This window comes from Muntiacus reevesi, chromosome X (genome assembly GCF_963930625.1).
Source record: "Muntiacus reevesi chromosome X, mMunRee1.1, whole genome shotgun sequence".
Lineage (NCBI taxonomy): Eukaryota > Metazoa > Chordata > Mammalia > Artiodactyla > Cervidae > Muntiacus > Muntiacus reevesi.
Window position 1 is genome coordinate 143,587,353 of NC_089271.1, and position 288,358 is coordinate 143,875,710.

Below are 288,358 nucleotides of genomic sequence, written 5' to 3' on the forward strand. Positions count from 1 at the left end.
GACTCATTGGAAAAGACCCTGATGCTGGGAATGATTGAGGGCAGGGGAAGAAGGGGATGATAGACGATGAGATGGTTGGATGGCATCACTGACTCAATGGACATGGGTTTGACTGGACTCTGGGAGTTGGTGATGGACAAGGAGGCCTGGAGTGCTGTGGTTCACGGGGTTGCAAAGAGTCGGGACATGACTGAGCAACTGAACTGAACTGAACTGTGTTTCCATACAAATTGTGAGATTATTCTAATTCTGTGAAAAATAGATTTGGTAGCTTCAATCTATTGAATCTATAGATTGCTTTTGGTGTATACTCATTTTCACTTTATTCATCCTTCTGACCCATGAACATGGTATGTTTCTCCATCTATTTGTGTCACCTTTGATTTCTTTCATCAGTATTTTATAGCTTTCTATATGCAGGCCTTTTGTTTCTTTAGGTATATTTATTCCTAAGTATTTTATTCTTTTTGTTGCAATGGTACAGGGGATTGTTTCCTTAATTTCTCTTTCTGTTTTTTCATTTTTTAGTGTATGGGAATGCAAGGGATTTCTGTGTATTAATTTTATATCCTGCAACTTTACTATATTTGTTTATTAGCTCTAGCAATTTTCTGGTGGTATCTTTAGGGTGTTCTGTGTAGAGGATCATGTCATCTGCAAACAGTGAGAGTTTTACCTTTTCTTTTCCAATCTGGATTCCTTTTATTTCTTTTTCTTCTCTGAATGCTGTGGCTAGGACTTGCAAAACTATGTTGAATATTAGTGATGAGAGTGGGCACATTTGTCTTGTTCCTGATTTTAGAGCAAGTGCTTTCAAATTTTTCACCAATGATGATAATGTTTGCTGTGGGTTTGTTGTATAAGGCTTTTATTTTGTTTAGGTCTGATCCTTCCATGCTTGCTTTCTGGAGAGTTTGTTTTTTTTTTTTTTAATCATAAATGGGTGTTGAATTTTGTCAAGGGCTTTCTCTACATCTATTGAGATAATCATATAGTTTTTATCTTTCAATTTGTTATAATGGTGTATTACATTGTTTGATTTGTGATATTGAAGAATCCTTCCATCCCTGGAATAAAGCCCACTTGGTCATGATGTGTGATCTTTTAAATATATTGTTGGATTCTGTTTACTAGCATTTTGTTGAGGGTTTTGCATATATGTTCATCAGTGATATTGGCCTGTAGTTTGTGTGTGTGTGTGTGTGTGTGTGGCATCTTTGTCTGGTTATGGTATTAGGTTGATGGTGGCCTCATAGAATGAGTTTGAGAGTTTACCTTCCTCTGCAATTTTCTGGAAGAGTTTGAGTAGGATAGGTGTTAGCTCTTCTCTAAATTTTTGGTAGGATTCACCTGTGAAGCCTTCTGGCCCTGGGCTTTTCTTTGTTGGAATATTTATGATTACAGTTTGATTTCCATGCTTTTGATGGGTCTGTTAAGATTCTCTGTTTCTTCCTGGTTCAGTTTTGGAACATTATACTTTTCTAAGAATTTGTCACTTTCTTGCAAGTTGTTCATTTTATTATCATATAATTGGTCATGTAATCTTTTGTATTTTGTGTTGTCTATTGTGATTTCTCCATTTTCATTTCTAATTTTATTGATTTGATTCTTCTCCCTTTTTCTTCTTGATGAGTCTGGCTAACAATTTTTCTATTTTGTTTATCTTCTCTAAGATCCAGCTTTTAGTTTTGTTGATTTTTGCTATAGTCTCCATTTCTTTTTAAGTTATTTCTGCCCTAATTTTTATGACTTCTTTTCTTCTACTAACTTTGGGGTTCTTCTGTTCTTTTTTTTCTAGTTGCTTTAGGTGTACAGTTACATTGTTTATTTGATGTTTCTCGAGGTAGGCTTGTAGTGCTATGAACCTCCCTCTTAGCACTGGTTTTATAGGTTTTGGGTTGTCATGTTTTCATTTTCATTTTTTTCTATGCATATTTTGATTTCCTTTTTGATTTCTTCCATGATCTTAACACAATGTGACTTTTACAAATGAATTTTCATAAAGCCCCATCATCTTAAGTTGGAGACTACCTATACATACAACTATATCTACTGTCACTGTTTAAAAATATCAGCCTATATTTTGAATGTCATGTTGTTGTTTAGTTTCTAAGTTGTGTCTAACTCTTTTGCAACCTCATGGACTGTAGCCTGTGAGGCTCCTCTGTCCATGGGATTTCTCAGCAGGAATACTGGAGTGGGTTGCCATTTACTCTCCAGGAGATCTCCCCAACCCAAGGATTGAACCCCCATCTCCTGCATTGTCAAGTGGATTCTTTACCACTGAGCCACCTGGGAAGCCCTATATTTTGACTACGTGAAAATAATAAAGTCTGTTGCTCCAACTCTTATTTATAGTCAAAATATAATACCAGGAAGAAAATTCACAAGTGACATGAATTCCTCTTCTTTGCATATACCCAAGAGAATTGAAAGCATAAATCTACACAAGGACTTGTACATGAATGTTCATAGGAGCATTAGCCATAATGGCCATAAAGTGGTAACGATCCAAGTGTTCCTTAGCTGATGAATGGATAACCAAATATGGAATACCCATAGACTGGAATATTATTCAGCAATTAAAATGATGAAATATTGATGCATGTTTCAACATGGATAAACCTTGAAAATATGCTAAGTAGAAGAAGGCAGCCACAAAAGACCATATATTGTATGATTCTATTTAAATGTAATGTCTAGAATAGGCAAATCTACAGCGAAAAAAGGCTAAATGATGGTTTCCTGGGGCTAGGAATGGGAACAGAAACGGAGTGAAAATTGATATGAAGGGATTTTGGGGGATAATGTCAGTCAGTCAGTTCAGTCACTCGGTCATGTCCAATTCTTTGCGACCCCATGAATCACAGCACGCCAGGCCTCCCTGTCCATCACCAACTCCTAGAGTCCACCCTAACCCATGTCCATTGAGTCGGTGATGCCATACAACCATCTCATCCTCTGTCGACCCCTTCTCCTCCTACCCTCAGTCTTTTCCAGCATCAGGGTCTTTTCAAATGAGTCAGCTCTTCACATCAGGTGAAGAGAACTCCAAAGTATTGGAGTTTCAGCTTCAACATCAGTCCTACCAATGAATACCCAGGACTGATCTCCTTTAAGATGTACTGTTTAATGTAATATTCTCAGAATCACTTGTGGTGAGCACAATTCTATCCATCTTTAGAACCATACATTTACAATGGCTGAATTTTTGGTATATAAATTGTATGTTAATACAGCTAGTAAATATTCAAAAATTATAAATGCCTCCCCAGAAGAACCCCTGCAAAGCTTGAGATGATTAACTTCCTAAGAATATAGACAAACTTTATAGTGTGGCATCACACACATTGGGCATATTGCCACATAAGACATATGTATATCCTGGATTTCATAATCATGGTTCTGAAGTGTTTCAAACAACTGTTTATTCCTAACATATTTGCAAAAATAAAGAGCTGCTTTTAACCCAATTAGAGCATCCCAAGAATGATACTTCCAAAGAGAAGACTGAAGGAAAAGATAATTGCTGCTGCTGCTGCTAAGTCGCTTCAGTCGTGTCCGAACGTGTGCGACCCCATAGACGGCAGCCCACCAGGCTCCCCTGTGCCTGGGATTCTCCAGGCAAGAACACTGGAGTGGGTTGCCATTTCCTTCTCCAGTGCATGAAAGTGAAAAGTGAAAGTGAAGTTGTTCAGTCGTGTCCAACCCTTAGAGGTAATTATAAAGCAATAAAATGGCCTTACGTTTTGTGTAATATAAAGACGGACATTTCCCTGGTGGCTTAGTGATAAAGAATCTGCCTGCAGTGCAGGAGAACTGGGTTTGATCCCTTGGTTGGGAAGATCCCCTGGAGGAGGGCATGGCAATCTACCCCAGCATTCTTGCCTGGAGAATCCCCATGGACAGAGGAGCCTGGTGGGCTATAATCCATAGGGTAACACAGAATCAGACATGACTGAAGTGACTAAGCAGCAGTAGCAGTATAAAATGGATTGGCATCATGATCCTTTTCTAACCTTAAATTTTCAGTGATCAATAGGAGGGGGATTCTGGAGAGAGGGGACATATGTATACCTGTGACTGATCTGTGTTGATGTGTGGTAGAGGCCAACACAATATTGTAGAGCAATTGTCCTCCAATAAAAAAAGAAAAAGAAAAAAACTTATCAGTGGTCAACCTCATTATTTACCTTGCTGACATTTAAAAATAATTCATGATAGATTCAGTTATTTTATAATGGCAGCAGTTCCTCACTATTTAGTGAAATATGTAAACACGCTGTGCTGTGCTTAACTGCTCAGTCATGACTGACTCTGTGACCCCATGGATTGTAGCCTGCCAGGTTCCTCTGTCCATGGGGATTCTTCAGGCAAAAATACTGGAGTGGGTTGCCATGACCTCCTCCAGGGGATCTTCCCAACCCAGGGATAGAACAGAGGTCTCCCGCATTGCAGGTGAATGTTTTTTACCATCTGAGCCACCAGGGAATCCCAAATACTAAAGTTTTAGTTTTTATTAAATATATCAACAAACATTTACATTAAACCTTTTTCCTCCTAAATCCAAGCATTTATTAAAAGTTAGTATATGATTACTAAACACCAGACACAAACTTTTATTGGAATATTTTATTTACATTTTATATTTAAAGAGAATCAATACAAATCGGGACCTATTTACAGCATTTCAAATTAGTGTACAAGAATGCAATGGTTTCATCCACTCTACATTTAGCCAACAAAAATACATGTCTATTCTGCTTTTGCTTAAATTCTGCTGGAATTTGTACTGGAAACAAAACTCTAAAACCAAAGATAAGCTACAGAAAATATAAAGTGCATTTTTATAATAGCTCTATTTAACTTTGGTGGATGAAGCTTCAAACTTTATATTAAGGCACCTGGAATTCTACCCCCCCCAACACCAATTCTTTTTCAAATACCAAGAAAATGCATTCACAAAATTTATAGCTACATAGATAGAATTTTATTTTACCTAATGTTATTTTATAAAGCCCATTTAGGTAAAATGTAAACTCAATTTTCAGTCAACTTTGTTTGGAAAACATATTCTATAGATTAATTTCTGTAGACAAATTCATACACAGAGATCAATTAACAATTTTTGTCTGACTTATTCATAATCATTTTCAAATGGTATGATGATTTATATGTTCTGCTTTTGAAAGTCCCATAAGTAAGGTTTGAGAAATAGTTATATAGTGTTTTTGTAAGGAAAGTTTTTGTCTATGATCTTTTGTCAAATTGGTGTCGTTAATATACCAATCAATCCAGTCCAGTCCATATTCTCTAAGAAACTATGCTTGACACTCAAATGAAGTAAATTTAGCCTGATTTTAAAAATAAGAAATTGTTAAAATGAGTATTTTGCTTTAATCTTGTTCTATCAACTTAATGCAGCTTAAATAGATATTTCATGAAGTACTAGCCTAAGTTTGCATTGTTTTTTAAATTACAATTCCAGATCAATATAAGCACCTGGAGAAAAACCCTGACATATATAGCCCAAGCTAAAGTAGTATTATTTTTAATTAAGATACTATCATAAAATAAAGTGATTACAGCTGTTCCACATTTTAAAAGCAACATGTTTTGATTAAAAAAATTGTTATAAATGGAATACATGATTACTTGACAAGAGTATTGAATGTTTAAAAATGTTGCTACTGCTATCGAGAGGAAACTTGCCTATGAAAAACATTATAATGTGTTTGTGGGAAAAGTTAGTAGGTTTAATATTTTAAGTCATTTAACTATAGCATAATATTAGTCATCTCAGCACTTTCAGTATCATTCTTATTTTATTAAGTTTATCCAGTTCCTTAGTAGTAAACTAGGCCCTGATTGGCAGTTCTGTTATTACTAAAGGTTTAAGTTTTCTATTGACACAGATTTTATGACTTAATTTCTCGAACAGTGGTCTCCTGATCATCTTCTTCAAAGGTTGGGTTGTCAACGTGAGGAACAACATCCACTGCCATGGAGTTTGCTTCATGGTTTACCAGCTGTAGATTTTCATCTTTAAAAAAAAATGGCATTTGAATCAGTTCTAATGAGGTGGATGAAACTGGAGCCTATTATACAGAGTGAAGTAACTCAGAAAGAAAAACACCAATACAGTATATTAATGCATATATAAGGAATTTAGAAAGATGGTAACGATGACCCTATATGCGAGACAGCAAAAGAGACACAGATATAAAGAATGGACTTTTCGACCCTGTGGGAGGAGGTGAAAGTGGAATGATTTGAGAGAATAGCATTGAAACATGTATATTACCATATGTGAAATAGATGACCAGTCCAAGTTCAATGCAGGAAACATGGCACTCAGAGCCAGTACACCAGGACAACCGAGAGGGATGGGATGGGGAGGGAGGTGGGAGGGGACTTCAGGATGAGGGACACATGTATACCTGTGGCTGATTCATGTCAATGTATAGCAAAACCCACCACAATATTGTAAAGTAATTAATCTCCAATTAAGTAAATTAATTTTTTTTTTCAATTAAGTAAATTAATTTTTTAAATGGCAATTTTAGGATGCTTTCACCCCTATGTTCTTTAAGACACAATTCAACACACATGTCTAAGAAACCTTTCTTATCTAATTCAATCACACTCTGATTATCATACTAATTCCCTGTTTCTTTAATATGATTTTGCTGCCTTACATAAAGTACTTATATGTGTGTGCTCAGTCGCTTCAGTCATGCCTGACTCTTTGTGACCCTATGGATTGTAGCCTGCCAGGCTCCTCTGTCTATGGGATTTCCCAGGCAAGAATACTGGAGTGGGTTGCTATTTCCTCCTCCAAGGGATCTTCCCAACCCAGGAATCGAACCCTTGTCTCTGGTATCTCCTGCATTGGCAGGCGGGCTCTTTACCACTGTACCCACGGAAGCCCTAAAGCATTTATGGCATTATATTAATTTACAATTACTATTTTGTTGAGTCATACGTGTGTTTATTTTTACCTACATTATAGCATCCTTAAGAGCAACAGTTATGTTTTCTGTCTCTTCTCTATTCTAAATATAATAGCTCTTAAAATCAACTTCATGTTTGAATCACCTGGGCACTTTAAAAAATTATGTATGCTTTTTCATATACATATATCTTATTGATAAATTGATAAGATAGATCTGTGTGCATGCTCAGTCAAGTCCAACCCTTTGTGATCCCATGGACTGTAGCCTGCCAGGCTCCTCTGTCTATGGGATTTCCCAGGCAAGAATACTGGTTGTCATTTCCTTCTCCAGGGGATCTTTCCAACTCAGGGATTGAACCCACATCTCCTGTGTCTCCTTCATTGCAGGCAGATTTTTTACCAACTGATAGATTAAGATAGGTAGACAGAAGGACTAAAGTTAATCAACCAGGAAGTTGTGGAGGGAGTTCCCAAAATGGAATACAAGTAGTAACAAGTGAATATAATTATTTTACAGATGAAATATATATAATCATTCTGAAGAGAGTGGGAAAGAAAAGAACTAACCTAAGTAATTTTGGAAAATTATGTTTTGACTATATCCTATAAGGTTAAAACCAAAGAACTACACTGGTTAGTGAAATTGTTTTTCACAAGGGTACATTAGCAATGCTGCAACTTACATGTTCTTTAGGACTGAACAAATAAGTAAATATATTGAGGATAATAACAGCTGGGTTTCTCAATGTCCAAGAATGGAGTTAAAAGTAAGGAAAGAGGAAGGCTAGAATAAACTCTCTGGTGTTGGAATAGAATCATACATCAGTATGAACTAGTTGTTCTTCAGATAGGTGAATGTAGATGTGTGTATATTTGTGTGAGTACATACACATATTTCCTCGCTTTGTTCCTTGAAAGGGCTAATAGCAATGACACTCCAAAAGCAATGAGCGTACCTAATGCCCGATCTTGATTCTGAGGTGCTATTCTCCAATAAAAGCTCCCACTCTCCGAAGAAATAACTGATTCTAGGGTTAGGGCAAGAGAGCAGATTAACCTAAATTCTAGCCTAGGGGCCAGCAAACTACAGCTCACAAGCCAAATCCATAGCTAAGAGTGATTTTGACACTTTTAAGAGGTTGGAAGATAAAAACAACACTGTCCCAGTCCCCAAAGCAACAAAGACCTAAAGTCTTCAAAGCCTAAAACATTTACTATCTGGACATTTACAGAAAAAGTTTGCCAATCCTTGGCCTAGAACATCTTGTGATAACAGAAAGTAAGGAAGTGCTCAAAAAAAGGGGGGGCGGTATTTTGAAAGAAAATCAACCAACTTGAGGGAGTTCCCAACGACCAAATCTAGGACAATCTAAGCGTGAATAAATCATGAGAATAATATTATGAAGAAAAAGAAATATCTGTGAGTCCATATTATTATAAACAGTTGAATAAATAAGTGGAGAAATGATAGCTCTTCTTTAAATTAGAAGCTTAATTAATGTAGAAAGAAGGATGGAAATAGAAAATCACCATTTGGCACACACTTCAGTAATAATTATTGTAAGCAAGAACTATCAATGATTGCTAAAATTAGTAGGTAAAAATTATGATGAGAAACAGGACATTTGCATAGTTTCCAAGTGTCTCTCTAGAACACAATAATTATAAAGGAAAAAATAATAACTTTAAAAGAAGAGGCTTGGCAGATACCACCTTAACCAAGTGAACAAAGTTAAAAACATTGATAATAAGACATGGGCATGATGTGCCTCATTATATGATATCAGGCAGACAAGATAAGATATGTGGTTTTCTTGCCCGAAATAGACAATGGACAATGAATTTAATCATTGGGAAACAGCAGACAATTCCAAATTGAAGGATATTCTTCAAAGTAACTAACTGGTGGCCTTCAGAGATATCAAAGTCAAGAAAAACAAAGACTAAGAAACAGTCACATATTAAGACTTGACAGTTATATTAAGGACTTGACAGTTAAATGTAATATGGACTTTTCAGCAGATTGGGTATAGAAAGAACATATCCAAACATAAAGGACATATATAGGGACTTCCCTGGTGGTCCAGTGGTTAAGATTCCAAGCTTCTAATGCAGGGAGTATGGGTTGGATCCCTGGTCAGGGAGCTAAGATCTCATATGCCTCGCATGTGTGAGATGAACTAATATTTGATAAGGGAACCAAAAACATCCAGTGGGGAAAAGACAGTCTGCAATAAATGGTGTTGGGTAAGCTGGATAAATATGCAACAGAATGAAACCAGACCCCTATCTCACACCACTGAAAAAATGAACTCTAAATAGATTAAGGATTTAAAATGCCAAGATCAACAAATGGGACTATATCAAACCAAAAAGCTTCTGCTCAGCAAAAGAAATAGTCAAAAGAATGAAATGGCAAGCTACAAAATGGGAGAAAATATTTGCAAACCACCTATCAGGTAAGGAGTTAATATCCAAAATATATAAGGAACTCATACAATTCAATAGCAGAAAAGTAAATAATCTGATTTAAAACTGGGCAGAATTGAAATTTTGGGGGGAAAAGATATTTTCCCAAAGAAAACGTGTGTGCATGCTCAGTTGCTCAGTCATCTCCAACTCTTTGCCCCCATGGACTGTAGCCCATCAGGCTCCTCTGTCCATGGGATTTTCCAGATAAGAACACTGGAGTGGAATGCCATTTCCTCCTCCAGGGGATCTTCCCGACCCAAGGATTGAACCTGCATCTCCTGTGGCTCCTGCACTGGCAGGCAGAGTATTTACTGCTGACCCATCTGGGAAGCACCCCAAAGAAGATATGTGTATACAAATGGCCAACAGGTACATGAAAATATGTTCATCACTAATCATCAGGGAAATGCAAATGAAAACCACAATGAAATATTGCCTCACACTTGTTAGAATAGCTATTATCAAAATTATAACAGATGAGTGTTGGCAAGGATGTGAAGAAAAGAGAACTCTGGCATACAGTTGGTGGGAATGTATATTGGTACAGCACTATGGGAAACATGTATGGAGGTTCTCAAAAAACTAAAAATAGAACTATCATATCATCCAGCAATCCAACTTCTGGGTATATACCCAAAGGAAATGAAATCATTATCTTGAAGAGACAGCTGCACCTCCATGTTCACTGCAGCATTATACACAATAGCCATAGAAATAACCTATTTCTATTGACTGATCAACAGATAAAGAAAATGTGAGATACATATATATGTACACACACACACACACACACACACACACACACAGAGGAATATTATTCAACCATGAGAAAGAAGGAAATACTGCCATTTGTAACAACATGGATAGATCTTGAGGACACTGTGCTAAGTGAAATAAGCCACACAGAGAAAGACAAACACTGTATGATAACACTTATATGTGGAATCTTTTTTAAAAAAGTTGAATTCATAGAAACAGAGAATGGTGGTTGCAAGAGGCTAGAAGCAGGGGGGAATGGGGAAATGTCCATCAAAGGGTACACGTGTCCAGTTATAAGATGAATAAGCTCTTGGGAATTTAATATATAGCATGGTGACTACAGTTAACAATACTGTAGTAAATACTTGAAAGTTGCTAAGCGTAGATCTTAAATGTTCTCAACACACACACACACACACACAATTTGTAATTATTTGAGATGATAGATTTGGTAACTAATCTTTCTCTGGTTATATGTCAAGTATATTTCAATAAAACTTGGGGGGAATGAGAGAAGAGGAAATACAATGTGGGATCCTAGGACAGAAAAAGGACATTAATGGGTCAACTGGTGAAATCTGAGTAAGTTCAGTTTAGTTACTAACATTTTGTCATATAATTTCCTGATTTTGATAATTGTATATGGTTATATACGATGTTAACACTTGGAGAAGTTCAGTGATGGGCATTCTTTTTACTATTTTTGAAATGTTTTTTCAGTCAGGCTGAAATTATTAAAAAAAAAACAAGCAAACCTGTGCTTGGGCCCACATCTCATGGATTCTGATTGAACTATTCTGGGGTAGAGTCCAGGTATCAGTAATGTTTAAAGTTCTTCTGGGTGAGTCTAATGTGCAGCAAGGATTAAGAACTAGGGGCCCTATTCTGTGGTTCTCAAAGTGTGGTCCCTGGACAAGCAGTCACATTATCACCTGGAAACTTCTTAGAAATGAAAATTCTCAGGGCCCATCTCAGACCTATTGAGTCAGAAACTAGTGGTTGCCACTCTGCTTGTTTTTTTTTTAAATAAACTTTTATTCATTTATTTTATTTTGGCTGTGCTGGGTCTTTGTTGCTGTGCATGAGCTTTCTCTAGTTGCAGCAAGTGGGGGCTACTCTCTAGTTGCAAATGTATGGGTTTCTTGTTGCTGTGGCTTGTCTTTGCAGAGCATGGACTCTAGAGCGCTGGCTTCAAGTTGTGGCACAGGGGCTTAGTTGGCCCGCGGAATCTGGGATCTTCCTTGACCAGGGATTGAATCTGTGTCCTCTGCATTGCAAGGCAGATTCTTAGCGACTGGACCAGGGAAAGCCCTCCCCTCTGTTTAAACAAGCCCTCTAGGTGACTCAAGGTATGCTTAAGTTTGAAAACCAGTGTTCCAATAAAACTCAGCACAATGATGGAACACACAGGCACGAACTAAACAACTGTATGTTTTCGAAGCTATTTAAACCAACTATCACCATAATAATCAGTGATTAATAGGAAAGATGCCAAAACAATTAATATATAATTGTGTGTGAGTATGTATGCGCTCAGTTGAGTCTGACTCTTTGCAACTCTGTGGACCGTCGCCCGCCAGGCTCCCCTGTCCATGGGATTTTCCAGGCATGAATACTGGAATGGGTTGCCATTTCCTCCTCCAAGTGACAAATCTACTTTACCATTAATGTTAAATTTTGCTGCTCTAATGTTTTTGCAAAACCAATTAAAAAATTCACGGTTGTAGTCTGATCTCAAAGTGGTGGTGGTGGTGGTGGTTTAGTCACTCAGTCATGTCCGACTCTTGAGATCCCATGGACTGTAGCCTGCCAGGCTCTTCCATCCATGGAACTCTCCAGGCAAGAACACTGGAGTGGGTTGCTGTCTCCTTCTCTCTCAAAGCAAAGTATATTCTCTTAATTTAAGACATATGACTGAGGCACCAATTTATCTATTAGCAGTATCTCTAAACTATAGGAGAAGTAGCCAAGAAGGAAAAGTAACCCTTAAAGTATGAAACCCCAAATATCAATATATAAAAGGGATGACAAGTGTGCCACTTCTATCCATGATTACATTTTAAGTAGTCACAAAAGTCACACTAACACATTCACCTTCAAAGATGTTGGTTTAAGTCAATTTAATATTTGATTTGTTTGAAGAGCATAATAAAGTATTAGGAAACTAAGCTTAAATTTCTTAGCTTTTATTTTTGCTCTGACTCTCTGAATGGGAGGATTTTACCCCAAGGCCATACCAATTCTATATATCCATTTATTTGGGTGCTCACACTTGTGATGGTTGTAAATTTGGCATGCCTCAAACATTCAGTGTCTGAGCAAAATCCAATCATATGAGGAAGTAACATAGGTTGTTGACTTTATAACGGGTATTCTTAGACTGGTTTGGTTTTTGGTATCTGTTACTGACTTTAGAAATAGCATATGGCTTCTAAAAGTGAAGAAAAGGCAGGGTAAAGATGAATATTTCTGTATGTGTAACTTTTCTACAAACTATTAGATATAAATTAGAATATCTCACAAGCTCAGCATAATAATGATGACTGGGCGCCACAGTAGAACTGTAAAATAAAAAATTACAACTAAAATACAAAGAAATATTTCCCTTAGATATCAGAAGCTTATCTTAAAATACATGATTTTAAATCAGGGCTAATTTTATTTTTAATAAAACTTCTGGTTTCCTAATGTTGAAACAAATCTACTCCACACAGCTTAAACATATAGTTACAGGAAGCATATTATTTTATTCTTATTAAGGCAAACAAACACCATTTATGTGGGTTAAACTATTATTCTTTTTATTTTACTTATTTATTTATTTTTGGCTGTGCTGGGTCTTATTTGCTGTGCAGGCTTTTCTCTAGTTGTGTGAGTGGGAAAATCTATTCTGTGTGATCACTCACTCAACACTTATTTGAGTATTTGCTGTGAGGCAGCTTGTGCTAGGTGCTGGGTATACAATAGTGAACAATAAGACACTGTCCCTACCCAAACGGACTTTTTAAGGTTTTAATACAATTCAGTGCAATAAGTGCAATGATAGAAGTTCTGTGGAAGTAGACAGTAGGGCCACACATGTAACTAAAGATAGGCTTCTCAGGGGAGCAAGTTTTCTTTTCAACATTTTATTTTGTATTGGGCTCAAGCCAATTAACAATGTTGTGATAGTTTCAGGTGAACAGCAAAGGGACACAGCCATCCATATATATGTATCCATTCTCCCCCAAACTCAAAGGGGAGCAAGTTTTAAAGGAGGAACAGGAGTTGGACTTGGCTTCCCCAATTTCTTGGTAGAGGAAGAGTGGAAGGAATGGGCAGAGAGAAGAGAGTGGTTCAAACTATGACTGTTGAATTAAAGTTAGAAATTAGGAAATGGTTTAAAGGAAAATTATATTGAATCAAAAGGAAATGGAGAGGGAAGAATCTAGGATTCTCCCTAAGTTTCTGGATTGAGGTACCTGGGTTGGTGTTCCTACCATTTATGTAGATAAAGAATACAGGAGAAGGAATATGAATCATCATTTTATTTGCTTCTCAAATTCTCTGCAAAAACTGTTCTGCCTTCCACTCTCCCCCATAAAAACTGAACACCAAAATAGTAGGTTGGGACTTTTTTTCTTCTTTTAAACTGACCTGGCAATAAACTGAATTATCCCATACACTCAGGCCTCTTGCATAGCAGGCAAGAATTCTACCACTGAACTACCAATGCTGCTAAACTGAATTATGCCATACCCTCTCCTTTATCTTCACTGAATTCTATTAGCACACCAAAAATTCATCTGAGGCTAATAGACAATGATTATCTATTATAGGTAGAATAACACACAGATTATTAAGATTCTTATGACTACTTTGCACTCTATGAAATGTTCAGAGATTAGATTACAATATGAGGTTTGCATTTGCAAGATAGTATTTCTCGTGACCTCTGTACAAACGGTATCTATGGCACTGATAAGCCTACCAAGGACAAAGGTTCATGTCATAGGAAGCTGCAACTTTTACAAGTCATCTTGACATTTCATTTTCCTCCTATTTTTAGGCCAGAATTAGGTCATCTCAAAATGGGGACTGAGGAAAAACTATCAAACCAACAAAAACCAAAAGACAAAGGTGGAAGTTAAAGAAAGAGAAAACAATTTGTATAGGGGTTTTCTCTAAGGAAAAAAGTAACAGAATTCCCTAAAATCTCTCTACTGGTATGGCATTACTATTTTGAAATTAATACATCCACTTTTAGTTTCCAAGGTTTGTTCATTTCATGGCAAATAACAGGTGGCAGCATACTGTTCTTAAACACAGTTTCCCATCTGGCAAAAAAAGGAGGGGGTGGTCTGGAGAAGTTGTGTATAAATAAAAATTTTGGAAATTAAATCATATTTTATCATTCCATAACTTCTTTATCATAATTTCTGCTTGATATGCAGTAAAGAATGGCTTCTAAAGTTGAAAACTTGTCCTTAGCCTCTGTAAGTTAATAAATCAACACTTACATGCATTGGAGAGCAAATTTCCAATAAAAAATCTTTTCTTCTGTGAATAATCCCCATTCTTAAAGCATTTCATCTGTTTCAGGTATATTTGAATATGTGTATATTAAGTCAAGAGAGGGGTGCATCCTGCATTGCATTACTGTCACTAGAAAAAACCTGGAATGTGTTAATTGTGTCAATGGATGAACAGAATAAATGCTAAAAAAACAGGAGTACTCTGCCTGGGTGTCTAATCTCCAGCGGATCATTTGTGGGGCACTTGGGGCCCCTCAGCCTGGTGCTCACTTGCTGAGTGTGCATGTTCCTCCAAAGGTGGTTCATCTGCTCCCTGAACTGAAGCATATCCAGATGAAGCAGTCTCACTGCGGTTATCGTCTTCATGAGGAGAGGCACTACTGGAAGTTTCATTGGATACAGGAACTTGTAAAGACACTGATCCATCTTCAACATCCACCTGTGGAAAGCATTTGACCACATTAACAGGCACTCAGAGTACATGCTTTTCCTTGACATATTATTACAAAGTTTCTCCCTAGGTGACTTCTTAGAGCAAGGCTTCCTGACTTTTGAAACTTACAATCCATTTTTTGATGATCACAAACATCTCTTGCTGGTCCCAGCCAGAGCACTTGCAGTAACTGGGTCCAATGGGACGAAAGATGTTACAGGCAGACTACCATCAACATTTGACATGCTTATCTGGGTGAACACTTCATAATATAATGCCTGAGACAAGGAAGGTACTCAAAAAACAAATTCCTATGCTGTCCCCTATGAGTACTGAGAATCACTGTCATCTATATATCTCTTCAAGTCAGGAAGATTCTGTTGAGCTTGACTCTCTGTTGTGTGTATTGTGAAACAGGCAGTTTTTTCACTTATGAAAAATAATTCAATATTTATTATACTTTCTCAAACTTTACATGTTCATTTAACTACAAGTTTGGTTGCAATGCAATAGTAAGATAGTAAAAAACAACAAGGGGTATCAGAAGTCAGCTGGGGTTATCACTTCAAGTTCTGACCAAATAATAAGTACATTTGAGGAGGGGGAAGAAGGAGGAAAATAGAGGTGGTCCAACATGACATCTCACTGTCACTATGATATAAGTAGTTTCCATTTTTGGTATAACCTATAAGTCTAGCACATTGTATAGTTAACAAATAGGATGACAACTTCCTGAAGGTTAAGATATATAAATAACACGCTGCTTAAGTTCCTTTGTATAAATTGTTTAACAATGCTTACCTCAATTCCCAAAGCTTTGAGTATGTCACATTTGCACATGGGGCAAGTCCTGTGTTCTAACAGCCATGGGTCAACACATGTCTTATGGAAAACATGGCTAATGAAGGAAAAAACATATAAATTGGTTATGTGAAAGAGCAACAACACTTTGCCTAATACACTAACAGGTTACTCTATAAGTTTATTTGGTCTTTTAACAAATGACTTTTTTCCCTTTAAAACACACAATCACAGAAACAAAATTTAGAAATTTCATAATATATTACTCTTAAATATAAAAGTCTCATTACCCTAGCTTCATAAAAACTTCATAAAAACTATTTTCAATACCACTTACTTAAAAATATTTAAGATATTGCCTGACCTAACATATACAGTAAATTGGATCTTGATTATTTTGTTATACCCTAACTATAAAACAGCACAGTTAGTCATTCTTGATAATACAGACAAAAGTATTGAGTGCAAAATAATTCTGATAATTTAGGAAATGTGACAAATTCCAAGAATACCACTATTTAATAGCAAAAAGGAAGAATGTTAAGAATAACTTCCAGGAGAGGGATAATGAGAAGCTAACGAAGACTTCCAAATAGGTGCTCATAAATTGATTTTATTTTTTTCTCAACAGGATGGGTATAAATCTTTTGAATTAAATTACCCAGTACCACACACACACAAACACACAAATAAACAGTGGTGCTGGCTACACACACACTATAAACAGTGGTGCTAGCTAGGTTCTCAGTTTTTTACAGAAGTAGTTTCCAAATTGTACCAGATTATGGAAACTTCATATAATTAGCCTTATACTATTTCCAATGATACTAAAAACAAAGCAATCATCTATATTTAAGTGAAAAGAAGTTAAAAATAAGCACTTTCTTTATTTGGAGACATTCAAAATAGTTTCCTGCACTATAATGATTTTTGTAAATCAGCTATTTTTATTGACAACATAAAAGAAAATCAAACTTACTTGCAGGTTAAGATGCGCACCAAATCATTTGGTTTATATAGTTCAATACACACGGCACAACTATCTCCGTCAGGGCCGATTTCCTAAGAGCAAAGAGTTACTGTTATTCCAATGGATAAGAAAAATACACTAAACTACAGAGCAAGATCAGAATATACATGCATTTAATACATTACTTAAATTCCTACAGAAGGAGCATCACATCACTAAAATGACTTTCAGTAAGAAATTTGAAATTATCTAGACTTAACTGGAATCTAAAAAAAAGGCAAACTTATAGAAACAGAGTAGAAAAGTAGTTTCCAAGGGCTGAGGAGTGGGGAAAACAGGGAGAAGTTAGTAAAAGGGTACAAACTTTCAACTATGAGGTCTGAAGATCTAATATAAAACATGGCGACTAGAGTCAATAACACTGTGTATTATGTAATTGAAATTAGAAAATAAAATACTTAGACTTTAAAAAGTAAAAGAGGATTCCTGAGTAGCCTGGTGGTTAGGATTCTTGGCTTTCACTGCCATAGCCTGGGTTCAATCCCTAGTTGGGGAACTCAGATCTTGCAAGCCATGTAGCATGACCGAAATAAATAAATAAATAAATGTAAAACAATAAAGTCAACCCAAGAGGAATAGTATAAAGAGAAACATGTAGCACTAACGTAAACGTTTTCCTGGTTTTAGAATTTACACAGTGCCATAAGTTCTTTGGCTATGTTTTTCCATTAAAAAAAATTAAGGTATAATTCACATGAAGTTAAATTCATTCTAAATGTTGAGTAAACAGTTTTGCAAGTTTGGAGAAGCACGCAGTCATTTAATCCCCACCATAATTAAGATACAGGATAGTCCTGGTACCCCAATAAATTCTTCTATATCCCTTTGTAATTAACCCCCTCCTTTTATCTCTATCTTCTGTTACCCACTGATCTGTTTTTCAGTGCCTTCTATTTTGGCTTCTCCAGGTTATCTTATAAGTGGAATTGTGTATTATATAGCCTTTGAGTCTGGCTTCTTTTACTTAACATAATGCATTTGCAATTCATCCCTGTTGGTGAATATATCAGTAGGGTTCTGCTGTTTTTATGGCTAAGTAGTACTCTATAATATAGATGTACCACAGTTTTTTATCCATTCACCATCTGAAGGACATTTGGCTTCTTTTCAGTTTTGGATAATCATCAGTAAAGCTTCCCTGAACAATTTTGAACAAGCTCTTACATGAATGGGTAAACACCTAGCAGTGAGATTGCTGGGTTCTTTGGAGAGTGTATATTTGACTTCATAAAATTGCCAAATCATTTTCCAAACTGGCTGTATATTGCATTCTCACCAGCAAATGTATGAAAGTTCCAGCTGTTCCACATCTGACCAGCTATTGGTATTGTAGGTTCAATTGGTTTTAGCCATTCTAATAAATGTGCTGTGGGTATCACACTGTGGTTTTATTTTGCACTTCCCTAATGATGAATGATGGCTGGATGGTCTCACTGACTCGATGGACATGAGTTTGAGTAAACTCCGGGAGTTGGTGATGGACAGGGAGGCCTGGCGTGCTGCGATTCATGGGGCTGCAAAGAGTTGGACACAACTGAGCAACTGAACTGAACTGAACTGAATGATGAATGATCTTGAGCAACATTTTATGTGCTTCTTTGCCAACCATATATTTCTTTGGTAAAATGTCTGTTTTGCCCATTTTTCCACTAGGCTACTTTTTCTTTCGTTGAATTTTGAGAGTTCTTTATATATTCTGGATACAGTCCTTTATCAGATATGTGATTTGCAAATATATTCTCCAAGTCTGTGGCTCATCTTTTCAGTCTCTTAACAGTGTCTTTCAAAGAGCAAAAGCTAATTTTAACAGTCAAATTTTTCATTTTTTTCTTTAATTGACTTGTTTTTGGTATAATATCTAAGTAAATTTTGCCTAACTCAAGCAACAGAGATATTTTTCTCCAACGTTCTCTTATAAAATTTCATAGTTCTAGGTTTTATATTTAAGTCTGTGGTCCATTTTGAGTTAATTTTTACAGAGGGTATAAAGCGTGAACTGAAGTTCATTTTTCATTTTTTCTGTATATGGATATTCAGTCATCGTTTATGGTTTCCAACAAATGGCTGTCCTTTTTTTTAAAATTGTTTTTGCATCTTTGTCTAAAATCAATTGATCATATATATGTAGGTCTATTTCTGGACTGTCTCTTCTGTTCCAAGGATCTAAAGGTCTAGCATTTTCCTAATACCATACCTTCTTGACTACTGTAGCTTTAAAATAACTGCAAATCAGGAAACATTAGTCATCCAAATTTGTTCTTTATCAGAATTATTTTGGTTATTCTAGTTCTCTTGCTTTTCCAAATAAACTCAGAATCAACTTGTCAATTTCTACAAAAGTTGCAACTGATATTTTGATTGAAACTGCACTGAATCTTTAGATCAGTTTGGGGAGAGTCTTCTAATTCATGAACATGGTATATCCCCACTTTTTTAGGCCTTCTTTGATTTCTTTCTTTCTTTGATATTTTGCAGTTTTCAGCACATAGATCTTGTACATATTTTGTAAGATGTATACCTAAGGATATAATGGTTTTGGTGCTATCATAGATGGTATTTTTTTACCTCGATAAGTTCTATAGCTATATTTTCATTGTAGTACAAACCTCTATAGCTATTTTTTATATGGGTTTTAAACATCAATGGTACTTTTCAACTGTGCTAAATCTGAAAATTGATGTTCAAGTAAAGTTGTACTTAAGTACTATATTCATTTTCTGTTGTTGCTATAACAAATTACAATAACTTAGTGGCTTAAAATGACACAAACTTATACTCTTAACTGTTATTGCTCATGGACCCTTTCTTGTACTACTCCAATCTCTTACTTCCATTGTCACATCTCTTACTTCACTGTCAAATCTCCTCTTTCCTCCCTCTTATAAGAACACTGTGATTATATTTAGGTCCCACTTAGATAATCTAGAATAATCTTCCCATCTCAAGATCCTTAACTTAATCACATCTGCAAAGTCTTTTTTGCCATATAAGACAACATTTACAGGCTCCAGGGATTTAAAAAAAAACCTAGATGTCCTTGGGGGTCATTATTCAGCCAACCTCCAGCATTAAATAGATTAAAAAATCAGTTATATTTATAAATTCCAATTAAAATTATACTTTGGAAGAATATGAACTTTAAAAAATGGATTGGTAGCACTGCTTTAAAACAAATAGCATTTAAAAGTCATAAATGCACCTTGTCTCCTTGCTTCAGTGTACGGAGTTGAAGCCTTCCAATAGCTTTTTTAGCATCTGCCTTTAACTGTCTCTGTAATAAAAAATAGCAGGTATTAGAAAAAAAATTTAAACAAATTTGATAAAAGAGGTATAGAGGATTAATAAATATTTATAAGGTAAAAGTCAGTGTATAAGTAAATTCTGAAAGACACAATTTAATTAACCATAATAAATGTCCATTTATCTCATATCAAACAGGAATTTTTAAATTACTGAAACCTTATGTTTCCTACCTTCTTAAACAGCAGCTTTGGGCCACAATGATAAAGCTCTATGTCCCTATTCCAAATGAATTCAGCTGCTTTGAATTTTCAAAGCAGTTTTCCTATTTTCAAAAGCCCAGAGGGTCTTAAAGTACATATTTTCCAATTTCTTTTTTTTTTAATAGTGTCTTATTTGGTAGAAAGTACATAGGATTTGGATTCAAATGAACCTAGATTTAAAACCTGACTTTTTCACTTATGAAATGAAAAATCCTGGACAAGTCATTAAATCTTTGAGCTTGTTTACTCATCTATAAAATGAGGATAACATAAATCCTTCCAGTGTTATTTGGTACTAGGGGAAAAAAATTGCTGTTTATAACCACTACTGCCTTGTAAGGTGGGTGGATTCTGAGAGCGGTGGAGTCTGAGAGTTTTTTGTTTGTTTCACTTAACATATACCTAGATGAGTCTGAATATGCAAAGGCAAGTCTATGGTTCATTTAGGGAATAAGGACTAAAATATTACATTTATATCTATCTATCCATACACACACACACACACACACACACACACATATATTTGAATCAAAAGTGAGGTTTTAATATGGAATCTAGAAAAATGGTACCAATGAACCTATTTGTAGGGGAAGAATAGAGACTCAGACATAGAGAATAGACTTATAGACACAGTGGGGGCAGGAGAGGGTGGGAAAAATTGAGACAGTAGCATTGAAATGTGTACATATTACCATGTGCAAAACAGATAGCTAGTGGGAAGTTGCTGTGTAACACAGGGAGCTCAACCTGGTGCTCCGTGACAACCTAGAGGAGTGGGATGGGGTGGGAGATGGGAGGGAGGTTCAAGAGGGAGGGAGGGAGCATATGTATACCTAAGGCTGATTCATGCTGATGTATGCAGAAACCAATGCAACACTGTAAAGCAATTATCCTTCAAATAAAAAGAAATTAAAAAATAAAATTTAAAAAAGTATGGGGGAAATCTAAAATGCAAGGGAAAAGTGAGAAAGAAAGGAATCAATGAGAGACTGTCTCTTTGTATGGGATGAACTGGTGGGCGGGGGTAGGGGGGAAACCAGGTAGTATGAGATATTCAGTGTTAATTTGAAATTATTTGTGAAGCCACAAATAAACCTTCCTTCTATTTCAGTAAAATCTACCACATATACAAATGCCTCAAGAAAAGATAATATATGTGTAAATTGAAGAAGAGGCCAGGTTTCACATCTGGGTGGATGCTGTATGGAATAGAGAGATAGTATGTTTAGCAGGGCAAGATGATAAGCAATCTTCCTATTTTGTATTGTGAAATGAACAAACTTAGAGAAATTCAGCAAAAAAGTAGATGAGCAGAACCAGAAGTCTTGTAAGAATGTCAACAGCTTCCTCATCCCCGTGTATGTACCTCCATCTCCAGCAGGGAGAACTCCTAGCTGATATCAAGCCTATATGAAAATTAGAGATAATTTAAGTAAGTGTTTGTCACTCAGTCGTGTCCCATTCTCTGTGACCTCATGGACTGTAACCCACCAGGCTGCTCTGCCCATGGGATTTCCCAGGCAAGAATACTGGAGTAAGTTGCCATTTCCTTCTCCAGGGGATCTTCCCAACCCAGGGATCAAATCCAGGTCTCCCATATTGCAGGCAGATTCTATACCATCTGAGCCACCAGGGAAGCTATGCAAGTAAAGTATACAGCATAATGTCTGGCTGATGGCAGACACTCAATAAAATGTTTATTAAATGAAAATATAAAGTATTTTCATCAATAAGCATTTTTATACATGTCTGTAGTAAATGTATTTTGGAAGGGAATAATCCATGAGTATAGGTGAAGTGAAGTGAAGTTGCTCAGTCGTTTCCAGCTCTTTGCGACCCCATGGACTGTAGCCTACCAGGCTCCTCCATCCATGGGATTTTCCAGGCAAGAACACTGAAATGGGTTGCCATTTCTTTCTCCAGGAGATCTTCCTGACCCAGGGATTGAACCCGGGTCTCCTGCATTGTAGGCAGACGCTTTACCGTCTGGGCCACCAGGGAAGTCACATGAGTATAGGTATGTGAGGCTATTCTTTAATGCCCAAATCCGCCTCCTATGTAAGATATCATTTTGTGAAAGGTATTTTACTCGATGCCAAGGTGATTACTGCCAAAGTATTTTTCTGCTGTCACAGTAGCAGCAGAAACTTCTCAGATTGTTATCTGACTGGCAAACATAGCTCATAGAAACAACTAATAGGAAGGCCTAGCCCTTAGAAGGAAAGAAGTGCTAACTGAAGCCCTTTCACTCCCTGTTTGAAGTTCACTCATAAGGGGAATTTTATGATGGTACTTAATTTTGAGCCTAAATATTTCCCTTCTATTTTGTTACTTGCATCACAATAATAGAATGAAAGTGAAATGAGGTACACTTAGGGTCTTTAGAGCTGGAAAAATTCTTGGAGTTCAACTAGCCTGATATCTAATCTGACAGATAAGAAAATTGATGCCAAAAGAGAAAGACTACCTTGCTCAAAATCTCAGAGTTGGTTAGTGTCAGTTCCACCGAAACCCAGAGTTTGGGAACACTTAACTCTGACATCAAGGTAGTCATCTTTTTGTTTACTGTGGCTTGGAGTAGGAAGCTAGTACTACTTCCTTATATTTATATAATTATTTAAAAAAAATTTTAGTTTGTTTTGTTTTTCTCTTTATTTTTTTAAATTGTGAAAGTATGATAACACATTTACAGGAGACTTAGAAAATAGCTGCTATATAATTTAAAATTATTTTTGATATCTATTACCTCATTTAATCCTCACAATATCCCCTAAAGGAGACAATATCTCTATTTTAATGCCGTTCAAATAGAGGCTTGCAAAAATAAAATAATTTGTCCAAAAGGGAATGCAACCTCTAAAAGACAGAGTTAGTACAGGAAGTCTGCTCTTCATACCCCAAATTCCATTATAATACAGCCATCCAAAATCATCTGAAGTTTTTCCAACTCCTGGATTCTATGGTCTGGCATATTGTGGCCAGTCCTTATAGTGAACAAGCAGTATGCCCACAGGGCTCTGGCCTTGGCCTAAACTTCCAAACATTACTACTTTTGTTTCCTATAAAACATAAGGTATTTCGACATGAAGAAGAGAAAAATGTAGACGATACAAAAATAGAGTCAACAAGAGAAAATAAGACAAGGAAAAAGTGAAGTTGATGAGAAGTCTTTGACAGTCATTTTGCACTTTGTCTTTAGCGCACTACTGACTTAGGTTTAAGCAACCAGCTCCACGACAACTGGGGAAATGCACTCACAAGGAAGTGATACATCGCTAGTGTATTTACATGACTAAGCCTGCACAGTTTGATTTCTCATTCCAAAATATTCAACAACATATTCAACTGGAGGCATGAGCCTCCAATGCTAGTGCTTATCAATTCATCAGGGATGGATGCTAACTATACAACTTTGATTATATCCAAGACTAACTGCAAATTAATTTGAGAGATGGGATCAAAAGCAAACTTTAAATGTAATGTTCAAGTCTATGTTGATGAAAAAAGTGGAACTTACATTAAGACAAATGCTTTTTAAAAAAAAATTGAGGGGGGACAAAAATATAGGGAAAAATTCAAGATGCCAGAATATCCTAAGCAAGGGACTTGATTATGAAAGATCTCTAAAAGATTTGCAGCACAGCATATACCAGTGTTTAAGGAAGCAACCCTAGAGTTTTAAAAAGCCTTTGAAAGGAAATCTGAATGTTTCCAATAACTCCTACCAAGCTTTTATAAGGAAAATATATTTCTTTCAATACAGAGGTGTGACTTGTGGTTTTGTTAAGAAGCACAATATTTAGAACCTGAATAAAGGTCACTTTTAAAACTGCCATCAGCACTCAAAATATTAATATTTCACTGTCACATTGATAGTAGGAGTTTCCAAGATGCGCCCATTCCTCTAAAAATTGACATATAAGAGCAAGATTAAGACCAAGTAGTTTATATTAAGGGCTTCCCGGGAGGAGAAGAGGACGACAGAGGATGAGATGGTTGGATGGCATCACTGACTCAATGGACAAGAGTTTGAGCAAAGTCCAGGAGATGGTGAAGGGCAGGCAAGTGGGGCATGCTGCTGTCCATGGGGTCACAAAGAGTAAGGCACAAAGAGTAAACCTGGTGTGCTACAGTCCATGGGGTAGCAGAGTCAGGCGCGACTGAGCGACTGAACAACAACAGGTGGCTCTCTAGTTGTAAAGAATCTGACTGCCAATGTTTGAGACACAAGAGATGCAGGTTCGATCCCTGGGTTGCTGGAGTAGGAGATAGCACCCCACTCCAGTATTCTTACCTGGAAAATTTCCATGGGCAGAGGAACCTGGTGGGTTACAGTCCATGGGACCGCGAAGAGTCGGACATGAATGAGCACAGCACAGTTTATATTAAATACATGTTGAGATTTTCCTGGTGGCTCAGACAGTAAAGCATCTGCCCACAATGCAGGAGACCCCAGTTCAATCCCTGGGTCAAGAAGATCCCCTGGAGAAGGGAATGGAAACCCACTCCAGGATTCTTGCCTGGAGAATTCCATGGACAGATGAGCTTTGCAGGCTACAGTTCATGGGGTCACAAAAAGTCGGACATGACTAAGAAATTAACATTTTGGGAAGTATGAAACCTCTCTCCAATTCTGTCTCCTCACCAGTAAGTAGGAATACTAATAATCCTATATAGGATTGTTACAACAATATTTTGGGCTTCCCTGGTGGCTCAGTGGTAAAGAATTCACCTGTCAATGCAGGAAACATAAGAGACACAGGTTCAATCCCTGGGTTGGGAAGATCACCTAGAGAAGAAAATGGCAACCCAGTCTAGTATTCTTGCCTGGAAAATCCCATAGACAGAGGAGCCTGGTGGGCTACAGTCGCAAAAGTGTCAGATACAACTTAGCAACTAAACAACACGTTTGAATAATATTAAGTCAAACCCTTGGGTGTCCCTATATGCTTTTATATTTAAAGATAATGTGCCTAATGCAAACTATAATTTATGTTTTACTTCTTAAAAAACAGAACTTCAAAAAAAAAAAAACTAGAACTTCAAGAGTGTATCTACTTTGGTACACAAATTACTTCAGACACCTTTTTAGTACCTCTCCATCATATCAGAATTCCTATCCTATAAATTCCAACAGCACATTGTTTCCACCTCTTATATTCTGTAGTTGTATTATTCATGTGTCTTTTTCTCCTAGTGGGTTGTGAGTATGTAGAAGACTGGGCCTTAATCATTAAAAAAAAAATCCCCATAATGCTTAATCTTTGCTCAAAAAATAGCTTTTGAATTTAGAAAAACAGATTTTCTCATCTAAGTTTTATTCATTAAAAGCCTCTACTCAATCAATTTTGAGGGGAAAAAAAGGTTTAGAGAACATGTATTGGACTCCTGCCATGCGTCAGGTTTAACCCTAAGTTTTTTACATGTGTCATCTTGTTTAAACAGTAACAACCTTATGGAATAAATAGCATTTTAATATCCAAATTTTATAGACAAGAAAAGGTCCTGAAGCTTGACTAAAGGCCAGGCAGCTGGTTAGTTGCAGAGCTGTGATTCAATTCAAGCCCAGGTTCCATCTAGCTTTAAAGCCCATGATCTCTCCACTATTAGTACAGTGCCTCCATTGTGTAACAGGAAAGAAGCCATTGAAGGGCTTCACATTCCTTGTGAAAAAGATAAATGAAAGAAATAAAAAAAAAACCTTCGAAGTTAGCTATTATCCAATCTTCAAATCCTTCTTCATTTGACTACTTACTGTGATTTGGGGAACTCTCTTAAACAAGTGTTTTATATCAACATATTCTACCCACCTCCTCACCAGTTCTAAGAGATACCTGGTCTAAGAAAATTTGGCAGAGTAGAAGACTGATTCAAAGCAGCTTGGTTGTTGGCCAATTTTGTTAACAGAAGCTTTATGTCATTACTCTATTCAAAAGCTGGGATGTTTCTGGTCACTGACGAATTTCAGTACAGTTTCTTTTGTTGTTGTTCTGAGTGACACTTTAAGTGGGCCGAAAATGAAGATTTGCAGCAATTCTCATCCTATATTACAAAGTTTAATTTTTAAATTACAGTGAACACAAAGATATTCTACCTATTTTACCTATGAATTTATATTGAACTAAGTAAAATAAATGTTTTAGTCTGGTTATTTGTCAGTCTGATTTTTGGTCCCAAGGTATTCAGTTTTCAGTTTAACTGAAACCCACATAAATAACATTAGGCATGTAGTCAAACCTAATAACTTGATGGGGGGCTGGTCAGGGTGAGTATATAAAAGAAAGGAAAGAACATGGATATAAGCAAACTAGATTTTCCTGTCCTTACGCCACCACTTTTTAAAAACTAAAAACTTTCACAAAAATGTGGCTCAGAATCAAGTCAATGTATGGCAAAACCAATATAATGTTGTAAAGTAAAACAAATAAATTAATTAAAAAATAAATTTAAAAAATTTATAAAACAGAAAACCTAAAATCAAGAATTATGGTAAGAGGATTCTTTTACTCAGATTCCTGTGAACAAAATAAAAATCTGAGTGTTGTGACTATTTTGATATATGAGAACTGAGAGTTATTTTTTTCCCCAATCAAAAACCTATGCATTGAATCACTGTGTCATACATCTGAAACTAATATAATATTGTATGTCAATTATACTTCAATTTAAAAAGCTAAAGTTTGCATGCTGCAACTGGAAGATTCCACATGCTGCAACAAAGACCTGACACAGTCAAATAAATAAAAATAATTTTTAAGAAGAGTAAGCAAAAACACCCCTATGTATAACATTTGAATGGGAGGATTCCTAAAGGAAAGAGGAGCTGCAGACTGTAACAAGCTTCCCATAAGTCTATGGAATTACAGAAATACGAGTACAGACCATTTGCATGAAGATGATCCCTGTGAACAGTGTGAAGAAATACACTGTAAGGAAGAGCATTGAGAAAAGGGGGAATTTGACCCAGGGGTTAGGTTATGACTCAGATTATAGCATTTTTTCAAAGACACAATCAAAACCTTTATTACAGTAAGTGAATATTTAAAAAAAAAAAAGTCCTGAGAGACTCATTGTAAGAGCTTCCTTTTGTTCAATGAGAAAATCCTAGGTCCTACTCAGATAAGAATTTGTTTAATCTGCTCTTCTCATGTAAGAGACAAACCAGTAGTTTTGTAAAGGGTTCTAAACTTCAAATTTAAGCAGGAACAGATACATACAAATGTACCCACTATAAATAGATAGATAGATACTGGTACAGTATGCAGACACCTGGTAAGTCTTCCAGTTAATTTCATATACTAGGAGAGAAGAGAAAATTTAATGTGATCAGAAATGTTTCAGATATTTTTAGTCATGCTTTAAGCTCAAGGACAAATTTTAAGATATTAATGTAGCTAAGTTCTTCCTCATCTGAGACCACACAGGAGTGCTATCTCTTTGGCAGCAAACTGCAAGGACACATGTGACCTATCTCTGCCTAGGAAGCCAATTTGAATCTCAGGATGTGAGGCTCAGATGGGGAACTGACTGGTCACTATATAATTCTGCTAGCAGTAGGCCATGCTGCCCCAAACTCAGGACTCCAACAATGAAACCAAGTGAATATTATTTATCTTGATTGTTGTGCCAAGTACCCATGACAAGCTGGTACAACGTGGTCCATTGCTTCAGATGTATATAACAAAATTATCAACCACTAACATAAAGAACACTTTGACTAATCTATTTTGTAAATGAAAGTCTGTACCACTTAATCTCCATCACCTATTTCTACCCCCCAGCCCAATCCCCCTCACCTTTGGCAACCACCTATTTGTTCTCTGTATCTGTGACTCTGTTTCTATTTGGTTATGTTTATTCATTTGTTTTGTTCTTTAGAATCCACATATAAGTGAAATCATACACTATTTGTCTTTCTCTGCCTGATTTACTTCACTTAGCATAATATCTTCTAGGTCCATTCATGTTGTCACAAGTGGTTAAGATGTCATTCTTTTTATGGCTGAATAATATTTCACTATATATAGGAGATAAAGAGGTACAAATTTCAGTTACAAAATAAACGAGTCACAGATATGAAATGCACAGTGTGCGGAATATAGTCAGTAATTATGAGTGTATGCATGCTAAGTTGATTCTGTAAGGCAAGAATATTGGAGTGGATTGCCATTTCCTTCTACAGGGGATCTTCTCAACCCAGGGATCAAACTCAAGTCTCCTGCATTGGCAGGCAGGTTCTTTACCACTAGCACCATCTGGAAGCCATTAATAATTACTCAATATCTTTCTATGGTTACAAGTAACAACTATACAATCATGGTGATCATTTTGAAATGCACAGAAATATCAAATAATTGGGTTACGTACCAGGAACTAACATAGTGTTATAGATCAATTATACTTCAAAATGAAACAAACTTATAGAAAAAGAGGTCAGATTTGTGGCTACTGGAGGCAGATAGTGGGGGGAGGGGGGATTAGATAAAAGTAGTCAAAAGCTACAAATTACTAATTATAAGATAAGTATGTAGTAGGGATATAATGTACTATATGACAAATATAATTAACACAGTTATATATTATAATTGAAAGTTATTAAGAGTAAATCCTAAGAGTTCTCATCACAAGTGAAAAATTGTTTTTTCTATCTCTTTAATGAGTATCTACATGATGATGGATGTTCACTAAACCTGCTGAGATCATCATTTCAGGATATACGTAAGTCAAATCATTATGTTGTACACCTTAAACTTACACAGAGCTCTATGTCAATTATATCTCAATAAAAGTGGAAAAAACAGAAAATCAAACAAAACAAACAAAATAAAACCACCTTGAGAACCATTTTCCCAGGGTTGGCTAAGGGCCAAGCATGGTTTCCTGGGAGACTCTCAAGGAGTAAGCAACTAAATCTATTGTATTGTCTCTTTACAATCCACTCGCTCTCTTTCAATCAAGGTCTTTTTAACAATGAAACAGTCATATTTGGGCTTTTACAGTTAGTACAGCATTTATATATAAGGTAAGCAAGAGCAACATAACCATATCTAATACTTGTAGAAGGCAAATGAAGGATGAAAATAGGCTCAAATAAATGATTCTTTTAGTCAATAAGACCATTTAAGACATCTTTATATTGATGTAACAACTTAATCATCTGTTTACGCCCTTGATCTATGGACTTGAACTTTGTGATAAACTTGTACAGAGATATTTAAAGTAATGAACTACATCTAATTCTTCCTCACGCTAGTCACTCTCCATTGACATCACATGCTGGGAAGTTTTACTTCAGTTTCCCAATACATTTGATTATCATAAAATTTGTTTATATAAGGCGGCTGAATCTTACCAATACCAGTATTACACCATCACAATATAGTTATGATACAGTTTCATTTGGTTACAAAAGAAATCAGAAACTATCAGAGAAGTGTTTATTAAATCTTCCTAGAATAATTGTTCTTTGCCCACATATCAGATATCATGGACAAGTGTTATCACCGGTGGTGATGATTCTGTAATTTCTAGATTCCATGTTAGCTGAGGACAAAGCCCATCATTTGTCTCAAGTCACACTATTATACAGTTTTCCCACTGAATGTTGTGCAGCAAGACCATCTCCCTTCCATGGGGAAAACATGTGTATCATTCAGCATTATTCCTCTACCTCATCTCATCAGTCCATCCTTTGGTAAACCCAGAAAACTTCCATAAGTTTGAGGATCTGCATGTGTCTCAAAGATGCTCTTGCAACTTCCATAAGTAAAAATGGAAAGCCATTACCCCATGACTACTTGGATCTCCATTCAAAGTAAAATAGTTAACACACCCTGTTGTGTCAGAGTATACGCTCTTTCCCAGTGCTGAATGCTAGCATTCTCTAGCATTATTATTGGCTCTGTGTGACCATATTACCAAGTCTTTACCATCTTTCCAAGTAGATTCCCATTCTTTTCTTTGCTCTTGGAAGATGATTCCCACCAATCTGTCTATGTAAGAGTAATTTCTTTTCTTCTGAAAGATACTTTTCACTAAAAGTGAATTCAGCTTGTTCCATTAGACCAAGGCCAGCTTCTATTTCACCTAGAGCCCTCTTTGGTTTCACTGGCTGATGTTTCACCCAACATGTATCTTGTTTCCTTTGAGTATTGATTGCTTGAATAAGGTTAAGGTACATGCACTGTATACCCAAAATGCAGGGTGTCCCATGTCAGTCATGTGTATAGTGGTCACTCCCAAATTCAGTTTAGTCTGAGCATGCCATAAGGTTTTCCACAATCTTTCTTGTCTTAGGTTAGGGTGGTCCCCAGTGAAAACATGAATCCACCTGCTGCTGCTGCTGCTAAGTCACTTCAGTTGTGTCCGACTCTGTGCGATCCCATAGAGGGCAGCCCACCAGGCTCCTCTGTCCCTGGGATTCTCCAGGTGGGAACACTGGAGTGGGTTGCCATTTCCTTCTCCAATGCATGAAAGTGAAAAGTGAAAGTGAAGTCGCTCAGTCATGTCTGACTCTTCGCGACCCCATCGACAGCAACCTACCAGGCTCCTCCATCCATGGGATTTTCCAGGCAAGAGTACTGGAGTGGGTTACCATTGCCTTCTCCCTGAATCCACCATATAATGCCTAATATGTTATTTTCATTCACAACCCATTGATACTTTTCATCTTGTTTAAAAGCTTTCCATCCACAAAACCAGGGATAATGTGTGTTCTTACACAGCATACTATGGCTTGTCAGGCATGCAACCACTACATGCTGTCCATTATACTTTGGCATTTTGGTCATCAAATTTATGGTCATACATTTATCGGTTTGCCTGACATTATCTGCTATGTGTCAAAATGGTTCAGAGGGAAGACATACCCAAATAATTTAATCAATCCCTAATGTTCTAATGAAGGTAAATTTTTATAGCTCAGTTTCAGCACCATTTCGACCAGTGAAGTGGAGATAATGCAGTCAAATATTTAGTGATAGTTATAACTATCATATGCATCAAGCTCTACATTTTAAAAATGAATAGGAAGTTATGAAAATTAAATAACATGTAAATGACATTTCAGCACTCTCAAGTATATATAAGCAAAAGGGATTATCAGTCTCATATATTTAATCTTTTAGTCACCAAAGAATAAACAGATATAGCCCATTAAATAGTGAAAGATGCCCTCTCAAAGCCTTCTCTAAAAGGTGAGAAGTTTTAATGCTATTCTTAACTATTTGTACAGAAGTTAACTTTTTTAAGAAATAAAACTATGAAAGTTACTTAAACAAGTGATGAGATCAGAGTTAAATATCAATGTAGCTTGTGCAACACCAGGTAGTTCTTTATGAACTATATTATTTGCTTATGGGGTTTAATGCCATGTTAATAGACTTCATATAGCACTTGGAGAACAGAAATACATACCTCACCATGAACATTCAGAAACCAAACACTCTTCTCATTGTAACTATAACCTTTGAATAATAGTTCATTATACTGGATACCAATTTCTTTCCAATCTCAGAGATAAAAACCAGCACAATATACAAATGTCAAATATTAACACAGTGTGAGACTACTGAATTGTCTGGCACAGGAATTTTAAATATCCTTTTGACCACAACTAGTAACAGGCTGAACCTGCCGCCAATGTGATAAGCTGCTTCTTTAAAGAGAAGTACAGAAGTCAATTAACTTTAAACATTGAGATAATCATCGCTCCTTACCATATGCTGGTGTCTAAATCTTTACAAAGGTTTTATAATAAGATATTAATTTTTCATCTATTCCTAAGCTTATTTTCCTGCCATCTAGAAATCCTCACTGCTCCCCCACTCTCAAATAAATTGGGTTCATCTTTGCTTATTGAAGAAAAAGTGCATGAAATGGTCAGAATCTGTCTTTGGAGAAACTTTTAAGTACATATATAATCTTGCCCCCCACTATGTGATCAGCTGAAAGCCTTAAATCCCTAGTGAACATTCTGGAGACGTGCGTGGCACACAGCTTTGCTGTTGTGTTTAGAATTCCTGAGAGAGACAGGAGGTTAAGAAATGATTGTGACATGAATCAGCCATGGATTTACACGTATTCCCCATCCCGATCCCCCCTCCCACCTCCTTCTCCACCCCATCCCTCTGGCTGATTCATGTCAATGTATGGCAAAAACCACTACAATATTGTAAAAAATAAATAAATAAATAAAAATTAAAAAAAAGAAATGATTGTGGTGTGGATCAGAGTGGAAGCAAAGGAAATGCTAAGAAGTAATCAGATCCTGGATATACAATGAAGGTAGAAAGAAAGAACTTACTGACAGAGGTTATACAGGAAGTGAGAGAAAGAGAAGAATAAAGAATTAACTCCAAGTTTTTTGGCCTGGGGTCAAAAGAAGTTCTTTTGAAAATGGAAGCAATTACTAGTATGTATCGGTGTCTACAATAACAGAAGACAAAGCAGAGGATAGCGGGTATAGACACAGATGTAGAAATGTGGTAGAAGCTTGCGGAAGTACTCTTGATTACTTCAATTTTCTCAGTGGAATAAGACCCAAAATACAAGTTGAGAGTAAAACTGGAGGTAAGTACTAGAGATCTGAAGAGAAAGGAATGTGTACCTATGAAAGGAGAGGAAATGGCTAAGAAAAGATGGTATGATTTTTGGGCAGCATTAAGCAAACTCACTCTTTGAGTTTGTGGTCACAAATTTAAAGTGAGATTAGCCAGTTGTAGAGATGCTAATGTTGTTCTGCTACTTCAGCTAAGCAAAGAACAGGCACAGAATACGTGGGAAGTAGGATGTAATCAGGATTGGGTTTTGACAGCAAGTATAACAAAGAGAGAGAAGGGCCAAGGAAACTGAAGATACATGCATGGGAATGGTTATGGAAGTTAAGCTGAGTAAGGAAGAGAAGTGAGGATATCAGAGGGATGAGGGGCAGTTTAAAGGTAGTAGGATCAACATTAGACAAACAGGTACTTCCCTGTTCAAAGATACTTCAGTAATTTTGCTCTATTATTTCTATACTCTGTACTTGTTTATATACCAGTTGTTAATATATGGGAGATATTATGACTCTGTCACTCTATCTGGAATTGAGTACTATATTATGCACAATTAGATCTTTTAAATTTGCCTACTCATAATATTCAGCCTAGTCTCTCTTCCCAGTCCTGCCCCCAAATGCAAATGAACACATGCATACGCACATAGGAGAAAGAAATGGCAACCCACTCCAGTATTCTTGCCTGGAGAATTCCATGGATAGACAGAGGAGCCTGGCAGGCTGCAGTCCATGGGGTTGTAAGAGTGGGACACGACTTAGTGACTAAACCACCATCTTGTACTTTCTAGTTTCTAAATTTTCTATATTGCATATGAAATGCTTTTGTCATTTAGAAAAATGTGCAAAAGAACATATGTATTTATACCCATATATACTTAAATGCTTGCTGTGCTCTCTAATAAAGTATTAGAAGATTTAACCCAGTAAGATTAAGGCCTTAGACCAGTTTCCGAAAATAAGAGATCTGAGAGTACAGAAGTGGACATACTTTTAAAAACTACCAGTTTTCACAAAATGCACGCATGGATCATTGTCCAGCAAGGGAAGCATATTAAAATGCATGACACTGAATCTACAATTAAAACAGTAAAATATTTTTAAATTGGAAGAAAGGATCATTACAAACCTGCTTTCTGCTTTGAGCTCTTGCATTCCGTAATCTTCGAGCAGAATAAAAGATAAAATAGCCCACAGTTGCTGCCGTAATAATGAAAAAGGACACAGAAACAAAAAAAATCGAATAGTGATTCACCCAAGGACCATGTTTTTTCCCTACTTCAATGACCATTGTAACTTGTATGCCTTTTTGAATAGATTGTAGAATTTTGGTGCCTTTCAGATTGCCAATCATGATTGCAACAATGTCTCCTGCACCTGTAAAAGAAAAGGAATTCAGTTTTAGTCTGGTAAAGCTAAAGTATAAAATTTTTCCTAGTATAAAAATCCAATTGCTAAAATGATTTTAAAGGACACTCAACGAGACAAAGAAAGGACACTCCTTCATTCAAATAACATTTATTGGGCACATGTGTATATGTAAGTTACAGGGAATATAAGCATACTAAGACTTGGTTACTGACCTTAAGGAACTCATAGTTTAGTAAGCAAGCCATGATATTCATATATAATAAATACCTCCCCCCTTCTCAGGTTTACTACCTATAATTCAAAAGTATTATTGGCCTTGGGGCCCAATTTGCCTCTTACATGAAGGTTTTCTCTTTTTTTTTCCATTTATTTTTATTATTTGGGAAGGTTTTCTTAAAGTAGTCACCTGGATAGAAGGGAATTCTCCTAGAGAATCTGAGATTTGGGAAAAACGAAAAATTTAACTATGTATTTCTGAATTTATAAAGTGATAGACTATCTCATGAAACTGCTACTAAAATGTATAAGGAAGGGACTTCCCTTGAGGTCTGGTGGTTAAGACTCCACACTTCCACTTCTGGGGCCATGGGTTCGATTCCTGGTTGGGAAACTAAGATTCCACATCCCACATGCAACATAGTCAAAAAAATAAAGAAAAATAAAATGTATAAGGATATATATATCAGGATTAGTAATTTTTGATAATGATTACAGTCCAAATGGACAACCTATATATATATATATATATATATATATATATATATATATATATATATATATATATATATATATACATATATACACACTATATATGTGTGTGTGTATATATATATATATGTCCGTGTGCCATTTTTCTATATCCTCAAAAGCAATATAAAATTTGTCCAAGGTGCCCTAAGGTTTTGCATGGACTTTGGCCACCTCATGCAAAGAGTTGACTCATTGAAAAGACCCTGATGCTGGGAGGGATTGGGGGTAGGAGGAGAAGGGGACAACAGAGGATGAGATGGCTGGATGGCATCACCGACTCAATGGACATGAGTTTGAGTAAACTCCGGGAGTTAGGTGATGGACAGGGAGGCCTGGTGTGCTGCGATTCATGGTGTCGCAAAGAGTCAGACACGACTGAGCGACTGAACTGAACTGAATCAGGTTAGCAATGAATATAACATGTACAATTGATAGAAATGTGTTTCCATTCAACTCCAACTAAAGTCAAGTCTGAAATGAGACTAAACTTTGTATTTAGTCTAATGGTCTAGAAGTCTTAATCTAAAGGCTAAATCTCTGTAACATCTCCCGCTTTACCAACTTTATAAATGTTGTGATAAAAATAAAGGACAGACATTATCTTTCCCAATCTTTCCCAATGGTGTGAGAATGTTACTCTTACCAGTCCAATGCTTATCATGGTTTATATTCCTTCTAGTTTCAGTAATGTTTAGGAAAAGTTTAGAGTTCTTTGCTATTCACACTTTCAATGATCAAATCAAGAGTACAAACCTGAAATGGCAATGCCTATAGCAGAATTATTACCTAAGTAATCTCCTAAATTTATGGTCCCCAATGGCCAAAGTCTACAAAAGATCAAGATTTTCCCCTCACTTGAAGTTACTAACTCAAAAAATATATTCACAGGGTATTAGAGATCCTTAAAGTCCCAAAAGACATTATTTTATCACAGGATAGCCATTCAGTTAAACCCTTTTATATTACTGCTGACTCATTTGCCATTACTCAGTTTGGTAACACTGAAGACTCACTTTCTCCTCACTTACATGAGTAAAATTTCAAAAGCAGCAGAAAGTGAATGAGGCTAAAATGTCTTCTGTTGTATCTCTTTCCTCTATCAGTATATGATGCACACGGTCCTAAATAACCGGCTATTTTGCCAGAGAGAGACTGATTTTTCTCTTTATTTGGGAGCTTTAAGTTTCTAGCCTTGGCACTAAAAGCACAGAAAGTCAAAGTGAAGCCACTCAGTCATGTCTGACTCTTTGCGACCCCATGGACTGTAACCCACCAGGCTCCTCCGTCCATGGGATTTCACAGGCAAGAATACTGGAGTGGGTTGCCATTTCCTTCTCCAGGGGATCTTCCCAACCCAGGGATTGAACCTGGGCAGAGGTTACTCTGAGTGAGGGCTCAGAGTTTAAAGCGTCTGCCTGCAATGTGGGAAATTATTTCAATTCTATTTTGTAATTATTTGGCTTTTCTCTACAAGCTATCTGTCAGGAAAGCTTCTGGTTATAAAGTTTTGATTAACTATAGCATTCACTTCTGATACTGTAAAATGTATAATATTTGTATAGATCATTCTAAAAATGAGGTTTAGGAATATATGGTATTTCTAAAGACTTCTTTTTAAATCACAGATGCGTATATAAATGTTTTTTACTAATAGAAGTACATTTTCATTCTTTTAGAAGATATGAGGTGGGTGGCAGGGGTGGATGATCAGGAATATACTGGCCTTCGTGGTCAAATGGAGATTAAAAAACGAGGAGAGTCAAGAAATGTACACTGTCTACACATAAGGAACAATGCTGTGCTTCAATTACCCCAATTCATATTCATATATGCTATATGTATTACAACTATCTATTAAATTAGCTTTCTAATCATATAAAAGTCCTATTTCTAAGCATTATTATACATCTCCTAGTCTTTACACCCTTGTGACTATTTAAAGACTGCTCCCCCTCCACTGTTCCTGGTTACAGTTAATGGCATCACAACCCACTGGTCACCAGGTTTAGTGACATCAGAATCACATTTGAATACCCCCTGCTAACCTAGTCAGTCTCATGTATTGGGGTGGCTAAAGAGTTCGCTTGGGTTTTTCTGTAACATCATATGGAAAAAACCAAATTAACATTTTGGCCAGCCCAATAGATTACAGGCTTCCTGGGTGACTCAGCGGTAAAGAATTCGCCTGCAATGCAGGAGATGAGGCAGGAGCCACAGGTTCGACCCCTGGGTCAGGAAGATCCCCTGGAGAAGGAAATAGCAACTGACTCCAGTATTCTTGCCTGGGAAATCGCATAGACACAGGAGCCTGGCAGCCTACAGTCCACAGGGTCCCAAAGAGTCAGACATGACTTAGCGACTGAGCATGCATGCATGCAATAGATAAAACTTCCTTAGCATCTCTCATTTTCAGAACCTCCATTCTGTTCCTGTTGCCTATATAATAGGCCCTCATAATTTCTTTGACTGAACTACTTCAGTAACGTAACTGGTCACTCTTGACTCCAAATTTCCCCCTTCCCTTAAAGTTTCATCAGTGTTTACCATCCTGGTTGACTTTTGCCATTATGTAGTTGGATCATGACTCTTCCCTGCTCAAAAATCTTTACTGGCTCCTTATTACTCATTAAATTTCTGACTTCTTGGCCTAGTATTTAAAGCCTTATATGATCTGGTCCCAAACCAACTTTTCCAGTTTGATGTATCTCCACTACAACCATATCTCATGAACACTTGGATCCATCCAGTCACATAGGATCGGCTAGTATCTTTCACTTTTCATAACTTTCCTTTTTTTCATTCTGTTCTCTCAGCCTAAAATGTCCTACATCTGCTGACACTCCTCATCCCTTTTCTGCCTATGTATTACTTAACTCCCAGTTCAAATGTTGCCTTCTATGCTATTTTCCCCCCAAGTTCCAAGTGAGAATGTAAGTATTTCCTCTTTGTTCCCCTGTCACTTGGGTTTTAACTTCTAACTAGTAGTTTATTTTCTTTTGCATTTCAATTGGCATGCCATACTCCCTCTGTCTTTTAGTTAACTATAGCAACACTCTCCTTTATCTAGTATTGTCAGGGAATTAGGTACTCCATATAAGCAAAATTCCCAAGTTTAATAAAAACGTTTCATGCACATACTTAATTTCAACAATTTTGAATGGACATTTAAAAAAGCCATCCATACTGCCCTACTTTCCTAACTAGGATATACTGATTATGATTTACTATTGATAGTGAATCATCTTTGTAAACCATTATTTAATATAGTAACTAGGCTATTTGTCCCAAAACTGCTATGATTTTCCAGCAAAGTCACAGATTTGGGGAGCTAGAATCAACCTTAGAGATCATCCAGTCTGACTCACTTATGAGCTCTCACTTTGGGTAGTTTTCTTTGGGGGAGACAGCTTGTCACTTGTTGCTTCTTTTCACTCTTTCTAATTTTATACCTCTAACCTACTGTCAGCTCTGAAAAGTCAATCAAGCTTGGATCAAAGCAAAGAGTAAAACAGGCTCCCAGAGAGAACTTGAGGGGTTCGGGGCAAGTACCCTCTGATATTTAGATTGGTTGCTCAGTGATATTTTTACTTCCTGAATCCTGGCTACTTTCTGGATAATTCAAGTTGCCAGATAAGATCTATAAACTAGACCTTATTCTAAGTGTTTTACCTGTATTAACATATTTAATCCTTATATCAACCCTACAAGATAGGCATTGCCATTTTCCTATTAGAGATAAGACTGACTAACTTGCCTAGGATAACACAAGCTAATACATGCAGAGTTGGTATCTGAAACCAGGTTGCTTGGCTTCAGTGTCTCTGCTCTTCACCATCATTCTACATCAGTTCTTTATCTTCAGTGAAACCTAAAGCTATTATTTGACAGTAAAAAATGAAAAGTAAATAGGTACATTGGAGGAGGGAGTAGTAAGATTTAACGACTGGCTCTTGAGGGAGATGGAAGAAGCCTTGATTTGTAGTGTGTGCCAATTTCCATGTCATAAATACTACTCCTATGGCCATATAAGTGGCTTCCCTGGTGGCTGCTGTGGTAAGGAATCTGCTGGCCAAGCAGAAGACATGGATTCAATACCTGGGTTGAGAAGATCCCCTAGAGAAGGAAATGGCAAACTACTCCAGTATTCTTGCCTGGGAAATCCCACGGACAGAGGAACCTGATGGGCTATGGCCCATGGGGTCACAAAAGAATCAGACATGACTTACTGACTAAACAACAAACAACAACAATGGCCACAAAAATGTGGAGTTAGGAAAATATGGGTACAATTGGCTGAGTCAGAAAACTCCAGTGCACCACTGGACATTATAGAGTCAAAACTTAAATACATATAGTATACAATTATAGCAAAATTATTAATACTTTGCTTATTCTTTTCACTTTTTCATACTTACTTTAAAAAGTCAAAGTTCATGTACAGCCCCAAGTTAAATTTGTTTTTCTACTTGCTACTCTGTTAAAACCCAAAGAATATGTACCCCAAAACTTCAAAGAAGAACAGTCAGACTTCTTTTTGTGGAAAAGAAAAAAAAATCTTTTTCTGACTGGGGTGAGTGAGTGAGTGAGTCTGTGTGTGTCTTACTACAGCAGGCAGGCCAAGTCTTTTTCTCCCTTAAGCTTTCTTCTTGTCTTTAAAATAATGGAAATTCAGGAGGCTGTTATTATGCTTCAGCTGATTCTAAACCTCTCAAATTAAAATTAATAACTTTGTAAGTGATTTTTTAAAGTCTCACACAGCATATTCTGTATAAAAAGTTAGTCATTTATTACTAACCTATATCATTTATACTGTAGAATTTTGCATATCAGTTTATTCTCTCATAGTAGTACAATAACATATTACATGCAAATATTTTTGCCACAATCTTTAACATTATTGTTATTTCCTTAAACCATTCTTACAGTTGATCTTTAAAACCAATGCAGTGCACTAATACATATTCTTAAACAAGTTGTCAAGTGTTCCACTTTTCTGTCCAACAACTTTGCTATAACAACTATCTCCTTTGGAAAGGACCAAGCCTAGGAAGCAAAATATGGGTTGCACAGCCCAGCTAATTACAACATAGTGTTAAAAAGATCAAGGCTATGGTTCAATTAATCTTCTTGTGGATCACTTATACAGAAGATAATACCTTGAAACTCATTAAGTATTTTGGAAGTATTTACACACACGACAGACACTATGCTAGGCCTTGGGGCCACAGAAAGGAATAAAATATAGTCCCTGCCCTCTAGGCATTTGCAGATGTCTCCTGTATATTAGCCTTTCACCATTAGGAATATGAACTAAGCCTGAAAAATTAATTGTACATATCCATTTTCATGGTCAGTAATAGAAAACAATAATTTCCAAACCGCATTCTGAACTGATACTGGGTTAGTAGAATTGCTTCCTACATAAAAAAGACTATTTTCTTTCAATGTCCAGTAATTTGTAATATAACAAACTGTACTTGTTTTGATATTTCTGAACTTAGTAGAACTCTTTATTTAAAAATTGGAAACCAGAAATGGACTAGAGTTTGAGGGAGGGAAGAAGTATAATGTGACAAAAATAACTTTGAAGTGGGAATCACACCACTGGGTTGCAGCTTTTGCCTGAAGGAGGCAGGGCTGTACTAAGCTTCTAAAATCAATTTTGGCAAAGGAATAAGACAATTTTCTCCTGCTACCCTTATGGAATTTTCAAACCAGCTATTTATTAATTTCATTGTTTTTCCAAAAATCATAGCACCTCTTCCCCGCCAAAAGAAAAATCTTTAATAGACTAAAAGTGTCATATGAAGAAAACTGATCATTAATTGGAGAACAAACGTTAATGGCCTAAACCCTGATCACAGAACAGCTGTAATTTCAGGATTTAAATCTCTCTAAATCTGCACTTTGTTTCAAGGACTTATTTATAAATTTTAATGCTTTGTCTCTGATAAATTTTCAGAGTTGAAAAGCAAAAAGGAAAAGCTGTCATGTTTACAATTCTAGTGTGTTAACATCACTTTATAGTTGACAAGTTAATGGTCAAGAATAGCTAATCTGAACCCTTGTTGTTTAAATACACGTTCCGGGTCCAGCAAAACTTTGACACTTATCTTGATAGACAAAATGTAGCAGTTACTCAATTCTATAGGGAATCTTTGAACTTCCCACTTAAAAACCATTAATAACATGATGTGGCTCAAGTTTCTCACATTTTCACTCTGCTATCTAGGGTATTTTGGGAGAAGAGACAGATTAGGAATAGATGATAATTTAGCATAAAAGGAAATTTAGACTCTTAATCTCAAATGTTCAACAATGAATAATGGATACATGTATATGTATGGCTGAGTCCCTTCGCTGTTCACCTAAAACTACCATAACATTGTTAACTGGCTATATGTGTGTGTGCGCTCAGTCATGTCCGACTCTTTGCGGCTCCATGAACTTTAGCCTGCTAAGCTCCTCTGTCCATGGAATTTTCCAGGCAAGAATACTGCAGTGGGTTGCCATTTCCTACTCCAAGAAATCTTTCCAACTCAGGGATCAAACCAGCATCTGAAACCCAAGTCTCTTATACTTTCAGGTGCATCCTTTACTACTAGTGTTAATTGGCCACACCCCAATAGAAAATAAAATGTTTACAGTTTGAGAAAAAAAAAACAATGAATAAAGGTTTTGGCATGTGCTTATCTTGGGAACAAAGAAAATAAAATAGGCTGTGGCAACTCTTACTACTGTTACTGAATATCATTCAATTAAAATATCATTCAATTATAATTAGTATCTTCATCACTACTGGCAAAAAACACTTCATAGTTATTATTCATAATATATAGAAATTTGACACTAGGATCCTGCTGGTGACCAATCTCATTCATTTCTTTCAAAAAACTAATGAAATTATTGTTGTTGTTTAGTCACTAAGTCATGTTTGACACTCTTGTGGCCCCATGGACTGTAGCCTGCAAGGTTCCTCTGTCCATGGGATCTCCTAGGCAAGAACACTGGAGTGGGTAGCTGTTCCCTTCTCCAGGGGATCTTCCCAACCCAGGGATTGAACCCAAGTCTCCTGCATTGACAGGATTCTTTACCCGTGGACCACTAGGGAAGCCCAATGATATTATGCTTGCTTCATTTGCCTCAGTCGTGTCTGACTCTTTATGACTCCATGGACTGTAACCCACCAGGCTCCTCTGTCCATGGGATTCTCCAGGGAAGAATACTGGAGTGGGTTATCACTTTCTTCTCCAATATCTCCAATGATATTATGGTCTGGGTCTAATCTTATTTATTTGTGAACACAGACAAACTCATTGAATAAATTATTTGTCAAATGCAAACCATGCAGTGAGCTCTGTGCTTCAGGATCTTTCTCTCCCACATTTTAATAGTAACGTGTCAAAATGTAAAATGAACTCTAAAATATTTTATAAAATATGAAATATCCTGAGCATAATGATGACATACTTACAGCATCTTGGCATTCAATCACAAAATACAAGGAGGTGAGGAAACTGTTCTATTATTTCTTTCAACCAGTTTTTCACTTTTAATATTAGGAAATAAGTCTTCACAATGAGTGGTTTACAAATAATAAGGGCAACTGAAAGCCAAAGTAGCTCTTAAAAAACTAAACTCACATTCATTCTGATGTTAAAATGGGGCCAACGCTTCTGAATTCACTTGTATCTGGAATGAACAAGATCTAGGTATGGTGAATTTCAACACAATTTTCTAACAAACATTTCCTCCTTTAGAAAATCTGGAACCAATTCAAGTGAACTTAAATATTCATTTGTCCACAATAGCTTTTTTTTTGGCCTACACCACCATGGCATTTGGGACCTTAGTTCACTAACCAGGGCTTGAACCCGCACCCCTGCAGTGGAAGCACAGTCTCAACCGCTGCACCACCAGGGAAGTCCTCACGAAATAGCTTTTAAAGGCTCAGTTTCCTTCCCTATTGGACAACTGAGGAAGCTCAATGTATTTCAAAGAGGGATACCAAGGCTCCCCAAACCAAGCAGTCCTAAGTGGAATTTTTTTAAAAAGAGTACAAAAAATTATCTAAACTTTTAAGCCAAACTAACCTCTCTTTATGCAAGTTCCTGTTTTGTGACAACTTGTTTTTTGCTCACTTCTGGTTACTACCAGTTACCAACAAACCAAATTTAGTTTCTTCAATTGACTGTTTCATAGCAGCTCTCAATTAAAAAATTAATTTTTATCATTGCACCTCAACAAACAAATATACAAGTACTTTCTTAAAAGTATCTGGAAATATATGTCTGTGGTTTACTGGGAACCAGACAAACCAGTACTGCACATCCCTTTAATGTGTTATGGGGCTTCCCTGGTGGCTTAGAGGTAAAGAATTCGCCTGAAATGCAGGAACTGCAGAAGATCTTGCAGGAATGCAGGGAGGCACTGGTTTGCTCCCTGGATCAGGAAGACCCCCTGGAGGAGGGCATGGCAACCCACTCCAGTATTCTTGCCTGGAGAATCCCACGGACAGAGGAGCCTGGTGGGCTATAATCCATAGGGTCGCAAAGAGTCGGTCATGACTGAAGTGACTTAGGACAGATGTACACTCCTAACTAGCCTTTAGGTAAATTCTAGTCTATTGTAGAATATGAAACAGGTATTAGTACAGGTTGCCTGTTGGTTAAAGCCATTGTTCTTACACTGTTACAAATCATCTTTTTGAGGGAGGGGTGGTGGCAGTGAAGATGACCAAAATCACCTTTTATTATCATTCTTTTAAGCCAACAAGTGAAACAGAGGCACACAGCCATGGGTAGTTCAACAAGCTGACTTTCTTTCTGCCCTGTATCCCCAAGTACTTCTGCTGTAAGATTTTGACGGTAATAATACTTTAGGGAATAATTCGATATGGCACCAAAAAATTTCAGGCAGCTGGAACTTTCAGGAAATAGCGCATTAAAGGCACTAGAAAATTAGAAACAATACTGTCCAAAAGGTCACAGAAGCATAATTTTTTGATGACACCATATTCACAGGTAAACAATTTTTAGGATTCTTATTAAAAAACCTAATCCTGCCAGGCCTATTCTGATTTCCACAAGTGGTAATGTTTAGAACATTGTTAAGAACCCAAGGGCTAGATCAGCATTTCTCTAAATTTCTGGATTTAGGATTCCTTTAAACTCTCCAAAGAACTTTTGTTTATGTAGATTATTTCTATTCATATAAACCATATTAGAAATTAAAAGGAATTTTAGAAATATTTATTCATTCATATATAATAGCTATAAATATATATTAATGCAATTAACACTTTTATTAAAAATAACTATTTTTCCAAAAAATGTCATAAGTGGCACTGTCATTTGTGTAAACCTCTTTAATGTCAGGCAGTAGAAGACAGTTGTATCTTCATACCTGCTTCTGCATTAGACCTAACTATGATCTGTTTTTCTGGTTGAAATATATGAAGGTAAATCTGTACTCACACAAAGATGTAATCAGAAGATTGAGGAGTGTTTTAATAGCATTTTCAAATAATTGTACATATTCTTCTTTTACATTACAACAAAACTCAATAAGTGGTAGTTTCTTAAATATTAGGTGCAAGGGAGAATTTGAAATCCTATCAATCAATTCCTTGTACTTAGCTAAATGAAAATCCATTGATCTAATATATTGAATGGATCCTTTATCTATGCATGGTTTTGTGACACCATGTGTTGGTCATCTGGAGAGTACTGATTCATCGAATTATGCAGATTTTTTAAATAGTGACTCATTTAAAGATTATACAATAACATAAAAAATCAAGATTGTTAATATTGCTACAGTTTTCACTGGAAAAGTCTAAGTTTTAGAAACTGTCAAGCTCATGTGGTAGGTAAAAGTTTTCCAAAATCCTAATTTTTGTTTGAACACTTAAATTTTACCATTAGCAGCAAATGCTGTCATTTGTTTTCTCTGAAAGGGCTCCCCTGGTGGTTCAGCGGTAAAGATTCTGCCTGCAATGCAGTAGCTGCAAGAGCCACAGGTTTGATCCCTTGGTCAGGAAGATCCCCTGGAGGAGGGCGTGGCTAACCACTCCAGTACTCTTGACTAAAGAATCGCATGGACAGAGGAGCCTGGCAGGCTACAGTCCATAGGGTCACAAAGAGTTGGACATGACTGAAGCGACTTAGCATACAAAGGACAGATTCACTTAGTTCATTTTTGACAAAAGGTCTTCCAGATACCCCAGACTGAATAACCATTGTTTGTTGGTAGTTCTTTCAAGTTAAAAAGCAGTTGTTTGGAGATAACAGCTAGTTTGGCTCACACCTCAGTTACATGAGTGCTTTGCAACTACATCCCATTGTCACCACACAGAACAGGCAAAAAAAAAAAAAAAAAAGCTGTGTAGAGATTCAAAAAAAATTAATTATTCTTACTGTTACATCAAGAACAGTCCTAAGTGAAACTGGCATTTCCTTTTTACTGCAAATGCATAGAATGTATACAATATAGTTTGCTGCTTCTATCTTAATTGGTGCTAAGGTACCAGCAGTTTTTACCCACCACTGCTTTTAAACCATCCGTGTAAATGTCAACACAGTGAATTCTGCAAATAATGTCTACATAGTATTATGAAAATAGTTTTGACCTCATGGGTGCCTGAAAGAATCTCAGGGAGCAGTGCTCTGAGATCATATTTTGAAAACTATGGGACTAGATCAATGATCCTCAAACTTTAACATGCATGAGAATTACCTGGAAAACTTGTTAAAACATTGAAATCCCTGGGCCCCATTCCCTAATTCAGTATGTCTGGGGTGAGTCTTGGGAAACTGCAGTTTAACAAGTTCTGTGGATTCGTTGACTGCATGTAGTCTGTGACCCATACTTTTAGAAGTACTGGCTGGAGTTTGATTATAACTTGACTGATGTTATGGCCAAGGAATTTCCAGACAGTGGTCCAGTCACTCTAGCCAGAACAATGCCAATCCTTGACTTTGCATAAAAAGACTTTGCCAATAGACTTATTTTGGGTTTTTTTGTCTTTGTTTTTGTTTTCTTCCCAATTATTTTTATTAGTTGGAGGCTAATTACTTTACAATATTGTAGTGGTTTTTGCCATACATTGACATGAATCGGCCATGGATTTACATGTGTTCCCCATCCTGATCCCCCCTCCCACCTCCCTCCCCATCCCATCCCTCTGGGTCTTCCGAGTGCACCAGCCCCGAGCACTTGCCTCATGCGTCCAACCTGGGCTGGTGATCTGTTTCACACTTGATAATATACATGTTTCGATGCTGTTCTCTCAGATCATCCCACCCTCGCCTTCTCCCATAGAGCCCAAAAGTCTGTTCTATACATCTGTGTCTCTTTTTCTGTCTTGCATATAGGGTTATCATTACCATCTTTCTGAATTCCATATATATGTGTTAGTATACTGTATTGGTGTACATATACACAATGGAATATTACTCAGCCATTAAAAAGAATACATTTGAATCAGTTCTAATGAGATGGATAAAACTGGAGCCTATTATACAGAGTGAAGTAAGCCAGAAAGACTTATTTTGTTTTTATCAGTAAGTACTTCACAGAAAGAAGTTAGAAAATCGGCCACATAAGAAACAGGCCCATTTCTTTTCTAACACAGCTCCATTGTCACCATTGTGTCTTACTTAAATCACTGTGCTGTGCTAAGTTACTCCAGTTGTGTCCAAGTCTTTGCAACCCCTTGGACTATAGCCCACTAGGCTCCTCTGTCCATGGGATTCTTCAGGCAAGAATACTGGAGTGGGTTGCCATTCCCTCCTCCAGGGAATCTTCCTGACCCAGGAATCAAACTTGCATTTCTTACATCTCCTGCATTGACTGGTGGGTTCTTTACACTAGTGCAACCTAAATCACTGTAACAACCTGTTAGCTAGTTTCCAAGCTGCCAGTCTCAGTCCTTCAATTCAGTCCCCTCATGGCTACCAGATAAAATTTTCTAAATGGGAAAAATGTTCACATAATTCCTTTGCCAAAGGCTCTTAAAGAGTTCTTTGCCAAAGATCCCTAACCAGACTCCGTAAAGCTCTGTAGCTTCATTCACCTACAAAATAAAGTTCAGACTCCTTTCATAAGATCCTGATTCATCTACATTAGATAGCCAGGTTTTACACTGTCCAGTGCAGGCTTTCTTGAGGTTATCTGGTTTACCTGAGTTTCACTAAACCATGGACTCTTTCACATTAGGGACTGGGTTTTTCATCACTGAAACTACAATGTCTAACAGAGTGCCTGGCACATAACACATGTCAAATGTTTGATGAATGCAATTTAAGAATGCTATATTATTGGAAATAAAAGCAAAAATAAACAAATGGGACCTAATTAAACTTAAAAGTTTTTGCACAACAAAGAAAACTATAAGCAAGGTGAAAAGACAGCCCTCAGATTGGGATAAAATAATAGCAAACGAAACAACAGACAAAGGATTAATCTCAAAAATATACAAGCAACACCTGCAGCTCAAATCCAGAAAAATAAATGATCCAATCAAAAAATGGGCCAAAGAACTAAACAGACATTATTCCAAAGAAGACATACAGATGGTTAACAAACACATGAAAAGACGCTCAACATCACTCATTATCAGAGAAATGCAAATCAAAACCACAATGAGGTACCATTACACACCAGTCTGGATGGCTGCTATCCAAAAGTCTACAAGCAATAAATGCTGGAGAGGGTGTGGAGAAAAGGGAACCCTCTTACACTGTTGGTGGGAATGCAAACTAGTACAGCCGCTATGGAGAACAGTGTGGAGATTTCTTAAAAAACTGGAAATAGAACTGCCATATGACCAAGCAATCCCACTTCTGGGCATACACACTGAGGAAACCAGATCTGAAAGAGACACGTGCACCCCAATGTTTATCACAGCACTGTTTATAATAGTCAGGACATGGAAGCAACCTAGATGCCCATCAGCAGACGAATGGATAAGGAAGCTGTGGTACATATACACCATGGAATATTACTCAGCCGTTAAAAAGAATTCACTTGAATCAGTTCTAATGAGATGGATGAAACTAGAGCCCATTATACAGAGTGAAGTAAGCCAGAAAGATAAAGACCATTATAGTATACTAACACATATATATGGAATTTAGAAAGATGGTAATGATAACCCTATATGCAAAACAGAAAAAGAGACACAGATGTACAGAACAGACTTTTGGACTCTGTGGGAGAAGGCGAGGGTGGGATGTTTTGAGAGAACAGCATCAAAACATGTGTATTATCTATGGTGAAACAGATCACCAGCCCAGGTTGGATGCATGAGACAAGTGCTCGGGGCTGGTGCACTGGGACGACCCAGAGGTATGGGATAGGGAGAGAGGTGGGAGGGGGGTTCAGGATGGGGGACACATGTAAATCCATGGCTGATTCATGTCAATGTATGGCAAAAACCACTACAATATTGTAAAGTAATTAGCCTCCAACTAATAAAAATAAATGAAAAAAAAAAAAGAATGCTATATTTAGTGACAATTTGAATCTTGATTGAATCTGAAAACAAATTCATCATTAAAGATAATTGTGTGAACAGTCAAAGATGCATCACTTTCCTATATTCATAAATGGAGTATCTTCAAGACACGTCTGTCTACAGCAATGACATATCTATAATAAGTAACAAATTAAATACTAATCCTACTCTGCAGATCTTGGGTTTAGTGTGACAGTTACTGCTTCAGTGCTGATCCCACTGAAATCAACATATAGCCAGAGCAGTACTAATGGTCACAATAATCCCTCTCCATCCTTGAGTTTGAGTTCACTACAGTTTCACACTTGCATTCAGGCGCTGGACAGATATCATTTTAGTGCCAAGTTCAAGATAGAACCCAGTCAGCCATCCTGGTTCACTAGGAGATTGGTTGTTTGGGCACTTATGAGGAAGTTCAGAGGACATAAAAGGTCTTGAAGCATTGGAACAAGTTGAGTGTTTATACCACCTTAAATTTGTGCTGATACTGAGGAAAAGAAAATAATAAGATATGCTATTGCCAGGCCAGGCAGAAATTCTAGTATGTATGTTATTTGGTCAAAAGGGTATTCTGTGATCGCATTAAAATGTTTATGCTAAAGTTTTCTATTGTTACAGTTTTTGTTTGGGGGAGGTAAGATTTCGAGAAATCAATTCAACATTGTTGTTGCTATTTATTACTGTTTTCCAGAGGAATGCTAGTCAGTAAACTCCATAGCATCAATGTATTTAATCCTTTGGGATAATAAACTGCACAATATCCAGAACTATTCAGAATCTGATAAGACTATTTAATGGCTCAAGGTAAAGGAACTACTGATTTACAATATATACATCACAGGTTAAAAATAACCTGATTTTTACTGAGCAGTTAAAAAAAGTTAAACAGGAGATTTAGGGGTTTCAAGGAAAGAAAACGTATACAAACAAATGTTAGAAAATTATGGTGCTCTTTTCTCCTTGTAGTCATTGATTCTGTTTTCTTGTAATGTGAGACCTTGAGAAGGAGAATCCCACTGAATAAATTACTACTGTATTGGGTGTGGGATGGGATAAGCACAAAAGGAGGCCATAGCCTAGGCATAAAATAAAATTCAGATATGGCCTCCATCACTTGCCACTTAACCCTCAAATTTCCAGAACATGTGAAACTAGTACAAGAATGTATGAAAGGAAAATGTACTCGGAACCTTAAATATGGCCAGACTCTAGAGAGTGACATTTTTGTGTAGGTCTAAAAGCTCTAGTGACTGCAGCCGTGAAATTAAAAGATGCTTGCTCCTTGGAAGAAAAGATATGACAAACCTAGACAGCGTATTAAAAAGCAGAGACATTACTTTGCCTACAAAGGTCTATATAGTCAAAGCTATGGTTTTTCCAGTAGTCATGTATGGATGTGAGGGTTGGATCATAAAGAAGACTGAGCACTGAAGAATTGATACTTTCAAACTGTGGTGTTGGAGAAGACTCTTGAGAGTCCCTTGGACTGCAAGGAGATCCAACTAGTCCATCCTAAAGGAAATCAGTCCTGAATATTCATTGGAAGGACTGATGTTGAAGCTGAAGCTCCAATACTTTGGCCACCTGAGGCAAAGATCAGACTCACTGAAAAAGACTCTGAAACTGAGAAAGACAGAAGGCAGGAGGAGAAGGAGACGACAGAGGACAAGATGGTTGGATGGCATCACCGACTCAATGGACATGAGTTTGAGCAAGCTCCAGGAGATGGTGAAGGACAGGGAAGCCTGGCATGCTGCAGTCAGTCCATGAGGTTGCAAAGAGTCGGACATGACTGAGTGACCAAACAATAAAGAGCCCTACCTTTATTGATATTTGAGTGCCAAACAAAAATATCACTATTAGCCAAAAAATAGGCAACACTGGCTGAAAATGTAACCTAGATGAAAAGGACCAGGTCATTGTTTATCTTCACCTACTTCCTGTTACTATTCTCCTACTACAATATCCAGTCACAAGGCTGGTCATAAAGGGGTGTTCAAACTTTTGCTGCAATTGGAACCTCTTTTTGTTTGTCTTCTCTTCACGTATAGTTATTATAACAGGGGAATTAGATTGGAAATTGTATTAATCATTAAAATCAGAAAGAGCATTATGTTGAGAGATAAGGTATTCATTTTGATCCTGCCACAAGAACCTACACAGGTAAAAGTTACAGATGTTAAATTAGTATTCTACTAGGTATCTGAATCAGAGAAAAAGAGAATTTGGTATGCCTCTCCAGAAATTGTGGTACCATTTAGTATAAAAAATTCATAAATAGGAACACTCTGCTAACTGAGAATACTAAATTTCCTCCTGTGTTAATTATTACAAAAGCTAAGCTAAGTTAGGCCCATACACTAATTTATAAAAACAAACACAAACCTGTCTCATTTGTTTTTATCCTTTCACAATAAATTGTTTCTGTAATTCAATAAGGAGAATAAACCTGTGGAACTATAAAGTTACATTAACTTGATATAAAAGGTACCATATTAGTACCAAGAAACATAACTTAAATGTTTGTCATCATAGCTGAAAACATTCTTTCTTATCATAGTGAGATAACTGGTGTAGTCACTCCTTGACACTGAAAGGACTTTGGTACAGTTAAAGTGTGAGGTCAGCCTAAGAGAAACACAGAAAGACAGAGGGAGGGGGAGGGGGAGGGGGAGAAAAGGTAAGAGAGAAAAGAAGTTATCAAGTGCTTGGTAATCAGTGTTTTCCAAATTATGTTTCAGATGATTAGTATTCTGAGATAAAAATCATTCTATAGATAAATAAATTTAGAAAATAGTGCATTAGACAAAGTTAAAGTGTTTTAGACTCATCTAGACTTCTCAGAGGTTCTGAGATAAAAATCATTCTATAGATAAATAAGTTTATAAAATAATGCATTAGACAAAGTTAAAGTGTTTTAGACTCATCTAGACTTCTCAGAGGTTCTGAGAAGTTCTGAGATATATATTGCCAGTCTCCAAGACAGGGCTATACATGAGGGTAAGGAGGTGGTTAAGCTATTTTTTAATGAACAAGGCTACGTACTAAGTACATTATATATCATCTAATTTATCCCTCATAATAACCTTATGAAATAGGTACAACTATCATCCCCCGTTCAACAGAGGAGTCTTATAGAGCAGTGATCCCCAGTCTTTTTGAGACCAGGCACCAGTTACATGGAAAACAATTTATCCATGGACTGGGGTTGGTGGGAGGATGGTTTCAGGATGATTCAAGTGCATTACATTTATTGTGCACTTTACTAATAAAATTATTAATTTACTATTAATAATTATTATTAAATTACTATTATTACATCAGCCCAACCTCAGATCATCAGGCATTAGATCCCAGAGGTTGGGAGGTCCTGTTATAGAGATTAATTTGGTTAAGATCACAAAGCTATTACATGATAGATCTGGATTTTATGTCAAAATCTACCTCATTCCTCAGTTCCCGATCTTTGGACCACTTTGCCCTCAAAAGGTTTAAAGCCATTTCATTGTTAGAGCTTAACATCTTGATTTTAAAGTCCTGCTGCTGCTTAAAATGGAAATACACAGGGGAGAAGGACAAGAGTTGTTTCAGTTTCTTGATTATGTGATTTCTACCTGCATTTCTCAAAAACTGCCAGAAAAATAGCAATTTGGATGCCACATTTTCTCCTACTTCTATATATAAAGCAATTACTTATTTCAAAATGCAGTAGTGAACAGCTGTAATAATCAAAGTTGAAATATTATGTTTAGTTAAAAATAGAAAAAACTGTCAATAAAAGTTTCAAGAGAACTAAGTCACAAAACACCCACCTCAGGCCAAACACTTTATTTACAATATCACAGGAAATGGGCATTATTACCCCCCTTTATATAATCAAGATAAATGAAGTTCAGGTCAACAACTTGCCCAAGACTACATGTATATTAATTAGTAGGGCTGGTATTAAAAAAGAGCAGTCTGACTCAAGGATATCTGTTTTTCCATTGCAATATGCTATCTCCCAATTTCAAATAGAACACATTCACCTTTGGTATAATAGGTTGAAATAAAAAAGAGTAATCATGTATCTTTCCTTGCTAACAAAGGGTAATCTCTTAGCCTTTAATTACATTAGTCAAAATAAGTCAATTTCCTTGTCTTGATTGCCAGTTCAACCAAGACATCAGTCAGACAGAAGCAGCAAAGTAGGTGGAGGGTTGAGGTCTAGGGCAAGGGAGGTGATTGATGCTTTTGCACTGGCCAGTTTCCGTTTCTTCTACACATCCTGCTCTCTTGCCAAGATGAAATGATGGTGGTGGGAAGCAAAACTTTGAAGCACTCCTATAACTCAAAGCACTTTGGAATTCTGTTAAATATAGGTTGCTAGTGTATATCTACTAATGAAAACCTTGCTCAATATAATCACACTTTTCTAGCCTTCATCTGAATGGCTGCTGAAATCCTCTAAAATGAGAAAAGACGTAATGACTTGGAAATCTGTTAATGGCTAAGCCACAAATCAAAATTACATTCTTGAAACTTTTGGGAACATCACAAATGCTATTAAAATAAGCCAACCTCCGAGATGATCATAGGTTAGGAAAACAAAATGGAGATTCCTTAAGGTAAAAACCATGTAAAAGGTGAGGTAGTGCTTTCGTCAACATCACAAAGAAACTGAGTAAGTAGAGAAATCTCTCTAAACTAGCATGATTGGGGGGAATCTAATAAACTATATTTAATGGAGCTATCACTACAAACAAAAACCACAACAGAAACACTGATGGGTTGCGTTTCAAAAATTCATCTGCAAATGAGTTGTTTGGAACTAGAGAAAATACATTTTCCCATAGTAATGTTCGTAAACAGAGTTTGAGCTCCCAAATTAACCCCCAGATTATTTCCATGTGAAATGCTTTGAGGACTAAAAACTTCAAAGCAAATTGTTTAACCCAAATTTATAATAAAACTTCTCAGAAAAAAAAACTCAGAAATACCTAGGAAAGCAAGCAAAAAAACCAAAACACATAAAATATCTTAAATGCTGGGACATGAGAAAAATGCATATTTAATCAGGAGGATTACGTGGTTGACAGGAAGTTTCTGTAGAGACTGTGGGAGTTAGTTATGGACACATTTAAGGTTGTTAGGATATTGACAGCACTGGCTTCTTTATGAATAATTTCACTTCAAAAGAAATGGCATCACATAGAAAGAAGCTCAAATTTTTTTGTAAAGATGGGACTCAGCAAGAGAGAATAAAAGTGAGATCGAATTGATTGAATGCATTTGAATGCAGAGTTCCAAAGAATAGCAAGGAAAGCTAAGAAAGCCTTCCTCAGCGAACAATGCAAAGAAATAGAGGAAAACAACAGAATGGGAAAGACTAGAGATCTCTTCAAGAAAATTAGAGATACCAAGGGAACATTTCATGCAAAAATCAGCTCGATAAAGGACAGAAATGGAATGGACCTAACAGAAGCAGAAGATATTAAGAAGAGGCAAGAATACACAGAAGAACTCTACAAAAAAGATCTTCACAATCCAGATAATCACAATGGTGTGATCACTCACCTAGAGTCAGACATCATAGAATGGAAAGTCAAGTGGGCCTTACAAAGCATCACTACAAACAAAGCTAGTGGATGTGATGGAATTCCAGTCGAGCTATTTCAAATCCTGAAAGATGATGCTGTGAAAGTGCTGCACTCAATATGCCAGCAAACTTGGAAAACTCAGCAGTGGCCACAGGACTGGAAAAGGTCAGTTTTCATTCCAATCCCAAAGAAAGGCAATTCCAAAGAATGCTCAAACTACTGCACAATTGCACTCATCTCACACGCTAGTAAAGTAATGCTCAAAATTCTCCAAGCCAGGCTTCAGCAATACATGAACTGTGAACTTCCAGATGTTCAAGCTGGTTTTAGAAAAGGCAGAGGAAGCAGAGATCAAATTGCCAACATCCACTGGATCATTGAAAAAGCAAGAGAGTTCCAGAAAAACATTTATTTCTGCTTTATTGACTATGCCAAAGCCTTTGACTGTGTGGATCACAATAAACTGTGGAAAATTCTAAAAGAGATGGGAATACCAGACCACCTGACTTGCCTCTTGAGAAACCTGTATGCAGGTCAGGAAGCAACAGTTAGAACTGGACATGGAACAACAGACTGGTTCCAAATAGGAAAAGGAGTATGTCAAGGCTGTATAGTGTCACCCTGCTTATTTAACTTATATGCAGAGTACATCATGAGAAACGCCGGGCTGGAAGAAGCACAAGCTGGAATCAAGATTGCCGGGAGAAATATCAATAACCTCAGATATGCAGATGACACCACCCTTATGGCAGAAAGTGAAGAGGAACTAAAAAGCCTCTTGATGAAAGTGAAAGAGGAGAGTGAAAAAGTTGGCTTAAAGTTCAACATTCAGAAAACTAAGATCATGGCATCTGGTCCCATCACCTCATGGGAAATAGACGGGGAGAGAGTGGAAACAGTGTCAGACTTTATTTTTTGGGGCTCCAAAATCACTGCGAATGGTGACTGCAGCCATGAAATTAAAAGACACTTACTCCTTGGAAGGAAAGTTATGACCAACCTAGATAGCATATTAAAAAGCAGAGACATTACTTGGTCAACAAAGGTCCGTCTAGTCAAGGCTATGGTTTTTCCAGTGGTCATATATGGATGTGAGAGTTGGAATGTGAAGAAAGCTGAGCACCGAAGAATTGATGCTTTTGAACTGTGGTGTTGGAGAAGACTCTTGAGAGTCCCTTGGACTGTAAGGAGATCCAACCAGTCCATCCTAAAGGAGATCAGTCCTGGGTGTTCATTTGAAGGACTGATGCTGAAACTGAAACTCCAATACTTGGGCCCCCTCATGCGAAGAGTTGACTCGTTGGAAAAGACCCTGATGCTGGGAGGGATTGGGGGCAGGAGGAGAAGGGGACAACAGAGGATGAGATGGCTGAATGGCATCACTGACTCGATGAACTTGATTTTGAGTAAACTCTGGGAGTTTGTGATGGACAGGGAGGCCTGGAGTGCTGCGATTCATGGGGTTGCAAAGAGTCGGACACGACTGAGCGACTGAACTGACCTGAGAATTGATTGAGCTATGAAAGGCAAAGGAAGCATGTAGAAAATTAGGACACAAAATGTATCCTAAGAGGAAAAGAAGTGGTATAACAGCTACCCTTGAATTTGACAGTTTCTTGTGCAAACCACCAACCTGTGCATAGCAAAATATTATTTCAAAGGAAATGCCAATTTAAAAAACAAATACATGCATGCTCAGTTGTGTCTAACTCTTTGCAATCTCATGGACTGTAGCCCACAAGCTCGTCTGTCTATAGCATTTTCCAGGCAAGAATGCTGCAGTGGGTTGCCATTTCCTTTGCCAAGGGATATTCCTGACTCAAGGATAGAACCAGCATTTCTTGCATCTCCTGCATTGGCAGGCAGATTCTTTACCACTGCGCCACCTGGGAAGACCCCAAAAAACAAGTACAGAAGGTTCCCAACTTAAGATCGTGTGACTTATGAGTGGTACGATCCTCTCTTGAGACACTGAGCAGCAGCACACAGCCAGGTGACCATGAAAGTAAACAACTAATACCGTTACCACCATCGTGTACCCATACAATAATTCTGTTTTTCACTTTCAGTACAGTGTTCAATAAATTACATGAGATAATCAACACTTTATGATCAAATAGGCTTTGTTTTAGATGATTTTGCACAACTGTAGGCTAATATAAATGTTCTGAGCATGTTAAAGAACATGCTATCATGTTAGGTAGGTTAGGTGTATTAAATGCACTTTTGACTTATGATATTTTCCATTTATGATGGGTTTATCAGGATGTAACTCCATCATAAGTCGAGGAAGATCTGTAATTCAATTTTAATGATGTGTTAAATACAATTTTGATTGAGCTTGTATGTTCTGCACATCATTAATAAAGTATAAAATAAGAATACCATGATTCTCCTTTGTCCTTATTCTCATAAAATTTCTTCCTCTTTTCTAGAATGACAAAAGCTATTGTCATCAGTGCCTCCTGTACAATGTTACAAACTTCCATCCGTCCACAATTCTTCAGGCACTCTGTCTATCAGATCTAATCCTTTGAATCTATTTGTCACTCTCACTGTATAATTGTTAATGGATTTGATTTAGGTCATACCTGAATGGCCTAGTGGTTTTCCCTATTTCTTCAATTTAAGTCTGAATTTTGCCATAAGGAGATCATGATTTGAGCCACCAGATAACTATCACAGTGTGATTACTCACTTAGAGCCAGACATCCTGGAGTGCGAAGTGGAATGGGCCTTAGGAAGCATCACTACAAACAAAGCTAGTGGAGGTGATGGAATTCCAGCCGAGCTATTTCAAATTCTAAATGATGATGCTGTGAAAGTGCTGCACTCAATATGCAAGCAAACTTGGAAAACTCAGCAGCAGCCACAGGACTGGAAAAGGTCAGTTTTCATTCTAATCCCAAAGAAAGGCAATGCCAAAGAATGTTCAAACTACCACACAATTACACTCATTTCACAAGCTAGCAAGGTCATGGTCAAAATTCTCCAAGACAGACTTCAACAGTAGGTGAACTGAGAACTCCCAGATGTTCAAGCTGGATTTAGAAAAGGCAGAGGAACCAGAGATCAAATTGCCAACATTCATTGGATCACAGAAAAAGCAAGAGAGCTCCAGAAAAACATCTACTTCTGCTTCATTGACTACACTAAAGCCTTTGACTGTGTGGATCACAACAAACTGTGGAAAATTCTTCAAGACATGGGAATACCAGACCACCTTACCTGCCTCCTGAGAAATCTGTATGCAGGTGAAGAAGTAACAGTTAGAACCAGACAAGGAACAATGGACTGATTCAAAATTGGAAAAGGAGTACATCAAGGTTTTATACTGTCACCCTGCTTATTTAACTTATATGCAGAGTATATCACACAAAATGCCGGGCTGGATGAAGTACAAGCTGGAATTAAGACTGCAGGGAGAAATATCAATAACCTCAGATATGCAGATGACACCACCCTTATGGAAGAAAGTGAAGAAGAACTAAAGAGCCTCTTGATGAAGGTGAAAGAGGAAGAGTGAATAAGCTGGCTTAAAATGCAGCTTTCAAAAAACTAAGATCATGGCATCTGGTCCCATCACTTCATGGTAAACAGATGGGGAAACAATGGAAACAGTGACAGACTTTATTTTCTTGGGCTCCAAAATCACTGCGAATGGTGACTGCAGCCATGAAATTAAAAGACACTTGCTCCTTGAAAGAAAAGCTATGAAAAACCTAGACAGCATATTAAAAAGCAGAGACATCACTTTGCTGACAAAGGTCCATATAGTGAAAGCTACGGTCTTTCCAGTTGTCATGTACGGATGCGAGAGTTGGACCATAAAGAAGGCTGAGCACCAAAGATTGATGCTTTCAAACTGTGGTGTTGCAGAAGACTCTTGAGAGTCCCTTGGACTGCAAGGAGATCAAACCAGTCCATCCTATTTAACCCTGAATATTCATTGGAAAGACTGATGCTGAGACTGAAGCTCCAACACTATGGCCACCTGATGCGAACAGCTGACTCATTGGAAAAGACCCTGATACTGGGAAAGATTGAAGGCAGAAGGAGAAGGGAATGACAGAGAATGAAATGGTTGGATGGCATCACCGATTCAATGGACGTTAATTGAGCAAACTCCAGGAAATAATGAAGGACGAAGCCTGGGGTGCTGCAGCCCATGGGCTCACAAATAGTTGGACACGACTGAGTGACTGAACAACAAATTGTCATCAGATGAACTCAGTGTGTCATGGGTGAAAACTGCCAATATATATTGGATTCTTCATATTAAGCTATTAAATTTAGCATTAATTTTAAAAGTATTGAATAGAAAAGATATTGAAGAGGGCTTGTGAGGGCAAGCAGGCCTCTTATGGAAAAGAAACAGACAAAAAAAAGAAATGTAAGGTATGTATAAAAGGGGGGAAAGGAAAAATACCAATCGTAATACAAAGGGTAAAGAGAAGAGAAACATTCTTTATTATAAACAGAAAAAGTCAGTCTTTAAAGTTCTTTAGTGTTCAAGGCTTATTTTACATATGAAAAAACCAGTTAGTATTAACAAGAAAGGACCATGCTAACAATTTTGTGAGCTAGATATATTCAAAAAACCAAAGTAATTCTTCTTTAAATTCTAATAATAGTCTATAAATCATTTCTATCATTAGGTATGCTTTGTTCCTGCTATTGGTATAGTCACATAATTAATGCTTTCTTTTGGATTTATGAACACTATAGGAGTATTTTGGATTTTTAAATAACATTATTTTTCTGATTACAAGTATAAAACATTCATTTTAGGAAATTCATAAAATAGAGACAAATTATAATGAAGAGAACGATAATCACTTATAACTCCACCAACTGGATATAACCATGGTTAACATTTTGGTGTGTTTTCTTTTCAAAGGCTAAGACTTTTTAGTTGCAGGCAGCATTTAACTAAGCTTATTCAACATTTTATCTGAAATGATAATGACTGATATCCTGAGAGAAACACACACATACCAAGTGAGTTCAAGCACCATCTTCTTTCAAAAAAAGGTCAAAATAAATAGGGTTAACTCAAAATCACTGATTTGCATCTAACTTAAGCATTCAAGCATTAAAACCAAGTAAATCATGTCTAGGTTCTGAACCTAACAGACCCCATGAAGTCAGGCATGAATCACCAAACTTTCTTTCCGGAAGCAATCAATATTGTAACAAGCCTAGGGGTAAATTCAGGCAATAATTATATGTCATGATATACAGAAAGACATACATACAGCTGAAAGAGGCAGAACAGGAAATGGAAAAATAACAAAGGGCCCTTGTGCTCTGCTTTGCCCACAGGGCTCCAAAGTGGGTGTTAGCAGCAAAATGTGGCAATTCTGAACTGGCTTAATAACTTTGTCAAAAAGTGCTTGGAAATAACTCCCTACAGTGTGTAGCTGAGGATCAACCACAGTTAACTAGCTCCAATGCAGTGTAGGATTTGTTTCTGTGGGTGAGTGGGCTCCTACCACATGCTGTAAGAAGTTATTTCCTCTGAAGACAAAGTTGACAATTGTGCTGCTTCAAAGATTCTTCATTGTGGGGCACAAGGTAGTCTTCTGGGGTTCTGGGACTATCCTGCTTCTTGATCCCGGTGCTGGTTACACAAGTGTGCTCACTCTGTGAAAATTCACTGAGCTATGCACTAATTATTTCTGTACCTTTTTGGTATGTACATTATTCGTCAATAAAATTTACATATACAAAAAATTATTCACCTCTAAGCTGTATTTGTGGTACCCTATCAAGTAAACTTTGGGGAAAACCCAACAATAGTTTATAGTTCAGTGGCCATCATGAATAAGAAAAGTCATTTTACACTTGATACTCGGGGCTGGTGCACTGGGATGACCCAGAGGGATGGGATGGGGAGGGAGGTGGGAGGGGGGTTCAGGATGGGGAACACATGTAAATCCATGGCTGATTCATGTCAATGGATGGCAAAAACCACTACAATATTGTAAAATAATTAGCCTCCAACTAATAAAAATAAAGGAAAAATAAATAAATAAATAAAATCTTTAAAAAAAAAAAAAGAAAAAGCATTTTAGTCAATGAGGTGCTGCTTAAGCAAGCCAACAAGGAAACTGGGTGTACTTCATTTGTGACCTAATTCCTATAATATAGGAATATTATAAGAATACTATAGGAGAAGAGGAACTAAGGCACAAATGGTGATCAAATCTTTCAAAATGCCAAGGCCACAATAGGCAATGAATATGGGTTAGACCAGATCATGTTTTTGACTAGTTAGCATATTTTCTGTAAAGCTCTCTGGGGTATATTTTTGTTTTAAACGTTCTAATTCACATCCCTCCACATCATCAATTCTGCACTTCTTTTTGCTAGTTATTGGAAAAGAAGCTCAATTCCCACCCCCACCAAAGACTGCCATCTTCAGCTTATAAGAGAACCCTCTTTCAATTTTTAATTACATGGGAAAATGCTTACAACAAGAAGTAGGATACAAAACTGCATATCTAGTATATAATTATAATTCTTTACATAATACATATACAGAGCAAAGGGCGAAAATGACAACAAAAACACCCCAAAATGCTAAAATGGTTACATGTATGGCTTTTTCTGTTTTCCTTTAAATTGTCTGTATTTTCTTAATACTATATTAATATTCATGATAAAAGCAGGATACCAAACTATACCCATACATGGAAAAAGAGACAAGAAGGGATATTAACAATACCGTCTCTGCACTGTGGAATTATGTGGAGCTCTTATTTTTAGTTTTCTGTATTTTCCAAGTTTTCTGCAAGAAGCATAGTTAAGTTTATAATCAGAAAATAATTTAGACAATACCTTTGGTACTCTCCTCTATTTCCTCCATTGAAGCCTAAGAATAGAGACTAAATGCAATCTAGATGAGACAAGACACATCTTCCATGTACTAGGGGAAATAGTTCCTTATGTGCTTAGAAAAACAATCCATCATCACACTATATTGATTTTTATATTATGGAATTTTTATATTATGGAATTCAACATTCACCAACATGTTCAGTGGAAGCACTTTAGTTGAAGACATAAATTGAATAGTATAAATGAAATTTTTAGAATATCAAAAAAATAGAAAAGAGAAGGTTCAACAGAAATACTCATTGTCATTATTTCTTTGTTATCTAGGTCATATTACTATTTAAAAACCATAAACTAGCATATGATGGTGACCACCATAAAAGTTAGGGTGCTTGCAATCTTAAAGTATTTATATAATCTTATTTCTCCTTTTTTTGTATATTGAGGCAGGAAGCTCAGTACTTAGCATAGAGTAGACCCTCGATAAATGTTCAGTGAATTGAGTTTCAATCGTTTTTTTTGGATATTTTTCTAGGGAACCTTATGATCCCCTGTCATTCTTGTGTATTTAAGGCCACTCAACAAGTATTTTCAGAGCACATAAAGTAAAAAGATTTCTAAATTGTTGTTGTTTAGTCACTAAGTCAAGTCCAACTCTTTTACTACCCCATGTACACTCGCCAGGCTCTTCTGTCCATAGGATCTTCCAGGCAAGAATACTGGAGTGGGTTGCCATTTCCTCCTCCAGGAGATCTTCCCAACCCAGGGATGGAATCCACATCTCCTGCATTGGCAGACAGATTGTTTACCACTGAGCCAACAGGAAAGTTAATAAAGATTCCTATGGGGAATATGAAATTAATAAAACATTAAAATGATTACAATACAGTAGGAAGAGAAAATACATGAACAAAAACTACCAGTAAAATGCAGAACGTACTTACAAGGGATGGAATTCTATAGGAGATAAGAGATTATTTTGTTTTTGGTTGTGGGGGTTGTGGTGAGAAGAGGAAAAGAAGGAATTATGAAAATCCTCAAAGATGAGGAGGTATCTGTGTTGGGTTTTGAAGGATGGGTAAGTTTCTGATCAACAGAGCTGGGAAGAAAAGGGTACATAGGCAAAAGCAGAAGTATGAGCAAAGGACTGATAATGGGAGAGGGTAGAGAGTATGTTTCAGGATCAATATGATACAGGAGGTACATAAAGCTTCAAAAATAGGTTGGGACTAGATTATTAAGAGTTTATGTGCCATGCTGAGAAACATAATCTAAAAATTATAAGTAATGGGCTCTTGAGTAATGGCATATGCATGTCCAGAGCTATGTTCCAGTGGCCATGTGGAAGAAGAACTGAAAGGAAGAAGTGACTGAAGGCAGGGAGACCAATTAGGAGGCTAATCATTTGTTTCCGTTAGAAGACATTTGGAACTGTAAGCAGTGTAATAACAATTGCGAGGGAGAAGGAAACATATGTGAGAAGAAGGAAAAGTTTAAATCAACTGGACGTGGTAGATACTTACTAGAGGGAGAGTGTTGGGGGCCTGGATGTGAATGCAAGGAAGAAAAGGTGTGAGATGAATGTGTTAATAAAATAACAGAAATGAAGCTAAAGAGAAGCAAGAAACTGCTTGGGAAGGAGTTTCAAAGAAGGAGTGGTCAACAATATCAAATACAGTTCTGCAGATAGATCAAAAAGGATGACCGTGAGAACAGATTTTGGAATGGTATTTTACCTTGGTAAATCATCACCACCCAATCTCTTCTCAACTTCTTTTTGAGCCTAAAGAGGTTCTTTTTGATGTCAACTTACTAGGGGGTAAAAAATAAAAATTAAAAAACTAATAAAAACAACAGCAAAACTCAAAACAGAATAAAAAGTAAATGTCAAATGGTTGAGAAGGAACTGGGTGGTAATAAGCCAGTGGCAAATCCTATTCCAAAGTCCTTGTGAATGGAAAAGAGATTGGTTACTCAAGGGACAAGCAGTTATTTGAGAAAAGAATGACAAACATATGTGGGCCAAAAGATCATTTTCTTGTAAAGCATTCAGTTTACTCAACTTATTCCCAAAGAGTTACAGTTAGATGTCAGATAATATGGACCTTGGAGTACTCGTGGCTATTCATTTTCAAATTATATACCACAAACATACAAATTAATTTTCATTTTCTAAAATACATTTAGCTATCCCTATCCTAACTCTAAATGTATTTCTAAAATACATATAACTATCCTATCCTAAGAAAAATTATAGTTGCTTCCTAAATGTCAGGCTTTGTGTTAAACACTTTATCTGTATTATATCATTTAATTCCATTAACCTTGTCAGGCAAGTTTTTTATTATGTCCATCTTACATAGGAGAAAACTTAGACATAGAGAAGTAAAATACTGGCCTAAGATTTTAAAAATAGTAAGTGGCAGGGGGAGGGAGTTTGGGATTTACATATACACAGTACTTTATATAAAAGAGATAATCAACAAGGACCTATTGTATAGCACAGGGAACTATACTCAATATTTTATAATAACCTACAAGGGAATTGGGCCTTCCCCAGTGGCTCAGCAGGCAAATAATCCACCTGCAATGCAGGAGACGCAGATTTGATCACTGGGTCAGGAAGATCCCCTGGAGGAGGGCATGGCAATCTACTCCAGCATTCTTGCTGGAAAAATCCCACCAACAGAGGAGCCTGGTGGGCTATGGTCTATGGGGTCACAAAGAGTCAGACACGACTGAAGCAACTAAGCATGCACATAAGGGAAAAGAATCTGATAAAGAATATGTGTGTGTGTGTGTGTGTGTGTGTGTGTGTGTGTGTGTGTATCTGAATCACTGTACTATACACCTGAAATTAACACAGCACTGTAAATCAAGTATATTTCAATTAAGAAAAAAAAAAAAACCCTGGGGATTTCCTTGGCAGTCCAGCAGTTAAGACTCCTGACTCCCACTGGAGGGGGCACAGGTTCTATCCCTGGTTGGGGAACTAAGATCCCACATGCTGCACTGAGCAGCCAAAAAGTAATAAATAAATAAATAAAAAGTGGCAAAGGTCATCTTCTTAATATGCTCTAAGAGGTCTTTCAACAATGTATACAACAAGCAACTGTTTTATATAGCAACCTCTATTCCAAGGGAGACCACCAAATCATTAACTTAAATGGCTTGGTTCATTCACTTTTTTACAGCCCTCAAGAATAATGCTTCTTTTGCCATCGCTTTGAATATGTTTCAAGTTCTTGTAAGCACGTCATGGATTATGAAGGTGGAAGCTTTGCACACGTCTTTCAATAAACTCATGCCTGCACATGTTGACTCAAGGAAAACTATACAAGGAAGTACTGACACCACTTCAACCAGTGGGTTGTGTTCAATTAGAAAGCATGCAAGGCTCAGGCTCAACTGCTTAGGAAAGCAGACTAGTTAGTTGTGCAATAACAAGAGCATGCACAACGTGTCTCATCGTGACAACTCTGCATCTTAGACGGCTTTAGTGCTTACTCTAAGTTTTGGCCACTTCTTATCTGATTTTCATATTTAAATAAGACACGGACAGTGATTTAACTGTGAAACCAAAATTTTCTCTGAATTTTCTTCCCCATTTCTGGATCAATTTGAATGAAAATATCCAGAGATTGCTGGATCAGCTGTTAATAAACATCTATCATTTACAATTTTTTATCTGAATGAATCAAGATTTTCTGGAAGATAGTGTACAGAAATAAACTGCTAGGTTGCCGTAAGGCTATAGCTACCCTTTGGGAAAATTTGGTATCCATAAAAACAGCCTGATTTTTCTAATTGGTTGCGGTTGTATAGTGGAGTTTCTCTCCAATATACAAAAGTTTTAAAGCTACTGCTGTAAACCAGTTAGTTCTATTACTTGAAACAAATGGATCTTCATGGTCACAGAACTGTGATAGGTAGGAGTGTGGATGATCAGCACTAAATTCCACTGAAGGACAATTCAAGCACAGGCCCCTGAGAGAGGGGGTGGAGAAAGCTTTTGTAAAACAAAGTCAACAGCAATGACTTTTCCACATTCAGCGGCCCTTGTAGAATTCATGGCAATATATATTAAGTTAATCAACATTTAAACTTCAGTCTTACCTCTTTGCCACTAGGATCCAAGAGAAATCGTTTTTTGACCAGAGATTATAATGAACCCTGGGATTACTCTTAGGAATGAGCAAAGCGAACAACACGGCACTTTGCAAACAAAATATTTAACAACATATGTGGATGAAATGCAAAGTGATTTTCCCCTGTGTTGAAAAGTAGTTTTTCCAGGAGTTAAAGGGAGAAATGTGATTCCATTCCTCAAGTATCTAGCTAGCTCTTTCAGCTAGTTAACTTAAGTGTAACACTGCTACAGTCAGATAAAAATTCATTGCTACATCTCAGATAATAATTCTTTTTTTTAAAGTGTCAAAACACTCTTCTGAGTTTTAATTACGTGATCGATATTTAGGGCTTTATTTCTATATAGTATTCTGAAACAAAAGAGCCATGCTTAGATTACCAGTGTATTTGTCTTTATCCTGACAGTTGTGTAAGCCTATGTTTGCTCGTTAATTTTTTGCATCTTGTTAACATCAGCCTATTATAATAACTGACTTTTAACTGAGTATTTATTATCTGCTAGGTAGTTTACATACATTATCCTTAATGATCACAGCAATGTAAATATCTCCATCTTACAGATGGGAAAACAGAGACTCAGTAAAGTTCAAAAATCTGACCAAGGACACAAAGCTATTATGTGGTAAATTCAGAATTTGATTCTCATTCTTAACTACAATGCCTGTGCTTTTCCTAGTACACCATACTATCTCTCCACAAAGTATAAGATGTATGCAGAGTGCCTGGAACATAGTAGGAATGCAAAAAAATTAATTTTATTGTCCCCTAAAACTATCAGATAAATATAAGCTTATATCCTTAAACAGAAGTAGTATGAAAGCAGTCTAAACCAGAACTCTCTAATTAAAGAGTACTTTTCAATTCCAAATCATCCGTGCAAATGAATCTCATTTGGAGGAGGCAAAGTCAAAACCTTGCATGTAAGTAGCCAATTGAAATGGAAGGACTTTAAAATTTATGAGTCCTTATTCTTCCTTTCTATCAGACTTTCAAAAGTCTTTTCATTCTAATCAATGAATTATCAACCAAAAGAGATGGAGTTGCTGCTATCTTTACTCAATATAAAATCTAAGAATCACAGCATTTTAGAGCTGGAAGGGAGTTTATTTGGTTCATTTTTGTCTCTGCACAATCTGCAACTTGGCCTTCCTCTCCTACCTCTGTACTATCATTTGACTAAGTGAGTAACCTGTACAAGGTCACAAAGCTGGTAGAGGCACAGAAGGGACTAAAATGAGCTCAAATCTCCTGAGTTCCAGTTCAGTGCCCTTTCCATTATACCACCCAGCCACTCTGTCTACAAGTGCTCTCTAGGCAGGGCCAGACACACTGTTTTAGGAAAAACACAAAACCTCCAGTAGCTAAACAAGCAGATTCATCTCTCCAGTGACTCCTAAAAGGATAATCATCCTGGCAAACCTGTGGGAGTGGTTCATTCTTAGTTCTTTTCCATTGATTGAGGAGGGAACCCAGGTTAGACTTCAAATAAGTTGCTCAAGGTCACAGGACTAGCAAGCAATGAAGCGAGAATTTAACCAACATCTGACTTGAGGCCCAGCTCTCAACAACTATGATATACTGCTAGTATGTGTCTCTGCCTTTTTATCCCCCCACATTTTTTTCTTTGTCTTTTGGGGCCTGGTATGAATACATAAACACAAATAGGGAGAAGGTTTCTGGAAGGATAACTGAAAAGGGAAAAAGAGTAACCCACCTCATCTGCACAAATGTAAGATCTACCTCGATTACATTTTCCAACGTCTAGGTCCTTGCTAGCCTCCTGCATAAACCTCTCCCTTTTAAGTAATACTAGTCACCTGTTTTGTCACTCAATAAGCTAAATCAGATTTTTCTTCCCCAGAGGCCAAGGAAAGCAGTGATGGCAACAGTCACTTGGGACCTGAGACCCCGGGGCAGAGAAGGACCCAAGGGCTGAACATAGCTTCCAACAAAACTGGAATGAGGTTAACAGGGCACAGTAACACAATCTTGTACCTGATTCGAGGAAACACGCAGAGAGAACAGGGAGAGCAGGGGAAAAAAATCTGCGGCGGGCCTGAAGCTGTGAATCAGGACAAGATTTGAGGAAGGGATTTTCCAGATGGGCTTCTCGGTTAGGCTGCCTCCCAGTCACATCAAACCCAATGCCCACTACCAATGCCCACCCCATGCAAGCACCCTCACAAACAGCAGGAAAAGACGACGCAAAGAACCCCAACAGTTCTCGAGTTGCCAGCCTCCGCACTCTGTTGGTTTTTACCCTTTTCCACCACAGAGGCAAATTCTGAAGGATTTTCCCGCCCAACCCCCCATGCAGGATGAAGCTGGGGAAGAGAGGACCCTGCCTTACTCGATGGGGACAGAAAGGACACTCGTCTTCTTTCGGAGCAAGGGGATAGGGGGAGGAATACCCTGAGAGAAATATGGGAAAAAACGGCCTCGGCAGGGGTTTGATGGGGCGCAATCGGATAGCTGCACTCACCCGGGTGAGACATGGGGATGACCTCATTGCGGGTCCCCGGGAAGTTAAAGATGACGGCTCCAGACGCCCCTCTCTCGTAAGCCAGATGGATCTTGTCTGCGAAGGTGCAACCCCCACCGCGCTGGATGAGGGCCAACCAAGACACTTGCACGCTGCCCCAGTCCCCCGGGACCGTGGGCACCGTGAAATTCGTGTGCGGGTTACAGGCGTTGAGCGCCCCCGGCCCGTCGGGCGGTACCAGGACCCCAGCCACGGGCTCGAGCGGCGAATCCTGGCCGTACACGCCCTCCTCGCTCAGCTCCCACACGGTGCGGTTCACTCCGGTGTGCGGAACCCGCCAGGACACGTTGAGGTACGCGGTCCACACGGCTTCGGCCCCCCTGGAGCCGGGGGTTTGCGGACTCAGAACCAGCAGGAAGCACCAGGCCAGCAATCGGGAAAAGCCACAACCACCGCGGCAGAAGATCCCGGCCCCCAGCAGCGGCCCCATGGTACGCGCGCTCTGAGGTTCCCTAGGGCCCCTGGCACGCGCCTTCCCGACTCTCGGCGGGACCCCGGCCTGGGCCAGGTGCGCGCCAGGTAACGAGAGGACCGGGGGAGACTGGCGCGCGCGGCGGGCTGGGTCAGAGCCGGCGGGCACGTAGCGTCGCCGGAGATGTTGCCGCAGAGGAAGCCCTTTGTGGCTCCACTCTCCGCGACTGAGGGGGCCGCGTCGGGCTCCGGGGTTTTAGCGCGAAGCTCCGCCCCGTTGACTGGGGGTAGAGGTGGCTGGGAGGGAGGAAAGGACACTGCGGGACCGCCTCTTAAAAGGGTAACAGGAGGGGAAGGCTTTAGACTAGGATCGGAAAAATGGACAGGTGAACTGTGGAATCAGCGCGAACAGAAACGCTCGCTGGTAGGATTCGAGTCCATTTTGAACTGCAAGAATGTATTTTTTTTCCTCGTAACGTTTGCCCACAAGGCTGTTCAGGTTTAAGGTGCCAGAATGCGAAAAGTACTTCTAAAAAGCCCAGATCTGAAGGGTCTGAGTTGCAGTCCAGAGAATTTGTGTAGGTGGGTGATACCTAGGCAGGCTATTTACTAATTCTCTAAGGGGAGAGGGGCAGGAAGAACGCATTATCTTTTTCTTTTTTAATTTTTCCTTTCCTGCTCTAAACAAGCGTCATACCTGTGTATTTTCTTTTACCCTTACCTCATCCTAAATATACTGCATTAGATGCCCCTTCTCAAGCTAATCTTAGCTCTCAAAAAAAGAATGACTGTTTTCATACTCCTCAAAACTAAGCCTCTTCCATCTTCCGCAAACCAGATTTACCCAACCAGATATGTCTCTGCTAACTCATGACCTTAACTACATAATCTTTCTCTACTGCCCACTAACAAAAATGAGCCTGATTCACCTTGACAATTCGCTCATGGCACTTTGGCGTTAAGATTTCTCCTTACTTTAAGTATACAATTTTCATTTACCCTGTTAGTTGTTAATTTAGTGTGTGCTCAATAAATAAGCATGGATTAAACGAAATTAATACTTCTGGTGTCTGACACATGGATAACCTTCGACCTTGGCAAGATTGCTTCTTACTTCTCCGTGCCTCAGTTTCCTCATCATCTGCAAAATGGGAGTGATAATAGTACCTACCTCATAGACTTGTCCAGATGATCAAATGAGTTCATACATATAAAGCCCTTAGAGCAGTGCTTAGCAGAGTATAGGGCTTCCCTTGTGACTCAGCCGGTAAAGAATCTGCCTGCAATGTGGGAGACTTGGGTTGGATCCCTGGGTTGGGTAGATCCCCTGGGGAAGGGAAAGGCTACCCACTCCAGTATTCTGGCCTGGAGAATGCCATGTAGTGTATAGTCCATGGGGTCACAAAGAGTCAGACAGGACTGAAAGGCTTTCACTTCACTAGCAGAATATAAAAATTATTATCTGTTAAATACTATTATTATTAAACAGTCAGGGACCCAATACTTTTTAAAGAATATCAAGGTTGTTACTTTGAGGTAATAATCAGAGAAAGTAATGTCCAGAATGTTTAGTTTTAACAATTTTTTTCAGTTCAAATAAATATAATTTACTTTATCCAGTCCAACATTTGTTAGGTTCCTATCAATCATTTCACACCCATGGCCCAATGTTTACTTAATCAATAATATTTGCAAAGATTAAGCATGGGACAATTCTGCACTTGATACTCTTATGGTTTGAGAGAAACCTAGAGGAAAATTAATACCATAACTAAATAGCACCTAGAATCCAAATAAATGGGCAATTTTGTGAACCATGAACTGTAGGTGTTGAAAGAGACTTTAGAGGTCAAGGGAAGTATGTGGGACCAATAGCATGGCACCCCCAACTACTGATTATGTTACTCTCTTAGATAAAAATTACCTAGAGTAAAACAAAAGGATAGCATCTGCCATCTAAAGAAATGGTATGATTCCAGAAATTGTCTGAAATTACTGGTAAAGAGCACTCAACATTCAATCAATATTACTTGCGTGACAAAACAACTATATGGTACTTTGAGGAAACAATGTGTTCAAAAGAGAAGAGATCTTTTATGAGGTGTTTACAATAGTGAAGTTTGGAGAGACATTTATTAATATTCATTCTGTCTTTTCTTAAATATTTATTGCAATCTCCTATATGCCAATCATGGGCTAAGCATTGGGATTAAAAAAATAAGACACCAACTCTGCTCTCAGAAAGCTCATAAATTATTTTTGATGAGACAAATAAGCAAACTGATCATTGTATTATGTATAGAGTGCTGGATGTATATAGTGTAAGAGATATGCTAGAGGTAGGTGTAGGGCAGTAGTGGGTGTTAGAGAAGAGGAACTAACTCAGACTGGGAAGTTAAGAAAAAGCTTCCCAGAGGAGGTTACAATTGTGCTGATTTTGAAAGTGTCAGCCTTTCTAGACAGAGAACAATACAAGAAAAGGCATTGACGCATGAAACTGAAAATGTTGAGAAACAGCAAGTAATACAGACTCTATAAACACCAAATGTTTGGAACCCAGAGTACAAGAGGTAAAGTTATAGAGGTTCAAAGGGTTCAGTTCTTGAGAGTCCTTTGGGTAAAGTTAAGGAGTTTGAACTTGATCCAAAAGCAAGGAGTAATATAATTAAGATTTAAGCAGGGAGTAATAAAGTCAGATCTGAATTTTAGTGATCATTATGGCTTCTCTGTGAATAAAAATTTGGAGGAGACAAGAGTCTCCTGCAGGTAATCCTCTGTCTGTAGGGAACCCAGACAGGATTGTTGGCAGTGCTCTCCAGGTGAGAAATGAAAGTGGTCCAGACTAAATAGGTAATGGACATAAAGAGAAATGGACAGATTGTAGTGTATTTTGGAGATAGAATCAATAAGACTTGTTTGGAGGATGAATGAGAGGGAAGAGTTAGGGACTGCTCTGAGGTTTTTGACTTGGAAGACTGAATGGCATTTAATTAGGAGGAAGGTTTTAAATATGTAGACTCAGTAGGGGGAGAAATTATTTCAGTTTAGACATGTTGAATTCAAGGTGCCCATGATATAACTAGGTAGAACTGTCCAGCTGGCAGTTGAATTTTCTGGTTACTGAACATCTACTAAGCACAAGACACTTGAGAGGTACAGGTATACAGGGACAAATGAAACAGTCCCTGCCCTCAAGGAGTTTATAGTTTAGTAAGAAAGTCAAAGTGTTAGTCACTCAGTTGCGTCCGACTCTTTGCGACCCCATGGACTATAACCTAACAGGATCCTCTGTCCATGGGATTCTCCAGGCAAGAATACTGGAGTGGGTTGCCATTTCCTTCTCCAGGGGATCTTCCCTACCCAGGGGTTGAACCCGGGTCTCCCATATTGCGGGTAGATTCTTTACCATCTGAGTCACGAAGAGAGGCAAGCAAATAACAGCATAGTGTAATACATGTTATCACTGAGAAGAGTATAGGATGCAACATGGGCATGGCTGTCTTTATGAACAAATAGAGTTAATCAAGGAAAAAGAAAATAAGGATATTCAGACATAGGCAATAGGTAATAAATAGCAGGGAACATTCGGGAACTCCCATCCAATAGTTAGATATGTCTGGGGAGCAAAGGGGGAGCCAGGAGGAATGGAGCGGGTCAAGCGGGTTGTGCCAGAGCATGAAGAGTTCCGCAATCTATGTTAAACAGTGTAGGCTCAATGCACGTGTGTGCACACAGAGACATAAAGTAAATATGGCAAAATGATAACAATTGTTGAATCTAGATGGTGGGTATATAGGTGCTTACTGCAATATTTTTTCAACTTTTCTCTATATTTTAAACTTTTTGTAATGATGAGTTTAGATTGTAAATTTATATTGAAGTGGATCAAATGAATGATATTACCAGACCCAGGCTTACATATATCATCCAAATTGTATTAGGGCACAACAGACTTGGTATTGAGGCTAACACCCTCACCCTAGACCATTCTAGCCCAGTGGTGGAGATGGAGGTATCAGACTATCATAGCTTGATGACATGAACTGTTAAAAATCATCCTGTGAACTCCCCTTGCTATGAGTCCACCCTCACCAAGCAACCTTCTTATTATCATTTAGCTCCTCATGTAAATATGCCTACAGGGAGATAATGCACTGATCAGAAAACATTAGTATCTGTTCCTCTTAGAAGTTATACTTCTCATTAGAAATTAATCAGTCGGCATTCTGACTTGTATATGGGTCTCTTGTGAATTTGGTTAAGCATGAGTCAGTCCCCAGGAGCCCAGGCTCTGGTTATACTACCAATCAAATTGCAAAGCTTATGAAGCTAAGGACCAGACTGTAGATCCTGACTGCATTACAGTGCTCCCATTTTAAGGAGCCTTGTCTGGGTTACTCTCTGGCTTTCCCTAACCAAATTCATCTGTCTCATTATGATTTCTTTTCAAACTGCAACAGAGCCTTTGATACTAAGAGTGAGATCTGTTGATCAGGAGCATCGGCATTGTCAGTGAGCTCCTGAGAAGTGAAGACTCTCAGGTTCCACCCAGACCTGCTGAATCAGAATCTGCATTTAAACAAAATTCCCAGGTGATTTGTAGTCTACTCTGGGGTAGACTAGAGTATTCTTGACAGGTAGCCAGCACCCAGCCTCTGCTTCAACACTCCCAGTGTCAGAGCTTACTACCTCCCAGAGCACTGCATCCTGAATAGTACTGCGCTTTTCTTGTTAGAAAGTTCCTGCAGATGTACTGTGATTTTGTTTCAGTCTTTCCTCTTCCTCCCATCCAATTCTTCCTATCCCAGCTCTCCAGAGTTTCCATGCTCTTCCCCAGCTGTATTATCAGCACTCCACCAGGGTCTTTGCTATGAGCAGTTTCCCTGTACCAGACTTCATCTTTTCCTGGCTCTCAAACTGAGTTTACCACTTCTAGATGTATTCCTTCCAGGTCCTACTGTCCCCAAGGATAATAAGAGTTCGTTGAGCATTTACTATGCCCTTTACATGCATTATCTCATTAAATTCTCACAACCCTCCATTATTATCCTTATTTTCATTAAAAAAATTTTGCTGCACCTTTGGCATGTGGGATCTTAGTTCCCCCACCAGGGATGGAACCCGACCCCCTGCCTTGGAAGGCAGAGTTTTAACCACCGGACCACCAGGGAAGTCTGCTATTATCCTTATTTTCAGAAAAAAAAAAAAACTGTTTCAGAGAGGATTAGCGACTCCCTAAGCTCATATAGCTAGTAATAGAGTCAGGATTTCAATGCACTTCTGACTTTAAGTATTAATAGCCAATAATGACCCAGTATGTTTCCTCTCGAGAGTGGTATTTGCATTCTAACATTGCCTTACACCCAAGAAGGAAAGTTCATGTGAAAAGTTTCTTGTGTGCATTTCAGTCACTGTGATCAGTGACAGAGATATATTTGGGCCAGGAGTCTTTTTCAACTCCTCAAATCCTACCACAAAGGCTAGCCTTGCCAAATATGTATATCAGCAACACTGAACTGAAAGCCACCCTGAGCAGTGGTAAACAGAGTTTACTGCAGAGTTTACTGCAGAAGCCACTGCAGGGTACCACAGCAGCTGATTAAGTTCCCAATCACATGGAGTTTCTGTGGTGGTGCAGAGATGGACAAGAGCATTCAGCCTTTAATATGTCTCCAGGAAATGAGACACCACATCTGGCTTCTTACCATTAAATAAGTGGCAAAATACCATCTAGGACAACTGGTAACCTGGCATCAAAGCCATGCTGTAGCCAAACAGCTCGACAATATAGGTGCAGAGAATGTATGGCAACATATTTCCACTTGAGGATAGCACGAAGAAGATGGCAGTGCGGAGAGAGCAAACAGCCAAATGAAACAGAACCCTAAACCCCAAATGTGGTGCTGTGGCATACTTTCAAATTATGTCCCATGACTTGCAAGTGCAGGTAAACCTCAGTCAGCTCAAGTGGGCATACAACCATTAGAAAACAACAGATATTTTTTTAAACAAAGATTTCATGCACTCAAAGAAAAGACAGAATTTCAGAGAGGGGCTTTACAACAGTAGGTGTGCTATATCTCAATCTAAGAACAGTCTTCTCATGCCTGTAACAGTAATAGCTACCATTGAGAACCTGCCAGGAACCAGACATGTTATACCCATGTGTTAAGTATTATATACTACATCTTACCAGAGGAGAAATGTGTGCTCAGGTTAAGTAACTTGCTGAGGTCACCCATTAGGGAATAACCTAACGATCGAATTGGAATTTGACTCCATATCTTAGAACAAAACTACACTCTTCTTGTAAAACTTTTCATTCCATAAACTACTTACCAAAGTAGGAGTAGGAAAGAAATATATTTATTGAGGATTTACTTTGTGCCAGACACTTTACATGTATTAATTATATCATTTGATTCTTACAACAAGTAATAAAATCCTATTATTTTCAGATGAGAAAAATGAGGCTCAGAAAAGTGAAGTTTCTTGCTGAAGGTCACATAGCTAGTAAGTGGCAGAGTTGGAATTCACATGGGAGTTATATTTGACTCCAGATTCTATGCCATTTTCATTTTGCTGTACTTCCTCTCCACATACATAGGGTATTACTACAAGGGGGAAAGATTTGTTGTTTTTCAGTGTTTTTCAGTAACACATTCAACCTACTAAGAACCCCTTCACCAGAGTGCACTGATTCTTGCTGAACAGCCCTAAAAATCCTAGATAACAGAGATAATGAAAGTCCATTTAGTCAAGTGCTTCATCATCCTTTATAAATGTCTACATCGAGTTGTACACAATGGCCCCCATGCTTGTGTGGAGAGGAGTGCTTGAACATGTGTTATGTGTGGAAAGGGTGTTTTCTGTTCACTGATGCAAACTAGTACAGAAAGGTATCATAGTGATAAGGACAGTGAAGAAAATTGGAAGTGAATTGTGTCGTTGATTGCTATGGGGAAGAGGAGTCAAGTTAGCTATCTTGAGTTTGGGGGGATGATTGTGGGAATCTCAGACTGCTAAAAAGGGATATGAGTAGGGAAGAGCCCAAGGCATGGGGTCAGCAATGGTTCCCAGGGGAAAGTTGGCCAAGGGAGGTGCTTGGAGGGAACGATGGATGTGAGTGATTTTTACCCTCACCTGCAGTATCAGGACAATGTTATCAGATTGGTCAAAAAAATTTGTTGGACTTTTCCATAAAATCTTACAGAAAAACCTGAAAGAAATTTGTTCAATCAAATACTTGGGAAATTAATCTGTTCTCATGCAATCTCTTCTAACTCTCTCTTTTTAGGTTTCTAGTAAGATGACTTTCAAAGAATTAAATCTGTGGACACAAGAGATTTCTGTATATTAAAAGAAAGAAAAACAACTGCTTAGGGAAAATGTTTTTAATGAATCGTGCCCTACAGATATGGCCACATATCTGAGGTTTATTTCCAATCTGTTTGTGCTACTTAGTAGACTAGATCCTGTTGTTATATTTAACTTTGCTGTGGACTGGTTATGTGACACCAGGGAATTTTCTGTTTCTTCTTTCTCAGCTACAAAATAGGGATAATAATAATGAAAAAATTGTGTAGATATATTCTGAACCACTTAGTGTTTCTTCAGATTAAAGCCTACCACATCAGCTAATGTAGCTAAAATAAATTATCTAAGATTTTGCCACTGCCTAGGACAAATGACAGAATTGCTGGAGAAGGGAGTGGGCCTGGCAGGCATGGAGAAGATCAGTTTACTAAATTAGGGAGGGGTTGAGTTCTTCAAAATGTACATGGGCAGTATTTTTTTTAACCTACAGACAGAATGGGATTCCTTTTTAATAGGAGACTGATTTGGTAATTCCTAGTAAAACTGAAACTTCTGAAAAGCAGTTTAAGAATAAGCATAGTTATAGTGTAGTGCATAATCACAATCACCTGTGAGGCCAAGGTTTACTCTTTAGAAGCTAAAGTGTGGGGCAAAGGTGGCCTTTGTATTCCAAGGGGCAAAGTCAAAAATTCACAGTTGCCAACAATATGCCTTAGGATTAGCTGCTGCTGGCCAGAGCTCAAAATCGATCAAAAACTGGGAGTAAACAAGTATCTGGCAATAATGATCAGGTACTAACACACAGTTGAGACAACTGAAATTAGCTGGTCTCCCACTCCCGATTCACACAGTAATTAAGTTCAGTCACATCAGGATTAGATAAGTGTCATGGTTGTGTTGGAGAAGGCAGTGGCACCCCACTCCAGTACTCTTGCCTGGAAAATCCTGTGGATGGAGGAGCTTGGTAGGCTACAGTCCATGGGGTCACTAAGAGTCAGACACGACTAAGTGACTTCACTTTAACTTTCCCCTTTCACTCATTGGAGAAGGAAATGGCAACCCACTCCAGTGTTCTTGCCTGGAGAATCCCAGACACGGGGGAGTCTGGTGGGCTAATGTCTATGGGGTCACACAGAGTCGGACACGACTGAAGTGACTTAGCAGCAGCAGCTTAGCATGGTTGTGTTGGCCGCAGGAAACAGGCAAGAGACAAGCACACCTTCAACAAAAGGGTATTTTATGACTACAAAACTTACTTTGGTTTGACTTTATCACAAATCATGCCATATAAAGTATAGGAACTTTAATGACGAAAAGTACTAACAGAACCATCACAAGGAAAAAATGCCCAGATCCATTGAACCACAGCACAACCAGGAATCCATAAAATAAATTCTCCCTTAGCTGCCAATCTTCCAGTTAGCAGAGGGTGGATACACTCTTTTCTAAGCTGTGTCCGTGTAACTTTGGGGGCAGATAGGATCAGTATCCTTCATGTTCTTTAGAGCAAAGTAGTTTGGATCTAGAGACCAATGACTTCTTAATATTCTGGATGTTGTCAGCTCTGGTGCCACAGAAAGCCTTTTAGGAGAGGCAATGAAGTGGCTTAGCAATGTTTGGTTTTTGTGTGGTGGGGGTGAAAAAGAGAGGGAGCAAGTAGACATTGAAAGCCTGAACTCCTATTTGTTTGAAGAGGTTCATCAAGTTTATTTTAATAATCCCACCAGTTCATTAAGCATCTTAGTTTTGCTGAGGTGGTGATGGTTGAGGTGTTTTTTCAGAGACCCGATGAGAGCATATGTTTGGGCTCTACAAGGTGTTTAGGGCCCAACATCCTGCTGGTTTTAGGACCTTGTTTGTTTAGATTCAAGGCAGAATGAACACTTTTCAGCACATACATTCCAGGAACCAGGCTATCTCAGATCAGTGCCTTCAACTCTGCCGCACATACGATATTTTCAGCAGAGATTTTCGAGTTCCAAGATAGATGGAATAGTCAATTGCTTAAGGGTAGTGTGTGCATGGTAAGTTGCTTCAGTTGTGTCTGACTCTTTGCAACCCCATGGACTGTAGCCTGCCAGGCTCCTCTTTCCATGGGATTCTCCATGAAAGAATACAGGAGCAGGTTGCCATTTCCTTCTTCAAGGAATCTTCTGGACTCAGGGATCAAACTGGTGTCTTCTGCATCTCCTGCATTGGCAGGCAGGTTCTTTACCACTAGTACCACTTGGGATTCTGGCCTGGAGAATTCCATGAACTGTATAGTCCATGAGGTCACAGAGAGTTGGACACGACTGAGCAACTTTCACTTTCACTTAACTTTCCACCTGGGAAGCCCAAGGGTAGTTCTAGTGTAGATTTATAATGCCTGCTGTTATCCTATTTTTTTAAACAGAATCTTAGCCCTGTTACTGTAAGTCGTGTTACATAGCAGTGAACAAGCAAAGAATGAACTTTTCAGGGAAAAAATGTTCTAGACTAATCCCACCTGATCACTGCAGTCAGTATTCAAATTAGTAAAATAAAATGTTTCTCTAACCTTGACCCTCTGGGTTGTAGAATGACATACAAAATGTTAAGCGATAAGTATCACTGAGCATGCAGGATTTATGATCTTCTCTTTTGGAGCTTCGGTGACTTAAAAGAAAATTCACACATTCTTGAATTTATTCATTAGAATAATAAATATTTTTTAGAGCTTCTAATGTCTACAAAGTCTTATGATAGTTGCAACAAGGTCCCTCCTTTAAGTATCTTAGTCTACTGGGAGTCAGTTGTACCAAGGAAAATTTTGTGAGCCCTTTTTGTTTTTTGCCTATGTTCATCTAGATTATAAGCAATACAAGCTTTAGTTGAAAGCCTAGTCTAATCTCAATAGCCTACTAATAAGAAAGAAAAGTGATATTAATTTTCTAGACAGTTGTAAATAGCCTCCTAATTGATCTCCCTGCTTTTAGTCTCTGCCCCACTCCAAGTCATCCTTCATATTACTGCCATACATAAAACATAGCTATGATTATGTTACTTCTCATTTTGTGTATTGAATAGAGTAGAAATTTCTAAATTCAAGGGCTAGGACCTCAACAATCTAGGTCCATCTGACCATTGTCTCCTTTATACCTCCACTTTACCATATATAGTATCTTCCATGCTATGGTACATTTATTTATTTACATACCTTCTCCATCAGAGACTGAGTTCCTTGAGAGAAGGGATCATGTATTTTTCTTCTTTGTAGCCCCAGCTTTTAGCTTGGGACATTAGAATACATTTGAAAAACAGTAAGTGGATGGCAGGATTTCCCAGGTGGCTCAGTGGTAAAGAACCTGCCTGCCAATGCAGGAAACATGGGTTTGATCTGTGGGTCAGGAAGATTCCCTGAAGGAGGAAATGGCAACCCACTCCAGTATTCTTGCCTGGAACATTCCATGGACAGAGGAGCCTAGCAGGCTACATGTAGCCCATGGGGTCCCAAAGAGTTGGACACGACTAAGCACACACATGCAAGTGGATGGCAAGAACTATAGGGCAACGTGTTTAGTTTGCTGACTCAGTTCAGTTCAGTTCAGTCGCTCAGTCGTATCTGACTCTTTGCGACCCCATGAATCCCAGCACGCCAGGACTCCCTGTCGATCACAAACTCCCGGAGTTTACTCAAACTCATGCCTATCGAGTCAGTGTATGCCATCCAGCCATCTCATCCTCTGTCGTCCCCTTCTCCTCCTGCCCCCAATCCCTCCCGGCATCAGGGTCTTTTCCAACAAGTAAACTCTTCGCATGAGGTGGCCAAAATATTGGAGTTTCAGCTTCAGCATCAGTCCTTCCAATGAACACCCAGGACTGATCTCCCCTAGGATGGACTGGTTGGAACTCCTTGCACTCCAAGGGACTCTCAAGAGTCTTCTCCAACACCATAGCTCAAAAGCATCAATTTTTTGGCACTCAGCTTTCTTCACAGTCCAACTCTCACATCCATACATGACCACTGGAAAAACCATAGCCTTGACCAGATGGACCGTTGTTGGCAAAGTAATGTCTCTGCTTTTTAATATGCTCTCTAGGTTGGTCATAACTTTCCTTCTGAGGAGTAAGCATCTTTTAATTTGATGGCTGCAGTCACCACCTGCAGTGATTTTGGAGCCCCCCAAAATAAAGTCTGACACTGTTTCCACTGTCTCCCCATCTATTTCCCATGAGGTGATGGGACCAGATGCCATGATCTTAGTTTTCAGAATGTTGAGCTTTAAGCCAACTTTTTCACTCTCCTCTTTCACTTTCATCAAGAGGCTTTTTAGTTCCTCTTCACTTTCTGCCATAAGGGTGGTGTCATCTGCATATCTGAGGTTATTGATATTTCTCCTGGCAATCTTGATTCCAGCTTGTGCTTTCTCCAGCCCGGTGTTTCTCATGATGTACTCTGCATATAAGTTAAATAAGCAGAGTGACAATATATAGCCTTGACATACTCCTTTTCCTATTTGGAACCAGTCTGTTGTTCCATGTCCAGTTCTAACTGTTGCTCCCTGACCTGCATACAGGTTTCTCAAGAGGCAGGTCAGGTGGTCTGGTATTCCCATCTCTTTCAGAATTTTCCATAGTTTATTGTGATCCACAGAGTCACAGGCTTTGGCATAGTCAATAAAGCAGAAATAAATGTTTTTCTGGAACTCTCTTGCTTTTTCGATGATACATCGGATGTTGGCAATTTGATCTCTGCTTCCTCTGCCTTTTCTAAAACCAGCTTGAACATCTGGAAGTTCACAGTTCATGTATTGCTGAAGCCTGGCTTGGAGAATTTTGAGCATTACTTCACTAGCGTGTGAGATGAGTGCAATTGTGCAGTAGTTTGAGCATTCTTTGGGATTGCCTTTCTTTGGGATTGGAATGAAAACTGACCTTTTCCAGTCCTGTGGCCACTGCTGAGTTTTCCAAGTTTGCTGGCATATTGAGTGCAGCACTTTCACAGCATCATCTTTCAGGATTTGAAACAGCTCAACTGGAATTCCATCACATCTACTAGCTTTGTTCATAGTGACGCTTTCTAAGGCCCACTTGACTTCCCATTCCATGATGTCTGGCTCTAGGTGAGTGATCGCACCATTGTGATTATCTGGGTTGTGAAGTTGTTTTTTTGTACAATTCTGCTGTGTATTCTTGCCACCTCTTCTTAATATCTTCTGCTTCTGTTAGGTCCATACCATTTCTGTCCTTTATTGAGAGCGCCGAATCCTAACCACTAGACCACCAGGGAGCGTCTTAAGTCCTTTATTGAGCCCATTTTTGCATGAAATGTTCCCTTGGTATCTCTAATTTTCTTGAAGAGATCTCTAGTCTTTCCCATTCTGTTGTTTTCCTCTATTTCTTTGCATTGATCGCTGAGGAAGGCTTTCTTATCTCTCCTTGCTATTCTTTGGAACTCTGCATTCAGATGGGAATATCTTTCCTTTTCTCTTTTGCTTTTTGCTTCTCTTCTTTTCACAGCTATTTGTAAGTCCTCCTCAGACAACCATTTTGCTTTTTTGCATTTCTTTTCCATGGTATGGTCTTGATCCCTGTCTCCTGTACAATGTCATGAACCTCCGTTCATATTTCATCAGGCTCTCTGTCTACCAGATCTAGTCCCTTAAATCTATTTCTCACTTCCACTGTATAGTCATAAGGGATTTGATTTAGGTTATACCTGAATGGTTTGCTGACTGCTACTGCTGCTAAGTCACTTCAGTCGTGTCCGATTCTGTGTGACCCCCATCCCTGGGATTCTCCAGGCAAGAACACTGGAGTGGGTTGCCATTTCCTTCTCCAATGCATAAAATTGAAAAGTGAAAGTGAAGTCGCTCAGTCATGTCTGACTCTTCGCGACCCCATGGACTGCAGCCTACCAGGCTCCTCCATCCATGGGATTTTCCAGGCAAGAGTACTGGAGTGGGGTGCCATTGCCTTCTCTGGTTTGATGACTAGCTGGAATTAATTTTTTCCTACTGTGTTTGTTAAGGTATAATTTACACACAATAAACTTCTCTTTTTTTAGTATACAATTCCATAAATTTGGCAAATATATAGTCATGTAGCCACTACCACAATCAAAATATTTCATCACTCCCTCAAATTCCACATACTATGCCTTTATAGTTAAGTCTCCCCCTGCACCCATCCTTTACCCCTGGCAACCCTTCATCTGCTGTCTGTCCCTGTTTTTTTTTCCTTTTCTAGAATGTCATGTAAATAGAATCACTAAGTATGTAGTTTTTTTGCATCTGATTTCTTAGTAAAATGTGTTTGAGACTCATCTAAGTTATTGTAATAGCAAGACATTTAAACAAAAGAGTGGTTAGAGAGATGGATGCTGGAAGGGGTTACAAAGTCCTATGTGAATGCAGAGGGGGGAATGTTTGCTTTTGACTTAATGATTTGGGGGAGATTTCATGGAGAAAGTAGCATCTGTCTGAGCAGGGCCTTGAGGGGTGGGTAGGTGGAATTTTTATAGGTGAGAGAAGATATTTCACTAAAGGATATAGCAGAAACAGAAGCTCAGAGTCAGGAAAGAGCAGCGGGATTGAGGGAACATTGTTTCAGTTTGTTTAAGCATAAGAGGAGGAATATTGGGAGACAGGACAGAAAAGGTAGGTTAGGGCTTTGTTGATCTTGAATAATGTATTTAGGAATTTGGTCTTGATTTATTTGGCGCCGGTGGTAAAGAACACGCCTGCCAATACAGGAGACATAAGAGTACTGGGTTTGATTCCTGGGTTAGGAAGATCCCCTGGAGGACGGCATGGCATCCCTCTCCAGTATTCTTGCCTGGGAAATCCCATGGACAGAGGAGCCTGGCTGGCTACAGTCCATGGGGTCACGAAGAGTCAGACAGGACTGAAGTGACTTAGCATGCATGCCCGAATCATGATTGCAGGTATTTGATTCAAGCTCTTCTTAGAGGAGAGTAATAGTTCTGCCTGTAGGTAATTCTGCTGCCCTGACTGAGTTGAAGTAGATGGCTCTCTATCTGGGTGAGTATATACAACTGTGACCTATAAAATAAGGCCATAAATGACATCTAAATATATCAAAAGCATACCAAGGATATAAAATATCTGTGGTACTGGTACTTGCTATAAAACATGTTCATGAAATGACCTAATCTAATACTTAACCAAAAGCTCTCTTATCTCTCCATTCATTTGTATTCTCTCAATTCTCTCTAGGTCAAGGTATCAAAAAACCAAGTATTGTTCCTGGATTCTATTTTTCTACTTCTCCACAGAAACATCTTCACCGGGATGGTGGTGGTGGTGGTGGTGGTTTAGTCACTTCAGTCATGTCTGACTCTTTGCATCCCCATGGACCACAGCCCACAAGGCTCCTCTGTCCATGGGATTTTCCTGGCAAGAATACTGGAGCGGGTTGCCATTTCCTTCTCCAGAGAATCTTCCCGATCCAGAGATTGAACCCATGTCTCCTACATTGGCAGGCGGATTCTTTACCGTTGAGCCACTGTAAGTATCAATTAATGTTAAGGCTTCTATCTTAGCAGGTAGCCAGTAAAAATTCCTGATTGAACAGCATTTCTTTCTTTTATAAAACTATATTATCCACTGGTATTATTCAAGTTCCTATGTAAAAAGAACCCATTCCTATTTGGGATGCTTTTTTCCCCTCTGGGACAAGAACACACATTTCACCAAAGAGGATATACAGATGGTAAATAAGCACATGAAAAGATGTTCAACATTATTAGCCATTAGTGGAATGTTCATTAAAACCATGATGTGATATCACTGCATACTTATCAGAATGGCTTCAAAAAATGACCACACCAAATGATGGTGAGAATGTGGAGAAACTGCACCACACATACACAGTCGGTGAGAATGTCAAATGGTATAGCAAATTTGGAAAACAGTCTGGTAGTTTCTTATAAAATTAAACATATATCTACCATATAACTCAGCAATACTAGTTTTGGGCCTCTATCTTAAATAAATGAAAAATTATGTTCACTAAAATATATGTATATGAACATTTATAGCAGCTTCATTCATAGTTGCCCCAAACTGGAAAGAACCCAAATGTTCTTTGATAGGTGAATAGTTAACCAATTGTGATACATCCATACCATGGAATACTACTCAGCAATAAAAAAGAATGAACTATGAATATATGCAACAATCTCAGTGGATCTCCAAAGAATTACACTGAATGAACAAAGTCAATCTGCAAAAAATTACATACAGTATGACCCCATTTATATAACATTTTTGAGATGAAAAACTGTAGTAATGAAGAACAGATTAATGGTTGCCAAGAGTCAAGGAAAGGGTATGGGGTGGAGGTGTGTGTCACTATAAAAGGGCCATATGAGGGAACAATGTGGTGATGGAATTGTTCTGGACCTTGACTGTGGTGGTAATCACATGAACCTACACATGTGATAAAACTGCATAGAACATGCAATAGAAAGTAAAGTGAAGTCACTCAGTCATGTCTGACTCTTTGCAACCCCATGAACTGTAGCCTACCAGATTCCTCCATCCATGGGACTTTCCAGCCAAGAATCCTGGTGTGGGTTGCCATTTCCTCCTCCAGGGTATCTATCCGACCCAGGGATTGAACCCAGGTCTCCCACATTGTAGGCAGACGCTTTACCATCCGAGCCATCAGGGAAGTCCCAGAACATGCCATGAGTGCATGTGAAACTAGTAAAATCTAAATAAGCTCAGTGGATTGCATTAATGTCAATTTCCTGGTTGTAATATTGTTCTATAGTTATATAAGGTGATAATATTCAGGGAAACTAGGTGAATGATATATGGGATCTCTATTTCATACAACTGCACATAAATCTACAATTATCTCAAAATGAAAAGTTTTTTGAAAAGAGAAATGTGTGTTGGTTGTAGAAATGTATATGTATAATACATTACTTGAATTTAACTCTAGGAAATTATCTCCTTTTTTTTTTTTTTTTTTTGCGGAGGGATTCAGATGTTTTCTTAAGACATTAAAGTTTTGAAAAAACATTAAAATTCACCAAGTTTCTAGTTCTAACTATGTTTTTAGGAGGCATACAGACCAAACAGGGTCACTACTTCTGCTTTTGCTATGATTCTTAACCTTTTGGGGGGACAGAGTTCCTTCTGAAATTTTGATGAAACTTTGTTGTTGTTCAGTTGCTCAGTCGTGTCCAACTCTTTGTGACCCCACGGACTATAAAGCATGCTGGGCTTCCCTGCCCTTCACTATCTCCCAAAGTTTGCTCAAACTCATGTCCATTGATGAAACTTATGTACACAGTGAATGAACACACACAAATACGTGCACAATTTCAAGGACTTCATGGACCTCATGAAGCTTATCCCAGTGACCCCATGTTAATGTTCATCTAGTGCTATACTGTTCAATACAGTAGTCAACAGCTTCATGTGTCTATTTAAATTTATTTTATTTTTTAAAATTTTATTTAGTTATTTTTTTTCAGTGGGTTTTGTCATACACTGATATGAATCAGCCATGGAGTTACACGTATTCCCCATCCTGATCCCCCCTCCCACCTCCCTCTCCACCCGATTCCTCTGGGTCCTCCCAGTGCACCAGGCCCGAGCACTTGACTCATGCATCCCACCTGGGCTGGTAATCTGTTTCACCATAGATAATATACATGTTGTTCTTTCGAAACATCCCACCCTCACCTTCTCCAACAGAGTTCAAAAGTCTGTTCTGTACTTCTGTGTCTCTTTTTCTGTTGTGCATATAGGGTTATCGTTACCATCTTTCTAAATTCCATATATATGTGTTAGTATGCTGTAATGTTCTTTATCTTTCTGGCTTACTTCACTCTGTGTAATGGGCTCCAGTTTCATCCATCTCATTAGAACTGATTCAAGTGAATTCTTTTTAACGGCTGAGTAATATTCCATGGTGTATATGTACCACAGCTTCCTTATCCATTTGTCTGCTGATGGGCATCTAGGTTGCTTCCATGTCCTGGCTATTATAAACAGTGCTGTGATGAACACTGGGGTGCACATGTCTCTTTCAGATCTGGTTTCCTCAGTGTGTATGCCCAGAAGTGGTATTGCTGGGTCATATGGCAGTTCTATTTCCAGTTTTTTAAGAAATCTCCACACTGTTCTCCATAGTGGCTGTACTAGTTTGCATTCCCACCAACAGTGTAAGAGGGTTCCCTTTTCTCCACACCCTCTCCAGCATGTATTGCTTGTAGACTTTTGGATAGCAGCCATCCTGACTGGCGTGTAATGGTACCTCATTGTGGTTTTGATTTGCATTTCTCTGATAATGAGTGATGTTGAGCATCTTTTCATGTGTTTGTTAGCCATCTGTATGTCTTCTTTGGAGAAATGTCTGTTTAGTTCTTTGGCCCATTTTTTGATTAGGTCATTTATTTTTCTGGAATTGAGCTTCAGGAATTGCTTGTATATTTTTGTGATTAATCCTTTGTCTGTTTCTTCATTTGCTATTATTTTCTCCCAATCTGAGGGCTGTCTTTTCACCTTACTTATAGTTTCCTTTGTAGTGCAGAAGCTTTTAAGTTTCATTAGGTCCCATTTGTTTATTTTTGCTTTTATTTCCAATATTCTGGGAGGTGGGTCATAGAGGATCTTGCTGTGATTTATGTCGGAGAGTGTTTTCCCTATGTTCTCCTCTAGGAGTTTTAGAGTTTCTGGTCTTACATTTAGATCTTTAATCCACTTTGAGTTTATTTTTGTGTATGGTGTTAGAAAGTGATCTAGTTTCATTCTTTTACAAGTGGTTGACCAGTTTTCCCAGCACCACCTGTTAAAGAGGTTGTCTTTTTTCCATTGTATATCCTTGCCTCCTCTGTCAAAGATAAGGTGTCTATAGGTTCATGGATTTATCTTTGGGCTTTCTATTCTGTTCCATTGATCTATATTTCTGTCTTTGTTCTATTTAAATTTAATAAAAGTAAAAATTCAGTTCTTCAAGCACATTAGCCACATTTCAAGTACTCAACTGCCACAAAAGACTGTGGCTATGTATATTGGACTGCATGGAGATAGAAGTTTGTATCATTGTAGAATGTTCTATTGGACTGCATTGCTCTTGAAATTTAGAATGATTAAAAAAAAATCCACTCCATGTACTGGTAACTTCAAGAATACTTTACCTTGGTACTTCCCTGGTGGTTCAGTGGTTAAGATTCCACCCTTTCAATGCACAAGCTGCAGGTTTGATTCCTGGTCAGGAAACCAAGATCCCACATGCCACGTGGCCAAAAAAAAAAAAAAAGAATACTTCAGCTGCATAGAGACTTTGTATGACCTATCTGTGCATCTCCAAGGACTCCAGCCTAAGAATCCCTCCTTTAGATTGATTCTATTTTATCCATAAATGTCTTATTTTTGTATTGGTCTTAACCAAGGGACTAACTGAGATGCCTGTGAATTAGGTTGGAGAAGGCAATGGCACCCCACTCCAGTACTCTTGCCTGGAAAATTCCATGGACGGAGGAGCCTGGTAGGCTGCAGTCCATGGTGTCGCGAAGAGTCAGACATGACTGAGCGACTTCACTTTCACTTTTCACTTTCATGCATTGGAGAAGGAAATGGCGACCCACTCCAGTGTTCTTGCCTGGAGAATCCCAGGGATGGGGTCGCACAGAGTCAGACACGACTGAAATGACTTAGCAGTAACAGTAGCAGACACTGACTATTTATCATTTACAGTATTATATATAATGGCATAAGAAAACAGGGCTGGCACTTGCAAATAGGAAGAATTGTTTCAAGTGCGTTATTTTGGAAGACAGCAGAGATACAGATGAATAATTTCAGGACATATTCAAGAGTCAGGCTTACCTACATAAGAGCAAAACAACTGGCTAAAAGTAGAACATTCAGTTGCCTTGTTCAACTAGTTTTTTTTATTTATTTGGGTGTCATGTAAACATATATGATACTAACTGTGGCAAAGGGTTATTAAAACAGAGGGGAAAAGCAAGATTTTAACTGCTATGATGGGAAGATAAATAGCTGAGTTGAGTAACATTTTAGATGTGTGGGCAGAAAAAAAGATGGAGAAAAATGTAAGAGAACTGGTATCTTGCAATTTTCTGATTCATTGCAGTTTGTCAAGTATTTAGAAATAGAGGGCACTCATGCTTAAAGTAGTGGTCATTTACCAAAGCTCTGATGATCTTTCTCTTATTAGAAGAATTATATTCTTAAAATGCAAATAATATTCTTGCCTGTCTGGCTCTCTCCTTCAAATATTGAAATCAACCTTTTAATTTTTTAATTGAATTTCATTTTCCACCTAAACTAGGTGCACACCAGAGTTATTATACTGACGGTTTAGATTTCTTAGGGTCACTGTTTATTAGTCCCCTAAGAAAGAGTTGAGTCAGATCTCAGTTATAGATACAAGTATATGGGAAGCAGTGATATAGATAATACAAAAGAGCAGATTATCAAAGACACTTGGAGTTGACTTTGAAATGCATTTTTCAGCACATTTTCATCTTATGTTTTATGCAGGCATTCCCTTCAACCCATAAGAGGTGACTGAAGTAGCTTGAGTGATCAAAGAAAATTAGCCTGAGATTTAAACACTGCCAGTGGACTAGCTGCATGCAGATAATTAAATTAATGGCATAACTTAGCATATTTATATTCTGTCTATCGCCTTGCTTCCATGAGCATGTAACCACTAAAGAGGATCTATGAACTCACTGGTCTTATTCATTCTGGGAATTTATTCACATCTTCAAGGTGGTTGGTTTTAAAGGAATCAATTAGATTGATTTTTGTTTTATTTAAATCTATTTGGCTGAACTTGACTGAGTATCTTGGTGTTCTCTTAATTGAAAAAGTTGCCATATGACATCAGAAGACATTGGAAATTTTACTTTAGATGCAAATATAGAATGTTACTGCTTAAATATCCTTGAGGCAAGTACCAAGGTGTTTGGATTAGCCATAAAAATGCTCAACATGCCCTCTGCTGGGCCTTTCTTTTATAAGATTGGAATTGAAAAATGCTGTGTCATCTGGTTGTACAGCGGGCTGAGAAAAGGAATTCCCCGCAATGATCACATGCAATGAATAAACCCCAAGTACAGATTCATGAGTTTTTCTGGCATGAATAAGTCTGGCTCACTTAGCTGGTTTCAAAAGGAAGATTTAAACATTCTCTCGACCCAAAGAAACGAAAACTTCGTCATGCATTTGGGAATTCCTTTGTGTTTTATGAAGCAAGAACATCTCATTGTCAGGTAATAGCTCCATAAATATGTAAACCAATGGAACAATTCTACCATTATTATATTTTATGTAATTATTACATTATTACACAATCCAACTAAATCATTCTGCCACAAGAGAATATCTGTAAAGAGGTGAATTTTAATTCAAGATATTTGCAGGGTTTGCAAAGATGCATTTCTACCTATCCCTTCCCCCCCATCCCCAGGGTTTTATCTGAGACCAAATCCTATGAATCAGTAGGTGTTCCTTCCTATAAATTAAGAGGGTGTTTTGATTTTAGAGAAGAATGGAGATTTAGGTTCAGTGTTTTTGCTTTAAGCAAAAATTATTTTTATATTTTTGCTGGATCAAAATATTTTTTAATATCCTCTGTGGTATAGTAACAAATATCCTTCAAGGATCTTCCCCACAAATTCCTTACAGTCAAATGAGGGTGTACACAGTTCATTTGTATAAACTATAATCACCACATTTTAGTTGACCACATGTTCCTGCTTATAGCTTCAGAAGAAGCAAATCATGAAAATAGACAAAATCCAGAGACTATTGCTTCTCCTCTACCCAGTGCCAAGTGGCACTCAAAAAAATAGAACTGGCCAGAATATAACTGGCTATTTTTTTTTTTTATGAATTTCTTGCTAAGGCACCAAGATCAGCTCTTGGAGCCCTGGGAGTCAAATAGGTATTCATTTTTATCAAACTGAAAATTCTTCCAGACTCACTTAAGTCAATGTCCTCAATGAAATCATTGTACTCTGAGTTTTCTGAAGCATCCAATTACTTCTACTATTAACAAAATAAATAATAACTGCAAAGATAATGATTGGAGCATTATAGATATCTGTCTTGTGGTATATATTAGTCTTTGCTGCTTTCCTTTTGTTATGAATGTTAGTGGTATGTCAAAGACAAGGGTGAAACTAACTACAGGACAGGAAAACATACTAAAGGAATTTAGATTACCTATTTTTTCATATTTCAGTAGAACATGGTGCTTTACTGTGTAGCCTTTCAGAAATCAGAATACTACAGTCTATGCAGTAGTTAAATTTATCTGAAGGTACATTTAAGACAATAGGGGTTTTGTGTTTTTTTGTTTCTTTTTGCCCTTTTGTTTGCTGAATGCAAAGAAGTCTTGAATTACCCTCCTACTCTGAGTAATATTTTCTTTCTCTCATGTGCAATAGGTACATAATTTGAGAAGGTATTTTAAAAATATGGATTGGCCAAAAAGTTCGTTTGAGTTTTTCCATCCCATCTTATGGAAAAACCTGAACTAACTTTTTGGCCAACCCAGTATATACTGTCTCCAAGATCTTATTGTAAGGGAATGGAAATATTCCCATAAGAAGTTATAGCATAAAAATGTCCCAGATAAATGTCAGAAAAAACCCACTGAACACCACAACTGCATGTTTTTAAAATGTAATTACAGGTTAAGAGCATAGGTCCATTAAATGGCATCCTAAGGGACCAGGTAGGTGAAGTATTAGTGCTTGAAGGAGATGCATCTTTTGTTTACCACTTTACTAACATTTTAAGTATTCACAGAGTGAGGATTAATGGACTGTGGACATTGATTTTTTTCAGAGAAGTATTAATAGGATATCCAAGAATTAAAACAATTTTCACAAATGAACAATGTGGATATTCTTTTAGATTTAACTTTTTTCATTGTCAGAAATACAGTCCAAGTATACAGAATAAAGAAAATAGAACTCTACTTTCATTATGAAATTATTTTGCAGAGAGAGAAAAACTTTACTAAATCAGACTTGCTTGAAGTTGGAATTATAGAATAATATTTCATCATTTTGGAGAAGAGCTAGGGCTCATTCTGTGATGAAAGGAAATTTATGGTGTAGATAAGTTCTGCACTGAGAACAGTTACCTTGTACAAGAAAACCATTTTTTCTAGTGCCTTAGGAAGCATTCATTTACATAAAAGCAATTAGACTATTAATTAAAATCATTTTCACTGTTCTTTGAAGCATATTTCTATATTTCATTAGCTTTGATTACATTACTGTTATATGCCTGAAAAAAATATTCTTTCAAATGCCCTTCCAGAGTTCAGTGATTTCCTGTCACACAATCCTTCCTCTTAAAATTTTAACAACATATGAAATGCAGCTTTATTATTTTCAAGTAATACAATAACACAAATGAATTGGTACTAAAATCATGTCAAAGAGAAGCACTACTGGGGATCTTTTAATGAACAGGCAAAGATTGTTTACAGGAAAACAGTTGCTTTTATGTACTGCATAAAAACAGTTTTCTATTCTCTGAAGCAGTTAATCATCTCCCCACTCCTCTAAGTGCCAACCCCACATTTTAAACTTAGATTAAACACTGGTGAGAATTAATGAGGTTTTTCTTACACGCTACCCAAATTCACATAGTATGATACAGATCACTACATCTACAATAGTTTATATAAAGAAGTGAAAGAGTCATTTTAATTTCACGATATTGTGCAATGAAACAAGACCTGAACTGGAGTTTGAACCTTCACCCCATGACTCTGTGTGGGTGTAAGCCCTCTGTGTAGGTGTGTGAATCACTGGTGGTAATCTAGGCAGTTCCTATTGCCAGGGCTTTATATAGAAGCAGCCTAACAAAAGTCATGTCCTGACTGCCAGCTGAAGGTGAGACACCAAATAGCCTCAGGGAGAGACGATGGAGATGAAAAGAACATGTTAATAGCCAGCAAGGCTATTATTAAGTTGAGGAACCCCAACACTTCTGGTATTACTATAGATAGAGTTGTGAAGTACCTAATATTTGTTTGGGAGAGTATATGCTTCTCTTTTTAGCCTCATTCATCAATCATCAGTGAGGGCTTAGTGTTAGTCTGTTACTGTGCTAAGTACTATGTATATTGACATGAACAAAACAAGGTCCCTGGATCTCCAACTGTCTAGTACTGCTTCTAGGTCACAGCTCATCCCATCTGCCATTTTGCACTCAAGTCACTATCAGTGAATTGCTATGGTATCCAAATAGGAAAAGGAGTATGTCAAGGCTGTATATTGTCACCCTGCTTATTTAACTTATATGCGGAGTACACATGAGAAACGCTGGGCTGGAGAAAGCACAAGCTGGAACCAAGATTGCCGGGAGACATATCAATAAACTCAGATATGCAGATGACACCACCCTTATGGCAGAAAGCGAAGAAGAACTAAAGAGCCTCTTGATGAAAGTGAGAGGAGAGTGAAAAAGTTGGCTTAAAGCTCAACATTCAGAAAACTAAGATCATGGCATCTGGTCCCATCACTTCATGGCAAATAGATGGGGAAACAGTGGAAACAGTGGCTGACTTTATTCTGGGGGACTCCAAAATCACTGCAGATGGTGACTGCGGTCATGAAATTAAAAGACGCCTACTCCTCAGAAGGAAAGTTATGACCAACCTAGACAGCATATTAAAAAGCAGAGACATTACTTGGTCAGCAAAGGTCTATCTAGTCAAGGCTATAGTTTTTCCAGTGGTCATGTATGGATGTGAGAGTTGGACTGTAAAGAAAGCTGAGCACCGAAGAATTGATGCTTTTGAACTGTGATGTTGGAGAAGACTCTTGAGAGTCCCTTGGACTGCAAGGAGATCCAACCAGTCCATCCTAAACGAGATCAGTCCTGGGTGTTCATTGGAAGGACTGATGCTGAAGCTGAAACTCCAATACTTTGGCCACCTGATGCGAAGAGTTGACTCATTTGAAAAGACCCGGATGCTGGGAAAGATTGAGGACAGGAGGAGAAGGGGACGACAGAGGATGAGATGGTTGGATGGCATCACCAACTCAATTGACATGGGTTTGGGTGGACTCTGGGAGTTGGTGATGGACAGGGAGGCCTGGCATGCTGCAGTTCATGGGGTCGCAAAGAGTCAGACACAACTGAGTGACTGAACTGAACTGAACTGATTGTATCTGTTGGGCTTCCCTAGTGGCTCAGTGATAAAGAGTTCACCTGCCAATGCAGGAGACATGGGTTCAATCCCTGGGTTGGGAAGATCCCCTGGAGAAAGGAATGGCAACCTACTCCAGTGTTCTTGCCTTGAAAATCCCAAGGGGGCTACAATCCATGGGGTCTCAAGAGTCGGACATGGCTTAGTGACTAAACCACCACCATACCAAAGGAGAGATCAGGGTAAGTTGTTAGTCAAGAAAGTCTTCTAATAGGACATAAATTTTGGCCAAGATTTTAAAGTGAGAAAGAATTGGATAGGAAAAGAGAGGGAATAAATCAAGAAGTGGAATTACTTCATCATCATCATCCTATTATTACCATCTTTTTGAGTGTCTATGATAGAATAAGCACCATGCTAAGTGCTTTCTTTACATATGTTATCTCATTTGATCCTTACTTGATGCTATAAGGTAGTACTGTAGTATACCCACTTTATAGATGAGATGACTAAGAGGAGAAGACTGGAATTCAGAGAAGTTAAATAACCTGTTCAAGACCACACAGCTAGAAAACAAACAGTAGATCTGATATTCAAATCCAGATCTGTCTCCCTACCAAGCCCATGCCCTAAATCACTATGACATGCCACTGCTTCTCATAGAACTCTTGTTACATTTTCTAAAGGCTGAGAGAGAGCAAGCTATGAAATGTAAAATTTGGGAAGATAGAACCAATAGTTGGTCCTTAGCACATACTTGTTAAATCAATAAGTAAATCCTTGCTTTGTAGATGGAAAAAAAAAGACCCCACATTTTTTGTCTCTTTCTATTCCCATGTTAGAAAACCCAATTGTCAGCCAGAACTTGCCCTCCCTAGAAGCTTACATCTTAGTCACTGCAGAACTATCCCTAGGCCCAGGTTATGGATATGTAAACAAGGACAAGTGGCACCCAAGGGTTTTATGCCCTAGTGTTTAATCTCACCTCTTGTTTCCCAGGGGTGATGGGGGAGGTGTCATGTATAATATGCATCAGGTTAGGGCCCTAGCATTTCTCTTTAGGCCTTCTTTAAGCTTCTCTTGTTCAGACAAAGAGCTGCAGTATTCTGAGGAGAAAGGATGTGTTCTTCGTGAAGTGGTCAGAGAAACCATACATCTTCCTTCAGCCAAAATGCAACTTACCCCTCTCTCCATCTGAGTTCTGTTCCAAGAATTCTCCACAAAGCCCTCTAGTAAATATGGCCTTTCTGCATATCCTGGCTTTTTGACAAGACTAATTTTCTAAGAACATTTGCCTGTACAGTTGGAATAGTAATATATTTCTAAGAATTAACCACTGTGGCCTCCAACTGCAACTGATCTTTACCATACACAAGTTACTGAGCATTTAGATGTGGTTATATCCTCTATGAGGCTAATAAAAATAATCAGTGGGAAAATTAATTTGACAAATGGTTATTTGGTCCATGTAAGTATTATTTTAGAGCTAAAATAATGTCAAACATCCTATTTGACTGATTCTCCACTCCTTCTACTCAGCCTCCATCACTGAATTGACTGCTCTGAGGAAAATAACTCAATTTATATTTCCATTTAAAAGCTAAAAATACACACAAGTAAATGTAGGTTGGATTTAATTCAGTTCTGGAATGCAGGGCAACCAGGCATTTAATCATTGCAGTTTTGACATCCTAAGACCTTGACTAGGCTTCCACCAGTTTTTACTAAAAGCATTAGTCATAATAAACAGATCATTTCCCAGAACATTTAATTTATTAAATGGACCCAAATAATTTTTGTCATGAGCTCACTCTTTATAAGGATTTCATATTTTTATGAAACATCCTCTAGATATCTATGTAACACTGGATGCAAGTCCCAACTTACACCTGATTTAAGACTTTAAAAGTTCCATTTGGAAACTTAAGGCTGGTTAGTTTTACTTTCGGGTCATTCAGCATCTATTACCTTCAGTGTACTCTCCCTCCTGCCCACACATTAACATTCTCCTCTTTCACTCTTGTAATCTATAGCCACAGCTCTAGGACCCTACTGATCTCAATTCTTTCATATTTTCATCTTTACTGTATTCAGCTCTGCCCTTCTCAACTTTTTCAAGAGTTCCTTCTCTCTTGTGAATAATTCTCTTATGTTTTATATACACTTCCATCCTTTTACACTGGTAAACCAAGTCCTTTATTTGTCTGAGACAGCTTTACCTTTACACTAATGCTTCCTGGTCTCACATTCATATCATCCTTAGTTATTGTCCCAAATGGAAGATAATTTGTTTTATCTTCATTCTGTGCTCCCCTTTCTATACTGTTCATTACTTTCTTCTTCCACTGCTCTTTCCTCCAAAGTTTCCATTGAGTCTTCCAGATCTCTGGTTCCATGACACATGCTCAACTGGTAAAATTCCCTCATTTCCTCATCACTGAGGGTTATACTAAAATTATGATATTTCCTTATGGTCCCTGACCCATCTTACCCCAGAGAACACCACTTTTCCTTCAGTTACTTTTAATAGAGACAGCTCATCCTTCTGTATCCCACATATTTCAGAGCTATAGGGGGTCTCCTCACTCCCACACGGTTGTTTCCAGACCACTTTCCCCCCACCATCATGAGTAAAACCCATTTCTTGGAAACTCATGTCAGTCAAGAGACTCACGGCACTTGGTTTTACCACCTCCAAGTCCCTCTCTCCCTGTTTGGTCATGGACCTACTTCCTAGTCATTCCCCCATGAACATGAAGACTTTGGCATGTGAATCACAGTCATTCTCTCCACCCTAAGTTCTTCCATCATCCAACAGTCTGGCCTCCTTGTGATTCAACCTCAGGGACATTTGTCTCTATTCCACTGTAGTCACTCCACTGTCATGACCAGACTCTGGACATTATTATCATCCTGATCTGCTCAACTTCTGAAATCTTAACAGAAATATTTCACTTCCTAATTGCCTCCTTGGGTAGCTCTCCCTTTTATGTTCCCACTCCTGATCTTTGAGTTCTTTGCTATCATCTTCTATAACTTTAACATCCACCCACATTGATGACCTTTCCAACACTATGACCTCATAATTCCTTAACCACTTCAGCTCCAACAATCTCAACACTTCTCTGAATAGTGCTTTTTATATTCTGCTTTTTACTAGTTGTGTAAATATTGGTTCTCCCTACTACGTTTTCTTCCTTGAGGGCAATGATCGTGTTTTGGTACTATTTTGTATGGCACCTTGTGTTGTGTATGCTCACCAGAAGAGTATTATTGTGTACTGTTTAAAAGCACAGGTTCTGACGTCAGTATTGCAAACCTTAGTTTTGTAATCTACTAGTTGTTATGACTATGAGGGGAAAGTAAACCAACCTTTCTATGTCTCAGTTTCCATAGATATGAAATGTGAATACTAACACTTTGTACCTTATGGATTTTTGAAATGATTAACTACACTATGTGCAGCACATAGCTAATAGAATATTTACTGTTAACAACTGCCCTCATAAAGGGCAATGAAAACCAGTTTTTAATAGGAATTAGGTAAATACTGAATGAAAAGAACTCCAGATATTAGGGATAATGATATGGAGACAATCATTTTTAAAAAACTGAGAGCAAGTGAATTATTAAGCAAATTTTTATTTCCCTCAATTTGAACTTTCCACTAAGGAGATGCCAGAGACCAATTTATTTAACCACATAGTATCACTATGTATCACTGCATGTAAAGTCATTAGAAAATCACATAATAATATATATTATTAAAATGTAGATACAAATGTGATATATGTCTAAAAATCTAAAACATTAGGTAGAGTACATTGCTCCTTGTATGATGTGATAAGGGATGCTCTGAAATATGATTTCCTCCAATTTTCTGTTCCACAGTTCTGTCAAATGTCCTGATATTATCATCAGAAATCAGGTTTGTTTGTTTAAATCATGTTGTTCCTAGAGACAACTAGTAAAGTTCTCCCTGGGATACTTTATTAAAGTAGCCCTGGCATATCTAATAATTACCTAAATGAGTAGGACATAAGACTTGTGAGTTTAGATGGAAATGGATATAATTTCTTTACATAAAGTCCTTGCTGTCTAGGGAAGGTAAGCTTGAGTGATGGAAGAGAACTAGCTAGGGTAAGAGGACTTAGGAACCAAGGACTGCTGAAAATGGAGAGGTAATTTAAGAGGGACTGTTCAATTGTATGCAATGCCATTCAGGCATTTCTCCATCTAGTTTAGGAGAAAGAGGACAGGAGTTAAGCAGAGAATATATCAATAAACAAAAAGCACATGTTTAAACTTACAAAACATTCCTTGATTAAAAAATATATTCCTAGACTTTAAAATGGAGAAAGGGGAGATAAAATGTCCTTTAAATAGCTCATAGTGAATTTACTCATTTTTTTTTTTCTTGAACCAGCATTCAGAGGTACTGTATCTTTAACTCACTTATAAAAATATAAACTTATGCAGTTGTGTATGTTTGTGTCTATATGGTGTGAGGTGGGGATGGGGAGAGAAAAAGAGAGACAGACACTTGGGAATTTATGTGAGAATATGAGAGAGAGGTACTAAAATCCTGTTATTGTAAGCCAGGTTATAGTAAGGCTTGTGATATTTTCAGAGTTTTGTGAATTCCAAGCATAACCATGGTATTTTCCAGGCCTAACATATTATATACTTGCTGGTACATCTCATGATCATGCTAGTTTTAAAGTAACTTTGTGTCATTCTTTATTTAACTTGTGGTACAATGTGACTGGGCTTCCCAGGTGGCACTTGTGGTAAAGAACCCATCTGCCACTGCAAGAGTTGCAAGAGATGGAGGTTCAATCCCTGGGTCAGGAAGATCTTCTGGAGGAGGGCATGACAACCCGCTTCAGTATTCTTGCCTGGAGAATCCCATGGACAGAGAAGCCTGGTGGGCTATGGTCAATAGGGTCGCAGAGTTGGACACAACTGAAGTGACTTAGCATGCATGCACAATGTAACTGTCAAATATTTTGGTTATAAACCTGTCTTAAGATTTTTCTATTTTACATCTGTCTCTATATTTATTATTCTTTACTATTTTCTATGGCACTTCATCTTGTTTTAATAGACACTTTTTCTAATTTGTCAAGATATTTTAAATTTTCACTTGTGTCTTACAATTTGACACTCAACTGGAAGTCATATGTATAAGCAACAAAAATGTTTTCAATCCTTTTATCAAGGGCACCTGGGAATTCCCTGGCAGTCCAGAGGTTAGGGCTTGGCACTTTCACTGCTGAAGGTGCTGGTGGGATCCCTGGTTGGGGAACTAAGACCCCTCAGCCTGTGTGGTGCAGTCAAAAAAAAGGCACCAATACAATGATATCTAAAAAAAAGAAAAGAGAAATAAAACTGTCCCTTTTACCTATTGTTCCCATAAATATATGCTTACACATATGTATTTATATTATAGCTTGCCAGTAAGGATAACAAGATTCAAAAGCATTACTAAAGTCTTGAAACTGGATAAAGAGTGTCTCCCAGAAACTTCTCTCAAACAACACACTTATTGGTGGAACAGTGGGAGCATTTCTGTACTAAAGTCAGGAACAAGTCAAAGGGGTAGATTTTACCACCACTGGAACCCTAGACAGTAGAATAGGACCACTGGAAAGAATGAAGAGGTACTATTAGTATAAAAGACAAAACTGTAGAGAAAATGGTCATTTATCCTGAAAATTCAAGAACAAATTATTAAAATAAAATAGTTTAACAAAGTGATCAGATATAAGAGCAACATCAAATAGTGATGCAAGGTCAATGTCATTAGCTTCCTTAGGTATCAGCATTAATTATGTTCATTGGAGTATTGTCTATAAAAAAGCAAAGTTGAAAACAACCTAATTGTTCATTAATGAGGAGTGGTTGAATAAGTTATGAGTGTGCTTGCACTATGAAATATTATGCAGTAGTTAAAAATGGATACAATCTAAATATGAATTTATTAACATGGAGATAACTCCAATTCCTACTGTTGAGTGACAAAAGCAAGTTGCAGAATAACTTCATTAATGTGAAAAATAAAAGATAGATTGATTTTGTATTTTCTATTGGTATACATATGCAATAATTTATACAAAAAGCCTGAAAGGTTACCTACTGAATGAATAGCAATGGTTATCTTTTGGGACAGGCCTGAGATTGCAGGCAATGGTCAAGGGAAACTTTATATTTTGTGTTTTTTTTTTTGTGTGTGTGTGTGTGTTTTGTTTTTTTTAAAAGAGGAAGTATTACCTGCATAGGGAAAAATAAAAACAATTTTAGAGTGAAATAGTTTGCTGAATTCACCTAAACTTCATTTGAACTTGTCCATCTTTTCATATATAACAGGGAATTGCTTTTTAGTTTCTTAACCTTTCATTCACTTAACAACTAGTGAAGACTATGCACTATGCTCTGTACAATGAGTGACATGTTCTCTGCCATCCTGGAACTTACAATCAAGTGGGAGAGATGCATAATAAGCAAATGAGACAGTCATTACACTTTATAAGAGATTTCAACAGAAATGAGCACCGAGTTTTGATTGAAATTAATGTGGTCAGAGGAGATTTCTGTGAAGAAGAGACATTTAAACTGGGATTCAGAGTATTGGATACAGTATATCATGTATTGTAGTGATGATGGTGATGAGGAGAAAAACAAGCCCAAAGGGCCTCTCAGAAAAAGCTTCGTGGGTTGGTGAAAATATCTGAGGGTCATAGTGGTTAGGCTTTAGGCAGGATGGGTGGCAGTGTTAAGTTGGGAAGGCAGGCAAAGGCCAGATCATACAAGTCTTTTCAGGCATGGTAAAGTTTAGATTTTATTTGAAGAATAATGTTAAGTCACTGGGGGCGGGGGTTGGTTTTGAGAAGAGAAGCAATGTGATCTGACCTCTATTTTTAGAAGATCGTTCCAGCTGCCATGTCGAGAAAGTAGTGACACAGTTATATTTTTGGAGGCAGCATTATATGAAAACATGAAAGAGAAATGACTTCAGTAGAGGAGACAGCAAGTGCAAAAGCTAGCTCTTTTGGTTTAGAAACAAGAAAGACAGGAGTGGTGGAGGCATAGTAATGTGGGGGAGAGGGGTGTGGAATCAGGTCTCATCACCCAGGGTCTTGTAGGACCTGCATGAAGCCTGGGTTTTATTCTAATTTGGACTGAATTCCATTTTCCACAGGATCACTCTGACTGCTGGGTGGAAGATAAGACTCTGTAGGGGGGTGAGAGTAGGAGGGAGAGCTGCTGGGAGGTTATTGCCATGGTCCAGGTCCCTAGTGACTTAGCTGGTAAAGAGTCCACCTGCCAAGGCAGGAGACGTAAGAGACATGGGTTCGATCCCTGAGTCGGGAAGATCCCCTGGAGGAAGGCATGGCAACCCACTCCAGTATTCTTGCCTGGAGAATCCCATGGACAGAGGAGCCTGGCAGGTTATGGTCTATAGGGGCGCAAAGAGTTGGACATGACTGAATCAACTGAGCACGCATGCAGGTGAGGCATCATATTGGCCTGTGCTTGGGTTGAAGCAGCAGAGGTGGGAAAAGGGATGGATTTCAGGAATGTGTGGGGATTGAATCAACAGGACTTGATGCTTAATGAGATGTGGGAGTGTAAAGAAGAGGGTGCTTTCAAGCACTTTCAGGCTCAAGGCGGGGAATGGTTTATTGGGACTGAGGGCCTGAAAGGGGCCCAGTGTGGCTGGAGCTCAGTGTAGGGGGTGGTGTGCAGGGAGGTGAGAGGAGATGAGGTCAGAGTGGTGGGTACGAGCCAGGTGATTCATGGCCAGGTGAGGACATGGAAACGTGTCTGAATGTACTCTAAGCGCCATGGGAAGTTACTGAAGGGTTTTAAACAAGGTGTGGTCTGGTTTTATTCTCAAAAGCCACTTTGGCTTCAGAGTGGGTAGTAGGCTTAGAGGGGGACAAGAGAGGCAGGGAGATGAGTTAGGAAGTTATTGCAGAGGTCCGATGATGAAGTCTTGGAGATGGTGCCAGGCAGATTTGAGATTCACTTGAAGTGGAACTGATTAGTTTTCTTGAATTACACACACACACACACACACACACACACACACACACACACACACACACACACACACACACACACACACACATGAGCTTATATATAGAAGTGAAAGTCAGTCGCACAGTCGTGTCTGACTCTTTGCGATCCCATGGACTGTAGCCTGCCTGGCTCCACTGTCCATGGAATTCTCCAGGCAAGAGTACCGGAGTGGGTTGCCATTTTCTTCTCCAGGGGATCTTCCTGACCTAGGGATCAAACCCCGGTCTCCTGCATTGCAGGCAGATTCTTTACCAACAGAGCCATTAGGGAAGCGTGTGTGTGTGTGTGTGTGTGTGTGTGTGTGTGTGAAGTTTTTATCATTTTCTCATTTCATTTATATCCTATATTTTTATTTACCCCCTCATTTCTAGGAAAACATTTTTCTAAAACATGTGAGTTTGCTGTTCTGATGAAACTCTTCCTTCCACGCACATAACTGCTTGGGAATTGGTGCATTTGGGGGATTCTGAAAGACTATAGACATCACCCTGTAATCCCCTTCGTTGAACATAGTCAAATAGATAAAGAACCATTTTATCTCTCTCAAATTACTGACTTTGCTGAAATAAACTACAATACATTCAAATCTAATTGCTTCTTAGGGCAATTAACCTATAAATAGCATGTTTAACTTTCAAAAAAACCTGTTCGGTCAGAAAGCCAATACTTAACATATTCATTCAGAATTAATTCATTCATTCTGCATTAATAACTGAGGAGTCCTGCCTTTTCTTGCAGATCTGGGACAACTGGATAGATAGATGTCTCCAAAATATTTGGAAAGGATTGTTAAGAAGTTACATAATTACTTAAGGATACCATAAACATATCTTTCTATTTCCAGTCACATCAAAATGCAAATCCAAACACACTGCAAACTGGGAAACTTAGAATTAAAGCTTTACTGGGCTATATACCATTCTTCCTCAGTGAGAGCACGTCTCAGACTGAAGTCGTCCCCATCAGAAAAAGGATTCTGCTAGTAGGGGGGCTATGAATAAATTGGGCTAAGGAGTAAAGACATTCTGTATCCATATCATGAAACCCCGAGAGGTAAGGAGTGCAGAAGCATCTCTTGGGCTTCTTGGGGACCTTGAAGGCAGGGTATAGAGGGGTGGGGAAGCACTGATACATCAAATGGGGGGAGATAATGTATTTGCACAACAGTAAAGACATAGACATAGTGTATTGTTGATAAGAAAGAGATAAGCAGCTCCTGATATCTGGGACCTGGCTTGGTACTAACAATCAGGACCTTGGTGTTTTCTTATTGAACATAAATAATTTCACAGAGCATCAAAAGTAGAGAAAGTCATTCTGTACCCATGATGGATCAAGACAAAGACAAGACCATTCCATAATTATGTCTGAACCCAGTCAAAATATGAACAGCATCCAAGGCACAAAAATGACCAAACATCTCCCATCCTAACAAACATGAGTGACAACTATTTTTTTTACCAATTATCTGCCAGTTCAGGTTAGTCTTCCCCACTTACAAATAAGATTTATTTAGAAATCCAGTCACAGAATTATCCCCTACTTTCTGACAGCATCCAAATCCAGAACAATGCCAGCTAGAGACCTACTCAGCTTGGTTTTCCCAAGAATTTCCTGGCTTTAGCACTGCAAGACCCACAATCCAGGGAATTCCTGTCTCAGGCAAACTGGGATGTCTGGTCAAAGCCCTGTTTCCTTAAATCCTCCCTCAAGTCATCTGAAGCAAGCCCAAATCCTAGAAATTCTTTCTAAAGCCCTCTTACTGAGATACCGCACCATTTTTGATGGTATGCATTCCCCCTTTGCTGCAGTAAGTAATAAATCCAACTTTTAAAGCTACAGGTCTGTTCCTAGCAGCCTTTGGTTGGAGGGTGTTGACATCAATAAGACATAAGGAGACACAACATTGTGGAAAGGCTAGGGAGGCCTAGCATGGAAAATGAGACTGAAGGAATGAAGAGGTAGTGGGAACCAAGGAAGTGAAAGGGTGCTACTACCCTGAGGGGGCTAGAGTGTGGTTTTCTGAAAAGGTGGTTTTCAGGGGTGATAAAAGATAAGGTGATGGAAGGTAAAGCCTAGAGCTTTTGTAGGAGGAGCAACAGTTGTTCCCCCATGCTCTGTGCCCGAAAAAACATACACACACTAATGAAGGATAGCAAAAACAAACATAATTTTGGCTTATGTTATATAATAATGACTCAGTCTTTAATGGTCTAGGGGTTGATCATTGAGTTTTCACATCCACACGTACTTCCCTATGTTTGTTGTTTGTCAACTGCATTATGTAATAGTTTCTATCTAAGAGAAATTTCTAGGAAGGAAGAACTCTAATGACACACTAGCTGACAGGTTTTATAACTGCATAACACTAAACTTACAATTTTAATTCTTTGGGGTTGAGATCATTCAGTGTTAAAGATCATCATTCATTAATTAAAATAAAGACCCTAAAACAGTGCCTGACATATATGAAATGGCAATAAATATTAACTATTACAATTACTGTGATAATGTTATCTTTTCCCGTGTGCTTATTTTAAAACAGGAGCAATGCTGTAGGTTTTACAAAGGTTTTTGACCACATAACCTTGATTATATTGGTATTATATATTCAATAATAAATGTAATTGCTTTGTTTCTTAAACTCTACTCAGAAACATATACTCAGATGACTGCGTGTGCCTTTTGGAGAGACTTACTGTTTTGGCAATCTTTTAAATTCAATAGCTGGGCACCTACTTTTCAGTAGTTGGCCCCTCATGTTGCAAAGCAAGTTTTGAAAACATGACTACTGTTTAGTCTGATACTGTTTATACTTTTAGAAAACCAGAGGGTTTAGAAAACAGAAACAGTCTCACAGACATCAAAAACAAACTTATGGTTACCAAAGGGGAAAGGTGGGGAAGAAAGATAAATTAGGAATTTGGGGAATAACATATACACACTACTATATATAAAATTGATAACCAATGAGGACCTACTATATATACACATATATATGTGTGTGTTTGTATGTGTGTGTGCATGTGTGTGTGTGTGTGTGTGTGTATATATATATATATATATAAAACTGAATCACTTTGCTGTACACATGGAAACTAATACAACATTGTAAATCAACTATACCTCAGTTATAAAAATTATGCTAAATAAAGCAGGGGAGTAAACAGCAGAATGTGATTGTCCATGTAAAAGGAAACCTTGAATACTTAAGAGTCTCTAATTTGAAACAGAGCACATAGGTTCCTTAGAAGAGGTTTAACTCCTAATTTTCAACAGAAAGCTGCTTCATTTTATTTTTACAAAAATAAAAGTCATCTGTAAAAATATAGGAACACAGGGAATGCTTATGGAGTACTCTTAACTTCAGAAGAAAAAAAAGGTGAATACTTGGGTTCTGGTGATGTCCAGCATATGTTATAAAAGGTAGCAAGTAGAGTTTTGTACATTTACAACAATTTTGTACTGCTAAAGACCATGTTACCTGGTTTTTCAATACCCAGAGAAACAAGCAGCTTGGTTTTCAAACATTAGTACCAAATTGCCATATTGTATGTACACAACCTGGATGTTTCAATCATTCTACTAAACACAAATTTGATTTTTTTCTTACAATTCTGAAATCTGGTTGATTTAATTTACATTAATTTTCTCAAACACCAAATTTGGTGGTGAGAATACTAATTATCCTGATATTGCATTCAACCAGATCTTACCCTGTTTGAAATTATTTTTTTCCTTTGGCCAAGTCTGGGGTCGAAAATACCTATATCCACCTAAAGTACAGAAGACTTGTTTCAGAAGTCTACTTCTTCACTTGTTTAAAACCATTTATTTTGAAACTGGTATTTTTAAAAAAATAAACAAAATAAATACAGTAATTCTAAGAGGTAAATTCCTTTACAAAGTTAATACATTAGATAATTATATTTACTTGAGTCATAAGTAAACATTTTTAAGGGAAATCTTTACTTTAGGTGTGACTTACAGAGATATCCAATTTCAGCCATACCATTTTAAATGTATAATGTTTCTTACAGAGTAGTTTTATATGTATTAGTCCCACAAATATTAAAATCTCACATGCATATAGCAGATAGTTGAATTCTCATTTCTGTAAACATTTTGAACACTTAAAACATGCTACTGTTTGATAAAAATAATGAATCAGTTTTGCAGTTACTGCATACTTGAATACATACAACCCTGAATCAAAATGAAAAGTACAAATTAAGAATGAAATTAAAACATTTATATCTTCTTTAATGTTTACAGATAAAGGCACATTTATTAAAAAGCAATTATATAATACTCACTGAGAAAACTAATAGAGCTAAGAATATCATGAAGGAAAACAGGAACCACTTCCTGAATTGCTTTTGTTCTTGAAACAAATTAATTCCAAATACTAATAGTAAAGTAACTCAGAGTAGTGCCGGGCAAAAAAAATTTTAAATACACTTGTTTAACAGTCTCATTGCCAGATCCTAGAGCCATTCTAGATAGAAATACCATTTTAAGATAAACAAAGACATTAACACTCTTTGGGAATCAGTTCTTACCGAAATTTGCCATCTGTATCGTCTGGTTGCCAGTCTCTGGAAGATTGTAAATCACAACAGCATCAGCATTTCTTCTGCCCGCTGTTTGAATTTTTTCTGAAAATGTACAATTACCTCTTTCTATCAGCGCAATCCAGGGCTTCTTAGTATAGGTAAACTCAGTGTTGTAGTCACAAGCTTGGTAGTTATTGTTCTTAGGGATTCCTACCACCCCCATAGCATTAGCTACTGGTGAGGCTAAGCCATAAACACCACATTCGCACGTCTCTACTGAAGTGTAGTTGCTGGTTTCATTGTAATAAGTCACAGTCACATAGGCATTAATTGAAAAAGGTGCTGTGATTTTAAATAAAAAGGTAAAAATTACCAGCAGCTGAAAACAACTGGACTTAGTCTCCTGGTTCATTGTTCATTCGAGCATAAAATTTAAGATGTCTGCTGATTTTTCCAACTGTCACCATTTGTCCATGCAGGTCCCTGCTAAGCAGAAGTTTGAAATTTCAGTTGCAAGTAGGTAACTGATCTCACCTCTAGCAATGTAAGCTCTGAATACATCAGCTCTATTTCACTTTACTTAGCTATATTCCCCTTTGCCCGTCCCTCCTCCAACTGTACACACATATAACCTTTAATCAGGACTGCCTTAGCGATAAATAACACCATCAACTTTATTCTACATGTCAACTTATCAGGATTGGATGACTTCCTGCATTGACATTTTTTCCTTCTTATTGTTCCAGTTAATGAACTTTCATAAACATGGAGTGGATTAGAATGAGGAACTGGACTCTTGGGACTCCCACGTGACAAAATGAAAGTCCCCTCTCTCAGATTATCTAAAACACCAAACTGGTTTTCCAAGCCCTGCTGAAATATGCTATCAACCAGTTCAGCCGGAAGTAAGTTATTATCTGTCATTTTAATTGCTATGGCATTGGTGGAATTGATTTTGCAGCCTTTTTTGGTCTTATTCTTTGTGGAATTTTTCTTAACAATCTCCCCAAGGAATATCTTCTGCTACCTTGTTTATTCATTGAAAGTGAAACATATTCCAGTCACTACAGATCATTTGAAGTACAATGCCTTGCCAGTGGTGGGCACTCAAATATTTCTCAACTGATTGATACCTATGATGTGATGCATTCCATTAATTTTTATGTCCCATGTCTTATATTCTAACAAAAGATTATTCAAGGTTTATCTCCTAACATTTAGAATTAAAAAAAAATTATTGGAGTGTAGTTGCTTTACAATATTGTGTTAGTTTCTGTTGTAGAGCACAATCAATCAGCTTTATGTATACATACACCCCCTTTTTTGGATTTCCTTCCCATTTAGGTCACCACAGAGCACTGAGTAGAGTTCCCTGCGCTAAAAGTAGGTTCTCATTAGTTATCTATTTTTTACACTTTGTTTAGTTGTTAAGTCATGTTTGACTCTTTTGTGACCCCATGGACTGTAGGCCCCCAAGTTCCTCTGTCCGTGGGATTTCCCAGGCAAGAATATTGGAGTGGGTTGCCATTTCCTTCTCCAGGGGATCTTCCCAATGCAACCTGCATCTCCTGCATTGGCAGACAGATTCTTTACCACTGTAAGCTGTTTTTAATCAAGAGTGCACTGGACACTAGCAGCAGTTGGGCATACATTGGTATGTTGCTGGGAAAGGTAGATTGCAATGTGTGCCAAGGGCTGGTGAAGGAGTAGATGAATGGACAACAAGACAGAGATATCAGGAGTCTGATTGGGCCAAGAGTCAAAAAAACAGACAAACAGGTCTCAGACTGACAAAGTAGAAAGACACCAGGTCAAAAGGAAGGCAGAAACAATGGTAGTCTGAAGTCCAAGGAAAATAGTCTGGAATAAGGAATACCACTAGAGTCAATGGGACAGGACAACAGAAAGCAGGAAAAGAGGAGACATAGTTGAAGATGACCAATGAAGCTATTTCCATCCCACTCCCCCAACTTGTTCATTCCTGGGCATCTGAAGTATTAGCGTTGGGAGTGGACCCTGCACGTGGAAACAAACAGTTAACATCAGAAGGGAGTTCAGGGAATCTGCAGTAGAAACTTATGGATAAACTCCAGCAAATTCACAATACAAATATTATGAACCTTTCTATCCTGTTACAGCTGCTGATTACTCATGGGTGTATCCCCTCTCTCACAGTACCTGATATTAGTAACAACTTACACACAGTAACCACTCAATAATTACTCATGGAATTGAACTGAAAAGTTTAAAGGTCTTGTGTATTAGCTTATGGTCTATTTAAGAGTAAATGTAAGTAGTTTATTGTTTTGCTATTAGCACTATCATTTTGACGTCAAAACTCATAATAAAGACTACTCACTAGACAAAACTATAAAACTGAAAATAGAAGTATTATTGTCAGAATGATTAATCTGCTGATTGCTAATAGATATTTGTGATCAATTCAACAGATAATTCATTAGTAAAGTTCTAGAGATTTAACCTTCTATACTAGTTATTAAATTGATTCTAAAAGGAAAATCATTATATGATTTTAAATGACAACTTTGCATAACACTTTGTGGCAGTGCTCATGAGAAAACTTTGCTGAACTATTTTAAATTGCTCTGAAGGTTGAAGTGCATGACTTTATATGGTAGCTAGCATTATATACCTTGTATATAAGTGCCTTTATGTTTCCTTTTATAGCTTTCAGAGTCACACCTTACAAAGATAATTTTAAATTGTTTTTAAAATTTTGCAGTTAAGTAAAATTAGTCTTAGAACAATAAATACCCATCAGTGTAGTTTTCCAGTTGACTCAAGGTAATTTGCTGGGGGATGAGTAGTCTAGTATTTATTCAGTGTTTTTAAGATTTTCTCTGTGAACACCTACAGTAGAATCATTTGGAAATTTATCAAAAGTGAAGATTTCTGGTTCCTACTACCAGTCATCCTGAATCAAAATCAGAGGGAAATATCCAGGAATCCATATTTTAAATAGCTCTCCAGGTAATTCTCATGCTCTCTACAATTTAAGAACTTTATTTTTTAAATTTATTTTTAATTGGAGGTAATTGCTTTACACTATTGCATTGCTTTCTGCCATATATCAATGGGAATCAGCTGTAAGTATATGTATGTTCTCTCCCTCTTGAATCTCCCTCTGGCCTCCCACCCCATCTCACCCCTCTAGGTTGTTGCAGAGCATCGGATTTGAGCTCCCTGCATCATACAGCAAATTTCTACTGGCTATCTAATTTTACATACGGTAGTGTATAGGTTTCAGTGCTACTCTCTCAATTCGTCCCACCCTCTCCCCCGTGTCCACAAGTCTCTTCTCTATGTCCGCATCTGCTGCTGCCCTGCAGATAGGTTCATCAGTACCATCTTTCTAGATTTCATTATATGTGTTAATATACAATTTAAGAACTTTAGATCATACAAGTTGTACATGAAGAATAGTGTGGTATCTAGTTGTAGTTTTAACAGATTAGCTGCTGTCATTTAATTTCAACCTCATAGTGCTTCAACTTCCAATCTATAACGGTTTGATGTTTTAATTCTTATGTTATATTGCAGTATAGCTGATTAACAATGTCGTGATCTCAGGTGGACAGCAAAGGGATGCAGCCATACACATACATGTATCCATTCTCCTCCAAACTTCCCTCCCATCCAGGCTGCCACATAACATTGAGCAGAGTTCCCTGTGCTATACAGTAGGACCTTGTTGGTTATCCATTTTAAATGTAGCAGTGTGTACCTGTCCATCCCAAACTCCCTGACTATTCCTTCTCCCCAAGGTTTGATGTTTGTTTGTACTTTAGGTGCTTCTCTGAACATTCATGAAGTTCTCTTACAAGACAAAATGTTGTGCATGTGCTGACACGGCAGCAGTAAGTTCTCCTAGACTTTTTCTTCATTGACACAATCAAAGAGGTTGGATTAGAATTGACCTATCAAGTCTTTTCTGGATCTGACATGCTAGAACTCTTACAAAAATGAAAGTTGTTTCAAAGCTCTGAGGTTTTTTTCCCCTTTTTGTCAGAACAATTCAAGATGAAGCTGCATTGAGTGTAGGTGAAACTACAGCACCTAGATAGGAGGTTAAGTTCCATGTACTGGGTAAAGCTTGAGCTCTAATAAAACTAAGAAGTGCTTGAAATGGTATATAACTTTAGTGGTGTACAAACTTGCCTGCACATTAGAATCACCTGGGGAGCTGTTACCTATCTTGATGTCCATGCTACACCCAGATCAGAAACTTGGGGTGAGGGTGACACGTTGGCATAGTCATTTTTTAAACTCCCGAGGTGATACCAATATGAAGCCAGTTTGAGAACCACTGTTGTGTTTCAAACATTTGATACTATTGGACTTTTTCTATTGCTTGTACCTTTATTAAGTACCTTAATACATATTAAGAATCTTAGCAAAGGTATGTAGTATTAATAAAGGCGTAGAGAAGGGAATCACTTCCCTTAAGCAAGAAAAATTTCAGGTTTTTCCATGATTGAGTAAGAGCTATGATAAACCTATCATTTATAGATGAAGTACAGGGCTTACTAGATACAAGAATGGTATCTAATACAGATGCTTCTTGATTATTAAGAGCAAACTTCCAATTCTGGACTGGGTGACTAACTTGGTGTATGTTCAAAGCAAGTAAGTTAACTTTAATATTAGCCCAAGCCAAATAAAAGTGTCACAAGGCCATATACAGCCACAAAGGAAGCAAGGAAAAGTATTCTTTATTCTAGGTAGCTATCTGCTTAGCTAAAAGTGGAGAGAACCGTTGTTCTATGAGAATAGGTATTAGGGTACAGCTAGCAGTCTCTGCAAACCTCCTTATAGTCCACTCTCTTTCCAGAAGCCAGTGACCACTCTAAAACATTATGAATCCAATCAAAGCATATCACTGGCCACAAACCATTTACTGGCTTCCTAGAGCTCTGAAGGGGCTTCTCAGGTGGCTCAGTGGTAAAGAATCCGCCTGCCAATGCAGGAGACACAGATTCGAATCCTGGGTTGGGAAGATCCCCTAGAGAAGGAAATGGCAACCCACTCCAGTATTCTTGCCTGGAAAATCCCACTGACGGAGAAGCCTGGTGGACTACAGTCCATGGGGTTGCAAAGAGCCGGACAAAACTGAGCAACTGAGCAAGGACACAGCATGGAGAGTCCATATTGGCAGAAGGTACCTAGCTATATTTAATAACATCAAATGCTAACCAGTGTCACAAAATAAGGGTTTCAAATTTCTTTAAAGACCTAGTCTTAATGTGAATAAAATTAATGCAGGATAAGTCCAACAAAGAAATAAAAGTGACAGAAGAAAAGGTGCTCAGATTCTTAATAGCTTACCAAAGGATTTAAATGTACCATCTCATGTACCATCTAAAATTAGAAACTTCAGTTTGTGGTCTTGTGGTAGACTGTGTAATATTTTATAATTTACAAACCAGGTTTTTAATATAAAAGTGATACCATAGTAGTGTACTTGTGTTGATTTGGGAAGAATCAGCACTTACTGTCACTTGAAGATAAGGTCTTCTGATGTGATACTTTGCTATTTTTCTTAGGAAATCACCATAGTACCTATTCAATTTTTCTGTAACTGGAAATGTAGACACAGATGTTAAAACTCCAAATTTGAATAGAAACATTACTATAAAATTAATTGCCATGGAAGTTGTCTTTAAAGATCTTGAATCTTGAAAAGTATTTCATATTTCTCATTCAATATGAGAACAGAAATCACACCTGTTAAAGTGTGTAATTTTGCAATCTCAGTCTGAGGGTTTTTTAGTCAACAGTTATTTAAGTATTAACTTTTCCCTTCTCCAACATTTATGTGGCACTAAAACTGAACTGCCTATTTAAGTTTCTAATAGCTTAATATGAAAACCCAGATTCTATTTGATAAACAAGTTTTAAACCCATATGGAAGAATCATACTGGCTCATTTAGCAAGTACATGTAGGTCTATTATAGGTCAAAAATATGGAGGAAAGACACCAAATACATTCAGAAAGAGACAAGTTTTAACTTCTTTAATAATACTTCAAAATTTTAACACGAGGAGGATTCACTATTTTAATTAACTTTAAACACAATTTTAAGAACAAAAGACCACACACTGGTCATAACATTTAGAAATTCAAAGGGTATGAAGTCACAATAGGGTGGAAAACCTTACAACAACTGAATTCGGTATGCTCATTGTACAGCTGACCAAACTAAAGGCCAAGGCAACTGGAATATAACAATCCACATGTGCTTTTGAAAATGACAGAAACTACTTCGGTTATGAGAAATGCAGGTTGACTGCTTTAGAGGAATGTAATCCTCAAATTAGCAATTTAGAATTTTCCACTGTAGTCTATGGCCATACCACCTGTCTGTGCCTGATGTTGTCCAATCTCAGAAGCTAAGCAGGGTCAGAGTATGGTTAGCATATGACCACAAACTTCTGGTTAGAACCTGGATGGGAGAATTCCATCATAATCCAATTAAAAATGGAAAGATGCTAAATGGCCATGAAAAGTTACTCTTGTAAGTTGGGATGCCTTAATGCTGAGGCTGTAGAATAAAATGGCTACACAAATAGCCACCTCTGGTGGCTCAGATGGTTTAAAAAAAATCTGCTTGCTAACGCAGGAGACCTGGGTTCCAGGTCAGGAAGATGATCACAGGGAAGGGAATGGCAACTCACTCCAGTATCTTCCCTGGAGAACACTATAGACAGAGGAATCAGTGGGCTACAGTCCCTGGGGGTGGCAAAGTTGGTCACGATGGACACTTTCACAAATAGAACAGTGAACACAAATTCTAAGTCAAGATAATACTCATATAGAAACAAGTAACATGAATTTTCTTGATACACAAGAATTGTTTTGATGATCTTTTCAAGTAATGAATTTAAAATGAAGTGTGGTAGCTCCAAAAACTTTAGAATTTAAGTAATATTCTTGCTGAGAAATGGTTATTGAAATCACAAACAAAATGACAGAATATCTTTAAAGCAATTCTTTATAACCTTTAGTAATTTCATTTGCCAATTTTTAAGAAGTTTTATTTGGTTCATAAATTTTGTGCAAATAGACTTCTGCTTTGTTGTTCCCCAAACTACAGATATCCAAGATACAGATGACATGTGATCTATCCATTTTAGCTACTGCTTTGATAATATCACCTAAAAGTAAAACAGATGAAAAGTATTGTAAAATAGATAAATATTTACTTGGATTAAGTATCACAAAAGCTGATTTTTCTTATAATTAACAGTGTCTCTTATTTTCCCCGTCTTCCCTCCAATTCATCACACATATTCATTGAGTTATGTCACAGTAATCTCTGCAGATAACAGTGAATACATCAAACAAATGTTACAAAAAATGTCAATATACAAGCTGGTACTCCCCATAATTAATTAATTAACTAAATAAATCTACATATTTTCAAGGTCATTTAGGTGCCAAGTAAACAGTTTCCTAGTACTCCTCAAGGATATACAAAGAATAAACTTTTCTATTTTGAAATTCAATTATCTATTATTTACAAAACTTCTAAGACATAAAGCGAAGTAAGAATAATAATTGAAGCTGCTTTTAAAGTATATTTCCTTTGAAGTAGCTTTATTAACTAACACTTAGCTTTGGATATTCTTAAGCACCTTTATCAAGAGGGGATTGGCTGAGACATTAATGAAAATGGCAGAGTACAGAATTTCAGGGCTCTCTCTCCCTCCACTAAAGCAACTTATAAGCTGGCAAAAAGCTCTCAGATCAGCTTTTGCAGAACTCTGGAATTTAGAACAAAACTTAACCACCTGGTGAAAGATTAATGAAGAGAGATTCTGCTGCACTGTGATAAGAGTGTGCTTGTTTTGAATTGCCCACCTACTCCCCAAATCAGCAACAGTCATGAAGATGGCAGCTTGCCCTCCTGGTACAGGTTGCTAGCATCAGAGGGAGCAATGCTGACCTTTTTCTCAAAGATGTGGTTGTGTATTTTTGATCTGTTAGGCAGCTCCCTCAAGGTCAGATGCAAGAAACTGCTTTTGTTTTACCCAATTTGGAGCATCCCCACGACTAGGGTAGCTTTCCCAGTGGCTTTTGCTGAAAGCATATTAAGGCAAAAGCATTGATCAGAGCAGACAGAACAGGAGATAAAGTTGGGACAAGTAATAGACAGACCAAAAAGCCTGGGGAGGAAGAAGATGTGGAAAGAGATGTGGTGGGGGGGAGTATTATTGGCTTTTTAAGACTTCCTGTGTATTTCAAGGAATCAAGGTGGCCATGTATATGCCCAGCGCTGTACGCATGTTCAGAAAAGGTCTGAGAAAACACTCAGTGTTCACCTCTGGCTAACCATCAGTCTCTGCAGAGCAGAAATGAGGGCTAAGACAGGATCATAAACAACTGGCTAAGTACTGAAGGGGCTTCCCTGGTGGCTCAGTATTAAAGAATCCACCTGTCAATGCAGGAGATGTGGGTTCAATTCCTGCGTGGGGAAGACCCCTGGAGAAGGAGAGCCTGCAAACCACTCCAGTATTCTTGCCTGGAGAATCCCATGGACAGAGGAGCCTGGCAGGCTAATCCATGGGGTCGCAAAGAATTGGACACAACTGAGCGACTAAACAACAACAAAGCACCAAAGGGGTGCCACAACACAGAGTCAATCTGCAAAAAATGAGAGAGTACTGTTTTTCTTTTCTTCCTTTTCTTGGGTAAAATGGTATTTAAGGAATCTCTTTCAAAATAGTACCTGACCACTACTAAGCTACTGTATCACAGATTTCTGTGACTACACATGACAAAGATTTCATTTTAAATATGAGAAGATTAAAACATTTAGAGGTTAAATAAAATAACCAAAGTCACAGGGTGATTCTAAACTGGACAGTCTGGCATCAAGGTATGGGCTCTGAACCTTTTGTGCTAGAGCTACTTCTCTAAAAAATGTGCTAAAAGGCTAGCAGTGCATCTACATTTTATGGGGCCTGAAAAGGTACAGTATTTGAGGGCCCTCTTTATGAAACAGAAAGAAAAATACCTCAAAAAAAAAAAAAAAAAAAAAGCCCAGAAGGGCCTTGAACGGGATTTATGCAAGTGAGAACTCCTGGAGCTTAGATTTCATCAGCTTCACATGAAAGCCACATCTGCCACAAAATCTGATGATTTTTTTTTTTTACATCTTTAATAGTTTTACTTATTTTTGTCTCTGCTGGGTCTTTGTTGCTGCATGGGCTTTTTTTTAGTTGCAGAGTGGGGGCTAGTTGCAATGCACAGGCATCTCACTGTGGTGGCTTCTCTTGTTGTGGAGCACAGGCTCTAGGCACGTGGGCTTGACTAGTTGTGGCATATGGGCTCAGCAGTTGTGCCACATGGGCTTAGTTGCTCCGAGGTATGTGGAATCATTCTGGACCAGGGGTCAAACCCACGTCTCCCACACTGGCAGGTAGACTCTCTACCACTCAGCCACCAGGGAAGCTCCTGATGAATTATTTAAAATTGTGCAAGTTCACTAACACACAATGAATATAATAAAAGCGCTAGGTCTTCCCTGGTGGCTCAGTGGTAAAGAATCCATTTGCCAATGCAAGAGACCTGGCTTTGATCCCTGATTCGGAAGGATCCCACATGCTGCAGAGCTACTAAGCCTGTGTGCAACAACTACTGAGCCTGTGCTCTAGAGCCTGGGAGCCATAACTGCTGACCCCATGTACTGCAACTACTGAAGGCCTTGTGCCCTAGAGCTTGTGCTCTAAAACAAGAGAAGCCACCAGAACAGAAGCCCGTGCACTGCAACTAGAGAGTAGCCATCCTTCCCCACTCCACAACTAAAGAAAAGCCCATGCAGCAACAAAGACCCAGCACAGTGAAAAGATTAAAAAAAAAAACTTGCTAGTACTATATAGTTTTCTTTTTCTTTGATTGGAATGGACTTTAATCCAGATGATTTGGAAAGATTTTAAGATCTTCAGATTTGATGCTAACAACAGAAACCCAAACCTTAATAATTCTAATTGTTATCATGTCATTTATAAATATTGAGTTACGCAGTACCTGCAACAAAATGTATAAGTGAGTCTTCTGTTTAGGACTCTGCCTACTTGTGTAAATGACAACCTCTCTGTGCTTCAATCTGCTCATGTAGTAACTACATCATAGGCTGCTGTGAGGATTAAATGCATGAAAAAGCACTTTGGTAGCTGACCTAACAATTAAATGTCAGCAACCATCATTTTCTACTTAAGAAAAACTGGTATTAAATTACAAATTTTTGGAGGTTTTCGTTAAATGTAATATTGCTCCTCTTGTTATCATACTGATTCTTTTCTATTTATAAATGTCCATTTTGATAGGCAGTAAAACAAAGTGTCTTACAAGTTTTAAATAGATAAAATGTGCTTTACACAGTTGCCTATAAAAAGTGCTTTATGTAATCCAAGCAATTCATACTATAAACTTCATTCTTGTTGTATGCAACTTTTGCTATCATGTAAATAAGTTTAAGTAAACAGAACTAATAGATACCCTGCTTAAAAAAATACACTATTAAATTACAATCTTATTATTTATATTACAAAGGAATTGTTTCAAGAGGATTATAGATTTTACCTATAAAATGAGCTTCTCTACATCTCATTTTAAATTGTTAGAAGTACAAAAATTGTATATTTTTAGGAACATCATATATGCATAAGGTGAGTGTGACAAAGGAATGCTATGTGTTTACCACTCCATTTCCTATTCATGGTCACATGGGAGACAAAGTGTCCTGGCCTCCCTTTAGTTAGGTTAGCATTAGTCACTCAGTTGTGTCCAACTCTTTGCAACCCCACGGACTGTAGCTTGCCAGGCTCCTCTATCCATGGAATTTCCGAAGCAAGAATATTGGAATGGGTTGCCATTCCCTTCTTCAGGTATCTTCAAAAGCCAGGGATCAAACCTGGGTCTCCTGCACTGCAGGCAAATTCTTTACCATCTAACTGAGTCACCAGTTAGGTTGAGATAAGGTAAATAAGTTCTGGCAAATGAGAATGTGAGTGGAAATGATGTAGCAGTTTTTGCTCCAACACAATTACAAGCTAGTCTCCTTCATCCCTTTGTTCCTCTGCCTAGACAACCCTGGAAGTCATTTGTTCCTGTTGGAGCTGCAGCAGGATGGAAGCAGGTTGCATTCCTGAATCACTGCTGGGGAGAAAGCTAATAACTAATTGCATCAGACTTGACTTGAGCAAGAAGCAAACTTTTACTGTGTTAAGTCACTGAGACTTTGGAATTGCTTTGTACTGCAGCACAGTGTAACCTATCTTGTAATATAGTGTGTCATTCCTTTCTCTGAACATAATATCTGAAATCCAGATTACCTAGAGGATAATAAAATTATTTTCTTAGATATGTTAAAACTTTTTCATACCATGTTATGCTTCTGAAATGTTTATCAATGGAAACTGCTTTCAAAGAGGTGGGATGTGTGTGTGTGTGTGTGTGTGTGTGTGTGTGTGTGTGTACACATACATATATTATTGTACTTAAGAGTTAAAAGTATAATAGCAATTTCAATATCGTATCAGTATTATTCAACAAATGACTTGGGAACTATGGCTAATCCCTTGGAAAAACATTAAGCTGGATCCCCCATCTCATTCTCTATACCAAAATAAATTCCAAATGGATTTAAAATTTTAAACTATAAAAATGAAACCATATTAACAAAAGCAAAAAAAAAAACCCAAAAAACAAACAAACAAAAAAACCGCCCAAATAACCCAATTCAAAAATGGGCAAAGGACTTAAATCAACATTTCTCCAAAGAAGATATACATGTGGCCAATGAGCTCATAAAAATATGCTCACTATCATTTGTAATTAAGGAAATGCAAATCAGAACCACAATGAGATATCACTGTAGGATGGCTGTTATAAAAAACAATCAAAAACAGAGCCAAACCCCACCCCCCTAAATAATGTGTTGGTGAGAATGTGGAGAAATTGGGATCCTCGTGGATTGCTTATGGGAATGTAAAATGGTACAGCTGCTGTGGAAAATGGTTTGCTGGTTTCTCAAAAAGTTAAATATAGAACTACCATACAACTCAGCAATCCAACCCTAGGGATATTCTTAAAAGAACTGAAAGCAGGGACTTAAACAGGTACTTGCACACCAATTTACATAGCAGAACTATTCACAGTGGTCAAAAGATGTAAACAAGCCAAATGTCCATCAACAGATGAATGAATAAAAAATGTGGTACATACATTCACCAGAAGATTATTCAGATATAAAAAGAAATGAAATTCTGATATATATTATAACATGGATGGACCTTGAGGATATTATACCAAGTTAGTAAGTCAGACCGAAAAGAACTAAACTGCATTACTTCACTTAGATGTCTAGAATGGGCAAATTCATGGGGACAGAAAGTAAAATAGAGGTTATCAGGAGCTAAGGAGAGGGGGGAATGGGGAGTTATTGTTTAACAGGTATAGTGTTTCTGTTTCCAGATGATGAAAATGTTCTGAAAATGGTTAACATTGATGGTTGCACAACATTGTAAATGTACTTAGTGTCACTGAATTGTACACTTTAAAATAGTTAAAGTGGTAATTTTATGTTATGCATATTTTACCACAATACAAATTATATGTGAGTAAAAAATGATATAAAAGTATAAGGAAAAAAAAACCAGTGGATTAAAAAAAAATCTTGGACTGAGTGATGTCTTCTTGAGTCTGACATAAAATCAATAGCCACAAAAATGAAAGGCTGATATATTTGCATACACAAAAATAAAATTACTTAAAAATCAAAACAAGATTCCCATTGAAAAAATTTCAAACTGATAAAAGTATTTGCAACACACAATGAGGGTTAAATTTCTTCAATATGCAGCAAGAAATTACAAATTAATTAAAAAAAGAACTCATAGAAAAATGGAAAAAACTAGCATAGAAAGTTCTAGAAAGTTCACAGAAAAATATAAATGGCCAATAAATATATGAAGATATTGAACCTTAGAAATAATTCAGAACCACAAATGAAAATAATGATACATTTTGCCTATCATCTGCCAAAGATTAACAAGACTGATACTATCCAGTATTTTTAAGGGAGTGAGTCAAGTGGCACTCTTTCTTTTGGTTGCAGTGTGAATCGTTATAACCTTTTTGAAGGACATTTTGAAAATACCTACCAAAAATTTGGGCTTCCCTGATGACTTGGACAGTAAAGAATCTGCCTGCAATGCAGGAGACCCAGGTTCGATCCCTGGGTTGGGAAGATCCCCTGGACAAGGAGATGGCAACCCATTCTAGTATTCTTGCCCGGGAAATCCCTTGGATAGAGGAGCCTCATGGCTACAGTCCGTGTGACAAAGAGTCACACAACTGAGTGATTAACACTAACTTTTCACTTATACCAAAATTCTAAATTTGGTGACATCTAAGAAATAGGGAAAGGAGTACATCAAGGCTGCATATTGTCACCCTGCTTATTTAACTTATATGTAGAATACATCATGAGAAACACCGGGCTGAATGAAGCACAAGCTAGAATCAAGATTGCCAGGAGAAATATCAATAACCTCAGATATGCAGATGACACCACCATTATGGCAGAAACTGAAAAAGAACTAAAGAGCCTCTTGATGAAAGTGAAAGAGCAAAGTGAAAAAGTTGACTTAAAGCTCAGCATTCAGAAAACTAAGATCATGGTATCTGGTCCCATCACTTCATGGCAAATAGATGGGGAAAACAGTGGAAACAGTGACAGACTTTAATTTTGGGGCTCCAAAATCACTGCAGATGGTGACTGCAGCCATGAAATTAAAAGATGCTTACTCCTTGGGAGAAAAGTTATGACCAACCTAGACAGCATATTAAGAAGCAGAGACATTACTTGATCAACAAAGGTCTGTCTAGTCAAGGCTATGGTTTTTCCAGTGGTCAAGTATGGATGTGAGAGTTGGACTATAAAAAAAGCTGAGTGCTGAAGAATTGATGCTTTTGAACTGTGGTGTTGGAGAAGACTCTTGAGAGTCCCTTTGACTGCAAGAAGATCCAACCAGTCCATCCTAAAGGAGATCAGTCCTGAGTGTTCTTTGGAGGGCCTGATGTTGAAGCTGAAACTCCAATACTTTGGCCACCTGATGCAGAGAGCTGGCTCATTTGAAAAGACCCTGATGCTGGGAAAGATTGAGGGCAGGAGAAGGGGACGATGGAGGATGAGATGGTTGGATGGCATCACTGACTCAATGGACATGAGTTTGAGTAAACTCCCGGAGTTGGTGATGGACAGGGAGGCCTGGCGTGCTGCAGTCCACGAGGTCACAAAGAGTTGGACACAACTGAGCAACTGAACTGAACTGAAGAATTCATCTTACAGATATATAAGTGCACAAAGATTATAGATTATATATACATACACATGGGGCTTCCCTGGTGGCTCAACAGTAAAGAATCTGCCTGTCAACACAGAAAACGCGAGTTCAATCCCTTCCCCAGGAAGATCTCCTGGAGGAGGAAATGGCAACCCACTCCAGTCTTCTTGCCTGGGAAATCCCATGAACAGAGGAGCCTGGCAGGGTACAGTCCATGGGGTCACAAAAGAGTCAGACACAACTTAGCAACTGAACAACAACAACATACACACACACAGAGATAGATATAGATACTCATAGCAGTACTGTTTGCCAGTATAAAAAACATTTGGAAACAATCTAAATGTCCATCAATATGGGACTAATTAAGTAAATACTGGTATAGCGACACAATGGAATATTTATAGCTACTAAAACAAAAGAGGTAGCTCTCTCTATATTGATACTAACATGAAAGCTATTCAAGTGTTAAAAGATAAAAGTTGGTTATGAAACCATGTTTAGTATAATTCCATGTATGTATCTAAGAGAGAGAGAGAAACAGACTGTATGTGTGCGTATATGTGAGACAGAAAGAATATACTGTCATATGTAAAAATAATTTCTTAAAGGTTTCAAATACAGGTTATCTCCAGAGAGTGGATGGGCTGGTAGAAAGGGATGAACCTTCGAAGGCAGGGAGGGAAACTTTCAGTTTTACCCTATACCTTTTGGTATTGTCTGGATTTTTAAATTATGAACATGGACAGGTTTTATAATAAAAAACTAGTTCATAAAAATGTTGAAAAGATGATACCAATGTTTTACTGTAAGCCACTGCATTACATTATTCTGTATTTTTTTAAAAAATTAATTTATTTTAATTGGAGGCTAATCACTTTACAATATTGTGGTGGTTTTTGCCATACATTGACATGAATCAGCCATGGGTGAACATGTGTCCCCCATCCCGAAACCCCCTCCCACCTCCCTCCCCATCCTATCCCTCTGGGTTCTTCCAGTGCACCGGCTTTGAGTGCCCTGTTTCATGCATCGAACTTGGACTGGTCATCTATTTCACATATGGTAATATACATGTTTCAATGCTATTCTCTCAAATCATCCCACCTTCGCCTTCTCCCACAGAGTCCAAAAGTCTGTTCTTTATATCTGCTGTCTCATGTATAGTTATCTTTTCGTTTGTAATTACGGAGAGAATGGAAATGTTTCAAACCAAATTGATCTGTGTTCAAATCCTAGCTGTTATCTATGCTGATGAAACTCTCTGATCTTCAGTCTAATCATCTATCAACAGGGGATAATAATGTTTACCTTGCAAGGCTCTTGTTAGGATTAGTTGTAACTTATGTAAAATGTCCAGGCACAATGCTTTGCACAGAGCTAAATGGACACTATCATTACGCCATGAAAAATATGGTATTCCATGTTTGAAATGAATTACCTTGCTTTTGATTATGTCACTTCTCTCTTTTAGAGATTCTTGCCCTTCATGTCCCAAATATTAACTGCTCTGGTAGAATGGTACCAGGTATTCTGACATGATCATGTTAAGTGACTGCTGGAAGAACTTTGGCACTAGCAAGTAGTGGGTAACTGTGAATTTTGTCTTCATTTTTTTATATCATTAATAACATACACAGACAGCAGAAGAAACGTGACAGAAGTGGACACTGAAAGCAAGATACTGCAATGAAGCAAGAGCAAGAGTTCCACAAACATTTAAAGTACAGATTAGGTCCCTAATTACCAAATCTGGAGTCACTGACAGTCTAAGGAGCTGAAATGTAAGAAGTAATGTGTGTGCATGCTCAGTTGCGCCTGACTTTTTGTGACCCCATGGACTGCAGCTTGCCAGCCTCCTCTGTCCATGGGATTTCCCAGGCAAGAACACTGGAGTGGGTTGCCATTTCCTCCTCCAGGGAATAATCCTGACACAGGGATTAAACTAGCATCTCCTGTGTTTCCTGAATTAGCAGACGGATTCTTTACCACTGAGCCACCTGGGAAGCCCCGAAAGAAGTAATACTGCAAGTTATATCATCTTTAAAATGGACTGTGGGAAAAATAAAGAACCTCTTACAAAACTGGATACTTAAGTTCAGTTTGAAGTGAAGTGTTAGTTGCTCAGTTGTGTTCGATTCTTTGTGACCCCATGGACTGTAGCCCACCAGGCTCCTCTATCCACGGAGTTCTCTGGGCAAGAATACTAGAGTGGGTTGCCATGCCCTTCTCCAAGGTATCTTCCTAATCCAGGGATTTAACCTGGGTCTCTTGTATTGCAGGCAGTTTCTTTACCATCTGAGCCACCAGGGAAGTTCAGTTTGCAGTAACCATTACTGCCAAAAGTTACTTCATCATCAGGCACAACTGCTAAGACTTGTTTAAAAACAACATACACTCAAGAGTTTCATCAGCTTAGAAAGACCCACCACAAAATCCCAAGATAATAAGGCCTTTCTTTAGTGCTTTTTTAAAGGGAATATTCATATAAGCTCAATGAAAATGGCTAGAAACTTTACCACATGCTTAGGAAATAGAAATGACAGAAGAAAGTGAATAGGATAAGTATAATTGGACATGTAATTTTACTCATACATAAAAATGATTTAAAGTTCAGGATGTTATATAGCAGCCTAAACAATTCGTTGGTTGAAGGGTTTCACTATTGGGATTACACACATGCTTAGCAGTCCTCAAGGAATTTATTGCATAGCACTTGAATAACTAAGTAATTATAAGAGAAAACAATTGTACTGTATTATAGTATGGGACTTCCCTGGTAGCTCAGCTGGTAAAGAATCCACCTGCAATGCAGGGTACCCCAGTTTGATTCCTGGGTCAGGAAGATCCGCTGGAGAAGGGATAGGCTACCCACCCCAGTATTCCTGGGCTTCCCTGGTGGCTCAGATGGTAAAGAATCTGCCTGCAATGCAGGAAACCTGGGTTCTATCCATGGGTTGGAAAGATCCCCTGGAGGAGGGCATGGCAACTCACTCCAGTATTCTTGCCTGGAGAATCCCCATGGACAGAGGAGCCTGGCAGGTTACAGTCCATGGGGCCACAAAGAATCGGACATGACTGGGAGACTAAGCACACAGTATGGAGGCACTGAGATTTCAGGCAATTATAAGGTGAAAGGACAAACTGTCTTGCCTGAATTAAAAGGAGAGAAGAGTAGAAACTGCACTGTTCCATATGCATACCACTTCGGTTTAGCAAATACTTACATTTAGAAATGTATTATAAAAGAATATTCTTAATGCCAGCCTGGAATAGAAACCATTAATCTATCCAATTTTATTTTAAAATATATTCTCATTTATCTTTGGGTACTTTTACCAAATAACTCTTTAAACTGTATCAAATGTTAAAGCTAGAACTGTTTATATAGTAACATCTTAAGGTTAGGCCCGTTTGCATTATTAATTAATTTTATTTTCTGACTGCATAGATCCTGAGATTGTCTTACCTGCAAGTCCTCTTGAACCTGTCACTTTTTCATTCGCAGTTGATCCCTGTGGATACACACAGCTATAATTCATGCAAGTTAATAATGTGTCTACTTGAGATGTTCGGATATCTTGTAGAGAATACATGGGGAGGAAAGCCACATCAATTGCTATCTCATGGTTCAGACCTGTTATAGAAAAATCACACATTATTAAAAGTGTAGTTAGTAAAATGGTGCTAATGAGGCCAGATCTGATGGTCTGATCCTCACATGTGCCAGATAGCTTCATAACTGTAAAAAAATAACTTTCAAAACTAAGAAACTAAACTCTTTGCAGTGCAAATGCTTATGAATACATTCTACTGATTGAAAGGGCAGACACTTTGGAGCAATCTAGCATCATTATTGGAAATAACAGTCCCAAATCTTTTACATATTGATGGACGGCTTAAATTTTAATATCTAGAGAACAGCCTAGTCACAAAAAAGAAGACATGTAGAGAATTTTCATCATCATTTATGATAGATGCCATTACAGGACAAGAGAATTCAGAGATAACTACTGGTTTTCTTACTGCCATTTTGGACTTACGGTATAAGACTCAAGCAAGGCCAGAGATGGAAGTACCAAGGTTCCATTTGTCCTCAAACATACAAGAAAAATTTCAGTCACTCACCATTAGGGCTAGAAAAGGTTGCAGCTTGGGGGAATCACCACCATGCATCCTGACCTATGTCTGTTGTCTCTTTATGAGGGTCAGTGTCAACTAGGGTGGATTAAAAAAAGACTTCTGACAGGCAAGGGTTTCAGCTGGGTCTTCAAGCATGAGTAGCATTTAAATAAACAGAGAGAAGGGTATTTCAGGTAGGACAGGGAGAACCCAAAAGTACAGGCAAGAGTAAGGAAACCATCTTGACTGGATCAAGGAAAAATATGCAGAGCACAGCTTGAAAACTCTGAATTTCACCCAGACACTCAAACCAGAAACTTAGAAGTTATCCTTAACTCTTCCCTTTCATTCTTCCCTGATATTTAGTCAGCAAGTCCTATAGATTCTATGACTTCAGTATCTACCCTATTCATCCCATAGCAATTCTTAAGTATAGAGCATGAGCCAACGATATGTAAACAAGTCCTTCCAGTTAAGCTGTAAACTGATCCAGAAATGCAAGTCCATTCTTTGTTTTTTGTGGGTAAACAACACTAAGTTCCATAGCTTTAACTTAACAAACAACTAAGGGCTACTTAAAACTTTTTAAGGATTATTAAAATCTGGTATTCATAAACTAAAATGGTCATACCATCGAGAATTTACTGTGGATTCCAATTCAGTATTATAACTCCCTTACAACTCAGCAATGCTGCAACACTCATGTCAGTGTGCACATACTGGCATCCTATTTCCTTGATTCTAATACCAAATCTAAGGCATACCACAATTTAATAATGGGTTTTCAATAAAAAGAAAACACTGCATTAAATGTACCCATTAACCATAAGATGCATTCCAAATTGCAAATGTAAAAAAAGAGAAAGAGTGCTTTAGAATCGAGAAAATATTAAGTTGGAAACCTTGATTTTTAGGAAGATAGCTTTATTATCATTGTGTCATTGATACTATCATGAGTTGCTTTCTTAATTATAGAATACTGTGAGTTTAGCTTCAACATTACTGGTAAAATTTGTCATGAGTTGTTTGGCTAAAACTAGAGTTCAGAGTGCAAATGTATAAGTAAATATGCCCAAGGCCCCTGAACCTGATGTTCCTGTACATAGAATGTTCTTTCCCCAGATAAACACACGGCTTGCTCCTTCACCTCCGTTAGGTGTCCGGTGAAATGTTATTTTCTTAGGGAGACCTCCCTGACCACTCCATTTAAAATTTAGCCATTTCCAATGACAGCACTCTCCAACATTGATCACCATATCTCATTTCACCACAGGACTGTTATCTTTTGCATTAACTCATGTAACCTCAGTCCCCAGAATAGCACTGAGCATGCCTTAGGTGCTCAGTAAATATTTGTGTGAAATTGAGTAAAAGAATGTATACGTGCACATTTCAATGTACAATTTTCAACTAGTTAGATTTTAGGACATTTGTGCACTGTATTCAAATATAAATTCATCCATATTCACAATAGCAAAAGAGATGAACACAATATCCTCCCCACAATGCACAGGTATAATGCACTTCAGTGGTGACAATTTATGTGTTACTTAGGTAACGCACAACATACTACCTAGGTAAGTGTGGCAATATATGTGGATTATATTAAAAATTAGAGAGAAATAGAAAATCAAACAAATAGCTCATATTCCTCATTTGTAAAGTGTATTGTATGCAATTTATATATCTTCCTCTCGAATTCTTTGTTATCACTGTATTCCTTTTCCAATGAAAGTCTGTGTGTTTGTGTGTGTATGTGTTGGGTAGGATCCCACCACCTAGCAGAGTACTTGGTATATGCTATATTTTATGAAATCTAGGACATCATTGTTTTTTAAGATGATCATTTTATACACCACTAAGAAAAAAAAATACTACCAATTAAACAAAGGCATGGCATCGATTATAAGATCCATATCCATTTTAAAAGATGTTAACATATGGGGAAAAAAGTGTGTCTTACACTGATGAAATCTGATAGTAGGTACTTAAGGTTTAAGGATTAAATTACTTTTATTATGCAATGGAATATGGGACAGAATTAAGGGGTAGCAACAGTAACCCATACAATCCAGTGTGCTGCTCCATTTGAGATACAAGAATGAGAAGCATGTCAGTGGAATAGGATATCCTAAGGATACAGCCAGTGAAGAAACCAAGAGTGAGGGAATCCAGTTCTACTCAGATTTTAATGGTTCAAGTAGGCTTCAACGTGGAAGGAGGCATACCTCAGGGCTACAAATAATTGGTCCTGACCCTGCAAGCTAGTACCAAGGAGGGCAGGAATTATGTTGCTTTGTTTGGTTGCTTTAATAGGAGAAAAAATCAAGATAAGTAAAGCCTTATGATTTCCATGTAACTACAACATATTACATTACTTTGATGTTACAGTTAATGCAATTACTTACTTACAATTTGTGATGATTTAAATGCATTTTTCAGAAAAGGAAAAGAAAGATACAAAATTTTTTGACAAAAAATCTTGATTAAAAAGTCAAGAAAACACTATCTTAACACTCTCCTTAAATTACACTTACTGTTACTGGAGTTTGTATCTCTTGATATCCAAGAGATAAACAGATGGCTTTCAGAGGTTTACTAAAGGTTGGCTGAGTAATTATTTTCCTTATTGTCTAAGTCAAATGCAAATTGAAGAGAGAACACTTAAGCTTTAATTGACTCATAGCATTTCATGGGCAACTATTAATAAATTGGTGTTTGCAGAATCAGTGATGTACTAATGCCATCTCTGAGTCCAATCAAGCTTTTGAGAAGTATCTTCTTATATTTTAAGTGAGAAATAATTCTTAAAATTGACCAACAGATTAAAAAGCTTATACTTGAGCTAAAAACATTGAAAATTTCATCTTACTTCATTCAAATATCTTCTCTTTGAAGTGTGTTATTATGTAATAGGCAATGGGCTGAGATTTTAGCACATACTATCTACTACTTATTTGAGTCAAGTGAGATGGCATACCGAGAATTATTAACACAAGAATTGGTACTTTTGGGATAGGTTTCTGATACTGCCACAGTACCCAATTGGTTGTTGGGAGCCATTTGAATTGTGGGAAGAAGATTAATAATTCCGTGCAGTATTTTCAATAATGATTCACCCTAGACCAGTCAGAGCTAACGACCAAGTAATGGGATTATGGTCTGAATAAACTTTCTGGCTCCCAGAATAAGATACTTCAAAATTACTAGGTCCTCCAGAGATCAGTAAGATAAAGCTGAAGGATAATAATAGGTCCTCCAGAGATCAATAAGATAAAGCTGAAGGATAATAAACTACTAAAAGGTAGTATCAGTGTAGGTTGGACAGTCTTCATGTCAGAAGAACTTTAAAAATCATTCAGACTTATCTGCCTTCATTGGTTTAGCCAGTTATATCTGAAAACAGGGATCTAGAATAGGGGTCAGCAAACTACGAGCTGGGGGGAGGGATCAAATGTAGCCTCTACCTGGTTTCAAAGAATCCATGGCCTAGGACACTTTTCATTTTAAATGGTTGGAAAAAAAAACATTTCATGATACATGATAATTACATGCAATTCAAATTTAACTGTCTATAAATAAAGTTTTAGTTAAACATAGTCAGGCACACTCATTTACACATTATCTATGACTGCTTTCACACTAAAACAGCAGAGCAATGAAGTATACCTCACACTTGTCAGATCAGCCATCATTAAAAAGTAAAAATGGAGCTACCATATGACTCCTGGCTATATATATTTTAAAAACCCACTAATTTGAAAAGATACATGCAGCCCAAAGCTCACAGCAGCATTACTGATAACTGCCAAGATATGGATGCAACATAAGGGACCATAAACAGATGAATGGATAAAGGAGATGTGGTATACATGCACAATAGAATACTACTCAGCCATAAAAAAGAATAAAAATTTGCCACTTGCAGCAACATGGATGGACTTGCAGGGAGCTTATATTAAGTGAAATAAGTCAGACAGAGAAAGACAAATACTACATGATATTGCTTATATGTGAATCCAAAAAAAGAAAACAAACTAGTGAGTATAACAAAAAAGATGCAGACTCACAGATATAGAGAACAAACTAGTTGTTATAGGAAGAGGGAAGAGAGAGGGGGGAGGGACATTATAAGGGTAAGGGATTAAGACATGATTTCTAATCATGGCCTGACTTTTACCTATCTAGTGGGTAAGACTAGAAGATATCCAGGCTTCTTTTATCTTTAAAATTAAGTACCTCATCAGGAACAATCCCTTTTCTCCCTTCCTGCAAGAAAACTCACAGGAAATTACTACTGAATGCTGGTAACCAGGGACGGGGGAGCCTGGTGGGCTGCCGTCTATGGGGTTGCACAGAGTCGGACACGACTGAAGCGACTTAGCAGCAGCAGCAGCAGCAGCAGCAGGAATACTTAAACTTTTTCTGTTTTATTTTAAATGTTCTGTTTTATGTAATCCACGTGTAGCTTATTTTTCAATGTTTTTATCCCTGTAAATCCACTTACGTCCTTGAAAAATGATAGGATAGAAAACAGTCCAATTCTAACATGAATTACAGCTGGTTAGGTATAACAACAAATTAGCCTCCTTTACATCTGAATCTTGCTTTTAGGTGATACATAAGATAGCTGAAATGTTTACAGGATCAGTAACATGTTGAAAAGAAAAAAAATATTCAATTTCTATGACTCCAAATGAACTCATGATTTTCATGGTTAATTCTTGTTATGCATGGGAAATCTCTGCCGTAATTTTTGTTTCCTGGATATAAAACTAAGATTGATAAACTACCCAAAGAGACCAAGCAATGCAGTCTAGTAAAAAGAAGCATTTGAAACTTAGATCTGAGACTGTCTAACAGTCAGTGGGAATTCATACTTTTCATAAATTATATACATATACACAATCACATGGATGTAATATTTATATGTGAGGAGGTAGGGAAGAAGAGTGGGAGAGAGTAAAGGGGAAAAAGGAATCTTGATAGAGGTCAAGGTAATTCATTCCAGTACTAGAGATATAAATATCCGTGAAATGTATTTTCTTTCAGGCATTAAATTAATTTGCTAATGGCATTTCATCATTCTTTCACTTAAGGTAATCAGATCTTCCTTTCAAGTACAAATAAAAAATTTCCCTTGATCTAGAGAGTATCTCACTTTGGCTAAGATTTTATTTTATAATTAATTTTTGTGTACATTTTTCATTCACGAGAAACAAAATTTAAAAATTAAGTTTAAAAATGTGTTGACTTTAAATTTTTTTAAGTTCCATAACTACATGTCAGTTTAGAACAACCTGAGAAAATAAGTTTATTGTCACTTATCAGACAATATAGTTTGGGGACTTCTTGGGTGGCCTAGTGGTTAAGACTTCGAGCTTCCACTGTAGGGGGCTCGGTTTCAATCCCTGGTAGGGAACGAAGATCCTGCATGCTGTGCAGCATGGCCAAAAAAGGAGAAAAGACAAGACAGTTTTTTTCAGTAGCTTCTTTCTTTTCAACTAAGTTACTTGAGAATTTTATTTTCTTCACAGGCTAAACAGACAGAAGTTCATAGGATCTTCTCTTTATTATCCCTTTCTCTTTAACTGACATTTTACCCTTCAATGGTTCAGATGCACTGAGAAAGAAAGGCAGAGAATATAAGCAAGAAAGTGGTGTCTAAAGGAGAAGAAAATCGGTTTTAGAGAGAGTCATTCAGGGGATAGAAAAGTTCCCTTGGTTCCTACTCTTCTCTCTCCAAATACTTTCCAAGGATTTGCCAATATTTAAAAGCCCACAATTAAAGCTTCATGTATTCTAGGATGTGTTCCCATTCCTTTGGTTTGAGCCAAACAGGAGCTCTCTTTGGGTTTAACATTTTTTTTGGGGGGTGGTGGAGGTGGAGTGTTTAGCTTTTTTTTAAGCAAAATAGTATCATCTGTATTTAGATTATGTCAAGTAAATAACATTCACAAGGGCTTTCCTGGTGGCTCAAATAGTAAAGAATCCACCTGCAATGTGGGAGACCTGGGTTGGATCCCTGGGTTGGGAAGATCCCCTGGAGAAAGGCATGGTAACTCACTCCAGAATTCTTGCCTGGAGAATCTCCATGGACAGAGGACCCTGGCAGGCTGTGAGTCCATGGGCTCACAAAGAGTTGGACATGACTGAGCAACAAAGCACAAGGAAACAGTAACATTCAAAGAAAAGAACAGGTGACTTACCTAAGATAGTTAATTCAAAATGTCCAAGGCTTCGGGCGCTCTTAAAATTATCAAGTTTTGGGACCCTTCCTTCTGGTGGTATGTATTTTGCAGGCTGAGAATTAAACTGCCGACTAAGAAAATGTCTGTGCTCGAAACTAAATTTTCGTGGAATACTTTCAGGATAAACCTGGCTGTAATGCAGGTGATCTATCAAGTCTAACTTCTTCTCTCTCCACAGCTGACTTTCCCATTTATCACTTATAGTTTTTCTGGCTTTTGCTACGAAGGCACCACTGGAGTTTTCTTGACCTGCTAAAGAAACAATGAGATAAACACAAGTGAACTATAAACTAATGAAATCAGGTAATTCAGTACAAAGAAGCAGATTAATAATAGCTTAATTAACTGTAAAAATCAAACAGCCACCTAGAAAACATAAACTGAATGTCCAAAAGATAAATCTTATTAAAGTGAGGAATGAACTAAAATTCACCTTCAAAATAAACTTTTACTCCAAAGTATTAAAAATAGTTTTCTCTGTTGCTGGAATTAATGAGACTTTTAATTATCTTCTTTATACTTTTTCTATCTTTCCTAAATGCTCTTAAACAAACAAATATTCCTTTTATTTTCAGTGATAAATTTAAGTTAAGTCAAATTCATGAGAATAAGAACATTTAGAGATTGAACGACTCCTCACTACTGGTGGAAGGTAAGCTTAAAATAAATTTTGTACAAAATATAGTCTATTTCTTGGATATAACGCTCTTTCAAAAGGACCATTTATATGATATTCCTTTCAGATAAAAATAACATATAAAAATATGAAAAACAAAGAGGGAATTAAATTGAAAGACCACGTCAACTCTTGATTTGTTCTGTCATCAGGTCCATTTATCATTTATGTACAACTTAATTAACATATTTAGTTTCTAAGGCAGAATATAATTTATCTCTTACACACTGTGATATTCATTCACTCATTCATTCATTCACTCAGCAACACTTATTATGTACCAGATACTGCACTAAGGAATTTGGTAAAATAACATTTTAATTGAATAATATACACTGGACACTGTAGACATAGAGTAGAATCAGTAAAAAAGCCAGATTTTAGCACTTCTCATTTTGTCAGTTCTGCTAGCTCAGACAACCTGAAGCAAGTTGTTTTTTCGAAACTCCATTCCTAAGTTTAATAAGGTTGCTTAATTGCTTCCTTGTATGCTGCCCGTGCCTTGGTGTTCATTATTTTCCTAATATAAAAGATCTTGCTGAGACAGAAGGGTGTTTCAACAGCAAGGTTTCAGTGTGGTTAATATATCACTTCTGCTTTTGGACTTTATTCCATATCCCCAGACTACTTTCTTGGTTTCTTAACCCTAGACAGAGACTGAACATTTATTACGAGGTAAAATATTAGACTGACTTTTGAGAGAAGATGAAGAAGTTGAACTTCTTTTTTTTTTTTTTTTTGAAGTTGAACTTCTTACCAGGAATTTCAAATACTGCAATATTACAAAAGAATTTCTTTTTAATTCTCAAAATTTAGTTGATGAACACACTTAACTTCCTATAATACACTTGATAACAAAAAGGATAGAACACATAATCACATGTGAAAAGGAAAGGACTCAATAAAAGCCATGAGACATGTGCTCGAGCCTGGTGCACTGGGAAGACCCAGAGGGATCGGGTGGAGAGGGAGGTGGAAGGGGGGATTGGGATGGGGAATACATGTAAATCCATGGCTGATTCATGTCAGTGTATGACAAAAACCACTACAAGACTGTAAAGTAATTAGCCTCCAACTAACAAAAATAAATGAAAAAAAAAAAGCCAAGAGGAAAACTCTAATAGGACTAAACCGAAGATTGGGATTTAATCCTTTTTATCTTTTAGAAATGAATTCCTCTTATCTAAACTAATAAAAGTATATAATCAGATCAGCAATAAGTAGATATTACAACCTAATATAGTGAGAATTCCTGACTGATTTGTTCTAAAATATATTATGCAATAAAATAAAATAAAATATATTATGGAAAGAACAAGTTATAAGCCATTCCAATTTTGAAACTTTAATTAAATAATTACATTTACTCCATAGGAAAAAAAATCCTGATTCACACTGACAGGAATAAGTCTGATTGTCTGATATATTTTCTGTGCTTGTTTTCTTATTTGAGTGTTAAGAACTGGCAAGGTTTAATGCTCACATGAAAAAGTTCTTCTGAAAAATATCATGCATTGTTTTTTAATTTAGTAACTTGGGACTGTAACTATCCCAATTATATGTTTCAAAATTAATACAAATGGGTATGAAATCAGTACAGGAGATATTGGCAGTCACTGGTTGTGAATAGTAAGATTTCAAGGGCAATAATTAGGAAAGAGAAAATGTATCTAGAGTTCAGGTTTTTCTAAAAATGGAAAATCATATACTATAATTATTTAATTTTTAGCTTGAATATTACTAATATTACCATACAAAACACATTATGCTTTAGGCCCAATACATAACTAAGATGGGCTTCCCTGGTGGCTCAGTGGTAAAGAATCCACCTGCAAAGCAGGAGACCCAGGTTCAATCTCTGGGTTGGGAAGATCCCCTGGAGGGCACGGCAACCCACTCCAGTATTCTTGCCTGGAGAATCCCATGGACAGAGGAGCCTGGTGGGCTACAGTCCATAGGGTCACCAAGAGGCAGACACAACTGAAGTGACTAAGCACACACATATGTACATAACTAAAATACAGCTTAAAATACCTAGCAAAATTATACATACATATATATATAATTATTTATCAGAATTATAGTAATCATTCTTATTTTAGTGAATCATTTTACCCTTATTCCTGGTGAGAATGGATATATATTTTAATGAGGAAAAATTTCAGAAGACCACATTTAGGTTGTGAGTTGAAAAAGGACATCATATAAATGTGTATGTGTGGTGATTTTGTTTCTTCACTGAATCTACACTAGCATTTCATTGTGTGGATAAAAGTGACAGGTAGGGGTGTATGAAGGCATAGGGGAGTGGGAAGAGCTATTTTCTTTGCCTCTTTCCTGCTTGCCTTCAATGAACACATGCTGGTGCATGATCTACAAGACTGGAAAAAAACAGAGTATTCCAGTCAGTGATCAGGTCTGTGCTTGGTAGCATATAATAGACTTTGTAAAGGACTGTGTAAGTCAGAAGCTACTTATAATGTCTTATGATCTCAGTAGTACTATCACTGTTTATTGCTAGCTTTTCAGTATATGTCTCATTTACTTAAGTTACCAGATACAAAGGATAAGATGTTAAACTCTGTAATCTTCAAAATACCTAACACAATCAAATTGCATATACAAATTAGCTATATATTCACAAAATGAGTACTTCTGAATTTACACACATAATAATTTCCAAAACTAACATGAAACATATCTGGGAGTACATTAGTAACCATGTTAACACATATAGATCCAATTCATTCATTAAACCTGAAGTATAATAACACAAAGGGGACTATGTAAAACTAGAAAGCTTCTGCATGGCAAAGGAAATCATCCACACAATGGAAAGGCAACCTACCGACTCGGAGAAAATGACTGCAAATCATATATGATACAGGATTAATATCCAAATATATAAAGAATTTGTTTACCTCAGTAAACAAAAACAAGCAATATGATTAAAAAGGGGGCAGAGGATCTGAATAGACGTTTTCCCAAAGGCATACAGTTGGCATACAGGTACATAAAAAGATGTTTAATATTATTACTAGGAAAATGCAAATCAAACTTACAAGATATCATCTCACACCTGTTAATATGGACATTAGAAAAAATACAAGAATAAACAAGTGTTGGTGAGCATGTGGAAAAAAGTCAACCCTTATGCACTGTGGGAATGTAAATTGGTACAGCCACTATGAATAACAGTATGGCGGTTCCTCAAAAAAATAAAAATAGAACAACAATATGATCCAGCAATTCCACTACTGGGTATTTGATGGGGAATACGTGTAGCTCTATGGCTGATTCATATCAATGTATGACAAAACCCACTGAAAAATAAAAAAAATTAAAAAAAAAAGAAATAAAAAGCACTAACTCAAAGATATATATACCCCCATGTCCACTGTAGCATTATTTACAATAGCCAAGGCCTGAAAACAACCTAAGTGCCCATCAATGAATGAATGGGTAAAGAAAATGTGGTATATATACAAAGGAATATTATTCAGCCGTAAAGGGAAATCTTAACTTGGATGAATCTTGAGGACACTATGCTAAGTTAAATAAGTGAGACAAAGACAAATATTATATGATCTTACTTATATGTGGAATAAAAAAAAAAAGACCACTCAAAAAAACAAGTTCACAGATACAGAAAACTGACTGATGGTTGCCAGAAACAAGGGTTTGGGAGGGGTGGGTGAAGTGGATCAAAAGTTATAAAATAAAATAAGTAAGTCATGGAGATGTAATGTACAGCTTGGTGACTATAGTTAATACCATACTGCATATCTTAAACTTACTAAGAGTAGATCTTTTTAATCACAAGAAAAAAAATTTTTATAACTGTGTATGGTAATGAATGTTAACTAGACTTATTGTGGTAATCATTTTGCTATACGTACAAATACCAAATCATTATACTGTACACCTGAAATTAATATAATGTTATATGCTAATTATACCTCAATTTAAAAAAGAAAAAATGAAAAGAGTTGTAAATTAGGAAGAACCATTATCAACTTCATGTATCAGACACTTCTTAAGAAACTATCTCGTTAACAGAAATGCCATATTGGGGGTTTGGGACACTACACTAACTGAATAAGATTTGATCTTTTGCTCGCACTCTAGTTACATTTCTGTATTTTTTAATTGTTTTTTGAACAATTCTGACCATTTAAATTTAATTATCAGTTTCTTTAAGGTTTGCTTGCTCTGAATAGCTAAAAGTTATCAATATATTTTAAATATTGATAATAATCAAGAAAAAATAAAGAGAAATGAGATATAAAGGCAATTATCTATAAGCCTGGGCAAAATAATTCATTATGAAAATCATATAGATTCAAAAAAAGTAAAAAATTAAACCAATCATTCATATGGTAACACATCCAAGGGTTTATACTCACATAATCTGTTAAGAATTAACTGATTATTTTTAGTTTCCAGATTTTTTCCTGTAGAGGGATGCTATACAAATGTGACAACTTTGAGAAACATTTACAGTTTAAAAAGTACTTTTGAACATCTGTTTAAAAGTCTTAGGCCAATTTTATGAAGTAAATAAAGGGATCATTTGAGTGCATGTCAGTCGCTCAGTCACATCCAACTCTTTGCAACCCCATGGACTGTAGCCAATCAGGCTCCTCTGTCCATGGAATTTCCCAGGCAAGAATAATGGAGTGGGTTGCCATTTCCTCCTCCAGGGGATCTTCTTGACCCAGGGATTGAATCCGCATCTCCTGCACTGGCAGCTGCTTCTTTACCACTGAGCCATCTGGGAAGCTTGCTGTCAATTTCAGAGATGAATAGGTTGACATATAGAGTGACTGAGTTGCCTCTGTTCACACAAGTTAAAGAACAACCAACCAACCAACCTCGAGGTATAGTATTACAGTACATGAACAAAAATGAAAATACAACATAAAAACTTATAGGATTCAGTGAAAGTAGTGATCAGAGGGAAATTTACAACATAAATACTGATATTAAAAAAGAAAGATCTCATTCATTCAATAATGTAACATTAAATTTAAAGGAACTAAAAGTGACAGAAATCATTATGCTTAAAGTAAATATAAATGAAAGAGAATAAAAAACATAATAGAATCTAAGAAACCAAAAGCTTGTCCTATGTAAAGACCAACAAAATTTATAATCTTCACCTCTACTGACCCAAGGAGAGAAGACATAAATAACTAAATTCAGAAATAAAATGTGATTCACTACAGAGATAAAAAGGATTAAAATAGAATACTATGAACAATCACACACCATAAATTAGAAAGCTGAGATGAAACAAATTCATAAAAACAAAAAAAATTACCAAAACTCATTCAAAAGAAAAAAAAAAATCTTCAGACCTATAGCAAGTAAAGAGATTCAAAAGAAAATTTAAAAGGCTATTCCATTTAAAATAGCAACTAAAAGAAGGAAATACCTAGGAATAAAATTTAAGCAAGGAGGTGAAAAACTTCTATACTGAAAACTAGAAAACATTGTTGAAATAAAGAATATCTAAAAATGAACGGAAAGAAATCCCATGTTCATGGACTAGAAGAGTTAATATTATTAAGATGTCAATACTATCCAAAACTACCTGCAGACTCAATGCAATCCATATCAAAATCCCAAAAGCTTATTTTGCAGAAATGGTCAAATGGATCCTTAAATTCATATGGAATCACAAGAGTCCTCAACGCTAAAGCAATCTTGAACAACAGGAACAAAGTTGGAGGGCTCATACACCCCAATTTCAAAAGCTGATACAAAGTTACAGTAATCAAAATACTGTATACTGGCATTCGGACATACATATAGACCAATGAAAAAGAATTTGATATTTAACAACGGTTTTCTAATTCAAGTCAGTGGGTACTAAGTCAATGCAATTTTTCCTACTCATTGTCCAGGGAATACAGGAAGCTCCTTGATATTTTCCCATGTTGATGGCAATAATTAACATGACCCTTAATAACCTTTCAAGTTTATATTGGTTCTACTTCAAATGCAAGAGGCCTGTGCTCTGGATTCTGCTTTCTAAGTGGTTATTACACCTCAGTCTATCGTCATTTAGGCCTCTAGTTCTTAAATGTCCATGAGCAATTTTAGTTTTAGTTCCTACTTGCCACTAAATTTAATCTTTTTTGTTTCTGCCACTTAGGAATTTTTAATTCTTGCTTTCAGCTTGGTTATATATTTATACTATAATGATTTCCCCCTTATTTTCTATCTTTTATTTGAGGGGGGGAGTACAATCCAAATCCCTTTGTGGGTACTTAATCTGTCAGACTGACTAGAAGTCAATTCTCAAATAAGAATAACTCATAAAACAAGAAGGATCTAAAGTATTGAAATGTCTACAGAGATGACCCCTTATAAGATCTGCTTTAAACAAACTCACTTTAAGGAAACCCTGCCATAACTAAATTTGTGTCATGATATCACTTCAGAAATGAACCCGAAAACTGGAACTACAACTATCTTTAACTACGGTTATTGTAAAAAAAAAAAAAAATTAAACTTCCTACTTCATTCTTCTATTAATTAAAAATAGTACATCTGAAGGAATGTACTACCAAAGAACCAATTTATTAAGTGTTGTTCAGTTCAGTCACGTCCGACTCTTTGTGACCCCATGAACTGCAGCACGCCAGGCCTCCCTGTCCATCACCAACTCCTAGAGTCCACCCAAACCCATGTCTATTTTGTTGGTGATGCCATCCAACCATCTCATCCTCCATCGTCCCCTTCTCCTCCTGCCCTCAATCTTTCCCAGCATCAGGGTCTTTTCAAATGAGCCAGCTCTCTGCATCAGGTGGCCAAAGTACTGGAGTTTCAGCTTCAACATCTGGCCCTCCAAAGAACACCCAGGACTGATCTCCTTTAGGATGGACTGGTTGGATCTTCTTGCAGTCAAAGGAACTCTCAAGAGTCTTCTCCAACACCACAGTTCAAAAGCATCAATTCTTCAGCACTCAGCTTTTTTTATAGTCCAACTCTCACATCCATACTTGACCACTGGAAAAATCATAGCCTTGACTAGACAAACCTTTGTTGATCAAGTAATGTCTCTGCTTCTTAATATGCTATCTAGGTTGGTCATAACTTTCCTTCCAAGGAGTAAGCATCTTTTAATTTCATGGCTGCAATCACCATCTGCAGTGATTTTGGAGCCCCGAAAAATAAAGTCAGCCACTGTTTCCCCATCTATTTGCAATGAAGTGATGGGACCGGATGCCATGATCTTAGTTTTCTGAATGCTGAGCTTTAAGTCAACTTTTTCACTCTCCTCTTTCACTTTCATCAAGAGGCTCTTTAGTCCTTCTTCACTTTCTGCCATCAGGATGGTGTCATCTGCATATCTGAGGTTATTGATATTTCTCCCTGCAATCTTGATTCCAGCTTGTGCTTCCTCCAGCCCAACGTTTCTCATGATGTACTCTGCATATAAGTTAAATAAGCAGGGTGACAATATACAGCCTTGACATACTCCTTTTCCTATTTGGAACCAGTCTGTTGTTCCATGTCCAGTTCTAACTGTTGCTCCCTGACCTGTATAGAGGTTTCTCAAGGTCAGGTGGTCTGGTATTCCCATCTCTTTCAGAATTTTCCACAATTTATTGTGATCTACACAGTCAAAGGCTTTGGCATAGTCAATAAAGCAGAAATAGATGGTTTTCTGGAACTCTCTTGCTTTTTTGATGACCCAGCGGATGTTGGCAATTTGATCTCTGCTTCCTCTGCCTTTTTAAAAACCAGTTGAACATCTGGAAGTTCATAGTTCACATATTGCTGAAGCCTGGCTTGGAGAATTTTGAGCATTACTTTACTAGTGTGTGAGATGAGTGCAATTGTGTGGTAGTTTGAGCATTCTTTGGCATTGCCTTTCTTCGGGATTGGAATGAAAACTGACCTTTTCCAGTCCTGTGGCCACTGCTGAGTTCTCCAAATTTGCTGACATATTGAGTGCAGCACTTTCACAGCATCATCTTTTAAGATTTGAAACAGCTCACCTGGAATTCCATCACCTTCACTAGCTTTGTTCGTAGTGATGCTTCCTAAGGCCCACTTGACTTCACATTCCAGGATGTCCAGCTCTAGGTGAGTGTGGGTGATCACACAATTGTGATTATCTGGGCCATTAACACCTTTTTTGTAGAGTTCTTCTGTGTATTCTTGCCACCTCTTCTTAATATCTTCTGCTTCTGTTAGGTCCATACCATTTCTGTCCTTTATTAAGCCCATCTTCGCATGAAATGTTCCCTTAGTATCTCTGATTTTCTTGAAGAGATCTCTAGTCTTTCCCATTCTATTGTTTTCCTCCATTTCTTTGCATTGATCGCTTAGGAAGGCTTTCTTATCTCTCGTTGCTATTCTTTGGAACTCTGCATTCATATGGGTATATCTTTCCTTTTCTCCTTTGCTTTTTCACTTCTCTTCTTTTCACAGCTATTTGTAAGGCCTCCTCAGACAGCCATTTTGCTTTTTTGCATTTCTTTTTCTTGGGGAATTAAGTGATGTACTGGTCCAAAATTCAGAACAATTTGGGACTAGTACTTTTGACAAGGATTTAAAGTAATAAAAATAAAAATAGAAACAAAAATAACTAGCTACATATCTATTTAAAGTACTTATATTAGCTAGTGGCAGGCACAACCCCAAAATGCAGAATCAAATCAAACAGCAATATTTATATAATAATAGTGTTCCACAAAGTCTCCATAAAATCATCATCATCATCAAAGCAACATACAGTGGGAGGAACTTGGCATGCTTGGTGCACTTCCTTTTACTTGTGAAGAAGTTTCTGGCTGAGGTACAGGAATTCTACAAAAGATTAAAAAAAGATAACAAACAGTTATAAAAACAGACTTGAATGGGAAAACTGGTTCCATTTGGAATTTATTCTAATCCAATATGATTAAAAAATTTATAGGTTTAGTTTCTTGAAATTAATGCATTAGAAATGTAAGGAAAACACATTCAAATTATGAACAAATATCCATACTAACATAATTCAAATACTGAAACAGAGTTATATGTTTTTTAAGGAGTATTACACAAAAGAAACTATTCAACTTTTATTAAATTAGTTGACACTAAAGATGGATATACATATATTTCATTCTCTACAATATAAATTAAATTATTCAATGGCCTCCTTTCATGCTTGCTTTGTTCAAATATTCTGGAAAACAATCTGACCTAACTCTCTAACCTCATTTCAGAGTTTTCTATAAGCCTCATGATGCTTCAAAACGTCACATTTTCCTTTCAGCCAGAAAAACCTTATTCCCCATTTCCTTTGCCTGGTTAACTCTTATTCAGCCTTCAAAATTTAGCTCGTAGCATTATTTTCTATAAGAAGCCATCCTTGCTCTCTACTCAAGGTTCACTAATCCTTATATATGCTCTCATAGCACTAAGAATAAATGTTATCATACCACTCACCACATTGTATTAAAATTACTGCCTTTTCAGTTTATCTCCTCTACCAGATTCTATTAGCTCTACAAAAACATAGACTTTATCTATTTTTGTATCTCCACAGAATAGCCACTCAATAATTGTTCACTGAAAGAAAAATAAGTGAAAAGGAAGCATCTTATTTTGAAGCTGACGAGAGAAACTTGCACGTATAACAAATACCTCCTTCTTAAAAACTTTCAGTGTATTTTTATGATGAGTATTTTATGCTGTTGTAGTTCCAAAACTAAAAGCATAAAGCAAAACAGAAGTGTCATGTTGTAGAATACCACATAATACTGCTCAACTTACTTCAGCAATAGAAATGTCTGTTACAATAGTAGTATTCTTAATTTATGAATGAGTTCTTAGTGAATGCAAAGAACAAGCTTTCATGAAGGAAGACTGCATTAATTTCATTTAAAGAACTCCAGGAAATAAAAACGTGTTTTATAGTTGTAATTAAAACTTTTTTCTGAGTATTGAAAAATGGTTTATTTCTAAAAATTAATAAACTGGTAACATCAACTCTGAGAGATATTTAAATAAATAAAAATAGTTAAATTACATGTATTTTGAGATCATTAAACAGTATGTATATACTTTAAAATAGGGTCTTTCCAGGTGGCACAGTGGTAAAGAATCGGCCTGCCAATGCAGGAGATGCGGGTTTGATCCCTGGGTCGAGAAGATACCCTGGAGTAGGAAATGGCAACCCACTCTAGTATTCTTGCTTGGAAAATCCTATGGACAGAGGAGCTTGGCAGGCTACAGTCCATGGAGTTGCAAAGAGTCAGATATGACTGAACAACTGAGCACACACAGCGGCATATACTTTAAAATACATGGTATTATAAAGTGACTTTTTTCATCTGAAACAAATTAGAACTAGTTTTCCAAATTCTGACAGCATCATTATATTGTATAGAATTTTTTTAAGTGGCTTAGGAAATTTTTACTGGAACATACAATCATTCATTTGTATGCCTTAAGTGTCTTAAAGGTGAGGGCCTAAATGACAGAAGTAGAGGTATCAATGTCTATGGGTATCAACTGAGGAAACTGAAAAAAAAAAAAGAGATGAAAAATTAAAACATAAGAAATATAAAAGGATGCCTGAGGAAAGAAAGGGAACAGATGGTAAGATAATATTAAATACGGTGGATAATAGCTGAATATTATAAAAATTATGTCAGAGGCAATAAGCTGTACTCTTCATCAATTTATTGACCTTAGATAAAAGTCATATAGATTGTATAGCATGCCATGCCCTCATCGATATAACAGTATTATAATTAATATTGTAGTCTTTCCTATGGTCTTCTCCAGTGGCTTAGTAATAAAGAATCGCCTGCCAATGCAGGAGACATGGGTTCAACCCATGGGTCAGGAAGATTCCCTGGAGGAGGAAATGGCAATCCACTGCAGTATCCTTGCCTGGAAAATCTCATGGACAGAGGAGGGTGGCAAAGAGTTGGACACGACTGAGCATGCATGCACAGCAAAAGTCATTCCAATTGTGCCTTCTCCTTTCTTAGGAGACACTGATAATGATTTTTAAGGATTCATATAACCCTGATATGGTGTACTTTCTTGTTTTATGAAGTAAATACCACCAAGAGAATACAAATAAGTTTTAATGTCCCATTTATTATATTTTATTTCTCAGTACTAAATTTTGAATGAGTTGATATACTTTGACTACATTTTACTATCTAGTAGAGAGCACCATGGGTCACTATCTCCCTTTCAGATTAAAATGTTCATTGATACAACCTCTTAAATGGTCATATTTATTACTACCATAAATTGTACCAATGGAAACAGACCAATGGGTAACACAGACACTGGAGTCAGCAAGCCAGGATTTAAAATACAACAATGTGCCAGAAGAGTGGCATGCCCAGATTCTACAAGGAGAGCACACAGAAGCTCCATGTTTCTTCTCAGACCTTTCTTTATGTGTCTCTTCATTTGGCTCTTCCTGATCTGTAACCTTTACAATAAAACTGTGATTTTAAGTATAGTATTTTTCATTCTAGTGAGCTACTGACTCTGAGGGGGTCATGGAAATTCCTGAATTTGTAGCCAGCTGATTGGAAATGAGGGGGACCTGGGGACCAGCTGAACTGTGGCCATTAACATCTGAGGTAAGGTCAATCTTGAGGAGGACTAAGCCCTTAAGAATCTGATGTTAAGTCTGATTATTAGCATTAGAACTGAATCACAGTATGGCTAGTTGGGTTGGAAACCCCACAAGAGCTCAATGAACCTAACTGATAGGTTTAATAGCACAGAAGACATAGTAAAAGAGTAAATGGAGTTACAGGTCCAAACTGAAACACAGAATCAAAAATAAATATGTATATGAGTAAAAAAATGCAGTATAAGAAACTTGTTGGTCACAGTCAGAAATGCCAATATATATGAAGTAAGAATCATGGAAAAAAGGAAATAATGAGGAAGAAAATATATTTGAAGAAATATGGCAGATGGTTTTCCAAAACTGATGAAAGATATCAATAAACAGACTCAAGAAGCTTTGTAACCTCAAGGCAGTATAAAACAAAGAGAACCACTCCTTGGCACATCACATGCAAACAGTTGAAAATCAAAATGAAAATATTAAAAGCACTCACAGTAAAAAGATACAGTATCTTTGAATGAACAATCAGAAGACATTAGTCTGATTCTTACTAGAAACAATGAAAGCAATAAAACAGTAGTTTCAGACTTTAAAAAAATAAACCTGCAACCAACTGAAAATATACTTTTAAAAGTAAAAGTGAAATAAAGATGTTTTTACACAAATAAAAATACAGAATATATCACCAGCAAGCTGTATTTAAATAAATGCTGAGAGGAATTCTTCAGTCAGAAGGAAAATGATTCCAAAGAGAAGCATGGAAATATAAGTAGGAATGAAGAGAATTAAAAAAAATGTGGTTGGATTGGAAGAATCAATATTGTGAAAATGAGTATACTACCCAAAGCAATCTATAGATTCAATGCAATCCTTATCAAGCTACCAACGGTATTCTTCACAGAACTAGAACAAATAATTTCACAATTTTTATGGAAATACAAAAAACCTTGAATAGCCAAAGCAATCTTGAGAAAGAAGAATGGAATTGGAGGAATCAACCTGCCTGACTTCAGGCTCTACTACAAAGTCACAGTCATCAAGACAGTATGGTACTGGCACAAAGACAGAAATATAGATCAATGGAACAGAATAGAAAGCCCAGAGATAAATCCACGTACCTATGGACACCTTATCTTCGACAAAGGAGGCAAGAATATACAATGGAAAAAAGACAACCTCTTTAACAAGTGGTGCTGGAAAATTGGTCAACCACTTGTAAAAGAATGAAACTAGAACACTTTCTAACACCATACACAAAAATAAACTGAAAATGGATTAAAGATCTAAATGTAAGAACAGAAACTATAAAACTCCTAGAGGAGAACATAGGCAAAACACTCTCCGACATAAATCACAGCAAGATCCTCTATGACCCACCTCCCAGAATACTGGAAATAAAAGCAAAAATAAACAAATGGGACCTAATGAAACTTAAAAGCTTTTGCACAACAAAGGAAACTATAAGCAAGGTGAAAAGACAGCCCTCAGATTGGGAGAAAATAATAGCAAATGAAGAAACAGACAAAGGATTAATCTCAAAAATATACAAGCAACTCCTACAGCTCAATTCCAGAAAAATAAATGACCCAATCAAAAAATGGGCCAAAGATCTAAACAGATATTTCTCCAAAGAAGACATACAGATGGCTAACAAACACATGAAAAGATGCTCAACATCACTCATTATCAGGGAAATGCAAATCAAAACGTCAATGAGGTACCGTTACACGCCAGTCAGAATGGCTGCTATCCAAAAGTCTACAAGCAACAAATGTTGGAGAGGGTGTGGAGAAAAGGGAACCCTCTTACACTACTGGTGAGAATGCAAACTAGTACAGCCACTATGGAGAACAGTGTGGAGATTTCTTTAAAAACTGGAAATAGAACTGCCATATGACCCAGCAATCCCACTTCTGGGCATACACACCGAGGAAACCAGATCTGAAAGAGACACATGCACCCCAATGTTCATCGCAGCACTGTTTATAATAGCCAGGACATGGAAGCAACCTAGATGCCCATCAGCAGACAAATGGATAAGGAAGCTGTGGTACATATACACCATGGAATATTACTCAGCCATTAAAAAAATTTCATTTGAATCAGTTCTAATGAGATGGATGAAACTGGAGCCCATTACACAGAGTGAAGTAAGCCAGAAAGATAAACACCAATACAGTATACTAACACATATATATGGAATTTAAAAAGATGGTAACAATAATCCTATATGCAAAACAGAAAAAGAGACACAGATGTACAGAACAGACTTCTGGACTCTGGGAGAAGGCCAGGGTGGGATGTTCTGTGGGAACAGAATGAAACAAGTATACTCTCAAGGGTGAAACAGATCACCAGCCCAGGTTGGATGCATGAGACAAGTGCTCAGGGCTGGTGCACTGGGAAGACCCAGAGGGATGGGATGGAGAGGGAGGCGGGAGGGGAGATCGGGATGGGGAACACATGTAAATCCATGGCTGATTCATGTCAATGTATGGCAAAAACCACTACAATATTGTAAAGTAATTAGCCTCCAACTAATAATAATAAATGAAAAAAAATGCTAACCATGTAAGAAAAACAATATTAAAAATGTCTCTTAGAATTTAAAATATATGTAGAATTAAAATATAAAGCAAAAATAATGAAAATGGAGATAAATGGAATTATCCTAAAGATCTAGCATTATCAGGAAATGGTAAAATAATCTGCATTTATTTACTTATTTTATTCATCTTTGGCTGTGCTGGGTCTTCATTGCTGTGGGGGCTTTTCTCTAGTGGCGGCAAGTGGGGACTACTCTCTAGTTGTGGAGCGTGGGCTTCTCATTGTGGTGGCTTCTCTAGTTATAGAGCACAGGGTCTAGGGCACATGGGCTTCAGTAGTTGTGGCTCGTGGGCTCTAGAGCACAGGCTTAATTGTTGTGGTACAGGCTTAGTTGCTCCATGGCATGTGGGATCTTCCCGGACCAGGGATCAAACCCGTGTCTCCTGCACTGTCAGATTTTTTTTTTTTTACCACTAAGCCACTAGGGAAGCTCTAAATAATTTATATTTATCTACAATAAGTCAAGTGTTCAGGTTGTAATTTATAGAGTAACTACTAAAGAACATGTATCAAATTAAAAGAGGGGAATTTGAATAATGAAAACTATTTGATTAAACACATAGTATAAAAATTGATATAAGCTTAAAATACAGATCTCCATCAACTTATGATGGGGTTAAGTCCTGATAAATCCACTGTAAGTTGAAAATATAGTAACTTGAAAATGAATGTAATACACTTAACCTATCTAACATCATAGCTTAGCCTAATCCACCTTAAACATGCTCAGAACACTTACAATACCCTACAGTTTGGCAAAATCACCTAACACAAAATCAAATTTATAATAAAGTATATCTCATGTGATTTATTGAATACCACGCTAAAAGTGAAAATCAGAATGGCTTTCTGGGTACAGAATGATTATAGTGTATCAGTTGTTTATCCTTTTGACTGCATAATTGATTGAGAGGTGTGACTCACTGCCATTGCCTTGCATCACAAGAGAGTATAGTACTGCATACTACTAGCCTAATAAAAGATCAAAATTCAGAATTTAAAGTATGTTTTCTACTGAATTTCTATTGCTTTCACACCATCATAAAGTTTAAAAATAGTAAACTGAAACATAAATTGGGGACTGTATCAGTTTCATTAAAATTGAACAGAGTGATATCAGCATCAAGGCAAAGGAAGATGCTCTCTCTGTCTCTCTCCTATCTACAGCCAGTAAAACATCCACAACTCAACAAAAGTGCTTCTGCCCAACATACCAGAGCACTGGAGATTTCAACATAGCTGTATATCTAAAGGTGGGTGGACTAGAACTTACAGAGTATGTGGAAATTGGGGAACAGTGGAGTTGGTGCCTATAATCCCGGTCCCCCAAGTCATGGCAGTTGAACTTGCAGTCCCAGAGAACTCGGTGGCAACAAGGTAAGCAGGGGATACAACTCTGGCCTCCTGGCTACAGCGGTGCCCACAGCCACAGATTAACTGGATGGCAGTGGTAGTAGGGTCTGGGACCCTGCCTGTCTACCCGTGGAGGCACCCATGATTCTGACCCCTCCTCTCACTTACTGCCGCAGAGTCTTCAAATCTGCCAACACTGAACATGGCCGAGGTTCCTGTGCCACCTGGGTTACCCCCCAAACTGCAGTGGGAAAATCTGCAACTCAGGAAATCCTAGACATGGCAGAACTACCCAGCATCCTGGTGCCCCAGGCAGTGACACCAGCCACACCACCAGCAGCATAGCACCAACGACTCTGGAAGCGTAAGCAGTAACAACGAAGGCACTGGGAGATACCTCTGATGGAGGTGGTTAAGAGTGGAAAGTGTTGACTGTCAAATAAACCAGAGGCAGTGCAGGTAAGAGAAACAAAAAAACTTGTGCTATAGCACCACCTGCTGGAAGATAAAATCTGTTGAATTATTAGAGACAAAAAGTTTTACCTAGAAATTAAAGGGGCTTCCCTAGTCACTCAGTGGTAAAGAATCTGCCTGCAGTGCAGGGGATACAGGTTTGTATCTTCCCTGGGTCAGGAAGATTCCCTGGAGAAGGAAACGGCAACCTATTCCAGTATTCTTGCCTGGGAAATCCCATGGACAGAGGAACCTGGCGGGCTACAGTCCAAAGGGTCTCAAAAGAGCCGGACACAATTTAGCGACTAAAACAACAACAAACAAGAAGAAAGGTAAAGTTTGCCACTTGAAATGGGCCAGCAGAGTAACACCTCATTAAGCACCATATAAAAATAAAAAAATAAAAAAATAAAAAAACACCGCAGTAACATTTCACCACAAAAAGAAAATGACAATTCTCCAGAAACCAAACTTAAAAATCACAGAATATTGTGATCTAACTGATAAGAGAATTCAAAATAGCTATCATAAAATTCAATGAGCTACAAGATAAATCAGGATACCAATGAGTTCAGGTATAAAATTAATACTTTACCAAAGACACTGGAATTTACCAAAGATACAAGGAATACTTTACCAAAGACACTGAAAGTAAAATGAACCAATCAGAAATCCTGGAGCTGAAGAACTTAATAAATGATTGAAGAATGCATTACCAAATACTGGAAATAGAGCAGACCATATGGAAGAGAGAATTAGCAAGCTTGAAGATAGAAACAGAGAGATGATACAAGGAGAAGAGAAAAGAGAATTGAAATTTTTTTAAAATGAGTAAATGTAAAGAAAGCTAGCTGACTCTTTTAAGAAAGGCAGTATTACGGTAATGGGTATCCCAAAAGGAAAAGAGAGGGAGACAGGAGCAAGGAGAAGAAAGAAATAATAGGTGAGAATTTCCCAAGTCTGGGGAAGGAACTGTATATACAAGTCCATGAAGCTAGGAGAACAACTGTTGCCTCAATGCAAAAAGATCTTCTGCAAGATGCATTGTACCAAAGTTGTCTTCATAAGTCAGTGACACAGAAAGAATTTCAAAGGCAGGGGGAAAAGGATGGTAACCTACAAAGGAACCTACATTAGGCTATCAACAGATTTCTTAGCAGAAACTCTACAGGTCAGGAGGGAGTGGAATGACATTCTCAAAATACTGAAAGATTAAAAACTGTCACCCAAGAATACTCTATCCAGCAAAGTTATCATTCAGATATGAATGGGAAATAGTTTCTCAGACAAACAAAAGCTGTGCCTTACAAAAAATGCTGAGAAGAGTTCTACCAGAAACAAAAAGGCAAAAAAGTACATGAAAGTTTGAGTAAGGTAATAAACAGACAGAATCATGAAACTGTAACTACATCAAAATAGGCTTTTAACATTTTATTATAGCATAAAGGTTAAAGAGGAAAACATAACCATATCTACTTCAATTTGGTAACAAATTCACAACATAAAGAAAGATAATTTGAGAAACAAAAACATGAACAGGAATGGGGAAAAGGACATAAGCTATATAGGCAAATGAACATAAGATGCTATCAGCAGAAAAAGGACTATTTCATCTGTGAGATGTTGTATACAAACCTTATGGTAACCATAAAACATAAATCTAAAGCAGAAATTTTTCTGGTGGCTCAGTGGCAAATAATTTGTCTGCCAAGAAGGAGACATGAGTTTGATCCCTGGGTTGAGAAGATACTCTGGAGAAGGAAATGGCAACCCACTCCAGTATTCTTGTATGGGAAATCCCATGGACAGAGGAGCCTGGTGGGCTACAGTTGGTGGGGATGCCAAGAGTCAGACATGAGTTAGCAACTTAACAACAAGCAGAAACACCAAAGAAAAGGAAAAAAAAAAGCAGGAGGGCTTCCCTGGTGGTCTGGTGGTTAAGAATCTGTCCTGCAATGCAGTGGACACTGGTTCAATCCCTGGGGTAGGAGGATCTCACATGCCATGGAGCAACTGAGCTTATGCCCAACAACTACTGAGGCTGCACTCAAGAGCCTGTGAGCCAAAGCTACTGAGCCCATATGCTGCAACTACTGAAGCCAGCACACTTATCGTCTGTGCCTTGCAACATGAAAGACCGCCAAAATGAGAGCCCACACATCACAACAAGGAGTGGCCACCACTAGCCGAACTAGGGAAAGCCCAAGTTCAGCAATGAAGACCCACCAAAGCCAAAAACAAGAGGAAGAAACTGAGAAAAACGTCAGAGAAAACCACGAAATCAAATGGTAGATCAAAAAAGAATGAAAAAGAAATAATGGAGATACAGAGCAACCAGTTAGAACTGGACGTGGAACAAAGGACTGGTTCAAAATTGGGAAAGGAGTACGTCAAGGCTATATATTGTCATCCTGCGTATTTAGCTTATTTGCAGAGTACATCATGTAAAAAGAGGAGCTGGATGAAGCTCAAGCTGGAATCAAGATAGCTGGAAGAAATATGAATAAACTCAGATATGCAGATGACACCACCCTTATGACAGAAAGTGAAGAAGAACTAAAGATACTTAATGAAAGAGAAAGAGGAGAGTGAAAAAGATGGCTTAAAACTCAACATGCAAAAAACTAAGATCATGGCATCTGGTCCCATCACTTCATGGCAAATAGATTTGGGAAAAATGGAAACAGTGACAGACTATCTTCTTGGGCTCCAAAATCACTGCAGATGGTCACTGTAGCCATGAAATTAAAAGATGCTTGCTCCTTGGAAGAAAAGCTATGACAAACCTAGACAGCATATTAAAAAGCAGAGACATCACTTTGCCAACAAAGATCCATCTAGTCAAAGCTATGTACGGTTTTCCAGTAGTCATGTATAGATGTGAGAGTTGGACTATAAAGAAGGCTAGGTGCCAAAGAATTGATGCTTTCAAGCTTAGGTGCTGGAGAAGACTCTTGAGAGTCCCTTGGAGATCAAATCAATCACTCCTAAAGGAAATCAACCCTGAATATTCACTGGAAGGACTGATGCTGAAGCTGAACTTCCAATACTTTGGTCACCTGATGCGAAGAGCTGACTCATTTGAAAAAGACCCTGATGCTGGGAAAGATTGAGGGCAGGAGAAGGGGATGACAGAGGGTGAGATGGTTGGATGGCACTCAATGGACATGGAGAGAAGGAACTGGCAACCCACTCCAGTATTCTTGCCTGGAGAATCCTGTGGACAGAGAGAGGAGCCTGGTGGGCTGCTGTTCATAGGGTCACATAGAGTCGGACATGACTGAAGCAACTCAGCATGCGTGCATGCATTGGAGAAGGAAATGACAACCCACTCCACTATTCTTGCCCGGAGAATCCCAGGGATAGGAGAGCCTGGTGGGCTGCTGTCTGAGGGGTCGCACAGAGTCAGACACAACTGAAGCAACTTAGCAGCAGCAGCAGCAATGGACATGAGTTTGAGCAAACTCCAGGAGGTAGTGAAGGACACGGAAACTTGGCATGCTGCAGTCCATTGGGCCACAAAGAGTCAGACAGGACTGAGCGACTGAACAACAACAGGAGAGCAACCAGAAAACAGATGATAAGATGGCAGTAACTAAATCCTCATCTATCAGTAACCACCCTATATGTAAATGGATTGAATTCACCAATCAAAAGATACAGTGGCTGGATGGATTAAAAAGCAAGACACAATTATATGTTGCCTCCAGGAGACTCATCTCAACTCTATAAAGAGAAACATAAGGTCAAAATGAAGGCATGCAAGATGATGCTTCAAGCAAAGGGGAGACAAAAGAAAGCAGGTGTAGCCATATTCATATCAGACAAAATAGACTTCAAGCCTAAAATTGAACAAGTTAGAAGAAATGGATAGATTTTAGAATCATACAAGCTTCTAAGACTGAATCATGAAGAAACAGAAAATCTGAATAGACTGATCAGTAAAATGATCAAACAATAGAAAACCACCCCCAAACCAAAACTCCAGGACAGACAGCTTCATAAGTGAATTCTACCAAACATTCAAAGATGATTTAATACCTATCTTATAAAATTCTTCCAAAAAATTGAAGGGAATGCTTCCTAATTTAAAATGTCCATATCACCTAAAGCAATCTACAGATTCACTATAATTCCTATCAAAATCCCAAAGACATTTTTCCCAGAAATAGAACAAAAAATTCAAAAATTTATTTGGAGCCACAGTAGACCCCAAATAATCAAAGCAATCATGAGAACAAAACTGGAGGTATCATACTTCCTGATTTCACACTATATACACAGCTATAATAATCAAAACAATATGATATTGGCAGAAAAATTGACACATCAATCAATGAAACAAAACTGAGATCTCAGAAATAAACTCATACATATATGAACAATTTATTTATAACAAGGGAACAAAGAACATACAATGGTGGAAGAAGTCTCTTCAATAAATGGTATTGGGAAAACTGGACAGTCACATGCAAAAAAATGAAACTGGACCACTATCTTCCACCACACAAAAAATTAACTCAAAATAAAGACAAGACTTGAATGTAGGTCTTGAGATCATAAAACTCATAGAAGAAAACATAGGCAGTATGATCTTTGACTTTGGTTTTAGAATTATCTGTATAGATAGGTCTCCTCAGGCAAGGGAAACAAAACCAAAAATAAACACAAATGGGACTACATTAAACTAAAAAGTTTTTGCATGGCAAAGAAAACCAGCAACAAAATGAAAAGACAACTTACCAAATCAGAGAAGGTATTTGCAAATCACATATCCCATCAGGAGTTAAGATACATAATATACAAAAAATTCACACAACTCAGCTTCAAAAAAATAAACAATCTAAATAAAAAATAAGCAGAGGACCTGAATAGACTTTTTTCCAAAGAAGTCATACAGATAGTCAACAGCGACAGGAAAAGATGTTCAACATTACTAATTATCAAGGAAATGCAAATGAACACCACAATGAGATTATCATCTCAAACCTTCACACCTGTCAGAATGTCTGTTATCAAAAAGACAGCTGGGACTTCCTTGGCGGTCCAGTGGTTAAGACTCTGTGATTCCACTGCAGGGGGCATGGGATTGATACCTGTTTGTGGAACTAAGATCCTGCAAGCTTCATGGCATGGTCAAAAAATTTACAAAATAGAAAAGATACATGCACTCCTATGTTCACAACAGCAATATTGGTAACAGCCAAGATAATGCAAATAATCTAAGTGCTCATCACAGATGGATAAAGATGTTGTATATACAGTGGAATACTACTCAGCCATAAAAAGATGAAATCTTATCATTTGTAACAACATGGATGGACCCGGAGATTATCATACTAAGTGAAATAAGTCAGACTAGGAAAGACAAATACTGTATGATCTCCCTTATATGTAGAATTAAAAAAAGACAAAAATGGTTATTTTCTTTTTGTAATTCCCTACTTTAAACTTACATTCAATTAGTCCATGCTGAACATGGCAGATAAGATCTTATGTTATGTGTTGAACTGTGCCCCCTCAATATTCACACTGAAGTCCTAACCCCCATTACTTTGGAATTTGACCTTACTTAGATATAGGGTCACTGAAGATGTAATTTAGTTAAGATGTGGTCATATTAGAGTAGGGTGGGCCCCTAATCCAATGACTGATGCCCTTATCACATGGGGAAATTTGGACACAGAGATTGGAGTGATATTTATACAAGCCAAGGAAAGCCAGAGATGGCTAGCAAATCACCAGATGCTAGGGGTAAGGCGTGGGGCAGACTTTCTCACAGCCCTCAAAAGGAATCCATTCTACTGATACCTTGATTTTGGACTTACAAAGCTGTGAAACAATAAATTTCTGTTGTATAAGTCAGTTTGTGGTACTTTGTTATAGCAGCCCTAGAAAATTAATACAGATTTTGGTATCACTAAGTGGTGTGCTGCTATAACAAATACATAAAAACATAGAAGTGGCTTTGGAATTGGGTATTAAGTGAAGGGGGCTTTCCCGGTGGCTCAGCAGTAAACAATCCACCTGCAATGCAGGAGATGCCAAGAGATATGAGTTCATTCCCTGGGTTGGGAAGGTTTTTGAGATGCATAACATAAAAAGCCTAGATAGCCCTCAAGAGAATGTTGGTAGAAATATGGATTTTGAAGGACAATTTCTTGAGAACTCTGAAAGAAAAGGAGTGGTAGAGAAAGTTTCTGCTGTCTAAGAGAATACATTCAGTGTCATGAACAGAACTAGAAATGTTAATGCAAATTTTGCTTCTGGTAAGGTTTCAGACAGAAATGTTATTGGAAACTGAGTGAAAGATAATCCTTAATACAAACTGGCAGAATACGTGGCCAAACTGTATTCTGTTGGATGGAAAGTGAAACATGTATAAGATGAACTTGTAAAGTTAGATGAAGAGATATCTAAGCAAAGTGTTGAAGACACAGTCTGGTTTCTTCTTGATGCTTATAGTAAAATACAAGAAGGGAGAAGAGTTGAAAAGGAATTGTTAAGAAAAAAAGAATCAAGGAATTCCCTGGAGGTCCAGTGGTTAGGACTCCACACTTTCACTGTCAAGGGCCTGGGTTCAATCCCTGGGTGGGGAACTAAGATCCCACAAGCTGTGCAGCATGGCCAAAAAAATGAAATAAAAACAAAAAAAGAACCATCAATACTTGAAAAATTATCAGCCTCTCAATATTGGAAAACATATGAAAGCTTGCTTTGGGAAGCATACTAAGAGCATTGCTAGATAACTATTTGCCCAAGAGATTACAACTTGTGGATCCAGTCAACCAACTCAGTGGGCATGCTATTAGCTTCAACTGAAAGGGACATAGGTGGGAAGAAATGCAGGAATGCAATGCCATTGGACTTCTGGGATTCTACAGTCAGGAAATGAGCTGACAGAGATATCTAGCTGTGATCAAGTACTATCCTTCAAGAAAAGGGAAAAATGACCCTGATTTCCTCCATTCTAGAAGGCAGGGACACCTCCTGAATTCCAGAAGCCAGGGCCACTTTCTCAGTTCCAGAGTGCAGTACCACCACTCAGTGCCATGGGGGTGGGGCTGCCATCTCAGTGGGCCCAAAGGACACAGTACTCTGCCAGAGAGGATAATTCTGGGGCCTTAAGGTCAAATGGTATTTGCCTTGCTAGGTTTCAAATTTGCCTGTGACCCATAACCTCCTTTTTCTTCCCAATTTCTCCCTCTTGAAATGGGAATACTTATCCTATGTCTGTCCCACCATTGTATTTTGGAAGGTAATATGTCTAGTTTCATAGGCTCACAGATGGAAAAGAATTTTGTTCCAGGGTGAAACACCCTGCATCTTATCCATATGAGATTTATATGATATTTAGGAATGAGAGTTAATACTGGTATAGAGTAAGACTTTGGGGGATGTTCTGATAGAGTGAATGTATGTTATATGTGAGAAGGACATGAGTTTTTAGAGGGCAGACTGTTAAGGACTGAATTATGTTCCTGCCAAACACCACCCTGACTACCAATATGTAACCAATTACATGTTCAAGGACCATAAGAATATGACCTTATTTGGAAGTAGGGTCATTGAAGATGTAATCAGTTAAAATGAGTTCATACTAAAGTAGACTGGTACTCCAGAGTGAGTCCCTAATCCAATATGGTTGGTGTCCTTAAAGGAAAACTTGGACACATATATACCCACAGGGAGAATACCATGTGAAGACCAAGGCAGAGATTCAAGTGATAACTTCCATAAGCCAAGGAATGCTACAGATTGCCACTAAACCACTAGAAGCTAAGGAAGATGCATGGAACAGAGTCTTCCTCATAGCCTTCAGAGGGAACCCACCCTGCCTATACCTTGATTTTGGACTTTGGCAGCCGTAGAAAACTATACAACTTCTAGTAGCACTGCTCATTCTATGGGATAGAAACAAATGAAAAAGCATATGCTATGTATATACTTAATACAAATGACTTACTGTTTGCCACTTGGGGTTTGCATAATTTTTTTCTTCGTGACAGGGCTTGAACTTGCATGTGCAGAACGACAACATTGAGAACTCCCAGAACCATCATCGTGATGACGTTTACCATCTTTTTCCTGACTTTGACTTTCTTTTCTAGCTGCTTCGGATGTTGAGGGTCGGTTAGCATTCTAAAACCAAAAATTTGAAGAAAACATTTTAAACTAATTCACAAAAATTATTTCTCTCTTAAAAGACTCTACACTTTTAGTGTATTCATTTTTCATAACTTGAGTTGTGACAAAACTTTGTAATCATAACAATGCTTTTATAAAGTTGATTTATCTTAATCTAACTGCTAGTAACATATTTCAAAAAGAAAAACAAAAGTCTTTCTTATATAACTGTAAAGTTGGATTAGATGCTTCTTTCCATAAGAATAGTAATCTTAGAAATAACTTTTAAAAACATAAACTCATGAAAAAAATTAACTTGTCTTGATTTTGCCTAGAGTCCAGAAGTGGCCTCTTCTATAGCATTTATCCTCCAAGAGTCACTGCTACCTCTTAATAAAATCTGGGTAGAACTGCCAAGTCTGACAATAGAGCTAAAAATTTTCAGTAGGAATGTACCTATACTTTCGGCCTGGACAAAAGGTAAGAAATGAATGTAATCATAAATACCACCTGGAAATCTAAATAAAGGTTATCATGACAGGCTCATATTACATAGAAAGCAAAAACAAGATACCAAGTTTGGAGGGCCTAGGGAAATATCAGAGGCTGTGACTTTCAGTCCAGATTGCTCCAAAATAAATGACATAAAAAGAAAACAAACTAAAAATGAAGCTTTTCCTTTTAGGTTTACATCATTAAGAGTTAATATATGTGAGTTCTGAATGAATTATACAAGATGTAATACCAGTTGTGATTACAAACACAGTGCTTTCAGAGATATACTGTTAATCCTCTGGCACCATACCCGTAGTGTTTCAGATGCTGAGGCACTTTCAGTTGCACTGTTACGCGGGACATACTTTATAACGGTAATTATTCCCTGAATTGCAATGCGCTTTTGTTCCCTATACTGCAAGTCTTCAATCTCCACCTTTACTTCACTTAGAGCTGTCAAGAGTGATTCAACTGCAAAAGAGTAATTCCAAGGAAATTTTAAGTTTTAAAGAACTGAAATGACAAAAATAAGAATTAGATTTGCAATGTAATTTCACAACATGAAAATTATAAACTTGCTACATAACTTAAATATGTGAGACTTTGTGCTTATATTTGGCATCCCCTTATGTAATGTCGGTAAAACTAACAAAACATATTTCAGTTAAATTGTGATACAGTCTTCTAGTCTGGTGTCTTAATTTGAAACAGAAATTTTACATATTAAATGTAATTTATATATCATACTTCAAACTATAAAGTGGTTCTTAGCCATTGCATAGAAGCACATGTTAATATATTCTATATTCTATATGTTATATATAGCATATACTACATATTGCTGGCATTATGAAGTATAGAAGGATGCCAATATTTAGCTGATGATAGATCAGTATTTCAAAGTTTCTTTTTTTCTAAAGCTGTGCAATTATCCCATAGCTTGTCAAAAAGAATATATGCTAAACCTTTCAACTATCACATTTTAATTCTACTAAAATAAATTAACGTTGTCTCTCATCAGTACTTATTCTGAATTTCACTAATTTTGATATCATTTTTATTTAAAGGTGGAGCCTCAACTGTGTTATATCCAATACACAGTCATCCATAAGTTTTGCAAACCTGCGGATACAAAGAGCCAACTGTAATCACTATATATCCCTTATGTAAGGCATTTGAGCATCTGTAGATTTAGGTATCCATGGGGCTCCTTGAACCAATCCTCTATGGATACCAAGGGATATCTATGTATCATTCCATAAAAGTGGCCTAATACAGTTTTCTGTATCTTGATATCAAATTGTCCAATGTTTCCTTTCATATGTTTAATCTAAATAATGTTATAGGAGTTGGGATCTACCAACTCAGATTTTATCTCAAAGACCTTAAATCAAGATATTATCTCCATTTAGTCAGTCTATATTCCTTTTTTCTTACAGTCTAATAAAATCAAAATATCCACCTTTATGGGACATGACATATGTTTTTATATCTTGATAAAGATAAAATTATTAACAGTGAGTGTTGCTACATTTTGGCCTACTCAAACTAAAGAATAAAGATGACTAAATGACAAGCATATACCATACATATAGCATATAATCAAAAACGACTAGTAATTTCATCATTACCTTTAAGAGAACTACTATACTTCAAAAATGTCTCTGGCACTGGTGGATAGGGGTAATATCCACCCATAACAGTATTCTTCACTTCACCAGAATCGTTCTTCGCTTTAATCCACTGAATAAAGTTTTTTACCTTGGCATCATTGGTACACGGCTGGCCTTTATGACCTCATTGCATGAAGGGTAAAAAATAAGGGGAAAAAAAAAACAAATCACTGTAGTAAACTGCCTGGACATTTTTGTGTATAAAAACATTTTAATAGAAGATCAATCTTATGTCACCAAGAAAAGAAGTCAATTTATTCACTATGTAGCACATAATTATACTAAATATGCATACAAAAATTATCAAAGATGGTTAATAAATCCTAAATCTAGAAGGAAATCAAACATATTACAGTTTCAGTGGACTACACTGTAGCTGTCTGTAGGATACCAAAAAAAGCCAGAAGAGAAAGAAAACTGATAGCCTGGACTTTTCTAACTATCCAACTGGTTAGCATCTTCTTAACCAATTTTTATGTATTAACCTGAAGGTATGATAGCACATATGAACTAAATTTTCTGTGAATATAGCTCAGCATTTAAATTCATGCTTTTGAAATGTACTTAAGTGTCATCTACATCTGATATTATTGGTATATATTAGATCTGATATTATTCATATTTATAAAATGAGGTATAAACAAAGATGTGTATTACATCCTTCCTAGGACTCTTCTTTGACAAATTTCCTAATTACCAAGATGGTAGCATTCTAGTAAGTACAACATTCCACAGTACTCTCACTCATCTGATTTTCTTGCCCACACTATCAGAGGGAATGGAAAAAAATAATAAACTTGTAGATAAGCAGTGACACTTTGCTTGTTATGTAAGTAAAATGCAAGTCTGGGGACCAAAATTTAACATACATTTTCATTTTAATATTTTAAAACTACTGTTAGTTGAATCCTTATTGTGATACAGGGCCAAACAGTCTTCAATCTATGAAGCCATTTATGATTATCTAATTTAACATTAAGAAGGAATTAAAGTTAACCAAAGGACATAAAATTCTTCAGAAGTCAGAAAATCGTTGCTTGAACTGTAAATCATCTTGAAGCAATAGATTTCATAGGCTGTATATTCTTTGTTGGGGCTTCCTGGTGCTCAGATGGTAAAGAATCTGCCTGCAATGCAGAAGACCCAGGTTCGATCCCTGGGTTGGGAAGATCCCCTAGCGAAGGGAATGGCAACCCACTCCAGTATTCATGCCTGGAGAATTCCATGGACAGAGGAGCCTGATGGGCTATACAGTCCACGGGGTTGCAAAGAGTCAGACACGACTGAGCAACTACTGTGCACACGCGTGCACACACACACATATTCTTTGTTAAACCAATCTTATAGTGAAGGAGATCAAAATAAGGCTATCTTGTGTTTGAATGTTATAAAAGAAAATTCAATTTAATGAAGAGAAAATATATTAGATTTCCAATTAAGTATATACAAAGAAATTGCTTACCAGTAAGAAATATATGACTCTCGTTTGTAGTGGTCAGGTAAAGCAGTTTAGGTACTTGAGCATCATTTTTGACAACTTTCAGCTGTGTACACATGAAATGTGTCACTGCAGGAAAAGAAAACACTTATGAAATTATTTTTGCATTTCAAAGGGAAATACCTAGATCACGATCTAACAGAGTGCTTCTCAAGTTTTATTGAACTTGGGAATCACTTGGGAAAATTGTTAAAATGTAAATTCAGATTCAGTAGTTTTAGTGTGGGGCTTGAAATTCTTTGCTAGTGAGATCTTAGGTGATACTAGTGCTGTTAGCCCTTTGACCACACTTGGAGCAACAAGGATCTAACACTTCTCCTTTAGGAAGTATTAATATAGCAGCTGCACATAACTGAAGGCCCTGCTTGCTGGACAGTTGAAGAGCAAAAGTCTTATAATTGGCCACACAACAGAGTGTGAACCATTATTTCCTACAGAGAAAAAAAACTGAGCTTCTCCATGATGTTTTCACTGATTAACCCAATCTAACCTTGATCCCCGAAATTACTCTCTCTTTCTATCAGATAGAGCTACACACTATTAATGTGAACTTGTTTATGCAAGTGTTTTAATTGTGTTTCTCTCAATTAGACTTTAAATCTCAAAGACAGGGCTTCTACCACGTATTCTTTTCTGTTGGCTTTCCTCACCAACTAGATAGACTAAAAAGAATCCTTGAAAATAAGATTATCGTGTCTTCAGATTTCAACCACTTTCAAAAGCTATCAACTGTTCTTTAACTATCAGGTTATTTAGGAAGAGTTTACTTATCCAACAATATCTTTAAAATTTTAACTTACCATGTGCCAAAACAGTTGTCTAACAAATTAGGAAATGAAGAAATAAAACAAATACTTGCAATTTCCTATCAACAGTAAGCTCTCATTTGAGAATAAATATTTCCCTAGAGCATGATAATATCTATAAATTTATTTCGTATCTCTCATTTACTAGTTCTTTAATTTGGAGCAATGCAAAGAAATAAAATCCGTTCAAATGACTGAGAATAATTCTCTTGATTTATATTGTTTTTCATTTATTTCAAAAACTGTACAAAGATGTGAGTATTCATGATTGAAGATGCTGACATAAGAATACTAAAGAAATCTCTCATTTTAATTTCATGATTGCTAAAAATAAGACATTTGAACCTAACACCTTCTAGCTGTTTAAAATCTCTCTTGACCTTTATTTCCTCACCCATAAATTTGTAAAAACATCACTTCTTTAAAAGGTAACTGCAAGTACAAAATTAATTAACATTTATGAGCAACTAATATATAGTAAGCAGTGAAAAAAATTTCCCCTTAGTTCTTCACTTTCCTTAATGAAAAGTAAAAAAGGTGGCCCTGGGCCAGCAGTGCCCAGCACGCACACACCATGGGCCTTCCACAGCACCATGAATCGCCAAAGCCTGTGATTCTGAGCACACACACGTACAAAGTAAAACAGATGCTCTACTACCAAAGGATTCTGGTACTGTTCCAGAAGATCCTTAGTCATGTTCTCCTTCATAGGCCTGAAGTTCCTTAATATTCACCATCTATTTCACAATTTTTTCCTTCACTCTTAGTCAAAAGATGAAAATGAACAGTGATTGTTGTCAACTCTTGTACTAGAGTAAATCTCATTAAGCTCCATATAAACTTTTCTTAAAAGATATATTTCATGTTTCCATAAGATATAGAATGTGACTACATGGCAACATTTCTGTGAAAAATCACTTGCCAAAACCTGTGTCTGTTAGCTATTAAAACAGCTACAGCGGCTATAAAGAGAGAGGGACCTGGCCATAAAACCCATCTAAATTGTCATGAGCTATCATCACTATCAACCATCTATGCCCTGAGAGAAGCTATATGAAAGGTCAAAGCCCCACTTACCTTGGAAACCCATACCTTGGTTTTGGTCAAAACTCCCCTTCTGCTCTCCCCTTCAATCATAGTTGGGGAAATATTTAGTTCTATTCATATATATATATATATATAAAATTTAATCTCACAGGCATAAGATGGATTCTAATGAGGTAATATCTGAATAGTGGGTAATACTATTTTACAATAGAGAATAAAGGGGTAGCAGAACAGCCCCATATATAGTCTCTCGGTATCCCGATGTTCTACCATCTCTATGTTGTTGCTGATCAAAAAAAATACATGTAGTCAAGATTGAGAATTTTCCCAATTTTGGCAAGCATTTAACAATCAGTATTTCATTCATATAGTCATTTGGAAAATAGCTCACCATATCTAAACTAGCTTTATGTTACAAATTCAAACAACGAAAAATTTCACTGAAGTTGTTATAAGAAAGTATTAAATATATTTTTCCTCATCAAAATAGATTTGTAGACTAAGTTGTTACATAAAATACATAGTAGGACATACTTTAAATGTAGGACATACTTTAAATGTCTTGAAATAAATAAAAGAAGTGGAAAAAATACCTATGTATATGAATAATAAGGGGAAAAATCAACACCAAAGTAAGTAAAATATTGACCAGGTAGTTTAACACCATTAACCTAATATTAATTTCATACTCAAAGGACATCATACTTACCACTGTCATTATTTAATTACATAGTTTCCCAATCCTCTCCCAGTTAATTCTACATTAGTAAAGTTTTCATTGTCTTAAATGGGGTCTATTAATTCAATTTCCAAATGGATACAAAGGAAACGGTCTATGCTTTAGTTTCACTGAATTTTAAGCTTTTATGTCTAAAATGCTAAAAGTGAGAATTGAAAAAAACTAGTTTCAATCCCAAATTAATTCTGAATAGAAAACCAGAAGACAGCTAGTATCTATAATACCATTTATAATATTAATATAGAAAAAATGTATATGTGCTATCAGACTGCTTGAATTTGCTAGCTCAATATCATGGCATTTTAAGTTAGTATACTCTACTATTTTTTTCAGTTAATGCTCCCATTTCCAAATATAAAACAATAATAATATTTGAACTGAGTACTTGGGTAAATATGTTCAAAGATTTCTGGCTGAGATGTTGAAAACAGCTCCACTATAAATGGTTGTTCTGAAGTCCCGTCAGCAATGTGAATCCAGCGATATGACCAAAAATCTTCACGGCTATCTATAGGGATAGAACATTAGAATAAATGAAGACAATGGATTATGCACATATGAACACAGAATTATTCACTGAAATACATTTTATGACTTTCAATATCAAAAGCTTACCCTTCTTTTTTGACCGCTGGACCCTTCCTACAAAAACCAAGACGCCAATAACATCACAGATAGAATTATTTGGCATCTTATCCAGTTCTGATCTAAAAGAAGGAAAATTATTAAATAGATATCTTATTTTTAAACAGCAAAAGAGCATTCTACAAATATGAATGAAAATCATATCTCTTTAACTGCTACAGCATAATTTGGGGTAGATTTTGAGCAAATTATAATACCTTGTTTCAGTGACTAACAGTGAAAATAAATATTTGAGATATTTTACAAGAATCTATTTTACCTCGTAACAAAACGGTGATTTAATTTTGGCAATCTCCATTCTGGTTTCACCTGCTTTTCTGGGATGATAACTATATTAGTTGGAGGATCTCGAACATTCAGGCAGATTTCTGAAAAAGAAATATATTACTTTAATATGAAAACATATGAAATAATATACACATGTATATATCACACAGCAAAAAATAGATTGACTGCTTTGAGTCCACCACTAAACCTGAGAACTAGATTATCAATAGCTTTCTTCTATCTACTCTGACATTATCACATCCACTTATCTTTGCGTTTTACCATATACTTAAATTTTTAAAAAGTTTTTTTTTAAAAAAAAATCACTTAAGTGTTTTTGCCGAAATAGTACACTATTTGGATTTGTTTTTGAACTTTAAATGAATGGAGTAATACCATAATGTGGTATTTTAGGGCTACATTTTTTCCCACTTAACATTATGGTTTTAAAATTCATCCATGCAGCTGCATGCAGCATTTTTTCCTCATTTCTACTGCGAATAATGTTCCAGGGTGTTGATATACTACAATTCTATTTACTCCTCATCATATTGCTGGACATCTGGATTATTTCCAGCTTTTGTCATAACAAACAGTCACTATGAATTTTTTTCTACATATCTCCTTGTACACACAGGCAAACGTTTTCTAAGGTATTATATCCAGAAGGGGAACCCTGGATTATAAAATATGCAAATGTTCCACTCTATAGGATGAAGAAGTCTTCAGTCGTGTCCAACTCTTTGCGACTCCATGGACTGCAGGAGCCTACCATGCTCGTCTGTCCATGGGATTTTCCAGGCAAGAGTACTGGAGTGGGTTGCCGTTTCCTTCTCCAGAGGATCTTTCCAACCCAGTGATCAAATCCGGGTCTCCCGCATTGTAGGCAGATGCTTTGCTGTCTGAACCACCAGGGAAGTCACTCTATAGGATAATTTCAAACTGTTCTCAAGCAGTATTTATTAACTCTTCACTTAGTTTATTAATACTATAAATATTCATTATTATTTACTAAATATTAAATATTAATTTAAACTATTAACAGTTTCAGCAGCAATGTGCAAGAATTCCATTGAGCCACATCCTCTCCAAATTTTGGCTCTGTTAAATTTATTTATTTTGGCTGTACCACACAGCATATGGAATCTTAGTGTCCCCTGCAGTGGAAGCACAGTCTTAATCTCTGGATAGCCAGGGAAATTCCTAAATTTCTTATTTTTTGTCAATCTAACGATACAAAATGACAATCTGTCGTGGTCTTATTTTGTACTTCTCTTACTACTAATTATGTTCAACATTTCATATACCTATAGTCATCTACACATCCTCTTTCATGAAATACCTCCTAATATTTTTGAATTTTTTTTCTACTGGATTGTCTTTTTCTTGTTTGTATTAGTTCTTTATATATAGTGAATGCCTTTGTTGATTATACTATTGCAAACATCTTCACCCAGTTTTTGAATTTTTGGGGGGTGTCTTTTTTAAAATTATTTATTTTACTTTACAACATGTACTGGTTTTGCCATTCATTGACTTGAATCCACCATGGGGGTGTCTTTTGATGGACAAAAGTTCATAATTTTTGTTTTATCCTTTTAAAAATATTTTATTTATTTATTTGGCTGTGCTGGGTCTTAGTTGCAGCATGCAGGATCTTTTACCTGTGGCATGTAAACTCTTAGCTGTGGCATGTGGGATCTAGTTTACCGATCAGGAATAGCACCTGGGCCCTCTACACTGGGAGCACAGAGTCAGCCACTGGACCATCAGGGAAGTCCCAGAAGTTCTTAATTTTAATCTAGTTAAGCTTATTAATCTTTCTTTTATGGTTACCATTTCTGTGTGCTATCCAAAAGATGCTTCCTTATCCCAAAGGCAAACAGATACTTTCTAAAAAGTTTTGCCTTTCAGATTTAAGCATTTGATATGTCTGGCATTGATTTTTATAGGTATGATATAGGAATATAATGTCATTTTTTTCTCTTAATATTGAATGCTCAGTTGTGTCCAACTCTGTGACCCCATGGACTGTAGTCCACCAAGTTCCTCTGTCCATGGGGTTTTCCAGGTAAGAGTACTGGAGTGGGTTGACATTTCCTCCTCCAGGGGATCTTCCCAAGCCAGGAATGAAACCTGTATCTCCTACATTGGCAGGCAGATTCTTTACCACTATGCCACTGTTATCCTTAATAGAATTTACCTAAAGCTCTTATTTCATTTACATTTTCTGTCCTTAAAAGTTTCCTCATACCAAGTTCCTTTTCTTGCTGACAAATTTGTAATAACAAGCATTAATTTCAGATATTAATTTGATTCTAAATATTTCCCAGCTCATGTGAGCCTGAAACTCACTTAGCTTAATTTCTTTTGTATTTTCAATTGTTTGGTTTGTAAACACTTACTTTAATTTAAGTCAATTAAATAGAGCTCTTTTACAAATCAACCAAGGCAATGTTATCCAAAGTCAAAGACACATACACACACACAGAGACCTCAGTTCTTATTTCAAGATTTCAGTCCTGAGTCAGGTTCAGCAATGTAAAACCCATCAGTGTACAAAAGAAGTTGCATTAAAATTGGGTTTCTGACAGATGAAACAAGTTAAATTCACTTGACTAGATGGCTAAATATTTGCAGAAAAAGCATTTAGGATTTTTATTTATCTTGGACAAGCCAACTTCTAGTTTATCCCCTCTAAAATTTGCATTTTAAAAGACAGCAGAGATGAATGGTCCTGAGAAGACCAGATAGGACACTTGCATCTCAAAGATACAGGCAAGTCTTCCTAGGATGACTTTGTTTCCCCTTTTTGAAAATATTTACAAGCCTCTTAAGATAAACATGGAAGATTTGGGAAGTGGTAAAAGGATTGGTGGGTTTTGGATTAATTTTGGAGCCACCCTTATGGTCCTATAAAGATTACATTTGTAAAACAAGGATAGTTTTGTATTTCTTTTTTTTTAAAAAAGAATTGTGTGGCTACCTCAGTGAAACTGAAGGACTGACATACCAATTTACCTATGTTGGAAAGTTTTACTTTTCCTTTTACTTTTCCTTTTCTAGCTTAGGGAAGAAGGTCTCTTGGGGAGGCTCAGAGGCAACGCTTAGCCTCCTGTAAATCAATCTGGACCAAGGGGGAAAGAGGTGAAGGTAACAGGAAAGATAGGCTGAGGTATCCACCTCATAGTCTTGCCAGGAAGGCAGTGGCCAGGGAAAAGTGGGCTCAGTGTTAGGCTTGAACCAGATGTGTCTGGCATTGCACGGAAGTTGTCTTGTTGGGAGTGGATACCCTAGTAGCCTGGTCCATTCCGTGATCCACCTTATCCTGTCAAGGGAGTCTTCAAGCAGCAGGCACCCTAATTGCTTTTAAAAGTGCCTGACCTGTGCTTGTACAATTTTAATTGGTCTGGTTCTCAACTTAAGGCAGAAAGAAACGAGAGCCTTCACTAGCTTGGGTGGCAGATACTGTGGTACAGTGGGCTGCGGGGCCTTTGGAACACACCAGAGTAACCCTGGCCAGAGTTCCTCAGTTGCTTCCATAGCCACTTGCCTGTTCGCAGAGGGTTTGAGGAGAAAGAAACAAGGAAATGTAGAGGAAGCCTTAGAGGAAGCAGTTAGTATCAGATGTCTGTGCGTTACCAAAGTAACCAGAATAAACCAAAACCTAGCCAGTCAGAGAGTCACATTAACATGGCTTCCCAGTTCCATTAGACCTGTGACCTTTGTCCAAAATGTCAGAGTTTTCAAAACACATACATAACAAACACACAAACACAGATTGTCCTAGGAAGATCAGATAGAACATTTACATCTCCAAGACAGAAATGCAAGTTTCCCCCTAGAAAACTTTGTTAAAGTTTTGTCAAGTTTTTGTTTTCTCCTCATCGGATCATAAGGATGGGTCTACCAATCACTTAGGATTTTTCCTAGGGGACTTAGAGGTGGAACCTTAGAGGAAGCAATTAGTACAAAATATCTGTGCACTCAAAGCAAACAAACCAAACCAAATCACGCCAGCAGGAAGTTACCCAAAAAAAGCAAATGGCAAAGAGATGCCCAGAAATTAAAAAAAACAAATGGCAAGAATGCCCCAAATGTGACTTCCAAGTCCCACTAAGCCTGTGATGTTTATGCAAAACAGTGCCTTACAAACTGGGTGCCCTGTCTACAGGGAGAAACCCCTGAACTGGAACTGCATCAGTTCCTCAAATGGAAAACATCAAGAGACCTTGAGGTGCACCTTGGGGGACTTATCAAAATGCTAATGGGTGTCTCAATACACCAGATATCCTCTTTCTGATCCTCCAATATTTAGTGTTTTCTCAAGAGTGAAAGTTAGGGATGACACAGACAAGAGAAGTGAAAGTGTCCTTTAGGTGAAAGAAGCCTTGCCAGGGCAGCCTCTCCCCCATTCTCTGCTGCATCCTTGAAGTTCCACAGCTGAGTCTGTGGGTCAGGTGTGACTGGGGCTTTGCCCTGTGGCAGAAGTCTCTGGCTTACCCACCCACCAGCTGGTCAGCAGCAGTCCTGGAACACCTCCATACCAAGTAGCTAATCCTGCAGCAACCCAGGCCCACCCACCAGCAGGCTGGCACTAGCCATGGACCCAGTCAACAATCCCATCCCTTGCCCAGGGACTGGCTCCCACCTTCCAGTGGGCAGCAGCCTCCACACAAGATAGGGTCTGGCAGCCAACCAGGCCAGGAGCTGCCCTGCCTACCAGCACACCCATAGTAGTCATTCACAATAGGAGGGCTCACACAACCCACATAGGAGGCACCCCTAAGCATATAGTCCTGGTGATCCATGCTTATATGGTCAATTAATCCATGACAAAGGAAGCAAGAATATACAATGGGGAAAAACAGCCTCTTCAATAAATGACATTGGGAATACTGGATAGCTATATGCAAAAGAATCAAACTGGACTACTTTCTCACACCACATACAAAAATAAAACTCAAAATGGATTAAAGACTTAAATGTAAGACCTGAAACCCTAAAACTTCTAAAAAGAAAACAGAGGCAGTATGCTCTCTGACATTGGTCTTAGCATATATTTTTGGATCTGTCTCTTCAGGCAAGGGAAATGAAAACAAAAATAAACAAATGTGACCATGTCAAACTTTTGCAAAGCAAAGGAAACTATCAACAAAGTGAAAAGAGAGCCCATTGAATGTGAGAAGGTATTTACAAATGATAATTCAATAAGGGGTTAATATCCAAAATAGACAAAGAACTTATACAAATATCAAAGAAAAAAAACTAAATTAAAAGCTGGGAAGAGGACCTGAATAGACATTTATTTTTCTCAGACAACACAAAAATGACCAATGGACATGAAAAGATGCACAACATCACTAATCATTGCTGCTGCTGTTGCTGCTAAGTCGCTTCAGTCATGTCTGACTCTATGCAACCCCATAGACGGCAGCCCACCAGGCTCCCCCATCCCTGGGATTCTCCAGGCAAGAACACTGGAGTGGGTTGCCATTTCCTTCTCCAATGCAAGAAAGTGAAAAGTGAAAATGAAGTTGCTCAGTCGTGTCTGACTCTTAGCAACCCCATGGACTGCAGCCTACTAGGCCCCTCCGTCCATGGGATTTTCCAGGCAAGAGTACTGGAGTGGGGTGCCATTGCCTTCTCCGTCACTAATCATTAGGAAACTACAAATCAAAACCATGAGATACCACCACACACCTGTTAGAATGGCTATCATCAAAAAAGACAACAAATAATAGATGTTGGCAGGTATGTAAAGGAAAAGGTACCTTTGTGCACTGTTGGGATTGTAAATTGATGCAGCCCCTATATATATATATGCATTAGTATACTGTATTGGTCTTTGTCTTTCTGGCTTACTTCACTCTGTATAATGGGCTCCAGTTTCATCCATCTCATAAGAACTGATTCAAATGAATTCTTTTTAACAGCTGAGTAATATCCCATGGTGTATATGTACCACAGCTTCCTTATCCATTCGTCTGCTGATGGACATCTAGGTTGCTTCCATGTCCTGGCTATTATAAACAGTGCTGCGATGAACATTGGGGTGCACGTGTCTCTTTCAGATCTGGTTTCCTCGGTGTGTATGCCCAGGAGTGGGATTGCTGGGTCATATGGCAGTTCTATTTCCAGTTTTTTAACAAATCTCCACACTGTTCTCCATAGCAGCTGTACTAGTTTGCATTCCCACCAACAGTGTAAGAGGGTTCCCTTTTCTCCACACCCTCTCCAGCATTTATTGCTTGTAGACTTTTGGGTAGCAGCCATCCTGACTCGCGTGTAATGTTAAGTGGTCCTCATTTTAAAAAGGAGTGTTTCAGGACTTCCCTAGTAGTCCAGTCATTAAGACTCTGCCCTTCTGCTACAGAGGGCTCGGGTTCAATCCCTGGTTGGGGAACTAAGATCTGGTATGACACAAGGCATGGCCCCCCCAAAAAATTTTGGAGTGTTTCTAAATTTTCCCCTTAAGAGTTGTGTTTGTTTTCATTTGGTTTTGCAAACATCCTTTATCAGTTATGGAAAGTTCCTTTTCTTGCTATTTTCTTTTTAAAATTTATGAATGTGTGTAAAATTTTAGCAAATGACTTTTATGACTCTACTAGGACAACCTTCTTTAATCTATTAATGTGGTAGTGACACTTGTCTATTTTTGTAAGTAAAATCAACTTTGCATTGCTGGAAAACAATACAATTTAGTCACAATGTGTAATTATTTTTTTTTTACATATAGCTGAATTCAGTTTGCTAACCTTCAATTTTGTATATCTGTATATATGCTCATAGCTGAAGGTAGCCTTTAGTTTTCCTCATTCATAAAATTCTTACTTGGTTTTGATTATCAAGGTTATATTGCTAGCAAAGAATAAGTCAGAGAGTATACCTTCTTACTTTATTCTCTGGAAAATTTGGAATGATCCATTCCTTGAATGTTTGCTATAATTTGCCTATAAAATGATACCTGCCTGGTGGGTGGGTGGTGGGTGTGTGTGTGATTATTTTAAACCTCTAATTCACTTTAGTAGTTATAGAACTATCTGGGTTTCTTATTTCTTTAATGTCAATATTTTTCTAAGGATTTGCTATGTAGCAAACAAAGATTAAACCAGGATGAAGATGACTGCTTTCTCATTTTGCCTATTACTAAACATGTGACTACAAAATTCTCTTTTACTTTTTCATATATGAGTGAAGAAAGTTTGTATTACATGGTATTACCTTGCACCTAGAAAATAGTTTGCATTTTACAAAGCACTTTCATAGCCATAGTTACTCAGTTATATTCAAGGTCCCTCCCAGCTCTAAAATGCTAGGATTTCAAATGAATTAAAAATCTCCTTCACCCCAAACCAAAAACACTTAACGTTATTACCTCAATATGTATTATGTAATACAGTCTGAAAATCTCAAGACTTTAAAAGGTTTATTATTTGTGTATGTCAACTGAACACTATTTTGTATAAGACAGGACAGAACAATAAACAAAAAGGCAATATACAAAAATCATACACTGCCAGCAAATAATATGTCCTTTTTTTTACAACAGAATTTTCATCTTCATAAGCTTCCATTTATTTAGTTTCTTTAAAATTACATTAGTTTCTATAACTTATAACTATATGTGTAAGCATAAAAAAATAAACCAAGCTAAATTACCCCAACAGTTTGTGTTCCAACATCAACACCTAGAAGGCAGTGATAGTTACCACAGATCCTTATTTCTGTATGGACCAAACTGGCCTTCATTGCGTATTCATGTATTATCTCATAACATTTAAACTACCCTGTTCTTATTCCTAATCCTTACTTACGTTTTCTCCAATTCAACCCATTCTTACTCTCCAGACCATTCATTCTTTCCTCAACTACATTTCTGTTCATTTCCTCTCCCCTTCCATTCATCCTTTTTTTCTTACCGTTTACTGTCAGCAGTCTTTCATGTTAATGTAATTTGTTCATCCTACATATCTGTTACCCTGTTAGACTAATTATTTTTTAAATTGGAGGATAATTGTTGTGTTGGTTTCTGCTGTACAACATGAATCAGCTATAAGTATACATATATCCCCTCCTTCCCAAGCCTCCTCCCCACTCCTTAGGTCATAGGTCATCACAGAGGACCTGGTTGAGCTCCCTGTACTATACAGCAGCTTCCCACTAGCTATCTTTTTTACACAGAGTAATGTGTATGTTTCAATGCTACTCTCTTAATTCGTCCTACCCTCTCCTTCCCCTGCTGTGTCCACAGGCTATTTATGGTTAGATTAATTCTAAGGGTAGAATTCTATATTACTTATCTTTGTGTCCACAGTTTACAGAGCTTTTTTTTCCCTTTAAAAGATGATTAATCACACTGAGATTTTTAAAGATCATAGATCAATAGTTTTCAACCCTGACTGTACATTAGAATCCACCTGAGGAGTTTCAGAGACACATCAATGTGTGGTCCCCTCCTCAGAATAATTATTAATAATTCAAAATCTCTGAGTGTGGTGGTCATGGTTCTTTAAAGCTCCCCAAATGATACTACTGTATCAGTAGTATTGAGGTCCACTTATACACGAACACTAGGCAAACTATGGCTTGTAGACGGCTGCCTGTGTTTTGCAAATAAAAGTTTTACTGTAACACAGCTATGCCCATCCATTGACATATTATCTTTGGTTGCTTTCACTCAATAAAGACAGAGTTGAGTTGTTGTGAAAGAGACTATACTGTTTATACATCCTATAATATTTCCTATTCAGCTATTTATAGAAATAGCTCACTGACACTTGATGAAGAGGGAAAAAGTCCTATTACTTATTAAAAAGGTGTGGGATAAGAGACTGATGCTAACACTGATAAGTAAAACTGTTCTAAAGACTAAAAGGTGCATTTTAAACATATTATCATTAAGGCTCTCATTTTAAAAATGATTTCTGTATTTGTAATTATTCACTTAAAAATATAAATAGCTTCGCCTGGTGGGCTGCCGTCTATGGGGTCACACAGAGTTGGACACGACTGAAGTGACTTGGGAGCAGCAGCATATCTTAAAAAGAGAGTTTATGTTATGAAAATCTGGCCCTATAATTCTATGTAGCAGAGGTAGCATATAGCTCAATTCACTTTCACTGCTATGTTTTAACAACTATTTATCTACTGACCACATGCTGTCTATTGTCCCACTTTCCATATGTTTATAAGGTTTAGAAGCAGCTATTAGTACAGACTCATTTCTAGATTTGTCCACAGATATATAGAAACTGTGGTTGAAGTTAATTTTCTTTATATCAGAAAACACTGTATTTAGTAAAAAGAACATTAGGTTAAGTATGAGGAGAACTAGGTTTCAATTTTCACTATGCCAGTGATCCATTATATGACATCAACAAAGTCACTTACCTTATGTGCTATTAACAAAGAAAGTCTCAATTTTTACTCAAAAGCAATTTTGTCACCTGGAGATGCATGGTTGTGGGAAAGAATTTATGAATTGGCAGACACAATAATACACGTTTAGAATTAGCTTCCTCTTGCCAACTTTCACTATATTTTCTTAATTAAATCTCAACAGCAATCAGTTTATCTTCTCCTATGATAAAGAGTAATGTGATAATGGACTAGTCATACCAAATTAATTAATACCTTGTTCACCCAGCCAGATTGATGTCTACCATCAATAGCTGGTAGACACTAATACAGAATCGTATAAAATTGTCCTAAATATATGTTTCAGTAAACAGTGAACAAAGGCTACATTATCTGAACATTCGCTATGTCATTAATCTTAATAGGTCAGCTAGGGAGTTCAGAATACATAGAAATGCAAGTCCAGTATAAAACTATGACAAACTTATGCTTAAAACTGTTGACTGATGTGTTCTACAATTTTGAAAAATGGAAATTCAAAGAAGTCATATCTACACCTTAAGCAATCACTTAATATATTAATTCTAATGTTCCCCAAATAGTAAGGATGATGCCAAGATATCAATACTGTGATTTCAATACTAATTAGGAAGAGTCCTTTCAAGATTACAATAATTGGCAACATTTGAATACTGATCATAAGTTATATAACATTATTATATCAACTTTAAATTTCCTAGTTTTGACAGCTATATGGTGACTGTGTAATAGAATGTTCTTGTTCTGAGGAAATAGAGAGTAAAACATCACCAAAGTGTTTAGAGGTAAAGGGATATGTATATATGATGGCTGCCACTTACTCTCAAATGGTTCAGAGGTGAGATCTATCTATCTATAGTGGAGAAATGATAAAGTAAATGTTGCCAAGTGCTGAATCTGTGTGAAGGGTATACAGGAGTTCTTTATACTATTCTTTCAATTTGAAATTATTTCAAAATAGAATGTTGACAAAAGCCCTTTGAAATGGCACCCTGAAGTAACGAAACCTATATTCAAGTCACTAATTTAATATTTTAATACAAAAAAATGAAAGAAAAGAAAAATAAATAAATCCAAAGTGGCACTCATTCATTAATCAGTAATAAATATCTCAGATGCTTCTCCTTAACAAATGAATAAATATACTTATTAAGTGATTGCTCAAATTTTTTTATGGATAAAAGAATTTAAAGGTTTGTCAGATTCTAACAGCTTCAGTAGCTTTTAAGGTCTTTTGACTTTTGATATGGTACTTTGCAAATTTTTTTTTTTGTTGTTTTCTTTTTTTTATGTACTTTGCAAATTTATACAAACAAAATACTGATAAAATAACAAAGTCACTGAATACTTAACCCATTGTAGAAATTAGTTTGATCTTTGGATCCACAGGAAGAGGCTGCATCCTGAATGGATAACTCTTTTTAACAGAATAATCTTGAAGCAGAAGAACTAAACCAACATGCAGACTTTTGTACCACTCAGGACACAGGGTATTCCACATAATCACGGACACTGTGCCTGAGCTGTCAGCAACTTCCAAAAAGGTCTAGGAAAAAAAAAGAGTAAAAGCATATTTTACTTAATAAATGCATATTTGTTACTTTTACCTACATGGTGTTCAAATTTTATTTTTTAAGAATGAGAAAAAAAAAAGAATGAGGAAGCAAAATTATAGGAGATCCACTAAATAATTTATGATGTAATATGAGAGACTCTGTAATGATGAAAAGTTATGAATGAAGAACTTTTAGTAATGTGAGAAAATACTTAAGAAAATGTTAAATGATACAAAATATTATTTATACTGTGATTCCCATTTTGTAAGAAAATTTACTATGATATATGACATAGTTATACGCAATATATGATAGGGGACTTCCCTAGTGGCTCAGCAGTAAAGAATCTACCTGCTAATACAGGAGACACGGGTTTGATCCCTGGGTCGTGAATATCCCCTGGTGAAGGAAATGGCAACACACTGCAGTATTCTTGCCTAGGAAATCCCATGGACAGAGGAGCCTGGCAGGCCATAGTTCATGGGATCGCAAAGATTTGGACATGATTTGGTAACTAAATGACAACAGATACATGATAGGAATACATATACACATAGATGTGGTATATGTGACATACATATGCTATCACAGATATGTGCATATATGAGAGATACATACATGTATGTATATATATGATCTATACATACAAAACAGGGAAATAAAACACACTAATATTAACAGTGATTCTCACTGAGTGGTAGGATTTGGGTTGATATAATTTATCAGCTTTGTATATCTTTATACACTTCGCAAATTCCCTAGAAGTATGTATAACTTTTATTACAAAAGCTTAGCAAAGCACTCAAAATAATTTTTGATAATGTGGAAATACAGTAAAATGTTAAGTTTAAAAAAAATGGGACAGAAATCAGCATCATAGGCACAGAGTCAGGATAACAGAAAAGTGTCAGATTTGACAATTAAGGTCTCTATAGTGAGTGACCAGCTGAAGAAAAGAGCCCAATTAATTGTGTTGAAAAGTAAACAGGAGGAAAGACAGTGAAAAGAACTAGTGTAGACTACTTCTTCAAGGAGCTTGCCTGAAGGAGAGAGAGAATACAGGCGTCCTGATGTCAACGATTTTTTTTTCCCTTTTTTAAAATGAAAGACTAGACTATATATCTGGGCTTCCATGATGGCTCAGTGGTAAAGAATCTGCCTGCAGTGTAGGAGATACAGGCGACACGGGTTTGATCCCTGGGTCAAGAAGATCTCCTGGAGGAAGGCATGACAACCCATTCCAGTATTCTTACCGGGAAAATTTCATGGACAGAGGACTACAGTCCATGGGGTTGCAAAGAGTCGGATACAACTGAAGCAACTGAGCATGCCCACACAGACTATATATTACTATTACTAATATTTATATGCTGGTATAGAAATCTCAGTAAAAAAGGAAAATGTTGAAGATACAGAAAAAGGTGTGAAGGAGACTAGCTAGATCAAGGGAACTAAAGAGCACTAATACAGAAATAATTCCTTTTTGTATAAGAAACTACACAGAAAAATACCCTGAAATATATACTTATGTTCATTATTTACATTACTAAGTTGAACTTTTAACTTTTTATTTAAACATAAATTATCCTAATGAATATATCAGGTCTGCAAGTTATAATTTATGATTGACAAATTAACATATAACATCTTATCACTATTCATACCTGGTATGGCTCAATCATCTTTTTATTGGGTTTTCCATAGTATCGCAGCTTTGATTTATGCAAGATTCTCACAAGCAATGCAGGAAAACTCTTTCTATTAGACCAGGTCGTCTCAAGGTGAGAAAGGGAAATTATTTTGGTATCTAGAATACAAAAAAGAAAAAATATGTCATAGTGATTTCAAAATTCAATTTTATTAGTTAAAAATGGTAGCCAGATCAGACCCAAATCAACTCCTCACCAGCTAAGCCAGTCTATATACTTCTCACATACAAAACTTAGCAATAAACAGTATCCTTAATAATAATGGTTAAATACACACACACACATACACATACCCATGATTTACTATGTGACTGGAATATAGGTAAATACCTATGTTAACTAACACATTTAGTTGGAATTGTCCATCTATAATACTCTCTATCTTGTCAAACTGTGTCATTACTTCCTGGAAGACTTGGATCAAAACTTACCTTCCTTAAGAAAAAACTCAACACCATGGAATATTTTCCCACTACTAAGCACTTACACATTTAATTTATAGAATTTTCATGATATATTTCTTTATTGCCGTCACCTTAGTCTCATACGTGTAAGTTCAATTTTTCCCAAACATTCCAGACATGGTTCTGTCTGTACCTTTGCACTTGCTGTTCCCTGGGTCTGGAATGTCTTTCTCTTAGACATCTGAATGACATTTTCTCCTTCAAGTTTTGCTCAAAGGTCACTTTCTTAGTGATGCTAGCTCTAACCCCCCTGTAGAAAACTGATCCCCTTACTTATCTCCATCCTATTTTATTTTTCTACATACCAATGGCACTTATTACATTTTTATATGGCATATAATTTATTTGGAAATGTTTTAATCTCCAAGCCTGTTGGTAAGTGCCAAAACTGTTTAAAAGCTATTCATCATCTTTAAAAGATTAATTTGTATTTCTAATTTTATTCTTCCTTGGGCTAAGAGGGATTCCATCTGCATTTTTTTCCCACATTTTGCTCTCATAGCCTACAGTCCCAGCTTTTAAAACCTGAACTTGTATTTGTTCAAACATTTCATTCATTTCTCTAAGGCATCCTCCACTTCCATTTTTATTTATATAATGTATCACCAACTCAACTTTGGTATTAAAAGTATTCTTGTAATTTGTTTTCAGTAAGAGTTTAAATGGCCTTTTATAATTACGAGACTATCATTAATACCCATCCCCATTTTCAGTATTAGGTATCTTGTATAAATTTCCCTCCAGATTCTCCCAAAACATTACTAGTCCAGGATCACAGAGACTAGTATTTGATCTGACATAATTAAGTAATTTCCTTTTTAATATGGTGAAACAAATTGTAGCTCACCTCTGAATTACCTAGAGTGTATGTGGAACACTTTTGACCAATGAAGGCACATACTCCTCCTTTACAAGTGGAATAAATTCAAAAGCTACACACTTTTATAAAACCACAGTTGTAAGAGCTACTATTTCTGCTACAGTTGAGTCCAGACAGCCATGATCAGACATCTGCCTGGAGAATGTTTTCCCAGATAATAAAAATAACAACAACAACAAAAAAACTTCATTAACTTCATAGAATATACATATCTCTCAAATCTAAAAAGAAATTACAGGTTATACAAAGACAATGGGGAATCCATGTAAATTCATAGAAATAAGTGGATTCTTTATCAAAGGAAAGAATGAAAATAATAAACTACATATTCAATATAAAAATTAGCAAACAATGCAATAGTGTTTCTCAAACTTGGTGGTCGCAGGACCCCCTTATAGTCTTAAAAAATTACTGAAGACCTCAATAAGCTTCTGTTTATGTGGGTAATATTTACCAATACTTACCATATTATGTAGTAAAACTAAGAAATAAAAATATTTATCAATTCCTTTAAAACAAAAACAATAAATCTGTTATACATAGTAGAAAGATGTATTTTTGAAAAATGACTACATTGTTCAAAACCAAAAATGTAGTGGGAAGAGTGGTATTGTTTTACATTTTTGCAGATCTCTTCAGTATCTAGCTTAAAAGAATACAGCTGGATAAATCATATTTTCTTCGGCATTTATTCAGTCTGTTTCAATGTCCTTGACATGCAGCCTCTGGAAAACTCCACTCTATACTTCAGAAGGAGAGTTTAAAAAAAGAAAATAAAACCTTAATATTATTATTATTATTACATTGAAAACTGCTTCAAAAGAATAAATCTAAGGAATATAGAGAGGAATAATGATAAAAACCGAAAATAATGAATTAGAAAACAGTATGATATGTAAGTCCAATTCCCTGGAAAAATTAATAAAAAGGTAAAACCTTATAAGTGCAATCAGGAAGAAAGCAAACAAAAAGATAACACCCAGAATGTGATCACCTATAAACATAGAGAAAATCATTTTAAAGATTATATGATTATATAGCACTAAACATGAAAACAGCAGTGAAATTGACAATCTTCTAGAACATATGAATTACCAGTATCGTTGCCCTAAAGAACAGAAGAACACTGGAACAGATCAATAACCATGGAAGAAAATGAAAAAGTTCCTAATAATGACCTTCCAAACTGCACCAGATTCACATGGTTAACAATTTTTAAAGAACAGCTTTCTTCTTCAGTTGTTTTAGAGCACAGTAAATATAAAAATTGTACCAATTCATTTGATAAACTTAGATAAATCTTAAAAATTATAACAAATGTAATAAAGAGAACTAAAATTCCAAAACATTTACGATGGCAAAAATACTAAATCAAATACTTTTATTTATTTATTTATTTATTTTTTTAATCAAATACTTTTAAATCCAATGTAGCAGTATGCCAAAATGCATCATGACTAAGTAGAGTCCTAAACATCTTGTTCAGGAGAATATTATAAACTCTAAATAATTCTGGAGATTGACATAAAATGCAAGTTCAAATAATTATGCTAAAACATTGAAGAGAATAAAAATACATTACTCCTAAATCACTAGGATAAAAAAGTTTTCAAATAGTTAAAAAAATAATGCATGGCATATAATAAAGTAGGACTGCAAGAATAGGTACAACCATCATTAATTACATAAAATTTAACTTGATTAACTTCATCTCTTGAAAGAAAAAGAATTTGGGTAAAAAAGAAAAATCTTAGCTATACAGAGAAACCTAAAACAAGGATGATTTGAGAGAATAACATTGAAACATGTATATTATCATATGTGAAATAGATCACCAGTCCAGGTTTGATGCATGAGGCAGGGTGCTCAGGGATGGTGCAGGGGGATGACCCTGAGATGGGATGGGAGGGAGGTGGTAGGGAGGGTCAGGATCGGGAACACATGTACACCCATGGCTGATTCATGTGAATGTATAGCAAAAACCATTTTTTAAAAAATGGAAATAAAGTGATGAGCAAAGAAATATACACTAAGCCAGAGGTTATCAAAGTGTGGCCTTTGCACCAGCAGAATCAATGTGTTAGAAATGTAAATTCTAGGGCAGATGTACTGAGAATCATAACTGGTGGCAGGATCCAGTAATCTGAATTTCTGAGGTCACATGGCTTCCCTCATAACTCATTGGTAAAGAATCCGCCTGCAATGCAGGAGACCCGGGTTCTGCAGTGGGAAGATCTGCTGGAGAAGGGATAGGCTACCCACTCCAGTATTCTTGGCCTTCCCTTGTGGTTCAGCTGGTAAAGGATCCTCTTGTAAAGCGGGAGACCTGGGTTCGATCCCTGGGTTGAGAACATCCCCTGGAGACGGGAAAAGCTACTCACTCCAGTATTCTGGCCTGAAGAATTCCATGGACTGTATAGTCCATAGGGTTGCAAAGAGTCAGATACGACTGAGCAACTTTCACTTTCACTGTGAGGTGATGTGGATGCCCACTTAGGTTTGAGAATCATGGCTCTAAATGCTAACTAAAAGACCATGGAAGTGGTAAACAGTACTATTAGACAAAATATGATTTGAGGAAAAAAAAATATGATTTGAGGCAAAAAGGGACTAAGAGAAATCCTATACTGTTAAAGAGTAAAATCCACCAAGATATACTCAAGTTATGAAACTTTACGTATTATGGAAACATCTAAACCTATAACTTTTAGAAATATAAGCAGAAAGGAACAAAATCACCTTCATAAAGAGAAGTAATATTCTTCTCAAAGAAATGGGCAAATAAAATAAATTTTAAAATAAGGATATGGAATGTTTTAATTAAAAATTTTAAAACCTGGTATAACAAGGAACTGCATAGCTAATAAGTAAACTTTTTACAAACTTTTCAGGGTAAACAGAAACTCAAATTTAAAATCAGAAAATATGAGTAACGAGTAATAATAAAAGCTCTATACTTCAAAACCTGGGGTATACAGCCAAAACAGTAACTGTGTGAAACTTCAGAACTGTTAAAGCTTTTGGAAGAAATAAAGAAGGGAATAAATAAACCAAGCATTTAACTCTAGAAGGAAGTACCAAAAATAAAAATAAAAAATGAACAAAGGATGTAAAAATAATTAAAGAGGACAGTACAAATAAAGTAGAAATATCTCCCTGATGCAGACTTTTAATTAGTAAAGCTAAAAGTCTTATTTTTGAATAACAAGAAAGTAGACAAACCTCTGGCAAGGCTGATCACAAAAAAGGGTGAAGACTTGAACATTAGGAACATATCAGGGGATATAACTGACAAGATAGAGATTAAAACATGTAGATTACGTACAACTTTGAGATTTAGGTGAAATGAGATTCTAGTGAAATATCAACTCTCAAAAATGCACTCAAAAGAAGCGTTACTGGTTTTACTACTTTCTCAAAAATTGAAAAGGAATCATTTTCCCAACTCCCAATGCTCACCCAAGGTCCCAGGTTCAAGTAGTTTTAGGGTTAAATTCCACCAAACCTTCAATGAACACGCTATTTCTCTAAGCACAGAAAAACAGGCAAGCTTCCTAACTCATTCTTTTAGACTAATATTAATTATATATCAAAATTGATCTGAAATAGTACTTTCCTAAAATATAACAAAACTTATGGATCAAATTCACTTGAATATATAAAGATATAACAATAACAAGCATGACCAAGTAGAAACAGTAGTGGTTCAACATCAGAAAACCTATGAATGTAATCTATTTCATTCATTCCTTTATTCAGTGAACACTTCTCAACTGCCTACTATGTGCCACACATTTTCCTGGCTATAAGAAAAATAGACCACAGCAGTGAGAAAAAAACAAAACAAAACAAAAACACGAGTGCTTACCCCCAAGGATCTTATAAATTAGAGGGAGGAGAAAGAAAACAAAATAATTTCTGAGTGTTATCAATTCTGTTACAGTGATGTAATAACAATAAGGTGTTAGTTGCTCACTCCTGTCCCACTCTTTGTGATGCCGTGGACTGTAGCCCTCCAGGTTCCTCTGTCTATGGGATTCTCCAAGCAAGACTATTGGAGTCAGTAACCATTTCCTTCTCCAGGGGATCTTCCCGAACCAGACATTGAATCCAGATCTCTTGCATCTCCCGCGTTGCAGGTGGACTCTTTACTTTCCCTGGTGGCTCAGGCGGTAAAGAGTCCGCCTGCATTGCAGAATACCAGGGTTCGATCCTTGGGTCAGGAAGATCCCCTGGAGAAGGAAATGGCTACCGATCCCAGTATTCTTGCCTGGAGAATCCCATGGACAAGAGACTGGCAGGCTATACCCCACGGGGTTGCAAAAGAGTTGGACAAGACTGAGCGGCTCACACACATAATAACAATAAAAGGGGAGGGAATACATATTTTTTGGGGGGGAATACATATTTAAATAACCCTTTTTAAATGTTTTGAGTTGAAACCTGAGGATGAGCAGGAGCTTTCCAAAAAGAGGAAAAAAGCAGGGACAAAGTCCCTGCAGCAGGATAAAGCTTGGATGTTTAAAGATTGTGTTAGTCGCTCAGTTGTGTCAGACTCTTTGCGACCCCATGGAGTGTAGCCCACCAGGCTCCTCTGTCCTTTTCTTTTTTTTTAATTTTATTTTTAATTTTTTAATTTTTATTTTTTTATTTTTCAGTGGGTTTTGTCATACATTGATGTGAATCAGCCATAGAGTTATACGAATTCCCCATCCCACAGACTTTTGAACTCTGTGGGAGAAGGGGAGGGTGGGCTGTTTCGAAAGAACAGCATGTATATCCTCTGTCCTTTTCTATTTTACTATGTACACAGTATACTGAATAGAAAAGTTTAAAAAGCACAAAATCACACAACAAAATCTAAGAGGGACAGAGTGGGAGAAAATAACTTGCAATATACAGCAGGTAAAAACTTACTGCCCTTAGCAAAGAAATCCTATAAATTAATTTAAAAAACTTGCAATTAAAAACAATAGTATAAAATGGGGAAATGGGCACTCTACTATGTTGCTGCTGCTGCTGCTAAGTCATTTCAGTCATGTCCGACTCTGTGCGACACCATAGATGGCAGCCCACCAGGCTCCCCCGTCCCTGGGATTCTCCAGGCAAGAACCCACCTTTTCAGAAACCACTTTGTCAATATTCATTTAAAAATTCAAATACTCTTTAACCCAGTAATATCATGGCTAGGAAGCCATCCATTTAACAGAAATACTTGAACATAGTAAACAAACACAGGCATATCCTAATGAGGTTCAGCACTGGATCTATAACTGAAAAACTAATAACTGCCTAAAACTATAAATTACCCATTAAAATGGGCATGATTATATAATGGGTGTATAGTGGTACACCCCCACTATAGAAAAGTGTATAAAAACATGTATGTTAAAGACACTTGAGAGAAGTAGAAATAACAAATCATAAAATGTAATATAATCATTTTTCCCCATTTTGAGTGGAAAGTTGAAGCCATAAGAGGAGGTAAGAAGGGTCTTTTACTCCATCCAAACATTTTATTATTAAGAACTTCAAACATAAAACAAACCTGAAAGAACACCAATACTTCTAGATTTGTCATTAGCACTTTACTGTACTTGGGTCTTACACTTTTAATACAATATACTTTTTTTTTTAACTTTCTCGACATTTTTTATTTTTTTAATTTAAAATTTTTTTCCCTTTATTTTTATTAGTTGGAGGCTAATTACTTTACAGTATTGTAGTGGTTTTTGCCATACATTGTCATGAATCAGCCATGGATTTACATGTGTTCCCCATCCTGAACCCCCCTCCCACCTCTCTCCCCATCCCATCCCTCTGGGTCATTCCAGTGCACCAGCCCTGAGCACTTTTAAAGTTTGCATTTTTTAGCACATGGACCTTGACTTTTGCAATAAAAATATGGTTTAAATAATGAATAGATATTACTTTCATAATCAGAGAAATAACTTTTTGTAAATTATTATTCTCAGTTCTTCTAGAGCACCAATTTTTCATTTGTACATTCAATTCTAAAAATAACATTCAACCAAGTAGTAATGTACTACTGCCTTATTCCATGCTTGAGATTAAAAAAAAGTCATTCCATTATTTCATCCCTGAAATGAGTATCTTGTTTTTAAAGTTTAAGTTTTTTAAATCATCCTTAGCTGCACATTTCTACAGCCATCTTCTCTTTCTTATAACTGGATATTACTTTAATTGCATATTTTCGTCCCAATTATCTTTTCACTTTCAAGTCTGTTGCTGTTACACATCATAGCATTACTACTGCAGTGTTTAGGGAAAAAACCTCAAAAGCAGTTAAATGCAGAAAATTATCTTTTTCGCTCCAGTTCAACCAAGTAGTAATGTACTACTGCCTTATTCCATGCTTGAGATTAAAAAAAAGTCATTCCATTATTTCATCCCTGAAATGAGTATCTTGTTTTTAAAGTTTAAGTTTTTTAAATCATCCTTAGCTGCACATTTCTACAGCCATCTTCTCTTTCTTATAACTGGATATTACTTTAATTGCATATTTTCGTCCCAATTATCTTTTCACTTTCAAGTCTGTTGCTGTTACACATCATAGCATTACTACTGCAGTGTTTAGGGAAAAAACCTCAAAAGCAGTTAAATGCAGAAAATTATCTTTTTCGCTCCAGTACTTTCGCCTTTATTTTTTGCACTTTATTTCTTCCCCTTTCCATATACCTACATACCTATAATTCTGCTCATTTCCATCACTTATAGATAAAAATGTATTTTAGAGCAGTGGCTGATGACTAAGGAGCCAGCATTATCAGGTTAACTTCTTTCTTATGAAACTGAACTTAGATTTAGTTTTGTTCGTGGTAAGTAATAAACACAAAAATGAGAATTTCAAGCTTTTCCACAAAAATCACACATTCCAAAACCAGTATTTACATAACTGCTACAGTTAACGGTATAAAAATGGCATTTCATTAAATGTAAACTAAGGAATAAATCACGGAACATCCTTTTTTGAATAAAAAAAAAAGGCAAACCCCAAATTTTTACAACTTTTATCCCGAATTCAAATCTTTCCAACTAACACAGAAAGTACTACTTCCACGACTGGAATGGGAATAGAACTAAAATGAATTTCACTCCGTCAAACATATAACAAACATATGAGGAACACTGACTGCAGCGAGACTACGTCCGTCAGATTAAATTTAAACCGCATTCGAGACACTTGCCGAAATGACCCTTTTTTACAATCAACCCAAGACACAAGCTGTGCAAATTTCATTAAGCGACCGTCTCTCCGTCATCCTGCAAAGCTTGTCTCTTTACACTCCTGGCTTATAATTAACAAGAACCAAACACCTTCGTTTCCTTTTTCATTAAAGCGAATTCCTAAAAACTATTTTTTAACCCCTCCGGCGTTCCCTTCTATTACTTACTGTTAAAATCGTGCTCCTCCGGTTGCTTATTGTTTAGCCAGATATCTCCATACGGATCTTCGTTATTCCACAGGGGCAAGTAATGACTTTTTCCACCTCTTAAAGGTCTCTCGGGGACCTCTCGGTGCGCACTATTTCTGAAGGGAGTTTCTAGAGAAACAGATTCCAGCAACTCCCCACAGAGAACCTCATCTATGCACAAGATTCCCTGACCTACTCTTTTCTCGTTGTAAATGCACGAGACTCTGGAAATTCTCATTTCTATGCCAACTTTGAGAATATTTTTATATACGAGAGAATTCCGGCTGGGGTCCAGGTAGCACTTCTCCTGGTACACCCCGTCCGAGATTGTCACATCAAAGCAGTAAAGCGGAGGTTTAGGTTCCACGTCGCGTGGCTCATCCTCTAACAGGTATCTCTGGACGGCCAAAACTGCGACAGGAACCACCTCCGATGGGGTGACCCACCGGCGAGGTGAGTCTGTTACTTGCTCAAGAACCTTTTGGATCCAGGACTGGCGCTCTAAGGCACCGACCTCTCGGATCACACCTCCCGGGACCCCAGTCTGATTTCTCTCAGGGTGCGGCATATCGACCCCAGCCTGGGATGGGCCAGCCTGAGGCTGACCCGATTCACCAGACATTGCAGGGTGACTGCGTACCCTCTTCGCCTTAAAAAGTCAGCTTGCCGGGTCCGAAGCTAAAAGAATAAAAACTGCGCGCGCGAGCCTTAAATACTACTCGACCCCAGGGGGCTGGTAAGGCTCCGCCCCGTCGCGAAGCTACAAAGACTTTACGCGTGTGTGCTGCGGCTCTCTGGCCCTGCCCCTCGCCAGGCGGGCTTCTGTATCCCAGGAACTATTACTAGGCAGTAACACACTTGGTTGCGCGGCGGGTTCTCTAACTTAGAGCCGGCTGGGATGCCCGGATTGGAGAAGCGGGAAAAGCGCTGGTCGCCATGGTTTCCAAAGCAAAGTACCCGGGGCGGGGTGGGGGGTGGGGAGCCCTCGCGACTTTTCTAGTAGGGAGGGTGCCGAGACGCTACGGTGAAGAGAACCTGGCTGGAAGCCAGAAGCAAGTAGTCAAAGCTCAGGGTTTGGGGAGCCGGGCCTGTGGCAGAATCTTTACCGTCTGAGCCACCAGGGAAGTCCCCTTGGGCCAGCGACAGACAGTAAATGGGGGCTTCCCAGGTGGCGCTAGTGGTAAAGAACCCGCCTGCCAATGCAGGAGACGTAAGAGACACGGGTTCGACCCCTGGCTCGGGAAGATCCCCTGGAGGAGGGCATGGTAACCCACTCCAGTATTCTTGCCTGCTGCTGCTGCTGCTGCTAAGTCGCTTTAGTCGTGTCCGACTCTGTGCGACTCCATAGATGGCAGCCCACCAGGCTCTGCCGTCACTGGGATTCTCCGGGCAAGAACACTGGAGTGGGTCGCCATTTTCTTCTCCAATGCATGAAAGTGAAAAGTGAAAGTGAAGTCGCTCAGTCGTGTCCGACTCTTGGCAACCCCATGGACTGCAGCCCACCAGCCTCCTCGGTCCATGGGATTTTCCAGGCAAGAGTAGTGGAGTGGGGTGCCATTGCCTTCTCCGGTATTCTTGCCTATAGGGTCACAAAGAGTCGGACAGGACTGAAGCGACTTAGCACGCATGTACACAGGAGACCCATGTTATCACGTTCACGTATATTGCTTGCATGAGTGTTAAGTTACTTTAGTCGTGTCCTACTCTATGCCAGCGTGTGGGCTGTAGCCCGCCAGACTCCTCTGCCCTTGGGCTTCTCAGGCAAGAATACTGGAGTGGGTTGCCATACCCTCCTCCAGGGGATCTTCCTGACCCAGGGATTGAACCCATGTCTCTAACGGTTCCTGCATTGGCAGGCAGGTTCTCTACCACTAGTGCCACTTGAGAACCCCGGGCTTTTGGTAGTATGAACAAAACTGGGTAAAGTATGCACAGCCTTTAGGACAGTTCCTGGTGCAGAAAATCCTCTGTAAACATTAGCTGCTCTTGCTATTAGCGTTCACATAGTTGTAGTGGCTCACTGAGTGCAGGTTGGGTGAATTTATGATTAAGTGCAAATGGAGACAGAAACCTATAGAACTGGCTTGTGAAGGGCTGCCTTTAGTTTACAATTCTTAAAATATACTTATGCTTTATACAATATCTGGCTTAAAATACAGGCGGGATATAGAATTTCACAAGCTGCATTTCTAAACTACAAGGAATGTACAGGGCATGAATGTAATGTGAAAACACTGAGAAGAATAGTCAGAATTTATATATATTTATATATCTCCAGATGTGCCAGTATACACAGAATGTAGTGATTGTCCAAGAATATTTTCAAAGATAGAAATAAGCATGCCTTGATTATATTAATTTCCCTTGGCTCTCTATTTTCATCATTCTTAATTCACTATATATGAAGTCCCTACTAAAAGGCAGGCACTGTTCTAGACCATTGGAGATAACAGTAGTCAGGCTCCTTTACTCAAGCTTCTCACTGCTTGGGCTGAAGAACCCTACCATGATTAATATTTAACCAATTCACCAATTCTACATGTATTTATTGAGTGTCTGCTCTAGACCAGTTGCAGCCTTGCCTTTGAGACCAAAAAACGTATTAAGGGGAAAGTGAGGAGAGGGGCCAGGAGTTAATGTGTATTAATACAATATGATTAAGGGAGGGTTTTCTATTCAGAAATTGAACAGAGCAGAGACCTGTAAGAAGTGAGGGAGTGAGTGTGTGGACTTCTTGGGAAGAGACACTGAAATTGGAGGGAACAGCAAAAATAGATTCTGTGAGAGAGAAGCATTCTTGATATCTTTTTTAAAAATTTATTTATTTATTTTGATTAGAGGATAATTACAATATTGTGATGGTTTTTGTCATATATCAACATGAATTGGCCATAGGTGTACGTGTGTCCCTCCATCCTGAACCACCTCCCACCTTCCTCCCCACTTTGGGTGTCCTGTGTTATACATCAAACTCCCACTGGCTATCTATTTTACATATGGCAATGTCTATGTTTCAATGCTATTCTTTCAAATCATCCCACCCTTTCCTTATCCCACTGAGTCCAAAAGTCTGTTGTTTACATCTGTGTCTCCTTTGCTGCCCTGTATGTCGGATCATTGATACCATCTTTCTAGGTACCATATATATATATATATATATTTATATATAAATGTCCTATATTTGTCTTTCTCATTCTGACTTACTTCACTCTGTATAATAGGGCAGAAGACCTAAACAGACATTTCCCCAAAGAAGACATATAGATGGCTAATAAACACATGAAGAAATGCTCAACGTTGCTCTTTATTAGAGAAATGCAAATCAATACCACAATGAGGTATTATTTCACACAGGTCAGAATGGCCATCATAAAAAAGTCTACAAACAATAAATCCTGGAGAGGGTGTGGAGAAAAGGGAACCCTCTTACATTGTTGGTGGGAATGCAAACTGATACAACCGCTGTGGAGAACAGTATGGAGATTCCTTTAAAAACTAGGAAAACTGCTATGTGTGCATGCATAATTAATTGCTCAGTCGTGTCCAACTCTTTGTAACCCCATGGACTGCAGCCCATCAGGGCTAATGAGGTGGAGGAACCTAGAGCCTTCTTGATATCTTAAAGGAAATGCAAAAACCCAGTTGACTGGGGTGTAGGGATGAGAAGAAGAATTGTAGGAGAGAAAGTCAAGAGAGGTAGCAGAGCCCTTACACTTTCCTCTCTGTTGAGCAGAAGAGTGACCTAACACTTCATCTTGACCCCACTTCCTTCATGAAGCCTCCGATAATCAATTTACTCTAGGATGATCTTTTTCTTATCTGTATCACCTTGTATGTGTCACTCATTTAAATTATATTATCTAAGACTTTGGAATCAAAAACAAAACTTATTTTAATATTTTCATCTTGTTTTGCTTTGCAGTTTTAAAAATTTTTAATTGGAGTATCATTGCTTTACAATGTTGTCTTAGCTTCTGCTTTACAACAATGCACATCAGCTATGTGTATACATATATCTCCTCCCTCTTGAGCCTTCCTCCAACCCCTCAACCCATCCTACCCCTCTAGGTCATCACAGAGCATTGAGATGAGCTCCCTGTGCTTTACAGAAGCTTCACACTAGCTATGTATTTTGTACATGGCAATGTATATATGTTAATGCTACTCTCTCAATTCATCCCACTAAAATCAAAACTTCTAATGTATGTAGCTCATCTCCCTAACTCAGGGTTTCTCAGCCTGAAGAGTCCTGACATTTGCGACTGGAAAATTGTTTGTTATGAGAATGTCTTGTGTACTGGAGGATGTTTAGAAACATTCCTGGCCTTTATCAACTAGATGCCCTCCCAGTTATAACAACCAAAAATATCTCTAGACATTGACAAATGTTCCCTGGGAGTCAAAGTTATTTCTTGTTAGGAGCCACTTAAATTAGTGGCTAGACTATAAGCCTTTTGAGAGTAGAAATTTATTTTTCTTTATTGTTTCCTATACAGTTTTTTCATAACTGTTATATGTAAAAGGCACTTAAATAAGTGAAACATGTAATTCCCACTGACTCTCCACTACAGGGAATATATATATATATTCTAGCATATAGTAGGTGCTCAATAGTAATTGTTTAATGAATAAATGAAATGGTGGGTTTTTATTGGATTTACTGCAAGAGTCATTAAAAATCAACTATCTCTATTTATCCAAGAAGAACTGGTTTTAAATCTTTCAAATCTGTTCCATCAGCACCCCCTAAACTGTATGTGAAGTGAAGTGTGAAAGTTGCTCAATCGTGTCTGACTCTTTATGACCTCTTGGACTGTAGCCCGCCAGGCTTCTCTGTCCATAGAATCTTCCAGGCAAGAATACTGGAGTGGTGAAAAACAGGTTGGAGTGACCCGAGCGGCAACGGCGGCGGCGCCGGCCCCCTCCCAACCTCCCCCTCACTCCCCCTCACTCCCCTTCCCCTTCCCCACCCCGCCCCGCCGGGAAAACGCGAGCCGTCGCCGCGCTCCCTAAACCGCCGCCTGCCCTCGGCCAACCGCACCCAAGGGCCGCCCGCGCGTGGCTCGCCAGGCCCCCTCGCTCCTCCCCTCAGGCCCCCGGAGCGCTCCCCTCCCTCCGCCTGGCACTCTCGCAGCTCGCAGGCTCGCCGCCGTAGGGAGCTGCCATGCCCCTGCCGCAGGCTGTCCACGGGCCTAGGCGCGGCGGCCCGAGATAGGGTCCCCTCCGCCTCCCGGGGGAGGAGAGAAGCAGCGGGCCGCGCGCTCCGCCCCCTCCCCCCGGGCCGCCGCCGCCGCCGCCACCTCGCAGCCTCAGCCTGGCGGGCAGGAGGAGGAGGAGCAGCAGGCCTCCGGCCCCCGGCACCGCCGCCCTCAGATTGGAAAATGTTCAGTATCCCTACCAACTCTACATTGCTCCTTCCACCAGCAGCACAGAACGGCCAAGTCCCAATGGTTCAGATAGACCTTTTCAGTGTCCAACGTGTGGGGTGCGATTCACCCGTATTCAGAACCTGAAGCAGCACATGCTGATCCACTCAGGAATTAAACCATTTCAGTGTGACCGCTGTGGGAAAAAGTTCACCAGGGCTTACTCGCTAAAGATGCATCGCCTAAAGCATGAAGTGATTTCCTAGTACCGGACTACTTAAACCAGGAGCAAGAAGAGACCCTTGTTCAATATGATCTTGGAGAACACAGTTTTGAAAGCAACTCCTCTGTTCAAATGCCTGTAATTTCACAGGTCTCTTCGACCCAGAATTGTGAAAGCACTTTTCCCTTGGGGTCTCTTGGGCTGACAGAAAAAGAGGAAGAAATGCCAGAGCAGCCAAAGACCAGTGCTTCTGCCGAGGCAACCAGAGATGACCCCCCAAAATCAGAGCTGTCTTCTATAACTATTGAGTAATTTCATAGTTTGGCTTCATTTTTAATTTTTGGAAAGTGCCTGTGCTTGGTCTTGTACATTTGAATTTAATTTTTTAAGCAAAGAAAAGGGTTTGGAAAAATTTCCCTTTTTACTTTGTAAGTCCTGCAACTGATGTTTTCTTTTTCATGACTGAGAAATTGCTTCTGTAAGTGCACAGTAACATGGTGTTGAAATACAGTAGAAACCCTGAAACTTAAGGAGAGAGAAGCAATTGACTTCACACTTATATCAGTTTCCTCTTCCATCATCAGGAGTAGGCTAACAACATATCATTAGGTCGAGAAGAAATCAGATGATTATTGACCTTCCTGAAATGAAAGGATACACCAGAAATATACTACTAAACAAATTTGGCAAATGACCTGAATAGATGTTTACTCCTGTACACAGGACATTGTACAATCTTCTGTAAAGCCTGTTGTTTCTGGAAATATTTATGGTGAGCTTTCTTAAAAATTACTAGGTTGTGTACTTCTGAAATTCCACGTATTTTTTTTTAAGCTTTGTCATTATAATTTTTTATGGTGAAAATTTGGTATTGGGATACGTATTCCCTGTACCTTTATGATAATACTCTCCAAATTATCTTTCTTCTGTGAAAGACAGCAGAGAGCCACGGTTGAGAAGAGTCAACCTGTGCATGAAGTGACCAGGAATGGGGAATATAGTGTGTGAATCTCAGCTTCATAGGAACTCTTTCATACTGCTTTTCTGGTTAAAATCATTGTTTACCTGGTCTTTGAATGTTAATGCCTGGCTAATGAGGTCATTGCCTAAGTCAGTTTTTGTCTTACCCTGTCAACAGTACTTTCTTTTGCCTATACTTGGCATGATCCCATAAAAAGGAAATATACTGGAGATGTTCTATATTTTATATATAGGTTTGTGTATTATTGAGGATGTTTTCATTCTGCTGTTTGGACAAAATAAAGAATTCTCTGTTAAGGCTATGTTCTTAACCCAACTAAGATTGTTTACAAAATACCATGCGACAGTGATATATTGTCCTTATTCCAAAATATTTTTAGACATTGCAAAATGTCATATTGAAAGCAGTTAGTATAGTTTTTACAGAATGTAAGCAATAATAGAGAAGAGGCTATAAAGCGATGATCTGTAACTCAGATCTATTTGGGGAAAAAATTTGTTAAGACTAAAGAAAAACTAAAAACCTTAAGGTAATGAATATTACCTCTTGCTGCTAAAAGAAAGTGAAACTTCCTGGTTTATAGTTGAAATACAAGTGATACTCTAGACTGGAGTATACATTTTACCTGGTGCCGTTAAAGCATTGCTTACCTTGATCCTAAATTTCATGAGTCCATGAACAATTATCTTTTGAGTAACTTTTTTTCCCTATGTATATACCCAGAGTTTAATCATTATGAAGACACCTGATTAGATTAGAAAAAGACAATACAGTTTCTTATTCAGAACACAAGATCTCAGTTTTGTCTGGGTGCTAGACCTCAATAAAATTTTTTTAAGTTACAAAAAAAAAAAAAGAATACTGGAGTGGGTAGCCATTACCTTCTCCAGGGGATCTTCCCAGCCCAGAGATTGAACCCAGGTCTTCTGCATTGCAGGCAGATTCTTTACCATCTGAGCCACCAGGAAAGCCCAAGAATACTGGAGGTGGTAGCCTATCCTTTCTCCAGGGGATCTTCCCGACCCTAAACTGTACACTCAGTGGAATTTATACATAACAGTATGACATAATTATGTTCTGGGTCTTTTTATCTAATTCATAAAAAATACATTGGCAGTGGTACTCAGTAGTTGCATAATTATTGGAATTGGGAGGAAATAGCACCCATATGTGTTTTTACAAAACTAGATACAATAAAGGTATACACCAACTATGAGAACACAGTGGAAGTCTTTTGTATTTATATACTGAAAATCTGCTGAAAGTGCAAGAATCAAGAATCAAGGTGTATGTGTGAGTGTTCTCTGAAAGCATTATCAGCACCTGTTTTAGGATTAATTACATGATAATAGAATAAGTAAGAGAAATGACTTTTAGAGCCAATAATATATCATTCAGGTTATTGAATTTTTCTCTCCCCTCAGATCTGGACAATTTGCATAGTGCCCTCCAGAGCTTAACTTAGTAAAATCAGGTGTTATACTACTTTTATTTCATGAAATGTTGATGTTCTGAGATATTCAAAACACTTTAAGTACAACGTGAGGTTTATATTGGTAGTTCACTAAATTTGGTGTGGATATTTGCCACATTGATTTTCCTCATCTTTAAAATGAGAGGAGTGAAAATATTCGGAGTTGTTGAAAATTTAAGCTACTTCATATAGACAGTGCTTAAAACTGTGTTTGGCACATACTAAGAGTTCCATAAATGCTAGCAATTGTTATTATTCTAAAAAGAAGATACAAGCATAGAATGCTAAAACTACAGGGAGCCAGTGGATACCTACTGACTAGTTCAGTGTTCCTTAAACTGTGGTTTGTGAAGCATTAATCAAATCATAAAATCAAGTTATCGAGTCACAATAAGCAACTAAAAATATGAAAAAGTTTAGAACAGAAAATGTGAGTGCCTCACACATAGTAACAGTAATGATTGCTTTGTAAAATTTTTGTTTCAAATATGTTGGTATATATATATATACTGGATCATGATGTAAAGTGTTTTTCTTACTATAGATTGTGATCAGAAAATTAAAAAAAAATGACTACTGTAGTTCATCCTTCTTTTATGACAATTGAAGAAACTGAGGCCCAGAAAACAGGACTCATGTGACCAAGATCACACAGTGGTGATAGAGCATCAGAACTATTAGCCAAAACTCCCTGGTAGCTCAGCTGGTAAAGAATCCACCTGCTATGCAGGAGACTCCAGTTAGATTCCTGGTTCAGGAAAATCCCCTGGAAAAGGGATAGGCTATGCGCTCCAGTACTCATGGGCTTCCCTGGTGGCTCAGATGGTAAAGATTCTACCTGCAATGCAGGAGACCGGGGTTCAATACCTGGGTCAGGATGATCCCCTGGAGAAGGGAATGGCAACCTGGAGGGAATTTCATGGACAGAGGAGCCTGGTGGGCTACTGTCCATGGGGTCACAAAGAGTCAGACACTGCTGAGTGACTAACACTGGACAACTGCTTATGAAAGTGATGTCCTTTCCATGACATAAAGTTTCACAGATCCTGGATTATCCCCCCCCCCACACACATCAGTCTATCAATTTTTTTATTGAATGATCTTGTTTTGGTTATTTTAGTTATTTTTACTTGAATTATCTTGTTTGATCTCATTCATTTAACTATTCTTTCATTTTTTTGCATTGGGTAAGCATATCAGCATCATTCTCTGGCCGTGTGCATTGGGCATTGGAGATACACTTGTAGGTTCATCAAATTCATAAGATTATGAGAGTATGGGTAGAGATGTGAGGGAGAAGGAATAACAAATGTCATGACTAGTTGGTGCTAAAAGGATATGAAGTTCAAATGGTATCTCAAAGAGTATTTAGGCAAGCTCTCCAAACATCACCACAGTAACAAAAGAAGGCCTCAGAGTGGCTGCCAGGCAACCAATGCACTACAGCCTCCAGCTCAATGCTGCCCTTTTCCAACAGCCTTCCCTTTTAAGGCTACTTTTGATGATTTTATTAAATAAATTGCCTCTATATACAAAGACGTATACGCACAGTTTCTAACAATCTTTGAAAAGAAAGAAAGTGTTAATTGCTCCGTCGAGTCCAACTGTTTGCAACCCCATTGACTGTAGCCCGCCAGGCTCCTCTGTCCATGGAATTCTCCAGGCCAGAATACTGGAGTGGGTAGCGATGCCCTCTCCAGGAGATCTTACCGACCCAGGGACCAAACCCAGATATCCTGCATTGTAGGTAGATTCTTTACCATCTGAACCACCAGGGAAGCCCATAGTAATCCTTACCTCATTGGAATCAATGAACTTCCTATGTTACCTTTCCATCAGATAACAAATGTGTTTTCATTTATTTGTTAAAGGCACCTAAACAAAAGTCTCTAACACAGGCTTACCATAACAGTCGTTCCAGACTCCTTTTGCCCCTCAGAATCTCAAACAAATTTTCATATTTGTCTGCATTCCTTTGCTTATCCTGAGCATAAATTAGATGCACAATAAACAATTGCTGCTGTCTTCCCTTCTCTTCTTTCAAATTCTATTATTTTTCATAAATATCTCAGTGTGTTAGTTTTTCTTCTGAGTCTCAGTATTATATATCTACAAGAGACTTGGAGTTTAGAATATAGATTTGATAGTTTTCAGTTTATTAAGTCTCTGTTTCCCTGATTATTAGATAAAGGGAGACTGTCTGTAAACTCTCAGTATTCTACAGGTTACTTTATCCTCATTTATCTTCACTGGTCATCCTAACATCATGTATCTAGCATGCTTCAATGTTTGCATTTCTCCTCTCAGGAATTTCTGTTTGTTGAAATGTGTGGCTAAAATTTGATGACATTTTTGAAATCCGAACACCAGTGTGTTTGTTGGATTGTCTTCATGAAATAGAGCTGGGTCAGAAAGTTGGTTCTCAGTAGTCTATTTATCTAAAGATGTTCGTGTTAGTTTATTATTAAAATAGCAGTTTTATTGAAATATAATTCACAAAACACACAAGTCACTCATCTAAAGTAGAGATGAAAAGGCAGAGGAACCAGAGATCAAATTGCCAACATCTGATGAATCATCAAAAAAGCAAGAGAGTTCCAGAAAAACATCTATTTCTGCTTTATTGACTATGCCAAAGCCTTTGACTGTGTGGATCACAATAAGCTGTGGAAAATTCTGAAAGAGATGGGAATACCAGACCACCCAACCTGCCTCTTGAGAAACCTGTATGCAGGTCAGGAAGCAACAGTTAGAACCGGACATGGAACAACAGACTGGTTCCAAATAGGACAAGGAAAACATCAAGGCTGCATATTGTCACCCTGCTTTTTTAACTTATATGCAGAGTACATCATGAGAAACGCTGGGCTGGAAGAAGCACAAGTTGGAATCAAGATTGCCGGGAGAAATATCAATAACCTCAGATATGCAGATGACACCACCCTTATGGCAAAAAGTGAAGAAGAACTAAAGAGCCTCTTGATGAAAGTGAAAGAGGAGAGTGAAAAAGTTGGCTTAAAGCTCAACATTCAGAAAACTAAGATCATGGCATCTGGTCCCATCACTTCATGGCAAATAGATGGGGAAACAGTGGAAACAGTGGCTGACTTTATTTTTCGGGGCTCCAAAATCACTGCAGATGGTGATTGCAGTCATGAAAGTAAAAGACGCTTGCTCCTTGGAAGGAAAGTTATGACCAACCTAGACAGCATGTTAAAAAGCAGAGACATTACTTTGTCAACAAAGATCCGTCTAGTCAAGGCTATGGTTTTCCCAGTAGTCATGTGTGGATGTGAGAGTTGGACTATAAAGAAAGCTGAGTGCCGAAGAATTGATGCTTTTGAACTGTGGTGTTGGAGAAGACTCTTGAGAGTCCCTTGGACTGCAAGGAGATCCAACCAGTCCATCCTAAAGGAGATCAGTCCTGGGTGTTCATTGGATGGACTGATTTTGAAGCTGAAACTCCAATACTTTGACCACCTGATGCAGAGAGCTGGCTCATTTGGAAAGACCCTGATGCTGGGAAAGATTGAGGGCAGGAGGAGAAGGGGACGATGGAGGATGAGATGGTTGGATGGCATCACCAACACAATGGACATGGGTTTGGGTGAACTCCGGGAGTTGGTGATGGACAGGGAGGCCTGGTGTGCTGCAGTTCATGGGGTTGCAAAGAGTCAGACAGGACTGAGTGACTGAACTGAACTGAAAGTAGAGAACTTGATTGCTTTCAGTATACTCAAAGAGTTATACTGCTATTTCCACAGTCTAATTTTAGAACATTTTATCATACCATAGAGGAACTATACACATTAGCAGCTATTCTCAATTCCAACTCCTTGCCCCAGCTACCAGCAACCAGTAATCTACTTTCTGTCACTATGGATTTGCTCATTCTAGATATTTCATATAAATAGAAACATGTATTGTGACTGAATACTTTCATTTAGCGTAATGGTTTCAAGTTTCATCCATGTTGTAGCATATTTCATTTTTTTGTTTGCTAAATAATATTTCACTTTATGGATACACCACATTATGTTTATCAGTTCATCAGCTAATGGACATTTGAGTTGTGTTCACCTTTTGATACTATGAATAAGACATCTATGGTATTAGTATATGAGCTTTTGTGGGGACATATATTTTCAAATCTCTGGTATAGATACGTGGGGCTGAAATTGTTGTCTCATATAATAGTTCTATGTTTAACTTTTTGAGGAGCTGTCAAACTGTATTCTAAAGTGTTGTGCCATTTTGATTCCCACCAGCAGTTTACTTGAGTTTTGATTTTTCTGGAACTTTGCCAACATTTGCTATTGTCTGTCTTTGTTTATCTTAATAGACGTGGCTGTCTTATCCTAATAGAAGTGGATATCTCATTGTGGTTGGATTTGTATTTCTGTAATGACTAATGATTTTTAGCTTCTTTTCATTGTGCTTGTTTGGCCACTTTTATATTTTCTTTGGAGTAATTTCAATTTAAATCTTTTGCCTGTTTTTATTTATTATTTACTTAATTTTTCCTTTGTTTATTTTTATCATTTCCCTCTGCAGGAGATCTTCCCAATCCAGGGATCAAACCGCCATCTCTTGTTTGGTAGGTGGATTCTTTACCACGGAGCCACCTAGAAAGCCCTCCTTTGCCTATTTTTAAGGCTTCCCTGGTGGCACTAGAGGTAAAGAATCCGTATGCCAATGCAGGCAACCTAACAAGGCATGGCAACCCACTCCAGTATTCTTGCTGGTAGAATCCCATGGACAGAGGAGTCTGGTGGGCTATAGTCCAGAGGGTCACAAAAGAGTCAGACATGACTTAAGTGACTTAGCACACACACCTATTTTTAAATGGAGTTGTTTCTTGATTATTGAGACCTAAAAGAGGTCTTTATGGGGCTTCCTTGATGGCTCAGTGGTTCTCATATTCAAGGGGAATACTTCCACCAGGAAACACATTAAAGGTTCTACCTAACCTGAAACTACAACTACCAGTGGTAACTTTAGGCTTCTCATTTTGATAGAGGAAAAAGCAAAGAAAGGAGTTACTCTACTAGTGGGCATAACTATCTCTGATTATCATGAGAAGTTAGAGCTTCTGCTTCATAATGGAGGCAGGATAGAATATATTTGTCACTCAGATGATCCACTGGGATGTCTTTTAGTTATTCCATGTCTGATGATAGCAGTGAATGGACAACAGTTACAGTAACAGTGACTCATAATGGCAAGGCAACAAAGGGTTCAAAGATAAAATGTTGGATTGTCCCAAAAGGAAATAACTTAAACCAGCTGCAATGTTGGTCAAGAGTAAGGGTAATAAAGAATAAATGATAGAAGAGAATATGTTGATCAATTGGTCTTCAGTCAAGATTAATCAAAGCAGGAGGGCTTCAGCTTGTTAATTAACTCTCCTGAATTACTTAATTTTAGAGACTATGGCCTGCATCTCCTTAAAAAATTTGATATCAGAGTATACTTAACATAGGGTAATAGTGTATCTAATTAGTACAAAGGGAGAACTGAGGCAGATACACATATGTTGTGCAAAGGGTAAATTGCTGTGCATTTGAGTCGTCCCTTTTAAAGAATATGTGTTATATGAAGATTCTTAAAAAAACTAGGAATAAGCTACCATATGACCCAGAAATCCCACTACTGGACATATACCCTGAGAAAAACACAATTCAAAAAGATACCAGTACCTCAGTGTTCATTGCAGCATTATTTACAATAGCCAGGACATGGAAGCAACCTAGATGCCCATCAACAGATGAAGAGATAAAAAAGTTAAGATATATATATATATATATATATACACACACAATGGAATATTACTCAGCCATAAAAGGAATGAATGTGAGTGAGCTGAACTGAGGTGGATGAACCTAGAGCTTGTTATACTTACTTTCTGAAGTAAGACAGAAAAACAAATATTGTATATTAATGTATATATTTGGACTCTAGAAAGATGGTGCTGATGAACTTATTTGCAGGGCAGGAATAGAGATGTGGATGTAGAGAATGGACTTGTGGACACAGCAGGGGAAGGAGAGGGTAGGACGAACTGAGAGAGTAGCACTGATATATATACACTATAGATAGCTAGTGGGAAGCTGCTATATAATACAGGGAGCCCAGCCTGGTGCCCAATGCTCTATGATGACCTAGAGGGGTAGGATGGGGAGGTGGGAATGGGAGGGAGGCTCAAGAGGAAGGGGGTATATGTATGTGTATGTATATATATATATATATATATATACACACACACACACACACACACGGCTGATTCATGTTATTTTATGACAGAAAACAACACAACAATGTAAACCTCCAATTAAAAAAATTATTTATTTATTCGGCTGTACCAAGTCTTGGTTGCAGCCCACATGTTCATTAGCTGTGGCATGTGAGATCTAGGTCCCTGACCAGGGACTGAACCCAGGGCCCTGCATTGGGAGCATGGAGTCTTAGCCACTGGACCACCAGGGAAATCCCTCTTCCTTAATTTTTTAAAATTTGACTTCACTTTACATAGCAAAATTTTACTTACTCCTTTTCTCCATTGGACTATTCATGGCACCATTAAAGTGATTTCATTGTCTATTGATCAATGTTTTATTTACTTATGTTATTAGTACTCCTTAGAAGTTTCTTTTTTTTGAAGGTTACTCTAGGTGGGGCTCATAGACTTAGCTGCAACTGAGGTTTAACATTAATTTTTTTAGGTATCAACATTTGCTTTTTAAAAATAGTTAAACCATTCCAATCCATGATCATGCAACTAGTTTACTTTTCACAAAACTCTATAAGGCATCCATGCCAAGATGTATATATCACTAGACAGATAAGTAACAATATAGATATAGGCAGTTGGTTTTAAATTTTACTTCTGAGCACTATAAGTAATGACTTGTAGTAAGAGTTAACTTGTTATTTGGAATTTTCACTGTTTAATTTGAGACTCAAACTTACCTGTCCATTTTGTTCCATCATTTCTTCAACCAAAGCCATATTTTTTTAAAAGTATGTACAACAGACTCATTATATAATTTGGTGCCTGGTGCTGCCAATACACCTTAGTAAGCTCCTTTTAGTGGTATATCTAGGAAGTTGTCATTATGTAAAGAAATCATGTGACACTTACCTGAATGTTGTCTTCCCTTCTAAATTCATATGGTGAAGCCCTCACTCTCAGTGTGATGGTACTTGAAGATGGGGCCTTTGGGAAATAGCTACTGTTAGATGAGCTCAGGAGGACAGTTCCCTAGTCTGATAGGATTAGTGTTCTTATAAGAAACAGACCAGAGAACTTGTTCTTTTCCTCCTTCACTGTGTGTGCACAGTGAAGAAGTCATGTGAGCACACAGTAAGAGAGCAACTAAGAGAAGAGGCCTCAGAATGAAGCACATTTGGTGATAATATTGGCATTCTTGATATTCTGTTTGAAAATCGATCAACTAAAAACACACAGGATTTTTTTCTGCTGGGAAAACCTCACTCGAAGATCCCCCACCTGGCCTGTGAGCCCTCCCAATGTCCTGAGTGCCCAGTTGTCATCTATCTCAGTCTGAAACCAGCTGCTTGTTCATATTCTCAAGGGTAGAAGCAAAAGCAAGTCCTGGTAGACAGGGAGTATGCTCAGAAGATGGACTATGGCAAGGGAAAAAAAACACAAATGTGAATTGTAGCACCACTTATGAGAAAACAAAAAAGAGGCTATCAGGGACTTCCCTGGTGGTCCAGTGGTTAAGATGCTGCACTTACAATGCAGGGGATACAGGTTCAAACCTTGGTCAGGGAACTAAGATCCCACATGCCACACGGACAAAAACAAAAACCAAAACAAAACAGGCTATCAGCAGCCAGACTGGTTTGTTGTAAGACAGAATGAAGACATACAAGATTAAAAATTATGCCACAAGAGAGAACAAAAGGCATGGAGAGGAGATATATCCATATAAGTTTTAAGAAAGCTTCAGAATTTATAGCAGGATTGATGAAGATTTTTTTCCCTTAAAGACAGTTATTAAAGATTAGAATAGGTGACTCCTATTTCAAATTCAAAAAACAGCAATAGAAAACTCCAAAGAACATGACAAATCAAGGAAACATGACATCATGAAAAGATCACAATAATCTTCTAGTAACCAGGTTCAAAGATGTGGAGATTTGTGATTTACCTGATAAAAATTCAAAATAGTTATCTTGAGGAAATGAAATGAGCTACAAAAAGCACTTAGAGACAACTCAATGAAATCAGGAAAATAATACATAAACAAAATGAAATTTAACAAAGATAAAGAAACACAAAAAAGAACCAAGCAGAAATATTGGAGCTGAAGAATTCATTGAATGAAACAAAAAATGCAATAGAGGACATCAGTATATTAGACCAAACGAAAGATAGAATTGGTAACAGGAACTTCAAAATGACTTAGTCAGAGGAGAACAAAGAAAAAAGAATGAAAGAGTGAAGAAAGCCTATGCGATCTAAGGAACACTGCAAAATTGAAATTACAGAAGTAGAAGAAAAGGAGAGGGGGAAGAAAGTTTATTTAAAGAAATAATAGCTCAGAACATTCCAAACCTGGGGCAAGACTTGGATGTCCAAGTTCATGAAGCTAATAGATCACCCCATTATCTCAGTCAAAAATGACCTTCTCTAAGACACATAAAACTGTCAAAAGTTAGAGACAGAGAATTCTAAAAACAGGAAGTAAAAAGATTGTAACCTACACAGGTATATCCATTAAAGAATCACTATAGTTCTTAAAAGAAACTGTATAGGCCAGTAGAGAGTGGAATTATATCTTCAAATTGTTGAAAGGAATAAAATGCCATTCAAGACTATCTGTCAATGTTGTCCTTCAGGAATGAAAGAGAAATGAAGACTTTCCCAGACAAAGCTGAGGGAATTCATCACCATGAGGCCTGCCTTCAAGTTGAAATGAAAAAACACTAATGGTTAGCATGAAAACATGTGAATATATACAACACAGTGGTAAAGTTAATATATAGTCAAATTTTGAAAATTCTAATTCAATGATATGATGATGTATTAACCACTTAACTATAGTATAAGATTTAAAGGAAAATAATATAAGGTATAATTATAGTGACTCTAATTTGTTAATGAATGCACCATATAAAAGAGGTAAATTGTGACATCAAAAACATAAAAGGGGAGAGCTTTTGTATGTGATCAAAGTGAGTAACTATCAGCTTAAAGTAGACTGTTAAAATATAAGAGGTTTTTGGATTCCCTGGTGACTCAGTGGTAAGAACTCAGCCTGCCCATGGAAGAGACATGGATTCCAGATCCCAGAAGATCCCACATGCCATGGAGCAACTACGTCCATGTACCACAACTACTGAGCTTGTGCTCTAGAGCCTGGGGACCTCAGCTCCTAAGCCCCCATGCCACAACTACTGGAGCTTGCACACCTGGAGCTTGAACTTCACAACAAGAGAAGCCACCACAATGAGAAGCCCACATGCTATATCTAGAAAGTAGCTCCCACTCTCCAAAACTAGAAAAAAGCCTGTGCAACAACAAAGCACAGCCAAAAGTAAATAAATAAATTTTTAAGAAAAATATAAGAAGTTTTATGTAGGCCTTAAAAACCACAAAGCAAAAACCCTTCAGAAAAGATAAAGATAAAGAGAAGTGAATCAGAGAAATAAGCTGCCATGAAATGCACCAACTCACAAAAGTAGACAGAAAGTGGGGGGAAAAGGAACAATGGAAACACAGTACAGCTAGAAAACAATAACGTGTTGTCAGGGAATGTTTAACAGTAGGATTCCTGTGTGCTGTTTCTTATCTCTCTTGAGCCCTGTGTCCCTTATTAGTCCCTGTCAAGGGTGAGAGGAGCAGGCAAGCCGCTTCCAAGATGGAGATCAAAGAGATGGGATGCTTGCATAGGATTTCCTTAATTAGTTTTTCCATTTGGTGAAAGGGATTATTTATGACCCTCTTTTGATTTGGATTGCCTTTTGGCCTTATGGCCTCTATTGCTCCTTGCTTCCTTGGTAACTTGTAAAGTCTGGTCTCTTGATCTTTATGTGAAGAAGCTACCTTGTAAGATTGTATATATACCCACACTATGTTGAATAAAACACTCTTGTTCCATCAGAGCTTAGGTCACCGTGTCTTTCTCTCTCTCTCTATTTCTGGCTGATTCCCTGGAGCGCGAAGGCCGGCTGCATAACCCAGGGAATACCAGCCTCTTTCCTTTTTTCACTTTCTTATCGTTGACTCTGGAACACCAGGTTCTGGTCCATTAAAGGACCTCAACAATGTAGCATTAATAAGTCCTTACATATCAATAATTACTTTAAACATAAATAGATTTAATTCTTCAGTCAAAAGGTACAGAGTGGCATGATGGATTAAAAAACAAGACCCGACTATATACTGCCTCACTTCAGCTCTATGGGCAATCTTAGACTAAAAGAAAAGGGATGGAAAATGATGTTCCACGTAAGTGGAAACCAAAAGGATGTGTGGGAAGCTATAAGACACCAAACTAAATAGACTTTATACCAAAAATTATAAACAGAAGACAAATAAGTTCATTATATAATGACTAAGAGATTGACTCATCAAGAAGATTTAACAAATGTAAATATACATTCACCCAACATCAGAATCCCTAAATATATTAAGAATATGCTAAGAGATATTAGGGAGAAATAGACAACAACACAATAATACTAGACGGTGTCAATAACTTGCTTTCAACAATGCACAGATCATTATCAGAAATTAAACAAGGAAACATTAGACTTGAACCATATTTTAGATCAAGTGGAAGAAACAGGTATATAAAGAACATTCTATTCAACAGCAGCAGAATACACATTCTTCTCAAGTGCATATGGAACATTATCCATAACCATATAAAGTGCTCCATTCTCTACTCTTATTCAACATATTACTAGTACTGGAAGTTCTAGCCAGAGCAATCAGGCAAGATGAGAAAATAAGAGGCATCCAAATAGGAAAGAAAGAAGTAAAATTGTTAATATTTGTAGATGATATGAGAAAATCCTACATACTTCACCAAAAAAAAAAAAATGTTGGACTAATCAATGAATTCAATAAAGCTTCAGGATATAAAATCAACATATAGAAGTCAGTTGCATTTCTATACAATAACAGCAAAATATCTGAAAGGGATATAAAGAAAGCAATTCCATTTACAATAGCATAAAAGAAACAAAATACTTAAGAATAAACTTAACCAAGAGAGTGGAAGATCAGTACACTGAAAATCATAGAACTTTGATGAAAGAAATTGAAGGAAAGACAAATAAATTAGAAGATATCCTGTGATCGTGGATTGGAAGAACTGATATGGTCAAAATGTCCATACTACCCAAAGCTGTCAAAATTCTAATGTTATTTTCCCACAGATATAGCAAAAAAAAAATCTTAAAATTTGATTGGAAGCACAGAAGATCCTAAATAACCAAAGCAATCCTGAGAAAGAAAAACATAGCCAGAGGCATCACATTTCTTGGTTTCAAACTCTTCTACACAGCTATAGTAATCAAAATAGTATGATTATGTCTTTTTTTCAGTCATGACATTAAAGCGCAAGCAACAAAGCCAAAGATCAACACGTGAAACTACATCAAACTAAAAAGCTTCTGCAAAAGAAAGAGAAAATCAGCAAAATGAAATGGCAACCTATGAAGTGGGAGAATGTATTTGCAAAAAATATACTGGATAAGGTGTTAATAGCTAAAATATATAAAGAACTCTTACAACTCAATAACAGCAACAACAAAAACAAATGTCCGGTCCCTTGCCTCAGGTGAATGTGGGTATTAAATGCCTTTAAATGCTTTTGACCAACTGTCCCAGCCTAAAGAGAGTTCTAAGTGGGGAGCAAAACAAAGGCAAGCCTATGAGCTGACATCTCAGAAAACCATCAGAAAGGTCAAAATGCACAACAATTATTCTATGAGAAAAAGGTCCATATTTCCCCTCTGTACCAACAACTTGCACCAGGAACACAGTCTGCCATTCCCATATCCACTATGGAATGTGGTGGAATGTCGGTGACACAACAACATTCTTTTCCTGAAATTTGAAACCTCTTTCCATATTAAGCAGCCTTCTGCTTGTTATGTTATTTTTTTCAGAATCCAGAGTTCAAAACTGGAAACAGTGACAGATTTTATTTTCATGGGCTCCAACATCCCTGCAGACGGTGACTGCAGCCATGAAATTAAAAAAATTTGCTCCTTGGAAGAAAAGCTATGACAAACCTGTGTGTTTGTATTAGTTGCTCAGTATTAGTTTGACTCTTTGTGACCCCGTGGACTGTAGCCCGCCAGGCTCCTCTGTCCATGGAATTCTTCAGGTAAGAATACTGGAGTTGGTTGCCATTCCCTTCTCCAGGGGATCTACCTGAGGCAGGGATTGAACCTGGGTCTCCTGCAATGAAGGCAGATTCTTTGCCATTTGAGCTACCAGGGAAGCCCTATGACAAACCTAGACAGCATATTAAAAGCAGAGACATCACTTTGCTGACAAAGCCCCAAATAGTCAATGCTATGGTTTTTCCAGTAATCATGTATGGATGTGAGAGTTGTACCATAAAGAAGGCTGAACATCAAAGAGTTGATGCTTTTGAATTATGGTGCTGGAGAAGACTCTTGAGAGTCACTTGGACAGCAAGAAGATCAAACCAGTCAACCCTAAAGGAAATCAACCTTGAATATTCATTGGAAGGATTGACGCTGAAGTTGAAATTCCAATACTTTGGCCACCTGATGCGAAGAGCCAACTCACTGAAAAGACCCCGATGCTGGGAAAGATTGAGGGTAGGATAAGGGGGTGACAAACGATGAAATGGTTGGATGGCATCACCAACTCAATGGACACGAGTTTGAGCAAACTCCGGGAGATAGTGAAGGACAGGGAAGCCTGGTGTGCTGCAGTTCATGGGGTTGCAGAGTCAGACAGGACTTAGTGACTGAACAACAACGAGAGTTCAAAAAATTTGACTCTGACAGTTTTGGCATCTTAATAATTGCTTCCATGCAGGAACAGATTCTTGGGACTCCCTACTTGCCATTTGACATAATTTTTTCATTAACTATTTTTAAGGAAAAAATTATTAGGTCCAGGAATCAAAGAAAACTTGGTATAATTACAAGTGCATGCAGAATTTGATGGTTAGAAATTAAATATATTGAAGTCCAGCTTAAGGTTCTCATATCCCATCTACAGGCACAATCATAGTAGTAATATCCCCAGGATAAATCTCCAATGTGCTTGAGTTAAATGAACCATATAGATCATACTTTTAACACTGGTCATAGTGGTGTTAAAAAGTATCCTAAGAAATAACCTGAGCTCCATCCACATTTATTCTAGCCTCCATTGTGTGGCAGGAATTCATGACACTATAATTCACTCTACTCAAAGCTCTCTCTTTCGCCTGTTCACCTGTGAGAAGCCCACAGTGATCAAGTGGCAGTATCACCTTTCAATTAGATGGAATCCTGTGTCCTTGAGGCGTTATTTCTGCTGTTTGCAATAAAATCTCTCAGTCAGAGGGTCCTAGAGTTGCAAGGATACTAGCAACTCTACTTTCTACTTTCTGGAAATTTTGCTCATTCTTCACTCCCTAAGCTGCACCAATATAAATACAACCAGAGAATAATTTGTACTCTGGCTTTTACACTTAACAACTGTGTAAAAAAAAAAAAAAAAAACAACTGTGTAGCATTTTGCAGATCATTTATCCTCTCTCTAAGCCTCTATTTTCTCATGTATGAAATGGGTAAATTAATGCCTGCCTCAAGTTATTATCCCAAAGGAGTATCTAGCCCAGTACCTATTATCAGGATTTAATTTATAATTAGTTTACTTAATTTCCCTTCCAGAAGTCCCTAATATAAAGTTGTCCCTGTGATTCTCATCCAAGAATTCCTGTTAGTAAAAATACCCATATGGGAACTCTTGACAAATTAAGGCATCTAAAAGGAGAAAGAGATATGAAAAATCTTGTCTGGTAAGAAATATTAGGAAGGTCCAAAACAGAGTATCATGTGGCAATGTCATTTTGCAGGTAGACACAATTTAGCAATTGGAGATCTTGAAGGAGATGCTTTGCAAAGAAATAGGAAGGTACCAATGTATCTTCCTGATAGCAGTCCTATGCCTTTTCATCTATACTATCTTCTTACTAGATATTTACTAGAGTTGATACCATGAGAGGAGCAAAACAGAGACCTAGAAAATGAAACTGGTATATAAGAAGCAAAGTAGAATTCTCAGTAAGTCTGCACCTAGCAGCGACACTCATGATGAAAGGTCATCAAACTTCTAAGCTAGGGTTTTTTAGGGTCTTATGACCAGGAAGAGAATGGATCCCAAGTCTTTGTACAGGTCCAGTGCCTCTGACTCCAAAGCACAAAACAGGGGTTCCTGCGGATGGGGGATGGGTGGAGATGTGCCTTTCTCATATGTCGACAGACTCTGAAGGTATCACCCGCTAGCAAATCTTAGCTGAATTAAGATGGAGCAGAAAACAAGCTGTACCATTTTTTAACTGCCACCAGAGGGCATATACTTGGAAATTTTCTTTCTAGACAAGTTTTTTTTTCTTCTGTAGTTACTGGCTGTAACTAAGAGAGTAGGCTGTTTTGTATACCAGGAGCGGACATGAACCTGCCATGGCATCACAGACCTGAGCTTTCCACTGCCTTGCTGTAAGACACATGCACCCATGACCACTCCGTATATGAGGTGTGCCCTGTCCTTTTCAGTTTGGACAGTGAGTGTCAGATAGTTAGAAAGACCCATCAGATTCACGACTGATATTTAGTATACAGCTTTTAAACCCCTGGGCTTCCCTGGTGGCTCAGACGGTAAACTGTCTGCCTGTAATGCGGGAGACCCAGGTTCGATCCCTGGGTAGGGAAGATTCCCTGGAGAAGGAAATGGCAACCTACTCCAGTACTCTTGTCTGGAAAATTCCATAGACGGAGGAGCCTGGTAGGCTATAGTCCCTGGGGTCGCAAAGAGTCGGACACGACTAAACGACTTCACTTTGAAACCCTAGTGTTAAGTGTGGTCATTTCCACTAGCTCTATTTGCTTGAGAAGAAACAATGTCATGGTACAATCACCCTCTATCTAATCACTACCTTGTCAAAATCCTCCAATGGCTTCCTAATGCTCTCTAGGTAAAGTGTACACTATTCAAACTGATTTCCACATCCCACTATAGACCGTGGCTTAGGTTTATCTCAGACTAGCTCCCTTTCCCCCACTCTTAACATGCACACATCTTTAATGTAGTCCTGAAGCAGTGAGTGTCTGAAATTAGATGCTTCACATCACACCCTGCACATGGTAAATACTCTGGAGTTGCTGCTGCTACTGCAGTGACTGACCAGGGTTCTTGGCCTTCCCCAATCAACAGAAATTGACTAAATGCCAGACAAGTAATTTGAATAAGGCTTTATTGGGGAGTGAGAACAAACAACAGTTTCCCTTGTTCACTATCTTTTGGGGTGGGGGGAGCAAACTTGTTCCTTATATGGGATGAGGGTAGGGGTGTGTCCAGGGGTCAGGTTGGAGGGGTGGATTAGGTGGTGTTATATGCAGGAGGCATGCACAGTATCCTGCTTTTGCTCCCAACACCCTGTTTTTGCTTCAGGCTCCTCAAAAGTAGAAGTTGGGTTATTTTGGTCTCTTTGTATCTTTTGGGTCCAGAATTTGCCCCAACTGCACATGCATTATTTTTCATCCCAAGTTCTCTGTGTTATGTTGCTGAAGGAGAGGTGCATCCAGGTATAACCACTGCAGCACTATAGCAAAAGTCCCAGGTCCCAGGCCTATCTCATTCCCCTGAGAGACTCTACACCTTTATTTTTAAGGGGTAAGGGGCCAAAGGTCTCTTCTTCTGAAACTTCTTGCTGGACAGGGACTGCAGACCCTAACCTGTCCTAGAGGTGTAGAAGTCCCTTGCTGATTGTTCCAAGAACCTGTAGGGACCTGGGCCACTTTCTGCTAGAATGGGCTGAATTTCTTGAGCCATGATGAATGAGCCTTACTTTAAACTGTTGGAGCCTGAAAGACACAAACCTAACCAAAGGTTTAAACAAACAAGGGCTAAAAAGGAAAATAAAAATAGCCATTAATAAAAGGCCTGATAAAGGAAGGAATCACTTTGAGCTTCCTTAACTGTTGACCAGACAAAAGAGGTGATATCAATCCTGCCAAAATTATGAAACCACTCTGCCTTGTTCTGCCAGAAGGCAATCAAGGGCCAGATAATTGTTAAGAAGAACATTAACCAAGGAAACAAGAGAGGTCCCAAGTCCCATTAAGGTTTCAAATAGGAGCCCACCCACACCATCATTTTACTTATCTGTCGATGCTGCCTATCATTTGAATAAGCATCTTAGATCTTCCACGGGCTCACAGGTGTACTGTTCTTCTGCTATGACCTGCGGGGTTTCTGGAGGTACAAGCTTTAGTCTGGACAAATGTACCCAACTAGCTATCCCTTGCAGTTTGACAGCAATGGGAGTGCTTAAAAGTACTTTATAGGGGCCCTTCCATTTTGGCAACAGTTGGTCTTAGGGGAACTCCTCTTTCTAGGTTTTAAGAACTTGGTTCTCAGTGTGTGTTTGTGAAGGAATTGCTCCTTCCTCTGTAGTTTTAGTGGGAGCTCGCAGGGCCTGTGGGCATAGTCCTGGATTGCCTTCTGAACTTGCCCTAGATTAATATCTCAGGGCCTGGCTCATGTCATCATCCAGTAGAATGTCAGAAGCAAGAAAAGGCCTCCCATAGTTCAAGTCCCATAGTGTGTGGCATCATGTAAGCTCTCAGTGAATTTCTATTGTTGGGCTTCAGGGATTAGAACCTTATCCTCCTTTTTATACCACACTGTGCTTCCCTTCCCATAGCCCAATTTCTCAGCATGTTCCTGTTCCTGTGGGGAATACTGGGGGAGGCTAGGAAGCTCAAGGAGGTCAATCACTGGAGCCATACCTTGTTCAGGTTCTTGCAGTCGAGCTGCCTGTTTTTCAATTTTATCAGCTCTGCTGTTCCCTTGGCTCAGAAAAGACCCATTGCTCTGATGGCCCCTGCAGTGGGTTACTGCTACCTGACTGGGAAGCTGCAATGCTTCTAAAAAAGCCAGAATCAAATCTTTATGTTTTATGAAGGAATTTTTACCAGTTAACATTCATCTTTCTTTCCAAATGGCAGCATGAGCATGTAGCACATGGAACCCATATTTAGAGTTATAAAAATATTGCAAAGCTCTCATTAATGTGATTAGTTTAGGCTTTTGGGCTGATGTCTAGGGTGACAGGGCCTTGGTTTCTATGATTTCATCTAGACCAACTGTGGGATACCCTGCCTTTCAGGTTCTCATCTCTACAAAACTACTCCCATCAGTAGTAAATCATTTGCCTCAGGACTGCCAATAGGCTCATCTAGAAGATTAGACCTGCTGGAGTAGGTCTGTTCTATGGTCTCTATACACTGAGGTACTAAGTTTCCATTCTCAATATTTAGAAGCAGAGTTACTGAGTTTGACACACCTTTAAGGCAATGTTGAGGATGTCCATTAGAAAGGCCTGATATCTTAACTTCCCTCCAGTCAACCAATGATGTCCTTTGACTTCCAGCACAGATTGTACCTGATGAGGGGTTAACTCATCTAAATGTTGCCCCAGGGTGAACTTGGAAGCCTCATTAACCAACAGGGCTGTGGCTGCTACTGCCTGCAGGCAGCTTGGCCATCCCAGGGCCATTGAGTTCAGTTGTTTTGAAAAAATAAGCCACTGGTCTCTGATCCAGTTGGAAAGGCTTTATATCCCATTTGCCAGAAAACTTAGGACCATAACAGTATTTTGAACTGAGTCTTGTTTGGTCACTGTTTATCAATAAATCATTGACATGTAGCAGAGTTCCATTCTCAAGACTCAATTCCCTTGCTAATGCATTTGCAAAAAGGTGGGGGCTGTCCAAGAAACCTTGTGGAAGCACTGTCCATGCATATTGGCCCTCCAGGGACCCCTTGAGGGTGAATCAGAGCAACCAAAAGCTGAACTATCTTTTATTAACCTCTTATCCTTATTGGCTTCCTATGTTAAGTCTCAGTCATTATAGACTGTGATGTCCTGCCAGGTGAGAGATGTCAACCTCAGCCTGATAAATTCACCCCTAAACTTGTCAGGGTTCTCTGAGAATCTGCCAAATCTCTCCTTACAGATTTCTAAGTTCAGTTGGAGTTGGGCACAATGTAAAATGCCACAAGATCAGGACCTGAGGGCCTAGAGGTGAGAGTATTCCCACAGGAAATTTTTGGACATAAAATAAGGTGAGAGACTAGACAGCAGAAAAATCTGAAACCTTTTCCCCTATCTGTTTGGCAGCCATGATAGGGGAGAGCCTGAAGATTCCATCTGACACAGGCAATAGTGTATTTGAAGAATTTTTTCCCATATAATTTAATATACCAAATGAAAGTAATTAGTTTAGGATATCTCTTTGGGATATTCCAGGAGGCCCTTGAAGCACCCCAAATTTAATTGGAAGTCAAGAGAATTTTAATTAGAATTTGATATTTGGGAATTCTGTCAAAAAATTAAAAAAAAATTAAACATCTGGTCAGATAGGATCATAGGTCACTGTGAAACTATTATTTCTTGAGCTAAGGTGGAAAAAAGATATCGAAAGTAAATGCAGATCACTTAAAGGCACATAAACTCACACAATATGGTATCAAAAGGAGTGTTCCAAGAAAACGTCATTCTCTTATGAAAGAGAAAAACCAAATCCAGTCCCACAGCCCTATTTGTCCTCTATTCTTTCCATTCAGAAACAACCATCTCTAGGGGAAAATCACCCTTTTTCCTTTTAGCAAAATATATTTCCATTCCTCATATCTTCTTTTCTGAAAGCACTCCTTGTACTTTCCTTAAGCAACCATGAACTGTCTTCTACATTAGCATTCTAAAGTTCACTAAAAAAAAAAATCTCAAACATCCTTAGTTTCTCTCTCATAGAAAGTAAGCAAATTTAGATATATTTAGCATTTAAAGTTCCAAAATTTTATCTTATTTGAAATGACATGGATATTCAGTGAATTCCTTTCATTTAACTTAATTTAGTTTCAAATACCAAACTTTGGAGAGACTGTTTTAGATGGATGTTTCCAAAACATAATTAATCCTATAGAGTTTACCAAAAAGTTCTTATCCATTATATTTACTTTAAAATTTTAACTTACCAGGTTGTTTTCCATGTTGGCAAATTGCACAACAAAAACAGTATGCACATATTGACTTTCAGTAACCCTAGGTACAATGAAAGTATTATACTTCAGGCTGAGAACTCTAAAGACAGATCTATATTAATTAAACCCACAAGCTGAAGCCAGATAAGCCAGTTTCTGTAGAACCAGAACATAGTTTTCCTGCTTGAATTTAAAATGGTCATTTTTTTCTTTCAGTCTGGGGTACTACAGATGAATCAGACAGTTCTGAGAGCTCAGGCAACATTAGTTACATTGTTGCAAAGGTAGAGGGGAGAGATGCAAGCCTTGGAACTCAGGCAAGAATAGTTACATTGCAAGAGCAGAAGAGGGAAAAATGCAAGCTCCTGTCTTTTCTTTTTGTTCTTTAAAATCCCACTAAATATCCTAAGGCTGGAATTTCAGGCAATGAGGGCTATTTGTATCAGCAGAAACATGCAGGAGCAGTTATACAGGCAAAGCTATATCACAAATCACAAAACCTAAAAGACACAAACAAATTTTCAGGATAAAGGGGGCAGGAGGGGGCGGGAATGCAGGGGTGAGGACCAAGGGAGAAGTATAGGGAGGAGGGACAGAAAAGCCTGAAAAAGAAACAGAGATATTGCCATTTCAGCCTGTCTGCTGCAGATGTCTATTCAGGCATGAACTTGGGCCCCTTCCAGAAAGAGCCAGTGAAGGAGGGAGCACCCTGTCCAGTGAAGGAGGAAGTGCCCTGTCCAGTGATGAAGGGAGCATCCTGTCCAGTAAAGGAGAAAGCACCCTGTTGAGTAAAGGAGGGAGCACTCTGTCCAGTAAAGGAGGGAGTGTCCTGTATAGTAAAGGAGGAAGTGCCTTGTCCAGTGAAGTAGGGAGAGTCCTGTCGAATGAAGGAGGGAGTGCCCTGTCCAAAGATGGAGGGAGTGCCCTGTTCAGTGGAGGGAACACCCTGTTGAATGAAGGAGGGAGTGCCCTGTCCATTGCCCACCAGAGTGATCAAGCTTGGAAACTGGCCAGTTGTACATTGTCTGTGGGAATGCATCCCATGAGTGGGACTCTCACCCATGTATACAATTTGTATGTCATCTGTGGGTCCCCAAACCACTGATGAGACTCTCACCCATGGGCCTGTGGGTTCCCAAACTGCAGGTGGAATACTCACCCATGAATACACTTGTGTAAAGATATCTGCTGCTTTAGCCCATTTCCAACCGGACATCTCTTGGAGGCGGGGAAATGAAGGTGAGACTGTTGGGACCATCAGACTTCCAGGCACTACATGACAACAGGTTTGAATCTCTATCAGTCTCATAAATCTCTGGTCAGGGAGAACCTGCTGGACCACTGTCTGCACAATGTGAGGCAAGCCTCTCCCACTTCCGCTTGTCACCCGTCTAGGTGAGCTGTTGCCAGTCACAGGCACCATGCTCTCACAAACTGAGAGGAGTGATGCTATAGCTGCCAGATGTCCACTCTGTCAGAAGAGGACAGGGGGAGGGGAGGACAGAGAAGTAGAGAGATTTCAGGAGAGGAAAAGAGAAAGGAAAGGACCAACAGAGAAAGGAAAAATGGTGAGAAAGGGCAAAGCTGAGGAAAGTATTGCCTAAATGAGGGTACTGAGGTCCCCACGGGCCAGGAAGGCAGACTTACCAAATGTGGTGACACTGAAACATGAGGTTCGGGTGGCCACTTATCACCCACGGGGAAACTGCATTCGGTGCTCCTGGAAGTGTCCAGATCCTTTCCCTGGAAGGGGACAATTGCCCCAAGTTGGGCACCACAAAGTATGTTACAGACCAGGGTTCTTGGCTTTCCTCAATTAATAGAAATTGACTAGAATAGAGACAAGAAATTCAGACAAGGCTTTACTAGGGCCTCTGCTGCAGTAGAAGGGAGTAAGAACAAACAACAGGTTCTGTTGCTCACTATCTCCCCAATAGGGGAAGGACAAACTTGTTCCTTATATGGAGTGTCCAGTGATGGCCCAGAAGGGTGACTTTGGTGTTTTGCCCATCCCTTAGGTGGAGTTGAGTGCAGGGGACATGTGCAGTACCCTGCTTTTGCACCCAACCCCTAGCATTTGCTCTAGGCCCCTCAAAACTGGCAATTGGTATTTTGATCTCTTTGTATCTTTTGGGTCCAAAATTTGCCCCAACTGCGGGTTCACACAGTTATTTTTAGTCCCATATAGTTTCTTTGTGTTTTGTTGCTCAAGGAGAGGTGTGTCCAGGTGCAAGTATTGCAGCTCTGCAGCAAAGGGTCCCAGGTCCCAGGCCTGTCTCACTACTACTGCTACTACTGCTTCTACCACTAGGACTAGAAATTGGCAGAAGCAAGGTTGAACTCAGGTCTCCTGACCAAGTCCAGTGCTCTTGGCTCCCTCTGCTTCTTTGCAGCACACATTTCAGTACATAGTGAACATCTAACAATGAAATTTTTGATTCCACTCTTCTTGGCTCCTTCTGCATTCTTTCTTAGGGTCCTGGGCCCAAGGGATAGAGCAGGGGATTTTAGTAAGCAGAGGACAGGACTGGTTGCCCCCTGAGCAGACATAGATGTGTGCAGCATTGGAAGTCTGGAGTTGGAAGCTGCTTTTGACACCATCTTCTCCAAGCCAATGCATAAATAATTTCTACAGCACCTATTACAGAAGCTTACCCAGTTTCTTCCTGTGTGTACCTTTCCCTTAAAAGGTTGCTGATCCCAACACTGTTCGGCTGCGATGGGAAAACAGTTTTCGTCCTGCTGCCTCTTGGCATTTTTGCCCCTGGCCCTCATTCTGCCTGCTTAAAAGACACATATCCTAGCATGAACCCAGACCCTGCCAGCTCAGACCATCCTCTTCCTCTCTTGTTATAGCTGGAAAATGTGGCAGCAAAGCAATCATTCAAAGTTCCATCCTTACCATTTTTCACTTTGTTCTTTTTGGCCTTGGTTTTGTACATTGGCTTTGAAACTATCACCCCAGAGCTAATGCTGGTGGTGATGAGTAACTAAGAACACTCTACTTTTGCAATACATGGCAAATTCCAAAAATGGGAAGATTTTGGATGTTGTTAGATGCAAGTGGCTTCTTGGGTATATATTGTAAATATTTTTTTTTTCTCCTTTCAAACTTTGAGCATCTCTATCAGCAAGTCAGAATCTCAAATAACCATGAGCTCCAAATTCCTAACTCCAGAGGTCTAAGTGTCATGGCAGTATGAACATGTGTTGGGAAAGAATTTCCAGACACAGAGTATTGCAGAAAGGAATGAGTTTATTAAGAACTAAGAGCAGAGATAATGCTGCAAGCACAGCAGGCCAATCTCCTGACAATCCAGGAAGAGCTGACCAGATGCTGTTAGAACTGTGGACTGGCTCAAGGGAGAGCCAGTGATTTTCATGGGTTAGTAGCCAATTTTTATAGGTTGAAGACAAAGAAAATTCCTGCTGGAAGAATATCATTAGTTGATTGGTTAGGGTGCTATAGGATGAGTACCTCGGTGAGCATTTTTGCCTAATTTGGAGTCAGGAAGCTTGCTGGTGATGATCAGGGGGGCTTTGGGAACAGTTACAAAGGGGCTCAGTCAGTTCTGGAGATGACCTTCATTCTGAGCTCCATTTCTGATGCCTCCCACCTGTGACCTTGGGATAGGACTCCCCACTGAGCTCTGCTTTGCTTAGTCTCTCAGTCATGTCTAACTATTTCTTTATTTTTCATTCATTAATTAATTTTAATTGGAGGATAATTACTTTACAATACTGTAGTGGTTTTTGCCCTACATTGACATGAATTCAGCCATGGCTGTACATGTGTCCCCCATCCTGAACTCCTCTCCCACCTCCCCCCCCCATCCCCTCCCTCAGGGTTATCCTAGTACACCAGTCCTGAGCACTCTGTCTCATGCATCAAACCTGGACTGGCAATCTATTTCATATATGGTAATATACATGTTTCAATGCTATTCTATCAAATCGTCCCACCCTCGCCTTCTCCCACAGAGTCCAAAAGACTGTTCTTTATATCTGTGTTTCTTTGGCTGTCTCGCATATAGGGTCATCATTTACCATCTCTCTAAATTCCACATATATGTGCTAATATACAGTATTGGTGTTTTTCTTTCTGACTTACTTCACTCCTTATAATAGTCTCCAGTTTCATCCACCTCATTAGAACTGATTAAAATGCATTCTTTTTAATAGCTGAGTAATATTCCATTGTGTATATGTACCACAGCTTTCTTATCCATTCGTCTGCCAATGGACATCTAGGTTGCTGCCATGTCCTGGCTATTGTAAACAGTGCTGTGATGAACATTGGGGTACACGTGTCTCTTTCAGTCCTGGTTTCCTTGGTGTGTATGCCAAGCAGTGGGACTACGGAATCATATGGCAGTTCTATTTCCAGGTTTTTAAGGAATCTGCACACTCTTCCCCATGGTGGCTGTACTAGCTTACATTCCTGCCAACAGTGTAAGAAGGTTCCCTTTTCTCCTTACCTTCTCAAACATTTATTGCTTGTAGACTTTTGGATAGCAGCCATTCTGACCCCTGTGAGATGGTACCTTATTGTGGTTTTTATTTGCAATTCTCTGATAATGAGTGATGTTGAGCATCTTTTCATGTCTTTGTTAGCCATCTGTATGTCTTCTTTGGAGAAATGGGGGTCAGAATGGCTGCTATCCAAAAGTCTACAAACAGTAAATGCTGGAGAGGGTGTACAGCCACTATGGAGAACAGAGTGGATATTTCTTAAAAAACTGGAAATAGAACTGCTGTATGACCCAGCAATCCCACTGCTGGGCATACACACCGAGGAAACCAGATCTGAAAGAGACACGTGTACCCCAATGGTCATTGCAGCACTGTTTATAATAGCCAGGACATGGAAGCAACCTAGATGCCTATCAGCAGACAAATGGATAAGAAAGCTGTGGTACATATCACAGTGGAATATTACTCAGCCATTAAAAGAATACATTTGAATCACATCTAATGAGGTGGATGAAACTGGAGCCTATTATGCAGTGTGAAGTAATCCAGAAAGAAAAACAACAATACAGTATACCAACGCATATATATGGAATTTAGAAAGATGGTAATGATAACCCTACATGCGAGAGAGCAAAAGAGACACAGATGTATAAAATCATCATTTTTACTCTGTGGGAGAAGGTGAGAGTGGGATAATTTGAGAGAATAGGATTGAAATATGTGTATTATCATATGTGAAACAGATCACCAGTCTAGGTTCGATGCATGAGACAGGGTGCTCAGAGCTGGTGCACTGAGATGACCCAGAGGGATGGGATGGGGAGGGATGTAGGAGGGGGTTACAGGATGGGGAACACATGTACATCCATCACTGATTCATGTCAATGTATGGGAAAACCACTACAATATTGTAAAGTAATTAGCCTCCAATTAAAATAAAAAATAAAACAATTTTAAAAAAAGGAATGCAAGGGATTTCTGTGCGTTGATTTTATATACTGCAACTTTATTCTATTCATTGATTAGCTCTAGTAATTTTCTGGTGATGTCTTTAGGGTTTTCTATGTAGAGGATCATGTCACCTGAAAACAGTGAGAGTTTTACTTCTTCTTTTCCAATCTGGATTCCTTTTATTTCTTTTTCTGTTCTGATTGCTGTGGCCAAAACTTCCAACCTGTGTTGAATTGTAGTGGTGAGTGTGGGCACCCTTGTCTTGTTCCTGACTTTAGGGGAAATGCTTTCAATTTTTCACCATTAAGGATAATGTTTGCTGTGGGTTTATCATATATGGCTTTTATTATGGTGAGGTATGTTCCTTCTATTTCTGCTTTCTGGAGGGTTTTTTTTTTTATCATAAATTGATGTTGAATTTTGTGAAAGGATTTCTCTGCACCTATTGAGATAATCATATGGTTTTTATCTTTCAATTTGTTAATATGATATATCACATTGATTAATTTGTGAATGTTGAAGAATCCTTGCATTCCTGGGATAAAGCCCACTTGGTCATGATGTATGATCTTTTTAATATGTTGTTGGATTCTATTTGCTATAATTTTGTTGAGGTTTTTTCATCTATGTTCATCAGTGATATTGGCCTATAGTTTTCTTTTTTGTGGCATCTTTGTCTGGTTTTGGTATTAGGGTGATGGTGGCCTCATAGAATGAGTTTGGAAGTTTACCTTCCTCTGCAGTTTTCTGGAAGAGTTTGAGTAGGATAGGTGTTAGCTCTTCTCTAAATTTTTGGTAGAATTCAGCTGTGAAGCCGTCTGGTCCTGGGCTTTTGTTTGCTGGAAGATTTCTGATTACAGTTTCGATTTCCGTGCCTGTGATGGGTCTGTTGAGATTTTCTATTTCTTCCTGGTTCAGTTTTGGAAATTTATACTTTTCTAAGAATTTGTCCATTTCATCCAAGTTGTCCATTTTATTGGCATATAGCTGCTGGTAGTAGTCTCTTTTGATCCTTTGTATTTCTGTGTTGTCTGTTGTGATTTCTCCATTTTCATTTCTAATTTTGTTGATTTGATTCTTCTCCCTTTGTTTCTTGATGCGTCTGGCTAGTGGTTTGTCAATTTTATTTATCTTCTCAAAGAAATAGATTTTAGCTTTGTTGATTTTTGCTATGGTCTCTTTAGTTTCTTTTGCATTTATTTCTGCCCTAATTTTTAAGATTTCTTTCCTTCTACTGACCCTGGGGTTCTTCATTTCTTCCTTCTCTATTTGCTTTAGGTGTAGAGTTAGGTTATTTATTTGATTTTTCTCTTGTTTCCTGAGGTAAGCTTGTATTGCTTTGAACCTTCCCCTTAGCACTGCTTTTACTGAATCCCATAGGTGTTGAGTTGCCGTGTTTTCATTTTCATTCATTTCTATTCATATTTTTATTTCTTTTTTTATTTCTTCTATGATTTCCTGGTTATTCAGAAGTGTGTTGTTTAGCCTCCATATGTTTGTATGTTTAATAGTTTTTTTTTTCTGTAGTTGACATCTAATCTTACCGCATTGTGATCAGAAAAGATGCTTGAAATGATTTCATTTTTTTTGAATTTACCAAGGCTAGATTTATGGCCCAGGGTGTGATCTATCCTGGAGAATGTTCCGTGTGCACTTGAGAAAAAGGTGAAATTGATTGTTTTGGGGTGAAATGTCCTATAGATATCAATTTGGTCTAACTGGTCTTTGGAACATTTAAAGTTTGTGTTTCCTCGCTAATTTTCTGTTTAGTTGATCTGTCCATAGGTGTGAGTGGGGTGTTCAAGTCTCCACTATTATTGTGTTATTGTTAATTTCCCCTTTCATACTTGTTAGCATTTGCCTTACATATTGTGGTACTCTTATGTTGGGTGCATATATATTTATAATTGTTATATCTTCTTCTTGGATTGATCCTTTGATCATTATGTAGTGTCCTTCTTTGTCTCTTATCATGGCCTTTATTTCAAAGTCTATTTTATCTGATATGAGTGTTGCTACTCCTGCTTTCTTCTGGTGTCCATTTGCATGTAATATCTTTTTCCAGCCCTTCACTTTCAATCTGTCTGTGTTCCTTGGTTTGATGTGGGTCTCTTGTAGACAGCATACATAAGGGTCTTGTTTTTGTATCCATCCAGTCAGTCTTTGTCTTTTGGTTGGGGCATTCAACCCATTTACATTTAAGGTAATTATTGGTAAGTACGATCACATTGCCATTTACTTTGCTGTTTTGGGTTCGAGTTTATAAACCTGTTCTGTGTTTCCTGTCTAGAGAAGATCCTTTAGTATTTGTTGAAGAGATGAATTCTCTCAGTTTTTGCCTCTATCTTTCCCTCTTTTGGATTCTCTTGATACCTGGACTCCTAAATACATTCCATTGTGTACCACTCAACAGCTCTGAAGTTAAAATAGCCACCTGCCATTTCGCTCAACAATGTACTAATCTCTGTAAGATGCCAGTCTACAAGGTTGGCATTGCATTCAACCTTACTGCAAGTTCACTGTGGCATTCCCAGATTGGATCATCTTCTCCTCTGTGAGCATTTCTGTAGCTTTGGCCATGCTATCTGTTAGGGCATGTTCTGGCACCCAAACTGAGATCCTGGAGGGCTTGGGGTTCAACCTCACAGATACTCCAGTGATAGAGATGCATCTTTCAGCAACTGATCCGGTCACTGAATTTTCTGAAATAGGAGCTGGAATTGCCAGTGGGAAACACTCTCTTCATAGGGAAATGGTTGAAATCAATGGTAAAGTTATTGGATTACTCCAAAACATGTCCAAATCCTACCTCTCCAATTCTGCATCCAAGAACGTCAAACAGAGATGCAATTTAAAAAGAAGGTGCTGGACCTTATCACAATACTCAAACCTCAAACTTGGTGAATTAAGCATGTTTTAATGATATGACTCTAAGATGTCAATTTCAAATTCAGTGTTCAGGTAATTTGAAGGTAGAGGAAGAAGCTCATGGTGTCTTCTCACTTGGCACTAACAGGTATCCTCATAACCCTCATAACACAGTGACCTCCTCTGCTGAACATAGCTGTACATGTTGCTTGCTCTCTCATGGATGTGTGTGGGGGTGGTTGGTGGTTTTCATACAACTCTTTAGTTGAACCCAAGAGAGCTCAAGGGAGAAGGAAGTTTCAAAAAGGTGGGTAACAGTGGCATGAATATCCTGCTCACATCTGGATAAATCCTCACAGATCCCAAAAGATTTGGTGAACACACTCTCTGCATTCTTCAGCTTATGACATAAATATTTTTATCATATTGTATAACTCAGCTCTGGCTGCCATAACAAAATACCATTGACTGGGTGTCTTAAACAACACAACTTCATCTCTCACAGTTCTAGAGGCTTCAAGATCAAGATACAGTTAATTCAGTTTCTAGTGAGGGTTTTCTTCCTGACTTGCAGATGTGGCTTTCTGGCTTCTCTCTATGTCCTCATATGTTCTTTCTTCAAGTGCACACATGTGGAGAGAGACATTTCTCTCTTCCTCTTCTTATAAGGTTACTGATCCTACTGAATTAGGATACCTCCCTTATGCCTTAGGGCTTCCCAGGTGGTGCTAGTTATAAAGAATCCACCTGCCAGAGCAGGAGATGCAATAGACTCAGGTTCAATCTCTAGGTCAGAAAGATCTCCTGGAGTAACAAATGGCCTTAGCACACATACCATGCAGAAAGGTTTTAATTTTGATGTAGTCCAATTAATTTTGTTATTATCATTGCCGGTGCTTTTGATGTCAAGCTGGCTCTCCCACAGAGGAGTGGGTTCACAAAGCTCTTTGGATGAACCCAGGAGATTTCAAGGCAGTGGAGACTTTAAGAGAAATGAGTGTTGTGGCAGATATTGGTGAAAAAGGGACAAAAGCTATAATCTATCCTTGAAGTCAGTTTTCTGTGCCTATCTGACATGACTGCCTTTCACTTTACCATGCAATTTGATAGATCCTTATTGTTGTTGATTGTGGAGAAAAGCACCGGGAAACTTTCTAGGGAAATTTGTGGACCCAATGGAAGTGTAGTTGGGAAAGAGGTTGTTGGCTAATTGCATGTGCTTATTGCAATGTGAAATAAATAGTACAATATGATGCAGTCAACATGAGCTTGGATGTGGCTTCCTTTATGCAAAGGTGGAGATTGGATCCTAGCCAAACTGCCTTGGGTGTGGAAGAGGCCATTCCTGTGACCAAATATTCAGGTAGTCAACAAGTGTCTCATTACCCAAAGCATAGGAAGGCATATATTATTTCTGTTTGTCAGAAAATCCTCCAGTTAGGCAGCTCCAAGGAAACTGGGCAAATGCTCCTTCTCTGACCTCTGCAGAAGTAAAAATGCAGATCATGTTCTCATACCCCAACATGTCATTAACAAGATCAATGAAAAATCAATAAAATAAGTCAACCAATCAGTAAGAATACAATGGCTTATACTTGAACTTCTCAATCTCCTTCTGACCATCCTATCAAAATGCTTCCTTGTGTATTTGCACATCTGTCATTGGTGGGATTTAAAAAGATGTTTCCACTACAGGATTGAGTCACCGACAGAGAGCCACTGCTAAGAATGTGGTCTTTGTGACCTAACAAGCATGGGACAAAAGAACAAGAGAGACAAGGTGAACATCCCTATATAAACCCCCTTTCCCTCCTTAAGGTCCCCTATTGCTAATTTATAAACTGGGAGTGGAGAAGGAAAGCTATTCATTCACATCATATCTAATATCTTCTTTCTGCATCTCAATCAGACTCCTTTTCAAATGCTGCACCCCTGCTCCATTTGCTCAGTGATGAATGTCCTACTTAATCTGTCTTTTGTCTCCACTCTCACCAAAATTTGATACCTTCCCATCACTAGATCATTCCACAACTTCCCCTTGCCTGTCATGCCATCCTATCCTTACTCACCATACCAGACTTCGTCTGAGACAATGCATATTCAAAGTCCCAGTATTAGAATTTAGTACACAGGAATAATACAGTGACTGTTAGTGATGTACTGTCTGAAATTCTAGCCTTATGATGAAACCCTTTAGAGAAAGAGAAATAACAACAAATGTGTAAATGCTGTTGCAGATGTTATGCTTTCCATTTGAAATAAATATATACTGTTTAGAAAAATATGTAGTCCCTAAGGATTTCTAGAATTTTTTTCTCATCAGTGCCATTTGCATGTAGGTTTGCTAACTCCTGGTATAGTTCACATTTTGGTTTTATGGATAAGAAATTGGAAACCCAAAGAGGAAAAGTGACTTATGGCATAGAAAATTCATTGATAACATAGAATTTGGTTGTACTGGAATTAGATTACAATCCTGATTCTGCTATTAACAGTGTTCTGTGACCTTGGACAAGGTACTCTAACCTTGCACATCTTATTTTTCTCATCTGTAAAATGGGAACATTAATAACATTCCTGTAATCAGACTTTTGTGAACATCTAATGCTGCAAAGGATATAATTTGCTTATTGCTGACCCTGATGCCTGATAACAGCCCTTATAAATATTGTTTTACTATTGTTGGTTGACATCACACAGTGGGCCAGTATCAGATCCAGGGTTGTAGGGTGAGTTCCCTGACTTGCAGACTTTTGTTTTTTAGCACAGACTCTACATCCAGAGGCCAGTAAGAACAGAAGTTGTTCTGGGAGAATTTTCAGTATCTCAAGAGGAAAGTCAGAGGGAGACAATGTCCCTTAAATAATTTATGCATCTTGTTAGAGGCTAAACCTCATTCAAGCCATTTATTCCTGTGGTCAAATCATAAAGGACCGTTATTCACCTTGTAAATCTCATTCATCCTAGCAAACTAGGAATAGAAAATAACTTCCTTAGCTTCATAAGGGTTAATTTATAAAATATCTCTACTAATATCTCAATAATGAAAGTTTACAGCAGAATTTCTACTAAATTGGGGGAAAAAACAAGTATTTTCTCTATCATTGTTTCTATTAACCATTATACTGGAGGTCTTAGTCAATGCAGCTAGATAAGAAAAAAAGTAAACATTATAAAAGATGTTGTGGGAATGAGAAAACAAATCTGTTTACACAGAAAAACCAAGAAAAATCTATGGATAAACTTGTAGAACAAAGGGGAAGAGGATAGAAAGAGTTGTGGTATATATAAAATAGATAAGCAACAAGAATATAGTATATAGCACAGGAATTTATACTCATCTTGTAGTAACCTGTAATGGAGTATAATCTGCAAAAATATAGAGTCACTTTGCTGTACACCTGAAACTAATATAATATTGTAAATCAGCTATATTTCAGTTTTTCTAAAAACAGTAGTGGTGTGGATTGCATGGAATTCATCAACTCCGTTTTCCTCTCTCCATTGTAATAGCCACATGGCTTTCCTGATACACTGCATTTATTAGCCTTTCTTATAGTTAAGGGTGCCCATGAGACTAAGTTCTCATCAACAAAATATGAGTGAAAGTGATGTGTGACATTTACTGGTCAGGATATAACAACAGTTGAGTCCCTCCATTCTCTTTCTGCCTCCTTTGAGCTAGATAATGGACTTACATCATGGATCCAGCTTTGACTGCCAAGTAAGTGAAGAATTCTTTGGCAGTCTGGTGAAAACTACACATTTCTTTTCAGAATAAACTTTTAAATGCAAAAAAGTTATTTAGGATTACAAAGGGCACCGATAATGTTGAAATATAACTATAAAAATACTACAATGACAAATTAGTGATATAGTGTGGGTTGGTCTCATCCTGTCAATAGTAGTTCTATCAGCTGCTGCTGCTGCCGCCGCTGCTGCTGCTAAGTCGCTTCAGTCGTGTCTGACTCTGCGACCCCATGGACTGCAGCCTACCAGGCTCCTCCATCCATGGGATTTTCCAGGCAAGAGTACTGGAGTAGGGGTGTCATTGCCTTCTCTGGTCCTATCAGCTAGGAATGCCTAAAGCACTCGCCCACTGGTACTACCTGTGATGAGACCCCCATGGACATTTACCCAACCAGAGTCAATTTGTAGCTGGACTGGCCCTTGTGGTTCTTATTATGACTGTAACATGTACCTCAGCAACAACCATCAGGAAACTTTGAAAAAACAAAGTTAATTACTCACAGGTCCTAGAGGGTATACAGCACACTTGAGGGCCACATAGCAAGGTCATGGAGAGAGAGAAACAGAGAGACATAGAGACAGAGACAGAGACAAAGAGAAATGAACTTGAGGTTTGCATTTATTAGGATCCAAGGGCAGGGTGGCTAAGTTCACTCTTTATGGGTGTATTTAAAACATAAGAGGTGATTTGGGCATAGGAAGAGAAAAATGGAGTCACTCACCTGGTCAGTTTTCTGGGTTACCCAGAGCTTTCTAAAAGAACTTAATAGGTATCATGGGTGGGGCTGGTCTGGGTACTTATCTAGTTGTGTAGCTAGTAGCTGTCATGCAGCTGGCAATGTGTTTACTTGAAATGGATGTCTTTGAACTGGATGTCTTGGCAATCAAAAGGTTAATGTCAGGTACTTACACTGCATAGAGTAACATGTGCTTTTCTGTTTTTTTTTTTAGTAACATGTGCTTTTATACCAACAATGTCTTTCAGCAAATATAACAAATACACTACTTCCAAAGTAACAGGAAGTATAAGTGGTATTTTGAAATCTCTACAACAACTATAATATGTCTTGAGGTTATGTATGATTCTGTAATATGTATTGTGATTTTTGTGACAAAAATCATAGGTACGGCTACCACTACTGTGGTTCTTAGCCCATATTCATTAACTAAGAAAATGCTAAATCTCAGCTTGAGGTTGTTGAAGTAAAAAATAAAAATTTTTAGTTTTCAAATTTATAGATTCTTTGAAATTTACCCTTGGGTATTTTTGAAGGGTCAATGGGCTGCATGTTAAAAACTCTGCAATCTGCTTTGGCAGAGAAATGAGAACAAAGTAGCTTCATATCTAAATGCTCGCATGGAGTAGAGCTTCCATTGACCTAAAATGTTTATCTCAAATGTTTAGGTGAGTAGAAATAAACTTCTATCTTCTTTAAGAGTCTTATTTATTGTTGGGTTTATTATCTATACCTATCTATCTGTCTCTATCTATCTTACATGTTATTTATTTTATCTTCTTCTATTGATGGAGGCTTAGTTTGCTTCCAAGTATTGTCTATTGTAAATAATGCTGCAGTGAACATGGGGTGCAGATATCTTTTTAAGTGAATGTTTTCACTTCTTTGAATAGATAACCAGAAGTTGAATTGCTGGATCATATGGTAGTTCTGGGCTTCCCTGGTGGCTCAGTTGGTAAAGAATCCGCCTGCAAGGCAGGAGACCTGGGTTCGATCTCTGGAGGAGGGCATGGCACCCCATTACAGTGTTCTTGCCTGGAGAATCCTCATGGACAGAGGAGCCTGGCAGGCTATAGTCCATGGGGTCGTATAGATTCCGACATGACTGAGAGACTAAGCACACAGCACATGAATCATAGACTCTGCCTCTCTCCCCATCAGGCTCCGAGTCTTCCTGCAAAACCACCCATGATCTCAGTAGAGTTTTTCCAGCATGTATGTGGGCAGAGTCACGTCATCACTCATCCACACAGACTTGCTCCGTGTCACTCTCCCTGTTACTTTCCCATCTCAGCTCCTCACCTCTCTTCTTCCCATTTTGTCCTAACAACACTAAATTTTTTCTCTATACTGGCAGAGCAGACACTCTGTGTTCTGTTGCTGGTTAACACTCGGGTTGTTAAGGTTGGGATCAGAAGTCAGGCCACAAGATGTAAAAACCAGGGCAAAAGAAGAGAGGAGAGCTCTCAACGGCTCTTAAACATTAGAATACCTGATGTGAGGTTGGAGTCTTTTGTTGGTCAGGGAGAAGCTCCCAGTTTGTGAGTTCCCTCCTGACTGTAGGTCACCAGGCCTGGGGTGGGATTTATGACAACATCATCTCAGCCTCTCTTACCCACTTTGATGTGGCCCTTTCTCCTTTGCTGATGTGAAGGAGTTGCTCAGTTTTTCAGTCTTTTTCAGAAGAAATTGTTCTATATATATGTTATCAAGCAAGGGCTCCTATGCTGTTTTTGTGCTCAGGATGCAGAAAGCCAAACTCTGACAGCAAGTATTTGCAACAAAGTAAGCATTTTTATTTTTTGCAGGGAGGGGGAGACAAGTCTCAGGTCCACTCCAGCTTGGCCTTTAAGGTTTTTGTTTTTAAAGGCAAAGAACAATGAAGCTGGGTTTAATCATTGTCAGTGACAGTGCTGTGACATTTCTTTTTTAAAATTTATTTATGTTCAATTGGAGAATAATTGCTTTACAATATTGTGTTGCTTTTTGTCATACATCAACATGAATCAGCAATATGCCTCCTCTCTCTTGAACCTCCCTCCCACTCTTAACCCCATCCCACCCCTATAGGTTGGCACAGAGCACAGGTTTTGATATCAGACACTTGAAGCAGTAAGTGGCAGCTTGCAGCTAGCAGCAGCAAGCAGTAGCTGAAAGCAAGGTCTTAGTCTCCCAGATTGGGAGTCCTAACCACTGGACCACAGGAGCTAGCAGTTAGGGCTAAGGTCCCTAGTCTTTTGTCTGCCTAGTCAAGAATGAATTCAGGTGAAGAGGCAGAAGGTAGAGTAAAGTAAAAAGTTTATTGAAAAGAAGAGTACAGGCTGAAAGGCACAAAGGTAAGCTCAGAGTCACGCCTTTGGGAAGTTTAAATCATTTACAAAGGGGACAGTTTTCCAGGTCTTTGTCTTCCCTCAGGCCAAACATCTTGTTTTGTACCCCCCATCCCCATTAATTTGTTTCAGGACCCTCCCCTGGGTTGTGTATGCACACTTTAGAAAAGATGGATCTCGAAGGCTTCTGGGAGGAGCAAGACTCATTAAGGCCGGGAATTATCCTCTGACTTTTCACTCCAAAGAGTCTTTCTGAGCCAGTGTAGTGTCTCCCTTATCCTTGACTCAGACAAAGTTTTTGCCTCTCTTAGTCTTTGCCATGATTATTCCCTTGAGTTGTTTACAAGAGACAAAGACTGGCTATTCACCCTGTTTCTGTTGTTACTTCCATTTCAGAGAGCAAATGGGGGCTGGTTTTAAATTCCTCAGCTGGAACCCATCTATCTCTTGCCTCAAGAAATGCAAAGAGGAGACTGGCTGATTGTGAATTTCTGAACTGGAGCCCACCTATCTCTTATTCAGGAAATGCAAACAGAAGGGTGATTGATTGTAAATGTCCAACCTGCCCGTCTATCTTCTATCTCAATTTGAGCTCCCTGCATACAGCAAATTCCCACTGGCTATCTATTTTACATATAGTAGTGAATATATTTCCATGCTATTCTCTAAACTCTTATTGGTAGTTTCAGGAGTCAGGATGTCTTTGCAGTGATCTTTACAATTCTCTGGCCAAGTGGTTCATTGCTCAGGAGCCTGATAGCTTATCTTGCCCTGGAGAAACAACTTGACTTTTTATGTTAATGATGACGTCTACAACAGCAATTTTAGTCCTTTGACTCTGGTTGATTAGTCTTAGTTAGCATTAGGATTGAAGTCAGAGGGGGACAAGAAAGGGAATAAAGTTTTGAATAGAGAGATTAATCATAAACTGGGCAGAAGTCAGTTTTAGGGGGATTCGGTTTCATGTAGCTGTAGATTTGGTGTGTCTCTTGAAGAAGGTGAGTTTAGGACCTTCCTACATTTCCATCTGGAACCACCTCCTTACGTGGTGTTTTTGATTTGCATTTCTCTGTTGAGAGCATAGTAGATGGGGAAAAGGTTTTAAAGATAATAACAAAAAGGAAAACACATGCAAGAATATATTGGAAAATTTGACCTCAAGAATAAAAACCACATGCTTGACAAAATACATCTTAAAGTGAAAATAAGATCATAGATAAGAATAAGATTTTTATGTGAAGTAATTAGCCTCCAACTAATAAAAAAAATTTAAAAAAAAGAATAAGATTTTTGAAATAAATGAATAAATGAATCAGGCACAGCAATATAATAAATGCCTACAAAAGTAATAAGAAAATGACATACAACCTGAGAGAGGAAAATTGGCAAAAATTTGAAAAACCAGTGTTCAGAGGAAGAAAAAGTGATTGCCCAATAAGACTATGAAAACTGCTGGTAACTGGACTCTGGTTCTGGCTGTAAAGGTAAATTTCAGGGTATCATAGGTTGGAGACATTAGTCTTATGACTTCTATCATGACTGATATGCACTACATGTTCCACAGAAACAAAGGTCTTTGGCAGAGGCATGTTTTCAGGAACATCTGAAAACCAACTTCTGGTATTTGGAATTTCAAGTGACCTTCTTCTCTATGTTTGGGAGTGAAAGCGCTGGTTGCAGGTAGACAGAAGGGTTCTGACCTCTTCTGCCATGTGATACACACCTGAGGCACTTACTGCAGGTGCGATCCAGGAAGACTTTATGTGAACTTCCCAGGACAGGTCTTCCTCCATATCCTCTGCTTTAGCTCCTCTCTGAAGTACCTAGATAGTAACATTTGTTGCACATTTCTTGAGTTGCTTTTCAACTGTAAACAACTCCCCTCCATCCTCCACTCCCATCCCCCCATCCCACTCCCTATATCCCCCTCCACATCCCCATCCTCATCCCCTCTCCACCCCAACCCCCCTCCACCCTACCCCACCCCACTATGGCCTACCCTCTATGCCCCCTTGTGTTCCAACTAATGGAAGATGCTTTGCAAACGTAAACAATCCCGCTCCATCTCCCATCCCACCCTTCCCCTTCCTCTATCTCCCATCCACCCAATCCCCCACTCCCCTTTGTTTTCCAACAAATGGAAGATGTTAACCAGGAACACATACCCCTAGGCCTCCTTAGCCTAAGGACTGGTACTATTAACCCCTGTGATGACACCCTATTACCTCAGCATCAAGCCAATCAGAGAATTGTTCACTAGCTGATCACAGATCCTGCGACTCTCCTCCCTCACCTGGCTTTTAAAAGTGTTTTGATGAAACCATTCTGGAAGTTCTGGGGCTTTCAGATCAGGAACTCTGAAAGTCTCCTTGCATGAGTCTCCTTGCAGGACCTTGCAATAAACCTTACTCTGCTCCAAACTCCAATGTTTCAGTTTGTTTGGCCTCACTGTACTTTGGCCACACAAACTTGCGTTAACATAGGGAGTTGGAAAATCTCAGATATTGCTTTTACTATCCTTCTCTTAGAAAACTGGCATCATTAGATAGATACCTGGTAGAAACGAGAATGGAATTCAGATTGAATGACTTCTAACATCTCCTTCAGGCCCGGCATATGTTATGGACATCTTGCAAACATATGCTGAACTGGGACTAGAACGCAGATGTATGTCTGACAGGAAAGCCAAATGTTTCAAGCTCTTTATCTAAAGTGATTTCCTTAAATTTTTATATAGAAATATTTTTCCTCTAATTAATGCATGTACCCTGGTAAGTTTCTAGTGCTTTCTCTAATGTTTATTCATTAATTTATTGGATTGAAGGGTTCAGGTGTCTGAGGTGGAGATTAAAATTTTGCCTCTGAGCATGAATTTGCAGTATCTAGTTGGTGTAGAAAACTGCTGTCAACCATAAAGACTTGAGGTACTTTTGGTTTCTATGACAACCGAACTATACCAGCTTACCCTGGGAGGGGAAACATTCAACTTGGACGTTTACAGGCAAGAAGTGTGTGATACTTGCATAAGAATAATTTGGTTGTCTACCATCACTGTGAGCATGTGTGTATGTGAGGTATTGGAGTTGAATATATGATTGCAAATGTAAGGTCTGATCAAAGACGTTGTCAGAGCCTCTGGCAGCCTCTGCTGAGAGGCTGAGTCACCAGTTAATCCATCCCCTTCCTTGTTTCTGTGTCCTCAGATGGCACACCATAGTGTGAGGGCTCTGTGATCTTGGATTCTGTAGAGCCAAAATTTGTAAACCTTTTTGATTATGCACCCCTCTCCAATAAATATTTTTGCAGTATTGCTAAAATATGTATAATATGTCTACATATACTGAGGAAATTTGGGGAAGGTAAATTATAAATGCACAAGTTTGAAGCAAATGAACTGTGAGATACAATGAATATAATGGAAATACTAATACATTTTTTCCTGGTCTCCAATGGATCATTTACATATATCCTAGGTATCTGAACACCACTTCGGAAATTACTATGCTAAAGGAAAGCTTTTAACTTATTGCCGTGCAGTGCTAAATTGCTTCAGTCAGGTCTGACTCTGCGGCTCTATGGACTGTAGCCCACCAGGCTCCTCTGTCCGTGGGATTCTCCAGGCAAGAATACTGGAGTGAGTTGCTGTGCCCTCCTTCAGGGGATATTCCCAACCCAGGAATCAAACCCACGTCTACTGCGGCTCCTGCATTATAGGTAGAATCTTTACCTCTGAGCCACTAGGGAAGCCCCTTAACTTATTACATCACTAGTTAAACCCTATAAATGGCTCCCCATTGCTACATGCATAAGGGACAAACTCCTTAATAAAACTTCTGGTCTCTGGTTGAATTCTGATTGTGATTTGTTTTGATGCTGCAGCTTTTTTCCACATTCATTAATTATGTTTCAAAAGAAAGGAAGATTAGTTGAAGTACTTGTTGTTTCCTTTGAATGAAATATGCTTTAGTAAACAGTTGGAATAAAGTATATTTAAATCTCTTAGCTTCACATTTCTGATTCTGCTCTGTGACACTGAGGCATGTCACTGCTAACCCTGTTTCTGGTTTTCTACCTTTTTCACTGTCAGCCTGTGCTCATGGTAGAGAGAGCCACATGATGACTTGTATCTGGAGGAAGGGAAGCAAGTAAGCTACACTTCTGTTCCTGGAATGAACTGTACTTGATCATAGCATGTTATTCTTGTTATATATTGTAGGCTTAATCTGCTGGAGTATGTTTTTAAAAAAAAACTTTTTATTTTACATTGGAATATGTGTGTGTGTGTGCTTCGTTGTGTCCAGCTCTTTGCAACCCCATGGACTGTAACCCTCCAGGCTTCTCTGTCCATGGACTTCTCCAGGCAAGAATACTGGAGTGGGTAGCCATTCCTTTCTCCAGGGGATCTTCCTGACCCAGGGATTGAACCCTGGTCTTCTGCATTGTAGGAAGATTCTTTACTACTGAACCGCTTGGGGAAGCCCCATATTGGCATATAGCTGATTAACAATATTGTGATGGTTTCAGGTGGACAGCAAAAGGACTCAGCCATACATATACATATATCCATTCTCCTCCATAAAATATGTTTAAATTAATGAGTCATATCAGACTGCAATTTTCGTTTCATGTCATGACTTTTGTTAGCTGATTTCATGGTAATACTGGCCTCATTTAATGAGTTGAGACCTGGGAAATCCCTGGCTGCCCAGTGGTAAGGACTCAGCAATTTCACTGCTGAGAGCCCTGGTTCAATCCTTGGTTGGGAATCTAAGATCCCACAAGTTGTGCAGAGTGGGGAAAAAAATTGAGGATTGTTCCCACGTCTTATTTTTCCTCAGGAACAGTTTACATAGAAAAACTGTTAATTTCCTTCTGTTTCTACATATGATGGAGAAACAGGGACCTATTAGTGTCCTGTTAACTGCTATAAAAAAATTTACCACAATTTTAGTGGTTTAAAACAACACACATTTATTATCTAACAGTTCTGGAGGTCAGAAGTCTGAAATGGGTTTGTCTGGGACGAAACCAAGGTATCAGTGGTGGCCATGCTCCTCTAAGGTATCAGTCAGTGGTGACCACACTCTAGAAAGAATCTGTTTCCTTGTCTTTTCCAGTTCCTAGAGCTGCGTATTTTCCTTTCCTTTTTTTTGATGGCCTCTTTTTCTATCTTTAAAGCCATCCAGAAAGTATCTTCAAACCTCTATTTCCATTGTCACATCACCTTGTCTCTTACAAGGACATTTCCTTACAAAGACCCTGGGCCAACTCCAGTATTGCAAGATATCTGCAATATCCTGAAAAATCTCCCCACTCAAGATCCTTAACTTAATTACATGTTTGAAGTCCTTTTTGCAGTACAAGGTAATATATTCACAGATTCTGGGGGTTAGGATGTAGAACTCTTTGGGTGTCTATAATTCAACCTACCACAAGTTCCTATGAAACAACCAAAATATCAGAAAAAAATATGAAATTATGGTTTTCAGCACACTGAACAAAAAGCAACAAAATAAGAGACTGGAAACAAATCAAAGCTAGCATCATACTCACTAGTGAAAGACTAAAAACTTTCCTCTTAAAAATCAAAAGCAGATGAGGATCCTTGCTCTTTTCACTTCTATTTAGTAATGTGCTGAGGGTGTTAGGTCAATTAGCCAAGAAAAAGAAATAAAAGGCATGCATATTGAAAAGGAAGAAATAAAACTATTTCTACTTTCAGAAGACAAGGTCTTACATATATATGATTGAGTGTGTGTGCGTATGTATACATGCTAAGTTACCCAATTTCCGACAAATGTGACACTTAAGTACCGTGAGGGAACAGTGGTCTTTTTTTGGTCAGTTGGATATCCGCTTCAAAAAATTAATAGGCTTTTTTTCAAACTATGAATGAAAGTCAGCTGGATATGTTTGCATATATAAATGCGAAAGGTAAAAAAAAAATTAAAGAAAACATAGGGAATATCTTCATTTGAAGTAGGCAACATTTTCTGTAACAAGTCACAGCAGAAATAAAATGCTAGCAATAAAGAAAAAAAGACTGTATAAAACTTAACATTTGTTCAGCAAAAGGCATCACTAAGAAAGAGAAAAGCCACGGACCAAAAAAAAAAAAAAAAAGACCACTGTTTCCTCACTATACTTAAGTGTCACATTTTTCAGAAATCAGGTAACTTAACATGTATGTATATGCACACGCACACACTTAATTATATATATATATAATATATATATATATATGACTATGTCTTCTGCAAATAGAAATAGTTTTATTTCTTCCTTTTCGATATGCATGCCTTTTATTTCTTTTTCTTGGCTAATTGACCTTAAACCCCCAGCACATTATTAAATAGGAGAATGGGACTGCTTATTTGTGCTACATGTGTCCAGCAAAGGAGTTATATCCAGAATACATTAAAAATTCCTACAAATTGATAAGTAAAGGCAAACCATCCTTTAGAAAAAATAAGAAAAGACAAACAGGTACTTCAGAAAAAATGGCTAATACAAATGACTAATAAACAAATGAAAGGGATGTCAACCTCATTATTCATGAAGACCAGGGAAATGAATATTAAAGCATACTGTGACGCTTTTACTTTCACACTTGAATAGGTAAAATGAAAAATAATAGAAATATCATGTTTTTGTGAGAATGTGGAGCAAGTGATGCAAATGAAAGTTGATACAACCACTTTGGAAATTTATTTGGCAGCATCAATATATGTGAATTTATACATAACCTATGATGCAACAGTTTCACTCCTATTTATCCAACAGAATTATATGCATATATGCACCAAAACACACATATGAGTGTTCACATCAACACTATTCACAGTAGGCAAAAAAATTTTAACTCTCCAAATGCATATGAAAAATAGAATTTCTAGATAAATTGTGGTATATTCACATCAGAGAATAACATGGAGCAATGAAAATGAATAAGCTACAACTACTCACACAAAAAATTAGATGACTCTTACAAAAGCAGCATAGATCAGTCACAAAAGAGTGTATAGCAAAATCCTCTTAAAGCTCAAAAATAGGGAAAACTAATCCATGAAGATAGAAGTCAGATTAGTGTTTGCTCTTGGAAGGTTTAGTAACTTGAAGTAGACATGAGAAGTAACTCTAGGATGTGACAATGCGCTGTTTCTTTTTCTGAGTACTGCTATACTGATGTGGTCACATTGTGAAAAACCATTGAGCTACATATGCACTTGTGGTTTGTTCACTGTTTTTCTGTAGGTTATACTTCAATAAAAATTACTACAAATATGACTTCCTTACTGGTTCAGTGTTTAAGAATTCACCTTGCAATGCAGAGAACACTGGTTCTGGTCTGGGAAGATCCCTGGTCTGGAAAGATCCCACATATCTTGAAGCAACCAAGCCCATGTGCCACAACTACTGAGGTTGTGCTCTGGAGCTAGAGAGCTGCAACTACTGAGCTCGAGTGTCCAAAAGTCTGTGTTCTGCAACAAGAGAAGCCACCACAAGGAGAAGCCCATGCACCACAACTAGAGAGTAGTCCCCTCTCACTGTAACTACAAAAAGCCTGCTTGCAGCAATGATGACCCAGCACAATCTAAATAAATACATAATTTAAAAAAATCACTAAAACTAGAAATGAAAAGAAAAAAACCACAGACTGGAGTCAGCCAATTATGAACCCTAAATCCTTGTCAAATCTAAAAGGCTTCTGTGGCCAGGCTTAAAGAGATCCTTATCTGGCTGCAGCGGGGCAGGCTGTACTGAAAACCAGGGTCAGCAGCTACCAGTAAGAGAAGTAGAGCTGTCAAATGGCATGGGGTGCGTAACTTGAACAGATCTTCTATGTCCAAATCAGGGCCTTCATGAAAAATAGTAAGACCTTAAGACCTTTGATAGGGAGATTTGCATGCAAGTGTGGAAAATAAAGCCCACTGGCCCAAACCCAAGGAATGAACTTAGAGACACGAGGTGCAGTGGGAGGCGAGGCTTTACTAACAGTCTTGCAAGATTGGGTGTCTGACGGGCAGGCACATCCAGAGTCATTATAAGGAGCAATTTATCTTCTCGGCACACAAGTCCTTCCCCCAGTTCATCACTTGCTGAGCACTATGGGTTAACAATCTTCCCATAGTCAACGACAAGGTTAACAATCTTTGCCCTAGATTTATTACCTATCCTGCACACTTATTCCCATTCTTATTTTTTGATTCACCAATAGAATGAACCCCTGTGAAAATCCTAGGCATTTTGCTCTCCTTTTGTTTGCCCAGACTTTCCCACACTATTATCCCTTACTATTACATCAGCAAGCTATCACTCAAAGTTTAGTAGTCCTTGAAAATAGATCACTTTAAGTTTTATTTCTTACAGCAAGAACCTGAGAAACTTAATCTACCAGATTTCCTTATCATTCTAGAAACAGTTCTCCCATAACCATCCCTCTGACTTAACTAGAGCAGAGCAGCCTCCTCATGTTTGGAGGCCCTGCAGACGCAGCACAAGAGACTTGCCAAACTACACATAGAACTTCCATACTTTCATTGGCTCCAAGCCCATTAAGTGAGGCTGGTTCTCACGATAGGCAGAGCAGGGAGGTGAAGGTCCTGTTCTAGGAGGAGAGTTTACAATCAAAGGAAGTAGAAAACTAGGCTCAAATATACTGGCACAAACCAGGGACATATTTGGGAGTGGATCTTGAGGCTCTGAATTGAAACTAAGGAGAATAAAGGCACATTATTGACATGATCTCATCATATGATAGGCTATACAACCACTCACTCTCTGGAGAATAGTGACTGGCCAGTTAATTACTTGCTATAGAAAGTCACTTGGCCCTTGGCCCTGGTTTCTCAACTGTTGTGCAAACCAGTGTTTCTAGCCACCATGTACTCCCAGAGTGTCACACTGTGGAACATAGGGGCAGGGAAATTGATGCTACCAGGCTGATACTACTGCTGATTGTTGTGATTAATAAACTTCTTTGCTCTGATTCCTTTCTCCAGGGGATCTTCTTGACCCAGGAGTTGAACCCAGGTCTCCTGCATTGCAGGCAGGTTCTTTAATATCTAAGTCACCAGGGAAGCCCAGTTCAGTCATTCAGTCGTGTCTGACGCTTTGTGATCTCATGGACTGCAGCACACCAGGCCTCCCTGTCCTTCACCAATTCCCAGAATTTGCTCAAACTCATGTCCATCAAGTCAGTGATGCCATCCAACCATCTCATCCTCTGTTGTCCCCTTCTCCTCCTGCCTTCAATCTTTCCCAGCATCAGGGTCTTTTCCAATGAGTCAGTTCTTCACATTAGGTGGCCAAAGTATTGGAGTTTCAGCTTCAGCATCAGTCCTTCCAATGAATATTTAGGACTGATTTCCTTTAGGATTGACTAGTTTTGTTATAACCATGCTTTCTGGGAAACAAACTCACTCAGAAGGACAATGCAGATAGTGGAGTGCAGTTTATTACACCGGCGGGCCCAAGGCAAAGTCTCCTCTTAGCCAAGGGCCCTGGCCAGCATTTGTGAAAATCTTTTATACCCCATGTGTACGTGTCCAAACCCACCAGCCCAAATCCCTTGAGGCTTACAAAGGAAGGGTAAATACAATCACAATAACCCCATCATTCACGTGTTATGTGTTCAAACAGTTAATAATCAATAAGCCTGTGGTTACCTTCCGATAGATACTGTCCGCAGGCAGGGGTGATTAGTGTCTGTTTTCTCTTAGGCAATGAGTAACCTGGATGTGATCTTCAAGATCCCCCTGCCCAGAGGGGATCTTATCCTTCCATTGTCATTCCCACAGGCGCTAAGCACAGAGTTCAGAGTCCATTGGAGAGGCGGCCTAGCATGATCAGCACGGACAGGCCTGAGATGGAGTCCAGGCCCTATGAATTCCTTCTTCAGTTTGATCTCCTAGCAGTCCAAGGGACTGTCAAGAGTCTTTTCCAACACCATGGTTCAAAAGCTTCAATTCTTTGGTTCTCAGCTTTCTTTATAGTCCAACTCTCACATCCATACATGACTACTGGAAAAACCATAGCTTTGACTAGATGGATCTTTGTTGGTAAAGTAATGTCTCTGCATTTTTAATACGCTGTGTAGGTTTGTCATAGCTTTTCTTCCAAGGAGCAAGTGTCTTTTAATTTCATAGCTGCAGTCACCATCTGCAGTGATTTTGGAGCCCCTCCCCAAAATAAAGTCAGCCACTGTTTCCCCATCTATTTGCCATGAAGTGATGGGACCAGATGCCATGATCTTAGTTTTCTGAATGTTGAGCTTTAAGCCATCATCAAGAGGCTCATTCATTCTTCTTCACTTTCTGCCATAAGGGTGGTGTTATCTGCATATATGAGGTTATTGATATTTCTCTCAGCAATCTTAATTTCAGCTTGTGCTTCATCCAGCTCAGTGTTTCTCATGATGTGCTCTGCATATAAGTTAAATAAGCAGGGTGACAACATACAGCCTTGACATACTCCTTTTCCTATTTGGAACCAATTGCAAGTTATCTTCTAGAATGGCAAGCCTCTGGTGGGGAATGTAAGGAATGTGTTAATTTCTTCCTTTCTGCCATCTATAGGTGGACAGGGTTCTGAACAAAGACACTTTGGTCTGGTGGTGCAGGACTCTCTAAAGGCAGGCCATTGTGCATGATTATAATAACAAAGGCAATGAAAAGCAAGTCAAAGAAAACAGTTTCAACGTGGAGTCAGAACTGGCTTTTCACTGCAGCACAACTGCTACCTGTACTTACACAATGCCATACATAGTAGTAAGATGCACATCTATAAGATGCACATCCAAAAAAAAAAAAAGATGCACATCTATAAGATGCAGCCATGAAGCAAAGGAGGGTAATCTGAGAACACATCTGCCAAAAGGTGGGAGTGTTAAAGATTCAGTTGGTGCCAGAGTGAAAACTGTTGTTGCTAACATGCATGAACACCAAGGCATGGCTTATTCATCCTGATAAGATTTAGAGACCAACCACTCAAATCAAATTCTAGGGATCCATGTGGGTTGACCAATCTCCAAAATAGTAAAGTTAGAGTCATTCACCTTATGGCTCGCTACTACCTAAAAAGATTGACCCTATGAACTGTAGCCCAGCAGACTTCTCTGTCCATGGAATTTTTTAGGCAAGAATACTGGAGTGGGTTACCATTTCCTACTCCAGGGGAGCTTCCTGACCCAGGGACAAAACCTGTATCTCTTGCGTCTTCTGCATTGGCAAGTGGATTCTTTACCACTGAGCCACTAAAGAAGCCCCAAAAGAAGACCAGCACAATTTTGATCTCAAAAGGAGAGCAGTGAGCAGTCCTGAAGAAAGGACTACCAGGTAACAGCACGTCAAGATATCTCTACCTTGAGTTTTGTTCCACTCTGATCCTAACAAGTTTGAGAAAGTACAACAGTCTTTTTTTTATTAAATGAAAATGTATTTGAGAGGCAAGTCTGGTCCTATAGCTATGGCATGTTAATATGGAAAGGTTGTGGTTACCTCTTTAAGGGCCATTTCACTTATGTTTATTCAACCACAAGGGAAGTCTTTAGCTACCTGGTGACCACACTTCTAAGAAACCCCCAAGGATGTTTGGCCTTGGCTTACTGGCATCTTGGCCAAAATAAAAGGTAACAGTGACTCTGGGCATCAGCAGTCATTCAGCCTCAAAGCCAGTCATAAAGAAGTCACTGAAGGGAGCACCAGTTAGTACCATGGGCTAAATTAAAAGCTGGGATCTTTGCCCTAGACAATGCTCCTGAAGAGCAGGTATGCTGTATTTTCACTGGAACTTGGGCTATGGCTAATAGCCTAGTTGTCTATTTGAATTCATGGAGGGTGATTTATTATCAAACTGGGCAAGTGGCCCTGCCACCAGAATTGAATGAACTCAAAAGGCCTCCATCTGGGTTACCTGCCAGCAAGCGATTTGCTGAGTTCTGCCCACTGCTGGTACAGACTACTTCCATTCTCTGCTGCCATCTGGTGGCTACTTCTAACGCCTAACAGCATCATCTTTTAGAATTTGAAATAGCTCAACTGGAATTCCATCACCTTCACTAGCTTTGTTCATAGTGATGCTCCTAAGGCCCACTGGACTTCACATTCCAGGATGTCTGGCTCCAGGTGAATGATCACTCCATCGTGATTATCTGGGTCATGAAGATCTTTTTTGTACAGTTCTTCTGTGTATTCTTGCCACCTGTTCTTAATATCTTCTGATTCTGTTAGGTCCATACCATTTCTGTCCTTTATTGTGTCCATCTTTGCATGAAATGTTCCCTTGGTATCTCTAATTTTCTTGAAGAGATCTCTAGTCTTTCCCATTCTATTGTTTTCCTCTACTTCTTTGCTTTTATCACTGAGGAAGACTTTCTTATCTCTCCTTGCTATTCTTTGGACCTCTGCATTCAAATGGTTATATCTTTCCTTTCCTCCTTTGTCTTTCACGTCTCTTCTTTTCATAGTTATTTGTAAGGTCTCTTCAGACAACCATTTTGCCTTTTTGCAGTTTTTTTTCTTGGGGATAGTCTTAATCCCTGCCTCCTGTACAATGTCATGAACCTCCATCCATAGTTCTTCAGGCACTCTATCAGATCTAATCCCTTGAATCTATTTGTCACTTCCACTGTATAATCATAAAGGATTTGATTTAGGTCACACCTGAAAGGTCTAGTGGTTTTCCTTACTTTCTTCAATTTAAGTCTGAATTTGGCAATAAGGAGTTCATGATCTGAGACACAGTCAGGTCCTGGTCTTGTTTTTGCTGACTGTATACAGCTTCTCCAACTTAGGCTATAAAGAATATAATCAATTTGATTTTGGTATTGATCATCTGGTGATGTCCACGTGTAGAGTCTTCTCTTGTGTTGTTGGAAGAGGGTGTTCACTATGACCAGTGTGTTCTCTTGGCAAAACTCGATTAGCCTTTGCCCTGCTTCATTCTGTATTTCAAGGCCAAATTTGCCTGTTAATCCAGGTATTTCTTGACTTCCCACTTTTGCATCCCAGTCCCCTATAATGCAGAGAAGGCAATGACACTCCACTCCAGTATTCTTGCCTGGAAAATACCATGGACGGAAGAGCCTGGTGGGCTGCAGTCCATGGGGTCGCTAAGAGTCGAACATGACTGAGTGACTTCACTTTCACTTTTCACTTTCATGCATTGGAGAAGGAAATGGCAACCCACTCCAGCGTTCTTGCCTGGAGAATCCCAGGGACAGGAGAGCCTGGTGGGCTTCCGTCTATGGGGTCGCACAGAGTCAGACACAACTGAAGCGACTTAGCAGCAGCAGCAGCAGCAGCAGCCCCTACAATGAAAAGGACACCTTTTTTGGGTTTTAGTTCTAGAAGGTCTTATAGGTCTTCATAGAACAGTTCAACTTCAGCTTCTTCAGCATTACTGGTCAGGGCATAGACTTGGATTACCATGATATTGAATGGTTTGCCTTGGAAATGAACAGAGGTCATTCTGTCATTTTTGAGATTGCACCCAAGTACTGCATTTCAGACTCTTTTGTTGACTGTGATGGCTACTCCATTTCTTCTAAGGGATTCTTGTCCTCAGTAGTAGATATAATGGTCATCTGAGTTAAATTCACCCATTCCAGTCCATTTTAGTTTGCTGATTCCTAAAATGTCTATGTTCAGTCTTGCCACTCCTGTTTGGCCACTTCCAATTTGCCTTGATTCATGGACCTTACATTCTAGGTTCCTATGCAATATTGCTCTTTACAGCATCAGACTTTACTTCTATCACCAGTCACATCCACAACTGAGTGTTGTTTTTGCTTTGGCTCCATCTCTTCATTCTTCCAGGAGTTATTTCTCCACTGATCTCCAGTTACATATTGGGCACCTACTGATACAGGGAGTTCATCTTTCAGTGTCCTATCTTTTTGCCTTTTCATCCTGTTCATGGGTTTCTCAAGACAAAAGCACTGAAGTGATTTGCCATTCCCTTCTCCAGTGGACCACGTTTTGTCAAAGCTAGTGGAGGTGATGGAATTCCAGTTGAGCTATTTCAAATCCTCAAAGATGATGCTGTGAAAGTGCTGCCCTCAATATGCCAGCAAATTTGGAAAACATAGCAGTGGCCAAAGGACTGGAAAAGGTCAGTTTTCATTCCAATCCCAAAGAAAGGCAATGTCAAAGAATGCTCAAACTATCGCACAATTGCACTCATCTCACATGCTAGTAAAGTGATGCTTAAAATTCTCCAAGTCAAGCTTCAACAGTACATGAACCATGAACTTCCAAATGTTCAAACTGGATTTAGAAAAGGCAGAGGAACTAGAGATCAAATTGTCAACATCCATTGGATCATCAGAAAAGCAAAAGAGTGCCAGAAAATCATCTACTTCTGCTTTATTGACTATGCCAAAGCCTTGTGGATCACAATAAACTTTGGAAAATTCTGAAAGAGATGGGAATATCAGACTACCTGACCTGCCTCTTGAGAAACCTGTATGCAGGTCAGGGAGCAACAGTTAGAACTGGACATGGAACAACAGACTGGTTCTAAATCAGGAAATGTGTGTGTCAAGGCTGTATATTGTTACCCTGCTTATTTAACTTATATGCAGAGTACATCATGAGAAACCCTGGGCTGGATGAGACCAAAGCTGGAATCAAGATTGCTGGGAGAAATATAAATAAGCTCAGATATGCAGATGACACCAACCTTATGGCAGAAAGTGAAGATGACCTAAAGAGCCTCTTGATGAAAGTGAAAGAAGAGAGTGAAAAAGTTGGCTTAAAGCTCAACATTCAGAAAACTAAGATCATGGTATCTGGTCCCATCACTTCATGGCAAATAGATGGGGAAACAGTGGAAACAGTGGCTGACTTTATTTTTGGGGGCTCCAAAATCACTGCAGATGGTGACTGCAGCCATGAAATTAAAAGATGCTTGCTCTTTGGAAGAAAAGTTATGACCAACCTAGACAGTATATTAAAAAGCAAAGACATTACTTTGCCAACAAAGGTCCATCTAGTCAAAGCTATGATTTTTCCAGTAGTCATGTATGGATGTGAGAGTTGGACTATAAAGAAAGCTGAGCACCAAAGAATTGATGCATTTGAACTGTGGAGTTGGAGAATTCTCTTGAGAGTCCCTTAGACTGCAGGGAGATCTAACCAGTCCATCGTAAAGGAAATCAGTCCTGAATATTTATTGGAAGGACTGATGCTGAAGCTGAAACTCCAATCATTTGGCCACCTGATGGGAAGAACTGACTTATTTGAAAAGACCTTGATGCTGGGAAAGATTGAAGGCAGGAGGAGAAGGGGCCAACAGAGGATAAGATGGTTGGATGGCATCACTGACTCAACGGACATGAGTTTGAGTAAACACCGGGAGTTGGTGATGGACAAGGAGGCCTGGCGTGCTGCAGTCGATGGGGTCGCAAAGAGTCAGACATGACTGAGCAACTGAAGTGAACTGAACTGAACTAGCATCTAATAGCCATTGAAACCTGTTCTGTCTATGAAATCGTCACTCTTTTATAAGTAGCAGATTCTGGCAAGCCCCTAGTAACACTTGAATCTAAGTTCTGCCCGGTTTTTGGCCACTTTCAATGCAAGCCATTCATGGTGAAGGAGTCTCAACAATGCACTGATGGGCGTGACAATTAATGGGTATTCTACGGCCATTTTCAGGGTCTAGCTGCTGGCATTATCAAGGAGTGGATTATCAAAGTTTTAACTGTAAAACATTGCTGGACTGGCTACGTTGCTAGAATATTGCCAGACTAGCCATCACAATCAGACTATATGGTCACTATACAAGGCTGTTCCCAGCAAGGGGATATTTCCTTTCTTTTATTTTGGGAGGGGGGCAGGGTGGGTACCTCTTGTCTGGCAGGATATTAGTTCCCTGACCAGGGATTGAACCCAGGCCCAGGAGTGAAAGAGCCAAGCCCTAAGCACTGAACCACCAGGGAATTCTGTGGGAATATTCCCTTTCTAATGATTTCTTGGGGAAAGTCAGGACACAGATGTCAATTCACTGTATCAGTGATTCCACGTTGACAATCCCCAATCATTCCTCTTTTTTTCCCCTTCATTGACCTTAGTCATACAGCAAGGTGAAAGTGACTCCAGCTTATTGCTTCTACTATCTCTTGACTTCAGTCATTGGACATTGTGGGTCATAGATCACAAGGATAATGATCCATTGGTAGACTTTGTGAAATTTAGATTACACTTGTGTTTGCCTATTCAGACAGAAGTAGGTGATATCATGGACCATTGAAAGTTTTACCATGTGTCACAGCCCATGGACCTCCTGGAACATCCAGATATGTCTGGGTGCAGGTGGTCAATGAAAAAGGTACTGACTACTGAATTAAAATAGGCAGATGATGTGGCCATAGAAGGAAAGCAAGAATCTTGGTATCTGGGGTGGAACTCCTTGTACCTTGACAGGTGCAGGGGTGGGGATGAGCTTTATGACCTCTGAATCCAGCACCACATCTTGGCAAATATCCCCATGGCCTGCTTGAGTCAAGTGGCAGCAGCAACTGAATGAATTGCCTGAGGCTTGTCATTTCATCCACATATGCTGTGCTCATGCTCAATAGCTCAATTGTGTCTGACTCTTTGAAACCCCATGGACTGTAGCCCTCCAGGCTCCTCTGTCCATGGAATTTCACAGGCAAAAATACTGGAGTGGGTTGTCATTCCCTATTCCAGGGGATCTTCCCCACCGAGGAATCGAACCCACATCTCTGGCATCTTCTGTATTGGCAGGCAGATTCTTTACCACTGTGCCACCTGGAAAGCCCATATGGGGAGAGAAAATCTTCCATGGCCATGGCTAACAAATTTGAACTCCCCTCATAGAAACACTCTAACCAGGGCAAACTTGTTTCAGTATTACTGATACAAATTCACATGATTCTCCTGTAGGCATGTATGGACATTGAAGATGCATTTATTCAGCAACAGTGCCCATGTGGCTTTTCCAAATCAGTATAAAAATGATCCAAATCGAGTGTGAGAAGCCCCTTTTGTTATATGCTTGTCTATGGTACAGAGTGGGCCACAGAACATTTTTCCATTAGGAATAGGGGTAATGTTCTAATTTGTGTACTGTCCCCTGTAGTTATTAGAAGTGATGCCACCCCTTGGACCACTCATTGGGACACCAGGCAAAGAGGGCTGTTCTACCTGAGGATATGTTGACTCCTGGTTCCATACCCCTGGCATCAGTGTCCGTGCCCTAGAGACAATGGCCATAAACTTTAACTTTAGCTATCATAGCCAGTGAGATGGCACAAGCTCTGGAAGATAAGAAAATCTCTCTAAACTTCCTTGTAATAGTGTAATGGATGACAGACTGGCCTTAGGTACATTTGGGCTCAAGAAAGAGTATATCTGATCAACATCTTCTTTGTGGTCAACTCAATCCCATAAGATGGAGCAACTCAGTTATACTCATTTTGGGTACAACACTCTAATAGTTCAGGCACATTCCTCCAGGATCTGGATATATGCAGTGAATCAAAGACTAACATTTGATGCTATGTTCCCAAATCCAGTGTATATGAATCTGGGAACTAAGGAGTGAAAATCAGATTGACTCATGTAAAAATGAGTCTGATTCCATCTAATATATATGCAGAGTACTTCATGAGAAACGCTGGGCTGGAACAAGTACAAATGGGAATCAAGATTGCCAGGAGAAATATCAATAACCTCAGATATGCAGATGACACCACTGTTATGGCAGAAAGTGAAGAAGAACTAAAGAGCCGCTTGATGAAAGTGAAAGAGGAGAGTGAAAAAGTTGGCTTAAAGCTCAACATTCAGAAAACTAAGATCATGGCATCTGGTCCCATCACTTCATGGTAAATAGATGGGGAAACAGTGGCTGACTTTATTTTTCTGGGCCCTTAAATCACTGCAGAAGGTGGTTGCAGCCATGAAATTAAAAGACGTTTGCTCCTTGGAAGGAAAGTTATGATCAACCTAGACAGCATATTAAAAAGCAGAGACATTACTTTGCCAACAAAGGTCCATGTTGTCAAGGCTATGGTTTTTCCAGTGGTCACGTATGGACATGAGAATTGGACTGTGAAGAAAGCTGAGTGCCGAAAAATTGATGCTTTTGAGCTGTGGTGTTGGAGCAGACTCTTGAGAGTCCCTTGGACTGCAAGGAGATCCAACCAGTCCATCCTAAAGAAGATCAGCCCTGGGTGTTCATTGGAAGGACTGATGCTGAAGCTGAAACTCCAATACTTTGGCCACCTCATGTGAAGAGTTGACTCATTGAAAAAGACCCTGATGCTTGGAGGGATTGGGGGCAGGAGGAGAAGGGGACAAGAGAGGATGAGATGGCTGGATAGCATCACTGACTTGATGGGCATGAGTTTGAGTAAACTCTGGGAGTTGGTGATGGACAGGGAGGCCTGGCGTGCTGCGATTCATGGGGTCGCAGAGTTGGACACAACTGAGCGACTGAACTGAACTGAGGACTTTTAGGGACTCAACCTTCCCTCTTTCCCTCCAACCCACAACTGGACAAGCTAGCAAGAAATCTCAAGTAGTCTCTTCTTGGAAGCCAGGAGGAGGTTTAAACCATGGAGGTCCTATCTCTGCATCAAAACTCTCACTCTGGCCCCACCTCCTAAAAAAAACAAAAAGCTGAAATCAGTGTCCATTCCCAATCTTTCAAGCTATTTTCAGAGCAGTTTGGGAAAGCTTCCTTTCTCTTCCCTGAAAGCCTTATTATGTAAGGAATAAACCTTGTCACACCTTCTTAGTATGTGTATGTTTGATGTCAACAGTCTTGACGTCTACAACAAATTTTAGTTGGGAGAATGGGGTCCATCCTTTCTTGCTAGAGACTAGATGTCTTACACATTGGATTCAACTGAACTTGAAAAGTGAAAGTGAAAATTGCTCAGTTGGGTCCCACTCTTTGCGACCCCATGGACTATACAGCCAATGGAATTCTCTAGGCCAGAATACTGAAGTGGGTAGCCTTTCCCTTCTTCAGGGGATCTTCCCAACCCAGGGATCTAACCCAGGTCTCCCACCTTGCAGGCAGATAGATTCTACTGAACTTGAAGCTAAAGCTACTATTTGGTCACTTCAGTCTCCTCACGGCAGTGGATCAGCACACAAAGAAAGGAGTTTTATATATTGGGGGATGGGGGGCAAGTTGACCCTCATTACCATGCAGAGATATGAGTGGGTGCTACATAATGAGGATAGGGAAGAGTATTTCTGAACTGAGAGGATTCATCAGGAATTCTTGTGGTGCTTTTTGCCCAGTAACAATAGTAAATGGAATCAGTATAAAAGAGCTAGTGATTTCGTCACAATTTTAAGATTCATTTATCCTTGAAATCTTAGCTTAATGAGGCTGAATGCAACAAAAAACCTGGGACTGTTGACTCAGAAATCATTCTAGGAAGTCTGCCTTTTAATATCTATTATGCTTAACTTGATCCTTTAAAAGAATTATCTCCCTTTCTTTACTCATTCTTTGAAGGCTTGAAATGAATATGTTACTGAATCAATCTTGGGTCCATTCACCCAGTGTGCAGCAAAGCTAATCTACTGATAGCCAGTTGTGGTGAAGGAAAGTATAGCATTTTCTGCAAGGTGTCAAGCAAGTAGTAAAGGAGCTCATGCTCAAAAGACCCAGACTCCTGAGTGGTTTTCAGGGAAGGGTTGTAAAGGTAAGGTGAGGGAGGTGGTAGTTGCATACATGATCAGCTTGTGGATATTCTTCTGGTTGGCTGGTGGTGAGGTAACAGGGTGGTATTTTGGGAGTTAACATCATCAATCTTTTGATTTTTTCATTTATTTTTATTAGTTGGAAGCTAATCACTTTACAATACCGCAGTGGGTCTTGTCATACATTGACATGAATCAGCCATGGATTTACATGTATTCCCCATCCCGATCCCCCCTCCCACCTCCCTCTCTACCCAATCCCTCTGGGTCTTCCCAGTGCACCAGGCCCGAGCACTTGTCTCATGCATCCCACCTGGGCTGGTGATCTGTTTCACCATAGATAATATACATGCTGTTCTCTCGAAACATCCCACCCTCGCCTTCTCCCACAGAGTCCAAAAGTCTGTTCTGTACATCTGTGTCTCTTTTTCTGTTTTGCATATAGGGTTATCATTACCATCTTTCTAAATTCCATATATATGTGTTAGTATGCTGTAATGTTCTTTATCTTTCTGGCTTACTTCACTCTATATAATGGGCTCCAGTTTCATCCATCTCATTAGAACTGACTCAAATGAATTCTCCCTGTCTGGAATCTACTTGTTCATGGTCAGCATACAGTTAAATTCTTCCACCTAGTGGAGGTTTTAGTATCTGCAAAGCAATTCAAGGATATAGCTCAGATATAGCCTTGGAAGAGGAAATAAAGGTCCATGACTCTGATTTATGGCTAAACTATGATTATTTTCTCTTGCTTGGCTGTTTTCCTTTGTTTCTGCATTTTCTCACTTCTCTGATTAAATTTGCTCTTTGAAACTCAGGGAAGGCCTAGGAGGCTTTTCTACAAAGGAGAGGTTGGGGGGAGGGTGGATGTGGGGAGGAGGGTGAAGGAATGGGAAGGGGAGGTGGGAGGGGAAGTGGAGGGGAGGAGGATGAGGGGGCAGGTGGAGTGGAAGGGGGAGGAAGGTGGACGGGTAAGGGGGGAGTGGGAATGGGGGGAGGGAGGTGAGTGGGAGGGTGTCTGTAACTGCGGGGTCCTCTTCCTTTCAAATTTAGCAGAGTTCATTAAGCACTTTCCAGCTCTGTCCCTATTGTCGTGAGCCATCTCCAGGTGGAAATCAGGGAACATTTCAGCCTGTGCAGCAAAGTGCCTCTATTTTGGAATACTTTAGTTTTTCTGGTAATGGTAAAAGTATAAGAATAGGACATACCTGGGCTTAAAGGGTAATCCACGACTCCAAGGGCCTGGAAGGAAAGGGAGGAAGGACTCAAACTGTAGAAGCTGATAGTCTTGAAAATTTGTTGAAACCCAGGCACGTCAATCCTCATCTTTCAGCCAATGAGCTTAGAACTTCTAATGAGGGAAGCAGTTCCCTGTTGACCTTTTCAAGCTCTGCCTCCTGCCACTTGCCCATCATATCCTTTCCCGGCAAGTCCAATGGCCAGCTCAGGCAAGTTCTGGTTGGCCACACCTTGGGCCGCCCCAACCCCAACCTTCCTGTCACGAGGCCTCCACAGTCGCCATCTCAGACTTGTGTGCTGCCATCTTCTTTGCCAACTCCCGTCAGGCCCCACTGTCAGCAGCCGGTGATCACCATCTTTGCCAGCTCAGTCTAGCAGCCGGATCGCTTTTCTGGTTGAGGTACTGACTGGTGCATCTTTCTTGCCATGTCTGCCCCAGGAAAGCACTGTGCAGCCACTGGTGGTTAGAACAGAGCAGGTAGCAGGATGGGCCGCGACCCTGGATTAGTCAGAGGAGCGATTCCTGCAGAATGGCATGTCAGAGTCGGCAGGGATGCGGTGCCTAGGGATTTCCAGGCTGTAGTGCAAGTCCTTTGGGAGGAAGAGGGTGGGGCGGATGGCACCCAGTCCGTAGTCAAGGAGTACTGGAATGAACAGCCGGTGGAAGAGGAGGAAGAAGCAGAAGAAGAGGAGGAGGAAGTTGAGGAGATAGATGATGATGAGGAGGGGGATGATGAAGGTGACAAGGAGAGGGATGAAGAGGAGGGAGAAGAGAAGGGAGAGGATGAGAGAGATGAGAATGAGGAATACAACAACGATAAGGAGGACGAAGCAGAGGAGGAGGAAGACAGCTAGGAGGACGATGATGAGAATTATGTGGACAAAGAGGAAGAGGAGGATGGTAAGGAGGGCGCAGAAGTCATCACGAGTATCTGTGAGTCCCTACCGCATGGTTTTGGTCTCTGTTCTTGAGTTTGGCCCAAATCTTTCTACACTGTATCCATAATAACCACCATGTCCTGGTTCACTCCTTCACAGGCCATGTGGTGGTCAGACGCTGCTCTTGCTAGCCTCAGGAGCCAGGAGGGGACAAGATGCCTGGAAGGCAAGGTCTGAGGGGGTGAGTACCAGGCAGAGGGCACTCCTCCCTGGGAGCCAGGGGGTGCTCCAGAAGGTGATGCATCCCAGAAGGCCTAAAATACTAATTTTGTCCTAGAGTTACCCTAACAAATTGCCACAAACCAGGTGGCTTAAAACACCAAAAATTCATTCCCTCTCTGTTCTGGAGGCCAGAAGACTGAAGTCAAGGTATCCATCGGCAGGGCTGGTCCTTTCCAGAGGCTCTGAGGGAGAGTCTGTTCCGTGCCTCTCTCCTAGTTTCTGGTGGTTGCTGTCAGGCCTTGGCATCACTCAGCTGGTATTAATAAATGCATGATTCCAATCTCCTTCATCTTCACATAGTGTTCCCTTGTTTCTGTTCTTTTCTTATAAGGAAGCCAGTCATATTGGATTAAGGGTCCACCCTAATCCAGTATGACCTCATCTTTATTACACCTGCAAATACCCTATTTCCAAATAAGATCACATTTATAGATTTGGGGAGTTAAGATTTCAACATATCTTTTGGGAGGGACTAAATTCAACTTATAACAAGGGGCATAGATTCAGGGGTGAAAGTGACAAATATGTAAATCCTAGTTCCAAAAGGATAAAGGCATTATGATACCATGCATATATGGAGTTTAAAAACATTCAAAAATTTTTACACTGATTATAGGTACGTATATATGTAGTAAAAGGTATACATCAGAGTGATCAATATATATGTAGCATGCATAATGGTGTCTATGAGAACAATAAACTTATTTAGGACAGTGGTTAAATCTTACAGAAGAGGGAGAATTCAACTGGGGAGAGGTATACTGGGTTCCAGTTTTATTTATAATCTTATGATTTTTAAGATGGACAATGGTTGCATGGATGTAGCATTCTCTGTACCTTTGTCTAGGTCTGAAATATGTCCTAATTTAAAGAAAAATAGAAGAGGAAATGGGCCTAATATCTGGAACTTACTGAAAGAAAAAAGTAAAGTACTTAAGCAGAGTAGAGTATTAGAAAAGGGGAGGGCCAGGGGTTTGAGGGTAGAAGGCCTTATTTCTACATTTAATTAAGGCCACTTGAGTGCTCACTAGCTAGCAATACCTTTTTCTATTTTTTGTGCTCGATCATCCCATATCCTTGAGTATATTCACATTATTTATTATTGTGCATATCTCCCCAACTTACTAAAGTGTGAGCTTCTGAATAGTTGGGAATATAAAGGCTTTATTTATTTGTCTCTCTTAAAGCCCTGTGTTTTCTTCATAGGGACTTGATAAAGGTCTGCTAAGTGAAGTTAGTATAAGGTATCCATAACCCTTTTCTCTGTCACTGGTTTTGACATTTAAAAATGTATTATCACGTACTAACAGAGAATTCCTTATGGCTAGAACAAAGAAAAAAAGGCACAAGGCCTTTTGTCACCATTGTTTAATGAAAGAAGAGTCCAAGTAAAATTTTGTCCATGCAGTGTCACTTAAAGGCTTCAAATTGGTTGTTAGGTTCATGCCATGCTAGGAGGGTGTGTGTGTGTGTGTGTGTGTGTGCGTGTGTGTAGTATGTGCTATGTGTATGTGTGTATGTGTATTATGTGTATGTGTGTGTATTTCTGTGTTAATATAGTTAATGTAATGGAATTCACTCATGTCCGACTCTATGCAACCCTGGGGACTGCAGCCCACAAGGCTCCTCTGTCTATCAGATTATCCCAGTGGGAATACTGGAGTGGGTTGTCATTTCCTCCTCCAAGGGATCTTCCTGACACAGGGATCAAACCCACGTCTCCCACGTTTCCTGCATTGCAGGTGGATTCTTTACCATGGAGCCACCCATATATTAACTGTAGTTGACATTAAAAGCCCTTATGTGGGCTTGAGATTTTTGGAGGTTCACTTTAGACAAAAAACACACACCTCACATGTACACTCGTGGCTGATTCATGTCAATGTCTAGCAAAAACCACGACAATATTTGTAAAGTAATTAGCCTTCAATTATAGTAATAAATTAATTAAAAAACCCCAAAAACCCCACACACCTTTTTTGAGTGCTATACTCTCAAGACTAAGAGGTATCTAAGAGGTGGTTGCTTTTATACAGGACAAGTGGGATTCCCTGGTAGCTCAGCTGGTACAGAATCCACCTGCAATGCAGGAGACCCCAGTTAGATTCCTGGGTTGGGAAGTTCCCTGGAGAAGGGACAGGCTACCCACTCCAGTATTCTTGGGCTTCCCTGGTAGCTTAGCTTGTAAAGAATCCGCCACCTGCAATGTAGGAGACCTGGGTTCAATCCCTGGGTTGGGAAGATCTGGGGAAGGGAATGGCTACTTTCTCCAGTATTCTGGCCTGGAGAAGTCCATGAACTGTATAGTCCATAGGGTTGCAAAGAGTTGGACACGACTGAGTGACTTTCACTTTCAAGAGGACAAGTGGGCCACATTATCCACATAGATGCATGTGAAGCCTTTCATGGTGAGGAAGGGAGCTCAGGGTTGCTGCTCTGAGGGTTGCTTTAACTCTAACATATCAGGCTTCTCTGGGTCTCTGAGAGACGGTCCCTAACTCAGGTCAGGGACAAACCCTGCATTTCCTGTTTCTCTGGATATTTGTAGGTTTTTATATTTCCACATATATCAAATATGTTCTCATTGAGTCCTTCAACCTTGAAAACTTTGTGCTTCTTCTAGGAAAACATCTGTCTTGTACCTCTCTGTCTCAACCCAGGGAAGGTTAGGATGTTTTGGTATTTTCATGGCTTATGTCTCTGTCTTCTGAAAGGATATGATCCAAAACTCTCCTTTTATTCCACTACCTGGGAGGTGACCATTGGGAAAAAGTCAGAGGAGTAGCGTGGGTGCCAGAGTTGGAAACAGTTTTCTGTACCAGTTAAGGATATTCTAATGATAGTAAAGTTAGTGATGAAGAATCACTTATACTCTAAGTCCCCTATTCTCAGATGCTTATAACTCCAAGGAATGCAAATGAGTACATGTTTACAATTCTAACATGGCAGGATGCTCAGACAAGGGAGTTTTCTGAAATGTGAAATTATCAAGTACTGTGGATCACATCATATAGAAGAATAGATTGTGAGGCATGAAATTTACATTTCTTAGAAATCTAAGCAATGGTTTATGTGTGTTTAGAGATGAGGAGTTGATTTCATCTCCAAATCCATGAAGAAAATGAGTTTAAAACTAAGAGGCACCTAAAAGTTGCCTCTTCTCTTTTTCTCTCTTTCATCCAATTTGTTATTTACACTTGTGCCTTTCTTTCCATTCTCCCACCTTATTTTAGACTCCATCAGTTCCTTATAAATTATGAACTATTTCATATATACAGAAGATAATACAGCATATATGTAAGGTATATAACAATAATATAAAAACTTGTATATCCATCACCAAGCTTGAGAATTAGAACACAGCCAATGCCTTTGAGGCCTTGCCCATGCCCTCCCTGATTCAGCCACGTATTCCTTTGCAGAGGTAACAACTATCCTGAACTTTGTTAATAATTCACTTATTAGCACACAATATTCCTTTAAATAATGTTATATCTTATCCATTTTGGACTTTATGTAAATGTAATTATACTAGATGTATTACTTGTCTTCCTCTTCCCCTCCCTCAATTTTGTGTTTGTGAGATTTATTCATATTGATGTGTTCAACTGTAGTAATCAGTTTTCATTGCTGTATAGTTATCCACCATATGAAAATCCCACAATGTGTGTATTTCTTGTTGCTGGACATATAGGATTCTTTTGGTTTTATGCTTTTGCAAATTATTATTCAATGAACTTTCTCATTCATATCCCCCAATGCCCATACATGATAGTTTCTCTAGTTTCTCACTTGAGGGTGATTTTATACACCCCCCCCCCCCCAACCAGGGTGACATTTGATGTCTGGAAACATTTTTGGTTGTCATAACTGAGGATGTGTTCCTGGCATCTAGCAGGTGGAGGCCAGGGATGCTGCTAAACATCCTACAATGCACAGGACAGCCCTCCACAATGCAGAATTATCTGTTCCAAAATGTCAACAGTTGAGAAGCCCTGATCTAGAGTACATACCTAGATGAAATTGGGTCATAAAGTGTGCCCAAGTTCTGTTGCAGGGAAAAGCCAATTCTGACCCCATGTTGGAACTGTTTCTTTGCCTTGCTTTTCATTGCTTTTGTTATTGTAATCATACATAATGGCTGCCTCAGGGAATGACCCTGTTCACCTGTGGATGACAGGAAGGAATAAATTACACATCCCCTGCCTGAGGCTTGCCATTCTAGGAGATATTTACAAGATTAATGGGCTTTTTACTTTGTTTCCTCACCTCCCCTCATCTATGATCTATAAAAGAACCTGGCATCCAGATCCTGTGAGATATTAGTTTTGCCATCTGATAGGTCAAACAGCTTTTTGAATAAAGTTGTATTCCTTGCCTCAACCCTTTGTCTCCAATTCACTGGCCCATCGTGCAGGGAGCAGAGCAAGTTTGGATTTGAAAACATTTCAACTTTACTTGTTGTTTAGTCGCTAAGTCACTTCCTGCTCTTTTTTTTTTATGACCCCATGAACTGCAACCTGCCTGACTCCTCTGTCCATGGGGTTTCCTAGGCAAGAATACTGGAATGGGTTGCTGTTTCCTTCTCCAGGGGATCTTCCTGACCTGGGGATCAAACCCAAGCCTCCTGAATTGGCAGGTAGATTCTTTACTGCTGAGCTACCAGAGAAGTCTCTCAACTTTACTAAGTAATAATAAAATTATGTTTCAAAATGGTTGTACCAGTGTATATTCCCAATAACAAAGAACGAACTTTCTAGTTGCTCTACATTCTTGCCAACTTGCAGCATCATTACTGTCATTATACTTTTTTTAATCTTAAGTTTTTTGTTTTGTTTTTAATATTTATTTAGTTGTGTTGGGTATTAGTTGCAGCATGTGAGATCTTTGTTTCAGTGCACATTGTGGCACATGGGCTCAGTAGTTGGGCCACTTGGGCTCTCTAGTTGTGGGACGTGTGCTTAGCTGCTAGGCAGTATGTGGGATATTAGTCCCCTGTGTGTGTGTGTTTAGTTGCTCAGTCGTGTCTGACTCTTTGTGACTCTTTGGACTATAGCCCACCAGGCTCCTCAGGATTTTCCAGGCAATAATACTGGAGTGGGTTGCCATGCCCTCTTCCAGGGGATCTTTCTGACCCAGGAATTGAACCGATGTCTCCTGTGTCTCCTGCATTGCAGGAATATTGGTTACCCTCTAAGCTGTCTGGGAGGCCTCTTAGTTCCCTGACCAGGGACCAAACCTGTGTCCCCTGCCTTGCAAGGCAGATTCTTAATCATTGACTACCAGGTAAGTCCCAAGAATATATACTATATGAGGCCATTTTTAAGGGCTTTCCAGGTGTCTCAGATGTTGAAAATATGCTTGCAATGCAGGAGACCCGGGTTCTATCTCTGGGTCAGGAAGATCCTCGGGACGAGGGAATGGCTACCCATTCCAGTATTCTTGGGGCTTCTCTGATGGCCCATATGGTGAAGAATCTGCTTGCAATGTGGAAGACCTGGGTTTGATCCCTGGGTCAAGAAGAACACCTGGAGAAGGGAAAGGCAACCCCACTGCAGTATTCTTGCCTGGAGAACTTACAAAGTTCAAAAACAGGCATGCATAAATAGATAATAAGAGTATACAAAATAACTGGGGGTATGAGGAAAAAGCATGAGGGACTTTTGGGGTGGCCATTTTTATTTAACTCAGGTATTAAAATTTACAGAACTATTTTCCTGAATAGTACTGCAGAACTGGTATAATCAAGAGGGTGGAAAGTGAGGAAGCCACTGGACTACTCTGTTTCTGCTGAGACCATCACAGATACTTGCTTTGAGACCACACTGTCTCCTTCTCCATCTACAGTCAAAGTAGATGTCTCATGCCTTGCCTTTTGATACCCACAAAACTAGGAACTATATCCTGGGACCTCTATTATTACTGCTACAGAAGAAGTGAAATTTTCTGAGCCCATGCTCACTAACAGAAACCAGAATCCACAGAAGAAGCACGGACTACATCTCACTTCTCCTTCCAAGTATCATGGGTGTTTATTATCTGCTTGGCAGAGGTGAAGGTATTAGTGGAATCCAGGCCATCGAGGCAGGAGTTCAGGAAATGTAGACTTCGTTTCCAACTTCTGTCAAACTTTACTTGCTGTAACTGAGATTGGAATGGAGTCATGTACACTAATCTATGGCATTTGCTACAGGATGTAAAACTGAAGGTGGAGATGCCAGTTAGGAGGCTATTGTAGTAGTCTACCTGAGAGATGATGGTGGCATGGATCAGAGTGACAAAAATAAAGGTGTTAGAAAGTGGTTGGATTTACATTTTACTCAGAAAACAGGACTGGCCTATACATTATGGCAGGGTTGAGGGAAAGCTCTTAAAGTGTGAAGATTAATACTTTCACTCCTGCCCCAGACATCCAGTTTTCTTTGCAAATCCTCAAGAATTTAAATTCTGTGATGACAATAAAACACTAAGTCCGGTCATTCAAAATTATAAAGTAAGGTGATAAGGTGGTTCCATGTAACTTAGGGGCTTGACACCTGTACTGGGTAAGCCAGAAACTGTGCTTCAGGTCTTCCAAAGAAAAACTATGATGAACAATTAGTTGCTTCATACATTGCCTCTTCTAAATCAAGAGGGTAAAGTAGGACATTTAAAATGAAGTTATTGCAATTCATTGAGCTTAGTAATTTGTATAGAGTAAGCCCCTACATATGAATGAGTTCTTTTCTGAGAGCACTTTCATAAGTCCAATTTGCTAAAGTCCAACAAAGTTAACCTAGGTACCCAACTAACACAATTGGCTATATAGTATTTACTGTAATAGGTTTATAATACTTTTCACATGAATAATACATAAAAAATCAAGCACAGAAAATAAAGAAAACATTTTTAATCTTACAGTACCTTGAGAGGTACAGTAGCACAGTACAACACAGGGTATACAGGGGCTGGCATGGAGTGAACAGGCAAAAAGAGTTACTGAGTGGAGGAGGAAGAGGAGGTGTGAGACAGTAGCGCTGGAGGACCCTCAGCCATAGGAGATGTAGGGCAAGCTGAAATTTCACTCATGCCAGACATCAATGGAACACACGTTTGCATCTTTGAAACTTAGCAACTTGAATGTTCATATGTAGGGAATTTACTTGGGGTTCTAAACTTTTCCTGGAGCCTGTGTAGGAAGGGGCCTTTTTTTTCATTTCCCAGATTCCAGGATATTCTGACTGAGGCAGACACATGTGGGAATATCCTAGGGACTAAATCCCCCTGGACTGCATTTTCCAACCCTTCTGTACACCTGCCCCTGCCCCCAGTCCAAGTTACACAGCTCATCTCAGGAACTATGGGTAAGGCCAGTTTGCCCCCATGACCTATGCTTTCTCTTCTAGTTTGCTTCAGTGATTCATATTTTTCCTTCTCATGTGTATGATTAACTGGCCAGAAACAAATGGCCACCTAAATCCAGAAGAAGATCTTCCATTTTCTGAACATTGACTGTATGTTTGGCAATAATAACTTAGGTGCTTTCCGTGAATTAACTCATTGTATCTTATAAGAAATTTCTTTTATTATCTTATTCTAGAAATGAGGAAACTGAGGCACAGTGAAGCTATGTAATTTACTTAAGATTCTACTGCTAGTGAGTGGCACAGGTGAAATTCAAACCCAGCCAGTCTGGCTTCAGTCTAAGCTCTGATGTCTACTACATTGTCTCCCCCGTCCTGGCTGGAAAATAGGAAGTATAAAACCTACATTAAAGACTTGAAGTGAGAATGAAATGATTATTATTAGTTCTGTTGAGGAGGATGGCCATTTTCTCATCAGTAGGCTGGAACAGAGAGTATATTTTGTAAATTAAGATCCACACATAATCCTCAAACCAAAATGAGCATTTTCATTTAATTTTAATAATCTTAAAGTGAAGTTTTGCATAAGCAAGCTGCCATATTAGTGCATTTCAGTGGGGAGAAAAGCTCTCTGAATACGTTTGCATCAAATGGAACACAAGTAGGGTCACTCTGACTTCATTTCCATAGCTGACTCCTAAATTGGATGTTCAGGTCCACAGAGAAACTTTTCCAGACCTAATAGTGCCTGGAATTGGTTTATGCACTTGAATACATTTGCACCCTGTTCCAAATGCCCTTTGTCTTACTTCAGTCATGTCAGTATTGACAAGCAGCCTTGGTGGTGTTTATCTACTAAAGCATGTTGACCCATTTTGTTCCACCTCAACTCAGTATACTTCATGTGGAAGACACAAAGACTAGGGGAATCAATTCACTGTAATGGGCAATGTTCTCACAAACAACATCAGGAACATGGATGCTGACAGAAGAGCTGAGGTGGGTTCTTATCTTGTTTTGTGGAAACTGATGCTGCCCCAGTAAAGGCTATATTCATCTCTTGTTTCCATGCTAGCTCAGTCTATAAAGTCAAGAGATTTTATTTTATTATTTATTTATTTATTTATTTTAAAGTCAAGAGATTTTAAATGGATGTAATACGTCCACATCCTGAAGAGTGAACTAGAGAATGGCTCATTTCTTTAAAATTCCATAATACCTCAAAACAAACCAGTGGCTCAAGTTAGTCAGGTTCACAAGCTAAGAAATAAATAGTTCAAACAACATTCTCTCTTGGGTTTGAAATTTCTAAAAAAGAGAAAGGTGCACCAAGGAAGCTAAAGTGGCTTCCTGCTGATTAAGAACACCTAGACAACATTTAGTGGAATTGATCAACTGTAATCTGATTTTTTTCCCACTCAGACTTGTACAATGCCAATTACCTAAAATGACTTCTCTAATTTATCTTCTTGGACGTAAGATGTTAAAACTGCTTTTTAGTATAACTTACACAAACCCTGATTATGTTTATTTGTTAAAGGAGGGTAGGGATTCAGAGACTAAATCTGAATGTGGGATTATGAGGTACAGGAAAAATTATGAGGTACATGGCAAAAAGAGTTTGCTTTTATTCTATTTTTATAAATAATTTTATTTATTTTTGACTGTGCTGGGTCATCATTGCTGCATGGGCTTTTTCTCTAGTTGTGGCAAGCGGGGTCTCCCGTATAGTTGTGGTGTGCGGGCTTCTCATTGTGGTGGCTTCTCTTGTTGCAGAGCATGGGCTCTAGAGTGCACAGGCTTCAGTAGTTGCATCACATGGGCTCAGTAGTTGCGACTCCTGGGCTCTAGAGCACAGGCTCAGTAGTGGTGGCACACAGGCTTAGTTGCTCTGTGACATGTGGGATCTTCCCAGATCAGGGATAGATCCCATGTTTCCTGCATTGGCAGGCAGATTCTTTACCACTGAGCCACCAGGAAAGCCCCAAGAATTTTTTTTAATGAGAAGAAATACAGGGAGGATGCAGTTACTGATGTGAGAAAGTGAACTTACAGACTTTCATGGGAAATAAGATACACACACACACATAAAGACACACACAAAGACTCTCATAAAAGGTACAATGTGATCAGGACATAAAGAGAACCATACAGCACATGCAGGTAAAGCCCTCATGGTTTGCTGTGAGGAGAGGTATACATGGTATTGACTTTTTAAAAAGGATGAGATATTAGCAAGAAAGGAAAACTGAGTATCTGCAAGAGAGCCTTGCTCAGGGAAAGACCAGTGACATTTTTAAAGTAAGAAAATGATGTGATTTTATTTGAGTTTAGACATGGCACTATGGAAATTGTTTAAGAGTCATAAAAAAGGTTTGCATCACCCTTGAAATCTATATGTTGAAATCCTAATCCCCAAGTATGGTATTAGAAGGCGGCCTCTTTGGAAGTTGCCTAGGTCATAAGGGTGGAGTCTTCATGAATGAGATTAGTGTATTATTTAACAGGGTCCAGAGAGATACTTTGCCTCTTCCACCACGTGAAGGCATAGTCAAAATTTGCCAGTTACGATTCAGGAAGTAGACTTCAGGAGACACCAGATCTGCTGGTGCCTTGATCTTGGATTAACCACCTTCTAGGACTGTGAAAAATGAGTGTTTGCTGTTTATAAGCAAAAATAAAACAAAAACTCTTTCTTAGCTTCACTTATTCACTTAATAAGTATTTTCTGTGCTCTGAATGTGTGGCCCTCAGTAAGCTAGGTGCTACCTATTCTTTTACTTCTTACCTCTTTTACCTTTTGTCTTACCTCCCAATCCACTTTATACTCAAGTGAAACTGGAATGCTCATTGTCATGTGGCAGAGCTGGGTCAGATTACAGATGAGCTAACTCCTAGGTAAGTGCTATTTCCTGTACCTCATAATCCCATATTCATGTTCAAGTCCATTCAGTCTGGATACTTGTGTACATTCTAATAAATGACCTAGACAAAAATTCAACAAATACAAATTGTACCAGCTTTTTCATATTCCTTGCTGCCTTTTGAGATCTTTGTCATGTGAGTCTGGGATGAAAACTCGGGAAATGAATTAATTTTTGCCATCAAGTTTTTGGCAACTTCCAAAGTCACAATGGGGAGTTCCCTGGTGGCTCAGTGGTAAAGAACCCACCTGCAAATGCAGGAGATACAGGTTTGATCCCTGGGTGGGGAAGATCCTCTGGGCAAGGAAATGACAAGCCACTCCAGGAGTCTTGCCTGGAAAATCCCATGGACAGAGGAGCCTCGTGGATTATGTCCATGTGATTGCAAGAGTATGACACGACTTAGTGACTAAACAATAAAAATGTGAGGCTTTTTTCTCTACATGTTGGGACCAGAATGCTGGAGCATTAGAGTGGCCTGCTCTCCAGGGGCTAACTGCCTTGAAGATCTGATTCTGACCTTTGCCTTTTTCTATGATGTCAGCCAAGAAACCTCACTTCACCTTTGCATCCCTTTGCTATGGGAGGGGGGCACTCCAGGAGCCCAGCTTCTGTCCTGATGAGGCACCAGAGCCCTATCAAAAAATGCATTAGCTGACTCTCTTTCACCCCTTCCAGAAGAGAAGCACTCAGGGTCACTGGAAACCCAAGGGTCTGGAAACTACCCCAAGTCAACCATCTCCTGATCCCTCAAAGGTGTCTGGATCTTTCAGAATTCAACATGCGTACTCAAATTACTCCTTTCACCACATGAATCAAACTCTTGGGCATAGGAGTTTTCAAGCAAAAAGCAGACTTTGCATTCTTACAGAGGGTAGGTGCAGGGTGGGTTGGCCCACGCCGCCAACACCCAGCCCAGTTCTTCAGCTGCCAGGGAGCTGGAGCTGGAGTTGAGCCAGCAATGACTGAAGAAGCCAGAATACCCTGAGGGCTGCATAGGTCCACGCCATGATGGGAAGCAGGACCACACATATTTTTGATTGGTTCCTGGCATCTGTGGAATTTGTTAACCTCGTGATGCCATCCAGCTGGGCAGAGCCAGTTGTGCATCAGGCTTCCGGCTCTGTTGCTGGCAGCCGGAAGTGCGTCAGACCCAGCGTCACGGAGTTGAGACACACGGCTACTTCTCACCGCTCCCAGGCTCAGGGCTCATGATCGATTTATATCTTCCCCGCCCCCCTTGCCAAGATGGTCTCACCCGAGAGGCAGCTGTTTGCAGAAGAACAAGCTTCGTGTCCCACTTTGTGGTTAGTCCGCTCATCCCCTCCTCTGTCTTCCACCAGGTCTCCAGTGGTGTCCAGTGTTCTCCACCTTGGAGCTATGGTGTCCAACGAGGGGCAAGTCCCTGTGCCCCTACTGCCCACCAGAATCCAGCTCTTGAAGGATGACAACCACAATCCCACCTGGAAATTCCACTTTGACAACTAACCTCTCCTCTGATGTTCCTGATGTACTTCCGGAATTCTTTAATTGGTAAGCTTCAGGCTGCCAGGAGTTGGAATGCCAGCGGGTGAGTGGACAACCTTTTAGAAGGAGACAGCTGGGGGAGACGTGGTCCTGGGCTTTTAAACCCCTGCCTATGTAGCCTGCCTACTGGCCAGTCCTTAGAGGAATTGGTGGTAGGGATGGGTACTTTGGGTTGACATGGACCTCCTTGTTTCAGCACCTGTGTTAATGTAGCTAACAGCGCCCAAATCATGAGGATTGGGGAACTGCTGCCCCAGGGTCCACCAGTTCATGTCCAGAGACTGAGTTCTCCTCAGTCGTGTGCACTGTTCTCTGTGTGTGTGTGTGCGTGCACGTGCATGTGCAAGTGGGTGCTTGTACAGGGAGGGGCTGCTTGTGGGGTGAGGGCTAAAATTAGTAGTTGTGATGAGTTAACATTTGGTAAAATTGAGAGGACCTTGAATGGCCCAATCCCAAGTTTCTTTCCTCGCTCTGCTCCACCAGATAGTGTCCTCTTCAGACTCTCCCTATTGAATGCACCAGATGCATTCCTGCATATTCCCCCTGAATAGTGTTTCCTTGTCAGCCAGCAGAATTATTCAGAGAAACCAATCACATCTTGCTCAGGAATTAGGGGCTACCTCAGCCACTTAATACTGCACAACCCTCTTCTCACAGACCCTTCTGATTTACTCTGTTCCAGAATGCAGCCCCCATGTATCCTACATTGTCTTGCAATGTCTTCCTTTTCTGGGCTACCCAAGAGGTGAGTCACTGGGTCTCTGAACCTTTCCCCATAACCACCCAGAAATTCTGGACCACTCATGCTTAAATGGAGATAAAATCCAAAGCTGTAAACTTGCAGTGCTCAAAATCTAAAATATTCTGAGGGAATCTGTACAGAGAGGAGACCTCCCCTCCCCCCCAAAAAAAGATTCCCATGCAATCCAAAGTGGCAGCTCCATAGCAGAAGATGGTTTTAGTCCACTCCTCTCTGCCTCTCTGGCTTGGGGGCCCAGCAGTCTTCTGTTGTGCCACTCTGTTACCTGTGTTTCTGTTGCAGTAAAAATCCTGATCATCCTAGGTATAGGGAAGAAGGATCATGGCACTCTTGTGACACAGTGACGAGATGAATTCAACCCCAACTTAAGTCATAGTGCTTAAAACTTATTAAGCAACCATTTTCATAGGGGAGGACCCTAGCAGTAATGAAACTGATTTGAGGCTCTCTGAAGGAAGAAATGTATAAATGTGAGCAGAATAGCGAGGCCACCTCTCCCATCACACATACGAAGTATATCCAGTGACAAAGAAGCAAAAATGATATGATAGAAAGAAATCAGAAACCTTGAATACAGAGGGAGGAAAGAATTTAAATTGACACAAAAATCCACAATTTAATTCAGTTGCAAATCTAGAATTTATTAAAAGAATTTATACCTTGGTAAGACCTTTGTCCTTGGCAGATGGCTGTCTTCTCACTGTGTCTTCACATGGCCTTTTCTTTGTTTAGTGTGTGGAGAAAGAGATAGACCTACATGGTGTCTGTTTCTTTCCTTATAAGGATACCCTCCTTTTGACTTATAGCTCCATGTTTATAACCTCATTTAAACTTAGTTACTTATATAAAGGCCATATCATCAAACACAGTCATACTGGGGGTTGAGGCTTCAACAAAAACATTTCAAGAGAATAGGATTCAGTCCATAACATCTTGATTTATATTTTGCATGTTTGTGAGGGAAGTGATTCCCAGATTTCTATTTTTTTTTTCAGATTTCTTTACCTCAGTGGGAACAACTTTTATGCAGTGGCCCAAGAGTTTATAAAATTGCACAGATGGTTACCATCTTTCTAAATTCCATATATATGTGTTAGTATACTGTAATGTTCTTTATCTTTCTGGCTTACTTCACTCTGTATAATGGGCTCCAGTTTCATCCATCTCATTAGAACTGATTCAAATGAAATTTTTTTAATGGCTGAGTAATATTCCATGGTGTATATGTACCACAGCTTCCTTATCCATTCATCTGCTGATGGGCATCTAGGTTGCTTCCATGTCCTGGCTATTATAAACAGTGCTGCAATGAACATTGGGGTGCACGTGTCTCTTTCAGATCTGGTTTCCTCGGTGTGTATGCCCAGAAGTGGGATTGCTGGGTCATATGGCAGTTCTATTTCCAGTTTTTTAAGAAATCTCCACACTGTTCTCCATAGTGGCTGTACTAGTTTGCATTCCCACCAACAGTGTAAGAGGGTTCCCTTTTCTCCACACCCTCTCTAGCATTTATTGCTTGTAGACTTTTGGATAGCAGCCATCGTGACTGGCATGTAATGGTACCTCATTGTGGTTTTGATTTGCATTTCTCTGATAATGAGTGATGTTGAGCATCTTTTCATGTGTTTGTTAGCCATCTGTATGTCTTCTTTGGAGAAATGTCTGTTTAGATCTTTGGCCCATTTTTTGATTGGGTCATTTATTTTTCTGGAATTGAGCTGTAGGAGTTGCTTGTATATTTTTGAGATTAATCCTTTGTTTGCTATTATTTTCTCCCAATCTGAGGGCTGTCTTTTCACCTTACTTATAGTTCCCTTTGTAGTGCAGAAGCTTTTAAGTTTCATTAGGTCCCATTTGTTTATTTTTCCTTTTATTTCCAATATTCTGGGAGGTGGGTCATAGAGGATCCTGATGAGATTTATGTCGGAGAGTGTTTTGCCTATGTTTTCCTCTAGGAGTTTTATAGTTTCTGGTCTTACACTTAGATCTTTAATCCATTTTGAGTTTATTTTTGTGTATGGTGTTAGAAAGTGTTCTAGTTTCATTCTTTTCCAAGTGGTTGACCAGTTTTCCCAGCACCACTTGTTAAAGAGGTTGTCTTTTTTCCATTGTATATCCTTGCCTCCTTTGTCAAAGATAAGGTGTCCATAGGTTCGTGGCTTTATCTCTGGGCTTTCTATTCTGTTCCATTGATCTATATTTCTGTCTTTGTGCCAGTACCATACTGTCTCGATGACTGTGGCTTTGTAGTAGAGTCTGAAGTCAGGCAGGTTGATTCCTCCAGTTCCATTCTTCTTTCTCAAGATTGCTTTGGCTATTCGAGGTTTTTTGCATTTCCATACAAATTGTGAAATATTTGTTCTACTTCTGTGAAAAATACCGTTGGTAGCTTGACAGGGATTGCATTGAATCTACAGATTGCTTTGGGTAGAATAGTCATTTTGACAATATTGATTCTTCCAATCCATGAACACGGTATGTTTCTCCATCTGTTTGTGTCCTCTTTGACTTCTTTCATCAGTGTTTTATAGTTTTCTATGTATAGGTCTTTTGTTTCTTTAGGTACATATACTCCTAAGTATTTTATTCTTTTTGCTGCAATGGTGAATGGTATTGTTTCCTTAATTTCTCTTTCTGTTTTTTCATTGTTAGTATATAGGAATGCAAGGGATTTCTGTGTGTTAATTTTATATCCTGCAACTTTACTATATTCATTGATTAGCTCTAGTAATTTTCTGGAAGTGTCTTTAGGGTTTTCTATGTAGAGGATCATGTCATCTGCAAACAGCGAGAGTTTCACTTCTTCTTTTCCTATCTGGATTCCTTTTACTTCTTTTTCTGCTCTGGTTGCTGTGGCCAAAACTTCCAAGACTATGTTGAATAGTAGTGGTGAGAGTGGGCACCCTTGTCTTGCTCCTGATTTCAGGGGAAATGCTTTCAATTTTTCACCATTGAGGGTGATGCTTGCTGTGGGTTTGTCATATATAGCTTTTATTATGTTGAGGTATGTTCCTTCTATTCCTGCTTTCTGGAGAGTTTTAATCATAAATGAGTGTTGAATTTTGTCAAAGGCTTTCTCTGCATCTACTGAGATAATCATATGGTTTTTATCTTCCAATTTGTTAATGTGGTGTATTACATTGATTGATTTGCGGATATTAAAGAATCCTTGCATTCCTGGGATAAAGCCCACTTGGTCACAGTGTCTGATTTTTTTAATACGTTGTTGGATTCTGTTTGCTAGAATTTTGTTAAGGATTTTTGCATCTATGTTCATCAATGATATTGGCTTGTAGTTTTCTTTTTTTGTGGCATCTTTGTCTGGTTTTGGAATTAGGGTGATGGTGGCCTCATAGAATGAGTTTGGAAGTTTACCTTCTGCAATTTTCTGGAAGAGTTTGAGTAAGATAGGTGTTAGCTCTTCTCTAAATTTTTAGTAGAATTCAGCTGTGAAGCCATCTGGTCCTGGGCTTTTGTTTGCTGGAAGATTTTTGATTACAGTTTCGATTTCCTTGCTTGTGATGGGTCTGTTAAGATCTTCTATTTCTTCCTGGTTCAGTTTTGGAAAGTTATACTTTTCTAAGAATTTGTCCATTTCATCCAAGTTGTCCATTTTATTGGCATAGAGCTGCTGGTAGTAGTCTCTTATGATCCTTTGTATTTCAGTGTTGTCTGTTGTGATCTCACCCTTTTCATTTCTTATTTTGTTAATTTGATTCTTCTCTCTTTGTTTCTTAATGAGTCTTGCTAATGGTTTGTCAATTTGTTTATTTTTTCAAAAAACCAGCTTTTAGCTTTGTTGATTTTTGCTATGGTCTCTTTAGTTTCTTTTGCATTTATTTCTGTGCTAATTTTTAAGATTTCTTTCCTTCTGCTAACCCTGGGGTTCTTCATTTCTTCCTTCTCTAATTGCTTTAGGTGTAGGGTTAGGTTATTTATTTGGCTTTTTTCTTGTTTCTTGATGTAAGCCTGTAATGCTATGAACCTTCCCCTTAGCACTGCTTTTACAGTGTCCCATAGGTTTTGGGTTGTTGTGTTTTCATTTTCATTCATTTCTATGCATATTTTGATTTCTTTCTTGATTTCTTCTATGATTTGTTGGTTATTCAGAAGCGTGTTATTTAGCCTCCATATGTTGGAATTTTTAACAATTTTTTTCCTGTAATTGAGATCTAATGATCTAATCTTACTGCACTGTGGTCAGAAAAGATGACTGGAATGATTTCAATTTTTTTGAATTTTCCAAGACCAGATTTATGGCCCAGGATGTGATCTATTCTGGAGAAGTTTCCGTGTGCACTTGAGAAAAAGGTGAAGTTGATTGTTTTGGGGTGAAATGTCCTATAGATATCACTTAGGTCTAGCTGGTCCATTGTATCATTTAAGGTTTGTGTTTCCTTGTTGATTTTCTGTTTAGTTGTTCTATCCATAGTTGTGAGTGGGGTATTAAAGTCTCCCACTATTATTGTGTTACTATTAATGTGCTCTTTCATACTCGTTAGTGTTTGCCTTACATATTGTGGTGCTCCTATGTTGGGTGCATATATATTTATAATTGTTATATCTTCTTCCTGGATTGATCCTTTTATCATTATGTAGTGTCCTTCTTTGTCTCTTTACCCAGCCTTTATTTGAAAGTCTATTTTATCTGATATGAGTATTGCGACTCCTGCTTTCTTTTGGTCTCCATTTGCATGAAGTATTTTTTTCCAGTCCTTCACTTTTAGTCTGTATGTGTCTCTTGTTTTGAGGTAGGTCTCTTGTAGACAGCATATATAGGGGTCTTGTTTTTGTATCCATTCAGCCAATCTTTGTCTTTTGGTTGGGGCATTCAACCCATTTACATTTAAGGTAATTATTGATAGGTGTGGTCCCGTTGCCATTTACTTTGTTGTTTTGGGTTCACGTTTATACAACCTTTCTGCATTTCCTGTCTAGAGAAGATCCTTTAGCATTTGTTGAAGAGCTGGTTTGGTGGTGCTGAATTCTCTCAGCTTTTGCTCGTCTGTAAAGCTTTTGAATTCTCCTTCTTATCTGAATGAGATCCTTGCTGGGTACAGTAATCTAGGTTGTAGGTTATTCTCTTTCATTACTTTCAGTATGTCCTGCCATTCCCTTCTGGCCTGGAGGGTTTCTATTGATAGATCAGCTGTTATCCCTATGGGAATCTCTTTGTGTGTTATTTGTTGTTTCTCCCTTGCTGCTTTTAGTATTTGTTCTTTGTGTTTGATCTTTGTTAATTTGATTAATATGTGTCTTGGGGTGTTTCACCTTGGGTTTATCTTGTTTGGGACTCTCTGGGTTTCTTGGACTTGGGTGGCTATTTCCTTCCCCATTTTAGGGAAGTTTTCAGCTATTATCTCCTCGAGTATTTTCTCATGGCCTTTCTTTTTGTCTTCTTCTTCTGGGACTCCTATGATTCGAATGTTGGGGCGTTTCACATTGTCCCAGAGGTCCCTGAGGTTGTCCTTATTTCTTTTGATCGTTTTTTCTTTTTTCCTCTCTGCTTCATTTATTTCCACCATTCTATCTTCTACCTCACTTATCCTATCTTCTGTCTCCGTTATTCTACTCTTGGTTCCCTCCAGAGTGTTTTTGATCTCATTCATTGCATTATTCATTTTTAATTGACTCTTTTTTATTTCTTCTAGGTCTTTATTAAACATTTCTTGCATCTTTTCAATCTTTGTCTCCAGGCTATTTATGTGTAACTCCATTTTGTTTTCAAGATTTTGGATCATTTTTATTATCATTATTCTAAATTCTTTTTCAGGTAGATTCCCTATCTCCTCCTCTTTTGTTTGACTTGGTGGACACTTGTCATGTTTCTTTACCTGTTGGGTATTTCTCTGCCTTTTCATCTTGTTATAGATTGCTGTGTCTGGAATGGGTTTTCTCTATTCTGGAGGTCTGTGGTTCCTTTTTATTGTGGAGTTTTTACCCAGTGGGTGGGGTTAGACGATTGGCTTGTCAAGGTTTCCTGGTTAGGGAAGCTTGTGTCGGTGTTCTGGAGCATGGAACTTGATTTCTTCTCTTTGGAGAGCAATGGAGTGCCCAGTAATGAGTTTTGAGATGGGCCTATGTGTTAGGTGTGACTTTGGGCAGTCTGTATGTTGACGTTCAGGGCTATGTTCCTGTGTTGCTGGGGAATTTGCGTGGTGTGTCTTGCTCTAAAACTTATTGGCTCTTGGGTGGTGGTTGGTTTCAGTGTAGGTATGGAGGCTTTTGGACGGTCACTTATTACTTAAAGTTCCATGTAGTCAGGAGTTTTCTGGTGTTCTCAGGTTTTGGGCTTAAGTCTCCTGCCTCTGGATTTCAGTTTTATTCTTCCTGCAGTCTCAGGACTTCTCCAACTATACAGCACTGATAATAAAACTTCTAGGTTAATGGCGAAAAGATTCTCCCCCATTAGGGACTCCCAGAGAGGTTCACAGAGTTACATGAAGAAGAGGAGAGGGAGGAGGGAGATAGAGATGAGCAGGAGGAGAAAAAGGGGGACTCAAGAGGAGAGAGACAGATCTACGCAGTTGTCTGTTCCTAGAATGTTCTCTGTAGCCCAGACACCCACAAAGATTCACAGAATTGGATTGGGAAGAGAAGGGGAGAGGAGGAAATAGAGGTGTTCTGAGGTAGAAAACAGAGAGTCAAGATTGGGAGAGAATAATCAACACACTCCTGAATAAAAATGGGAACTGAATATTGGATTCTTAAATGTTCACAGTTTATATCATATACTGAAAAACAAAAATTAAAAATCTAGAGTAGAGGTTAGACTCTTAAAAATACTATATTAAAGACAAAATCCAAAACACCCCCCAAAAAATTTTAGAAATGTATATGAGGTTTGGTTTAAAAATAGGGCTTCTCTTCTTTATTTTCCTTTTCTTTTTTTTTGTAAGGTTATAGTGTATTGAAAATGAAGATTAAGGAGTAGTAGAGGAGTACTAGAGGACTTTAAAAGAAATAAGAGAAAAAGAAAAATAGAAAATAGAAGAGAAGAAGGAAAAAAAAAAGAAGAGAGAAAAAAAGAGAAAAAAAAATTTTCCCTAATTAAAAAAATTGTAAAAATTTATGAAAATGAAAGTTAAGGAGTAATGGGGGAGTAATAGGGAATTTTAAAGGAAAATAAAAGAGAGAAAAAAAGTAAAAATATATCTAGGAATTTCTCTGGAGCTGCTGTGGTCAGTGTGGGTTTGGCTCAGTTTTAGATAGCTCCTCATTCCAGCTTACACTTCTCGATATCTACAGGCCCCTTCCGGTGTAGTCAGTGTTTTCTACAGGGATTTTAATCTGTTGCACCAGTCCCTTCTGAAGCGGTTCCCTTTGTTTATTTGGCTTCTGTTTGCCGGTCTCTTCAGGGCCTCATTTCCGCCCTGACACAGGCGGGTGGAGGTGGACTCTTATCAGGTAGCTAGTTCCGTCGCGCTGGGGGGAGGGACTGGCGCTGCTCAGGCTCCCGGCTACTCTATATAGAGTGCGCCCAGCGCTGCGCGCGGTTCCAGCCCTCGGGTGTTCCACAAAAGCTCGGAACAGGTGAGATGCATGAGACGAGTGCTCGGGCCTGGTGCACTGGGAGGACCCAGAGGAGTCGGGTGGAGAGGGAGGTGGGAGGGGGGATCGGGATGGGGAATACGTGTAACTCTCTGGCTGATTCATGTCAATGTATGACAAAACCCACTGAAATGTTGTGAAGTAATTAGCCTCCAACTAATAAAATAAAAAAAAAAAAAAAAAAAAAAAGCTCGGAACAAAAAGCTGCGCCTGCTCTTTGTGCCTTCACCGTCAGAGCGGTCCAGGCAACTAGGGGCTTGACGCTTGACGGGCGCACTTTCCCCGGGTGTGGCGTGCCCACTCCCTTCTGCCGTCCCAGTCTCAGTTTCCACCGGCGCCAGTCCGGTGCGTGCGCCTGCTGCCCTCCGCGTCCCCAGTCCCAGTCCCCGCCCACGCCGGTCGGGTGCCCGCGCCCTGTGTCTTGCCGCGACCCTCCCGGCGGATGTCGACCATCCAGAATCTCGGTCCCTTTGTTCTGCGAAAGGTCGGCAGTGTGTTCGGGCCTGTTAATTTTCTCTCTCTCTTGCTCTCCCACAGTTCAAGCTGGGAACTCACAAAAGCTCCCTCTGATTGTCCTCAGGACACTCAGGTCCAGACCTTACCCCAAGCAATGCCGCCCGCTCCTCTCTGTTCCGCCCCCACTTGCTGGTGGTGGATGCGGGTATCTGGGGTACTTTTCTGCTGGGAGTTGCTTTTAGGCTCATAATCTGTGGGTTTTATTTATTGTTTCTCTCCCAGTCATGTTGCCTTCTGAGATTCAAACACTTCCCCCAGGCCCGCCAGTGTGAGGGTTTCCCGGTGTCTGGGAACATCCTCTATTAAGACTTCCTTCCCAGGAGGGATCTCCGTCCTTAGCTCTTTTGTCTCACTTTTTATCTTTTATATTTTGTCCTACCTCCTTTCGAAGACAATGGGCTGCTTTTCTGGGCGCCTGATGACCTCAGCTAGCGATCAGAAATTGTTTTGTGAAGTTTGCTCTGCGTTCAGTTATTCTTTTGATGAATTTGTAGGAGAGAAAGTGCCTCCACCATCTTGCTCTCTCGCATTATTCATTTTTAATTGACTCTTTTTTTATTTCTTCTAAGTCCTTGTTAAACATTTCTTGCATCTTCTCAATCCTTGTCTCCAGGCTATTTATCTGTAACTCTAGTTTGTTTTCAATATTTTGGATCACTTTTATTATCATTATTCTAAATTCTTTTTCATGTAGATTCCCTATCTCCTCCTCTTTTGTTTGGCTTGGTGGGCATTTATCATGTTCCTTTACCTGCTGGGTATTTCCCTGCCTTTTCATCTTATTTAGATTGCTGTGTTTTGGGTGGCCTTTCTGTATTCTGGTAGTCTGTGGCTCCTTTTTATTGTGAAGGTTTCTCCCAGTGGGTGGGGCTGGATGTTTGGCTTGTCAAGGTTTCCTGGTTAGGGAAGCTTTCGTAGGTGTTCTGGTGGGTGGAGCTGGATTTCTTCTCTCTGGAATGCTATGGAGTGTCCAGTAGTGAGTTTTGAGATGGGTCTATGGGTGTGGTGTGACTTTGGGCAGCCTGTATATTGACACTCAGGGCTATGTTCCTGCATTGCTGGAGAATTTGCGTGGTATGTCTTGCTCTGGAACTTATTGACTCTTGGGTGGTGGTCGGTTTCAGTGTAGGTATGGAGGCTTTTGGATGATCTCTTATTAATTAATGTTCCCTGTGGTCAGGAGTTCTCTGGTGTTCTCAGGTTTTGGGCTTAAGCATCTTGCCTCTGGCTTTCAGTCTTATTCTTCCAGTAGCCTCAAGACTTCTCCAACTATTCAGCACTGATAATAAAACTTCTAGGTTAATGGTGAAAGGATTCTCTACAGTGAGGGACACCCAGAGAGGTTCACAGAGTTCCATGAAGAAGAGGAGAGGGAGGAAGGAGATACAGGTGAGCAGGAGGAGAAAAAGGGAGATTCAAGAGAAGAGAGATAGATCTAGGCAGTACTCTGTTCTCTAAGTGTTCTCCACAGCCCAGAACACCCACAGAGATTCACAGAATTGGATTGAGAAGAGAAGGGGGAGGGAGGAAATAGAGGTGATCTGGGGGAGAAAAAGGAGAGTCAAAAGGGGGAGAGAGTGAATAAACCAGTAATCACACTCCTGAGTAAAAATGGGTACTGAAGGTTGGATTCTTAAATGTCCAAAATTAATATCAAATACTTAAAAACAAGGATTAAAAATCTAGAGTAGAGGTTAGACTCTTAAAAGCACAATATTAAAAAACAAGAAAAACAAAAAATTTAAGAAATATATATGAAGTTTGCTTTAAAAACAGGGTCCTCTTCCCCCCAAGGTTATAGTGGGTTATAAAAATGAAATTAAGGGCTAATAGAGGAGTAATAGAGGACTTAAAAAAATGAAAGAGAAAAAAAATTTTAATTAAAAAAAGTAGTAAAAATACATCTAGGAATTTCTCTGGAGCTCTTGCAGGCAGTGTGGGTTCTTTTCAGTTTCAGATAGCTCCTTGTTCCAGCTTACACTTCTCAATATCTATAGGCCCCTTCCACTGTAATCAGTGTTAACTACAGGAATTTTAATCTGTTGCACCTGTCACTTCTGAAGCGGTTCCCTTTGTTTATTTGGCTTCTGTTTGCAGGTCTCTTCAGTGTCTAATTTCTGCCCTGACATAAGTGGGCGGAGGTGGTCTCTTGTTTAGGTTCGCTTGTTCAGTCATGCTGTGGGGAGGGAGGGGCACTGCAGACAAATATCACTGGCGTGTGTGGGGAGAACTAGCAGTGTTCCAGTCACATTGGGTTTGCCCCCGCTCACGGCGTGTATGCTTTCCCCATCTACACTGCTCAGGCTCCAGGCTGCTCTACAGGGAGCAGGCCCTGAATTGCATGCACTTCCTAGTCCTAAGCTGCTCAGGTTCAGAATTTTGGGTACTCCACAAAGATGCAGACTCGGTTGGACCTGCGTTTTGTGCCTTCCCCAGTCGGAGCAGCTCAGGCAACCAGGAGCTTGACAAGCACACTCTCCCCAGGTGCAGTGTGCCTTATCCCCTCCGAGGTCCCAACCTCAGTTTCCAGGCGTGCGGGTCGGGTGCGCCTGTGTCTCTTCTGGGAAGCTGATTTCTGGCTGCGACCCTCCCGGCGAATGTCAACCATCCATAATCTCAAGAAGTCTTTGGTTAGAGACTGGAAGCCTGTTTGCAGTTTGGTAGGGGATGCCATCTCTGGGGCCGAGTTTGCCCCTTTTCCCTCCCCCCCGCCTCCTGCCTCCAGCGGGGGATGGGCCAGTCCACAGCCGGCTAGGTCTTCTGTGGTATTCGCTCAGTTCTTTGTTTTGGGAATGGGTGGGTAGTGCCTAAATTTAGGGCTTTTCCCAGGTTAATTCTCTTTCTCTTGCTATCCCACAGTTTAAATTGCTATCGTTAGCTCCCTCAGATTGCCCTCAGGGCTTTCAGACCCGGTCCTTACCCTAAGCAATATCGCCCACTCCTCTCCGTTCAGCCCCCACTTGCTGGTGGTGGATGTGAGCGTCTGGGGTACTTTTCTGCTGGGAGTTGTTTTTAGGCATGTAATCTGTGGGTTTTATTTATTTTTCCTCCCATTTAGGTTGCCCTCCGAGATTCGAAAACTTCCCCCAGATCCGCCAGTGACAGGGTTTCCTGGTGTTTGGAAACTTTCTCTGTTAAGACTCCCTTCCCAGGATGGATCTCCGTCCCTAACTCTATTGTCTCTCTTTTTATCTTTTATATTTTGTCCTACCTCCTTTCTAAGACAATGGGCTGCTTTTCTGGGTGTCTGATGTCCTCTGCTAGCTATCAGAAGTTGTTTTGTGGAGTTTGCTCAGCGTTCAAATAATCTTTCGATGAATTTGTGGGGGAGAAAGTGGTCTCCCCATCCTATTCCTCTGCCATCTTAGCTCCCTCTCCTCCTCTTCACTTTTTGCCATAAGGGTGGTATCATCTGCATATCTGAGGTTATTGATATTTCTCCTGGCAATCTTGAGGTTAGTGTCTCAAAAATACAATATTAAAAGTACAAAACAAAAGCAACCACAAAAAGTATAAAAAAAATATATATGAATTTTGCTTTAAAAATAGGGTCTTTTTTTGCAAGGTAATAGTAGGTTATAAAAATGAAAATTAAAGGAGTAATAGAGAACTTAAATATAAAAAAAATTAAAAATGATAATAGTAAAAATATATCTAGGAATTTCTCTGGAGCTTTTGTGGGCAGTGTGGAGTCAGTTCAATTTCAGATAGTTCCTTGTTTCAGCTTATACTTCTTCTCAAGGTCTATAGGCCCCTTCCAATGCTTAGTCAATGTTAACTACAGGGTTTTAAATCTGTCCCACCTGTCATTTCTGGAGAGGTTCCCTATTCTTTGTTTATTTTGGTTTCTTCTGTTTGCAAGTCTGTTCAGTATCTAATTTCCAACCTGATACAAGGGGTGAAGATAGTCACTTATTTAGGCTCACTTGTTCAGGTGTGTTCTTGGGAGGGAGGAACACTGCAAACAAATATCACTGACTTGTGTGGGGAGTGCTTGCAGTGTATGGATCACACTGGGTTTGCCCTAGCTCAAGGCAGCATATTCTTTCCAGGTCTACACTGCTTAGGGTCCACGTTGCTCTGCAGGGGTGCTGTTCAAAGCAGATGCTGCGTTTTGTGCACTTCCCAAGTCTAAGCTGCTCAGATTCAGGTTCTTGGACTCCGTAAGGGCACAGACTTGATTGGGCGTCCGTTTTGTGCCCTTCTCAGGTCTGAGCAGCTCAGGAGACCAGGTTCTTGGTGAGCACACTGTTCCAGGTGGGCCATGCATCTTTTTTTTGTTTTTGTTTTTTAGAAATAGCCATTTATTATTTGGATTAAATGTGTGATTTGTTCTGGAATACAGAATACAATTTTCAGTTTATAGCCAGTCTTCACATGAGCAGATTCATATCACTGCAAGACACAGGAGTTCATAAATAAAATTCTACTCAAGTAGGCAGTACTAACAAGTCAACAAAATCTCAGGATTACATAGTTCTCTTCACCAAAGATGAGTCTCTCGGATTGGGCCATGCATCTTAATCACCTCCCCAGTCCTGGTCACTCACTTTCCTGGGTGCACCACGAGAGCACCATCTCAGGTGTGCCGTGTATCTCTTCTGGGGAGCTGATCTCTGGCTGTGACCCTCCTGCCAGATGTTAACCGTCCAGGATCCCAGGAAGATGTGGTTAGAACTGGGAGCCTACTCACAGTTTGGTTGAGGATGCTGGTCTCTGGAGCCTAGATTGCCTCTTTTCTTCCAGCTCTGGCTGTTGCACGCCTGCTTCTCTGCCTTCATTGGTGGGGATGGGCCTGTATGCAACCGGCTGGCTCTCCTTTGGTATTCACTCAATCCTTTGTTCTGTGAGCACAGCAGGCTGCACATTAGGTTAGAGCCTTTCACGGGAAAGTTCTTTTTTTTATTTTCTCTCTCTGGCTATCCCACAGTTTTGTTGCTCTCTCACGTTAGCTCCCTCAGATTGTCCTCAGGGCATTCAGGCCAGGTCCTTATCCTAAAGCATGGAGCCTGCACCTCCTTGTCCAGCCCCTGCTTGCTGGTGGTGGACGTGAGCATCTGGGCTACTTCTTTGCTGGGAGTTGCGGTTAGGCGCGTATTCTGTTTTTTTTTTTTTTTTTCCCCTCCCGGTTGTGTTGCTCTCTGAGACTCCAAAACTTCCCACAGACCTGCCCTTGAGAGGGTTTCCTGCTGTGTGGAAACTTTTCTTCCTTCACAACTCCCTCCCCAGGATGGGTCTCCATCCCTAACTCTTTTGTCTCTCTTTTTGTCTTTTATATTTTGTCCTACCTCCTTTTGAAGAGAATGGGCTGCCTTTCTGGGTGCCTGGTGTCCTCCGCCAGCATTCAGAAGTTGTTTTGTGGAAGTTGCTCAGCATTCAGATGATCTTTTGATGAATTTGTGGGGAAGAAAATGGTCTTCCCGTCCTATTCCTCCGCCATCTTGGGACTGCCCCCTTATTTATATTTTTATTGAAGTACCATTGATTTAAAATGTTGCATTAGCTTCAGGTATACAGCAAAGTGATTCAGCTATATATATGTGTATATGTATATAGTCAACTACATATAAGTATATATATTCCTTTTCAGATTCTTGTTCCTTAAAGATTATTATTAAAATGTTGAGTATAGTTCCCTGTACTATACGGTAGGTCTTTGTTGATTGTCTATTTATATATAGTAGAGTGCATAGTTTAATCCAAAACTGCTTTTTATTTAAAATTTTAGAACTCATTGTTTTAAATTCCACCTTTGTTTCTTTTGTTAAATATATTTTTAAATGGAGCATAATTACTTTATAATGTTGTACTGATTTCTGCCATAAAACAAGGAGAATCAGCCATAAGTATACATATATCCCCTCTCTCTTGAGCATCCCTCCTACCCTCACCACATCCCACCACTCTAGGTTGTTAAAGAGCATCAGGCTGATGTGGATGAACCTAGAACTTGTTATACAGAGTAAAGTAAGTAAGAAAGAGAAAAGCAAATATATTAACACACGTATATGGAATCTACTGATGAATCTATTTGCAGGGCAGGAATAGAGACATAGACATAGAGAATGGACTTATGGACACAGAGGGGGAAGGGAAGGCTGAGATGATTGGAAGAGTAGAATTGACGTATATACACTAGCATATATGTAAAGTAGATAGCTAGTGGGAAGCTGCTGTATAGCATGGGGAGCTCAACTCAGTGCTACTGGCCTTCTGCACAAGTTCTTCCAATAATTTATGAATGCAAGGCACTAACTTCTAGTGCTATTGAAGGCCGAACAAAATAGCTTTTACAGCCATTGGGACTGCCGTACAAGTGATACAGTCAACCCAAAGTTGCCACAGCAGTGTAAAGTGATGTAAGTATGGGCATTACAAGAAAACATTGCTTGGATTTTTAGCTTTCCTGTCATCCTCCAGTGGCAGGTATCATGAAAAACATGATGGACTTTTAAGGGCTAGTGAGAGAACGTGGAGGGCAGTGGTCCTTCAAGTGGTCAAAAATACTGCCCATGGTTTAGATTATATTAAATTCATGTCTTTATGGCATAACTCAACAATATTTAAATTTACAACAAATAAGGAGCTCAACCACAGAGACATTTCTATCTCTGCTTGTGTATGTATCCACACCAGACACAACCCAATTATTGTTTTCACTAACATGGAAACACAGGCACTGCTATGCATAGAAAAGAAACATTCACCTGGTACTTTTATCTTTTCTTTCTTCCTCATAGAAAATCCAGAGCTTAGGCACCTCCTTCTTGATCCTGATAAGAACCTAATGTGGATCAATGATTCTGAAACCATCCTTAGTCTGTGTTCATCATCATCTAGCATAAGCCAAGCAAAGTATCCACCGCTTTCTGCAGAAGGAGGTGACCTTATATGCCATCCATGTACTTTGGTCCACTGAAGACACCATGGAAGCCAAGAGGTGGACCTAAACCACTCCCTGAACAGGTAACACCATATGAATACCCGAGGACAAGTCAGGTCCCCTACAGCTGGGTACAGGTGACCTCCAAGTTTAAGCCATACCCTATTATGCCCTGTCTCACCTTAGAATTTCCTACACTTGCCAGTGTTGACTCCATGTATATTGGTGGTTCACCCAGGCCTAGTAATGTACACTACTGTTTACAAGGTCTGTCTGGACACTGTACCACACACATATAACAGGGAGTCTTATAACACAAGTCAGATTGGAGACAATGGGAACCAGGCTGTTGTCTGTTCAGGCTGGTCAGTCCTACTACCATGACCACCACTGAGGCTAGACCTTTTCCTGTCTCTTCTACTAGAGCAACACACATTCTGGCTAAACCAGACTCTTTGGATACAGCTTATAACTCAAAGATGCCTTGTAAACCCTCAGAGCCAGTTTTGACCTAGGATCAAATGAGACACACTGTTATTAAGTAGTGTCTTTAATCACATCGAGCCACTGTCTCTTGAGTCTTATTTGAGGAATGCCCAGAGATAGCATGCACCCAGTATTACAGCCAGAATGCTTGTGGTCAGTGCAGTCATATTAAAAGTGCAGTAACGCAGAGCCATGCTAACAAAGTCTATGGGGTTACAATTAGATAAAATTATAGCTCTTAGTAATCCCTGGCATAATGATGAATATAAACCCTGTCAAAACATATACCTTTACAACTAATTGGTTTCTTTTTTATTTGTTATAATGATTTTTTCTTTATGTAGTGCAAGTCCCATTTATTGACGCTTGCACTGGAAAAAATTGCACTAAGTGACCGAGCATAACTTATCATGAATTTCCTTCCTGTTTGGGAACTTATATTTTAAATATATATACCCACACTTTATATACATATAAAGGAATGTATGCAACATAATACTCAGGAAAAGGGATGTCTAAAGAGTCAGGAGCTTCATCCAGTTTGGGAATTCTTTCCTAACCTAACTCTTTTCCAATACAAACTTCCAGATTTATATCACATTCAGTGGGAGGTGGCTCTTCAACAGCTGCAGCACTTACTGCCCACAGGAAACAATCATAGCTTTTGGGTGTGACAGCAAAGACAGTTCTCATGAAAACATATTTGATTCCATGGAGAAATCTAACCACAGTCATGTGGGAATTTTTCCATTCAAAATGACGGCTGAAGTGAAGTGTTAGTCGCCCTGTCGTATCTGACTCTTTGCGACCCCATGGACTCACATTAACAAAATCACACATAAATTTGCATGCATATTTATTCATACAGGGGGATGTTCACATATTCCCTGTCTCACAGCAACATGCTGGCATTTATGAACACACATATCTATCACACACATGTTCATAAATTCATGGACACACTTAAACATATGTACTCAAAGCTTCATGTTTACATATATGACAGTGATCATTCATTCATCTGCCAAATATAATCACATACACAAAGTCATTCACACATTCTGTCATACATTGACACACTATCATCCTCCATCACAAATATAGTTTTACATGGTCACACACATTGAGACATTCACTCACACACACACACTATATACTTGATGTTAATGTGCTCACACACTCAATAATCTTACACACACAAACATGCTACAGATTTATTCACATATATAGCTGCTCTCACATAAAATTGTTTTTACACATGTCCATTCTCACTCTCCCATTAACATGCTCACATATGTGAATACCCACCGTTCATTCACTAAGATACTCAAGAATTCATACAAACACAAACTCACATATATACACATGTTCACACATCATTCAACTGTATGAGTTTGCTCAGAAAATCACTTACACACTGGCAGATGTGTATTTTCTTTCATGTACACACCCACATATTCAATTATACATGTGTATTAACATACAATAAATACATACACTGTTACTTACAAATATATTCTCACCTTATCATGCTACTCATACAATCAACCATGAATATCTTTACACATATATACACACACAAACACACTCTACCCCATACAAACAAATATCACACATTTACATATTTACACCCTCAAGTGAGGACATGCTTATACAGTTATTCACTCTTTTTTTTGAGGCAAGGAAAGCGACTTTATTCAGAAAGCAGCTGATGGAGAAGATGGCAGGCTAGCACCTCAAAATAACCATCTTGTGGGTGTCTGGATGCTAGGTTCTTTTATGGATCAGAGAGAAAGAAGCAGTGAGGAACTAAAGACAAAAGGCAGAATAGAGAGTGAGAGGGAGTGGGGAAGTAAAGTGAAAGGGTCTTCAGTCATGCAAAACGTCTCCAAGGGAATGGCCAGTCTTTGGAAGGGGTATGTGAATCTCTGTTTACAGATGGGAAGGGACAAATTACCTTTCTATGAGCTGAACAAAAGCAGTTTAGTTTACAGTCAAGCAGAGGGACAGGGTCCTCTGAGACAAGCTATTAAGTATGATTATAATAACAAAAGCAACGAAAAGCAAGTCAAAGAAACAGTTTCCAATATGGATTGAGAATTGACTTCCTCCCTGCAACAGTGTCACAGTCTCTCCCACAATCTTGTGGAAAAAAGGGGTGCTGACCATTCTGCTTAGTCAGATGGATCTTTCTGGGAGTGTCCGCCATCTTTGCCAGTGTTTTAAACGTTGAGATTTGTCTTCTTTTTGTTCCTCTTTTGGAGTGTCTTATTTCACACCTGTAGACTTAGAAATACTGAACTTCAGATCCATGAGACAGCATCTCAAGTTAGGAAATTTAGCACTTTTCTATGTGGGAAGATGCAAAAGTCAGGGCTCACTAAAATTATTTCCTTGGTGTGTACCTCAGTCATCTGGGGCCTGTAATCCTGCATTCTCAGTTTCCTCAGGGTTCACCATAGGGAGTGGTTGTAGTGTGATGACTGCCAGATGGCAGGCATTCCCACTCACTGGGGCTCACTGGGTCACATTGAAGGACACGGATTCCATTCCTCAGGTCTTCCCTTCTTGGTCATTGTTAGGTAGTTAGAATAGGGAAAAGGAGTCCAAAATGGTGGTGGCTAAAAAACAAGGAAGGGAAAAACCTGCAAAAATAGAACAGAGGAAGGTCAAAGGAAGGTCCGAGGACCGGAGTGAGGACTTCAGGTAGAACAGCGCTCCTGCCTAAGCCCAATTTGCATAGGACAGGCCCAGGGGGAAGAAAAAACATATAAAAAGAGGAGCCAAAGGGGTCTCGCTCTCTTTCTCTCTCTCCTACACGTGCATACGCTTTCTCTCTCTCTCTCTCCCTCTCCCTCTCTCACACTCTCTCTCTCCCCCCGGCATGCACGATGGGGTACTTTTCTCTGTGTGTCTTTAGATCCACGTGCCCTCACACCTGGAAGATGGATTTTCCTGCTATTATCTAAATAAATAGAGCTGTAACACTGAGCTGTAACACTGATTTATTTAAGAGCTATAACACGGTCTGTCTACGACCCGAGAGTTGTGACCCGCTGAGGGGGCTTTAATGTCTGTCACTCCAAATCTTTGTTGTGACGAGACAAAGAACCGAGGAGCATACGCTTGCCTGACAGTCATGAATGACCATTATCTGGGAAGCATTATGTGATCAACCTTTGTCTTGCAGTGCTGGGAGGCTCATCCTAGTTCAGGCAAACATTCTTGATATGCCACTCCAGGTGTTAAGTTTTGGACCAGGCCCCATCAATAATTAAAAATTCTCTGAATTTTAATTGTAATATAGGAGACATTTCCCTTGTTGCCTTTTCCCTAGAATCATACTACTGCAATTATTTTATGTTACAAATGTGATTTCCTCAAAACATTTAGCCATATAAGTTTTGTTGTAGACCTAATTACACATTGGTTACTGCATGATACAATAATCTTATAAATTAAACAGGATATAAGTAATGCAGACAATGACATAGTAGAGCAGGGAGACCCAAGGCACAATTGGAAAACAAAGAACAAATTTAAACAGTGATTAATATAACTAGTTATAATCCAGTTGCAATAATAAAGTGACTAAAGGAGCCATAAGTGATTTAATGAGCTATCTGCAGTTTTGTTTTACTGGCCATGCACACTCATGCATGGCTTAATCTTTGAGACAAACATATGTTACTCTCAGGATCGACCAGGTAGAGAGAAAAAGATAAATATTCCAAATAGCATAATCTACCAAATTATTACAAGTCATATTTAATTGAAAGAGAAGGTTTTTCTTACACCTGGAAAACAGATTTCAACCAATAGTGCTTTTGGATAGAAACCATAAAAATTGCAACCATATTTACCAGTTTATTTAGTTTTATGTAAGTCCTGGGTGTTCATTGGAAGGACTGATGCTGACGCTGAAACTCCAATACTTTGGCCACCTTATGCGAAGAGTTGACTCATTGGAAAAGACCCTGATGCTGGGAGGGATTGGGGGCAGGAGGAGAAGGGGACAACAGAGGATGAGATGGCTGGATGGCATCACCAACTCGATGGGCATGAGTTTGAGTAAACTCCAGGAGTTTGTGATGGACAGGGAGGCCTGGTGTGCTGTGATTCATGGGGTCACAAAGAGTCGGACACGACTGAGCGACTGAACTGAACTGAACTGAACTGAATCCTTTTTGTTAACAACTTTACGAAGTCATAATGTTTCTCAATAGAATTCTTCGATTTTTTTACTCAGTTTACTATTATGTTTTGAAATTCAGAAACCTGTAGTTCTTTTTATAAATCTTCTTAAAGAGGAGGCATTTTTACAAAGGCATCTGAAACAAATTTCCCCTCACACATAGACACATATACTCAGAAACACATGCTAATGCTCAACAGTCACACATATGATCTTAATCACATATATAGTCACAGTAAATATGTAAATTTATTCATATGTTAATTCCCCAGACTGCCTGGTTCCACATATGAGCATACATGTTCTCTACAGAAATTATTCTGCTCACATATTACATACTCACACATTCACTTGCATACAAGTTCACTGACACAGTCAAACACACCCATACAACAGTTATCTGACAGATAAATAATACTCATATATTGACTCAAAGGCATGAACAAAGATACTTGTATACTCTGACACTCATAAAATTTGTTTACACATGTATTCACTCAAACTGGCTCACACATTAATTTACAGGGGCATAGTTATAATACCACTCATACATAAGACATTCATATGTCACAGGTATACACACATGCTTTTATATATGCCTGCACATGCAAATAGAAACATGCTTACACATTCACTTGTGAATGAACATGCTTCCAAACACACATATATTCACTGAAAGAAATACATTCTTCCATTAAGAAGCTCAAATTAATAAACACACTTGCAACAATCACTCACAGACATAAAGATGATGCAACATCTATTCACTTGAAAAAACGTGATCACAAATTTATCCCAAGATAAAGACATACGCTCACTTTTACAGATCCTGCACATGTATATACTCTCAAATCCTTCACACATGCAAATGAACACAAACAGAAACATACCCATTTTCATTACAAATAAACATTTTCACACTCATGAAGCTCACACATTCATACACACACATAGAAGGATTTGCTCAAATGTTTACTCATACATTAGTGAAAGGTTGCTGCTGAACCACAAAAGATGCTGGGATTCTTGGCCTCCGGAGGAGAAGAATTCAATCTGGAGCCAGAGAGGACGCTTGATGGCTCAGAGCTTTTGTGTAATAAAGTTTTATTAAAGTATAAAAGAGATAGAGAAAGCTTCTGACAGAGACATCAGAAAGGGGCAGAAAGAGTGCCCCCCCTCCCCCCTGCCAGTGTTAGCAAGGGAGTTATATACTCTCCAATTAGCTATTACAGTGAATCAAAAGAATATCTGGAGGTTGAAAAGATCTTACTAGACCTACTCCCACAATCCACATTTCAAGATAACAGGATTAGCCAGAAGGCCCTCAGGAAGGAGAAACTGTCCCCAAGCAGGATACATTGTTGCTATATAATCCTTAGTACATGGTCCAAACCTAGTTGTTTGTTGTGTAATCATCAGTTCCAGGCTTAAAGATAAAAACGTTTTATGTGACTAAGACTAAGGAATGTAGAGGGGAAAAAAAAAAACATTTGTCCTCTTCTCTTCCTTGAGAATTCCAGACCCCTCTCTCCTTGGGGACCCCCGGACTTCTTATCAACCTACCAAGGAATTGACTCTCTCATTAGCAACCCCATGCAGACTAGTATGCTTACACATTAACTCATCCACACAAGCAAACATCCATGTACAAATTTAAAAATTTAGTCATACACATGAATAGGTATAAATATGTATAAAGTGCTCAAATATACTAACAACACACTTAACCATGAATGTAGCTCACTCATCAATTTCAGACATGCACACACATTTATTCACTGACATGATCATTCTCTTAGGTTACTCACTAATGGATACACTTATATACTCACATATACATGTTCATTCTCTCATTCAAACAAATATACTCCAACCACCATTTACACACATGAAATGCTCATACATTTACACACCAAAATATGCTCATATAACCACATACTCACTCATATATATCGACACTCATATATATACTCATGTGTGTTCTTTAGTTTATGCTCACACACATTCACATATTCACTTAGAAACAAACATGGTTTAAAATTCACTTGAACACACTCATTTACACATATTCACATACCCTGTCCCCAATGCATATCAACATACTGCGTATATAACTTGATTACCATTCACTCATACATGTATGTGTATTCAAACATACAAGTAAACTTAGAAATTTACTCAAACACAAAATTGATAATATAAATGCACATGCAGTGTCACTAATGATAACATTCTCACAATTCACTCACTGAAAAGGGCATATAACAGATTAACTCATAGGCACATACATAGTCTCATATATTCTCTCTCTTACACAGACATGCTTGAAAAGTCACTCACATGAGCATGATAATGCATTCATTCACTCACATGAACACACTCACAAAATCACTGACACACTAGACAGAGTCGTTTGTATTTACAGTGAGTGTAAGTTAAGACTCACACTTCAACTTCCAAAAAATAACGTGATCATAAATGGAGCATGCTCATGTGTTCACTTGTACATTAAACTGCTCATACTTACAAATGCTTATACAATCACTACATAAATACACTCACACGTGAACATGCTTATAAGATGAGCCCCATTCACTCACTGAATGCTTACAAATTTACTAACACACATGGACACACTTACATCCACATGTTCACATGTTCAATCCCACAGACTTACTCACACATTAATTTGCTTACATAAACATACCCACAGATTCATTCACACACATAGAACACACATACATGCTCATGTTCACTCACTGATACATTCTGTCATTAATGTATATAAACACACATACAAACAAAGACATGTATTCAGTCACACATGTGAATCCCCATCTCAACATGATTATACACTCTAGTGCTAACACATTGAATCACACACATGTATTTAAAAACTCATTCACATATATACTCTTACATATAATGGTTTATACAAATCACATGTCCAGTCTAAATTCTATATTTACATACTTGTGCACAAACATCTGTGTGTTCTCTCACACACACATACCTGCTGTCACTAATGCATATACTTACAAATTTCCTAAAACAAATTCATGCTGATATGCAGACATAACACATTCACTAACAGATACATCCTAAATTCTTACACACAAGTAGATACATGGATGCTACCACAAATGCACACATTCTCTCATTCACGTGAATATGTTCACAAATTTATTCACATGTAAGACACACTCAGTATCTCACATGAACACACACATCCTTACAAATTCACTTGTGAACACACTAACCCATGATTTTACCTTTTCTTTCAACACACTCACACATGTGGACACACTCACACATTTCCACACATGAACATGCTGGTACTTTCACACAGAGAGACTGATATACTCACATTCACTCACACATGAATGAGCTCACACACAGACATACTTGCATATTCATTGAAACAAATGTGCTCACACATATAGTTACAATTTACCCAGATGTCAAGTTCACATGTTAACATGAATGGTCATAGACACATGTACATGTATATCAACTCAGTCACATACAAAAACATGCTCACATGCCGTCAGACACAGTGACCCACACTCAGTCACTTGCACACAGATAGGCTCACATACATTCATACCAACACATCTACTCACATACATGAACACTCTGAAAGTATCAGTCATACATTCATTCCCACTTGCACATGAATGTACAACTACAGACAATCACTCCCACATGAACACACTCATGCATTCAGTCACACATAGGAGAACATTCTTACATTCATTCACACAAGTGAACATACTCACATTAACATGCTTAGATGTGCAAACATGCACACACATTCAGTCACACCTAGATACACTCACATTCAATCACAGGATGTTCACACAGTCATGTAAGCTAAGACATTGACATTAAATGACATGAACATGCTCACATGAAACTGATTCTATATTCCTTAACATGAAAGTGTCCATATGTTAATCCATACATGACTGTCATCACATACATGACCATACACACACATTACCACACATTTCAGTATATTCACACAAATACTTACATATTCATTCAGACATAAACCATATTCAAACATGTGCCTAATGAACATATTCATATTTTAATATGTCCAAAGACACAAAAACCTCTCAAGTTTATTTACACAAAGGAAAATTTGACATATGTGTACATAATCATGTTCAGTCACAAACATATACTCACTTAGATACTCATGAACAGATGAAGACCTAAATACATAGACAAACAGAAATAAACATATTGATATATTCACTCATGAACTTGCTCACAAATGAATTCATGTGCACAGGCACACCCACATACACTTACAACTTCACTTAAAATTGTACATCATGCTCATGTATATAACCTTGCTTATACATTCAGTTGCACTAATGAAAAATACATTAATACCTTCATGCACACCAACTTACTCATGCCTTAATTTACACACGTGAACATGCTCACATATATACAAATACACACTCACATATAAATGAACACACAAATTCATGTTTTCACAAATACAAGCTTTAACATTTGCATGTTCACATGCTCACAACACAAATGTCATCATCACTTCCACACAAGGAACACACATTTAGTCATACACAGCATCATCACATTTGCTCACAGAAAAGAACACATATATTACCATGCCCCTACATACAAGCATGCTTATATACTCATTAACACACACATGTTGCTATATTCACTTAACACTGCATTTCAATATGCACACACAGATGTGTGTATGTGTGTGTGTATACTCATACATTTACTGACAAACTTGTTTACACATTAGCTCAAGAAAAAATGTAGAAAAACAGAAATATAAAGCATACATTCACTCATAGTCATGAACATACATGATATGCTTACATTTTCATTCAAACACAGAAACATGATCAGATATATATACTCACACAGTAATTTGCACACAGAGATGAACAAGTGCACATATACATACAGTGAACCTGATCACAAACTCACAAGTACACTCATTAACAGTTATGTACATGCATATTATCAACATTTACACATACACATACACTCATGCAATGACTCAAAAGCAGATGTACACATTAAGAATCTGACACAAATGAACATGGTTACACACTCACAGGTGAACATGCTACCAGCATGAACATGCTTACAAATTCACTCATATGTATGAACATACAAACACACAAAAACACATTAACACACTGACGTATGAACAGGCTTGATTCACTCGTACACAAAGAGATGCTCACATACTTCCACAGGTTACACATTCACTCAAATGAACATGCTCACAGATTTATTTCTATTCATAGACACTCTGTGGTTCCCAGGTGTTGCAGTGGTAAAGGACCTACCTGCCAGTGAAGAAGATGCAAAAGACACTGATTTGATCCCTGGGTTGGGAAGATTCCCTGGAGAAGGAAATGGGAACTCACTCCAGTACTCTTACCTGGAAAATTCCATGGATCAGAGGAGCCTGGTAGGCTGCATGGAGTTACAAATAGTCAGACAGGACTGAGGAGTGAGCACACACACATAAACACACTGACACATGGACATATTCAAATACAGATATACTCAAGTTGACATGGTTATACATTCACTCACATACTCGAATATACCTCACGTACACTGTGTCACTCATACATTTACTTACATGCATGAGCATACTCATCCTAAAGTTGTTCACACAGTCATGTGTACAGACACTGTGACACATACAAGTATGGTTACAAATTCCTTCATACACATAGACACCCTGACATCTAATAAATTTCACATAGACATGCTCACAGATACTTTGTGATGACTAGTCACTCAAATCAACAGCATATTCTTCATATTTACACATTCACAGATTCACTAAGATACAAGAAGCGCTCATATACATGCACACCAGACTTAAATTCTCTAATACTGGAGCATATTCACAGACTGAAAACATATTCACCAATTTATTCATATATATAGACACATTTGGTCTTCCCTCATGGTTCAAATGGTAAAGAATGTGCCTGCAATGCAGGAGACCTGGGTTCAATCCCTGGCTTGGGAATATCCCCTGGACAAGAGAATGCCTACCCACTCCAGTATTCTAACCTGGAGAATTCCATGGACAATGGAGCCTTGTGGGCCACAGTCCATGGGGCCAGAAAGAGTCAGATGCATCTGAGCAACTAACACATTCACTTTCGTAACGTGTTCCATCATTTACTTTCATAGATATACTAATGTAGCCATACACATTCCCTTATACAAAATGCTCACATGTCCACTAAGACATGAACATGCTTACAAATGCATTCACAGACAAACACATATATGCTCACAACAATACACTCAGATGCCCTTATATGTGCATATTAATATATTAAGAAAGAGGAGCATTTTCATGTATTTATATGAATACAAATTTTCTCACAGGCATCACAAAGCTTATACCTACACACACAGATGACTCACATAAAAACACAAACACATACTCATATAATTTCCACAAAAATACTCACACATTAATAAGCTTACACAAATGAACAGTTACATACTCACTCATGCAAATTCCTTACATATACATTCCCTCAAACTAGCTCACACATTCACTTACACACATTCAAATATGATCCTAGTCATATACAATTCCCCATGTAGAAGATACAAACAGCATCATACTTATATTCTCACAGGTGAATATGCTCACACTTACCATGAAGTTCCACATTTACACACATAGAAGTATTCAAGTGTACTCATATGCACATACTTGGAAATTAACTCACAGAAATGCACTCCATTTTCACATGATCAAAAACAGGCATCATCTCACATACATGAATATGCTAATATTCATGCAAACGGTCATACATTCACTCATTCATATGAAAAGTTCCATTTACTTCAACACACAAACTCATTTGAATAGGCTTCTATGCTCATTCTCACACATGTGGTTATATACATGCACAAGGTTACATTGACAGGCACAAACATGCTCTCACACTTGTTCACTCATAATAACTGCTCGCACATTCACTTGAATGTGATGACAAATTAAATCACAGTTATACTTACATCCATACACTCATAGTCACTCACATACACATTAACATGCTCAGAAGTAGGAATGTGCTCACACTCACCAAGACACTCTCACATTCACTCACAATCACACAAAATTAATTCAAGTATACTAATGTAGTTGAGTTTTGAGTGATGCAAGGGTTAGGGGTTCTGACCAGGTGAATATGAATATATTTAACATATAATCTGCCATCACAATATAATGTTTCTGTGAATCCAGGGTTTTGTATGCATGGATTCAACTGATCATATATTGTGTAGTACTGTAGTATTTGCTATTGAAGAAATCTGCATGTAAGTGGACCTGCACTGTTCAAACCCTATTGTTTAAGAGTCAGATGTACTTTTAAAATATCATACAGGGGAATTCTTTGGTAGTCCAGTGGTTAGTACTCAGCAGTATCACTGCTGTGGCCCCATGTTCATTACCTGGCTGGTGAACTAAGATCCTGCAACCTGCACAACATATGTGTGAAAGTTGCTCAGTTGAGTCTAATTCTTTGTGATCCCATGAACTGTAGCCCTTCAGGCTCCTCTGTCCAATGAATTTTCCAGGCAGGAATACTGGAGTGGGTTGCCATTTCCTTCTCTAGGAGATCTTCCAAACCCAGGGATCAAACCCGAGTGTTGCGCATTGCAGGCAGACTCTTTAACATTGGAGCCACCAGGGAAGCCCAACATGCCCCCCCCCAAATATCAGACAAATAAACAGGCTTAAATTTTTACACTCACACACAAACAAACATGGTAATATCCATGGCTTTGTCAGTTGTTCACTCATGCATGCACAAACATTTCCTTAATCACACAAATATAATCCTATTAACACACTCATACTTGAAGAGGCTCACCCATTCATTTTCCCACACAGACACTTCTATATAAAGGAACCAAAGATGGCCTCATTTTACTTCTTTTACAGCAGGCTGTAACCCATTAGCTGAAAAGCCAGTGAGCACCAAACTCAGTTTTTACATACCAATTGGTTTAAACATTGGGCTGGGTCAAAGAATTCGTTCAAATTTTCCATAACATCTTGCAGAAAAATCCGAACAAACTTTTTGGCCAGTCCAGTGTATTCCAAACAAGCAGATTTT

General features: G+C 38.5%; 2 protein-coding genes and 1 non-coding gene across 6 annotated transcripts; 1 reads left to right on the forward strand and 2 right to left on the reverse strand.

Annotated features, from left to right (window-relative positions):
* Positions 1–4,626: 4,626 nt before the first annotated feature.
* On the reverse strand, positions 4,627–105,777 carry RNF128 (ring finger protein 128). Of its 3 annotated transcripts, XM_065916483.1 has the most exons (8): positions 105,411–105,777; positions 105,297–105,332; positions 34,150–34,397; positions 20,164–20,235; positions 16,914–16,996; positions 15,935–16,031; positions 14,971–15,139; positions 4,627–6,043 (listed from the first exon to the last, which is right to left on the reverse strand). In XM_065916483.1, exons 1-8 carry the CDS (start codon positions 105,700–105,702, stop codon positions 5,919–5,921), a joined length of 1,122 nt encoding a protein of 373 aa, XP_065772555.1. In that variant the 5' UTR covers positions 105,703–105,777; the 3' UTR covers positions 4,627–5,918. The 3 variants fall into 3 exon arrangements, with proteins under 3 accessions (XP_065772555.1, XP_065772554.1, XP_065772553.1); XM_065916482.1 differs by having other exon boundaries at positions 105,297–105,777; XM_065916481.1 differs by lacking the exons at positions 105,297–105,332; positions 105,411–105,777 and adding an exon at positions 67,711–68,425.
* Positions 105,778–111,294: 5,517 nt separating this feature from the next.
* On the reverse strand, positions 111,295–184,141 carry RADX (RPA1 related single stranded DNA binding protein, X-linked). 2 transcript variants are annotated; one of them, XM_065916480.1, is made up of 14 exons: positions 183,458–184,141; positions 174,654–174,796; positions 172,787–172,979; positions 162,027–162,135; positions 161,738–161,829; positions 161,508–161,630; positions 158,495–158,599; positions 156,991–157,155; positions 155,670–155,830; positions 154,704–154,879; positions 139,466–139,539; positions 129,996–130,286; positions 123,134–123,301; positions 111,295–112,467 (listed from the first exon to the last, which is right to left on the reverse strand). In XM_065916480.1, exons 1-14 carry the CDS (start codon positions 184,098–184,100, stop codon positions 112,337–112,339), a joined length of 2,574 nt encoding a protein of 857 aa, XP_065772552.1. In that variant the 5' UTR covers positions 184,101–184,141; the 3' UTR covers positions 111,295–112,336. The 2 variants fall into 2 exon arrangements, with proteins under 2 accessions (XP_065772552.1, XP_065772551.1); XM_065916479.1 differs by having other exon boundaries at positions 129,996–130,289.
* Positions 184,142–199,248: 15,107 nt separating this feature from the next.
* Positions 199,249–199,321, forward strand: TRNAV-UAC (transfer RNA valine (anticodon UAC)). Its single transcript has one exon. It is a non-coding gene; the product is annotated as a tRNA-Val (tRNA).
* The last annotated feature ends 89,037 nt before the right edge of the window (positions 199,322–288,358 follow it).

What these genes read in the sequence shown, in the direction of transcription:
- RADX (XM_065916479.1), bottom strand. Translation starts at nt 184,100, where the DNA reads ATGTCTGGTGAATCGGGTCAGCCTCAGGCTGGCCCATCCCAGGCTGGG. An exon ending in CAAACCCCAAGTGGCAAACA is followed by an intron (nt 139,540 to 154,703) that starts GTAAGTCATTTG and finishes AATCTTTTGTAG; the next exon opens with AATTCCTGTACCTCAGCCAG. An exon ending in TTTTGAATTAACTATCTTAG is followed by an intron (nt 123,302 to 129,995) that starts GTAAGTCACCTG and finishes TTTCTATAACAG; the next exon opens with GTCTGAACCATGAGATAGCA.
- RNF128 (XM_065916481.1), bottom strand. Translation starts at nt 68,200, where the DNA reads ATGGGGCCGCTGCTGGGGGCCGGGATCTTCTGCCGCGGTGGTTGTGGC. An exon ending in TCAAAGCTTTGGGAATTGAG is followed by an intron (nt 15,140 to 15,934) that starts GTAAGCATTGTT and finishes TGCTTTCCACAG; the next exon opens with GTGGATGTTGAAGATGGATC. An exon ending in GGAACATGCACACTCAGCAA is followed by an intron (nt 6,044 to 14,970) that starts GTGAGCACCAGG and finishes TTTTTTTTAAAG; the next exon opens with ATGAAAATCTACAGCTGGTA.